The sequence below is a fragment of the Hypanus sabinus genome, chromosome 25 (assembly GCF_030144855.1).
Source record: "Hypanus sabinus isolate sHypSab1 chromosome 25, sHypSab1.hap1, whole genome shotgun sequence".
In the NCBI taxonomy this organism is placed as follows: Eukaryota; Metazoa; Chordata; class Chondrichthyes; order Myliobatiformes; family Dasyatidae; genus Hypanus; species Hypanus sabinus.
Genome location: NC_082730.1, coordinates 23,172,284 through 23,460,641, shown reverse-complemented (window position 1 = coordinate 23,460,641; position 288,358 = coordinate 23,172,284). Strand labels below are relative to the sequence as shown.

General features: G+C 42.5%; 2 protein-coding genes across 13 annotated transcripts; one reads left to right on the top strand and one right to left on the bottom strand.

The window, feature by feature from the left end:
- Window positions 1–75,714: 75,714 nt before the first annotated feature.
- LOC132381101 (chemokine-like protein TAFA-2) lies at window positions 75,715–218,822 on the bottom strand. Of its 10 annotated transcripts, XM_059950319.1 has the most exons (8): window positions 177,201–177,426; window positions 164,975–165,026; window positions 148,714–148,757; window positions 121,889–121,973; window positions 118,937–119,052; window positions 96,442–96,594; window positions 87,702–87,826; window positions 75,715–76,605 (listed from the first exon to the last, which is right to left on the bottom strand). In XM_059950319.1, exons 4-8 carry the CDS (start codon window positions 121,897–121,899, stop codon window positions 76,537–76,539), a joined length of 474 nt encoding a protein of 157 aa, XP_059806302.1. In that variant the 5' UTR covers window positions 121,900–121,973; window positions 148,714–148,757; window positions 164,975–165,026; window positions 177,201–177,426; the 3' UTR covers window positions 75,715–76,536. The 10 variants fall into 10 exon arrangements, with proteins under 10 accessions (XP_059806302.1, XP_059806298.1, XP_059806301.1 ...); XM_059950315.1 differs by lacking the exon at window positions 148,714–148,757 and having other exon boundaries at window positions 164,975–165,037; XM_059950318.1 differs by lacking the exon at window positions 148,714–148,757.
- On the top strand, window positions 217,952–269,395 carry LOC132381100 (protein phosphatase 1H-like). Of its 3 annotated transcripts, XM_059950309.1 has the most exons (10): window positions 217,952–218,284; window positions 236,087–236,210; window positions 238,216–238,542; window positions 243,793–243,905; window positions 250,466–250,550; window positions 252,127–252,245; window positions 252,990–253,053; window positions 257,155–257,262; window positions 262,241–262,392; window positions 266,250–269,395. In XM_059950309.1, the coding sequence occupies exons 1-10, from the start codon at window positions 217,974–217,976 to the stop codon at window positions 266,386–266,388; spliced, it is 1,542 nt and encodes a 513-aa protein (XP_059806292.1). In that variant the 5' UTR covers window positions 217,952–217,973; the 3' UTR covers window positions 266,389–269,395. The 3 variants fall into 3 exon arrangements, with proteins under 3 accessions (XP_059806292.1, XP_059806294.1, XP_059806293.1); XM_059950311.1 differs by lacking the exon at window positions 238,216–238,542; XM_059950310.1 differs by lacking the exons at window positions 257,155–257,262; window positions 262,241–262,392; window positions 266,250–269,395 and adding an exon at window positions 255,252–257,146.
- The last annotated feature ends 18,963 nt before the right edge of the window (window positions 269,396–288,358 follow it).

Sequence of the window (288,358 nt, the reverse complement as noted above, 5' to 3'; positions counted from 1 at the left end):
GATTGTGTTGGACACTGACCTGCAGTCAATAAGCAGTAACCTGACATAGGTATTACTAGGTGATCCAAGTCAGAGCAGAGAGCCAGTGAAATTGCATCTGCTGTAGACCTATTGTGGTGATAGGCAAATTGCAGCAAGTCCATGTCCTTGCTTAGGCAGGAGTTGATTCTAGCCATGACCAACCTCTTAAAGCACTTCATCACCCTGCCAGAAACTGGATGATAGTCTTTTGAGGCAGCTTTCTCTGGTCTTTTTAGGAACTGCTATGATGGTCACCCTTTTAAAGCAGGTGGGAGCCTCTGACTGCGGCTGTGAGAGATGCCCTTGAACATTCCTGCCAGCTGGTTGGCACAGGTTTCACAGCCCTACCAGGGACACCAACAGACCCATCTCATGAGGGTTCACCCACTTGAAAGATATTCTGATGTTGGCCTCCAAGATAGAGATCACAGGATCACCAGATGTGGCAGGGATTCGCACAAGTGTAGTTTTATTCTCCCTTTCAAAGCATGGATAAGAAGTGTTATTAGGGAGTGAAGCCTTATAGCCAATCATAATGTTAGGTTTTGCTTTTTAGGGGGTAATGGCCTGCAAACCCTGCCAATGCTGGTGTGCATCCAATTCTGTCTTTATCTTGATCAGAATTGGGGTTTTTTGCCCTTAAAATACCCTTCTGTAGGTTCTGTAGGTTGTACCTGGACTTCTTGTATAGTATATATCTCATCTTCTTGTATAGTATATATCTCATCAGTCTTGAGTGCCACAGATCTAGCCCTCAGCAGACTACAAACCTCCAAGTTCATTCACAGCTTTTGGTTTGGGTATGTCTGGCATGTTCTCAAAGGCGCACACTCATCCACACTGATCTTGATGAAGCCGATGACAACTGTGGCATGTTCATTCAGATTTGAAGATGAATCTTTGACCATTGTCCAATCCACCGACTCAAGGCAGCCCTCTACCTCCCCTGACCAAACCTACATGGTCCTCATCACTGGTGCTGCAATCTTTAGTCTCAGAATAAGAGTACAGCCAGGTGATTAGACTTTCTGAAGTGTAGGCATGGGGTGACATGGTAAACATTCTTGATGCTGGTTTAACAGAGGTCAAGTAAGTTGGCTTCTCTGGCTCCACAGGCGATATGCTGGTGGTAGCTGTTCAGAGCTGGCCTGTTGAAATTCCCCACAGTGATAGGGAAGGCATCAAGGTTCTCAGTTTCATGCCTGGCTGATTATGTTGCTCAGCTCCTCCAGTGCCTGCCCAACATTTGCCTGTGGTGGAATGTACTCTGCTACCAGGATGATGGTGGTAAGTACCCTGGACAGATAAAATGGATGACGTTTGACCACTAGACGTTCCAGGCCAGGTGAGCAGGACTGAGACAGAACCACTGCGTTTATGAGTTCATCGTAAAGCATACTCCACCTCTTCTGCCTTTAAAAGACTGAGCGGTCCTGTCTTTGCGAAGAATGGTGAAGCCGTCAAGCAGCTTGCTGCTGCCAAAATGGTGGGGTTAGCCACATTTCCATGAAACAAAGTACACAGCAGTCACTGATGTCCGCCTGGAACAGCAATCTTTCACAGAGTGACTTCAATGATTTTCCAGAGAATGTACATTCACCAGCAGTGTAGCCAGGAGTGGAAGTCTAAGGCCCCTGCATTTAATTTGTTCCTGTAGACAAGCCCAGTCACCCCAATTGACCTTTCTTAAAGAAGAACTGTCCAAGGTTAGTTGATATTGAGTATTGATAGATTTTTTAAATGTCTTAAGATGATGCTGCTTATAGAAGTACCCATGGCTGTGACTGTGAATTTCAGCTGCAGCAGTCCTAAATAGGAATATTTGATGATTCCCACCAGAGCTGCATGCAAACAGTCACTACTTAATGAGTCATCTTACTGGAATCAGCAAGGGGTAAGAGAGGAGCCAGAATAGGGAATGGAAAAAGAGAGAAGGAGGAAGAGGAAGACATTACTGGAAGTTAGAGAAATCAATGTTCATGCCATCAGGTTCAAGGTTACTCAGATGGAATATAAGGTGATGCTCCTCCAACTTGAGAGTGGCCTCATCATGGCAGTAGAGGAGGCCGTGGTTTGACATCGGAATGGGAATGAGCAGTGGAAGTAAAATGATTGGCTATCAGCAAATCCTGCTTGTTGTGGACAGAGCAGAGGTGCTTAACAGAGCAGCCCCCAGTCTACGCCGGGCCTCACCGATGTAGAGGAGGCCACACCGAGAGCACAGGATACAGTAGATGACCCCAACAAATCTGCAGGTGAAATGTTGCCTCACCTGGAAGGACTGTTTGAGGCACTGAAAAATGCTGAGGGAGGAGGTGAATGCTCAGATGCAGGACTTGTTCCTCTTGCAGGGATCCAAACAGATTCGCTGGTGGTCTTGCCTCACCTGGAAGGACTGTCTTGGGCCCTGAAGAGTGGTGAGGGAATATTACCATTCTGCTCCACTTTTCACATACCAATATGCATTGCTCCACCAGCAATTGTTGTGACTTTTAATATTTAGAACTTAAACTCTGGAATTTCCTCCATACGCTTCCCCACCTGTATGGGTAGAACATAACTAGAGACCAATATTATAAACCTGTCACTAAGAAAGTCAAAATAATAGTCCAAAGACACTATGTAAAGAGAAGTAAGGATATGGAACTTCAGACCATAGGGAGTTATGGAAGCAAAGATTAGGCATGGATTTAACAACACAGAGAAGCAGGGATTAGAAGATTAATAGATTTAGATGTGGAAAGATGGAAGGTGACTTGATTGACGTTCCAATGAAAGGTTACAGACCGGAAACATTAACCCTGTTTCTCTCACCAGATACTACCTGATCTGTTTGGAATCTCCAGCATTTTAATTTTGCTTTCCCATCAATCTTGTTACTTATTTATTGAGATAGAGTGCAGAATATGCCCTTCTGGCCCTTCAAGTCATGCCGCCCAGCAATCCCCTAATTTAATATGAGCCTAATCACAGGGCAACTTACAATGACCAAAGAAGCAACCAACCAGTACGTCTTTGGACTGGGGGATGAAACCAGAGTACCCAGAGGAAACCCACGCAGTCACGAGGAGAACAAGAACACCCTGCAGGCCGCAGCGGGATTGGTCTGTGGCAGCTGTACTGTAAAGTGTTGTGTTAAGCACTACACTACAGTGCCGCAAAACCTGCATTTGTTTGCTTGTGCAGTTTTTTTCAGACAGATCCACAAAATCCAAGGAGCTGGATACCTGCAAGCTCTGTTCTCACTTCATTTATTCATTGGTTACAAGGTTCCCTCTGCTCACAGGTTGTTTTAATCACATCTCACATCTCTTCTTGCGTTTCCTGGGCTGCTGTCAGCTTTGGGTTGTCAGGACATCTGATGCTACACAGATGTCACAACAGCCTCATGAGGTTTTTGATACTCGAGATGCCTGTAAACAAAAGGCCGGCTGTCTTCGAACTGTCAGCAAGAACTCAACTGGCCAAATTTGTGGATGGTACTGCATGCATGGTGCTTACCAGCACTTAACTAATTTTGTTTGATCGCTTCCTCGAGGTTCCATGCATTGGGCAAGGGAGCAGAGCGAGTTCAAATCTGCAGAAATAGAATCTAGATGAGGATGTCAGGTCATAATTATCAACATCCCAACACCACACATGAAAGACGAGGGCTGGTACCGAGGAAGCAGTCTGCTGCAAGTGACTGAAACACCATTCTAGGCTATGAAGGGGAACTAGAGTCCGATGTATGGTTGGGTAAGCATGTGGTTTGGCTGGGGCCTACGTTGTGTACACGCACACACGCATGCACGCATGCACGCGCACACACACACACACACACACACACACACTCACTCACTCAGAAAGACACGCAGATATATTAAATAGAACTTAAATAGTAGTTATTGGTGTGTAAGCAGTGTGCAAGCGGTTCTCATGTACTAAGAGAAGATTAGATGTCTAGCTATCCATAGTTCATAGTTAAATTTATGAACTATGAACCTATGAATGTAACATACTGTATTGCTTTCTTGTTACACTACTTTTTTATATATCTTATTATAACTTATACTAATCCTTAATTATTATTATTATATATTTATTGCTGTAACTTATAGTATTTTGTGTATTACACTGCACTGCTGCTACAAAACAACAAATTTCATTGCAATATGTCAGTGATTATATATAATTCCGACTAGTTATCTGAATAGCAGTCAATTGCTGTACAGGTTCTGCCTCAGTATAACATTTGCTGTGGAACCTGGCAGTGAAGAGGGAGTCCCATATCACTGACAGAATCAAAGGCTATGTGTTTATTTAAGGGATAGAAATCTGAAGTCAGGCTTCAGGCTTGCCACAGACTGACAGGCCAATGGTTCTGGGAAGGCGATGCTGAAATTGTACAATTTAGCCAAAGGACATGAAAGGAGAGGGGGTCCAGTGTGGTTTCACACCCTTCACTCTCCAGTGACTGCTGAAATCAACAAAATAAATCACATTTGGTGGCAGTCTCTAAACAGTTAACAGCAATAATGAAAATGCATCATAGGTCTGCCTGCAATGTGGCACTAATTGGAAATTGCATTCCAGGAGGGCAGATCATCACTGTGAGAACAACGTAAAGGTCACAGTGATCCAGCAAGGGCAGGAGTGATAGGGAGCTTTTCTTTGTCTATTAACACATTCTAATCCTAAACCACTATCAAATACAAGGAACTATCACAGCACCAGGATTTCGGTGATAGCTGTGCTTTGGGCTTGACTCTGTCAATGACTCCCAGGGCCAGCTAAATTCAAAGAAATTTCCATAAATCAAAAGATTTAAAGTACATTTATCAACAAAGTATGCATGCAGCGTATACAACCCTGAAATTCGTCCTCCCTACAGGAAGTCACAAAGCAAAGAAGAACCATGGAACCAACACATACAGAGAGAAATATCAAACATCAGACCTCATCCCCGCCCCACATGCAAGAAAAGAACGAAAACACAGAATATGAAACACAAAATCAAAAGGCATATTTCAGTTCAGGTCAGCTCATTGTTTATTATCTGCAGACTGCACCAATTCAAAAATCGCCCAGAAGTAGGAACAAAAAAGAGCGGCCATAACTAGAAGCTGAATACATCCTAAAAACAGAATTAGAGTCCAAATCTACAATCTGTATTGATTAAATCTTGCTCCATCACCATTCGCCAATGGCATCGAGGGAGAGAGAGGTCACTCAAATGGAGAGGACAAACTAGAGACTGCCACACGCACACAGCCACTTTCTCCGGCACCAGCGAGATGGAAGCTGGTGGACGGCACTGAACACCCATTCGCCTTCTGCATCTGCCCCAGTGAGTTCAATCCTCCTGGGCAACTTAATCGGCGTGAGACGCTGGCGACTATAGGCCCTGGCTTCCTGGCCTCCGTGCTGCACACTTTTGGAAAAACTCTCGGAGGCAGCAAAGCGCCAGATCATGCGATCGGCCCCGAGTCACGCTGCCAGAATATAGGTAATGGGCTCTAACAGTATCTGAAATAAAAAGATGTGAAAGAAATTAAAGGAATTGCTTCGCGACCCGTCTTGAGGATGTCACTTTTGGCAGCGTTGGTCACTAGCATCATCAAGGTAATAGAAAATGTAAATTGCCTCATCTCTGCAGAAAATGTCCAAGAGTCAAGGCTACTACTTGGAGACTTCAAACCTTCAAAGCTTTCTGGTGACTATATCTGTGCCAATCTCCAAAAGAGCATCTGCGGGGAAAAGAACAGAATTAACATTCTCTTTGTACTACAGTACAAGAGAGTGTGAAGATTAGGGGAGAGATTGAGGCTGAAAACAGAATCACTTTGTTCAAGTAGCGATCAGAGGCATGGTCTCCTACAATCTGAGGGATTTTTGACTGGCGTTCTCGCTGTAATTGCAAACGAAGTGACATTGAAAAGCGCCAAGAAGGAATCTGTTTCAATCACATCTCAGTGAGAGTGGCGTTCTGTCTAGTGGAACTGTTGCAATACAAAGAGCTGTCAATAAGGGATAGCCACGGCTACAACGACAAAGAAACGACAAAAAAATGATGATTCACACACACGACTCACAACATCGCAGAAAGAGATATTCAGATACTCTTTGTGAGTCACCACCTGTAGACCAATCTCATCAAACTGATCCCGCACTTCAAAGCCACAAGACCGAGGGAATACATGCATGAATGTGATACACCTAAAATGAGGCAAGCCAGCTTTATAATCAGGAGTATTTACTGTACACACCCAGTGCTACAACAGGGCAGGCTAACCTGTTTATTGTTTTTTTTCCCTGTGGATGTTAAGCAGCTTTTGTTTAGTAACACAAAAGGAAGAACGTAAGAACATAGAAATAGAAACAAAAACATTAAGCCATTCATCCCTTTGATCCTGCTTCACTGTTCAAAGCTGATCCTTTCTCAGTCTGTGCACTCTCTCCTCATACCCCTCTGCATCTAATTCCCTATTTCCTTCTAAAGTATATTCAGTAACTTAGCCACCATAGAGGGTGCTCCAGTCAATGGGGCACGTTCAAGGTGAGAGACATAAAACATAAGAGATAGGAGCAGAACAAGGCCATTTGGCCCATCAATTCTGCTCTGTCATTCCATCACTGCTAATCTATTACTCCTCTCAACCCCATGCTCCTGCCTTCTCCCCATAACCCTTGATGCCCTTACTGATCAAGAACCTATCAACCTCTGCTTTATTTAGACCCAATGATTTGTCCTCCGCGGCCACCTCTGGCAATGAATTCCACTGATTCACCACCATCTAGTTAAAGAAGTTCCTCCTCATCTCTGTTCTAAAGGGACCTCCTTTCATCCTGAGTCTGTGCCCTCTGGCTCTGATCTCCCCAACACCCTGTCCATGTTCATTCTATCTGCGCCTCATTCTTCTGAACTGCTGTGCACCCAGAACCATCAAACACTCCTCATGTGTTAACCCTTTCATTCCTGGGATCATACTCATGAACTTCCTCTGGATCCTCTCCAGGGCCAGCACATCGTTTCTTAGAAAGGGGTCCCAAAACTGCTCACAGTTCTCCAAGTGTGATCTAACCAAAGTATTATAAAGCTTCAGCAATACATCCTTGCTTTTTATATTCTAGTCCTCTGGAAATGAATGCTAACACCACCACAGTAACCTGCAAGTTAACCTTCAGGGAATCCTGCACGAGGGCTCCCAAATCCCTTTGCACCTCAAAGTTAGGAGGCAGGAGGTTAATAGGAGATCGAAGGGATGTTTCTTCACCGCACAGAGGGTAGTTAGAGTCTAAAACACTCTGCCTGAAGAGATGGCAGAGCAGGTGCTCTTTCAGCATTTAAGAAGCATCTCTGCACTTGAAGCACTTGAAATGTGGGTAGAAAGTATTAACGTAGGTACATAAAATGAATAGCAATTTTATGTTGTGCAGAGAGGCCAGTTCCTGTGCTATATGACCCCTTTATTTCTGTGGTATAAAATTCCACAAGTTCAAAACACTCTTCATCTTAGACCAAATGTCTTACTCCACACCCTCATACTTGTTCTTGAACCTATCCCTTCCCCAGGCAGTAGAAACATCCTCCCTGTGGAACTCTGTTCTATGCTGTATGTTTCAAAGAGATCTCCTCTCATTCTTGTAAACGCTCATGATTACAGGCATTGTCAATCCATTGTCTCCTCACAGCACACAGCCCGTCATCCCAGGAATCAGTCTTCCAAGCCTCCTACACTAAGTAAATCTTTCTGCAGGTAATGAAAGCAGAACTGCACGCATTCCATATGCACTCCAGTCAAAGCTTCGATAATTGTACTGAGAATACCTCCCTCTTGTACACAAAGACTCTTGCAGTCACAGCCAACAAACCATTTGGCCAAACACAACAAACAATCAGCTGGAGGAACTCCGCAGCATCTGTGGGAGGAAGTGGATTTTAGGTCAAAACTCTGTATCAGAACTCAGATACTATTTGACTTCTTCACTGTCAGGGTTGAAAGGAAGCTGCCCAGAGGGCTATGGACTCTGCCAGCTCTATCATGGGCACCATCGGGACCATCACCATCCAGGACATTTGCAAGAAGGCAGCATCTATCATAAAGGACCCTGACCATCCTGGGCATGTCCTCATCTCATTACTACCATCAGGGAGGAAGTACAGAATGTTTTTATAGGACACCTTCTTCCCCTCTGACGTTAGATTTCTGAATGGTTCATCAACCCATGAATGTGATCTTACCAGTTTGCTCTCCTTTTTTGCACTACTTATTGACTTCTTTAATAGATTTCTTATCGTAACTTGTTGTAAATTTTTATGTACTACACTTTACTGCTGCCAGAAACAACAAATTTCACGGCATATGTCAGAGATAGTAAATCTGATTCTGATTCTGGTTGTTTATTTTTCTTTAGTGTATTGCTCATCGTCCACCTTTCTGAATTTGATCTGTCCAATCATAAAGGTAAAGTCTGTCTGATTACTGTTACATAAGTTCTCATTTCTTTAATTATACCACCATATTTTAGTCAATAAACAATTCCTATCAATGGTTTCAATCCAAATTAATTCCCATTCTATATCATTATCTGCAAAGCCAAGGTCTTTCTTTTTACCTTCCCTTATTAACAATGCTACACCGTATCTTTTCCCTTAAAAAACCACAAGAAGTGCTGGAGACTCACAAAGTTCCAGCAACATGTACCCGAAGAAAAATAGAGTTAACATTTCAGCTCATCAGCACTGAGAAGTGAGAATATAAGTTAGCTTCAAGTTGCATTATTTTGTTTTTGTTTCATATTTCTAGAATCTGCAGGCTTTTAATTTCCACTTTCTGTCTGCTCTTTCAAAATAAGAAAGTTCAAGGTAAATCTATTATCAAAGTACATATAGTTTATGTCACCATATACAAATCTGAGATTCATTGTCTTATGAGCAATCACAGTAAATACAAGAAGCACAATAGAATCAGAAGAAAGACCACATCCAACAGGACAGTCAACAGCCAATCTGCAAAATAAACAACAAACTGCGCAAATACAAAAATAAATTAAAAAATAAAATAATAATAATAATAATAATAATAATAATAATAATAATAATAATAATAATAATAATAATAAATAAAGAAGCAATAAATATTGAGAACATGAGATGAAGAGTCCTTTAAAGTGAGTCCATAGGTTGTGGGAACAGTTCAGTGAGGGGGCAAGTGAAGTTGAGTGGTTATCCCCTTTAGTTAAAGAACCTGCTGGTTATGTGTTAATAACTGTTCCTGAACCTGGTGATGTGAGTCCTGAGGCTCCTGTACGTTCTTCCTGATGGCAGCAGCGAGAAGAGAGCATGGTCTGGGTGGTGGGGATCTCTGATGATGGATGCTGCTTTCCGGCAGCAGCAGGTGTGCTCAATGGCAGGGAGGCTTTACCTGCAATAGACTGACCCGTATCCACTACTTTTCAAAGTGGACACAAATATTCTCATCTTTAATTACGCTTCCATGTGCTCGTGCTATTAATTTATTGACCTTCTTTCTTTGATTGGAGAAAGGCTAACTTTGAGGAGATGCGAAGGGATTTAGAGAGTATAGGGAGTTAGGAAGGCAGTTAAGAAGAAGGACCACAAAGGTAGTAACCTCGGGATTACTGCCTGTGCCACGCGACAGTGAGAGTAGGAATGGAATTAGGTGGAGGATGAATGCGTGGCTGTGGGATTGGAGCAGGGGGCAGGGATTCAAGTTTCTGGATCATTGGGACCTCTTCTGGGGCAGGTGTGACCTGTTCAAGAAGGATGGGTTACACTTGAATCCTGGGGGGACCAATATCCCAGCGGGGAGGTTTGCTAGGGCTACAGGGCAGACTTTAAACTAGTAAGATGGGGGGGCGGGAATCAATTTGAGGAAACTATGGGAGAGGAGGTTAGTTCACCAGTAGAGCAAGTAAAGAGACAGTGTGTGAGAGAGGAAAGGCAGGTGATGGAGAAGGGATGCGCTCAGCCCGAAGATGTAGGGGAGAAGAAAGAAAAGGATAATAAATTTGAATGCATTGTTAGGGATGAAAAGAGAGGAGGTGGTGGAGAGTATCTTAAATGTATCTATTTTAATGCTAGGAGCATTGTAAGAAAGGTGGATGAGCTTAAAGCGTGGATTGATACCTGAAATTATGATGTTGTAGCTATTAGTGAAACATGGTTGCAGGAAGGGTGTGATTGGCAACTAAATATTCCTGGATTTAGTTGCTTCAGGTGTGATAGAGTAGGAGGGGCCAGAGGAGGAGGTGTTGCATTGCTTGTCCGAGAAAATCTTACAGCTGTGCTTTGGAAGGATAGATTAGAGAGCTCCTCTAGGGAGGCTATTTGGGTGGAGTTGAGGAATGGGAAAGGTGTAGTAACACTGACGGGAGTGTATTATAGGCCACCTAATGGGGAGCGTGAGTTCGAAGAGCAAATGTGTAAGGAGATAGCAGATATTTGTAGTAAACACAAGGTGGTGATTGTGGGAGATTTTAATTTTCCACATGTAGACTGGGAAGCTCATTCTGTAAAAGGGCTGGATGGTTTAGAGTTTGTGAAATGTGTGCAGGATAGTTTTTTGCAACAATACATAGAAGTACCGACTAGAGATGGGGCAGTGTTGGATCTCCTGTTAGGGAATGCGATAGGTCAGCTGACAGATGTATGTGTTGGGGAGCACTTTGGGTCCAGTGATCACAATAGCATTAGCTTCAATATAATTATGGAGAAGGACAAGACAGGACCTAGAGTTGAGATTTTTGATTGGAGAAAGGCTAACTTTGAGGAGATGCGAAGGGACTTAGAGAGAGTGGATTGGGTCAAGTTGTTTTATGGGAAGGATGTAATAGAGAAATGGAGGTCATTTAAGGGTGAAATTATGAGGGTACAGAATCTTTATGTTCCTGTTAGGTTGAAAGGAAAGGTTAAAGGTTTGAAAGCATCATGGTTTTCAAGGGATATTAGAAATTTGGTTCGGAAACAGAGGGATGTCTACAATAGATATAGGCAGCATGGAGTAAAGGAATTGCTCGAGGAATATAAAGAATGTAAAAGGAATCTTAAGAAAGAGATTAGAAAAGCTAAAAGAAGATACGAGGTTGGTTTGGCAAATAAGGTGAAAGTAAATTCGAAAGGTTTCTACAGTTATTAAAAGCAAGAGGATAGTGAGGGATAAAATTGGCCCCTTAGAGAATCAGAGTGGTCAGCTATGTGTGGAGCCGAGGGAGATGGGAGAGATTTTGAACGATTTCTTCTCTTCGGTATTCACTAAGGAGAAGGATATTGAATTGTGTAAGGTGTGGGAAACAAGTAAGGAAGTTATGGAACCTATGTCAATTAAAGAGGTGGAAGTACTGGCGCTTTTAAGAAATTTAAAAGTGGATAAATCTCCGGGTCCTGACAGGATATTCCCCAGGACCTTGAGGGAAGTTTGTGTAGAAATAGCGAGAGCTCTGACGGAGATCTTTAAGATGTCATTAGAAACAGGGATTGTGCTGGAGGATTGGCGTATTGCTCATGTGGTTCCATTGTTTAAAAAGGGTTCTAGAAGTAAGCCTAGCAATTATAGACCTGTCAGTTTGACATCAGTGGTGGGTAAATTAATGGAAAGTATTCTTAGAGATAGTGTTAATAATTATCTGGATAGACAGGATCTGATTAGGAGTAGCCAGCATGGATTTGTGCGTGGAAGGTCATGTTTGACAAACCTTATTGAATTTTTTGAAAAAGTTACGAGGAATGTTGACGAGGGTAAGGCAGTGGATGTAGTCTATATGGACTTCAGCAAAGCCTTTGACAAAGTTCCACATGGAAGGTTAGTTAAGAAGGTTCAGTCATTAGGTATTAATGCTGGAGTAATAAAATGGATTCAACAGTGGCTAGATGGGAGATGCCAGAGAGTAGTGGTGGATAATTGTTTATCGGGATGGAGGCTGGTGACTAGCGGGGTGCCTCAGGGATCTGTTTTGGGCCCAATGTTGTTCGTAATATACATAAATGATCTGGATGATGGGGTGGTAAATTGGATTAGTAAGTATGCCGATGATACTAAGGTAGGGGGTGTTGTGGATAATGAGGTGGGTTTTCAAAGCTTGCAGGGAGATTTATGCCGGTTAGAAGAATGGGCTGAACGTTGGCAGATGGAGTTTAATGCTGAGAAGTGTGAGGTTCTACATTTTGGCAGGAATAATCCAAATAGAACATACAGGGTAAATGGTAGGGCATTGAGGAATGCAGAGGAACAGAGAGATCTAGGAATAACAGTTCCCTGAAGGTGAAGTCTCATGTAGATAGGGTGGTGAAGAAGGCTTTTGGAACGCTGGCCTTTATAAATCAAAGCATTGAGTACAGAAGTTGGGATGTAATGTTAAAATTGTACAAGGCATTGGTAAGGCCAAATTTGGAATATTGTGTACAGTTCTGGTCACCGAATTATAGGAAAGATATCAATAAATTAGAGAGTGCAGAGACGATTTACTAGGACGTTACCTGGGTTTCAGCACTTAAGTTACAGAGAAAGGTTGAACAAGTTAGGTCTCTATTCATTGGAGCGTAGAAGGTTGAGGGGGGATTTGATCGAGGTGTTTAAAATTTTGAGAGGGATAGATAGAGTTGACGTGAATAGGCTGTTTCCATTGAGAGTAGGGGAGATTCAAACGAGAGGACATGATTTGAGAGTTAGGGGGCAGAAGTTTAAGGGAAACACGAGGGGGTATTTCTTTACTCAGAGAGTGATAGCTGTGTGGAATGAGCTTCCTGTAGAAGTAGTAGAGGCCAGTTCAGTTGTGTCATTTAAGGTAAAATTGGATAGGTATATGGACAGGAAAGGAGTGGAGGGTTATGGGCTGAGTGCGGGTAGGTGGGACTAGGTGAGGTTAAGAGTTCGGCACGGACTAGGAGGGCCGAGATGGCCTGTTTCCGTGCTGTGATTGTTATATGGTTATATGGTTCTATAAATGTTGTAAGCATATAGTGTGATGAGAGTCCTTGACGAGGATGAATTGGACCCAAATGCTGGGATATCCAAAGCAAGGTTCGAGACTTGAGATCTGAGCTCAAATCCAATGCTAGACGATATCAGGAGTAGACTTATGACTGAGCACTAAACCACAGTTTAGGTGTTCCTTAAATACTCAATTCTTGGTGTTGTGCTCCAAACATGATCACCAATTAGCGGGACCATCCCGAACTCTTAAAGGGGCTCAATCAGCTATCTCCAGCTAACTCTGAGAGTTTGAGCATCTAAATCCCAGAAGGTGGCGTGGTTGGGGTCGCCTCATAACAGGACCTCCTCTCATACGGCTGACCCCTGATGGCCCAGGTTGCTAGGAGAGGTGGTGATGGTAATCATGGATGAGAGCAATATCCAAGGGGTTTCTTTCATGCACCCAGCACCTCTCCTCAGGTCTGAATCCTTCCCAGTCCATGAGTATTTCCAGACCCCTCGAACAGTATGTGTCCAAAAATTTTTTTGTACCTTGGAGTACCTGGGACCTGATGGAACTTGGGATGAACAGCCTGCCCAGAGGACCATTCCTAGGAATCTCCCTTTGCACTTGGGGCTTGTGAACATGAGCGTCAATACCCCATCAAGTTGGCGCTACCACCCTGGCCTGGGGAAAAATGGTGATAGGCTGCTTCTTTTGTTCCAGTTCATCAAACTGACAGGACAGGGCATCTGGCTTCTGTTTTTCCATCCGTAGGTCAGGATGAATTCAAAGCGGTTAAAGAACAAAGCCCACCTGGCTTGCCTGGAATTCAGACTCTTGGCCTTCAAATTATAAACCAGGTTCTTGTTGTCTGTCCAAATGTTAAAAGGGTTCTTGTCCCCCTCGAGCAGTGACGCCATTCCTCCAAAACTAATTTAATTGCAAGAAGCTCCCAATTCCCGATGTCATAGTTCCTCTCTGCCAGGGATAGCGGTCCAGAGAAGAACGAACATGGGTGCAGTTTACTGTCCAAAGGTGGTCACTGGGACAAAACGTCATCCACGCCGATATCTGAGGCATCCACTACCACAAAGAAGGGAAGGTTCGGGTTAAGAAACACCAAGATGGGAGCTGTTGTGAACTGCCGCTTAAGCTCTGAAAAGCATCCTCCACTTCAGTAGTTTAGACAAGAGGGCCCATGGATTTCTTAGTGCCATCAGCAGACCTGCCACCAGAATGAAGTTCCTGGTAAATTTCCGGTAGAAGTTAGCAAGCCTCAGGAATCGCTGAACTTCTTTGATACTGGACGGCAGTGCCCAGTCTCTGACCGCCTAGGACTTGTCCATCTTGAGATTGCCATTGGAGATGATGAAACCCAAAAATGAAGCAGTTGTCACGTGAAACTCTGACTTCTCCAATTTGACATAAACTCCATGGTCTCGAAGCCTCTTTAAAACATCCCTGAATTGAGCGATGTTCTCCTCCAAGGACTTTGAGTAGATTAGGATATCATCCAGGTAGACAAAGGCATATTTATGTAGAGTATCCCAGAACACGTTGTTTATAAAGGCATTCACAGGGCCAAAGGACATGACCAAGTACTCGTAGTGCCCTGTCGGTCTATTGAACGCAGTCTTCCACTCATCACCTTCCCTAATATGGACCAGATTGTATGCACTCTGTAGGTCTAGTCTTGTGAATACCCTGCTCCTTGGAGCATCTCGAAAGCCGATTTTTATGAGTGGAAGGGAGTAGCGATTCTTGGCCCATCTGCATGGCCACAGGATCCCATCCTTCTTTTATATGAAGAAGATACTTGCAGTGGCGGGCAAAGTGGAGGGCCGAATGAAGGCCATGGCAAAAGCTTCCCTTGTATACTCCTTCATTGCGCTTCTTTCAGAGCACGTACGATCAGCCCCACGGGGGACAGGTACCAGGCAGCAGGTCTATAGCACGGCGGCAGAAGAGTTGAGGCCTTGCCTCTGCTGGAGACCTCTTCCAAGTCCTTGTAGATGGAAGGGATTTTGACCAGTTTAGGTGTTGCTATACCCTCTGGACATTCCTTCAAGGACAACTCCTGAGGCCCCTTAGGTGACAGGGATGATTCAACAGGCCTGTGAGACTTCTCCCCATGTCACAAAGTTCCTTTGTAGAAACAGCGGCCAAATCAGAGTCCAAATCCCCGTGTAAAATCCTCAGGCAATGGCAGCGAAGCATTATAGAGGGTTCTTGCACCCCTGCTCCTCCAGGGAACAGGCATTAAGGAGTTTTTCACTTCCATGAAACCTGGCAACTGCATTCCTTAAGCTTAGTGGCAAGTTCCTCAGACTGCTCAGGCATCTCCTTGGACCTCTTCTGAACTATCGATCCCCTCTCTCTAGTTCCAGTGGGGTCGCGATTGGACTATGTTGGGACTTGCCCAGTCCCGTTGGCCTGAACCGGCCTGTCTGCCCTTGAGAACCAGACTAGGTCTCCAGAAGGTCTCAGGTTCCCTCTCACTGAGGGCTGTCTCCTTATTGGGTATTGGTCACGGGAGAGTCTGGGTTTCGGAACACCATGCTGCAAGCAAACCCACTTACAATGACTGGACCAAGCAGTGGTTCTCTCCTCCCTCCAGACCATGGGTGGGAAAACCAAGGGTACCCAAGGAGGAGTCAATAACGTAGAAAAGAATGTCTTCCACATGATCCCCTATCCTCACCTGCAACACCAGTCTATTGCTGAATCTGCCAGACCCTAGCAGGTGGCCGTCCAAGTCCATTGCAGGCATGGGCTAGTTCAACTCTTGCAGTGGTATGTCGAACCGACTTAACTCCAAAGCCGGGACCTCTCATCAGCAGACAGTCCAGTGCCACTGACCTGCATGGGTATGACTGAATCTTGAGCAGGTGATGGGCTGTTCGTAGTCCAAGGTTGGAGAGTGGAACTCCAATGTGTAGGGACCGGCCTCATGCCAGCTGTCGTTGACCTCCTGGCATGGTCCCACTCACATTCTGCCAAACGATTATCCAGGTGGATGGACTGGTTGATCAGAACCTTGAAGTTCTCTGCTGGGTCTCCCAAGGCGCGGGCATCCTTCAGTTCATCTCAGAGTTTGTGGAGGTATAGTGTGGCCAAGGCCTCTATGTTCCAACCACTCTCCTGGGCCAAGGTCTGAAATTTGATCCCAGAGTCTGCAGCTGTCAAATCTTCATCAGGAAGTCTGAGACTCAGCTGGCTCTGGTAGCCTTCCTCATGGTGGCCCTGAACTCCTCCAAACCTGAGCAAATCTCTGACCTAAGTCATCAATGTTCAGTGGCCCAGGTCGAGGCTCTTCCTGTCAGAAGAGAGATAATGAAGGCCACCTTTCTGCACTCTGAAGTGCCGGGATGGCTGGAGCTCAAATACTAATGACCATTGGACAAGGAAGCTGCAGAAGAACCTGGGTCACCATCGAACCTCTCCAGCGTTGGAAGATGTACTGGCTCTGCAGAATGAGCTTGGCTTCCTCCCTGCAATAATTGGCACACGGAGGTCGTGTATCTCCGGGTCCTGTCTGGAAATTTTCTCACTGTCATTGGCCACAGCCGAGGAAAGCTCCAATACCCTCCGGCTGAGGATGAATTGGACCCAAACACTGGGATATCTGAAGCAAGGTTCAAGACGCAGCGCTACACTGGATATGAGCTCAGAGCAAACACTAGACAATATCACAAGTAGGCTTACGATAGAGCATCAAACCACTGTTCAGTTTTGTTGCTCAAATATTCAATTCTTGGTGCTCGAAACATGATCACCAATTAGTGGGACCTTAAAGGGGTTGTGTCAGCTATCTGTACACTGGGGAGTTTGAAAATCCAAATCCTGAATGCTAGTGCAGTTGGGGGCGTTCCACAAAATATAGATATAACATCCTCAAATTTACAAGTTTAACAAGTTGCTGCATTTTGTGTCCATTTTCTGCTCAACATTTAGAGTCAGAGTCAGAGCACACTACAGTACAGAACAGGCCCTTCGGCCCATCTAGTCCATGGTAAACTATTATTCTACCTAGTCCTATCAACCTGCACTCCATATCCTTCTCATCATGTACCTATCCAAATTTCTCCTAAATATTGAAATCAACCCCACATCCACCACTTCCACTGGCAGCTCATTCCACACTCTCACCACCCTCTGGGTGAAGGAACTCCTCCTGATGTGCCCCTGAAACATTTCACCTTTCACCCTTAACCCATGACCTCTAGATGTAGTCTCACCGGACTTCAGCGGAAAAAGCCTGCTTGCATTTACCCTATCTATAACCCTCGTTATTTTGTATACCTCTATCTAATTTCCCTTCATGTTCCTACACTTAACAGAATGAAGTCCTAAGCTATTCAATCTTTTTTTGTAACTCAGGTGTTCAAGTCCTGGCAATATCCTTGCAAATTTTTTCTGCACTCTTTCAATCTTATTAATATTTTTCCTATAGGAAGGTGACATACTTTTGTCACCTGCCCTGTCTTGTTCCTTACCAGGATCTGTCCAGTTGGGGCCTCTATATATTGATTAAGAAAACTTTTCCAAAGACATTTGGCAAAGTCTGTCCCATCCAGCCCTTTTACAGTATGAGGAGCCTAGTTGTTGTTCACTTTCCACACTTACTAGGCCAAAGATACTTTATCAGACATAAGGTCTGAAACATCAATGATGTGTCTCTTTCTGGATATGCTCCTGAACTATTTTTATGTCCTAGATGTTTGGTGGGAATCTATAAAAGAACAACTATCTTAGGTTTATCGCACTTTTCAAGACCATGGAATATCCTTACAAGACAAACCAGTCGCAGACCCATTAGCTCAGAAACAGGGAATTGAGTCTAACTCATCTACACCCAAAAATTCTATGTTTATTAGCAGTGCTCGATGACCCTCCATGTCCAGGGGATTCAAGTGTTCATCTTTGCAATTGCTGGTTCCACCACTCTCTCCAAAAGTGCATTCCAAGTCCTAACTACTCAGATTCCCTCTAAATTTCTTACCCCTTAAACAAAATCTATAACCTTGCTTCAAGGCATGTATTTTGAGTCCTGATGCAGATTTTGAACCAAAACATGGACAGTTCCTTTCTCGCAGTCTGCTCTATTTATATCCTTCTATATGAATTACCTCAATCATAGTCCCACTTAATCTCTTTTCCTGCAGACAAAACAGAACTAGCCTCTCCAGACTCTCCTCGTAATTCAAATGCTGCAAACCAGGCAACATAGATCACTATAGCACAGCACAGATCCTTTGGAACAGAATGTGTGCTTACAACCTACTCTAATATCAATCTAACCCTTACATCACACATAGCCCTCCATTTTTCTTTCATCCATGTGCCTATCCAAGAGTTTATTAAATGTCCCTAATATATCTGCCTCTGCCATCACTCTTGGACAGGGCATTCCATGCACCCATCACTCTCAGTCTAAAAAATCTTATCTCTGAATTCTCCTGTGCTTTCTTCAAATCAGCTTAAAATTATGCCCCCTTTGTACCATAGAACCATAGAACATTACAGCACAGAAACAGACCTTTTGGCCCTTCTTGGCTGTGCAGAAACATTTCTCTGCTTAGTCCCACTGACCTGCACCTGGGCCATATCCCTCCGTACCCCTCTCATCCATGTACCTGTCCCAGTTTTTCTTAAATGTCAAAAGTGAGCCGGCATTTACCACTTCATCTGGCAGCTCATTCCACACTCCCACCACTCTCTGCGTGAAGAAGCCCCCCACCAATGTTCCCTTTAAACTTTTCCCCCTTCACCCTTAACCCATGTCCTCCAGTTTTTTTCTCCCCTAGCCTCAGTTGAAACTTGTATTAGACATTTTCCATCTGAGAAAAAGTCTGTAGTTTTGCCTATCATCTTGTATGCTTCTATCAAGTCACCTCTCATCCTGCTGCGTTCCAAAGAGGAAACCCCTAAATCATTCAACATTCCATCTTCCTGGTGTGAAACTGCTGTTATAATAATCTATTTTAGTTATACTGTTTAGGAAATAAATATTCAGCTGCAATGCTTTTCTTTTAAAATAGAACCCTTGAATCTTTTATGTGCAAAAGAGCACATAAGGCTTTGGGTTAAGACCATATCTTTGGCAGCACTGAGTGTTACGATGGTATAAAAAACTTGCTTTTTATGTTTGAAACTCAGAAAAGGGACCTGCCTGCAATTTTCTAATTCAGCAGCAACTGTGAAAGCAACTGAGCTACAAAAGATCTGAGAAGGAGTGTGTAGAAAGAGATTAATCTGCATTCATTGGACGCTTTAATAGGTAACTGCCTGAATCTAATAAATAGGTTGCTGAGTATATGTTTGTGGTTGTCTGCTGCTATAGCTAATCCACTTCAAGGTTCAACATGTTATGCATTCAGAGATGATCTTCTGCACGCCACTATTGTAACATGTGGTTATTTGAGCTATGTAAGCTTGAAGCAGTCTCCTCTGACCTCTTTCATTAGCAAGGCATTTTCACCCATAGAAGTCACGCTCACTGGATGTATTTTGCTTGTCAGTCCATGGCCTCCTCTTGTGCTAAGATGAGGCCACCCATAGGGTGGAGGAGCAACATCTTGTATTCTGTCCAACCTGATGACATAAATATTGATTTCTCCTTCTGGTAAAAATTTTCCTCTCCCCCTCCTCTCTTCTCCTACTCCCCACTCTGGCCTTTCACCTCTTCTTATCTGTCCATCACTTCTCTCTGGATCCCCCCTTCCTCCCTTTTCTCCTATTGTCTGTTCTCCTCTCCTATTAGATTTCTTCTTCTCCAGCCCTTTACCTTTCTTACCCAACTGGCTTCACCTATCACCTTCTGGCTAGCCTTGTTCCCTCCCACCCCCCCCCCCCCCCGCCCGCCACCTTTTTATTCTGGCATCTTCTTCCTTCCTTTTCAGTCCTGAAGAAGGGTCTTGGCCCAAAATGTCGACAGTATTATCATTTCCACAGGTGTTGCTTGACCTGCTGAGTTCCTCCATCATTTTGTCTGTGCTACTTTGGATTTCCAGAATCAGTAGACTTTCTTGTGTTTCTTTTTTGTCTTTCACACCATTCTCTGTAAACTCAAGAGACTGTTGTGCTTGAAAATCCCAGGAGATCAGCAGTTTCTGAGATACTCAAACCACCCTATCTGTCACCAACACTTCCGTGGTCAAAGTCACTTAGATCACATTTCTTCCCCATCCTGATGTTTGGTCTGAACAACAATTGAACCTCTTGACCACGTCTGTACGCTTTGTATGCATTGATTTGTTGCCACATGCTTAGCTGATCAATTATTTGCATACTTGCATTGTGGACCAAATGGACAACACCCCAAGGTTCTAAAAGAGGTAGCTGAAGAGATTGTGGAGTCATTAGTATTGATCTTTCAATACTAGATTCCGGTATGCTCCTAGAGGATTGGAAAACTGCAAGTGTGACTCCACACCTCAAGAAGGGAATGAGGCAGAAGGAAATTATTGGCCAGTTAGCCTGACCTTGGTAGTTGGAAAAATTTTGGAGTCAATTGGATAGGGTTTTGGGGTACTTGGAGACACATGATAAAATTTTTCTTAAGGGAAAATCCTGCCTGACAAATCTGTAGGAATTCTTTAAGGACATAACAAGCAGGATAGACAAAGGATAATTGGTGGATGTTGTGTGCTTGGATTTTCAGAAAACATTTGACAAGGTGTTGCATGTGAGGCTGCTTAGCAAGGTTAGAGCCCATGGTATTACAGGAAAGATTCTAGCATGGATAGAACATTGGCTGATTGGCAGGAGGCAAGAGAGGGAATAAAGGGAGATTTTCTGATTGGCTGCCAAGTACTAATGGTGCAGGGATCGGTGTTGGGACAGCCTTTTTTTACATTGCATGTCAATGGTTTGAATGGTGGAATTGATAGATTTGTGGATAAGTCTGCAGACGATATGAAGATAGTTGGAGGAGCAGGTAGTGTTGAGGAAACAGGAAGGCTACAGAGAACTTAAGCAGTTTGAGAGAATGTGCAAAGGAATGGAAGTGTATGATCATGCATTTTAGTAGAAGGAATAAAAGTGTGGACTATTTTCTAAATGGGAGAAAAGTCAAAATTCCAAGACGCAAAGGGGCATGGATCCCTAAAAGTTAACTTGCTGGTTGAGTCAGTGGTGAGGAGGTTAAATGCAATGTTAACATTTATTTTGAGAAGAATAAAATATAAAAGCAAAAATGTAATGTTGAAGATTCACAATGCACTGGTGAGGCCTCATTTGGAGAACTGTGAGCAGTTTTGGCAACCTTATCTAAGAAAGGATGTGCTCGCATTGCAGAGGGGTCAAAGGAGATTCACAAATTATTCTGGAAATGAAAAGCTTATCATATGAGAAGTGTTTTAAGGCTCTGTGGCTCTATTCACTGGAATTTAGAAGAATGATGGGGGATCACATTGAAACCCATCAAATATTAAAAGACCTAGATAAAGTAAATGTAGAGAGGATGTTTCCAATAGTAGCAGAGTCTAGGACTAGAGGCCACAAACTCAGAACAGTGGGATGCCCATTTAGAATGGAGATGAAGAGGAACTTCTTCAGCTAGATAGAGGTGAATCCATGGAATTTGTTGCCACAGGCTGCTATGGAGACCAGGTCATCTGGTGTATTTAAGATGGAATTAGATTCTTGATAGGTTAGAGCATGAAAGGTTATAGGGAGAAGGCAAGAATAGGAGTTGAGAGGGAAATGGTTCAGCCATGATCAAATGGTAGAGCAGACTTGATGGACTGAATGGCCTAATTCTGCTCCTATGTCTTATAGCCTTATGGAAAGGTGTACAGGTGTACCTATTAAAATAGCCACTGAGAATATAATCTTTGTTGCCTTGTTTCAAGGAACTTGAGGGTCAGTGCAGATTGGTGTACCTGTGACAATGGACAGCCGATGGAAAGGGAGTGATAGGGAAAGATTAATGAAAAGAAAGGCATCAATGACAGGATGTTAAAAAGAGATAGACTAGAGAGATGCGAGGGGAAAAAGAATAATGGGAAGGGCTACAGAGGTTAATGGGATTAATAGGTTGACAGCGAGAGAGGTTAACAGGTCCAGGGCCACAGAGAGGCAGTGATTGTTGATGAAAAGGAACACTATTATACAGCACTTTTCATAACCACAGAGCTTTGCAAAGCACATTACAGTCAAGCAAACACACTGAGAGTGTAACCTCAGCCAAGCGGATATTGACCATGAAATTCACCATCAGCATTTGGGACAAGAGTCTTTGAAAGTCAGGAGCGCAGACCAGACTCTGACCTGGCATAAAACTTATGGTCTGCCAGGCAACAGTGACCTCTGCCCTCTACTGAATGTTTCTGAGCTCTGGACTATCAGGCAACTCAAAACATTCATAAGGTGTCACCAATGCCTATCTCCACCAAGTCAGCAAAACTCAGTGGAAGGATAAGCAAACTGAGCTTAATTTCCCCTCCCAGGTCAACATCCACCACCATGAGGCCTCAGGTGCATATAGTTGGCTCCGCTGGGCAGTTTTCGTCACTAAGAGACCCAATACCTGACTTTGGAAACAGACACTATAATTTATTATATGTGACACAAAGGATTTACACACAGACAAAGGAACTAACTCAAAACTGCCTTTAAAAAATTGCAACATCCCCATGAACTCCTGGGAACTTCGAGCCTACGGCCAAAGCAGAGAAGGAGTACTCGGGATGGCACTCAGAACTATGAGCCAGGAATACAATGAAACCCAGCAAAAAGTTCAAAGAACTGCCCCACCTCCAAAACTACACATCTGTCTGTCCTAATAACTCCTATCCCATTGTGGAGGAGCCTGGTTTTCACTCATTCATCTCATCAGTCACTTCAGATCCCATGGAGTTGGAATGGAAGTAAATTATCTTCAATCCCGCAGGACCAAATTTGGCACTTGAGGAGTTTTGCTCTCACTAAAGCTTCAAACAAATTTTTACGGAGATACCATGGAGAGCATTCTGATCGGTTACATCACCTCCTGTTATGGAGGCTCCAATGCACAGAACTGTATGAAGTTTCAGAGGGTTATAGACTCAGCCATCTCCTTCATGGGCATAACCCTCCCCACCATTGTGTGCCCTCTTCTCATTACTACCATCAGGGAGGAGATATAGTAGCCAGAAGACCCACGTTCAGCATTGTAGGAACAGCTCCTTTTCTTCTACCATTAGATTTCTGAACCGTACATGAGCACTACCTTCCTATTCCTTTTTCGCACATTTTATTGTAACTTAGAGTATTTTTTATGCCACAATGTACTGCTGCCACAAAAAAATGGGTCTCATGAAGTACGTCCATGATAGTAAACCTGATTCTGATTCTGATTCTGCCTCTATTGTAATGCAGGAAGTGAAACAGCCAATTGCCACTCAAAAATGTCATGCAAGGTTTTCTAAACAAGGTTATTGATCTAGTGATGGAGACAGAAGAGACTGGAAATGGCGGAATCAGGAGCAACAAACTCGATGCTGGAGGAACTCAACTGGTCAGGCAACATCTGTGAAGGATAATGGACAGTCAACAATTTTGGTTGAGACTCTACTCCTAGGGTGGCCCACAAGGGTCTCCCAGCATCTTGAAAGTTCAAATTAAATTTATTATCAAAGTACATGTATATCACCATATACAACCCTAAGATTCATTATATACTCAATAAATCTATAGAATAATAACCGTAACAGAATCAATGAAAGACCACCCAACTAGAGCATTCAGACAGATTGCAAAAGCCAACAAATGGTGCAATACAAAAAGAAGAAAGAATAATAATAAATAAATAAAGAATGAATATCAAAAACATAAGATGAAGAGTTGGGGCAGGACAGTAGAGTAATGGATATAGCACAACGCTTTACAGTAATGGTGACCCGGGTTCAATTCCTGCCTCTGCCTGTAAGGAATTTGCACACTTCACCCCTTAATTTCCATCGGGTGCTCCAGTTTCTTCCCACAGTCTGAAGTTGTATCATTTGGTAGATTAAATGGTCATTGTAAATTGTTTCATAATTAGGCTAGGATTAAATTGGGGGAAGTGTGGCTCAGAGGCCTAGAAGAACCTACTCCCCACTGTATCTCTATAGATAAGAGTCCTTGACAGTGAATCCGTTGGTTGTGGGAACCAATGATGAGGCAAGTGAAGTTGAGCGAAGTTATCTTGTTAGTTGAAGTAGTTCAGTGATGTTGTTTGAGGGATAACTATCATCCCAAAATATCTCCAAAGACCCTCCATACTTGCCTTCAACATTTTGGCACGTCATCTTTTCAGTCCAACCAAGTGAGAATAATTTTTAGACTGATTTGAAAAGGGCCTCCTCCGTAATACAGCACTCCCACAGATCTTCCCTTGAGAAGGTCAGGTTAGATATAATGCTTAGTCTCTAGTGTTTTGGGGACAGTCTGATAAATGTTGTAATTGTCATTTTATCCAGCAAACCACAGTAAAGACATTTAACATAATGACAGCCTTTCAGCTGTGATTTACAGAACAATGAGGACAATACAGGCAGTACCATTTGGAGTTACAGCTAGTCTCACTCCCCCTATGGAATAATTCCACCTCTGTGGTTCATCCCTGATCACACAGTGATACTCCCTAACACTTATCCGGATATTAAAGTCTAATCTTCTAAGACATCTGAATGTATAATTAATATGAACGTTTTTACTGCACTGTTCCTATTGAATAATTGATGTCATATTCTCGCTTGATAAGTAACAGGCTGCAGATTAAATGAAACGACTTCTGCACCTTAATAGGATTAATTTAAAATAATAAGGAAGACTCAGCAGTGACAAGGTAGCCCTAGATTGGCATGAGGTGGATGTGTGCTCAGAATCTGGAAAGAGGCCCAAAAAAATAATGACTTTAATAACCGGTGTGCTGATGTCCTGATTTAGATGGGTGTATATTAAATACTTCTGTGTTGTGAATCTATTACATGTCAGGTTCCACATATTACAACAAGCAGTGTATTAACAATTGGAAGGTGTGGAGGGGCTCAGGAAGAAGCTTGTGCCCACAGATCAGATAGGTGGCAACCTCCACCCTCTAGCCTAGTCTGACTCAATTATTGCTTGACCCTACTTAAGTGTTTCATTTTAACATCCTTCTCTGACAATCAAGTCTAAGTAAATCCATTATCCTTTTGGGTATAAAGAGTTTTTAATCATAAGTAGTCTCTCATTCTTGAATTGTACCTCCTTGACTTTGAAACCTTGATTCCCCATTTGTAATCTGATCTTCATTTAGATTTGTCATGAATCTTCCTGTTTCAAGTTCAAGTTTAATTATCCTTCAATCATACATGAATGCAGCCAAACAAAAGGACAAGAGGTGACCTGATAGAGATGTATAAGATGATGAGAGGCATTGATCGTGTGGATAGTCAGAGGCTTTTTCCCAGGGCTGAATAGGCTAACATGAGAGGGCACAGTTTTAAGGTGATTGGAAGTAGGTACAGAGGAGATGTCAGGAGTAAGTTTTTTAACTCAGAGAGTGGTGAGTGCGTGGAATGGGCTGCCGGTGACAGTGATGGAGGTGGATACGATAGGGTCTTTTAGGGGACTCCTGGATAGGTACATGGAGCTTAGAAAAATTGAGGGCTATGGGTAACCCCACGTAATTTCTAAAGTAAGTACTTGTTTGGCACAGCATTGTGGACCAAAGGGCCTGTATTGTTCTGCAGGTTTTCTATGTCTCTATGTTTCTAGGAAACAGAGTTCCTCCGGGGTCAAGAAGCAAAACACAGTATCAACAGTCATACACAGCACAGGGCACATATAGCACATACAAGATGGCAGTAAACAAACAGTCGCACCAAAAGAAATATAATAGAGCCAAGTCCCTGAGTGACATGTTCTGTAAATTGACGGTGTGTGGATTGCCTGCAGCATGAAACCTAGTCTGCTCTCGAACCGAGACCATCAGTCTCACCAATAAACCACCAAACCGGACTTGCATTATCCTACGTTACCAATGTCCAACAGGCTCTTACGATCACAAGAAAAACAGCCAAGCCAATCACTCACTGCGAGGTCGCACATCGCCTTCGCGCTCTGACTCCAATACCTCTCCGTACCAGGCAGCAACACGGTTTGCACCAAGTCCAGCTCCTCCACTAACAAGCAGCTCTCTGATGGGGTAGACCCGCAGTACTTGAAGTTCTTAATACCCAGAAATCCCTTATGGCTGGAAAGCAGACATTTAAAAAAAGACAAAGTCGCCTTTGGTTGGTTCCGGAGAGGCCTCTGCCTCTGACCGTGCCACCATCTCATCAGAAGAATACACAAACACACAAAAAGAAAACTCTTTTATGCTTTCCTGAGAAATGAAATTGCTCACCCTCATGATCTATCTTGTACCTTGTCTGTTCTTCCTCCTAAAGGACAGGAGTCGTGCCATAGGCATAACCAAGTGGCAGAACAGATTCAATGGGCTGAATAGCCTAATTCTGCTCCTACGTCTTGTGATCTTATGAAAAGAACAATGTATCCAGGAGTTATTAGATCTCTTATTCAGGAAAATCCATTTCAGCTGGTCTTAATTGCATGCTTCCACAGCCCCTCAGCATCCTTTATTCCCCCCCCCTTTGGCTTCACACCCCATATCTCATACCTACACTGACACTGTCGCTGCCATATCATGTTTTCATGGGCCCTGCTGCTACCTAGAAGAGTTCCTCTTGCCAAGAGTTGCTGTCACTTTATCATTTCCTGTCAGAGTCACTTAGCATCCAGCATCACTTTATGTACGTATAATCAGTCTATGTACTATATATCTGCTAATCCTAAGTATACATGGCCACACTCAAACAGTTATCTGTACATTGTGCTTTATAAGACTACTTTCATATTTATATTTATTGTGTTCTTTATGCTTATTTTCTTTTTTATGCAGCATCGGATGCAGGAGTAACAATCATTTTGTTCTCCTTTACGTTCTTGTACTGAAGAATGACAATAAACAGTCTTGAATATTGCCTCATGCTCAAATATGTCATTATTTGAGAAACTTTGCTCTCGTTGTATCTCACACCTGGTTACACCACGATCTCATTCTTTCTCCAGCTCTCACTCATTTACACTCTCCACCACCTCACACATAACTGGACCACACACTCACATCTTCTCCCAGCCTTCCCAGTCGCAGCAAAGCCTCCAACTTCCCCCGATTCATATTCTGTGGCATCATGCTCTTTCTCTGATCGAGTATCATGCTTTCATCTGTGATTTTGCTCCTTTGCCTGTTAAATGCATTTCAGCTCTTTCCATCTACCAGGAACTGTTAAAACTCACTCCTCTCCATCCACCAGGAGCTGCCCTTTCCACTGCAAAGGAGTTTCTGTGGGCATATCTCTCCTCATTTCCTGCAGTCACAAGTTAAAAGGACAAGCAACTCTCAGGCAGCACTGTGCCACACTAGGAGATGTCTGAGAATATGCAGGGTGTGTATAGCACAAGCCAGGAGGAGGAATTTGTTGTCTTATGTACAAGTACTTTCCAGGGCATAGGGAAGTGAATTCACTTCGAGGACATTGGTGAGATCATCCTCTACAATGATTAAATCTTCAGACCTGAATGACACAGTTAAAAATCTACTATGCTGTGGATGTCATAGTTGCCTTCTATATTGAGTTAGAGTTTATAGCTAAGCAGGGAGGTGTGTTGTGTATTTAATATTTCAGTAATATTTGAGTAATCTTGTGTGTGTGTGTGTATGTATATTCCTTGATTAAGCATTCTTGTTCATTTAAATAATTACTTATTATTCACTATGTGTATAAATACGTGAATTGCATGTGTCGTCACACGTATGTGTTGGCACATGGCCAAGTGGTTAAGGCTTTGGGCTAGCAATCTGAAGGTCGTTAGTTCGAGCCTCAGCCGAGGCAGCATGTGTGTCCTTGAACAAGGCACGTAACCACACACACTGCTTCTGAACATTTATAGCCCAGTGGCAGCAGTTGGTGCAGTATGGACAAGACAAGACACTACCACTTGATATGTAAGTGCCCGCTTAAACACAACATTAGATTCACATTTCTCGTGTCTTCCTTTTCCTTGGCTGCCTACATCTAGGGAATACACACTCAGGTTCTGCCAAACCGATGAGATTCAGATAGCTCTCCCACCCCAAACCCGAGTTTGTGTGGATGCGGTGTAGTTTGCTACAACTCAGTACCAAGAAATAACAGAGAGCACACCGCATATGATTAAAGGAATTATATTTATGAATCTTAACTAAAGGGTTAGTAAAGAAAGAAAAAGACAAAAAGGGCCTATTATAGTTAAACAGTCAAATGTGCACAAGTGGAAGCTCAACTCTTCCAAAAGACATTTTCACCTGTCCTCACATTGCTCCATCGAATCACAATCCCCCTCCGGGTCGAATCTCCAGCGTCTTCCCTCTTCATCTCACACTGAACAAAGGACCCAGTGCACACTGGTGTCAAGCACACACACAAAAACACACTCCCCTCATTGGACAGCTCACATTCCAAAGCACCCGTTATCTCTAAGCATAACCCCAACACTGCTTCTACAGAAAGACCATTACGCTAGCAGAGAAACCTTTCCCAGGGTTTTACATAATTTAAGAAAGGGTGTTAAGGAAGCAACCTTACTGGCCTAAAACCTGGAATGGCAGGTTGTTTTACCATACCAGCAAAAAGAAGTTAGCCCAGGAAGGAGTGATACCCCATAGGGGTAATCTACTTGCGGAGCCAGGCAATATGAATGAGGTTAGTGAATACTTTTCAACTGTATTCACTAAGGAGAAGGACCTGGAAGACAGTGAGTTCAGGGAAGATCCACATATTCATGAATAATCTAGATCAGGTCAGTATTATGAAGTAGGAGGTGTCAGATGTGACACAACAGAGTTGGTAAGTTCCCAGGGCGAGATGAGCTCTTGCAAAGAGAAGAAAGGGAAGAGATGCTTGGAACCCTGACAGATTTTGCATCTTCAGGTGAACTGCTTGAAAACTGGGAAGTAGCTACAATCATTCCATTATTTAAGAAGGGCAGCAGGGATAAGCCAGATAAATATAGACCAGAGAGCCTTATGTCAATGGTAGAAAATAATTCAAAGGGATCCTAAAGGATAGAAATAATGCATGTTTGGAAAGACTGGAGCTGATCGGGTAAGCAGGGAATCCTGCCTCACCAATTTGAACACAAATTTGAGAAAATCTGCGGATGCTAGAAATCCGAGCAACACACTGGAGGAACTCAGTGTTGCTCACCAATTTGAATAAGGTTTTTGAAGATATAGCTAAGAATGTTGCCAAAAACAGGGGTTATACATTGTCTGTATGAACTTCAGAAAGGCATTTAGCAAGATTCCACATAATCGACTGGTCCTTGGGATCAAGGACATAGGATCCAAGGCAAGATGGCTAATTGGATCTACTACTGGCGTGGTGCAAGGAGACAGAGGTTAGTTGTCATATGTTTAAAGTGGAAGGAAGGAATTTTAGAGGGAATTTGGGGAATTTGAGGGAATATTTTAACATCAAGGTGGTTAATAGATGAAACTCACAGTCAGAGGAGGTGGTAGAATCAGATACATTTATTATGTTTAAGAGACATGTACACAGGCACTTAAATAAGCAAGGCATGGGAGAATATAGACCCAGTGAGGGCAAGGGAGATTAATGTAAACAGACAAAAAGGTTGGCGTGGATGTGTTGCTCTGAAGGATCTGTAGCTGTGCTGTACAAAACTGTGGCTTTCTGCCTCTAGGAAAGTCTGGGCTTGTATCTGCTGGAATTTAGATGAGAGGGAGGTGAGTTGATTGAAGCAATTCCTATTTTCTATGTCTCCATAAGAGCTTAAATTATTTATTAATTGAGATACAGCATGGAACAGGCCCTTCCAGTGCACTAACATAGTCATCCCTGAACTATCACAGTATGTTCCTCGCCCCCAAAACTTTCAAGTCCGATGATTTAAAAACTAGTCATTTGTGGAACTTACTTTAGGCATTCAATTACCATTTCCTGAACTGTAAAAGTGGCTACACTTCAAAGGTGGTTCACTGACTTTGAAGCACTTGTGATTTTGAATAGTGTAATGGAAGTATAACTCTTTATTTTTCTGAATTCACTCTTTCATTAACTGGTTTCATTGACAACTAACTTTACACAGAATCTTATAGTATGTACCAAATTCACAGTATTAGAACTTAATTTCATTGTTGCTGTAACTCCACCCCTGAACTCTAATAACTTCACCTTAACACGTCTTTTCTTCTTTTGTTTTATGTTTAAAATACATTTATCTCCCACTAAAACAGAGAAGAAATGACAGTGATCTACTGCAGATAGCTATAATTTTATTCTTCCAAATTTAGTTCTTGACAGATATTATCTTTCCCATCGTATTTGATCAGATAACCCCTCAGATTCCAAGCAGATTTGAAAATCTTTGCTTCCCCTGGGCAGAATAATTCTAGTTTATTATCTGGTGCTGTGATAATCACAAAGTAAAGCAATAACCTCTATTTGTACAATGACTTTAACATCCAATATACTTTTCAGGAGAGTTTTCAGGCAACATAAGGAGATATTTAAAAGAGGTGGGGTTTCAAAAGCACCATAGATGAGAATGGGGAAATTGGGGGGGAGGTGCGGTTCAAGGACGGAATTCCAGATTTTCCAAAGAGTTCAAGGAAGAAAGTCCAATGTTCCAAGGCAGCTGAACGTACAAAGAGGAAGACATTGAAATCAACAAAGACCAAGACACCAGATTTAGGGTTGCACCAAGATCCTGGAGGGCTGTAGGACTTGAAGAAGTCATAGTGGCAGGGACATACCAAATCATGAAGAATCACAGAATCATACATAATGGAAATAGGTCATTCAGCACAACTCACCCATGCTGAGAAATGGGTATCCTTCCAGGATGTCCCCTTCACATCACCTCTGAATCACTTCCCCCTTACTTTTATCCTATAAAGCTCTGATAAGGAATAAGTTTCCTGCAGTCTACTCTGTCAATACCCCTTATAATTTAATGTACCTCAAAGTGTCCCATTTTAATCTCGCCTATTCCATTCCATATTGAGCCAACGTATCTTCTCCATTGTCTCATCATAGCTGTCCTGTTGCATCCTAGACAATGTCCTGGTGAACTCTCCTGCACCCTCTTCAGTGCTATTACATCCTTCCTATAGTGTGCTGACCAGCAATGCATGCAATACTCCAGATGAAGTCTGACTATGGCTTCAGAAAGTTGGAGTAGCATCCCTACTCCTGTATTCAATTCCCTGCCTATTAATCCTGTGTGGCTTCCTAACCAGGACATCTACTTGTGTTGTCACCTTCAAGAATCTGTGGGCTTGTACTCAAAGGTACCACTGTTCCTCAATAGTTCCTGACCTTTATGTTCATGATCAATGTCCTAGCTTCACATTTGTCTGGATGCCATTTTTTAGGCTATTTCATCTATAACTGCTCCTAACGCTACCTTTCACATGGTTATCAGTTCTATTAATCATTGTGTCACCTGCAGACATACTGATCTTTCCTCCCAGTGACTCATATCTAACTCATTCATCTATATTACAAACGTCAATGGCCCTTGCACTGATACAATTAGTCACAGGTACCCAATCACAAAATTAACCTTCATCAACCTCTGTAACCTATTGCCAACGTAATTTTGGATTTAGTTTGTTAACTTGCCCTATATTGCATGGAGTCTAACCTTTTTAAACCAATCTGTCATGCAGGCCCTTGTCAAAGACTTTACTCAAGTCCATGTAAATCATATCTACTTCCCTGCCCCCAAGTTTCTGCTTTGTTATATCTTCAAAAAACTTAATCAAATTGGTCAGATAGGATCTGCCTTTAACAGGACTTGTCAGCTGTTGCTTATTAATCCCTGACTTTCCAAGCGATCATTAATCTTGTCCCTCAGAATTGTTCCAGTATCACAGAATCTTTGCATGATAGGAGGGATCTGAGGGATTGATGAATATTGGTCTGACGTTAGGCTCACAGGGCAACAGTTTCAGTATTTGGACTTCCCCTGCTACTTTCCTTGTAAAGGAGCGCCACGTTTGTTGTTGTCTTCATTGTACCTCACATGTGCCCAGTGAAGATACAGAAACTCAGCCAAAGTGTCAGCAATCTCTTCGCTTGCCTTCTACAACAACTTGGGATAAACCCCTTTTGGTCCTGCGAATGTATTCACTTTTAAGCATCAAGTATTTCCACTTTATCTTGGAGACCTGAATAGACATTCAGTGAATTTTCCAGCTACAAAATACATTTCCTTTGTGATTACCACTATAACCACTATTACCACTATAATAATTTACCATCTCACATGTGTGACACAGCACTGAAGAGACACTGGGATTGCATAGAGAGAGAGAGCTTAAAAGAAGCAATCAGAGGCATAGAACATGGAGCATAGAATAGTACAGCACATTACAGGCCCTTTGGCCCACAATGTTGTGCCAACCCTCAAACCCTGCCTCCCATATAACCCCCCAACTTAAATTCCTCCATATACCTGTCTAGTAGTCTCTTAAACTTCACTAGTGTATCTGCCTCCACCACTGACTCAAGCAGTGCATTCCACGCACCAACCACTCTCTGAGTGAAAAACCTTCCTCTAATATCCCCCTTGAACTTCCCTCCCCTTACCTTAAAGCCATGTCCTCTTGTATTGAGCAGTGGTGCCCTGGGGAAGAGGCGCTGGCTGTCCACTCTATCTATTCCTCTTAATATCTTGTATACCTCTATCATGTCTCTTCTCATCCTTCTTCTCTCCAAAGAGTAAAGCCCCAGCTCCCTTAATCTCTGATCCCAGAGGCCCCAGAGGCAGTTGGCACATTGCACCACAGACCCAAGGAGACATTGGACTGCATAGCGGCAGAGAGGGTTTAAAATAAGTGTGGGGGGCATTCAGCACATTATTGTGTGCCACAGTTCCCAAGGAGATATTGAATTGCATATACCTGCATTTAGGCTCTCGGCAAGAACCAATAAAAGGAAGTTAGGTTTAAGCGGAGTGGACATTGTGTGAGCTGTGTAGGGCAACATAATGGTGGAAATGTAAACAATTCACAATCACCAACATTGAGCTCAGTTTTTTGGTGTTCAATAAATGTGTTGCCATGGTTTTTCTGAAACCTAAAATGCCTCTGCTACGAGGGGTAATTGATAAGTTTGTGGCCTAAGGTAGAAGGAGTCAATTTTAGAAAACCTAGTACATTTATTTTTCAACATAGTCCCCTCCTACATTTGCACACTTAGTCCAGTGGTCGTGAAACATACGAATCCCTTTTATGTAGAAGTTGGCGTCTTGGACCTCTAGTAAGTGGTCCACAGCAGGGGTAATTGATAAGTTCATGGCCTAAGTTAGAAGGAGATGAGTTAACATGAGGAAATCTGCAGATGCTGGAAATTCAAACAACACACACAAAATGCTGGTGGAACACAGCAGGCCAGGCAGCATCTATAAGGAGAAGTACTGTTGATATTTTGGGCCGAGACCCTTCGTCAGGACTAACTGAAAGGAAAGATAGTAAGGGATTTGAAAGTAGTGGGGGGAGGGGGAAATGCAAAATGATAGGAGAAGACCGGAGGGGGTGGGATGAAGCTAAGAGCTGGAAAGGTGATTGGCGAAAGTGATACAGAGCTGGAGAAGGGAAAGGATCATGGGACGGGAGGCCTTGGGAGAAAGAATGGAGGGGGGGAAGCACCAGAGGGAGATGGAGAACAGGCAAACAACTAAGTATGTCAGGGATGAGCTAAGAAGGGAAGGAGGGGCATTAACGGAAGTTAGAGAAGTCAATGTTCATGCCATTAGGTTGGAGGCTTCCCAGCCGGTATATAAGGTGTTGTTCCTCCTACCTGAGTTTGGATTCATTTTGACAATAGAGGAGGCCATGGATAGACATATCAGAATGGGACTGGGATGTGCAATTAAAATGTGTGGCCACTGGGAGATCCTTCTTTCTCTGGCGGACCAAGCGTAGGTGTTCAGAAAAACCGTCTCCCAGTCTGCGTCGGGTCTCACCAATATATAAAAGGCTAGACCGGGAGCACCGGACGCAGTATACCACACAAGCCGACTCACAGGTGAAGTGTCGCCTCACCTGGAAGGACTTGTCTGGGGCCCTGAATGGTGGTGAGGGAGGAAGTGTAAGGGCAGGTGTAGCACTTGTTCCGCTTACAAGGGTAAGTGCCAGGAGGGAGATCGGTGGGAAGGGATGAGGGGGACGAGTGGACAAGGGAGTTGCATAGGGAACGATCCCTGCAGAAAGAAATGAGTTATACAGCTCTCGTTACATGCACATGCAGTTCAACTCTTTGAGTGATTTTGCAGAAAGTTTGAAGTTAATAACTTTTGTGGTATTTCTGTTTCAGATAATTGAAAATTGCAAGTAAGCACTGTCTGAGAAAATGGACAACATCGGCCTTCATGCAGTCATTCGCTACATCGGTCTCAAGAGCTTATCACCCAAAGAGGTCCACGAGTACATGGTGGCAACTCTAGGGGAGGATGAGGGGAGGGGCACCGCTGTACCATTGAGAACATACTCACCAACTGCATCTCAGTGTGGTATGGCAATTGTCCCGTATCGGACCGCAAAGCACTCCAGCAGGTGGTGAAAACTGCCCAGCGGATTATCAGCACCCAATTGCCCACCATTGAGAACATCTACCATAAACACTGCCTGGGCAGGGTGAAAAACATTATCAAGAATGCATCTCACCCTAGCCATGGACTTTTTACTCTCCTCACATCCGGTAGGCGCTACAGGAGCCTCTGCTCCCGCACCAGCAGGCACAGGAAGAGCTTCTTCCCTGAGGCTGTGACCCTGCTGAACCTCCCATCACAGTGCTAAGCAGTATTGCACCCATATTGTACCGTCTCAGTACTTTCATATCTGTATGCTATTGTACTTACTTTTTATTCACAGTTATTTTGTAAATAACACTATTCTTTGCATTTCAGTTTAGATGCTAACAGCATTACATTGGCTTTGTATCTGTACTCGGCACAATGACAATAAAGTTGAATCTAATCTTCTACCTTAGGCCACAAATTTGTCAATCACCCCTGATATTCTAGGATGATTCCAGAGTTATTGAACATGTCGGCCAACACAGTCACTTTAAAACTGCCAGAGTTCTGGGAGCAAAATGCTGTCGCTTGGTTCGCACAAGCCAAGGGTCAATTTGTGCTTCGAAAAATCTCTGCCGACAACAAATATTTCAATGTAGTAGCATTACTCAGCTACTCCAAGGCTGCAAGAATGGTAAGTCTACCAGAACACCCACCTGAACACAACAAATGCCGATCACTGAAAATTTATCTGTTACAGACTTCTGGACTATTGGAATCTGAGCGCACCAAACAGTTGCTCTCTCCTTGACTAGTCTCGGCGACAGTAAGCCTTCTGAGCTAATGGACCACATGACGTCTCTCCAGCAAAATCACTATCCCTGCTTTATTTTTTAAAAACTCTTCATCCAGCAAATGCCTGATCAAGTTCATATAGCCCTCGCTAATACACCTGTGACGGACTGGAGCGAGCTTGCTAAAATGGCCGATATTCTACACTTAGATGGGCAGCAGTCTATCATTCCTCCTCCGTTCTCTACCTCAATAAGCCCATCATCAAGGCCCTCAGTATAAGGACACCTGGAGCTGTGAAACAGGCGATGCCAGGCCTATGCTTTTACCGTGCTTGCTTTGGTAGGAACACTAAGTGCCAAACACCTTGCAGCTTCAACAGTGCCAAGTACAGACATCAAAGGTCTGTGAACACCATGGGTTCCAGCTGCCAGTCGTCTACTGTTCAATACGGACAGCCTTTCACACTTCCTGTGAGACACGGGTGCTCAAGTGAGTGTGCTGTCAGCATCACCTATCGATGAGAAGGCAGAGCAATGAAACCTCACTGGCGGTTGCCAACAGCAGCAAGATCCAGATTTACAGGACATGACGGGTGACGCTGTGCTTCGGTGGGCAATGTTACACATGGGACTTGGCTAAAGTGACTAGACCTCTGCTTGGTGCAGATTTCCTGTGTGCCCAGGGACTATTAGCCGATCTTAAAAACTGCTGAATTGTGGATGTCGAGGACTTTGGTTCATTACCCCGCTCCCTCCGTGAGCTCTCCACAACAACTCTGTCACTTTGGCGGAATAAACCACCACATGTGAGTTTGCTCAACTGCTGGGAGAATTCCCAAACCTCACCAAGCCCACATTCTCCAAAACTGTCACAAAACTTGGGGTCGAGCATCACGTTCCCACAGCAGGTCTGCCGGTCCATGCCCCTGTGAGTAGATTGGACCCAGAAAAGCTAGCAACCATGAAGGCTGAGTCTGCCAACATGGAAAGACTTGGCACTGTATGCCGGTCAAATAGCCCCTGGGCTTTACTCCTCCATATGATCCCTAAGTCCAAAGGTGGTTGCCACCCATGTGGCCATTACTAATGTCTTAACGAGGTTACCACCCCTGATTGCTACCTGGTCCGACACATCTAAGACTTTGCATCACATTTAACTGGGAAGACAATTTTGTCCAAAGTCGATCTAGTTAGGGGCTCACATCAAGTGCCTGTGTGCTCAGAGGACATTCCCAAAACAGCTGTGATAACCCCATTTGACCTCTTTGAGTTCCAGCACATGCTGTCTGGGCTGAAAAACGCAGCACAGACTTTCCAACAGCTGATGGACTCTGCATTAAAAGGTTTAGATTTTCTTTTTGTTCACCTGGATGACGTACTTGCTAGTGCATCCAAATCCAAATGCACATCTCATCTCTGTACAATTTTCGGGCATTTAAGCCAATGGGGGTTGATTATTAACCCTGCTAAATGCCAGTTTGGGTTGTCAACCATTGACTTTCTCAGCCATTGCATCTCTGCAGAAGTTACGAAACCCCTCCCATCAAAAGTAGTCACAATTATAGATTTCCCACCACCCCGTATTACTAAAAAACTACAGGAGCTTTTAAGTATGGTAAATTTCTATCACCGCTTCATTCTGTGAGCCGCTGAACTTATGCTTCACCTGTATAGTGAATTTAAAGGCAATATCCCTAATCAAGTGCTTGACTGGTCAGCGGACATAATGATAACAAATGAGCTCTTTCTAAAGCTGCCCCACTGGCACACCCGCGCCCCAAAGCACCCATTGCCATTACTACTGATGCTTCAGACTATGCTGTGAATGAACGGTTGGCCAGAGGCAGGTGGCAGCGGCTTGACTTTTTCAGCCGTCGGCTTCATCCCCCCAAAAGCAAGTACAGCCCGTTTGACCGTGAGCTTCTCGGTCTCTATCTGGCTGTCTGCCTTTTTTGTTTTCTTTTAGAGGGTCGCCATTTCACAGCGTTTGCTGGCCACAAACCCCTCATGCACACTATGCCCAAAATATCAGAGTCTTGGTCTGCATGGCCTGACCTACATATCAGTCTTTACAACTGATATACAACGCATCAAAGGGAAAGATAATCCCTGGCTGATTACCTGTCACGCCAGCCATTGAGGCCATACACATGGGGGCTGACTATGCGGCAAAGCAGCTGACAAAGCTACTGTTCCAGAGGTCCAGGCTTACAGAGCAGCCGTCATGGGCCAGCGGTTGGCTGACATTAAGTTCAGGGAAGCTGAACCATAGAACATTACAGCACAGAAACAGACCTTTTGGTCCTTCTTGGCTGCGCTGAACCATTTTTCTGTCTAGTCCCACTGACCTGCACCTGGACCATTTCCCTCCATACACCTCCCATCCATGTACCTGTCCAAGTTTTTCTTAAATGTTCCCTTTAAACTTTTCACCCTTCACCTTTAACCCATGTCCTCTTTTTTTTCTCCACTAGCCTCAGTGGAAACAGCCTGCTTGCATTCACTCTATTTATACCCATCATAATTTTATATACCTTTATCAAATCTTCCCTCATTCTTCTTCGCTCCAGGGAATAAAGTCCTAACCTATTCAACTTTTCTCTGTAACTCAGTTTCTCAAGTCGCAGCAACATCCTTGTAAATCTTCTCTGCACTCTTTCAACTGTATTAATATCCTTCCTGTAATTCGGTGACCAAAACTGCACACAATACTCCAAATATGGCCTCACCAATGCCTTATACAACCTCACCATAACATTCCAACTCTTATACTCAATACTTTGATTTATAAAGGCCAATGTACCAAAAGCTCTCTTTACTACTACCCTATCTACCTGTGATGTCACTTTTAGGGAATTTTATATCTGTATTCCCAGATCCCTCTGTTCAACTGCATTCCTCAGTGCCCTGCCATTTACCTTGTACGTTCTACCTTTTTGTTTCCTTCCAGAGTGCAATACCTCACACTTGTCTGTATTAAACTCCATCTGCCATTTTTCAGCCCATTTTTCCAGCTGGTCCAAATCCCTCTGCAAGTTTTGAAAACCTTCCTCACTATCCACTACATCTCCAATCTTTGTATCATCAGCAAATCTGCTCATCCAATTTACCACATTATCATCCAGATCATTGATATAGATGACAAATACCAATTGACCCAGCACTGATCCCTGTGGCACATCACTAGTCACAGTCCTCCACTCAGAGAAGAAATCCTCCACTACCACTATCTGGCTTCTTCCATTGAGACAATGTCTATTCCAATTTACCACCTCACCATGTATACCTTCCTATCTAACCTCCCATGCGGGACCTTGTCAAAGGCCTTACTGAAGTCCATGTAGACAACATCCACTGCCTTTCCTTCATCCACTTCCCTGGTAACCTCCTCAAAAAACTCTAATAGATTTGTTAAACATGACCTACCATGCACAAAGCCATGTTGACTCTCCCTAATAAGTCCTTGTCTATCCAAATACTTGTAGACCCTATCTCTTAGTACTCCTTCCAATACTTTACCTACTACCAAAGTCAAACTTACCAGCCTATAATTTCCTGGATTACTTTTAGAGCCTTTTTTAAACAACGGAACAACATGAGCTATTCTTCAATCCTCCAACACCTCACCCGTAGATACCGACATTTTAAATATGTCTGCCAGGGCCCCTGCACTTTCAACACTAGTCTCCTTCAAGGTCCAAGGGAATACCCTGTCAGGTCCTGGGGATTTATCTACTCTGATTTGCCTCAAGATAGCAAGCACCTCCTCTTCTTCAATCTGTATAGGTTCCATGACCTCACTACTTGTTTGCCTTAATTCCATTGACTCCACGCCAGTTTCCTTAGTAAATACAGATGCAAAAAAAAACATTTAAGATCTCCCCCATTTCTTTTGGTTCCATACATAGCTGCCCACTCTGATCTTCAAGAGGACCAATTTTATCCCTTACTATCCTTTTGCTCTTAATATACCTGTAGAAGCTCTTTGGATTATCCTTCACCCTGACTGTCAAAGCAACCTCATGTCTTCTTTTAGCCCTCCTGATTTCTTTCTTAAGTATTTTTTTTGCACTTTTTATACTTCTCAAGTTCCTTATTTGCTCCCTGTTTCCTGTACATGTCATACATCTCTCTCTTCTTCATTATCAGAGTTCCAATATCCATAGAGAACCAAGGTTCCTTATTTTTATTCACTTTGCCTTTAATCCTGACAGGAACATACAAACTCTGCACTCTCAAAATTTCTCTTTTGAAGGCCTCCCACATACCAATGACATCCTTGCCAGAGAACAACCTATCCCAATCCACGCTTTTTAGATCCTTTCTCATTTCTTCAAATTTGGCCTTTTTCCAGTTTAGAACCTCAACCTGAGGACCAGATCTATCTTTATCCATGATCAAGTTGAAACTAATGGTGTTATGATCACTGGAACCAAAGTATTCCCCCACACACTTCTGTCACCTGCCCTAACTCGTTTCCTAATAGGAGATCTAATAGAACCTTAGAAGATTACAGCACAGAAACAGGCCTTTTGGCCCTTCTTGGCTGTGCTGAACCATTTTTCTGCTTAGTCCCACTGACCTGCACCTGGGGCATAAAACTCCAAACCCCTCTCATCCATGTACCTGTCCCAGTCTTCTATCTCTCTGCAGATTTGCTCCTCCAATACTCGCTGACTATTGGGTGGTCTATAATACCCCATTAATGTGTTCATACCTTTCCTGTTTCTCAGCTCCACCCATATGGCCTCAGTAGACAAGCCCTCTAATCTGTCCTGCCTGAGCACTGCTGGAACATTTTCCCTGACTAGCAATACCACCCCTCCCACCCTTCATTCCTCTGCCTCTATCACGTCTGAAACATCAGAACCCTAGAACATTAAGCTGCCAGTCCTGCCCCTCCTGTAGCCAAGTTTCACTAATGGCTACAATGTCATAATTCCACATGTCAATCCATGCCCTCAGTTCATCAGCCTTCCCTACAACATTCCTCGCATTGAAATAGACAGAAGATTTCTGAGGAAAGAAGTTTCTCTCCTGCGCGACACCTCAACTGGTCACCCTTGTCCCATCATGCCCGCAAACTGGAAGCAGGCTGCTTTCAATTCCTCTTGCATCAGGGCCGGAAGGCCTCACAAACACTGGTGGCACTGAAGTTTATGTGGCATGGCCTTCGAAAGGACGGGCGAGATTGGACTGCAGCCTGTGTAGACTGCCACCAGACAAAAAATAGATGTCATGTTCAGGCATCATTGGCACCTTTTAAGCTCCTTGAGCAGCAGTTTGACCATGTCAATGTGGACCTTGTTGGTCCTTTTCCCACTCACGCGATTTCACGCAACTCCTTATCAAGGTGAATCATGCCTCCCAGTGACCAGACTTTGTCCCCCTAGCATTGATGACAGCCACAGACATGGCTTGGGTATTCATCAGTAACTGGACTGCTCAGTTTAGCACCCCATCTGTTATTTCCTCTGACTGCAGTCCACAATTCATATCAAACGTGGGCTGCGATGGCCCAGAACCTCAGCATTAGGCGACACTACACCGCTGTATATCAAGTGCCAGGTGATTTCACTCCTGATGCCACTACCGTCTAGTCGGCCTCTCAGTAAATTCAATTCCTTTTCACCTATTCCTACCTCCCATCATGGCGTAAAGCACACTTGGTTCTTGATGACCTACATTCCGCCTCGTATGCCTTTGTCCACCATGATGCACAGCAACATCCCCTTAGGCTTCCTTATGAAGGCCCGTTCTGTGCTTTGAAATAGGGAGAAAAAACTTTTATCATGGATAGGATGGGATGACCTGAACATATTTCAGAAAGATGCTTTAAACAGGCTCATGAAGATTTGGAAGACTCCGCTACCATGCCTCTGCCTTCATGACATGCCCATGAGCGTGTCAACGTACCTCTGGGTGAGCCAGAGGCACGTGCTGTTCCACCACCCTTGGAACATTAGGTCATCCAAGCCCCGGACAGGCTCACAATGCCGGTTTTAATAAAACACCTCCGCTATTTTATTTGCAAAAGCCTACAGCGACCATTGTGTGAGTGGGCCATTGTTGGAGTGAGGAGTTGAGGCTTTGGCTCATTGTGGCCTAGGAGAGGAGAGGCATAGGCCATTGGTAGATATTTTTCTTTGTTATTTATTCTTAATTTGATTTTATTGCACATTTAGAGCAGTGTTATATATTCTCAGCAGTGACTGGAATAAGCCCTGGCATAATTTCTCAGGTAAGGACATTTTCGGCACAGCTTTGTGGGCCAAACGGCCTGTATCGTGCTGTAGGTTTTCTATGTTTCTACAAGTCACCAGAGAAAGACAGGCTGTTAATGGAACCAGGTGATATGATGGCGTAGTGGATAGCACAAAGCTATACAGCACCAGTGCCTTGGATCATTCCCACCACTGCCTCTAAGGAGTTTGTACACTCTCCCTGTGATCATATGGATTTCCACCAGGTGCTCCGGTTTCCTCCCACAGTCCAAAGATGTAGCTGTCGGTAGGTTTTTGTAAGTTGTGATTAGGCGAGGGTTAAATCAGGGTTGTTGGCTGGTGTGGCTTGAAGGAAAGGACTTATTCTATGCTGTATCTCAATAAGTCAATAAAACAATTCAGCAAAGGTGTAGAACCATAATCAATAAATTCCTGATTCACAAACATGGAACTAGAAGATGGAAACTTCTACATCCATTCTTGGGAAGGTCCTGACGAAGTAGAATGGAAATTCCCTTTCAATCCTCATGTATTAATCTGCCAGCACTCCAAGTGGTTTGGTTACTGTATTCCACTCATACATTTTGTTAAATTCAACAGAATTAAATTATTCCTCATGGATGGAAGCATTGTACAGATGTTGGAATATTAATAATTCTCACAGTTGCCTAATTAGATTTATAGTCACATAAATACTCAGTCTTTCATTTGCGTGTGAGGAAAGTATATGCATTTTTCAATTCCCATCAGGTCGCCTCTTACTACAGCCCAAGTTTCCCAATTGTATTGTTTATTACGCTGTGAGTTTATTCAAATTGCAACAGCCTGGCAATTTAACAAGTAGGAACTTTTAAAGCAATTCATCATTTACACATTATTAAAATTTGTCACAAACCTGGACATTTTCCCAATTAAAAATATATTTGACTCAAATGTGTAATTGTTCTGAAAACATTAACTCATGCTCAATAATCTGTTTTACTCCCAGCTTTACTCTCTGTTCAAACTCCACTGAGTATCTACAGGACCTACGACTTTAAAAGAATAATAAGGTAGATGAGTTCAATTGACCTTATTTACTCATATAATTACTCATTTTGGAAAGAGTAAAATATAAAATTCAAACTTCTCCATTTTCACGTTCACCTTGTAAAATCTTTGTACTTCCCCATTCTGGCCTCTTTAGCATCCTGGTGTTTATTGTCCTCAATCAGTAGGCCTGAATTTTTGCTGGCAAAGCCTTAAGCTGTGGAATTCTAACCATAATTCTCCTTACGTTCTTTCTCCACCTTAAAGCATACCTCTTCGATCAAACCTGCGGTAACATCTCTCAAAGTGGCTCTTTGAAAAGCTTTAGTTTTTCTGCTGGGTTGTGGTACTTTTGGAGAAGCAGCGATCATTAATTGACCACGAGAAGATAAGGGTAAATTCTCCTCTTGAACCATTGTGGTTTCTGGTCACAGAACTATTGGGTAAAGAATTCCGGGATTTTGATCAAATAACAATGAAAGTTTAATGCTTTACTTTGACTTCAATTTAAATGGCATTTAAGATAATGGTATTTCAGCATACCTCCTGCCATACTGCTTAAACAAAGGGTGAAAGTAACTTAAATCTCCAACCAGTGCAATTATAACGCAAGCATTGTTGATTTAATTCACTCGTACTGATTGTGAAGGCTTCTTTTTTAACCCCTGACAGAATTACACTGAACTACACTTTCAGGTGGAAGAGGTGTGGGTACGGGGAGGTACTTTTGAAGAAGCCTTGACATTTTAACACAGTGAATATGGCAGATTGTGCAAAATACGTTCTATAATGTTCTGCTCTGGGATGAAGGGGTATTTCAGATGGTACCTGTGGTGGTCAAGCATGGAAAATGCTTTTCCAGAACAGTAGAGTTTCTTTGGTGTTGGTGATGATGTACTCATCCAGATAAGTGGCGAGCATTCCATTATACTCCTAACAGATACATTTTAAATGGAGGAAAGACTTTGGGAAAGTTAGAAATTAGGCCACACTCCACAAAATGTTTGATCTTTGACTCAAGAAAATCTGCAGATGCTGGAAATCCAAAGTAATACACACGAAATACTGGAGGAACTCAGCAGGTCAGGCAGCATCTATGGAAAAGAGTAAACATTCGACGTTTCAGGCTGAGATCTATTGTTGTGGCTATGGTGACATTTCCAGCCAATAATGACCTCAGAATGTTTACAGGAGTGGATTTGTGCCCTAATGTTAATGCCTTTGCATGGCTGGGTGGAGCTGGTCATATTCTCAAGTGAAAGTATAGCTTGTTAATTATCAGATCCATGTCTGAATATCAAGATTCAAAGTACATATGTATATGTCACCATATATTACTCTGAGATTCATTTTATTGCAGGCATTCACAGAACAAAGAAATACAATAGAATCAATGGAAAACCTACACACGAAAACTGACCAGCAACAAGTGTGCAAAAGAAGACAAACTGTGCAAATACATACAGAAACAATAAATAAATAATACTGAGAGCATGGGCTGTAGAGAGAGTGAAAGGAAATCCGTAGTTGTGATTGGTGATCAGTTCATTGTTGAGGTGGGTGAAGTTATCCACACTGGTTCAGGAGCTTGATGGTTGAAGGGTATTAACTGTTCCGGATCCTGGTGATGAGAAACCAAAGGCTCCTGTACCTCCTTCCCAACAGCAGCAGCAAGAAGAGAGCATGGCCTGAGTGGGGGTCTTTGATAATCGATACTGCTCCTTGTAGATTTGCTCAACATAGTTAAACTCTTTGAGATCATGACTTCATTATTTTATAGTTACAAATGGTATTATAAACATTAAGAATAAAGTTGCAGAAGCTAATTGGGCCGAGGGCCCTCCCCAGGGAGATTCCACAGTGATGTCTTGGGTCTAAAGTGATAGCCCTCCAAACAAGCAAAGCCATTTTCCTTTGTTTTAGACATGGCTTAATTTTACTGATACTCATTCCAACACCACCACAATGACATTAGCAATCCCCTCATATCCCCTCTGTTTGCACCACGATTGTAATGAGCTGTGGAAGCAATTGATCCTGGTAAAAGGGCACTTAAGCATTGGCACTCTGGTGACTAATGCCAAACCTTCTGTAAAATATTTTGGAACTTTTAATGTTTCTATAAGAATGCAGTTTGTTGCTTTAAAGAAGACTTCCAGACATGGCACATCATGGGACACCTTCCGAGTGAGAAGGTCAATTGGAAGAAAGTGGTGGGAAGTTTAGGGGGGACTGTTTGAAGAAATGTGTTAAACCCTCCAGGGATACAAATTATATTACTTGGCGGTGGAAAGAATACATCTAAAAGACTTTAGTGAGGCTCGTCAATCTTTGCTCACTGAAGTATCAAGGGATGTCTTTATGAGTATGGAACACAGTTGGGAGTTAGCTAGTTAGTTATTGATTGGGATACAGCATGGAGTAGGCCTTCCTGGCCTTTCAAGCCATGCCACCCAGCAACCCCCCTGATTTATCACAAGCCTAACCATGACCAGTTAACTTACCAATCGGTATGTCATTGGACTATGGAGGAAACCAGAGCACCTGTAGGAAACGCACACAGTCACAGGATGAATGTACAAACTCCTTAAAGGCAGTGGTGGGAATTGAACCTGGGTCACCTATACCGTAAAGCGCTATGCTAACCACTACGCTACCACGCCACCCCTGACTCTATGCATTATTCCTAAATTTCAGAGCCATTTTGAGCTGGGGCATAGCAGGGTGCCGTTTGGAAGCAATGCTATATGTGTTAATTTATATGTGTTCCCAGTTAGCATTCATTTAATAAAAGGTGTTTGACTTTATTCTCATTAAGGTTATGCTAATAACGTTATATTAACCTCCAGATGCTCCTGTGCAAGGAATTCAAACCATGTTTGCATCTCTCAGTAAACACCTTCTTCACTCTTAATATTTTATGTGTGGTGTTCATATAGAGCAAAAAAAAATCTGATTGCTTTCCTTTACTGCAACATTCAAATGCGTTCAATCTTCACTCTGACACCCACAGAACACATCCAGCCTCAAGAAATGATATTTTCATGTAGAATTTCTTACTGACAGATTATTCTACTGCACTTTTATTAACTGTGATTTTTGTGGACAAATCTCGAATTCAATGAGTGTGAAGTGTTTCCACTGGAGCAGGAATGAAGCCATGCTCTTCATTTTAGTCTGTCTTCATAGCTCAAGCTATACCTTACGCCCATCACGTGCTCTCAGTGTCCACTTAATTAGTTGCTCCCTGTGTTGTATGTTCATGGTCTTCTGCTGCGGTAGCCCATACACCTCAAGGTTCTGCACATTGTGTGTTAGAGATGCTCTTCAGCACTCCACTGTTGTAGCACTTGACTATCGGAGTTACTGTCACCTTCCTGTCAGCTTGAACCAGTCCAGCCATTCTCCTCTAACTCTCTCATTACCATGGCATTTTCACCCACAGAACTGCCATTCACCGGCTAACAGGAAACTATCAAACTCTGCTTTAAATAACTTGCCCTCCATAGCAATTTGTGGCAATGAATTCCACCCTTATGCTGAAGAAATTCACACTCATCTCTGTTCTAAATTGATATCTTTGAACTCTGAGGCTATGCCATCTGTTCCTATTATCCCCCACTAGAGAAAACATCCTCTCCATGTCCACTCTATCTAGACCTTTCATCTACCCATCTTCATGTCTACCTTCTCCTCTAATTGCTCTGATTCCATTAGATAACCACTCATAGGCCAGCAGTTACATTGGCATGTTTGTGTGAATAATTTATTATCTGGCTCAGTATTCAGTCAGTATTCCATTACTAAACTATCAAAGTTCTCTACCCATTCTGCAATTGCACCGTTTGTATTTCTACGAAACTCTTTCTGGAATCGTACATTTACAGTACAAAAATTGACCATTCATTTCAACCAATCCATGATAGCATTTGTGACGGACTCAAGCCTTCTTATATTGTTTCATTCCCAGTTTTACAATAGATCCTATTCCCTGTTCTATTCTCTTCAACCATTCCCTGTGAAAATCAGTTCCACATTCTCACTACTCTCAAGCTTTCTAACTATTTTATCTTTAAAAAATCTTTTACTAAATTATGAGAGGTAAATGTCAGTAGGCTTTTTCCACAGAGGTTGGGTGAGATTAGAACGAGAATTCATGGCTCAAGGGTGAAAGGTGAAATATTTGAGGGGCACCTGAGGGGGAACTTCACTCAAAGTGAGGATAAAGCTGCCAGTGGATGTGACGGATGCAGTTTCTATTGCAAGATCATTTTGGATAAATACATAAATGGGAGGAGTATGGAGTTCTGTGGTCCAGGTGGGGTCAATGGGACTAGCCAGAATAGCAGGTTGACACAGACTAGATGGGCCAAATGGCCTGTCTCTGTGCTGTAGTGTTGTATGACTTTATGACTCTACATCAATACAACAATATCTAAACCAGCTGAATTCATGCGCACTTCGGAATCACGTGCATTTGAACAGTCGAATCTCTTACACGCTTGCACTACTGAATCACATCATGAAATTGTACACACAAATTAAACATGCACACACACTTTACTGAGTCACACATGCACATAGTCACAGCTGTCACTACCCAACCTCACTGACACAATCACATTTTCACATTGGAATCTCTCATAAGCTTTAGTGTGTCCCATACACACCAGTAAATCCCAAAACTTATCACCTGGTGGAGAGTACTGTATATTTATGCCATGAAGAATCAACACTATCAAGGAACAGATGTGTGTGAATGGAATAATGATGGTATATTGACTATAAAATCTGAAGTTGTGCTTACTATCTCAATGCTTTCTATTGTTAAATAGTTCTGGCAGAATGTGTATGGTTCAAGGATGGACTGACTTTCTCACAGGCATTGTTGATATATTCTGAGAAAGTTGATCAAAAAAAAAATCAAATGCAGGCTCTCAAATCTGAAACAATACCTGATTGATTTCAGGCATCGTGTCTGAAGAAGATGGCAGAGGTTGTCATTGAAACATCGGTTATAATTGATACCTGTACCCAGCTGGAAGCCCGAGAAGAGTTTGTCCATCATATACACCGGGAAAGCACTGGATCCTTTTTCAATACCTGATTTTGGTTAATTACTAACTGGGATTTTATTCAGGATTTATTTGGCAGAGTAATGTATCTTATCAACGAAAAATGTCAACAAGATGCTTTGTGGGGTCATCAACAATCTGAAGATAACATTAATACCTGGAACAGATATTCAGAGGCAAGTTTAGATCCTGAACCTGGCTTCCTTTTGTTTTAATCAAGCTTGAGTAATCTAATTGAAGTGAAGTGGTGCACTTCAACCCAATCAGATACTCACGTTTAATCAAGGGGAGGATTAATAATTGCTTAGACCAATGCCATTAATACATTTGTCAAGGCATTTGTTAATTTACAATTCCCTCAGCATATCCTTTATATTGATTAAATGATGTCATGCAACCTACATTTTTAAAACATCATGAATACAGTAAAATGCTATCGCAATCCATTATCGAAGACTATTTGACACCTAACTGGATGAGGAGATGGCAGGGTAAATGAAGAGATATTAGCTTTAAGGAACATCTTAAAGGAAGAGAGAAAGCAGAAAGGCAAAGGAGTTTCGGATAGATTTCCAAAGCTAGGGCAAGTGGCAGATGAAGGCACCAAAAATGCAACAAAATAATAAGAGAATAATAATAATAATAATAATAATAATAATAATAATAATAATAATAAGAGAATAAGAGGCCAGTTATTTAAAACAGAGTTGAGGAAGAGCTTCTTCTCCCAGAGAGTTGTGGAGGTGTGGAATGCACTGCCTCGGAAGACGGTGGAGGCCAATTCTCTGGATGCTTTCAAGAAGGAGCTGGATAGATATCTGATGGATAGGGGAATCAAGGGATATGGGGACAAGGCAGGGACTGGGTATTGATAGTGAATGATCAGCCATGATCTCAGAATGGCGGTGCAGACTCGAGGGGCCGAATGGTCTACTTCTGCACCCCTATTGTCTATTGTCTATTGTCTAAAACAGATTGGAGATTTGCAAGAGGGCCAAAGTAGAGGTTCAGAGAGATGCCAGGTTATAGGATGGAAGATGTTTCGGAAGATGGGTAAATGCCAAGAAGCGAATAAGAATTCTAAATTCCAATAACATGTGGTTTATCAAGAACATCAAACAGTTGGTAAAATAAACTTGATTACCCTCCTCCTTCCCTTCTTCCAAGGTCCACTGTCCTCTCCTATTAGATTCCCTCTTCTTCAATCCTTTACCTCTTCCAGCTATCACAACCCAGCTTCTTACTTCACCACCTTCCCCACTCATCCATCTTCCCCCTCACCCTCCCCACCCCCCAAGTTCTTATTCTAGCTCCTCCCCTTTCCTTTCCAGTCCTGACAAAGGGTCTTGGCCAGAAACGTCGACTGTTTATTCCCCTCCATAGATGCTGCACAAATTGCTGAGTTCCTCTGGCATTTTGTGTGAGATGCACAATTGGTCTACTCTCCAATTCAGGAATCATATTGGAAAGAGAGTGAGTTGAAAACTCTCAGATTGCTGCTGTATTTATTCTCTAAGGTGCCCTATTGTTGTAACTAGCATATCTGAGTCATCCATTGGACTCACAACTTTAGATCAATGTATTTGCAGTATGCTTTATAACTGACAGTCTAGTGACGACATTGCTGGCAACACCAAGTACAAGAGATTACATTAGCATGATTGTGATTTCAGGATTTTCAAAAGTGAGAGCCTCCTTTACTTGGGAATGACCATGGGTGTTGCATTCTAGCTTTCTACATGAGATGCAACCAGGACAGTGTGATATGGAGAGCAGGCTCCTCCTCTCCACGCATCTGATGAACCCAAAAGAACGACAGAGACTGATACATTTTGGCACCAGCAACGTTGCAGGAGCTACCAGTCAGCATTGAACTCAAGTGTGGAACCATAGTGACTCCAGGCTCTGGCTTTTTCCTCAAGGCTTAATCGCCAAATCTTCCTCAACAGTAGGTATAACCGCATATCTGCGAAGGTTGAGATCAGAGTTTTCCTTCTCCTAGGTGAGTGGCCAACCACGACTGAGGAGCATCATCTGCCCGGAGCGACTGGTTTGAAGGCACCAGTAACCTGCCTTTTCCCCTTCTCCTGTCAGTAGAAATGGCTCCACTGGGCCTAGTAGCCAAGCCACACATAAGGCCAGGAGCTGGACTTGCTGTCAGAGGCTCTTGGAGATGCATGCTAATAGGTAGTAAGAGCTCATTCCCACTACCCCCCTCAGCTTTAACAACCTTAATGAACCTCTCCAAGGTGATTTGAACTATTTTGTAAAAGATTTATTGGAAATATAGCAGCCAATCTCTACACAGCAACAACAGAGAAAGGCAGTATGATCATCGGGTCAAAGAAAAGGCAGAAATAATCTGCTGGTGAATCTCAACATGTTGTGAGGCATCAATGGAGAGGAGGGTGGGGAACTGTTGTCAGTTCAGTCTGAAAACCTGTATCAGGGCTTTGTCCTGATGCGGGGATACAGTCCAAAACGTTGACAGTTCCTTTTCTCCCACAGAGGCTGCTCAGCTGGCTGAGTTCCTCTGGAAGATTGTACATTGCTCTACACTCCCGCATCTGCCAACTTTTGTGTCCCCGTAGGATACCATGCTGGAGAGGAGCAGGTTTGACCCATCAAACCTCTTCTGGCTCCTTGTGGAGAACTCCATTCCATCTCATCATCTTGCTCCTTCCCAAAACCCTACAAATTGTTTTCTGCAAAGGTGCCCTGTGCTGTTCCCCCCACAAACCCTGAGTGGTTTTGGCTTGCCTGCCCTTGCAGACAGTACACCCACTGCACTCGTGTAAAACGATACGGAAACCCAGAGCAACACACACAACATGCAGCTCAGGCAGCATTTATGGAGGGGAATAAACTCAATGCTTCAGGCCAAGGTCCTTCATAACAGTCCGAAATTTTGACTGTGTATTCCCCTCTATAGATGCTACCTGACTTGTCAAGTTCATCCATCGTTTTGTGCATGTTTCTCTTCTCCTGGGTCTTTAACCCACCACATAGAACCTGTATTTCCTGTCACTTGGCAATGGGAGCAACTCCTCATTTCTCCAAATATATATATATATTTTTTAGTAACATCTGTTGAGGGATAAATATTGGCTTGGTCCCCAGGAAGATTTTCACTCTGGGATGTCACCATAACCGTTTCATTTAGTCTCCACCTCAATTTGCATTGTGAACACTTTGTAACTGAATTATCTCCTCAGGCATACTGTTTGGAAAACACACTACAGCAGACAGATACTGTGGTGTGACATTCCTCCGAGGCCTCGATGAAAACAAGCTTTGTGCCATTTATTTTGAACAGTTTTGCATTGGAACTGCAAATTAAGGCCTGTGGCACAGATGCATGAGAAGCTTGGCTGCCAAAAGCAGTAACAACAGATACCAGTGTAATGACTCCATATTTAGTGTAAGTGATTATTAAACCAAACCTAGTCCATGCCCCATAGGGCAATATGATTTGGATCAATGCCTTGCTGTTACAGCAGCACAGTTAACTTGTGATTGACTAAGCATCTGAATATCTTTCGGCAGCCAAGAAGTATCATGCACCTTCCAAACCTACATTACATTAAAATACAGCTTTCATCCTTGTTTTCAAATGCCTCACCTTTCAAATCTCTGTAACCTTCTCTTTCCCTACAATGTTCCACCATCTCTTAATGCTGGCTTCTTGCACATTTTCAACTTTCAATGCCACATCAACACCCATTGTGCCTTCAAATTCTTTAGTCCTAATCTTCCACACTTAACCATATAACCATATAACAATTACAGCACGGAAACAGGCCATCTCGGCCCTTCTAGTCCATGCTGAACGTTTACTCTCACCTAGTCCCACTGACCTGCACTCAGCCCATAACCCTCCATTCCTTTCCTGTCCATATACCTATCCAATTTTACATTAAATGACAATAGCAAACCTGCCTCTATCACTTCTACTGGAAGCTCGTTCCACAAAGCTACCACTCTCTGAGTAAAGAAGTTCCCCCTTGTGTTACCGCTAAACTTTTGCCCCCTAACTCTCAACTCATGTCCTCTTGTTTGAATCTCCCCCACTCTCAATGGAAAAAGCCTATCCACAACTCTATCTAACCCCTCATAATTTTAAATACCTCTATCAAGTCCCCCCCTCAACCTTCTACGCTACAAAGAATAAAGACCTAACTTGTTCAACCTTTCTCTGTAACTTGGGTGCTGAAACCCAGGTAACATTCTAGTAAATCTTCTCTGTACTCTCTCTAATTTGCTGACATCTTTTGTATAATTCAGAGACCAGAACTGTACACAATATTCCAAATTTGTCCTTACCAATGCCTTCTTCCTTCAAACCCTTTCAGCTTTATGTAAAATGCTCCACAGCATTATATTAAGCAATAACACAGAGTTCCCAACACTGAACTGGCCAATAGTTCACTCTTAACAATCAACTATTCTGGTCATAACACAGTAAGGGCATAAGATTAAGTGTTGGCCACACAGCCTCCAAAATCTGTTTCATCATTCCAATAAGAGTATTAACTGATCTGATCACAAACAAAAGAAATTCTGCAGATGCTGGAAATCTGAGCAACACACACAAAATGCTGGAGGAACTCAGCAGACCAGGCAGTATCTATGGAAAAGAGTACAGTCGACGTTTCAGGTTGTAAAGTTGACTGTACTCTTTTCCATTGATGCTGCCTGGCCTGCTGAGTTCCTCCAGCATTTTGTGTGTGTGTTATTAACTGATCTGATCTTGGCCTTAGCTCAATGTCTGCTCTTGACTTCCACGGTGTCCAAAAAACCCTTCTTATCCCAACCTTGACCATATTCAATGACACAGTCTCAGGAGTTAAGCTATCATCTGTATCTTAATGGCTGCTTCATTAAACTCATAGTCTTAGTCATGCAGTTATATAGCATTGACACTGACACTTCCACTGCCAAAGTCCACGGTTACTATCAATCAGTCACTTACACTAATCCGTCTCTATTCTCCCCATTTTCCCCTCAACTCCTGCTCCCTTCCACCACTCACCTACATACCAGAGACAACTTACATTAGCCGATCTACCTACCAGCTCTCACATCTTTGGGATGTTGGAGGAAACCAGAGCACCCCGAGGAAACACGAGCACCCCGAGGAAACACATACAGAATGTCCAAACGCCACACGCAGACATTACCAGAAGTCAGGGTTGAATCCAAGCCACAGAAGCTGGGAGGGTGCTGCTTACCTGTTGCATTGATATATAACGCTGAATTCTGAAGCTTTGTCCCTGGTTATTGATTCTCCCACAAAGGGAAGCATCCTCTAAGACTGTGCCGTCCGCTCAGAATGTCAAACAATTCAATACAATTACATCTCAATCTTCCAGTCTCAAAGAAAGTAGAGCTGACCTGTCCAATTATTCCTCATAAAACAATCCATTAACCTCCAGTGTAACAAGTGGACTGACCCAGTATGGAGTTCTCCAGGAGAGATCACCCTGGATTTAGTACTCCATTCTGCTTGCAATAAAACCCAACAATCCATTTCCCTTCCTGAATACTTGCTGGTTTTGAATGTTAACTATCTGTGTTTTGTGATGAAGGACACTCAAATCTCTCTTTAATGTCAGCATCTCAATTAAACAGCAGTTGTTTGGTCTTCACTTGACGTGCATAATCTCACATCTGTCTGCCAAAGGTTTGCTCACTCATTTAACCTTTATATCCCTTCACAGAATCTTTTTGTCCATTGAATAACTATCATTCCCATTTTGGATCATCAGCAAACTTTGCTACGACGCACAAGATCCCTTCATCTAAATTAGAAATTAAATAGCTGAGCCAACACCTCCAAGAGGACCACAACCAGGTTGTAGGATTTGGAGGCTTGTGTGCCTCAATAACCCAGAGAGCTACGTTGGTTGGAGTCAGGGCCTAGTGCTTTGGTTCTTGGTAGGGTCACCCATGCCAAACAGGCTAAAGGGTAGAGGCCAGGCTTAGAGTGGTCCACTGGTCCTCCAGGTTTGGTGGTTTAGCTCAGGGCCAATGACCCTGAGTAGCCAAAAGAATTACTATGGAAGCAGCAATGAAGAATCCTTCTATATCTGTGTGTGAAGGTACAGACAGACAGAGATGGAGGACCTTCATTGCTGCGCTAAACGCCAGCGGTGTAACGGACAGTAAGTAAGTTGAGCCAACAGCACTGAGTCCTGTTGGACTGTAATTTAACTGCCTGGTTTAAGTAATTCTTGAAAAGAGGCTTACATATGTAGTCTTCAAGTCCACCAGAATCTTTCTGTAATCGCAGAAATATTAGAATATACAATATAGAATATAGAACACCACTGCACAGTACATGCACAAAACATTGTGCCAAACTCATAACCTACCTTAACATCAACCTAACCCTTCCTTCCTACGTAACTCTCCATGTTTCTTTCATTCATGTGCCTATCTATATGTCCCTAATGTGTCTCCCTCTACCACTACCCGGGCAGCATGTTCCACACACTCACCATTCTCCAGTTTAATAAAACATATCTTTGATATTACTTCCCCCTACTACACTCTCATCCGATTGCCTTAAAATTATGCCCCCTCATATTAGTTTTCTTTCTGCCCTGGGGGGAAAGTGTCTGGCTATCCACTCAGTCTATGCCTCTTATCATCTTGTACACCTCTATCAGGTCACCTCTCATCCTTTTAAGTATTAAGCAAGTCACAACCAATGCATCAATTATCTCTGCAGCTATTTCAATGGCCACAGGTTTGACTTTGATGTCACAAAAACTATTGTGCAGCACCAATGGCTTTTGGGACCACCTGGTGAAGGAAGTCATTGAAGTAAAACTAGAGAAGAAGAACTTTAACAAAGATTGAGGTCTTGCTGTTAAATAAGAACTGGGATTTGATTGTAAACAAGATGGGACAGCAGACACCTGATTGGTTGAAGACTAGACAACTAGATCAGATGGATTTCAGGGTATAAATACCACCAGACTAGACATGGCCAGGCATCATCCCTGCTGAAGATGGCAGAGTTTGTTATCAAAACAAAGCTTAAAATTGATACCTGTACCCAGCTGGAAGCTCGAGAAGAGTTTATTCGTCATATACACTGGGAAAGCACTAGATTCTTTTTCATCTTCTACTTTGACAAATTTCTTACAAATATATCTTTATATAAAAACTGGTTTACTTGCACAACTATTACTCCACCCTTTAACTTGTTATTCATCTCTTGCTGGTTTATAAAATGCTCCTCGTCTTTTGACCCACCACCAAACTTTTTACATTGTACACCTTGTCTTTCAGCTTGGTTTTAACCTAACTTTAACTATTGATAAGCCATCCCTCTCATTGAATATATCTTTGTTGAGAGTAAATTATTTCCTTAAATATCTGCCTCGGTGTACTCACCATCTTAGCTTCTAATTTATATGTTTTAACTATCCATGTCCTCCTACTTTTGTAATTGTCTTCATTTAGGTTTAAGACACTGGAATTCTTCCCAAGAGAATCCTTTACTGTAAGATCATTAATTAATCCTGTCTCATTACACATGAGCAAATTTAAAATAGCTTTTTCCCCCGATTGGTTCTCCAACATATTGTTCTAAGAAACAGTCCTGAATAAACTCTATGAGCTTATCTTCATGACTACTTTAGTCAATTTGATTTTCCTAATCTATATGAGGATTAAAGTCACCCAGAGTTATTGCATAATCTTTCTCATAAGGCCCCTTTATTTCTTGATTATTACTCTTCTAAGAGTGCTGTTATTGTAATAGGATGATAGAAAACTCCCAAGTGTGAATCCTTTTCTTTGCAATTTCTTACTTCCATCCACACTATTACTGTTGGGAGGAAGCAGTAATTTAGCTGCAGCTATCATATACAAAGTGTTATCCTTCCACAGAACTTCAATAGTAGGGAAGGTCTTCTGAGCTCCAGGTGTTGTGTAGCTTCTAAATATTATTCTACCAGTCATGGCATTATTGTATTATTTCTCCTCATCAGTCTCAATGCTGCCTCAGAAACTTCATACAACCTTTGAGACTAGAGGCTGTACACCAGCTGGTTACACTGGACAACAAAAATTTTGCTTCCTGAATACTTTTGGGTGTATCTTATAGATTTTGGGCTGCTGGTCATGAAAATCACCATGAAATTTCCCTATCACGCACCATTGCTTTGAAAATGCCTATATTTGTTATTTTAATTCATAATTCAAGTCAGAATAACAGATGCCAAGATTAAGGAAGGCGTCTTTGGCCCACAGTTCAAACAGCTCATCAATGAGAGGCAATTCAAAGAATTTCCAGTGGGATTGAAGAAAATCACATGGAAGGCATTCAAGAACATTGCTGAAAATTTTCTTGGCATCAAACTATGTGCAATTGGTTGACAACATGATTCAAGCATACAAAACCAGGAAATGCAACGTGTCACTTAAGATTCATTTTCTGCATTGCCATTTTGACATTTTCCCTGCAAATCTTGGCACTGTCAGTGATGAGCATAGTGAAAGGTTTCACCAGGACATTTGGGTCACGGAGAAGCTGTACCAGGGCAACTGGAATCCATCTATGCTGGCTGATTATTGTTAAACACTTAAGGAAAAGTCTTAGACACTGAGTACAAATGAAAATCATCAACAAAACACTTTAACTTAGTTAAACTATTGCAAAGCATCAGCACTGTATGCATTTAAAACGCACTACATTCAATAAAAGTTAATTTCTCGTTTCTCCAAATTCCTAATAGTCTGAAATTATATTTGTGTTCAACTTCAAGCAGTTTATCAAAAACAACAAAAATTCTGAGGAAGCAGCACTATTGAAAAAAAAATTTTATCCAGTGATACCGGCCCAGTCTTTCTTAAAATATTTTAGTCTTGTTTCTAGTGCAAAAAAAATTAATTTAATTACTGCTACCAAATTTAATTTGTCACTACTGGAAACAAAAATCCAAAAGACTGTCACATATGTTTTAAATGCAAGCCCCATTGTCCCTATGTTGCAAATTCGAAATTACATGCTTATTACCGTCATTTCCTGATATTCCCAAAATAACTGTCAGACAATAACATTGAAATAATGATGATTGATACAGACTAAACTTGCATTAGGTTTATTTACTGATATTATGATACAAAAGGCATGATCATTTATTAAAATTACAATAAACATTTTACAATTTACACCTTCAATGCTTAAATATCTGAGTACTCACGGAAATACACAAACCAAAACTGGACAAAAGTACAAAGATGGTTAATTAACATTGGTTAATTTTGGATAACAAATGTAAATGTGATCAAAGAAGTGGGAATTGAGAAGATGTCAAGGAAAATATCCGTAGTCTCCAAGTTCCCTTCTACGAAGAGGAATTTCTGTAGGAGGTTCCCAGTCACTGAGTACTCTTTTTCACCTCTTCATTTGTGGGAAGTGAAAAACGCATGGAATACAGATTAGGAGCTTCCAACAATTCTACATTAATCAAGATCTCTGAGGATCTAACCTGGTCCCAACGTATCGATGTAGTTATAAAGAAGGCAAGGCAGTGGCTATACTTCATTAGGAGTTTGAAGAGATTTGGCATGTCAACAAATACACTCAAAAACTTCTATAGATGTACTGTGGAGAGCATTTTGACAGGCTGCATCACAGACTTGTATGGGGAGGGGGGTGGGCTATTGCACAGGACTGAAAGAAGCTGCAGAGGGTTGTAAATCTAGTCAGCTTTATCTTGGGTACTAGCCTACAAAGTACCCAGGACATCTTCAGGGAGCGGTGTCACAGTAAGGCGGCATTCATTATTAAGGACCTCCCACACCCATCAGGGTTTTCTCACTGTGACCATCAGGTAGGAGATACAGAAGCCTGAAGGCACACACTCAGTGATTCAGGAACAGCTTCTTCCCCTCTGCCATCTGATTCCTAAATGGACATTGAACCTATGAACACTACCTCACGTTTTTTTAAATATGTAATATTTCTGTTTTTGCACGTTTTTTAAATCTATTCAATATACATATACAGTAATCGATTTATTTATTTTTTATTATTATTATTGCTTTTATTATCATTTTCATTTAATTTTTTTTCTATATTATGTGTTGCATTGAACTACTGTTGCTATGTTAACAAATTTCACGTCACAGGCCAGTGATAATAAACCTGATTTTGATTCTGATTCCTTTCTTAATTTCAATGGAGATGTCTTTGATGTTCAGGTGCTCCTACCCCCCCCCCCCCCCCCACCCGTCAGTAAGTCAGGTTGGTAAAAATGTTAAGTCCAAAGGCAAACTATGGACCTGGCATAAAGTCAGCAGGCACTTCGCCTTCCAGTTATTCAACTAACTTAATTTACAAAAAAAGTCTACCAGGTTTTGCTTGCAAGGCAACAGGTAGACTTTATTTTAACCTTCCTTTGCCCTTTTTAGTGAGTTTCTAGTTTTCATCTCTCGCTGGATTTGGGAGACAGATTAAATGTTCCTACACTGACCGTGGCCACCACTTGGAATTATCTTAATGGTGTTTGGGAACGTTGCATTATGCCACCCCACTGGGTAGGAATTATAAATGAATCCTGTGGACCTCCAGTGAGAAGACCAAGCCATATGTCAGACAACTGAAGAAGAGAGCTAGCCTTTTAAAAGTAAAAGTAAATATCTAGGGGACATGAGGCTTCATCACATCACTCCATAACCATCTGCATGTCAGAAGGGAATTTTACACAGAGACAGGCCATATAAGACATCCAACAGGCCATTGCTCAAATTCTTTGAATGTGTCAGGGAGGGATGGTGGAGAAGACACCGTAGATGGGGTATATTTAGACTTCCAAAAGGCACTTATCAAGGTGCCAAATAGGAAGCTGATGACTAAAGTAAAAGCCCGTGGTACCAGGGAAAGTGCATTACAATTGATTGGAAACTGGTTGTCTAATGGAAAACAGAGAGCTGGAATAAATCTTTGCAGACCAGGAGGAGCTAACTAGTTACCTATCACAGAGGTCAGTTCATTGTTTACTATTTACATTAATGACCTGGGGGAAGGAACAGTATGTAAGGTTTTTGAACTTCCAAAACTAGGTGGAAAGGAATGGTGTAATAAGGATTCCAAAAATCTTCAACAGGATTTAGATAGATTGAGTGAGCAAAAACTGGCAAATGGGGAATAACGTTGGGAAGTGTGAGGTCGTGCACATCAGTTGGAGAAACCAAAAGGCAGATCTGAATGGAAAAAAAGGATACAAATGTGCGAGGTATAGAGGAATCAGGCCGTTCTAGTGAATAACTCACAAAAAAACAGCAGGCAAGTCCAACACTTGTCCAACACAGCAATTTGGCCGTCATTGCAAAGGGGTTGGCATTTAAAAATAGGGAGGATTTTACAGGGTGTTGGTGAGACCTCACCTGGAATACGGCATACAGTTTTAGTCCTCCTATCCAAAGTCTTGTCTATTAACTCCAAGTATGATTGAGTTAGTCTTTTATAACTTCTCTCAGACATAGACTCCACTGGAAAGGGCTTCATTTTTATTTTGAAAAAGGTTTTTAGTGTCAATACATAATCAGGAATCTCAGACCATTTACAGAACAGAGGACAACTTCCACAACAGCTTCTCCCAATAAAAGCAGCATAAACTTCCCCAGAGGAAGCCAGTTTGTGCAGAAACCGTGTCACAAATTTCAATATGGTTACCATGAGATTAACAGGGTTATTATCCAGTCATTGTCCCATTCCTGATTGTAGTGCTCTCACTTTACGGATTTGCATTTAAAGTAAGGTAACTGGTTTGCCTGAACTACTCCTGCAGGAGTAAGTTATATATTTAATCAACTTGGTGAATGTAGATTCTTCTGAATGCCACATTGGATTTTCTAGTTTTCAAATTCCCCATAGGCTGAAACATCTTTTCCACATACACTGTATCAACTCTTATCATAAATGTTGAAGTATCTATCAGCCTTTTAGAGTAAAGACCGTCATCATGAATACCTGTGCAGAAGCAAAGTAATGCAGATGCTGGAAGTCTGAAATAAAACCAAAAGTGTTACAAGATACTACAGACCAGGGAGCAAAAGAGTGAAAAATGCCTGAAACTATTTCTCTCCAGGGCATTGGAGGAAGCTGATAATTTAAACTGCCGGTTGTATTCCATTTGTTGAAAAACTTGTAGATATAAAGCAGCATTTCTAACTGAGGCTTTATCTACAGAGTCAGCCAACTTCTCTTTGGTGAGTAAGACCTTTCTGTCTGTGCTTTCCCTAAATATTATTGTTATATGTATAAGAGAACAGATAGACATGTGGCATGTATGGTTTGACATGGATTAGATGGGCCAAAGGGCCTGTTTCTGTGCTGTAGTGCACTATGGCTTTGTGACTCTAAATCTTAAAGTTCAATGTAAATTTATTACCAAAGTACATCTACGTCACCACTTACTACCCTGTTACCCTGTTTTACTCTGTTTTCTTGCAGGCATTCACAGTAGGACAAAGAAGTACAGTCGAATCAATGAATAACTGCAGACAGACAAACGTCCCGTGTGCAAAAAAGGCAAGCTATGTAAATAGAAAACAAAAACAAATGACAATTATAATGAGAAAATGGATAGATAAATAATATTGAGAACATGAATTGTAGAGTCAGTAAAAGTAAGTTCATGGGTTATGGAATCAGTTCATTGTTGAGATGAGTGAAGCTATCCACACTTTTTCAGGATCCTGATGGTTGGAGAGTAAGAACTGTCCTTGAGTGGTAGCAACCCAATTAAATATATGTCATATATACTGTGATCATTCCTAGGTTGTTTTTAATTCAGACTGCAACCTGCAGTCACTGCCCACACAAATCCTGAGGTCATACTTTTATTAATATTCATAAGGGTTCATTCAACCTCTAGAACTAGGCACCAGCTGCTCTGCAAGATGGAATGATTCATAAATAATGACTCGGTTTAAGGCGATGGATCCTGAGGCCTGTCCCCGTGACGGCCCTGATTGCCTTGCTGCAGATACTGAAAATGTCCTGGAAGTTAAGATAACAAGTTAATTTTAAAATACATAGTGGATTTAATTAATAACACATATTTCTAAAGATTAATTACAAACATAAAGGAACATTCAAAAAATAGATTCCTTTACAATTAAGGTCAAGTTCTCATACTCTGAAAAGGAAGTTTGCCCTTTGGATCAATGCTAGCTGTCAGAGCAGTCCTGTCAAATATAATCCCTTATTTATATTTCCTGACACCCATTCCTTCTGATAAACTTCCCCCCTTCTCCCATCTAACCCAGCGTGAATTTGTGGTATCCAATTATCCCGCGTTTCTAATGATAGGTTGGAGGAAGGCAGAGGCCCCAGGGAATCCCACGGGGATCACAGGGAGAATGACTGAACTGTATGCAGAGAGCAGCTGAAGTGTGCACCAAATGCGGGTGGCTGGGGACGTGAGGCAGCAACATTACCTGCTGTGCTGTTGGAGTCCCTGTTCGAAACCTGTGCATGCAGCTATGTCTGACAGAAAGCTGCATGCACAGTGCACCCAGAGCTCAGCTCTGTAGGTTTGCAATCTATCCCTGAGCTCAGTGTGGCAGAGTGTGAGATCATGTGCCCCAGTCAGATATCCAACTCATCTCTGACTTTTGTCTTGCAACCCACATGCATCAATCAGGATCAAACTGACCCACATACCTTTCCTCACCCCACAGAAGCTCCCAGAACTGCTGAGTATTTCCGTCAGTTTCAATTCATCACCTTCCCAAGCTATTTAGATGCCCTTTCAAGTATAGAAGGACTTAAAAAATTGTGCGCACTATAATACCTGGGAGTGAAAGTCACCTGATAGCCTGAATGTGATGTAAAATGCAGAATAAAAGAACATTACTCTTCCTCCCCAAAAATGCTAATTTTAAACTTAAAGTATCCACCTAATTTACGGTCATCAGCCACAAGTCTCCTTCCAAGAGCTTTGGATGTGAGGAAAAATATTAAAGATAAAGTCGCAATCATCACGGCATTTTGGTTCACCGCACATGCAGAATCTTCCTTGCCGCTTTGAATGATGCATGAAGTTCTGGTCACCACAATACTAGAGGGATATTGCAGCTTTTGAAAGAATTCAGGACAGAGCAACCCAAATGATTGAGGGGAAAGGGACTGGATTGTGACAAGGGCAAATTGGGCATGTTCTCATTGGAAAACAAAAGGTTGCCAGGTCACATTGCTGCCTTTTTTTAGGATTCTAGTGGGATTCAGCAATGTCAAACATGGGCAGCTGTTCCAACTTTTCCAGAGCAGTAGAACCTGCAGCAGCGGTGTGTGCTTGAAGAGGATAAATTCAAAAACCCCTTGCAAGAACAGTTGGGGAGAAATTCATTTAATTGAAGGACGTGGTATTCTATGTGTAAAGCTGAGTACAATCAGTAGCTGGCACTCCTGCCCACAATTTGCACCGGTGGGCAAGACGTGTTTTGTAGCCAATAATTTAATAAAAGAACGTGGAGCCTTTCTGTGGCTCTGCCGTTCTTGTTTGCAGGAATGCACCAAATCCTTGCACAGCAAGATTTCAGGTCTTGAAAAGTGATCATGATCAGATCAACTATTTTGAATGAGGGTTACTTCGATGAACTCTTTCAGTGCCATGGGGATTTTCATGGCCCCTGAGACGATTGCTCTCAGAACTGAAGGATCACACCTCTGACATGACAACCCTGCCCTCTCACCCTGGACTATGTGCTGTGTATGTCGGAGGTACTGTTCAACATTCGGGTGGTCGAATCTAAAACCTTTGAAATCACAAATGACCCAATGAGCTGTGGCTAAGGACAGGTACCAAGGCGAATACTATATGAAATCCCAACTAACATCCCACATTGCAGTAATATCCCTCAGGAGTCACTGAACAGTAAACTGTAGCCAGAACCTTGACTGATCTGAAGGCAAATGTTCCCTGTTTACCATGACAGTATGGACAGGGAAAGAATTGGGAATCTGTCTGACCTAAGTGAATCAAGCTGAATCATACATTCATAGCAATACAACATAGAGCACTACAGCACAGTGCAGGTCCTTTGGCCCATGATGTTGTGCATGGGAATTTGGTGGATTCCCTAGGTCGTTCTACTTGGAGAACAGTCAACTGAAAGTGCCAAGGGTTAGCAGTTAGTTGGCAAATGGATTAACATCAGATTTAGGTTTATTATCAAATTACATATTAATACAAAGTCAACATTTCCTGTTGAGATTGTTCCCACTGCAAAACTGACCTGGATACTTCCCATGTCATTGACAAACATACTGGGCAAGAGTCTTAAGCACATGCATATACCTAGGATGCCTAACACTTTCTCACAGCACTGTATTTGTCAACACGGAGCGGAGAGTGAGTTTGTCAATCTGGCGGAGGCAAAAAACGTTGGGGATGGTGAGGGTGGAGCACTGCAAGAGAGGCATGGGACGGGTGGCAGAGAAGGGTTGCAACAGAATTGTTTGTCTTAATGGTGAAAGATTGGGAAATGCTGATGCTCAAAGGTACTTTAGTGCCCTTGTACACAAGTCACTTAAAGCTAACATTCAGGTATGATAAGTAATTAGGAAGGCAAATGTTGAGTGAGTGAGTTAGATCTCCGTTGGTCAGGGTCGACCATGGATATTGCATCCTAGCTGTCTAGATATACAAGCCTGTGCAGTACAAGATAGAGAGCAAGCTGTTGCCCATGTAGCAAGCTTCCTCTCTCCACACATCTGATAAACCCAAAGGAACAGTAGAGACCAATACGGTTTGGTATAAGTCTGTGATATTTATCTTCCACTGATAATATTTGAGATTTCAATGAGTTGGATTATACCCACATCCACTGCCTCAGACCCCATACTCCCACATTTACCCCCTGGGCCAGTTACAGAACCCTCCATCCTCCTGAGGTTGGATGGTAGGTCCAGAAAAGTGACTTCATTCCCCAGAAGATCATTTTGACAGAAAGGGAGGGAGTTCTGTCAAATCTGTCAAAGATCTTAGGTGTTTTTAATGCCTCCAAATATTAGAGATATTTAAAAATAGATTAATATTGAAGGCAAATCTTTTTATTAATGTAATTGAAATTTAAATTCCATTTAATTAAAATTGTTATACTATTTCTTTAGAAGTTGTTTACCACCCTCCTTGATTCCTGATCTCTAATCTTGGAATGCTCACTGAATTAGTGGTGACTCTGATCCTATGTCAGACCTGATCCTGCCTCGGAATCTGGGAGAAGATTCCCTGATATTATGCCGGCCATGCGCAAATCCAACAGCATAGGCATGCAAGGGTAAGGCTTGCTAGAACTTAAATAACTGAGCGATGTCGATTCCAATCAGAACCAACCACTCCAGCCAGCAATAAAACCTGCAAATCCCGGCGACACTCAACAGGTCAGGCAGCATCTGTGGAAAGGGAAACAGCTGACGTCTTAGTGGCAATGACACCCAGCGGATATTGGTGAACCAAGCGGTTTCATAGCAGCCATCCCGAGCACTGGCAGATTTATTAAATTCCCTAGTTGCCACCGTGGGATTTGAACCCCTGCCTTGGGATGAAAGGTCTATGATCACTCTTACATTCTTCCAGCATCTTAGCCACAGTGCGAACGTACCTAGGTTCCTTTTTCATTGCTATTGGTGAATCCTGGCTATGCAGACTGGTGCTTTTCCTACATGACAAATAACTACTCCTCAAAAGAGCTCAGCAACTCAGAGTGGAATGAAATATTACATGAGGCAATAGAATAAAAAGTATGCAATTATTTAGACAAGTCAAGTCAATGTTTTATTGTCATTTCGACCATAACTGCTGGTATAGTGCATAGTAAAAATGAGACAACGTTTTTCAGGACCATGGTGTTACATGACACAGTACAAAAAACTAGACTGAACTATATAATTAAAAAAAAAACATAGAGAAAGCTACACTAGACTACAGACCTACACTGGACTGCATAAAGGGCACAAAACAGTGCAGGCAGTACGATAAATAATAAACAGGACAGTAGGGCAAGGTGTCAGTCCAGGCTTCGGGTATTGAGGAGTCTGATAGCTTGGGGGGAAGAAGCTGTTACATTGTCTGGTTGTGAGAGCCTGAATGCTTCGGAGCCTTTTCCCAGACAGCAGGAGGGAGAAGGGATTGCATGAGGGGTGTATGGGGTCCTTCATAATGCTGTTTCCTTTGCGGATGCAGCGTGTAGTGTTAATGTCCGTGATGGCAGGAAGAGAGACCCTGACGATCTTCTCAGCTGGCCTCACTATCCGCTGCAGGGTCTTGTGATCCGAGAAGGTGCAATTTCCGAACGAGGCAGTGATGCAGCTGCTCAGGATGTTCTCAATTTAACCCCTGTAGAACGTGATGAGGATGGGGGGTGGGAGATGGACTTTCCTCAGCTTTTGCGAAAAGTGGAGACACTGCTGGGCTTTCTTTGCTATGGAGCTGATAATATTGCTGAATATAGCCATAATATTGCTGAAGAGATATTAATTGGGGCTCTTGGTTCTGCCTCTCCCCATCGTCTGTTAGTGTTTCTTTGCTCATTGAGACCCTGCCTCTTTAATTCCAAGTCATTCTTGCAAAGGTCAGTACTGAGCTAGAACAGTCTGAATTGGAGCAAAGAGTCTTGAAGCCATTAGCTGGGCCCTCTAGGAAAATGGAACTGCGAAATATAATAGTTTGCTAAAACAACATTGGATCAGAGGAGCGGAATTATGTTGGAAATAATGACGCAAAAGAATATTACATTGTATTATGCATCTTAAAATATAAATCAAGCGGCATGAATTTTAATAAACCTTTATCTGGCTAACCTTGGCAATGTGCTCCTTCAATACCAGTCCTTCTGCAAACTGACTAAAGCTTCAAACAAACAAAACAACTTAAACTGAACAGCAAAGGTTATGGGCACAATTGGAATAAGCAGCTAAATGAAAATGCTGCTCTTTTTTACACTGTTCTATGGTCTAATGCATCAATATATTAGCTTTATTGTTACTTAACCATGTATTTTTCTTTTAGCTTTTGCAATAATTTATAAGGTGGGTTAAAAGTTCTTAGTTTCATTGTTTATACTGAACTGTATATGGCCATTCAGTCCCTCGAGTCTTGTGCCTATTCCATTAGATCATAGCTGACCTGAATTTCAACTCCATTTACCTGCCTTAGCTTGAAACCCCATGATGCCTTTACTCGACAAATATCTATTGATCACAGTCTTGAAAGCTCTTATTGATCTGCAGCAACTGCAGCTTTCTGAGGACTGAAGTCCATATTTCCATTCTCCTTTGTGTGAAAATGAACTCCTGAATTGACCTGCCTCTCATTTTAAGATTGGGCCTCCTTACGCTGCAAACTTCCACCAGAAGTAGGGTTGGTTATTCAGCATTCAAATGATAATTCTTCACAAGAACACACCAGTAAGTTAGGAGAAGGAATGGGTCTTCAAGTCCTTCAAGGCCGCCCTACCATTTAATATTATTGTGGCTCAGTGATGCTGTCCTCAACTCTCCATTTGTGCCATTTCTCTACACCTCTTTGATCCACAATCTATCAAATATCAGGATCAGGTTCATCAGCACCAACAAGAGAAAGTCGGAATATGCTGGAAATCCAAACACACACAAAATGCTGAAGGAACTCAGCAGGCCAGGCAGCCTCTATGGAAAAGAGTACAGTCGATGTTTCAGGCCTTCTTCAGGACTGCTTGTTCATCTCCTTAGCCTGACCTGCTGAGTTCCTCCAGCATTTTGAGTGTGAGCCCCTTCATTATCAGCCTTATATAAGGCCATAAGAGATAAGAGGAGAATTGGCATTCAGGCCATTGACTCTGCTCTGCCAGTCAACTGTGATGTGAAATTTGTTGTTTTGTAGCAGCTGTATAATGCAGAGACATAAAATCAATATATATTACAAAACAAATAAACAGGGTAAAAAAAGGGTGAAGACATGGGCTCATGGACCATTCTGAAGTCAGAGGGAAAGGAGCTATTCCTGAATCATTGAAGGTACACACTCAGGCTCTTGTACCTTCTCCCTGATGGTAGTAATGAGAAGAGAGCACATGCAGAATAGTGAGGGCTCTTAATGATGATTGCCGCCATATTGAGGTACCACCTCTTGAAGACGTCCTCAAGAATTTCAGAGATTTACAACCCTCTGCCTGAAAAGTTTCTGCTTACCTCAATTTTAAATGACTGGCTCCTTATCATGTAGTTACATTCCCTTGTTCAAGACAGTTCCACCAGTGAGAACTCGGGGGAAAGTGAATCTGTGAAACTCTGCCCAAGAGACCTGTGCAGGCTCAACTGCTGTGGATTCTTAACATGAGGCTGATGGGTTTTTGAATATTAATGGAATCAAAGGATTAATGCAGGAAAATGACACAGAGGTAAAAGATCAGCTGTGACCTAATTAAGTGATGAAGCAATGAATGACACTTTTTTTTAATGCATTTATTGAAAGTTTCATCTAAGTCTTTACGGTTCTGCTAACTTAGCTCACAGCCTTCCAAACTCAAGGAAGTAAAAATAATGTTCAGTGCACTATTTTTCCTGATAATTAATCCCTTTATATCTATGCAATGTGGTGAATTTGTGCTGGACTGCATTTGAAAATAAAACTTTTCCTTGGAAAGAGAAACAGAAGTCTGAGTTCAAAGAAACGACTGAGAAACTTGGCTGGTATCTTGCCAGATGAATGGAGACATCAAACTCAGTCAATCAGTCACTTCAGATTAAATTTGCCTCCTATTTGCACCTTCCCAGATATTTCAATCTTGCCTTCACCTGCCTTTAGAAATCTCTTTCAGCTGTCACCGTATTTGTCATTCAGTCATTCCTGCTCTCCACCTTCTCTCAGACTTCCCGTTTTGTTCCCTCTGCTCGTCCTTTCTCTGAACTGTTAAACCATTTTTATCTCTCACTTTTTCCAGTTCTGAGGAAGGAGCTATTCAAGCTGGAACATTAACTCCCTGAGGCCCACCCCATGGAAGCTGCCCAACTCATTTGAGTATACCCAGTGCTTTCTATTTTTACGTCAATTAATGGCTCTTGGAAATCATATCATGGAAAATTGCAATGCATGAGTGAGAAAGCATTCCAAAATGGGATCATATAGGCACTGCAATCTGGTTTGACTGGGACCTCTGCTGGCTCTTCTCTGTCTGCGTGGCTGTAGGCAGGCAGTTAAAGCAGGAAGTACTGTGTTTCTCACATCTCCCTTGGCCTTGTCACTGTGTCAGATCTTTGGCCTTTCTCTGCATTTTCCATAGAGCCTTCTCAGCAGAAAAATCGGAGGCATACCACAGCCAACAAAGCCGGAGCTGGAGAAAACAGTGTTGAGTACATCCAATGTACTCTGCATAGATCAGAAGCCAACCTTCTCAAGAACCTCATTGTGAGGAATAAGTCAATCCCAGAAGAGACAGAAAGGCAATAAACTCCTAGCAATAGTTCATTCGTTTGATATGTGCCGTGTCGAATTGATGTGGGCAATCATAGTCTTTCCATGACCATGATTGTTCTTGCCAAATTTTTCTACAGAAGTGGTTTGCCATTGCCTTCTTCTGAGCAGTGACTTGACAAGACAGGCGATCCCAGCCGTTATCAATACTGTTCAGAGATTGTTTGCCTGGTGTCAATGGTTACATAACGGGACTTGTGATGTCCACCAGCTGCTCATACAACCATCCACCACCTGCTCCCATGACTTCACGTGACTCTGATCCGGGGGCGGGGGGCTAAGCAGGTGCTACACCTTGGCCAAGGGTGACCTGCAGGCTAGCAGAGAGAAGCAGCACTGTATGCCTCCTTTGGTAGAGACATATTTCCACCCTGACACCCACCCAGAAATGGTACGAAGGAAAAGAAGGCAAACAAGGTTGTTAGAAGTAGCTCTGGAAGTAGTGGATGTATTTGTTTCAAATATAAATTCTACAACTGCTCCCAGAGATTGGAAGGGAGCAAATGTAAAACAATTTAAGAAACGAGGGAGCGTGAAAGGAGGAAATAATAGACCGGTTAAACAGCAGTCTCTTTATAGGGAAAAGATAACAGGAAAGTGAAGTAATTTATACGATTTGGCTGAGTGAAGTGAATTTATGAGGGAAATCGTGTTTACCAAAACTTTTAGAGTTCTTTGGAGATTGTAACTTGCTAAATAAGTAAGGTGGAGCCAGCAGACATCATTCCTCCAGGTTCAGGAACTGTTATTACCCCTCAACCATCAGGCTCTTGAACCAGAGAGAAAAACTTCACTCACCCCAAAACTGAACAGTTACCACAACCTATGGACTCTTTATCTCATTTTCTCCATATTTATTGCTTAATTTCTCTTTGTTTCTTTGTATTACTGTCCACAAGAAAATGAATCTCAGGGTTGTATATGTGACATATCCATACTTTGATAATAAATTTCCTTTGAATTTCACTTTGAGATCAAAATTCAAAGTTCAAAGTGATGATGTCCCCTGGTATGGTGAGAAAATGTTTACAAGTAAATCGCCAAGATTGAAGAGCAATTCAACCCAGCCAATCAACAATCAGCTACTTGGGTCTTGCTGACCAAGAGGTTGTTATGGCACCACTCAGCCAAATTTTCAATCTCCCTCCTATATGCTGATTCGTCACCACCTTTGATTTGGCCAACGAAAGTGGTGTCATCAGCAAACTTAAATATAACATTAACATTAACAGTCAGGTACAAGCAAATGGTCTCTGTAGAACTTGTATCATCTTTTAGTCATCTGAAGGATGTGAACTGCGTGACAGAAATTCAAACTCTTCCTTTATTTCAGGGGAAATGAAACCATAAAGGGCAGTGAAAGCCATTAGTCTGTACCTTAATTTGGGTTGCTTCAATTCCTCCTGCAACAATTTTTAAAAAAAATTATAGAGCTTTAATCTAATCAGTTATTCCTGTCTATTTCTTGCCAAGTGTGCACAACAGTTATTTTACCTTTAGATCAGTTCTGTTTAGATCCATGCTCGAGCAAATCTGTAGGGAGGGAGATGAGCTATTGATTACCTGAATCATAAACCAATGACTTGTTCTGTTGAACATCTGGATTGCTGTTGGCTCTTGATGAGAACATGAATGGATCTTGTCGCGGGCACTGAAAGTTAGCTTTGATGTGAGTATTGTGGCCTTCCAGCAACACTTGAGATTTTGAAAAAAAAATTGGATGTCCTTTTTCTTTCAAGGATGTAATCCCAGGGCGAGATTCCAGGAAGCAAAATCAATCCAATCTTTGGATAATTATCAGTCTCTAAAAGCTTGAGTTTTTGAGCAATCAGTAAAAGAGCATTTCAAACTCTTTGGAGACATGGTGCAAGTTAGAAATTGCCACAGGTTACTGCCTTCACCTTAATCTCTCCATGTGTTTTGTGAAATTGATGTATTTATGTATTAAAATCAAACTCTATAGCAGGCCCTTCAAGGCACTAGAAAAATAACACCATTATTGTCAAAACTAAATCCTTTAAGTTCAGTAGGGTCGATGCTCTAAAACAGACTCTCCATTCTGAGTTTCACCATAAGAGAGTAACTGATGGAATGAAGAAAAGATGGAATTATGTCATCAAAGCTTCCTTGGAGAAATGCAGTGCTGCCACTGACCCGAAGTACCTCTGCCTCATGACTACTCAAAGTGGAGAAGTATTCGGGGTGGCATTGAGGACCTTGAGCCCATGCATCAGGAGCTAAGGAGGGCTCTGTGCAAGCAGGAGGGGGCACACTGCCTCACTACCCACCCAGCTGCCCACCCCATTCAGTACCACCTGACCCACTGGCAGAAGAATCTGTTCGTCCCAAATTGGCCACATTAGCTAACTTCAGAACTGTGAAAGCAGCTTGCTTCCGATGCCAAGGTACTCCCTAAAGAGAAAACAAATTACCACAGGGTATTAGGTTGAGCTACATTACAGCCTGAAGACACTCTTAATGACAAGACCAATGCTTCTTTAATTGACCACAAAGGAATTTGTTATCCCATTCTAACAAATAGTAAATTATTTCTAGAGATTAAAAATCTTTGACTTGCTTTTCCTGTCTTTTTTCTCACTCTCTAATTCCGAGCATTCTTGCTCTCTCTGGTTCTCTTACGGTACCCAATTTAGTTCTTGTTCATTCTGCTTCCTTTTCTATCATCTTTGTTTAATCTTTATCCTTAAATCTTACTGGTTGAAAAGAGAGATCCAGCTGTCCATAGAGGTCCTGAATGCCAAAAGATCCTCACTGGATCATGAATGGAGCGACTTTCAGGAAGAAGATATTTGGAGAGTGAGGGGACAAAGTCTTAGTATGAGCTGCAATGGCCCTCAGTGAATTCTTGCCACCGACTTAGCCCATCTTGGTCAAACAGCAACTGTTACTGCAATTCAGAGTGTGAAAACTTCAGCTGTGATACAGGAATGGAGAACATCCTGCTGTCATAAATGGGATAAAGCATGTAAGCATTTCACTTTTCGCAGTTTCAAACTGAACAAGATTAAAGAGGAAACACTAAAACAAGACAGGAATGACAAATAATTATCTGAATTTTGAGATAGTAAGAGAGTTCTTCACAATGTTTAATATCTGCATCCTAAGAAAATGAGGAATTGGGAAACCTTGATTCATAAATTTTCTTTGTTGATGGTGAAACTCTCCTTAAACCCCTCCTTGTTTTCAGCTCTACATTTCCCTGTTCCCTTAAAGACTCTAATTCTGAACCTGGACCCTGACAAAATCTCAGAACCAGTTCTCCCTACTGCCTTCATTTGAAAGATCTACCCAGAGTGGTCCCAAAGCTCAGCAAATTGTTCCACTTGATGCATTTACCCAGCAGTGGGAAGAAATCTTTGCAAACTCATTTACAATGTTGCTACACGAAGAGACATTAATCTTCCCTTTGGTAAATGCTTCAAAATATTACACCCATATGGTTTTCCTATGGGTTTTTTTCCCATTACAAATCCCTATGTCAACATGCTGTATAACTAAACAAGCCACATTGTAATTAATCTTCCCACCAGAGGAGGCACAGTTTTTCATTAACCGTTTGTAAATGCATTTATAAGATATCTTTCCAGTCCTCTCTACAACTCTCCTGTGGTACCGTCTTTCTCTGCATCCATTTCGACAGGACAGAGCTATATTGCCTTCAGCACTGGTAACTGTGGATTCTTAATCAGTAACTATCAACAAATATCAATAACGTGCCCTAAATATTCTTCATTAGATTGCTTAAAATTTGGGGCAATGTTATCATGATTTTAAACTTAATTTAAACTTATACCAATCCACCATGGTGGATAAAATGCACTCAATATGATAGAGGTAGGTTTAAAGGAGATGTGTTGGGCAAGTGTTTTTAACGAAGAGTGGTGGGTGTCCAGAACAGGTTGCCAAGGGCAATGGTGGAAGCAGATATGAAAGGGGCATTTCAGAGGCTTTTAGATAGACCGGAGGTTCCCAACCTTTCGAAAGCCATGGATCCCTACTGTTAACTGAGAGGTCCATGAACCCCAGGTTGGGAAGCCCTGAGATAGAGACATATAGATTATGCACCAGCAAAAGGGATATTGTTTAATTCAACATCATGTTCAGTGCAGACATCATGGGCCTAAGGACCTGTTCCTCAGTGCATTATCCTAGAACAGCTTGGTTCTGTACTGATCCCAACTGTATAACAACATCTATTGTCTATATCACATGTTTATCAACTGTAGGATGTGCCAAGGTGTATCAACTAAATTTGACATTGAACCTCACAAGAAGCCATGAGCTTAGATTGGCCACAGAGTCTTCCAGAGGGTCATTTAGGGCACAGGGCAGGCTGAGGACCATATTGCCTGTTCCCCTCCTGATCACAATGGCCATGAACTTTAAAATACAGAAGTTGGCTCCCTGGATATTTGCGACAACTCTGCTTATTGTCCCTCTGATGCAGAATGGGAAGAGGACACGGGCCGCCTTTGTTCAGGGACTGCTGATTGCATTTCATCCTCTCTTGCCCGGCTATATCTCCTCGGCCTTGAACAGAACCACCAAGAGTGTGGAGAGATTCAGCCACAACTACACAGAGCCTAGAGCATGAACATTGTCACCTTGAGAGAGGACAGCACCTCCCTTAGAGAGCGAGCTCAGTAACTACTTTGGAGGTCACCCTGCAAGCCCCTTCAGACACCAGTGTCTGTAGTCACAATGGGAGCAAGCTGTGATTGCAGTGAGAATGTCTCAGCTTCCACTGCAAATTATGATACATCTGTCAGATCCTGCATCACCATTAGCTCCACAGTTGTGCTAATGGAGACGTCCATTTAATCTCTGAGTTCTGCACTAAACCCTGTGCAATGTTGGGGCCATTCTCTGTGCTCCTTGACAGCACAAAGTTTTTGATAGGCTTGCAAAGTACCTAGCATTTAACTGTGCGCTATCTTCTCTTGCCTGCCCCAATGAGTAATTTTGCTGAAAATCATATGTACGACACTGCCCTCTCAGTTGGCACTTGTGTTACCCTTGCCCCCTGCCCCACCTGTAACCCAGTATTACAACCCCTTGTAGATACTGTCTCCCATCTGTAAATTAAATGCCAACATCCTCAGTTGGCAGCTGTTAATGTGAGATTGAGGGATGGCACACCTTCACCATCACTACCTTCTCGCTCTTTCGAGTTGTTTTTCTACCTCTGCTTCGTTGGCTTGTAGCAGGCGTCAAGATTGGTTTGTACCGCAAGGAACAATGTCAGGGAAGAGGTGCAGAAAGCATCTGTCACTCCTTATCACAAGATGAGGGATTAGTGGGTTGTGAGAAAGCTCATTACATGCGTTGGTTCAAACATGCAGCTGCCTAGCGCCAGTGCAGTGTCTATTTCAATAATGATAAACTCTGTAACCACTAAGTAACTGTGGAGAGATTCAGCTGCCTCTGTTCCCTGCCAGATATATGCTGCCTCCTCCATCTGTACACCAGCTTATCATGTAAGAATGAGGGAAGGACATTTGAGGCTACAGTAGTGCTAAGTAGCTAGAAGTGAGATAGGCCACTGAACCTTGTTGGCAAGTTCACAGTGACGCTGAGGCAAAGTGGACAGTGACGAGGTCTTGTGGGATGCTTCTCCAACCTTGACCATACTTGAGGAGGGTATATTCTTGGAACTGAATCCAGGTCTTCGTGACTCCACTTTTGGCACGGACTTCCGTGGCTGTCTACTTCTGGGAACTTGTCTGGTTCCCCTCTGATTAGACCATATGTCTCAAATTCACACTTTTCTCCAAAGCTTCCAGTATACAGACCCACAGAGTCAGTGCTACCCCCTTGTCCAACACATAGACTATTATTGAATACAGAAAAACAGTTTGTCCTCTTCAATGTCTCCCAGAGCAAAATGAGTTCAAAAGCACCCATGTGTTTGACCTTTAGGACTGGCTTTAAGTGGGCCCCTGCCAAGACCAATAGACTTTCAACTATGTAGTTACTGCTGGCTGCATAGAGCCACTATGTCAGTTGCTGGACTAAACAGATTTGTCAAGTAATCTTTATCTTAAGTCATAGGGACTTGTAGGATGGAAACAAATCTGCAGAACCCATCAGGCACCCTTTGGTTCTAATTTAAATCTACATCACGACTACTCAGAATGAACCTGAGTTCCAGAAGCCTTGATCTTCCCAATATGTAACTGGAGGTAATCTCTGCTTTTGTATAATAAGGGGTATCAGATAAACACTATGATAAATCAAAGTCAAATGGAGGAGACACAACCAATGCATTTCACTGTATGTTTCAATGTACATGTGATAAATAAATGAACCCGAGTCTCAGGAGGAGATACAGTAGGTGATCATAATGTAGAGACCAATTACTGATAGGATGGTGGTGCACTCCAAGTCCAGTCACATGTCTATTTATTCATCTCATAAGCCTGAAATCATTACTGGATACTATGAAAATCAAGTGCTGCAGGACCATCCCATCAACGAGTTGCTCGATAGTGATGGAGTTGGACTTATTGAGTATCATTGCTGTGTTGTCACCTGGACTTGTTGCATATCATTTTGCCAAGGTGATGTGCAATCCAATAAATGGAGCAGGTGATTATCTTGGATGTTTTATTGGGATTGGGAGACCGCCCTTAAACCAAAAAACACCTTAGACGTTTTTCATTGGGTCAGCAAGATATTGGTGAGACTGGCAGAAGGGAAGCTGCATTGCCTCAGTCGTGGCAAGGATTAGGCCTCAGCCATGGGGTTGCCCTGACTGCAACGGCCTGTGGCAGGCACACAGGGGAGAGAGCAGGGACCTCTGCGGGATGCGCTAGAATTGTGCTAGGTTAGGGGCTGGACCCTCCTGTCTGTGCTGCTCTCCAATGTTCACTCAGTAGAGAAACAAGCTGGACCAGGCCAATCTACAGTCATGCAACTCAGGGACTTGAACTATATTATTACTTTTTTCTTTGTGACTGTCTGTGTTTTTCTGAAATTGTAATCATATGTGCGATTCATACCAGATGTATGCTGTGTGATGTTAGCAATATGCAATGTGTTTTACACCTTGGCCCCAAGGAACGCTATTTTGTTTGGCTACATTCAAGTGCAGTTGAATGATAATTAAACTTAAACTTGGCTTACAAGGTACTAATACACTTTTATGAAATGGCAGTGAGAGAATGAATAGAGAAGATGGGCCAAATGGCCTAATTCTTCTTCTAGGTCTATGGTCTAATAGAAGATCGAGGATAAATCCTTGAGAAACCTTATTGTTTGAGGGCTTGAAGGAAACCATTGACAAACAATCCCATCAAGTTAGACACAGTAGAGAGACAGTTGGAGAGGATGGAGTAGACACCACCGTTAAAGGCTGCAGGTATTTTGTGATGTTTGAAAGTGTACTGGAGGGTCATCATCACAAAGAATTATCATTTGTCACTTTAATAAGAGGCTCTTCGGTTCAAATGGCAGGGATTCAGCTATGGAGGACCCAATCTTTGCATAGGTGATTTACACATATTAATGGTAATGAAATTCACAACACGTCATTATCTTTATCAGACATTAACATGTATTATCTCTGAATTTGTACAGTTATAATACAGTCTAACTGGGTTCTACAGTAATCACAAGATTGGATTTATTCTCACTACTCAGTCTCAAGAAGCCAATCAGCAGGCCTGTTATAAAAATAAGGACAGGACCTTCAGTTGTCACTTAACGGAGCAAATGGAGGACAAAGAATCATTATAACTGAAGCGAGTTCCCAGAAGCCTTGCTGGGAAGGTGGCCCCACTGAGGCAGGAGGTGCACAGCCTTAGCAGCCTTGAAACGTGTTCAACTTTCACAGTGGACTGAGCTGCAACGTAGTTAGTGACAACTTAGCATTGGCATTAATATCCAGTGGACATAGAAGATGCTATAAACCAGGTAAATGCCCCATTGCCGTAATCAACGGCTTCTCCAAATAGTTGACCTGTTTAAAGCAGCTGGAAACCAGAGAGTGGAGTTTCATCGACTATGGGAAGTGCCAAAACTCCACTGGAATGGTGCAGATCAATGCAGTTAGTTTCCTTTTCCTTTTGAAGGCAACTTTATATCATTCTTTGAAGACCAGAGCTCGTGCTCAGGCTGAGTTGTATCTGAACTGGGAAAAGAGGCAGTGGAGAATTGCCCCGTGTGATACCAAGGGGCTGGGGGTGAGATGTTCCTCTGATTTCAGTCTTCAGTAGGTTGGTAGTAAGCGGAGTCACCCATGTCCATACCCCCAGAGTGTGTTTGTGAGGAGACTTCATGGACACTGTAGTCTTTGTCCTGACCAGCTGCACAGCATTCATTAGAGGCTCTCCAATGCTTCCTTTCCTCCTGTGTTGTGTCTTGACTGCACTCATTATATCTGACGTTCCTTTGGGAGCCGAAGCGATTCCCATTCGGACAAAAGCAGCTGCTTGGGAACAAACTATAAGTCAGGTTAACCAGTCCAATGTGTGGGCCCCCTCAGTTGAAAGGTGGAGCACTTTTCAGGTTTTAAATATTAAAACACTGCCTCCCGTTTTCCCAAAGGACTATCGAGTAACCTGGAATACAATCAGAGTGAACAGGTAAATGAACGGGATTATTGAAGAAACCCAAAAGGCCGAGGGCTCCACAAGCCTTGGCTCGTCTATTAATATCATTATTAGAATTCAGCAGGTTTACCCAAGAGGTTTCATGTTTGAAATTCCTCCAATGAAATGTACTGCATTTGGTGTCACAATACGTGGGTGGCCTCCTTTGCATCAGAGAACCTAATGCAGATTGGGTGATCACTCTGCTGGTGTACCTGTACTCATTTCACAAGAGCTCCCTGTTGCCAAGCATGTCAACTCCCTGACTTATTCCCACTGTATTTGTGGCCTCCAGTGCTGTTACAATGAGGCCCAATGCAAGTTTAGGGAACTGGCTGCAGCCTGTAGGACCCAATACTGATTTCTCCAACTTTAGATGACTCAGTCTTTTTTTCTGTTTCAAGTTCCTGCATGACCATAAGATATAGCAGCAGAATTAGGCCATTTGGCCCATCGAGTCTGCTCCACCATTTCATCATGGCTGATCCAATTTTTCTCTCAGCCCCAATCTCCTGCCTTCTCCTTGTAACCCTTCATGCCCCGACCAATCAAGAATCTATCAAATACACAGAAAGACTTTGCCTCAACAGCCACTTGTGGCAATGAATTCCACAGATTCACCACTCCCTGGATAAAGAAATTCCCCCGCATTTCCTTTGTAAATGGACACCCCTCTATTCTAAGGATGTGTCCTCTGGTCTTAGACTCTCCCACTATAGGAATAATCCTCTCCACATCAACACTATCAAGGACTCTCACCATTTGATAAGTTTCAAATAGGTTTCCTCTCATTCTTCTGAATTCTAGTGGATACAGGCCCAGAGCTATCAAACACTCTTCATATGACAACATCATACATGCCAATCTGTAACTGTGCTACAAGTTCACCTACTTTATTCCATATACTGCTCGCATTCAAATAAAACACCATCATTCCTGTATTCACCTTTTCTCAATTTTGTCCACCTTTTAGTTGCAACTCATCTTGTTGACTGCAATTTTTCCCTATCAACAGCCTTTCCTCACTAGATATTGCTTCAGTTTGTAAACCAGCTACCTCACCCTCAGCATTATCACTCCAGTTTCCATCCCCACACCAAATTAGTTTAAACTCTCGTGAACAACTCTAGCCATCCTGCCCACAAGGATATTGGATCCCCTCCGGTTCAGGTGTAACCCGCCCCTTTTGTATAGGTTGTTCCTTCCTCAGAAGAGATCCGAATGATCCATAAACCTGAACCCCTGCACCAGTTCCTCAGCCACGCATTCATCCTATTCCTACCCTCCCTGGCGTGAGGCACAGGCAGCAATCCTGAGATTATAACCCTACAGGTCCTGTTTCTCAGCTTTCTACCTAGCTCTGTAAAATCGCTCGTCAGGACCTCCTCAACTTGTCTACCTACAGGTAAGTCATTGGTGCCAATGTGTACCGAGACTTCTGGCTGCTCACTATGCCCTTGAGAATGGCATGGACCCAACCCAAGACATCCTGGATCTGGCACCAGGGAAGCAACATTCCATCCGAGTGTCTCTAACACCCCTACATAACCCCGTCTCTGTTCCTCTGACTAGGGAATCTCTTATCAACACTACAGTTCTCTTCACCTCTCTGCCTTTCTGGCCACAACACCAGAGACCTGGTCACTGTGTCTCCCCCTGGCAGGCTGTCGCCTCAATAGTATCTAAAGTCGTATACTTATTATTGAGGGGGAATGACCATAGGTGTACTTTCCACCAGCTCTGCATTCCCCTCCTTCTCCTGAGTCACTCAGTTACTTGTCTCCTGCAACCGAGCTGTGACTACCTCCCTGTAAGCTCCCATCCATCACTTCCTCATTCCCCTGTATGAATCGAAGGTCATCAAGCTGCACCTCCAGTTCCTTAAACACGATCTCTCGGGAGCTGCACCTGGTGCAGGTGTGTTTATCTGGGAGACTGGAGGTCTAACAGACCTCCCACATCCAACACACAGTACAAAACGCCATTAGTGGAGCCATTCTCACTAAACTACTATGCCTCAGCAAATAAGAACAGACGGAGAGTAACTTAGAAGATACTTTACCTCAGCTAAGCGTAATGAACCAAAGCCACTCTAACCACTGGCACACTCAAAGGATGGCCGCTCTGCCTGCACCTGTGCTATTTTTATTGGCCCTTTCTAATGAATCCCTCGCGCTTATTGGTCAGTCCTCAACTCACAAAATCTGCCACAAAGCTCTACCTTTAAAACTTGATCGCTGCCCTGACTGAAAGCTAGCTCATTTTACACACTCCCTGACATCGATTGATCTCGCCAGTTCTGAAATTTGATGATATATATATAGAGAGGTGCTGAAATCTCTTCCTCCAGAAATGTCTAAGATTCTGGTTTAACGTCACTGCTTTTTTGATCACCGATAGGTACCATAAAGACTGAAAACAAGAGATTTTGCAAATGCTGAAAATCTGGACCAACACATGCAAGATGCTGGAGGAACTCAGCAGGCCAGGTCAGACTTCACCCAGCAATCTTGTGTGTGTTTCCTCAAAGACTGAATGCTTTTGTCTCTATTGTCTGTTTTCTCCTCTATCAATATATTCAAGCCTGCTGGACAATGTGCCTATACAACATTACAACATTAGCAACCATTACACAGGCAAAGGAGCTTAATTAACCCTCGAAAGCCACATTATTTTACCCTACCAGAGTGTTCCTCCTATTTGTTCCTCGTCCACCTTCTCAGCTATTAAGTTGCATGCTCTCTTTGTAAACAAGAGAAATTCTGCAAATGCTGGAAATCAAAACAAAACATACAAGATGCTGGGGGATCTTAGCGGGCCAGGCAACATCTATTGAAAAACGTGCATTCAATGTTTTGGGCCAAAACCCTTCAGCAGGTCCGGAGAAAAAAAAAATGAGAAGCTTCTCCAGTCCTGCCAAAAGGTTTCGGCCCGAAACGTTGACTGTACTTTTTTCCACAGATGCTACCTGCCCTGCTGAGTTCCTCCAGCACTTGAGTGGGTTGCTCTCTGTCTTTCTCAGTTTCGATTAAGGGTCTTTGACCTGAAATACTAATGGCTTCTCGTTCCTTAGATGCTGCCTGACCTGCTGAATATTTTTTGAAAACATTTTCTGTTTTTATTAAAAGCAGAATAACTTCCTTCTGCGCAGTATGAATCCGTGATTCCCAAAGGGAATGGCTGGTACGTCTGCACTAAAAGACTTGGATCTTGGGTGGAAATGTCAAACCGACTGAGATCTGATTAAATGCCATTAGCAGCCACTCAGCGCATTATCTTGTTACATCAAGGAGCTGGAAGATTGAAAATCTTGCCCTTCAGATTGTCCTTCAATATATCCTTCACTGCGTTTGGCTCTCTACCAATATATTTCTCCCAGATAAATGCATTGCAACGCAATTTTTTCACAGCCAAAAGCACGTTTTTCTTTTATCATGGCTTTTACATGCTAAGCATCTGCAGACCTTTCACGGGAGCCATTAGCAATTAAAATTTTACACAAACCCATATAATGAGAAGTTAACGAGGATGATCCCTCAGGCACCTTAAAGAAGCAGGGAAGTTCAACATGGATCAAAGGCCATTTCTGGATGAGACGTGGTCAGAATAGAGGGAGTGAGGAGATTACAGCATCTGTGGATATCATTAAATTGGAGAAGAGAAGAGGTCTTGGCAATAAAGCTGAGAATGTAAATTGGAGATATTGCTGGATTGAAAGACAATGCCATGTTATAGGGGAGATGGTGAGCAGAACTTGGTGTGGGTTCAGATGTAACCAGAGTACATGATTCTAACTGAAGAATAAAGGAACTTTCCTCAATTCATTACATCACATTTGTACAATTCACCATTCTGGCTAGCACCCAGAATATAGTCTAGTAAATGTGTTCCACATTCAATGTGGTAGATAGTTTGAAGTGGTATAATTGTCTAAGTTGGTCCTGTTAGGAAGGGACGAGATGGAGGTTATTTTGATGCAACTGGAGTACTAGGTGGGGGTATATCATGATTATTCCCATTATTGTCATGGTTTGCACATGCAACAAAGTGGACAGGGCATGACGCAGTGCCCTTGAGACAGACCCAACTGAGGATCAGGGAAAAAAAGCATCAAATTGGTAGGCTACCAGCCTTTTTCTTTCATTTGTGCATTCACAGGATATAGATATCACTGATAATGTCAATCACAGTACTGTGCAAAAGTCTTAGGCACAAATATATAGGTAGGGTGCCCAAGGTGGAGCAGAGCGTGATCTTGTAAATCTGTCAAGAGTAAAGGATGTTGGGAATGCCAAGGGTGGAACACCACGGGAGGGGTGTGGGACAGGCGGCAATGAAGGAGTGCTACGGGCAGGGGTGGCACAGGTACAGACTCACCCTGACGTGGGACACCAGGCAAGGTCATTTCCTTTCAAAAAATTGGTTTATTGATCGTCACAGAATATCTCTGTGGTTCTTCCTGCTCCCTCCCCTTTCTCTTCCCCTTGACCCAACCATGATTCCCCTCTCCTTGCCCCCTTCCCACTCTCAGTCCACAATAGAGACCCATATCAGAATCAGTTTAATCATCACTCACATGTCATGAAATTTGTTATTTTTTTCTATGCCTAACACTTTTGTACAGTCTGGTATATTATCTGTTCCTAATTACCCCTGAAATGGCTAGGTATTTAAGAATCAACCACATTGGTGGTTCTTGAGTGCCAGTAAGAATGGTGGACTTCTTTCCTTGAAAGGTGTTGGAGCACCCAATGGATTTTAGCAGCCATTCTCTTCCATCAGGTTTAAGAAACAAAGGCTTGAAAGTATGCATTACTAGGCTCAGAGAAAGTTTCTACACTGCTGTTAGAGGAGACTTGAATAGATCTAACGTACTGTATGATAAAGATGAATTTTTGATCTCTCAAACAAGTGGTTCATGGTTTTTGAACCTTGCCATATACGTGCACTTTCTCTGCAATTATAACACCATATTCTGCATTCTGTGTTTGCCATTCCCTTTGTACTACCTTGCTGTATCTATAGTTTAGAATGATCTGTACTGATGGCACATAAACAGTTTTTCGCTGTATCTCAGTACGTGACTATTAATTACCAATGTAGTTTCACAATCATTACTGTTTGCAGTTTTTTCATTCCAGGTTCATTTACCTGCTTAAACAAATTCCCAGAAGTCGTGGTGGGATTTGAACTCGCGTCTTTCGATCAATGCTCCACTCCATTGAAGGTCAATCCAGTAATTGAAATACCACGCCATGACACCTCTTTGAAATTACAGCCTCTGTACACACCAAAAGCTGACTGAGAACCAATGGCAGCCATAAACATGACTTGCCTTGCCTCAGCATCTTAGTCATAGGCTCATAGTTAATAACCGAAACTGACCATTTGCCCACCATCCATATTGACCATCAAACTCCCATTTTTAGATGACACTCAGCAACACACACAAAATGCTGGGTGAACTCAACAGGTCAGACAGCAGATATGGAAAAGAGTAAACAGTCGACATTTTGGGCCCAGACATCTTTATTAGGACAACACTAATACACTGTATTCTCACTAACCTTCCATCAGCTGCCCCCTGATTTTAGTGCTGATCTACACACTATAATAAATTTCCAGTGTCCAATTAACTTACTGACCTGCAGAGCTTTGGGACATTTGAGGAATCTGAAGTACCCAGAGGAAACCCAGGGGGAGCTATGCAAACTCCATGCAGAAAGCACAAGAGATCTGAGTGGAAGACAAATCACTGATATGAGTCTTGCTTACGCCAAGAACAATCTGATTTCACTAGCTGTATATCTCCTGAAACAACGTATTAAAATAACAAACATTAAGACTGTGTCATTTGGCAGGCTCCTCCACTTTCTCTGCATTCTCATTCAACACACTGCTTACACTTAATACCAAGCCTGGCTAGGTTTTCAAGGAAATTATTGCACTCAAAATGACTTCCAATGGGGACCTGTCAACTCACAACCATCCACCTGCCAGATAGTGAAGTGGCTTTCTGTACACAATGCTAGAGGATGTAAGTGCAGTCTTAAATAAATACTTCTCATCAGAATCTTGCCTGATCCCTCAACACCATCTCTTTAGTCAGGAAAGCACAACTGAGCATCCCCATCCTAAGGAGATTGAGGCAAGCAAGGCCCACCCATCTCCTCCATTCTAAGTAATTTTCACATGAGTGCCATTGAATGTGCCCTGACCAGCTACATCTGAAACTGAAGGCATCTGATTGCAAGGCCCTACAAAGGATTGTGAGGACTTCTGAGAGGATCTTTGGGGTCTCTCTTCCACCCATCCTAGATACTTACCAGGAGTGTTGTATACGCAGGGCCCATAGCATTTTCAACAATCTCTTTTACCCCCTACCATCAGCATTAGAACAAGGGCTGTTAGGAAGGGAAACAGCTTCTTCTGCCAGGTCGTGAGGTCATAACCAACCTGGTCTCACCACATATGAAGTGCCAACATATGTGTGTCATAAATGCATCTTATCATTTGTTAATGTATTTGTGGTAATATCACTCTATGTGTAGAGTGTGAGTTACATGTACTGTGATGTTCACCTTGGTCCAGGGGTATGTTGTTTCATTTGGTAGTATACACGTATACAGTTTAAAAGACGATAACCTCGAATTTGAGAATCAGAATCAAGTTTATTATCACTGATATAGAAACATAGAAATCCTACAGCAAAATATAAGCCCTTCGGCCTACAATGCTCTGCTGAATATGTACTTACTTTAGAAATTACCTAGGGTTACCCATAGCCCTCTATTTTTCTAAGCTCCATGTACCTATCCAGGAGACTCTTAAAAGTTTCTGACTCCACCACTGTCGCTGGCAGCCCGCTCTCAGTGTAAAAAAATCTTACCACTGATATCTCCTCTGTACCTACTTCCAAGCACCCTCTCGTGTTAGCCATTTCAGCCCGGGGAAAAAGCCTCTGACTATCCATACGATCTATGCCTCTCATCATCTTATACACCTCTATATTTCACCTCTCATCCTCCGAAGCTCCAAAGAGAAAAGGTCAAGGTCACTCAACCTATTCTCGTAAGGCATGCTCCCCAATCCAGGCAACATCCTTGTAAATAACCTGAGCACCCTTTCTATAGTTTCCACATCCTTCCTGTAGTGAAATGATCAGAACTGAGCACAGTACTCCAAGAGGGGTCTGACCAGGGTCCTATGTAATAATTACCTATTGACTATTGAACTCAGTCTCATGGTTGATGAAGGCCAATGAACTGTATGCCTCCTTAACCACACAGTCAACCTATGCAGCAGCTTTGTGTGTCCTTTGGACCTGGACCCTAAGATCCATCTGATCCTCCACACTGCCAAGAATCTTACCATTAATACTATATTCTACCATCATATTTGACCTACCAAAATGAACCACCTCACACTTATCTGGGTTGACATCTATCTGCCACTTCTCAGCTCAGTTTTGCATCCCATCAATGTCCTGCTTTAACCTCTGACAGCCCTCCACACTATCCACAACAGCCCCAACCTTTGAGTCATCAGCAAATTTACTAACCCATTCCTCCACTTCCTCATCCAGGGCATTTATAACAATCACAAAGAGAAGGGGTCTCAGAACAGATCTCTGAGGCACACCACTGGTCATCAACCTCCATACAGAATATGACCCGTCTACAACCACTCTTTGCCTTCTGTGGGTCCCACACCTCCTTACTTTCTCAAAAAACCCGGCAGGGTACCTTATCAAATGCCTTGCTGAAATCCATATACACTATTCTACTGCTCTACCTTCATCAATGTGTTTGGTCACATCCTTAAAAATTCAATCAGGCCCATAAGGCACGACTTGCCTTTGACAAAGTCATGCTGACTATTTCTAATCATACTATGCCTCTCGAAATGTTCATAAATCCTGCCTCTCAGGATCTTATATGCAATTAAATTTGTAGTTTTGTGGCAGCAGTACAAGACATTAAAAAGATTACTGTGTTATAATGAAAAATAAAATTAATAAGTAATTAATTCAGTAATCTGAGGGTGGAGAGGAAGAAGCCGTTCATAAAATATTCAGTGTGGGTCTACAGGCTCTTGTACCTCCTCCCTGATGGCAGTAATGAGAAGTGGGTGCCACCCTTATTGAGGGCGTGGTAACAGGCCCGTCTGGTAAAACAAGCCCACTTCACCCAGTTACATCCATGTGACCAATTAACCAACCTGTACATCTTTGGAATACTGGAGCACCCAAAGGAAATCCACAGATTAACGAGGAGAACATATAAACTCCTTACAGGCAGCGGTGGGAATTGAACCCGGGACGCTGGCACCTTAAAAGCATTACACTAATTGCTACGCTACCATGCCAACTATCGTTCAGTCACTAAGGATCAAACATGCCTACATTTACTAAGGAAAAGAACATTGCATTTGGGGAATTCAACGCAGCTACATGTTATCCAGATAGAACTTGTATCATTAAAAGGAGACATTGGATATCTTATCGGGCTTAAAGGTGGCTGTCTCTGATGAGACTGAGTCATAGAAATAAGCCCTTCAGCCCACCATGTTCATGACAACGTTTTTGCCTACTCACTTGGATCCCATTTGCCTGCAATAGATTTGTAGGTCTTCTATGCCTTGCTGTTTTAGTTGGCTAAATGTCACAAAAACATATTGATTACATCACCTCCTCAAATCCACTTTAAATCAAAGTTCAAAGTAAGTTTATTATCAAAGTACATAAATATCACTATATACAACCCTAAGATTTATCTTCTTGCAGTTATACTCATTAAATGTAGAGAATAATAGCCATAACAGAATCCATGAAAGACCCACCAACTTGGGTGTTCAAGCACTGTGCAAAAGATCTTCTTCTTCTTACCTTAAACCTAAGCCCTCTTGTTTTTGATATCACTACCTTGGGAATAAAGATTCTGATTATCAAAGCACCTCATCATTTTATATAAATCCATCGTAAATCCTCAGCATACTTCTCTCCAGGAAAAATAATTGCAGCCTCTCCAATCTCTCCTATTCACTTAAGTCCTCCAATTTAGGCAATATCATGGTGAATTTCCTTTACCCTCTCTCCAGCACAATCACATCCTCCTGTAGTGTGGTGACCAGAATGGCACACAATAACCTAAGTGTGGTCCAACCACAAATCCTCAAATCAGCTCACAAACAAAAAGTACTTAGAAATCCAATAATTGTGGTTCTGTTGGTGGGAATCCACAAAGTACACTCCCACCAACAGAACAGTCATTTTGCTGATGTGAGTTGAGGGAAATCCTGTCAAATCGTACCAAGGGATTTTGAACATTTCACTGAACTTTGAGAACAAGTATTTTTACAACTCATTTTGAGGCCTCTGGCTCTATGAGTCAATTAGGGTCGCAGTCCGTCGGTGCTGCACTACAAGGTTCAACTTGAGTTGTGAGCTCTGAACCCTAAGCATCGAAATGTCAGACCTAGGGATGACAATTCATATCTCAGTGTTGCGGATTCATTAGCCCACATCTGACAATGAGTGGAAAGCAACAGCTAAGCTTAACCCTTTGAATCTGAGTCCTACAGTAGTTTGTGCACAGAGCACTTCCTCTGGAAGTGCTCCTACCCCACCAGTGTAATTTTACAAGTGCTTGGACAGTATCCCAGATCCTATGAACGTTAGGCAATTTTACTAAACCCCAAGTGGACTAGTTTCCCGTGGAGCCAGAACTTTAATCAGGAGACTCAAGGCACTGCAGTTGCTGCAATCTGATGCAACATACAATCTGCTGGAAGGGCACAATGGGTCGAGCAGCATCTGAGAGGAGGAAAGGATTTGTTGGTATATTGAGTTAAAAAAAACATCAGGACTAACCAGGCTAAATTTTAAATCATCACATGCAAATGGCTGAAGATCTTTAAAGATAAAGGTAAGCTTTATTTGTCACTTGTGCGTCAAAACGTACAGTGAAATGCTTTGTTTGCGTCAAATCAAAACAGTGAGGATTGTGCTGGGCAGTCACGCTTCCAACGCCAACATAGCATGCCCACAATTGACTAACCCTAACTCGTACCTTTTCTTGGAATGTGGAAGGAAGCTGGAGCACCCAGAGGGAACACATATGGTCACGGTGAGAACTTACAAACTCCTTTCAGGCAGTGGCAAGAATTGACCCCCAGTCTTACAGCTGATCCTGTAAAGCGTTGCGCTAACCGTTACACTACGGTGTTGCTATGGTATGCCATTGACTATTAAACGTGCTCATTAGGAGCTTTTCAGTGATTATTGGGTGCGTTCTATGGAGTAACATGAGGCGTAGAACAAGAACTGGGTCTCTTAACAAAATGACGGGTGCCAATTAACGTGTAATTTTTCATTTAATCTTTTCAGTAGAAGTAGCTTTCTGGAAATGCTTAAAAGCAAAAGAATTTGCCATGGTTCAAGAATCCTGAGAACTAATTACGCTCTCACCCTCAGCTTTAAATCAGAACATATCTCCCACCGGGATTTTATGGCCCAAAAACGATTACTTGTTTTGGGTGAGCAACTGTAAAGCATGGGAGCTCTCACTGAATTCATCAATAAGGCCTCAGCATTCATTCCAAGCTAACTTCCCAGTTTACTCCCAATCTCAATGGAAGAGGTTAAATTCAGAAGACTATCCTCAGAGAGGCCCAAAGGTTTATTGCAAATATTCCAGATCAAAGTCCAATTTAGATCAGATTTGAGATGAATTTTATATCAGATCAGCTAAAGCTGGCAAAGGAAAGATGATTAAAATCAGGATTGCACACGTGGTCAGAAGTGGGGGGATGTAGAGATTGGGCAGGGTTATGAAGTTATAGGAGGTAACAGATGTAGGGACAAGGTGTGACCATGAATGTACTGGGATGGAATGTGAGGAGAATGTGGAGGAGGCTGACGTTTACACACACTGAGGAAGTCACTAACCTTAGTGGTTTTGACTTTGTTTCCGGTGCTACAGCTCCAGCCACTGAGATCCGGCAGAACCTTGCACTCCTCCCCCTCCAGGCACGGCTCCATGTGGCACCACCACTTCTGAACAACAATTGAGGCTGCAACGAGAGAGAAAGCATCACCATGAGAGTGGAACCCCTCATCGCTTCTGGCCCAGCCACCTCTGGTCCCAGTGCCGGGCCCTGGAAACAGAGACGGTCCAGCACTCCTTTGGAACTGCACAGAAGCACCAACCTGGATTAAGGGCTTGATCTCTGTGAGGGGAAGTGAATCTGCAGCAAAGGAAAGAACGCGACCAGAGAGAACGTAAGGGCTGATATGCCAATGGTTAACTCATGAATGAAAAGAAAGGCGCATTTCAGGACTAAATCAAATCTCTTGGAGATCGAAAGGAGAAAGGTCATGCACTCTCCCTGCTGAGCCCATTGGATGTTTCCACAGATCGGGCTTAACACCCAAGCTGCTTCCAGACCTTCCACGTTGCTAATCTAGAGACAGGCGCCACCCAGAAGGGAAAGATACCAAGGCCACACATGGAGAACCTGCAGTTCACCTGAATCACATCCTCACTTCCCAGTACTCAGGAAACATACTACTAATACTACTGCTACGTCGACTCAGGCCTAGAGGGCCGGCGTCAGGATAGGTCAAAGACTCTGCAAATGCAAATATAAATAAATAGCAATAATTAACAAGAACATGAGATAGAGAGTCCTTAAAGTGAAATCATTGGTTGTGGGGATGTTTCAATGATGGGACATGTGAGTGTAGTTATCCCCTTTAATTCAAGTGCCTGATGGTTGAGGGGTGGTATCTGTCCTTGAACCGGGTGCTGCAAATCCTGAGGCTCTTTTACCTTCTACCTGCTGGCAGCAGCGAGAAGAGAGCATGACCTGGGTGGTGGGAATCTCTGATGATGGATGCTGCTTTCCTATGAGAGAGTTTCATGTAGATAAGCTCAATGGTTGGGAGGGTGTTACCAGTGATGCAATAAGGCCAAATCTACTTCCTTTTGTAAAATTTTCTGTTCAAAGGCATTGGTGTTTCCATTCCAGGCCATGATGCAGCCTGTCAGATACTCTCCAACTACACATCTATAGAAATTTGTCAAAATTTTAGATGTCACACCGAATCTCGGTGGACTCCTAAGCAAGCAGAGGCACTGCCGTGCTTTCTTTGCAATTGCACTTGCGAGCTGGGTCCGGGACATGTCCTCTGAAATAGTAGCACCCAGGAATTTAAAGTTGCTAACCTTCTCCATCTCTGATCCTACTGACTTTCTTTCTTTGGTTCCTCTCTCAAGTCGATAATTTATTATCAAAGTACGTAAATGTCACCATGAGATTCAGCTGAAGATTATAAGATTGTAGAGTCATGGACAGTGCAAACAGCCAATATCTTGGCCATGGGTCAAAATATCTAATACTAGAAGGCACGTTCTTAAGGTGAGAGGAGGCAAATTCAAAGGGTGTGTGTGGGCGGGTCTTTGCACAGAGACTGGAGGGTCCTTGTAGTGCATTGCCAGGGGTGGTAGTGGAGACAAGTATTATGAGGGTCCTAGATAGGCCTGGGAATGTGCAGAGTATGAGGGGATATGGATATTGAGAAGGCAGAAAGGATTGGTTTAATTACCAGTTTAATAACTTCAGCACAACATTGTTCATCCAGGGGCCTGTGCCTGCGTTGTGCTGTTCTATGCTCAATGTTGAAAGGCAGCAAGGGAGGCTGAATTCATGAAGTAAGTGGCTTTGCAGAATCACTTTATGAACAAGAGGAGGAGGGGTACTCTGAACAAAAACTCACCCACAAGATGCTCTCTCACACTCATACAGGATCTCTACTGACCTCTAAATAGCCCCTAACTACCCTATTCCCTCCCACAATCACATGCTAATGGGCACCTTCTTTGCCCTTCATCACCATCAGGTCCCATTACACATATTTGTGCCCCCAATTAAACAAACATTGGTCACTGCAATCTTCCTCAGAGTCCTCTGACCACCATCTGACCCCCTTGTTGGATCCTTGCTGTTTTTGTGATCCCACAGTTCTTCAGAAGTCTAGGTTGGGGTATAAAACTTGTTGGATATGGCCACCAACACACACAAAATGCTGGTGGAACACAGCAGGCCAGGCAGCATCTATAAGGAGAAGTACTGTCGACGTTTTGGGCCGAGACCCTTCGTTGGGACTAACTGAAAGGAAAGATAGTAAGAGATTTGAAACGCATCTCTTCCATTTCCCCCACATCTGCCCTCACCCCATCCGCCCGCCACCCCACTCGGGATAGAGTTCTCCTTGTCCTCACCTACCACCCCACCAGCCTCCAGGTCCAACAGATAATTCACCATAACTTCCACCACCTCCAATGGGATCCCACTACCAAACACATCTTTCCCTCCCCCGCTCTTTCTGCTTTCCGCAGGGATCGCTCCCTACGTGACTCCCTTGTCCACTCGTCCCCCCCATCCCTCCCCACAGATCTCCCTCCTGGCACTTATCCTTGTAAACGGAACAAGTGCTACACCTGCCCTTACACTTCCTCCCTCACCACCATTCAGGGCCCCAGACAGTCCATCCAGGTGAGGCGACACTTCACCTGTGAGTCGGCTGGTGTGGTATACTGCGTCCGGTGCTCCCGGTGTGGTCTTTCATATATTGGCGAGACCCGACGCAGACTGGGAGACTGTTTTTCTGAACACCTACGCTCGGTCCGCAAGATAAAGGAGGATCTCACAGTGGCCACACATTTTAATTCCACGTCCCATTCCCATTCTGATATGTCTATCCATGGCCTCCTCTACTGTCAAAATTAATCCAAATTCAGGTTGGAGGAACAACACCTTATATAATTGGCTGGGTAGCCTCCAACCTGATGGCATGAACATTGACTTCTCTAACTTCCGTTAATGCCCCTCCTCCCCTTCTTAACCCATCCCTGACATATTTAGTTGTTTGCCTGTTCTCCATCTCCCTCTGGTGCTTCCCCCCCACCTTTCTTTATCCTGAGGCCTCCCATCCCATGATCCTTTCCCTTCTCCAGCTCTGTATCACTTTCGCCAATCACCTTTCCAGCTCTTAGCTTCATCCCACCCCCTCCGGTCTTCTCCTATCATTTTACATTTCCCCCTCCCCCCACTACTTTCAAATTTCTTACTATCTTTCCTTTCAGTTAGTCTTGACGAAGGGTCTCGGCCCGAAACATCGACAATGCTTCTCCCTATAGATGCTGCCTGGCCTGCTGTGTTCCACCAGCATTTTGTGTGTGTTGCTTGAATTTCCAGCACCTGCAGATTTCCTCATTTTTGGTTATGGTCGTTTGTTTAGCATTATAAGAACAAAAGAACAAAGTAAGAAAAAAGAAGAGTGGTTGGGGCATGGTACACAGTGCAGGAGTCATGGTAGAGGCAAATACGTTAGGGGCATTTAACAGAATCTTAGGCACATAGATGAAAGAAAAATGGAGGGTTATGTGGGAGAGAAGGGCTAGACTGACCTTAGAGTAGATTCAAAGGTCAGTGCATCATCATGGACCCAAAAGCCTGTCGTGTGGTGTAGTGTTCTTTGTTCAGTCTGAAGCAAAATAATGTTTTCTTTATCACTTCTGTAATCCGTCCTCTGCTTATGTTCAATCTACATCCCCTACTTATTGAGCTTTGTTAAGGGAATTTATCTTTCTTATTCAAATTAGTTGGATCCCTTATAATTTTACATACATTTAAATCTTACCTCAATCTTCTCTGGTGCCAAATAATCCCAGTCCAACTAATATACCCTCATAAATAAACTCCACCATCCCTAGTAATATATTTGTAGATCTCCCCTGGGTCTATATAAGTGTTGTCACAACCCTCTTGCAATTTGCTGGCCATAACCATTCACATTCACCCATATGTAGCTTCTCTAGTCTTTAAGAAGATCGAATATGATCTCCTTGCTCATCTATTCTATGTTTTTCACAACAGAGGAAGTATCCCATTAGACTACTTAACTTCCTATTAGTTTTAGGGATCAAAAAGGCCATGGCTCTCTATACTGTCCAGCAAACCACCCAAAATTTGAGCTAAGAGAACATATTTCCACTTGATTAGGTATCCAGAACAGGAAAACATAAATATGATTATCACATATATCATTCATCATGTGCCATGTCTTGTGACATAGGTGATCATGGTATTTCCATGACCATAAGTTGTTCTTGGCAAATTCTTCTACAGAAGTGGTTTGCCATTGCGTTCTTCTGGGCAGTGTCTTTACAAGACAGGTGACCCCAGACATTATCAATACTCTTCAGAGATTGGCTGACTGGTGTCAGTGGTCGCATAACCAGGACTTGTGATATGCACCTGTTTGCTCATACAACCATCCACCGCCTGGCCCATGGCTTCACATGATCCAGATCAGAGGGGCTAAGCAGGTGCTCCACCTTTCCCAAGGGTGTCCCGAAGGTTAGCGGAGGGAAAGATGCATCCTTTGGTAGTGATGTATCTTCACCCTGCCACGCACATCACACTTAAATATAAACACATGATTATATGATCTCACATTTGCACGTGGTTCTCAAACTTCCTTTCTGACAGGTGGCAGTAGGTGAGACAAGGTAAACACATCTCCACATCCCGCTCACTCAACACAGGTGTACGCTCTCCCCTCTTGTCTATACACCAATGGCTGCATCTCCAGTGATCCATCAGTTAAATGGATAAAGTTTGCAGAAGGTAATACCATCGTTGGACCAATCACCAGGAAGTTAACAAACTGTGCCCTGGTGGAATCAGGAGCTGAATGCCATCAAAACCATGGAGATGCCTATCGAGTTCAGGAGAAATCTACCTCCTCTACCCACTCATCATCAGCAGCTCTGCTGTTAGCACCATTTCAACATTCAGGCTCCCGAGCATCATCATTTCACGGGACCTCATGTGAGAAAACCATTAACAAAAAGGCTGGGCCGAGGATTCTTCTGGCAGTTGGTATAAATTCCAATCCCCCCAAACATACTGTTGCAATTCTGCACTGCAAGCATAGACAGCATTTAAGCTGAGAGGAGCAAGTTCAAAGATGACATGCAGGGCACGTTTTATTTTACAAAGAGTGGTGGGTGCCCGGGATTCACTGTCTGAAGTCATGGTGGAGACAAATGTATTAGGATCGTTCAAAACCTCTTGTTTAAGCACCGAAATCTGCAGGAAGTGAAGGGAAATTGATATTGTGCAGGCAACAGGGATTAGTTTAGTTGGGCATCTGATTACTAATTTAGTTAGTTCAGCTTAACATCATGGGCCTGTGCTGTACTATTCTATGTTAACATGAAGAAGAAAGAGTGCCTCAGTACTACAAATAGAATGGAGAATGTGGAGAATGTTCTCCTCAGGGTAGAGAAGGATAGAGCGAGATTAGGTAGCTCTACAAACTGGTAGAAGCAGATGCAATAATGTCACTAGAAAAGGAAATAAAAATAAGCTTGAGCCTTAAGCATCACAGGGCTGTGGGAGCGACTGGGGTGGGGAGAGTTAGTGCGATTAATTTCAGACCACTTTTCAATAGTCAGTGTGCCCACACCAGTGTAAAGGCACAGCTGGGAGAACAACTGTCTTAAAGCAATGGCAGCCTAGGTTCAATCCCAACCTTGGGCGCTGTCTGTGTGGAATTTGCATGTTCTCAGTGACTGCATGGGCTTTCCCTGGCCACTTAAGTTTCCTCACACATCCCAAAGATGTATGGGTTGGTTCAAAGTTCAAGGTGATTTTTTTTTATCAAAGCCTATATATGTCACCATATACAACCCTGAGATTAATTTTCTTGCAAGAAACACAATCGAATCAAAGAAAGACAAAGTAACAGGACGGATAAACAACTAATGTGCAAAAGACAATAAATTGTGCAAATACAAAGTCAAGAAATAATAAATAAATACACGAACAAATAGATATGCAAGCAATAAATATTGAGAACGTGAGATGAAGAGTCATTGAAAGTGAGTCCACAGGTTGTGGGCACAGTTCAGTGGAGCAACAAGTGAAGTCGTCCTCTCAGATTCAGGTGTTTGGTGGTCGATGGATAACAACTGTTCATGAACCTGGTAGTGTGAGTCCTGAGGCTCCTGTGCTTTCCTCATGATTACAGCAGCGAGAGGAGAGCATGGCTGAATAGTGGGCACCTTGATGATAGATGCTGCTTTCCAGCAGCAATGCTTTATGTGCATGTGCTCACCGGTGGGGAGGTCTTTACCTGTGATGGACTGGCCTGTATCCGCTAATTTTTGTATGCCTTTCCACTCAAGGGTATCGGTGTTTCCATACCACGCCAGGATGAAACCAGTCAATATACTTTCCACCTATAGAAGTTTGTCAACGTTTTAGATGACATGTTGAACCTTTGCAAACTTCTAGGAAACTAGAGGTGTTCCCGTGCTTTCTTCATAATGGCACTTACATGCTAGACCCATGACAGATCCTCCGAAATAATAACATTGAGGAATTTGAAGTTGCTGACCCTCTCCACCTCTGATTTGACATTTCAGAATGCCTCATGGATCTTCAGTTTCCTCCTCCTGAAGTCTATCATTAGCTCTTTGGACTTGCTGACGTTGAGTAAGAGATTTTTGCTGTGGCACCACTCAACCAGATTTTCAATCTCCCTCCTTTATGTTGATTCGCCACCACCTTTAATTCGGTCTATGACAGTGGTGTCATCAACAAATTCGAATATGGCGTTAGAGCTATGCCTAGCTTCACAGTCATAAGTATAAAGACAGTAGAGTAGGGGGCTAAGCGTACAGCCTTGTGGTGCACCTGCGCTGATGGGGATTGTGGAGGAAATGTTGTTGCGAATTCAAACTGACTAGGGTCTGCAAGTGGGAAATCAAGGATCCAGTTGTACAAGGAGGTGTTGAATCCAAGGTCTTGAAGGTTATTGAATAGTTTTCAGAGGATGCTAGTATTGAATGCTGAGTTGTAGTCAATAAGGAGCATCCTGATGTATGCATCTCTGTAGTTCAGATGTTCCAGGGTTGCGTGAAGAGCCAATGAAATGGTATCCTGCTCTTGACCCGTTGTGACGGTAAGCAAATTGGAGCAGATCCAAGTTGCTTCTCAGGCAGGAGTTGATACGTCCATCACCAACCTCTCAAAGCACTTCATCACTGTGGATGCAAGTGCTACTGGACAATAGTTTTTGAGGTAACAATTTTCTTGGACACCGGTATAATTAAAGCTTGCTTGAAGCAGCTGGGTACCTCAGACTGTCAAAGTGGAATATTAAAATTATCGGTGAATACTCCAAACAGTTAATCAGTCCTGGTCTTCGGTACTCTGCCAGGTATCTCCTCTGGCGAGCTGCTTTTCGTGTGTTCACCCTCTTGCAGGATGCTCTCACATCAGCTTCAGAGACTGAAATCACAGGGCCACTGGGGGCTGTGGAAGTGGGAGACCCAAATAGAAGCTGCCTGTGATGAAGTGGTAGAATCTGGGGGTTTGTTGAGGAGAATATGGAGAGAAGTTTGAAAATGGGATTAATGTATGAGTAATGAGCATGGGTGGTTTATGTTCTCACAGACCTGAGTGTGTACTGTAGGAAAGTTAAATGAAATTTAAATTTGATTCTTGCTTGATATATGTTTAAATGTGTAACACACGATGGAAGTTTGTAAGACAAAATGGCGGTAGTCTGGAAGGTAGAAAGGTTTTGAGAAAATACAAGGGAACCAGTCCATGGCAATATTTGAACTTAGTGTGAGTACTAGTCTACAGCCTTGAGAGCAGGTAATGGTGAAAATACATGTTTGTTTGGGAAGGAGTGGATGGTTCTGCAGGTGTAAATACCACCTGGTATTGTTGATGGGAAAGTATGAAGGAAGTATTGGGTGCCATGGAGGCGTAATTGTTAGTACGATGCCATTACAGCTCGGGGTGTTCCGGAGTTTGAAGTTCAATGCCGACACCATCTGTAATGAAATTCATACATTCTTTGCGTGAATGCATGGCGTTTTCTCGGAGTGCTGTGGTTTTTTCCCGTAGTCCAAAGACATACACCTAGTAGGTTAACTGCTCAGTTTAAACTGTCCTATGATTCGGCTAGTGTTAAATAGGTGGGTTGCTGGGTGGTGTGGTGCTGGAAGGGCCTGTTCTGCACTGTCTCGCTCAATGAAAATATAATAAAAGTAAATTAAATGGTTTATGAAGAGTATAAAAAGGGGCAATTTCTTGGAATCTTCCCTCAGACTGGGTGCTAGGTTAGAGAAGGCTGTGTTAAAGGTTATCGGACAACTGTGGTTCCCTCAGGCATTGTAGAGATCAGTTCAATAAGTGGATCATAAGTATTACTTTGTTTCCTCCTCTGCTTCATTCAGTATTCTTCCCTCTTTTTGTACTTTATTCTTTATATAATTCCAATTAAATACTATTTTTAATAAACTTTAACATGTGTATGATGTTTCCTTTGTGGATACCTCTTGCTGCTAAATCAGAAAAACTAAGGAACAAATTTTTAAAAGTATTTTCTTCACAATCTGTTACTAAATCTATGATTTCTGTGCTGGAGGATTTGGCCATTTAGTGATGTAGTGCTGAGAAATGGAATGAGAGTAAGCATGGACATCATTTTAAATCAGATGGGCTGAACAGCCTGTGCTATAATTCAGAGTAATCATTTGTCTACCATTCACCGGGTAAAGCTCAGAGGTGATTCTATCAGCTTCAGAGGAAGGTCCTACCGTCCACACAGGATGGAGCTGCTCGTGTTGTCCCAGCTACCTGGCCAGGAAAGCAGGAACACTTCACTGTCTGGGAACGCTCCTCGATCTTGTTCTTGTTGCAGCATCGGTGGGCAGCAATCACCTCGCACGTTCCAGCTTTAACATGAACCACTGCAAAGCAGGAAAAACAAAGTGAGGGGCAAGTTACCTAGCACTTCCTTGACATGTGAACTGTACACCCCGACACAGAAGAACCCTGACTGAGAGCTGAGAACCCACTCCACGTCTTTCAGCAAGGCTCAGCAGGTGGTTCTCTTGCCTGTGTGTCAGTAGGTTGTACAGTCGGCCCTCCTTATCTGTGGGGGATTGGTTCCGGGAGCACACCCCCCCACGGATACCAAAAAACTCAGATGCTCAAGTCCCTTATTTAACCTGTCTCTGTGCAGTGGACTTTAGGACCCAGCAGAGCCCCAGACCTTATTTAGCCTGTCTCTGTGCGGTGGACTTTAGGACCCAGCAGAGCCCCAGACCTTATTTAGCCGGTCAGTGCGGTGGACTTTAGGACCCAGCAGAGCCCCAGACCTTATTTAGCCGGTCAGTGCGGTGGACTTTAGGACCCAGCAGAGCCCCAGACCTTATTTAACCTGTCTCAGTGCGGTGGACTTTAGGACCCAGCAGAGCCCCAGACCTTATTTAACCTGTCTCAGTGCGGTGGACTTTAGGACCCAGCAGAGCCCCAGACCTTATTTAACCTGTCTCAATGCGGCGGACTTTAGGACCCAACAGTCTTTGAATCCTCAGTGTTTCTGTTCACGAAAATAATCACGATCCCGATTGAAAATAAAGTGGAAATAATAAAGTGATCGGAAAGAGGTGAAATGCCATTGGTCATTGGAAAAGCTACAGTTGGTCAACGATCAGAACAATTTTAATGGATAAAGTGAGAAACGCCCTGCCCTGATGAAAGCTACAATTATTACTAAACAATGCAGTGGTTAACTATTGAAATACATACGTTTCTTAAGTGTTTTATATGCGTAGGAAGGTAAAATATATACTATATACTAAGACAAACGTTTGAATAACTGATGCTAAATAATATCGGATGTACCTGTTCTGACTTACTTAGTAAGAGAACTTCCAGTTTTTTTTCCCAATCCCGATCCGCAGTAACCTACGCACATCCTCCCGTATACTTTAAATCATTTCTAGATTTCTTATAATACCTAATACAGTGTAAATGTTATATAAATAGTTATTATACTGCACTGTTTAGGGAATAGTGACAAGAAAAAAAAGTCTGTACATGCTCAAACAACAAGTGCTGGAGAGAGAACTTCCGGGTTTTCCCGATCCACGGTTGGTTGAATCCACGCATGCGGAACCCGCGGATAAGGAGGGCTGACTGTATATTCAAGACCCGAGTCCAGAGATACGAACTGATGAACTGGGTGGATTATCTATACTCAGTGGCCACTTCTATTGGGTACACCCTGTACCTAATAAAGTGGCCACTGATTGCACGCTCATGGTTTTCTGCTACTGTGGCCCATTCACTTCAAGGTTCAATGTGTTGTGCGTTCAGAGATGCTATTTGAGTTACTGTCACCTCCCAGTCAACTTGAACCAGTCTACCCACTCTCCCCTGACCTCCCTCATTAACAAGGCATCTTTGTCCCCCGAACTGCTGGTCACTGAATTATTTTTTGTTTATCGCACCATTCTCTGTAAACTCCAGAGACTGTTGTGTGTGAAAATCAGCATTCTCTGAGATACTCAAGCCACTGACATCAACAATTACTCTACGGTCAAAGTCACATTTCTTCCCTATTTTGATGTTTGTCTGAACAACGGAACCTCTTGACCATGTCTAGATGCTTTTATGCATTGAGTTACTGCCACATGATTGGCTGATTAGATATTTGCATTGAGGAACAGGAGTGCTGGTGTACCTAAAAAAGTGGCCACTGCGTATAGATCATTGTACAGGGGATGCTGTGGTGTTGGAGAAGTCACCTTTTAGATGAAACGCTTAAACCCAAACTGCCATCTATTTTTTCAGATCAATTCCTACCATTTCATGACTTCAAAATCATAGGGACAATCTGTTGTCCCATTCAAGTTCAGGACTGAACTAATTCCATATGCAGCAAAACTCTGCTAATCCAGAATCCCACCGCGCAGAGATTTTGATGGTTCTGAATCTGGCTCACTAATTAGCCTGGAATGAGAACTATTCATACAGACAGAAAGCGGCCTATTGTCCATAGATCCTGGCACAGGGTCCGGACTGAGGGTTGGAGCCAGGAATGTGGGCAGCATGTTTGTGGCAGAAACTGGGATTCAAGCTGTTTATGGTTATTATTTTATTATGGATTTATTAAGTATACTCAAAAGGAAGTGAATCTCATGGTTTTATATGGTGATGTATGTGTATTGTGATAATAAATTTACTTCGATCTTTTATATACTTCTTGCTCCCAACACACCAAGTTTACTGAAAAAATTACTATACTACAGTGTTAATGTAGAAGGAAATTGAGCTTGGGCATCAATAACATCCTATAGTCCAATAAATTCTCAGGCTGTCAGATCATTAGAGTTTTACTGTACACACTTATATCTTTGGCAAATGAAAATCTGAAGAGAAATATTTACAGATTAGCTTCATTTGTCTCACGTATATTAAAACATACACAATTTGTGCCAACGACCAACACAGCCCGAGGTGTGGTGGGTACAGCCTGCAAGTGTCACCACACTTCCGGCACCAAAATAGCAAGCCCACAGCTTACTAACCCTAACCCGCATGGAATGTGGGAGAAAACCGGAGCACCCGGAGGAAACCAACACAGTCATGGGGAATGCAGAAACTCTGTGTAGACAGCGTCATGAAATGAATCAGAATCAGTTTAATATCACCGGCATGCATCGTGAAATTTGTCATCTTTGCGGCAGCAGTATGATGCAATACATAGAAACATAGAAAATAGGTGCAAGAGTAGGCCATTCGGCCCTTCGAGACTGCACTGCCATTCAGTATGATCACGTCTGATCATCCAACTCAGAACTTTGTACCTGCTTTCTCTCCATACCCCCTGATCCCACTAGCCACAAGGGCCATATCTAACTTGCTCTTAAATATAGCCAATGAACCAGCCTCAACTGTTTCCAGTGGCAGAGAATTCCACAGATTCACCAACTATAGAAAAAAAAACTGTGAATTGCAGTGATGCACCATCAATAACTCTCTCTGAGACGTAAAGGTGAGATATCGGCTTTTATTGACTGGGAGAAGGAATAAGCAGTGGTTGACCACCATACTACATCCTGGAGACAGAGAGGCCGGGCTCAGACCGGGGTCTGTGGGAGGAGCCACAGGAGCAGTCAGCAGGGGGCGTGTCCTGACAGGTATATGTAGTTCACCACATGCAGTAAAACCAATACATATATTGATAAGTTAAATTAAATAAGCAGTTAAAAAATAGAAATTTAAAAAGTATTGAGGTAACGTTCATGGGTTCATTGTCCATTCAGAAATCGGATGGCTGAGGGGAAGAAGCTGTTCCTGAATCGTTGAGTATGTGCCTTTGGACTTCTGTACCTGATCCCTGAACCCAGATTACTGGAGCCTTAAAGTACTACACTTGCTGCCGCACTCCCATTAAACCTTTCGATTTCACTGCATGCTCTTTGACATGTCACAGAGGGGCAAGCAAGATCTGTCATCAACATCACTGAGATGTAACTCCATTCATCACCACCTTGCTGGTTGGGAGAGATCCCTTTGTGTGCATTGATTGCTGCATTTCAGACACTCTGGCAATGATCATCCTTCAAAAGTGCTCCACTAGCTGCAAAGCATTTGGGATGTCCTGTGGTCATGAGCTGTTATGTAAATACATAAACACAAAGTACACTGCAGATGCAGGGGTCAAATCAACACGTACAAACATGATGGAGGAAGTCAGCAGGTAGGACAGCATCCGTGGAAACGAGCTGTCAGGACTGGCAAAGGGTCTTGGCCCAAAATGTTGACGGTTTGTTTCCACGGATGCTGTCCTACCTGCTGAGTTCCTCCAGCATGCTTGTACTGTAATATACATGTCCTTTCTTTCCAGAACAACACACACAAAATGCAGGAAGAACTAAGTGCAAAGATCATGCTGGCTGCTTTGCAGGCAGCAAACAAAACTATGAACAATTCTACTAAATATATTTCTACAGGTCTACGATCACTGCAATCCACAGTCTTTAATTTCCTGCCGGGAGGTGTGATTTCGAACTGCCTGCACGTACTCACTCAGCACAGAACTGAATCTGCGGCCGTGGCCTGGACTGGCTGTGTGGTTGTGGACTTACTCAGGCACATTGCAGTTCACGTTTGGTGGACTGTTTGCTTGCACAGTTTGGACTTTCTTTCTCGCACATTGAAATAGCACAGCCAAGAAGGGCTGAAGGGCCCGTTTCTGTGCTGTAATGTTCTGTGGCTGTCTGTGTGGTGTGGGTTTTTCCATGAGTTCTATTGTGTTCCTTTGTTTTGTGTCTGCCTGCAGGAAGCTGAATCTCAAGGTTGCTTAGCAGTTTAAGAAATCTGTGGAATGTTACAGGCCAATGCCCTTAATCAGGCAAAGATTCTGATGAAGCTCTGATGAAGGGTCTTGGCCTGAAACGTTAACTGTTTATTTCCATAGAGTTCCTCAAGCATTTTGTGTGAGTTTCTCCTTTCGTTGGAAGATGCTTTGTCTCTTTCAGAATAACCTGGAATCAACTGCCCAGAGTGGATATTATTCCCCAGAGCCCAATGCTTTGAAAAAAAGTCTTCCTGAGTCCTGGCTGAAAAGCTGAGTCCCAATTCAACACTGCATCTAGCGTGCTACTAAAACAATGTGGCAGTCTCCCGACTGGCAAGTACAGGCACAGAAGATAATGATGGACAAACTGGGCACAACAGGGGGAAACCAGCATGGCATGAAAGTGCCCTAGGCAATGACTGCCAAAACTGCTGTGGAGTGGGGGGGGGGGGGGGGGTGTGCGCACACACACACACACACGCAATAGTACAGAAGATCTGCCAATGCATCCAGTAAGAATCACACTGCTGCCAGAGGCTTGGCTAATGAATCCAAGGATATAGGCATTAAACTACAGTACTGTGCAAAAGTCTTAGGCACATATATATATAGCTAGGGTGCCCAAGACTGTACTTTTGCACAGTACTGTAGTAATTTTGTGTATTGCACAGTACTGCTGCCACAACAAAAAACAATTTCATGACATATGTGAGTGATGATAAACCCGATTCTGATTTGGGTCTCAGGGATGGGTACGTCTGCATCTACATTGCTCTCCTTCTCTACCACCTGTCTTACATCCCTCCTTCAGTTTTCCACCCTTGCCATTCCCAACATCGTTTATTGCTGCCAGATTTACAAACTCACTATCCACTCTACGTACACACACACCTAAAACTTTTACATAATACTGTACATAAATGAAATTTGCATAGGTGGGAAATCCACTGCTCTATTGTGCGATCAACAGCTTCAACAGAAAGGAGCTCAGAAGAAGAGGACTGAATTAAGCTGGTTATGCAGGCAGCTGGAGTTGTGCATCTGCTGAGTGAACATCCCATACACTGATCATATGAAATGGTTTTCACAGCAAATTACCTAATGGAAACTTGTGCTGACAGTGAAAATACACCAGCAAAAATACTGATTCTGTCCTGGGACCAGCAGGTAAGTGCCATTAAAAAGAAGGCACGGCAGCTCCTCAGCTTTCTGGGAAGCTTGCGCAGATTCAGCATGTCATCTAAATTTTGACAAACTTCTACAGATGCACCTTGAAGAGTATCCTGACTGGTTGCATCATGGCCTGGTGTGGAAACACCAATGCACAAGAATGGAAAAGTTTACGAAAATTACTGGATACAGCCCAGCGCATCACAGGGAAAGCTCTCCCCACCATTAAACACATCTACAAGAAACCCAGCATCAATCATCAAGGACCCCATTATCCAGGCTATTTTCTATTCTTGCTGTGCCACTGAGGAGGAGATACAGGAGCCTTAGGTCCCACACCACCATGTTCAGGAACAGTTATTACCCTTCAACCATCAGGCTGCTGAACAAGCATGGATAACTTCACTCACTTCAATGCTGAGCTGCTTCCACAATCAAAGGACTTACTTTCATGGAGTCAACAGTTCCTGTTATCAGTATTATTTATTTACTGTTTATTAATTTTTTTTGTATTTGCACAGTTTGCCTCCATTTGCACATTGGTTGTTTATCAGTGCTTGCCTATCATTTTTCATGATTAGGGTTAGGGTTTTTCATGATCCTTTTGTATTTCTTTCTACTGTGAATGTCTGTCACAAAATTAATGTCAAGGCAGTATACAGTGACATGTCCGTACTTTGATAATAAAATTACATTCTACTTTAAACTTTGAATGTGTTCAGAAATATATGAATCTATTGATGTCATGGATATTAATAAATATATAGATTAAACCATGTCAATATAAAATATTGTTTTGTATCAGCAAATGGTATGAAAGTTATCAGATTATTTCCACCTAAATCTTCAACATTTATGGAGACTACAGCTTTGGAACTAGAAATGAGAAGTCAGGCGAGATAGGTGCCATTGAAACATCTGTTATATATTGACCATGTACTACACAGCAAGTTCATTTATGGCTTAATCAATGAATAAAATAAATCAGTTATTAAACATCAAAAATCTCACATTTGATCCTGCTAGTATCTATGGCATTGAAAAATGTCAAATAATCTTATCCAATACAAGGTACAAGTTTACTTTCACCGACAAGAATATAAAGCAAGTGGGTAAGACTGACACAAAGTGCTTTATAGATTATTGAGAGACAACCTGCATTTGTCTGCCAGTTTAAAATGGCAAAATGCTTTAATTCTTGTGGGGGAAAAAAGCCACATTTCCTCAATCGGCAAATCTAAAGCCAAACTAGTCAATCAAAGCAATCCCAGTGGTGAAATTTCTTCACATTGGGAAGTTTTCTCAGCAAAAACTGCAGAGAGGAAATCTATATTGTTTCAGATCTTGGGTGAACAATGGAGAACTGAACTTACTTCACATGTATGCATTCAGCAGCAAATGAAAGCAAATCATTTCAAAATGAAATATATGGTTAAATGGTTCATCATCAATGTGAACAATGAAGCTAAATTATGGGCCATGAATTTAGTTAAGTTTGTTCAAGTACCACTAGAGGAAACAGCACTTTATCTAAACATGTTCATAAAAGGTTTCAAAGGGGCTAGGTTAGCCAATTTATCAATGGTTCTGGCAGTCAGGAGAGTTCCTGTGTGCACATAATTACATACACCTGCACAAATACACACACAATCAATCAACATTGATGGATAAAGATTGGCTCAGGAAAATTAACCTTGAATGGAAAGAGGAGTTCAACATGAATGCATCAAAATCAAACTTTTACCTCCTGGTGGCAAAGCATTTCCAAGGTACAACATGTTGCAGTGCCCATATTTTCACCAAGTTATGGACAAAGCCTATCTATATAAGCTTTGACCTGCTCTATATGCATTGGAGAAACAAGAGTTTAATTAACATTAGTAATATGCATTAAATGCCGGAGGAACTCAACAGGCCAGACAGCATCAAAAGAGTAAACAGTCCATTTTTTTTGGGCCGAGAATCTTCTGGACTGGAAGAAGTTTTGAGAGGTCAGAGTAAGAAGGTGGGGGAGGGGAGGAAGAAGTACAAGCTAGTAGGTGATAGGTGAAACCAGGAGGGGGGAAGGGTGAAGTAAAGAGCTGGGAAGTTGATTGGTGAAAGAGATGAATTGGAATGTAGTTCTAGAGCAGAGAAATGAGGATGACTTGTCAATTCCAAATGAAGTGGTACCTGAAGAGGATAAGACTTTTACATGTTTTGTTGATTAAAAGATTGTATTGCACATGCCAGTTAAAAAACATAGCTTCCTTCTCAAGGATCATCATGCAGGCTTAGCAGAACCCAAAGTATTTGCCAGGCTAGATCTGCCACATCATCTGCTCAGCTGAACGAGAGCCCAAAGCCTTAGACAATTAGTGTATGTTAGAACCTTCACTGCTTCACACAACTATATTATGGTGTGAGACCATCACTGAAAATTCTTCGAGCTACTGTGGGCAAACACTACAAGCACAGACCATTGCAAATTGTCATTTGTACAATGTCTCTGAATATTAGAAATCTTCCATCAGCTACAATGTAAACTGTAAAAGAAGCATAAACCTTGCAGAAAGAAATAGTTTACATTGGGTTAAAAGTAAATACAAAACACTCCCCATTCCCATTTTGATATGCTGGTCTGTGGTCTCCGCTACTGCTACAATAAGGCCACTCTCAGATTGGAGGAACAACGCCTCTTATTCCTTCCAGGTAGCCCCCAAGCTGATGGCAAGAACATCGATTTCTCTCATTCCCCCTTCCCTCTTTTTCCATTCCCCATTTCTGCCCCTCCTCTCATCCCTTCTCTTCTCCTTCTTCCATTTCTCCCATGGTCCACTCTCCTTTCCCGACAGATTCCATCTTCACCAAGTAAAAGGTAAAAAAAGCTTTTTTACCTTTTCCACCTATCACCTCCCAGCTCATACTTCATTCCCCTTCCCCCTCACCTGGCTTTGCCAATAATCTGTACTCCTCCTCCTCCTCCTACCCCCCACCTTCTTACTCTAGCTTCTTCCCCCTTCCTTTCCTTTCAAGCATCGTTTCCTCTTTTTATTATACATTGCTGCACAAACCAATCATTTCTCAGGAAGTTTTTACATGGCCTGAAAACTGCGCGTCACTTGGTATTAACATTATATAAAAGAAAATTCCATCTGCATAACAGCAAAGGCTGTGTGTGCGAGAGCATTTCAGTTTATGCACAGCCACACACTGGTGCAGCCTAGAGGGAACAGCGCTTTCCACTCCAAATGAAGGGTCCTGGCCAAAATGTCAACAGTTTATTTCTCTTCATAGATGCTGCCTGACCTACTGAGTTTCTCCAGAACTGTGTGCATGTTACACTGGATTTCCAGCATCTGCAGAATCCTGTGTTTAAAACCAGTCAAAGATGGACTTAAATTATTTCAAAGCACAATACAGCAACATGCCAGATCTTGCAACAAGTGTTGATGTCACACCATCGGTTACTGAAGAAAGACACAAAATAGCATTGAAGACAAAGAACATCAAATTGCATAGAAGGAACCAGGAAAGTAAGCCACTGTTAGTTTATTGTCATATAAAACATTTAACGAAGCTTGCATATAATGTTTTCAATTGTGGAGTAGGAATTGCAATCATAGAAGACCAACAGTAATTAAATCACTTATAATCATCACCCTTCCCATAAGAGTGCTCAACCTGAAGAAGAAATTAGAGAAATTTCCTTTGGAATTAAAAAAAAACCATGAATTCTTACTTATGTCACAGACAACACAAGCCTTTATTAGAAATTCCTGGTCTTCAGCTGGCAATGCTGATAGCGGATGTAACAAGAACGCAAAGGTCAGCCATTCTCATATGTCAATAAGCTTGCCTAAATGAATAGAGAGCTCAAAAACAAACTGCATCTACAAATGTGAGTTCAGACTCAGGGAATGAACACATGATTCTCACAATAATATTAATAGAAGATGATCTTATGGCTGCAGCAAAGGAATAGACAGGAAAACAAATAAGATTTCATTCTAAACAAGTCTACAGAAAAAGTGGATGGATTGAACGAGACAGAAGTTCAGATGAAGACATGGTACATGTTCTCAATAGAACAAAGTTGTTTTAAATGAGGGACAGGGAGTTCCACAGCAAGAGTGTTGAAAAGAGGATTTTTGGAAGAGCTACATGCTGAGATTTTGTGTATTGTGAGTTTCAGGACAACTGCCACAGACATTAAACATTTGCCTCAATTAAGACATTGTGAGCTCATAGATAAATATATCTTCCATTAAGCCATATCTCTGAATACAGAGTTTTTTGGATTCAGAATACTAACAGAGATGATTCCAAAGAAATCAGTGATGATTTCAAAGGAAACACTTAAGAAACAGGTCTTTAAGTTTAATAATGCAACAATCATTAGCAAAGTTCAGAATCAGATTTATTTTTACTGACATATGACATATTTTTGTTTTGCAGCAACATTACAATGCAAAAACTTTAAAAACTATAAATTTTACAATAAATAAATAGTGAAGAACAAAGGACTAGTGAGGTAGTGTTCATGGGTTCATGGATCATTTAGAAATCTGATGGTGGACAGTAAGAAGCTGTTCCTGAATTGTTGACTATGAATCCATAGCAGGGGCTCCCAAACATTTTTTATTACGTAGACCCTACCATTAAAAAAGGGGTCTGTAGACTCTGGGTTGGAAACCCCTAATCAAAAGGCGCCTGTAGCTCATTCTTGAAGGTAGCTACAAGAAGAGGGTGTAATCCAAATGTTGATAGTCCTTAATGATGGATGGCTGCCATCTTCACGTATTGCCTCTTGAAGGTCTCGACGATCATGGAGAAGGTTGGGCTCATGATGGAGCTATTTTTATAACACACTGCTAGTCAGAAATCACACTGTCTGGTTCCCACTCTACTGCTGTATATCCAGCATCACCACATTCAGTTGAAAGGGATTGTCTTGATGGTAAAGATTTATAAGGGTAGGTGATTTCTTTCTTTAGTTTACTTAATATTAGTATTACTATTTAATTTAGATAAATGAAATATATCTTTGAATAAACACCACTTTTTGAAATTATGTATTAATACTTTGGTTTATTGAGATTTTCTCTTCCTAGTCCCATTTTTTCTAATTTTTTTTTAAACCTTCTATGAACGATGTAGTTTTTAAAGAATGGGATAGATTGGCTATTAAATGCTACCAGGATCTGTTTGTTGGAGGAAGTCTCTTTTCATTTGAGCAACTGTCAGCTAATTATAGCTTACCAAAAACCCACTTTTTTTGGTATCTACAAATTAGAGACATTCTGCAATCTCAATTACATACATTTCCTATGAGTCCTTATAAGAACTTATTAGACGTAATTTCTAATTTGAAACCTTTACATAATGGCTCAATATCTAATATTTATGGCATGTTGCTGGGAATAAGAGAGGCTCCTTCAGACAAAATTAAAAATGCCTGGGAACAAGATTTACAGATTTCAATTTCTGAGGAGACTTGGAATGAAATTTTAAAATTGGTTAACACTTCATCACTATGTGCTTGCCACTCCCTCCTACAATTTAAAGTGGTCCACAGGGCTCACATGTCTAAAGACAAGCTATCTCATTTTTATCCAGATATATCTCCCTATTTTAATAGATGTAAGAATGGAAAGGCTTCACTAATCTATATGTATTGGACATGTCTGTCTTGAAAAATACTGGAAGGAAGTATACCAAACTTTTTCTGTACTTTGTAAATTAAATTTTAAGCCTAAATACTTTGACTGCCTTGTTTGGTATTGTTGGAGAAAAAGGCATAACTTTGGAGAAATCTGATTTGCATATATTGACTTATATTTCTCTTACAGCTAGGAGGGTGGTGTTGCTTAAATGGAAGCATGTTGCTCTGCCTATTCACACTCAATGGTTATGTGATGTTATGTCATGCTTAAATTTGGAGAAGATCTATTGTTCAATTTCTGATTCTAACCAAGACTTTCAAATATTGTGGGGACCATTTTTGAACTACTTTCAAAATCTTTGATTTGGTGTTAAAGTACAGATGTTGGCTACTAATATAAATCGCAATGTGATAAGGATTTTTTTCCGTCTTTCTTTCTGTACCAAATAGCTTCATTCTTGGTAGTGGGTTTAGATTTTTTTTATAATAAAATTATTACAATTCAAATTACAATTTAATTAATGTGCATGTTTGATCATGAATATAGGGTACTGCAATTGCAAGTGTGATTTAAATATAATGTATTCAGTACTATTCAATCTTTTTTTGATTCATAATATATATCCTCCTGTACTCTGTAGTCTTCTGTGTGAAAATTAATAAAAATATTGAAAATTATGTATTTAATTATGGAAATAACTCAGAAAGTATGTAGCTCAGGTGGTTGAGTTGTTCTCCAATCATGGCAATCCATTTGCAAACTTTTCATCATCATTCAAGGAGACAATCAGTGCACGTGTTAATTGTGTTGTGTCCTCCAAATGTTTGACTTTTATACACTTATCAATCTGTTGATTGGTGGTCGTTACAGAAAGTCAATTGTGAAGTAGGGAGGGGGTCTGATCGCTGACTGGCTGCGTGGCAAACTCGACATGATGTCTGGAATTTTGCCGCATTGGCTTATCAATGGGATCAAGGTCTACATATCTGCATATAGAATTGTTTGTGAAACAGGGCGTAGGGTCTTCAGGTTTCAGTCTCTTGACACCACTCCATCTAAAATGAAAGCATTGACAGGAAAACCTTCAGTTCAGTTCAGGACAGCAGGACAGTAACAGGTTAGTGCTGTCACAGGGATTGGACGTGGAGTGAATGTAAGGGCGTGCTCAAGCTGCTTTGCCTCCGTTGAGACACTAATGTGCAGAAGAGTCTGAGTGTGATTGAGATTTTGTTCAGCCAAGCCTTGAGGGAGAGGGGAAGAAAAGCTGTTGAGTCTGAAACAAAACTATGACTCAAGCCATCAAGGGAAATAATTCAAATGACAAAATAGAGTCCGTGTGTTCACACCATCAAATAACTCTGACACTCAATAATGGAACGTAGGAGTGATAGTTGAAGTACGTGCCACAAAGAAAAGCCTTGCAAAAATAGGAGGCAGAATCAGGAACAAGCGTGTAAATTAAAATTCCAGCCAGAGTTGCAAGAGAATAACAAAGTTACAGCGTGTGATCATGAGTATATTTCAGAAGCTGATCCAGTGAGAACTGAGGAAGAATTCTATTGAATTGTGACAAGTTATACCTTCCTCATTAAGTCAATGCCAATAATACATTCCTATGAGGAGATTAACTACTCTCAGAAAACCTCTGAATATGTAAGAAATTTTAATATGAAAATCACAAAAGAGCAAAGCAATCTAGTGCATTTTAATGCATTAAGGGGTATATACACAGGTCAGGTTGAATGAACAAGATTCAAATGTTTTACAAACACAAGAAAACCTGCAGATGCTGGAAATCCAAAGCAACACACACACAAAATGCTGGAGGAACTCAGCAGGTCAGGCAGCATTGATGGAATGCTTTGCCCCTTCTTCCCCTCCTTTCCAGTCCTGAAGAAAGGTTTTGGCCCAAAATGCCAACTGTTTTCTCTTTTCCGTTGCCTGGCCTGCTGAGTTCCTTCAGCATTTTATGTGTGCTGCCTTAGATGGTTTAGCAAGTTTCTTTGTCTTTTCAATATTCTTAATCATATCTGGATCACCGACCGTCAGAGGACTAGTAAAATATGTCAGCACGCCACAGGTACTAACCCTCTAGCAATGTGCTTCTTCCTCTGTGCATGTCTCTGACAGTGCGAGGTTCCCTCTGTACATATTCTCTGACTGCCTGACACTCCCTCAATGATAACCGTTGCACAGTGCGATGCTCTGCCAGTACAGAATCTGAGAGCATCTTGCTCCCTCACTACTGACTGTCCAACAGGACAGTTTTCCCTCTAAACTCCAATAAGCAAAATCACTTTGCTCACTGTATAGACTTTAAAATCGACCTGCAAATATTTGTATTGTGTTAATTCTCTTTTTATATTTGATGCATTTTTTTGGATTGATTGTCCTTTCATAAAATTGACTAGTTCCAGCAAACATTCAGTATTTAATCAGTTATTGTTTACATGAAGTTGATATAATTTTAATCTCCGGGAGCTTGATGTAAAAATAATCATCACTACCTTGGTAACTGGGAAGATGAACTCTACATTGTTCGTTGCTTTAACCTTGATTAAGACATTTTATAAATGGATACAGGTACTAATCATTAATAGATTTCACACAAACCAAAGGATCCCAACCAACACTACCACAATCTCTAAAATTAAGTGTCCCTATTAACACAAGGTAAGTGAAGGTGAGTTTAGCCAAAGATCTCCACAGACAAATTTTAATGGGCAGATTTATTCCTGTTTCTTTTAGAGTGATTGAAGGCACTGATTCAGCATTAATCATTTAGGAGTTGCCATAGGTGGTGGGGTCTATGTTTAAAATGCTGAACCCTGAATTCTGAACACAGAGCGCTTCGAAGTCAACAAGAAAGCAGTATACATCATCAAAAGCCCCCCGCTATCCAAGCCTTACTCTCTTCTCACTACTACCATCAGGCAGGAGGTAAAGAAGCCTTAGGTACCACACCACCAGGTTCAGGAACAGTTATTACACTACAACTATCAGGCTCCTGAACCAGTGTGAATAACTTTAATCACTGCTACTCTGAAGTGATTGTGCAACCTACTCATTTTCAAATAAGTTTTCCAACTCATGTTTTCGGTATTATTTATTTTATTTGTACAGTCTATCTTCTTTTGCACATTGGGTTGTTTGTCAGTCTTTGCCTGTTTATGTATAGTTTTTCATAAATTCTATTGTATTTCTTTCTTTAAACCTGCAAGAAAATTAATCTCAAGGTTGTATGTGGAAACATGTGCTGTACATACTTTGATAACAAATTTACTTCGAACTTTGTATGATGTACTGTTTAACCAGTCAAGACTTGGATTGAAGTACATAGCAACACACATCAGGAGTATAATCAGACACAATTTGGCACTGACCACACATCGAGAAGCAGTAAGAATGAAGACCAAAAGCTTGGTCAAATGGCAGATTTGAAGACCGCAACAGCATCTAAAGAGTTGCTTTGATGGGTGGAGTGGTGGAGAGTTGGAGAGGTTTGGTGAGAGAATCCCAGTGCCTTTCAGACCGAAGCCTCAGCTGTCAGCCGCGGGGCAGGAAAATTGGAAAAAATTGAAACATCTGGAACTAGAATGGTGTGATTTCCTCAAAGGAATTACAGAGACAGGGAATAAGATGAGCAGAGAATGGGCTGAACACCAGAATGAAAACATTAACAATAAAGACATGTCTGGGTCTGGTATTATTGTAGATCACTAAACATATTGACAGTTGGTTATTAAGACACTGCAACATAAGATGAGCTGAGGTGGGGGAGGGGTGTCAGGTGATGTTATGGATTAAGCTGCCTTGTCATTGGGAGGTTATAAAGGCTGACTCTCTGCATTAGGTTCACTAGAATGTTAAGGTTCCAAGTCATCACACTCTGCCTGACAAAGTGTCTAGGGAGAAGCTGTTCTAGAAAACTATGGTGTTCTACTATCTTCCAGATGATTCACCAGCTAAGCAAATGTCACTCCACTCTTTAAGAAAGGAGGAAGGCAGCAGAAAGGAAATTATAGACCAGTTAGCCTGACCTCAGCGGTTGGGAAGATGTTAGAGTCAATTGTTAAGGATGAAATGATGGAGTACTTGGTGACACAGGACAAGATGGTACAAAGTCAGCATGGTTCCCTTCAGGGAAAATCTGGCCTGACGAACCTGGTGGAATTCTTTGAGGAGATTACAAATAGGATAGATAAAAGGGATGCAGTGAATGTTGTATATTTGGACTTTCAGAGGGTCCTTAATAAGGTGCCACACATGAGGCTGCTTACCAAGTTAAGAGCCCGTGGTATTACAGGGAAGTTACTAACATGGTCAGAGCATTGACTGATTGGTAGGAGGCAGCGAGTGGGAATAAAAGGATCCTTTTCTGGTTGGCTGCCAGTGACTAGTGCTGTTCTGCGTGGTCAATGTGGGGACCACATCTTTTTATGCTGTATATCAATGATTTAGATGACAGAATAGATGGCTTTGTTGCCAAGTTTGCAGATGATACGAAGATTGGTGGAGGGGCAGGTAGTGTAGAGGAAACAGATAGGCTGCAGAAGGATTCAGACAGTTTAGGAGAATAAGCAATGAAATACAATGCTAGAAAATGCCTGTTCATGCACTTTGGTAGTAGAAATAAATGTGCAGACTATTTTCTAAATGTGGAGAAAATCCAAAAATCTGAGATGCGGAGGGACTTGGGAGTCCTTGTGCAGAACACCCTGAAGGTTAACTTGCAGATTGAGTCGGTGCTGAGGAAGGTTAATGCCATGTTAGCATTTATTTCAAGAGGTCTAGAGCAAGGATGTGACCCTGAGGCTTTATAAGGCACTGGTGAGGCCTCACCTTGAACACTGTGAACAGCTTTGGGCACCTGAACTTAGAAAAGACGTGCTGGCATTGGAGAGGATCCAGAGGAGGTTTACAAGGATGTTTCCAGGAATGAAAGGTTATCATACGAGGAGTGTTTGATGGTTCTGGGTCTGTACTCGCTGGAATTTATAAGGATGAGGGGGGATCTCATTGAAACCTTCCGAATACTGAAAGGCATAGACAGAGTAGATGTGGAAAGGATGTTTCCCATGGTGGGAGAGTCTAGGGCAAGAGAGCACAGCCTCAAGATAGAGGGGCACCCTTTCAAAACAGAGATGTGGGAGTACTTTCTTTAGCCAAAGGATGGTGAATTTGTGTAATTTGTTGCGACATGCAGCTGTGGAGGCCAGGATGTTGGATGTATTTAAGGCAGAGATTGATAGGTTCTTGATTGGACATGGCATCAAAGGTTGCGGGGAGAACTGAGCTTGAGGGGGTGAAAAGGATCAGCCATGATTGAATGGCGGAGCAGACTTGATGGTCTAGTTGGCGTAATTCTGCTCCCATGTCTCGTGGTCTTATGATCTAAGAGCTACAAATTCAAATTCCACGCGATTCTTTATATCTAGTCATCATCAGAAGAGGGGTGTGAATTGGAATCAGAATTAGCTTATTATTGTCACATGTACCAATATAGAGTGAAAAGCTTGTCTTGCAGTTATTTATTTGTTGAGATACAGCACAGAACAGGCCCTTCTGGCCCTTCGATACACGCCGCCCACAATCCCCCAATTTAATCCTAGTCTAATCACGGGATCATTTATAATGACCGATCTTTGGACAGTGGGAGGGAGCTGGAGCACCCGGAGGAAACACACGTGGTGACTGGGAGAACGTACAATCTCCTTACAGACAACGGCAGGAATTAAGCCCGGGTCGCCTGTACTGTAAAGTGTTGTGCGATCCACTACGCTGCTGTGCCACCCAGTGTATTCTTTCAGATCAAATCATTACACCGAGCATTGAGGTAGTACAAGATAAAACAACAAAATTCAAAATAAAGTATAACAGCTACAGACAAGAGCAGTGCAGGTGAACAATGGGGCACAAGATCATAACAAGGTAGATTCTGAGATCAAGAGTCCATCTTAACAAACTAGGGAATCATTTAATAGTCTTATAGCAATGGGATGGATGTTGTCCTTGAGCCTGGTGGTATGTGCTTTCAGACTTCTGTATCTTCTGCCTGAAGGAAGAGAGAAAAAGTGTGGAAGTCTAGGGTGGGTGGAATCCCTGCTTATATTGGCTGCTCGACTGAGGCAGTGAGAAGTATAGACAAGAGTCCATGGTGTCCACAATGTGCTGAGCTGTATCCACAACTCTCTGCAATTTCATATGGCCATAAGAGTTGTTAGGCAAGTACAGAAATGTAATTGGTGTTTAAGATGTACTTCAGAGAAGGGAACCTGACATCGCAGTCTACCCAGCCTAGACTTAGCTCGAGCTGAGTCTCAGATTCCCGGAAGGCAGTAGCTGTGGTACAACAGAAACATACTTATACAATTTGTGCTTGGGGACCAGTATGTTTCTGAATGGATGCTCATTACCTGTCGCTGCGCACCAACCCTGGCTGTCAATGTTTCTGCCGCTGCTTTTGGATAAACAATTAAAAAACAATTTATTTTGATAAACGAGTGGCAGATCGCTATGGACCTTTACAAGCCGGGTCACATTTGCAAATGACAAGGGCATTGATTGGTGACTTGTTTCAACTGAAAATATTTGCGAACAAAATGAAACCTTTGTGGTAGTGAATTCACTTAAGCCTTTTGCTGACAAGATTTTTTTTTTTGAAGCGGTGAACATGGTGGAACAATCTGTCTTAATACCAACTCATACCTACTGGTTTAACAGAGGGGGGAAAATTACCAAAAGATTCTGACTGAGCTGGAGGGCTTGATGTAAAAAAAAAGTCATCGCTACCTTGGTGATTGGGCCCCTGCTGACATTGGAGAGGGTCTGGAGGAGGTTCACGAAAATGACCCTCAGAATGACAGAATTTATATACGAGGAGTGTTTGATGTCTCTTTGCCATCACTGAAACTTAGAAAAAGGTAGCGAGAGCTCATTGAAACCTATCAAGCACTGTACAGACAGAGTGGACATGGAGAGGATGTTTCTTATAGCGGGGAAATCTCAGACCAGAGGGCCCAGCCTCAGAATAGAAGAATGTCCCTTTAGAATGAGGGTGAATTTCTTTAGCCTGAGGATAGTGAAACTGTGAAATTCGCCGCCACAGAAAGCTGTGGAAGCCAAGTCAATGGATATATTTAAAATGAAGAATGATAGGCTCTTAATTAGTAAGAATGTGAAAAGCAGACATCCCACCTCTCCTTAAAGTTCCGGGAATCTCCCACATATTGAAAGCAGCTCCCTAATGCCCGCAAATTATATACAATATCCTGGAAATCGATTTTTTTTTTAAAGAGGGAGAGGAAGAGCGAGAAGGAGGATCCTGATTGGTCTCTCTTCGTGCTAAGTAGACCTATCAGTTTTCTCTGTGGGTGGGCTTTACAGTTGACCTCAAAAATAATGACAGTGTTGCTCGCTGCACTGATAAGTACATATTTCAATGTCATATTTTCTGCATATACCTAACTTGGTTTACAGATTAGACAATCACTAAACAAAATATTACATACACCCTTGGAGGTCAACCGTGGGTGGGGGGGTGCTACCTCCCCGAAATGAGATTTTGCAGGGTGGGATGTCTGCAAAGGTTAGGAGAGAAGGTAGGAGAATGGGACTGACAGCCATGATGGGATAGCTGAGCAAAATCGATGGGCTGAATGACCTAATTTTGCTACTAGGCCTTATGGTCATGGATAACTATTCAATTTCTTACATGTGCATTGCATAACACACTGTTGATCTGGAGACACAAGAGACTGCATCTGCTGGAATCTGGAGAAACACACAAGATGCTGGAGGAACTCAGAGGGTCAGGCAGTATCTGTGGAGTGAAATGGATAGTTGAAGTTTTGGCTCTTTGACTCTTCATCTGAGAAGAGGTGATGGGAGATGTTGGGCTGGTAGGCCATCCTAGGTAAGGAGAGGAGATAAGCAGAAGGAAGGAAGAGTGAACACAAGCTGGTTGGAGATAAAATGGAGGTTAAAAAGGGCTGCAGATGGTAGAGAGGAAAGTAGAGCATGGAGCAAGCTGGGGAGGTGGTGAGGGCAGATGTGGGGGAGGGGGAGGGGGAGGGGGAGGGGGAGAGAGAGGGGGAGAGAGAGGGGGAGAGAGAGGGGGAGAGAGAGGGGGAGAGAGAGGGGGAGAGAGAGGGGGAGAGAGAGGGGGAGAGAGAGGGGGAGAGAGAGGGGGAGAGAGAGGGGGAGAGAGAGGGGGAGAGAGAGGGGGAGAGAGAGGGGGAGAGAGAGGGGGAGAGAGAGGGGGAGAGAGAGGGGGAGAGAGAGGGGGAGAGAGAGGGGGAGAGAGAGGGGGAGAGAGAGGGGGAGAGAGAGGGGGAGAGAGAGGGGGAGAGAGAGGGGGAGAGAGAGGGGGAGAGAGAGGGGGAGAGAGAGGGGGAGAGAGAGGGGGAGAGAGAGGGGGAGAGAGAGGGGGAGAGAGAGGGGGAGAGAGAGGGGGAGAGAGAGGGGGAGAGAGAGGGGGAGAGAGAGGGGGAGAGAGAGGGGGAGAGAGAGGGGGAGAGAGAGGGGGAGAGAGAGGGGGAGAGAGAGGGGGAGAGAGAGGGGGAGAGAGAGGGGGAGAGAGAGGGGGAGAGAGAGGGGGAGAGAGAGGGGGAGAGAGAGGGGGAGAGAGAGAGACACACACACACACAAATCAGGTGAGGAGAGAAAAGGGACCGAGGGGGAGTTTATCTGTTTGGAAAGGTGAATGCCAGCCATTGAGAGGAGTAAGCTAAGAATCTCATTACCAAGCCATTGCTAGCTGTCCTTCCAGCCTGCAATCTAGAACACAGTCAAGCCAGTCATAGTTTCTGTTCTCCTGGGGGAGAAGTGCATTTTCTTTCCTTCATAGTTCATACCCAAACTCCAAAGGTTTTAATCAGGAAGGTGCTGAGACTGAGAAAAAGTGCAGACCGAGAAGCTGGTTTCATTTTTACTTACAATATCAAGCCAATAAAACCTCACTATTACAATTCTGTGAGTACCTCCCTGACCTCACTCTGACCCTATCATTGCAATCTCCTCCAGCGCTGCAGGTCTCCCAATAACTCTACACTCCTCCAATTCCGGCTTCTCGTGCGGCCCAGTTATAAATGGCTGCTCCAGTTTCCCCCCGCATTCCAAAGACGTACAGCTTGGTAGGTTAATTGGTCGCATGGATGTAATTGGGTGATGTGAGAGCTTCTTGGGCTGGAAGTGTCTGTGTCTGTGCTCTGTCACTAACTAATTAACTAGATAGATAGATATTATTGCTTCATTATTGGCATCAATGTTTATTAGGCTCTTTACTACAGAATTCCTTCTCTAAACTTCTCGCTGATCATGACTACCTCCTTGACGTAGATCTTGGGTAACAGTGCTCATCTTTCTTTGTGTGACTTAATTAGTTTGCTGATATTCCCAGGACAAACATAGTTTCATGCAGCATTTGAATCTGAAACGGTCATTCAGTACAAAAGGACTGTTACATTGAGATGTCTCATGCAGAGTAATCCCCCCATGCATTGAGTATCGCAACAGGGTGGGGGGCCTGCACACAGAAGGAAGCAGACAGTACAGTGGCCACACTGTTCCATCAGTCAAGTTCCATCCTGACCTTTGGTTCTGCCTTATTGATGTTTGCATTTTCGGTCATTTCAATGGTTTCCATCAACTGCTCCAATATCTTCCAACATCTAAAGATGCACCAACAGGGGATAGGCTAAAGTAGGGTTCTCCCAGTGTAGATGGGTGGTAAGAGAATCACAGTGGAGTTGGTGGGCACTTGTGTGAGAATAGGTTGAAGAATGGGATTGTTGGGATTTTTCTGTGAGCGCGTCTAGAGTTGATTGGCCTCTGTATAGATAAATAGTCCTAACAGTTCCTCTCTTGTTCTGCAGATCTCAGTTTTATCCGGACTAACCCTACAGTGCAAAGCCAGAAGAGGCATGCAACTAAAACGGGGTTGCACGGGAGGCGAGAGTCGAGGGAGTGCAGAGATATTGCTAGACTGTCGAGCTGGAGGAGGTTACAACAATAGGGTTGGAATGAGGCCATGGGGGTACTCACAGATTTGAGCATTGTAAAACTTAATGAAGAGGGGAGGTAGGGGAAGGAATATGAACTGTCAGGTGATAGGCAAGGCCAGGTGAGGGGGAAGGTGAGTGAGTGGGGGAAGAGGGGATGAAGTAAGATGCTGGGAGGAGATAGGTGGAAGGGGCTGAAGAAGAAAGAATCTAATAGTCCAAAGGACATTGTGTCATGGAATAAAGTGAAGAAGGAGGGGAACCAAAGGAAATTGAAGGGAAGAAGAGAAGGGATGAGAGGGAAACCAGAAAGAGGAATGGAAAAAGAGGAGAGAGAGGCGAAGTTACAGGATGTTAAAGAAACCCATATTCTAGACATCAGGTTGGAGGCTCCCCAAATATAATATGAGGGTTCTCCTCCAATCTACGTGTGGCCACATCGTGGCAGTGGAGGAGGTCACGGACAGACCTTCCCCCTCGCCACACCTTCTTATTCTGACTTTTGTCCCCTTCCTTTCCATTCCTGATACAGGGTTTCAGACCAAAACATCGACTGTTTATTCTCTTCCATAGATGCTGCCTGACCTGAAGAGCTCCTCTGGCATTTTGTGTACGTTGATACGTACCTCAGTCCCATTTATGCATTAGTCCTCTACTTTGATCCTGATAGCCAGACAGATACAATCAATCTCAGTTTCAAAAGCTCAAGTGATTCCAAGATTGTAGCCATTTCAGGGAGAGACTTCCAGATCTCTACTATCTTTGTGATCAGTAAAGTCATGAATGTTTTGGCTCCAATTCCAAGACTATGTCTTATTGCTCCTCAAACAGAGGAAATATTATCTATGCTAATGAAATCATTTTATTCACCTAGATTCTAGTGCTCTTCAGACTTCCAAACTCAAGACCGCTATCTGCAATGCACCCTTATAATTTAACGCTTTAAACTCTTGCTGATCATCTTCCCTCCTGATGTGCACCACCAACAACTGACTACAGAACTGCAAACAGGTCTTAACCAAGTCTAAATCAGAACAGCCATCCTATTTCTAGATAACATTCACAACTAAAGCATTTGGAAAAATTGATTATAACACAAACACACAAAAAAACTTGTACTTACCTGAGTGGCTGCGGTGATGGGTTGAAGCCAGACTCACTCTTCCTAAAGTAGGCATCAGGCAAATGGTGAACAGAATAATCCATTTACCCACGTTCCATATATACTTCCCACTCATCCTGCAAGGAATTTGTAAAATAGAAATAAGGTTTCTTGAAACACAACGAAAGTCTGCAGATGATGGAAATCCAGAGCAACACAAACAAAATGCTGAAGGAACTCAGCAGGTCCGGTGGTATCTGTGGTTATGAGTAAAGAGTTGACGATTTGGGCTGAGACCCTCCTTGAGGACAGGAAAGGATGGGAGATGACGCCAGAATAAAAAAGGTGGAGGGAGATGAATGAGGGTAGCTAGAAGGAGATAGGTGAAGTCAGATGGGTAGGAAAGGTAAAGGACTGGAGAGGAAAGAATCTGATAAGAGAGGAGAGTGGACCACAGGAGAAAGGGAAGGAAGAGGAGATCCTGGAGCAGTTAAGAAGCCAGAGTGAGGAATAGAAAGGGGGGGGGGGGAGAAATATCTTTTACCGGAAGGAGAAATCAATATTCATGTCAGGTTGGATGCTAGCTGGAATATAAGGTGTTGCTCCTCCACCCTGAGGGTGGCATCATCTTGGTATAAGAGAGGGCCGTGGACCGACAAGTCAGAATGGGAATGGGAATCGGAATCAGAATTAAAATGTTTGGCCACCGGGAAGTTCCACTTTTGATGGTTGGAGCTCAGCTGCTCGATGAAGCAGTCCCCCAATTTACAACAGGTATCACCAAGGTAGAAGGTGCCGCATCGTGAGCACCAGACACAGCAGACAACCCCAGCAGATTTGCAGCTGAAGTGTACCTGAAAGGACTGTTTTGTGCCCTGAATGGAGGCGAGGCTGGAGGTGAATGGGCACTTGCAGAGGTAAGTGGCAGGTGGGAGATTAGTGGGAAGGGACGAATAGACAAGGGAATCACGGAGGGAGCAGTACTTGAGAAAAACAGAGAGTGAGGGTAGGTGATGATATGGTTAGTGGTTGAACTCCTTTGGAGATAACAGATGTTGTGGAGGATGATGTCTTGGATGTGGAGGCTCAGGAGTGGTTGGTAAGGACAAGAGTAACTCTATCACTGTTAAGGAGGCTGGAAGATGGGATGAGTGTGGATATTTGGAAAATGTAGGTGATGCGGGGGAGGGCAGCAACTATAGTGGAGGAAGGGGAACCCAGTTCTTTGAAGGAGGAGGACTTCTCTAATGCCTTGGAAAGGAAAGCAACATCCTGGGAACAGATTATGTGGAGACAAGGTAACTGAGAAAAGGGGACTGCATTTTAACTGAGGAAAGAGCATAGCATTTTTGTAAACTGCTTCCTCTAAAAAATTTCTTACCTTAGACTCTCCAACTGAGGGAAAGTCTAAACCAAGAACATAGCCTTAGAACAGAAAGATATCCCTTTAAAACAGAGATGGGGAGGTATTTCTTTCACCAGAGGGAGGTGAATCTGTGGAATTCATTGCCACAGACAGTTGCAGAGGGCAGATCATTTAAAGTGGAGGTTGGTAGGATCTTGATCAGTAAGGGCATAAAAGGTTACAGGGAGAAGGCATAGAATAGGGTGGAGAGGGAAAATAAATCAACTATCATCAAATAGCAGAGGGAACGCGAGCCAAATGCCCTAGTTCTGCTCCTATGTCTTTGTGGAAAAAGCAGTTGCAGTTACTCTATCTATAGCCCTCATAATTTATCTCTATCAAATCCCCTCATTCTCCCACACTCCAGCCAATAAAGTCCTAACCTACTCAACTTTTCTCTATTCCTCAAGTTCTCTAGTAATGTACTTTTATATTTTCTCTGTACTCTTCCAATCTTACTGATGTCTTTCCTGTTGACCAGAACTGCATGCAACATTCTAAATTTAGCCTCATCAATGTTGTATACAACTTCAACAATAAATTCCAACTCCTGTACTCAATAATTTGTGCAGGTCAATGTGCCAGAAGCTCTCTTAGCGACCCCATCTACCCAGAACGCTACTTCAAGGAACTATTTTCTACCTCACTAAAGGTGATCAAAATAAATTCCACGAGATTACAGTGATAAAATGCAGACCCAACAATCCATCTTCCTTCCCTATGCTGTAACATTACTTTAGAGAGCAATGACGCCTTTAGGAAACTTTTGAGAGAGAACAGGGGAAATTTACCAGGATGCTGCCACATTCAGAGAGCATGTCTTACGAGCAAGCTAAGCCTTTTCTCTCTAGAGTCAAGGAGGAGGAGAAGTGACTTGATAGAACTGTGGATAGCCAGGGTGGAAATGCCCATTGTGAGGGGGCATCATTTTCACGTGATTGATGGAAAGTACAGGGGCAATATCAGAGTTTTTACACAGAGAGTAGTGAATGTATGGATCACCCTGCCAGGGGAGATCATTCAGGGGTATTTAATAAACTCTTAGAGAGACACACACATAGGTGACGGAAAAATGAAGGGGTATGTGGGACAGAAGGGTTAAATTAATCTGAGAGTAGTTTAAGAGGTCGTCACAGTATCATAGACAATAGGGCCTGTACTGTGCTTTAATGTTCTATTGGCCACAGTAGCGAAAGACTCCAGCCCACGTGAAAGCCAACTATACCATAAAACTTAATTATTTTGTTATTAAGGTCCAAGAAAAATCTCTGTAACATTTCACGATACAGCCTGGGCTCAACTCCAATTCATTCTCCCTTTAATCCTGCCTAGCTCTTAAAGAAATGCCTGAGATTTTATTCTCTCCATTGATTTTTGTGTATTTTTTTTTCCAGGGATGATAATAAATGGTTTTGTTGTTACAAGCCCAGACGCAGTTGCTGGGTGATCCCGCACTTTAAATCATTTACATTCCCTTCATGCATTATAAAGAAGATGCAGTCACCGGCGCACTTCAAAATAAATAAGTGTGCAGTGTAGATGAGAGAAGTCAATGAGCAGCACTGTACCTCTTTAGCATTGCAGTTTTATGGCGTGTACATTAGCCGGTCTCAGCTGGATGCTCCCTTGGAGAAGACAAGCACATGGGTGCATCTAGAATGAAGCAGTTCAATTAGGAGTAATCCACAGGGAATCTATGCCCTGTGATAACTATTAAACCCACCAAGCAGCCTCCAAAAGTATTGACGATCTGTGCATTGTTACTGTCCACATTGAACATAGTGTAGGGTCCTCTGTGAGCATGGCACTGGACTAGCAGCACAAACTCTGTGGATGCAATAATCCTGACCTCAGAGAATGATGCTTTTATGCAGAGCTATTCAAAGCATCAAGACGTCCCAATGAACTTTACACTCAATAAAGAGCTATTTGTTAAGAGTAGTCACAGTTGTAATAAAGCACACGAGAACACAAGTCAGCTATAGACTCCATCAAGCCTTTTCCAACATTCCTTAAGATCAAGGCTATTGACTATATTCCCCACCTTAACTGTGGATTTCCACCCCCACCCCCAGTGTAAAAATCAATCAATGACCAAATTTCTGCAATGCTGCAGGATAGAGAGTTCCAAAGATTTAGAAACTTGAAAGAATTCTACTTCACCTTGGCTCGGAGCTACCAAGCCCTCAAACTAATTCCAAGTCAAGACTTTACATTCTTGGAAAGTAACTTCTCTACATTGACCCTGATAACCCCTCTAAGAATTTCACTCTTACGATCCCTGCAACATTTAAGCACATCTTATTCATTCCCAAGGTTTAATCCTCTCATTCCAGTCATCAATCGAATGAATTTAGTAAATGGAGTGAACTTCATTTACCAAGGCAGTTACTTTGTTTGTTACGTGAGGAGACCAAAACCGCACAAGGCATTCCAACTGTGGTCTTGTGAAAGGACTATACAACTGCAGCAAATTGGGTGGCAGGGTAGAGATTTGTCTCTACCAAAGAAGGTGTAAGGTACTCCTACGCTCCACTAGCCTGCAGGTCGCCCTTGGGCAAGGTGTAGCCCCCACCTCCCCCACCACAATCAGGGTCACATGAAGCCATGAGAGAAGGTGGTGGATGGTTGTAAGAGCAGCCGGTGTATATCACAACTCCTGGTTATGTGACCATCAACAACTGGCAGACAATCTCTAAAGAGTACTGATAATGGCTGGGGTCACCCGTCTTGTAAAGACACTGCCCAGAAGAAGGCAACGGCAAACCACTTCTGCAGAAAAATCTGCCAAGTACAATCACGATCATGGAAAGACCAAGATCGCCAACATTGTACAACATGGTACATAACAAACGAACTGCTACAAAATTTCCTTTAACTATATTCTGTAAACCTCTTTCCTACTCACTTAATAGGTCCTTTGCAACTTCCTTGTAGACCAAACTTGTTTGCCTACTTTCCCACCTAACCTTGTATTGTGAGAAAATGGAACCCTCAGCCTCCTCAATTCTGACTAGTTAAGCTTTGGTCCCAATAGTTAAGTCTGATAACCTGTAAATGACTTATTTTAAATTTCTGTTGTTAATTTATTCACATTCCGAAAACCAAGTTAATACATGACACCCCATTCTCAGTATCAGGGAGGAAACTTTAGCGGAAGGATGTGGATACTATAGAGAGAGGGCAGAGGAGATTCACAAGGATGTTTCTTGGATTGGGGAGCATGTCTTATGGGAATAGGTTGAGTGAACGGCCTTTTCTCCTTGGAGCAGCAGACAATGAGGGGTGACCTGATAGAGGGGTATAAGATTGTGAGAGGCATTGATCATGTGGATAGCCAGAGGCTGAAATAACTAACACGAGGGGGCATAGTTTTAAGGTGCTTGGAAGTAGGTACAAAGAGGACGTCAGAGGCAAGTTTTTCGCACAGAGAGTGACCCGCGACAGTGGTAGAGGCAGATACAATGGGGTCTTTTAAGAGACTTTTAGATAGGCACATAGAGCTTAGAAAAGCAGACAGCTATGTGGTAGGGAAATCCTAGACAATTTCTAGAGAAGGTTACATAAGTTGACACAACTTCATGGGCCGATGGGCCATAGATTTCTGTGTTTCTATATTTAGAGATTGAGGCTCCGATTTCCTGGTAGAATGACAGTGTGCTCAGTTGCAATGGCTTCCACCGGGCCAACAAAGGCTATTATTGTCTTTCTTAAACATATCTACTTTACAAATGCAAGACACCACTGGGCATTAAGAACTTCATTAGTACTGCAGGTCTACCCCATCAGTTCATTGGCAGAGAAAGGGCAGGACTTGGCCTGGCTCGTGCTGCTGCAGAGAAGTCGGAGAAATCGGTGCGCAAAGGCAGTGTGCAGTCTAACAGCAAGTGATCATCTTAGCTGCTTTTCCAGTGATTGCAAGACACTGTTGGACATTGGTAACGTGGAATGCTGCAAGTCCGATTTAATGATTTATCGTTGGATGGGGGGGGGGGAGGGGGTGAGCTGTGTGGCCTCGGTCATAGTGAGGACTAGGCCTCAAGCTGCAGAGTCACCTGCTTACCACCACCTAGGAGAGAGGCAGTGGTCAGTGAGCTCCACCAGTGTGTCGAGGGCAGTGTGGTGCAACGTTTAAGCAGGAGTTGATGCTGCCCCTCAGTGTTCGTGCAGCAGAAGACAAGCCACATTGTTTTCAACTGCAGACCGCGGCAACATTCATGGACTCAGGGTCCTGGACTTTTTTTTTGTGACTGTATTTTACTGATATCTTATGTGTGCTATATGTGCCTTGTGCTGTGTATGAGTGTTGGCATTGTGGTTTGTTCCTTGGCTCCAGGGTAACGCCGTTTCATTTGGCTGTATTCATGGATGGTTTAATGACAATCAAACTCGAACTTGAAAGCATGAACAAAAATGGTAAAATAATGGACACTGGGAACCTACAATTTACATCGGGACTGTGAAGGTCGCAGAAGGTGACAGCGAAGAACATGTGCACAATCATGAAGAAATTAGAAGATGCTACGTTTCATGGTTAGTGCTTCGAGCCAGTGCCATCCGGACATTACCCAGCCACAGGAAGTTGCTGAGCTACTGACAAAAAACTCAAGAGTTCTTGCTATGCCCAAAGAGAAACATGTCAGATCTCAAGAATCAAACCAAAGCTTAATAAAAACATCTGTGCATTTGAGTCACTGTAACTATATTTGTTAATGATAACAGCAGCACTGAATTTGAAATTGCAGGGACTCTACTTTGACAAACTGCTGCAGGTGTGTAGTGCAGAGTGTATTGACTGACTGCCTTACATTCTAGTACAGGAACATCAATGTCTTTGAACAGAAAGTCCTACAAAACGTAGTAGATTTGGGGCCAGTACATCAAGGGTAAAGCCCTCCCAATCACTGAGGAAATCTACATGAAATGTTGCTGTGGAAAAGCAGCATCCGTCATCAGAGATCCTCACCACCCAGGCCACGCTCTTTTCTTGCTGCTGTCATCAGGTAGAAGGTACAGGAGCCTCAGGACTCGCACCACCAGGTTCAAGAACAGATACTACCCCTCAACCGTCAGTCTCTTGAACAATAGGGGATAAGTATACTCATCCATTGAGATGTTCCCACAGCCAATTGTCTCATATTAAGGATTCTTCATTATGTTATTTCATGTTCTTGTTATTTATTGCTATTTATTTGCATCTGCATTTGTACAGTTTGTTGTCTTCAGCACTCTGGTTGGTCTTTCATTGATCCTCTTAGAGATATTATTCTAGGGATTTGTGGAGTGTGCATGCAGGAAAAAGTATCTTAGGGTTGTATGTGGTGACATATATGTACTCTGATAATAAAATTTACTCTGAACTTAAAGAATTTGTATAACATTTTAGTATAATATATATTCCACTTCATAACTAGAATGGTTCTTTGTAACCAACTGGGCACTTTAGATATACGACTCATTGAAGTCTCTCCCACAATATAACATTCCCTTATGCACATTCAAGACCTGTCAAAAGCAGTGAGATGAATTATCAGCTCCAGCAGTGATGGTCAAGAGATGATTATGGACCGGGACACTGTGCACAACCTCCCTGCTCTTTCCACGATGGCTGTGAATTTAATTACATTCACCTGAGAGAGCAGGGGGGGCTTTAATTTAACTTGGTCTCCCATTTGCACCTCTAACGGTGAAACCTTCGCTCAGCACAGCTACAGAAAGATGCCCAGCAATGGGAGAGATACAGGTGATTACTTAGTAAATTCATGCACAATCTCCCTCAAAGCAAATTGTGTTATCTTCCAAAACTAAAAATGAACCAATGTAATGAAGACAAAATAAGGAATAATTGAAGAGCTGATTCTGAAAGGCAATGTAATTTTCAGTTAATTTCTCACAGACTGGTTATGGCTGTTGCAGATGGATGGTTGTCAATGGCAACCCCTCATAGACCTCACTCAGACTGACTGAAACAAAAATACAAGTTTGGGAGAGCCGGCTGCGGTTGCATTCACTGGAACACAGTTCAGTTAGCAATTCTGTCGATCACAGGTAAGGTCGTCTCTGATCAATTCCTTGTATCACTGTTCACCCCCAACCTACAAACCCTGTTCCCTAAACACAAGAGATTCTGCAGATGCTGGAAATCCAAAGTAACACACACAAAATGCTGGTCAGGCAGAATCAACGGAGAGGAATCAACCATCAATGTTTCAGGTAGAGACCCTTCATCCCTTCTGCATTTTTTTCATAGAACTCAGAACAATACAGCACAGGAACAGCACCTTCAGCCAACCAAGTCTACACCAACTATAATACCATTCTAAACTAATCCCGCCTGCCTGTACATAGTCCACACCCCTCTATTTCCAGCCTATTCATGTGTTTGTCTAAATGTCTCTTAAACATCACTGTAGATCTGCTCCTAGTCCCCTGACAGCACATTTCAATGGAGAAAATTCTCCCCCAATTTACTCGTATCCATGTGTTCTAAACCAATCTAAACCCTGTCCTTCCATTTGATCCACATCTTTCATGCAAAGAAGGGGGATGATCTGGAAATCACTGCCTGTGCAGCTGGTGGAAACAGTGCCAAGCAAAGCTTCAAAAAGGGATCTGGCACCGGAATAATTAGATTGTTACAACCGGGAGCTTAGGAAAGGAACTGAATGGATTACTCTAAAGGAAGCTGGCACAAGTTTGATGGGCAGAATGGATTACACCATAACAATTTATGTTTCTATGAGATTTACAGGAAGGTGCTGTTTGCTGCTTGGCATTCGCTGCTGTCGCACCTCCAACAGAGCCCTGGGGTCAGCTGCAGGGTCATCAGTCAGGGACCACCACTCAATGACGTTTGGCCCTGGTACATCTCCTGGTGATGGAGCACTGCCACCCTCTGCAGCTTCCAATGGCAACAGTCAGTTTTTGTCCTCCCTCCTTAGTCACAGCCAAAAGCTGCTCTTTTTGGCCTCTTCAGCTAACTCTCTGGTGGCCCCCCACAGACTCACTGCCACATCACAGAGTAAACTTGTCATTGATGCGCCAATAAAGCCTCCACAGGGTAGATGATGGTCCTTACACTCAGCTGCCAGGTCTGAGTACTTCAGCCTCCTCCACTCGTGGGAAGCCTCCACTCCTTCCTCCCACGGGATGGTCAACTCAATGAGGAGGTCTGTCTTGGCAGCTGTGGACCACAGTGCTATGTCTGGGTGGAGAGATTTTGTAGTGACTTTCATGAGGCACTGTAGCCATTTGCCAAGATCTGTCCTCGTGTTCCATTCCCTGCCTGTAGATAGGAGTCCCAAAGGAGCTCTTGGCCAGGTACATTCAGCGCTCTTACCAGCCTTAACCGATGGAATGAGTTGTCATCCTGCTGGGGAAAGCTGTTTCTCACTTCCCATCTTCAGGTCTCTAGGATCTCAGCCAGCTGTTTTTAGGAGCTGGTTGTGCCACCTTCACGTTGTCCATCTTCCATAACAGTCCTGTGCCACTGCCTTCACCCTGTTGTGCTCCTGGTCTGTCCTTTTCACTTCCTCCACTACCACTCTCTTTCTTCAGGGCCTTGGACCAGAGACGTGCAGCCTTGCCCCAGCCAAGTCCTGCACGTCCAGCCTGGACTCAGCTGACATCCTCTTGGTGCTGATGGCCTGGTCTGCTTCAGCTTGAGCTCTACATTTCGGCTGGTACGGACTGGGGCACTTGCACCCCTCTCCGGCAGCTCAGAGGACTCTCAGCTCAATGTCCAGTTGGGCTTTCTCCTGCTTGTACCCTAGGCTAATGGATCTGAGTAGAAGCTGCTAGATGTTCTTCCCAAAGAAGTCAGTGTAGGAGAAACACTGAGGCAGTCCCTGCCATTTCTGGATGTGGCTTATCCCATCCATCCTACTGGCTGTTGATACACATTTTCAGGGGCCACAACACCCTTCGGTACATTGTGAACTGGTAGCACCACACTTCATAGCTTCTGGGTGGTTGGCTCTGGTCGATTCTGGCCAGGCCCTCTGTGAGCTGTTTCTGTACAACATCTCCGTTGGAGAACTCTGCACTGTACTGCCTCTCAAAGTTTCAGATGGGCAGCCTGGCCAACACCAGGGTTTCCTCACCTCCTACTAATCACTTGGCAGACATTCTAAAATTCTCTCCTTTAGCTTCTCTGCCACTTTTTCTCCTGTAAGGTGCTTGTCAGAGCCTCCAATTAACCAGCCCTAATTTTGTGTGATTCCAATCAAGTTTTGTTTACAGCGCACATTTAAATGTTTCACTCCGTGAAAGAGCTGTATAAATACAAGATGGTGCAGCATAAAGCCATTTAGTCAGTACTGAAACACAACACTGAACGAAGAACAGCACCTCACAGGAACAGGCCCTTCAGCCACAATGCCTATGTGGTTGCTTTACATCAGACCAATCTCTTCAGCCTACACTTGATCCATAACTCTCTATTCCCTGCATTTCCACGTGTTAGTCTAAAAGCAATTTGAACACCTCTATTGATTGAGTGAATAATTACCTCAGTTATGTAGAACCTCGGTCAGATTCAAGTTCAAGTTAAAGTTTATTGTCATTCAACAGCCAAATTAAACATTTCTTTACAACTAAGGTGCAAAACACAGTACATACCTATGTATAAAACAGACAATTTTTTAAAATTGAACCTATGTACAAGTTGACATAAAGTGCATATACAACTTACAGTTAAACATATCACAATGTTACTGTGCTATCATAGATAATGTGCACTGGATAGCAGCAGGGTGTTCACAAATGTCACAGCCTGGGGGAAGAAGCTGTTACCCAGCCGAACAGCCCTTGTTCTTATACTGTGGTACCTTCTGCCTGACAGTAGGATGCCAAAGAGATTGTCAGGTGGACGGGAAGCGTTCCTCGACGATGCTGAGGATTCTCATCCAGGAGTTATGGTCCCTAGAAAGGGTGCTGAGGTCATTCTCCAGAATTAAACCAGGCATTTCATTATGCTACATAAACTAGGCTTACATTTACTTGAATTTAGATAGATTGAATGGGGTAGTTGATTGAAGAGTTTAAATTATTAAAAGGACTCAATAAGGTAAATATAGAGAATCAATTTCCTCTGTCGGGTAAAATCAAAAACAAAGCAACATAATCCTAAATTTGAGCTCTGTTCAAAATTGAAATTCAGAACCTGCTTTTCACACTAAGGGCTGTGAATGTTAAAAGGACAAGGCAAACTTGATGGACTTGTGTTGAATAAAAGTATCAACAGACATTGGAACAGAAGCAACACCCAGACCCGTTACTTTTTAATTTAGTGACGAATTAAAATGAATAATCTGGTTGATTTCCTACTGTTCCAAATTTGATTTCTCAGGCAAAGAAAAACACAATCCACAGTATTAGTTCACCCATCAGATTCCCTTACTTCACCATCAGGATAATAGGCCAGGAAACAAAAGTCAATAAAAAAAAAGCTATTGGGTATGTTTAAATTTATTTCAATACTAATTTTAATGCTACATTAACAGCTAGGATCAAGTGCCATTATACTATTGACCTTGAGAAATTGATTTTTTTTTGTACCACGTAATCCATGGCAGTGAAGTTTCACCAGTTCTGAACTTTAAAGTTTTGATTTAAATATCACAATGAAATAGCCAATGTAGTTTGAAGTCAGGGTGGTTTGGACATAGAGCAAGATCTGGAGTGGTGGTGTTTACACATCTCTGCGGCCCTTGTCATTGCATGTCATGTGTTGAGAGTGCTGTCGAAGTGGCTATGCTGAATCGCTGCAGACCATGGTGTAGACAGCACACTGCATTTGGATGAATGAATGCTTAAGGAAATCATAGAGGATGCATTAGTGTACACTGGAGATGGGGAAGATAAAATTGTTGTATTTGATCATGTTTATGCAAACAAAGCGCACACCAAATAGAATCAGTTTGATCCTGACCCATTCTTGCAGAGAGCTATGGGGTAAAACATAGATGGATGGGACGAGCTCGCTGAGCAACACAGCTGGCACGGATTACTTGGCCCGAAGAAGCACTGGTTCCGTGCCTCATGACTTTACACTCTCAACTTAGTAGACTTTACATGTTGTTCATGTGTCCACTTCAGCTAGAGCTCATTCCAAATACACACCATCTTTTGAGTGAAGAAGCTGTTCCCTTCAAATCCCTCGCCTCTGATCTTAAATCTATACCCTCTTATTTTGAGCAAACCTTCTCCAGGAAAAAGACTACATGCTTTCATCCTGTCTTCTTTTCCCCATGATCTTATATACCCCTCCTCGCTCTCTTACATTTTAGAGAATAAAGTCCCAGTCTACATAACTCCTCTGTGTAACTTAGGTCCTCAAGTCCACACAACATCTAGGCAAATCATTACTTCACTCTTTCCGGTTTAATAACATCTTTCCTACAAGGTGACCAAAACTGTATAGAATGCTCCAAAAGTGACCTCAGCAATGGCTTGTATAACTTCCCAACTTCCATACTCGATGCTCTGACTGAAGGCCAGCATGCCTTCACCACCTTATCAAGCTTGTACCCCATCACCTAGGAAACGCCTCTTCTCATTGCTAGCATCAGGGAGGAGGTACAGGTGCATGAAGGCACACACTCAAAGATTCAGGAACACCTTCTTCCCCTCTGCCGTCCAATTTCTGAATAGACATTGAACGCATGAACACTACCTCACTACTTTTTTTTTTGCTCTGTTTATATAACAATAGATTTGCATTCAAATCCTTTAAAGAAATGGAAGACTGCATACTGAAAGAATAATGTACTTGCACTAGAGGCAGTGCAGACGATCGTTACTAGATTGCTCGTATGAAGGGTTGACATATGACGAGAATGTAAGCAAATTAGACCTAAGCTCATTGATAGTTTAGAAGAATGAGAGGTGATCTTATTGAATCACAGAAGATTCAGAAGATGGACACAGAGAAGGTTTCATCTAAAGCTAGGGGGTCATCATTTCAGAATAAAGGCTTGCCCACTTAAGACAGATGTGAGGTGAGATTTCTCTCAGGAGATCATGAACCTTTGGTATTCTCGGCTCCAGAGAGCTGTAGAAGCAAAGTCATTAAACATAATCAAGACAGAGGTTTTCAAGCATTTAAACTACAAGGGAATTAAATGGTATGGAGAAAGAACTGGAAGTTGGTATGAAGCCAATTTTGAATCAGCCCTGATCTTATCTAATCTTATCTAGGTTCTTGATTGGACAACACATCAAAGGTTATGGGGAGAAGGCTGGGAACTGGGGTTGAGGAGGGGGAAAAAAAAGGATCAGCCATGATTGGATAGTGGAGCAGACTCGATGGGTCAGATGGCCTAATTCTGCTCCTATGTCTTATCATCTAATGGGCATCTGGACTAAGCCAGCTCCTGTTTCTTATGTCTGTGCTCTAACATTCAATGTTCAAAATTATTAAAACCTTGAAAAGGATAAGTAAGAAGAAGTCGCTTCTACAAGCCAGCTGGGAGGAAAGCTTTATGATACTTGATAACTAGAAAGGAGACTTTATGACACTTGGCTCCATCAGCAGATGAAGAAAATCATAATTTCACCTTGCTGATCCAGAACGATCTGCATGAAAGCAACTTCAATGGAAACTTTCAAAAAGGGTATGCGATAAACATTGACTGGGAGGAAAATTGTGCAGTTATGGCTAAAGGGAATAGATTAATAAAACTAACTAGATATCTCTAAGAGCTAGGCCAATCCAATGGGCTGAGTAGCCTTATTCTACACTAAGTGGTTTTCGTAGGTTGTAATAGCCAAGGTGGTAGTGGGGATCAGCCCCACTAGCTATTAAATGCTCCCAATTGCTTGCGTCACAATTAGCCTCTGACAGCCAAGTCCAGCTCCTGACATTTACACGTGGTTTAGTTACTAAGCCCAGCAGAACCATTTCCACTGACAGGAGAAAGGGAAAAGGCAGGCTACTAGTTCCTTAAAATGTGCTGCTTCAGGCAGAAGGGGCTCACCAGCCTTTGTCGGTAACTCATAGTGGAGAAGAAAAAAATCTGATCTCAAACCTCTGCTGCTTTGCACCCATGGGGAAGGCTTCTGGAGTAAACCCAGAGAAACAGCAGTCCAACATTGAGTTCAATGTTGACCGGCAGCTCCAGTGACACCGCTGGTGCCAAACTGTATCAGTCTCTGCCATTCCTTTGGGTTCGTCCCGTTACATAGGGAGAGGGAGCCTTCTACATGGGCAACAGCCATATCGTACTGACCTGCCTTGTGTAGTACACAGGCCACTAGGACGCAGCATCTGGGGTCAACCTCAACAAATGGACAGCCTCATTGGGTTCTGCAATACCATGAGTTTGAAGCTGAACGAAGAGCTCATTAAATCCCATCCTGTTCATTAAATTCACGTGGCATATTTATATTAAACAGAATCGAAAAGAAGAGCCAGTCATGTCTACGCTGGAGGTAAAATGGCATTTTAGCATTTCAAATGGAATGCAAAGATTAATATTGGAACTTTCCACTAATTAACTTGTCAGTTCAGCCAAATGTGAAAAGAAGCCAAAGGAACCCATAATTAGATAATGTGCCTGGTTTTCAGTTCAGTAATAGTAATTATCATTAAAAACATTAATTAATAATCAGCGTTAATGGCTGCAAATGTTACTCAGCATTTAACCTTTTGGTAACTAGTCAGTTTCTCATCTTGTCCTGTGCTTTATAACCTGTAGGTTTATCATCTTAGGGAGGTGACCCTTATGTTACAATATGACCTCTTCTGCTTGAGTGTCCAACATGACATCACAAATTATCAGCTATGAACATAGCTCTAAGCTCAGGAGAATACAGGTCCATATAACTCATTGTAGTCACTTCATCACTGTATCCACCTGGTTCCCATTGGTTCCGCAAACCCACAGCCTCCACTGCACAAAACAAGTACAGAAGATTTTACTATATTTTATTCAGATATACAGCATGGTAACAGGTTCTACCAACCCAATGACCAATTACCCTACTAACCCGTATGTCTTTGGAATGTGGGAGGAAATCAGAGCACCCAGAGGAAACACATGCGTACACAGGGAGAACGTACAAACTCCTTACAGACAGCAGCGGCAATTGAGCCCAGCATGTTGGAGCTGTAATAGTGTTACACTACCATGTTGCTCCTAAGATATATGACAGCACCAGCCATCTCCTCAATAGCAAACAATCCACTGGAGGAGCTCATAGGTTGAGCAGTATTTGTGGAGGGGTTGGTGAGGGGAGGGAGCTGCTGACCTTTTCGGTGGAAAACCGGCATCAGGACGCTTAACGTTGATGATACCTCTCCTCCCACAGATGCTGCTTGACCTGCTGAACTCCTCCAGCAGTTAGCCTGTTGCTTGAGATTCCAGCATCGGCAGTCTCATATATTGCTCTACTTCAGATCACTTGGAAGGAAAAATGAAAGAGCAGATTATTACTTAAATGGTAAAAAAAAATTGCAGCATGCTGCTGTGCAGAGGGACTTGGGAGTGCTTGTGCATTAATCATAAAAGGTTGGTTTGCAGGTGCAGCGGGCTATCAAGAAGGTAAATGGAATGTTGCCCTTCACCGCTAGAGGGATTGAATTTAACAGCAGGGAGGTTACGCTGCAACTGTACAGGGTGCTGGTGAGGCCACACCTGGAGTACTGCGTGCAGTTCTGGTTTCCTTACTTGAAGAAGGATATACTGGCTTTGAAGGCAGTGCAGAGGAGGCTCACCAGGTTGATTCCAGAGATGAGGGGTTTAGACTACAAGGAGAGATTGAGTCGCCTGGGACTGTACTCACTGGAATTCTGAAGAATGAGAGGAGATCTTCCAGAAGCATGTAAAATCATGAAAGGGGTAGATAAGATAGAGGCAGTCCGCTAGGTGAGACTAGAACTAAGGGACACAGCTTCAAGATTCGGGGGAGTAGATTTAGGACGGAGATGAGAACTAACTGCTTTTCACAGAGAGTAATGAATCTGTGGAATTCTCTGCCCAATGAAGCAGTGGAGGCCACCTCAGTGAACATACTTAAGACAAGGTTGGATAGATTTTTGCACAGCGGGGGAATTAAAGATTAAGGCAAAAAGGCAGATAGGTTGAGATGAGTCGATGGCCAGATCAGCCACGATCTCATTGAATGGCGGAGCAGGCTCAACTGAGCAGATGGCCTACTCCTGTTCCTGTTTCTTATGACACACACCATTTTGACACCATTCTCCATTTCATCAACAGCTGTGAGGTGAGGGCCTCCATCAGCCAGAGTTGACCATGGGTACGGTGATCTAATGGTCTAGATACACAAGCCTGGGCAGTACAATACAGAGAGCCAGCTGTTGCTCCGCCTCTCCACGCACCTGATGAACTCAAAGGAACGGCAGGGACTGACACAGCTTGGTACCAGCGGCGTCGCGGGAGATACAGTCAGCATTGAACTCAATGTAGGACGGCCTCAGGGATGCCAGCTCTGAATTTTTCCCCTCGTGGTTTACTCCTGAAGCCGTCTCCACGAGTGCTTATAGCCGCAAGGCAGCGGAGCTTTCAGATCAGAGGGTTCCTCACAGCGTAGGCTACAGTATTCAATACATTATCAAATGATGGTCAATAACCACCTTCCTTGACTGTGAAGTTCATATCCTGAGAAGGAATACTTAAAAAAAGGAATTTCTGCATCTTATTTCTTCCCCAATAATCAAAACTCTTGAGGCACGTTACTGGCAGCAGGACAGTCAAGCAATGTACCCTCTCTATAAGGGCACCTGTAGCGACCTGTGTGAAGAGAATAAATAATAGTGTCTCCTTAACAAGCAAACTACTGATGAATGGTTATTCAGTAGCAAACAGCATGAAACAGGCAAGAAGAACTGAGTGATCAAATTCAATGTAAAAGCACATATACAATGAATAGGGTCATCAAGCACCTTTTGCAGTGGTGGAGAGAAGGTACTTGATGAAGCAGTTCCCCAATCTATGTCAGGTCTTGGCAACGTAGAGTATTCTACATAGGTGGCAACAGATACAGTAGATGGCCCAACAGACATCGCAGGAGAGGTGTCACCTCACTTGGAATGACGCTTTAGGAGGGAGATTAGTGGCAAGGGATGAAGTGGGCAAGGAAGTCATACAGAGAGTGATCCCTGCAGAAAGCGAAGAGTCAGGAGGGGAGGGAAAAATGTGCTTGCTGGTAGGATCTTGCTGTAGATGGCTGAAGTTACAGATAATGATTTGATGGACCCACAACTCATGTGATGGTAGGTACCTTATCCCTTTTTCTGGTGCCAGGAGGATGAGATGAGACGGGAAATAGAGGAGATATAGTTGAGGGTAGCATCGACGGTGGTGGGATGGAAAGGAAGGGAAGGAGGACACCTCAAATGTTCTGGAGTGGTAAGTTTCATCCTGAGATGTGGCAGAGACAGAAGAACTGAAAATGGGAAATAGCATTTTTTACAAATCACAGTGGGAAGAGCTTTGGTCAAGATGACTGTAAGAATCAGTAGATTTATAAAATATATCAGTAGAGATGGAGACAGAGTGATCATGAAAGAGGAGAGACGTGTCAGAAATAGACCAGGTAAACGAGGATAGGGTGAAAGTTGATGAAATTGATTAGCTGAATATGGGTGCAGGAAGCAGCACCAATGCATTTATCAGTGTAGTACAGAAGGAGATGGGGTGTATGACCAGTGTATGCTTGGAACATGGATAGTTCCACAGAGCCGACAGGCATAGCCGACCCCCGTGAGAGTGACCATGGCTACACTTTCAGTTTGGGGAAAGTCGGAGGAGCTGAAAGTGAGACTGTTGAAGGTGAGAACTTTGTTCCATCAGGTGGTGGAGGGGAGCTAGTTAGCTCTGTTGTCCAAAAAGAAGCAGAGAGCTTTAAAGGAGATGGGAATTTATCAGGACTGAACACCCTTAGTGAAAGAGAGAGGATTAGGTGACAGTGATTGAAGTGATCGAGTGCATGTGAAGTATCACACACCAAGGGGGAACAAAATAGAATCGAGAGTTTGCGGATACGGGTTCAATGTGGCAGAAGCAGACAGAAACAATGGGCCTAAGTTTGGGTAATTTCTCTCCCCTCTTTCCTTCTCTGCTCTCATTCCCCATTCTAGTTACCCCTTCACCACTTATCTCCTGCCCAAAACCTCCCGACGATTCCCCCCTCCTTCCTGTTCCTCCATGGTCTTCTGCCCTCTCCTATCATATTCCTTCTTCTCCAGCCCTTTACTCCTTCCAGCTGCTTACTTCATCCCCTCCTCCCTTACCTGGTTTCACCTGACACCCGCCAGCATCTGACTCTGGCTTCTGCATGTGCCTCAAACAGCCTCTGACAACCAAGTCTGGCTGCTGGCATTCACGTGTGGCTTTGCTACTAAGCCCCGCAGGACCATTTCTACTCACCAGAGAGCGGGCAAAGGCAGGTCACTGGCACCTTCAATCAAGTCACTTCAGGTAGATGGGGCTTGTCGGTCATGGGTGGCAGCTCATCTAAGAGATGAGCTGACTTCGGTTCTTTGTGAGAATGGGGCCCGCTCTCAGCCATTATTTGATATCCAGCAAGGAAGCGGCTAGGAAATTAGTGCGCCTTCGGAGTTTCAGGATTTGGCTCTGGAGACGGGCGGACTCGAGGTCGGTGCCTCTGCAGGAAATCGGTGTGCCGTGAGAGACGGAAGATTGAAAGCAACGAGCTGGCTGCTGGACCCGAGTTCTTTGGGCACAGAGCTCGGAAAAAGTGACACAACGGGCTTTTAACATAATCAGCAAGCTGTTTGTATGTCTCCCCTCTCGCTGTGAAATACAGACACCTTTTTCCCTTATTAGGGAAGGAGAGAGCCTGTGGTATGTCGAATTACCTGGTGAACGAATAGTCTTTGGGGTACTGTAAGTCTCTGTCTTTACTGATGCTTTGCTGCATGCTTGAGTGCTCGGTGGGGGGTGCTGATGCTTTTTTGTTGGTGGAGGAGGGGGGATCATTGCTTTGCTGCTGCTTACGTGTGGGAGGGGGAGCTGGGGGGGTTTTGGAGTTTTAACAGTTAAATGTCATTCATTCTTTGGGACACTCTTTCATAGATGGTTGTGAAGAAAAATAATTTCCAGATGTATATTGTATACATTTCTCAGACATTAAATATACCTTTGAAACCTTTAGAACCTTGAAAAACTCTGATCTCAAACCTCTGCTGTCTTGCAGCTATACCCTCTGATGGGAAAGGCTACAGGAGTAAACCCCGAGGGAAAAATCCTAAGCTGGAGTCCCCAAAACAGTCCTATATTGAGTTCAATGCTGACTGGCAACTCCTGCGATGCTGCTGGTACCAGACTGTATCGGTCTCTGCCGTTCCTTTGGGTTCATCAGATGCGTGGAGGGGGGAGCTTGCTCTCCATATTGTGCTGCCCAGGCTTACATATCCCGACAGTGCGGACGCAGCATCCATGGTCGACCCTGACCGCCGGAGGCCTCACTCACTCCTGCCCCCTTCCTTTCCAGACCTGATGCAAAGTCTGAAGCAAAGTCTGGGCCAAAGCCATCAGCTCTTTATTTCCCACCATAACCCACCTGCTAAGTTCCTCCAGCATTTTGTATGTGATGCTCAAGATTTCCACCATCTGCAGACACATCTCTTGTGTCTCTGTGAAAAACAAGCTCACCAAAAGAGCAAAGCGTTTGGGCAGCAATTTCAGGACTTTTTCCACAGAAAAAAATTGAAAACTTAGAGAAGGCAATTCAGCCCATTGGATCAATACTGCTCCTAAAACAGCAATCCTATCAGACCAGTTCCCTCCTCCTTATTTCTCTGTAGCCCTACAACTTACTACTTTTCACAAAGAATCTCCTTTGATTCTTTTGACACTCACCTATGTTAAGTGATAACTGACAATTAACCCACCGGTGTATTTTTCAGGTGTGGGACGAAACAACGCACCTGCTAGAAATTCACAAAGTCACTGGGAGAACACGCAAAGTGTACACAAACTACAGCCAACATCAAAATCGAATATACACTCAGTGATCACTTTATTAGGTACACCTGTACACCTACATACTAATATATGCTTCTAATCAGCCAATCGTGTGGCAGCAACTCAGTCCATAAAAGCATGCAGACGTGGTCAAGAGGATCAGCTGTTGTTCAGACTTCAGAATGGAGAAGAAATATGACCTGAGAGATTTTGACTGTGGAATGATTGCTGATGTCAGAGTGTTTTGAGCGTCTCAGAACCTGTTGTTTTCCTGGGATTTTCATGCACAACCGCCTTTATAGTTGACAGGGGATTTTTTTTTTTTTGAAACATGGAAAATAGGTGCAGGAGTAAGCCATTTGGCCCTTCGAGCCTGCACCGCCATTCAGTATGATCACGGCTGATCATCTAACTCAGAACCCTGCACCTGCTTTCTCTCCAAACCCCCTGATCCCTTTAGCCACAAGGGCCATATCTAACTTCCTCTTAAATATAGCCAATGAACCAGCCTAAACTGTTTCCTGTGGCAGAGAATTCCACAGATTCACCACTCTCTGTGTGAAGTTTTTCCTCATCTCGGTCCTAAAAGGCTTCCCCTTTATCCTTAAACTGTAACCCCTCGTTCTGGACTTTCCCAACAGCGGAAACAATCTTCCTGCATCTAGCCTGTCCAATCCCTTTAGAATTTTATACGTTTCAATAAGATTCCTCCCCCCCCCCCCCCCGGTGCAAAGGGACAAATAACATCCAGTGAGCAGCAGCTCTGTGGGTGAAAATGCCTTGTTAATGAGAGAGGTCAGAGGAGAACGGCCAGACCGGTTCAAGCTGACAGGAAGGCGACAGTAATTCAAATAGCGACACGTTGTAACAGGGGTGTGCAGAAGTACATCTGTGATGGTTCACAGTAGCAGAAGTCCACAAATGTGCACTCGGTGACAACTTCATTAGCTACAGGAGGCACCTAACTAAATGGCCCCTGAGTGTAAATCCCTGGAGCTGATGGCAGCAATACTAACTCCTGAATCACTATTGCTGCATTAGTTTTCCACATAACAGACAGCCAGCATGATTAAACAACAGACCGTCTTCACGGAATGAGGCAGCATTCACTGCAGCTCAGTTCTCAGAAGGGTCAGGTCACGGAGAGGGTTAACAGGATTTGTAGCTCAATAGATTTACCAATATTTCACTGAGCTTCAGTTTCAGAAAGAAGTGGGTTTCATGGATGTGGGAGAGATTAGAATTAACTTTGATTGAGGTTCATGGGGGGGGGGGAAGCTTTAAAAATTTAGATTATGTATTGCAATGTACTCTGCCACAAAACAACATATTTCACGATATAGGGCAGTGATATTAAGCTTAATTTTGATTCTGATTCATAAGGTTTTATCTTTTTCTCGCATGCAACATCCCCAGTATCCAGAACCACCATCACACAAAACCAGCAAGTTTAGACCATAGCAACAGACGCAAAATGCTGGAGGAACTCGGCAACTATGGAAATTAACAAACTGTCAACATTTCGGGCCGAGACCTTTCTTCAGGTTCAATCCACACTCATTATTGAAACAAAGGAACATAAGGGCTAAAGGTTAGCCAGAGCTGAATATGATGTAACTGTAGGGTGATGGTTAGCCAGACTAGGACTTTATGGCTTGGAACATAGGAGAATGAGGGGCAATGTTACAGGAACATGTCATATGAGAGGCACTGAAAAAGTGGACAGTACCAGTCTTTGCCCCAGGGTAGGGAAACAAGGGGCAAAGATTTAGGGTGAGAGGGGAAATATCAGAAAGGATCCTGAGGGGCAACATTTTCATGCAGGGCGTGGTGATTATATGGAATGAGCTGCTAGAGGAAGTGTTTAGGCCAGGTAGTATCATTAAGCAGAACACGGATCGAAATAACACACACAAAATGCTGGAGGAGCTCATCAGAGTTACTTGATTTCTAGCATCTGCAGATTTTCTCTTGGTCGTAGACAGATTGAGGGGTGGGCCAAATGCAGGAAATTGGCACTACGTGGGTAGGCACTGTAGTTGACTCATTGGGCTGAAGAGATGTAAATTTCTAGGACTCTCTGATACCATGTTGTTTCTGGACACCCTTGGTGAGGGTTACACAGAATTATCATCACTGCAGGGAATTGCAGCCTCTGGTGGAAGGTCTCGGTATTACATCATCATCCAGTTCTACTGCCCAGAGAACCTTTCCAATTTCAACACTATCGATGTCTTTATAATGTAAGAAGAGTTCAGAATGTTGAATAAGTGAGCTGTTGCAACAATGGATCAGCTCAGCATTTCTTCCGACCCCTATATTCCAATTGACAGCTTTGCAAGCAAGCAGACACAGAACGCAGCAACAAGCAGCTGATGATTGACACTGCAGGCTTAAGCACGTTTAGGCACTTCAGCTATTAATCGATTAAACACATATGAAAAAAAATCCAATGCTTTTTAATGAAGAATTCTGTCACTCACAATTTTGTTTTGTTTTCTTTATTTCTGCTTAATTGATAATCCCTAACCCCTTTCCTCTGAGTCAGAGATTAGGTATTCCTAGCTGTGTTACTGCATTTTAAATGTCACTTGACTTTCACTTCAATAGTGAGGAGGTGCTACAGTGACAGAGCTGTCATCAGCCAAACCTTGTCAGCACTAGTAAAATGTCCAATTGTCACTATTCTCTTTGAAATATTTCATTGTGTAGATTGTCTTTCCTACCCCAATATGGTGAAGAGGGGTCTCCGCCCAAAAAGTTGACTGTTTTATTTCCACAGATGCTGCCTGATCTGCTGAGCTCCTCCACCATTTTGAGTGTGTTGCTTTGGATTTCCAGCATCTGCAGAATCTCTCGTGTTTATGATTTGCCATTAATACCCTTGCTGTAATTACGACCGCCTGATTAGCCCAACAACTTAAACACACTATTTTAATTAAAAGTCTGTCTCCTTTGAACAGGAAATTAAGTCAATGAAATTTGAATGTTTTCTGGAGACAAAACTATGAAAATTAGTTCAATTTTCCTGCATTCTGTCTCACTGGAGCCAATTGCTTTTGACCTCAATGAGGGATCCCTTGTCACTATTTTTAAAGAACAAGAGAGTTTCACTACCCTAGTTAATATTTATCGAACACCAATAACAATGGAGCAGATTACTAACAAGTTATTGCATTTATGACTCTTGCTGGGTACAAACTAGCAGCTATATTTGTCTGTTTAACACAACTATCCTTCAGAAATGTTTAATTATCATTAAGCATTTTTGAGCGATCCCATAGATTTGAAAGGTGCAACATAAAAACTCTTCCCATTTTGATTTCTTTTTGACTCATTAACTCTAGAACAAGCCTATTAGGTATCAAGCATTCCATACATCACTATTCACTGGCAGAATTCTTTAAAATGTCATTTAAATATTCATGTCAAAGGCTGTAAAGTTCTCCTGTTTAAAGCTGATCTCCCTGTGATATGCTCAGCACGTTCCTCAAATATAAATTTATTTAAAGAGTTCGACCTTTATGTAAAAATCACCAGGGTTATGATTTATGATATGTCATTGAAGGCTTGCTGCGTCGTTTTCAACTAGTGAAAAGCAACCAGCTTTAGTGAGACAAAATGAAGCAAAACTGAACTTATTTTCATGGAGCTTTGTCTCTAGAAAGGATTCAAATTTCATTGGCTTAATTTTCTGTTCTGTGGAGACAGACTTTTAATTAAAAAAGGGAGTTTAAGTTGTTGGACTAATCAGGCAGCTGTAATTAGAGCAAGGATATTAATGGGATAGGAGAGACAATCGACACCAATGAATTATTGTTTGGCCCCTGAAAGTGAAGAGTACAATAGTACATGGTAGTAGTGCAGAGCAATGGCTGTGCACGTTATAATCATCTTGGCAATTCCATCGGCACAGACGGAAGGCTGAATTATTGAAGGGCTTTAATTGTGCATCTGCTACACAGCCACTACTTGCCTCCTCTGCTTCCTGATCAGAGGCTGTGACAGAAAAAGCAGTGACTCTTTGCTTCTATCCCTAACTATAACTGTATGAAGAGCAGGAACTTGCTGTGGGTTGCCTGAAGTAGTAACCGGCATCTTAGCTGGCAGGTATCGCAGAATTAATACAGCAAGGACACAGCAAATATTGCCCATCAAACCTGCACTGTTGTCTCCACCACGAGGTGTTTAGTCTCACCCCATCTTGTTCTCTTCTTAGACCTTTCCATATCCCACTTGCACTAACCGATACACAATGAAATTTAAAAAAAACTAAAGTTATATTAAATTGCATTTGATGTGAATAGAGTTATAGAGTCATACAGCAAGAAGAAAGACCATTCAGCCCAACTGGATCATACCTGTTGTGGTAGTTAATAGTATCATTCCTATGCCACTCAGTCAGCTATGGAAGGAGTTCATATTGTACAAGCAGTGTTACCAGTAAAGTTCGACAAAATATCCTGCATGCTGGCATCCTGGTGTGCTCTGCACTCTCTCTCAATATCAAACACAACAATGCCGACCAAGATTCCTGTCTAAGCTAGTCCCATTTGCCCACATCCCTCTAAACCAGAGGTCCCCAACCTGGAGTCCACGGACCACTTGCTTAATGGTATCGGTCCATGACATTAAATGGCTGGGAACCCCTGCTCCAAACCTCTCCTAACCATGTTCAAGAATGACTGAAGGGGATTAGCCCTTTTAAATGTTGTCAATGTAAGCTAATGCCTTAACCACTTCTGCTGGCAGCTCGTTCCATATACACACCACCTTCTGAGTGACAACGTTGCTCCGTGGTTTCCTATTAAATCTTCCCCCTCTCACCCCAAGCCTCCTAACTTAAAAATCTAAATCTGAAATAAAAAAAACAGAAAATTCAGCAAATCAAATAGTTTCGGTCTCCCCCAGCCTTTAAATTCGGGCATCTTCCCCCTTCTTTCTCTGTTCTGAAGAGGAGTCTTGGCCTGAAATGTTGACTATCTATTCATTTCCACAGATGCTGCCTGACCAGAGTTCCTGCAGCATTTTGTTTGTGGAACAGTTGACATCTCAGGTCTAGGACCTTCTGTCATCTCTGATAAAGGGTCCTGGACCTGGAATATTAACTTTGTTTCTTTCTCTATTAATTTCTATTGGACCATGCCATCTTCTTGCCACCACAAAAGCATGAGGTTTAGAAGCCCCAAGTCCCACAACAACAAGTTCAAGAATGGATCCTTCCCTTTTAATTCTTGAACCAGCCTCAATCTCTACTTCAGTACAGCAACACAAAGACCACTTTGACCACTTGCCACTTCAATCAACTTGCTTTCTTTGTGCTCCTTCTCATTAAAGTTTTGCATAATCTATGTTTAGATTAGACTCCTCTTGAGAATGCTACTACAAACACGATTTTCACTGAAGCTGTGCATACAGATACATGCATGTGACCAGAAACACAACTTTGACTTTGCTCTCTGATCTACTGAGTGCTTCCAGGATCTTCTGCTTTTAATCACACAGGCTCAAGTCCCATCTGGCGACTGAGCAAATAATAGCCCCTGAAACCTCACTGTGCATTACTGAGGGAGTGCTACACTACTCAGGTTGCATTCTCTAAGTTAAGACAAGAGCACTGGTCTTCTGCTCGCTTTCCAAGGCTTTAAATGATCCCATGGCAGAAAAGAACCAGAATGTTTTCTTCATCTGGTAACTATCTTTTGCCGTTTATAGGAAAGATGTCAACAAAATAGAGAGAGTACCGAGGAGATTTACTAGAATGTTACCTGGGTTTCAGCACCTCAGTTACAGAGAAAGGCTGAACAAGTTAGGTCTTTATTCATTGGAGCGTAGTAGGTTGAGGGGGGACTTGATAGAGGTATTTAAAATTATGAGGGGGATAGATAGAGTTGACGTGGATAATCTTTTTCCATTGAGAGTAGGGGAGATTCAAACAAGAGGACATGAGTTGACAGTTAAGGGGCAAAAGTTTAGGGGTAACACAAGGGGGAATTTCTTTACTCAGAGTGGTAGCTGTGTGGAATGAGCTTCCGGTATAAGTGGTAGAGGCAGGTTCAATTTTGTCATTTTTTTAAAAATGGATGGGTATATGGACAGGAAAGGAATGGAGGATTATGGGCTGAGTGCAGGTAGGTGGGACTAGGTGAGAATAAGTGTTCGGCATGGACTAGAAGGGCTGAGATGGTCTGTTTCCGTGCTGTAATTGTTATATGGCTATATGGTTTGTGGGATCTAGTTGCACCTAACTTGACTGTCTACATGTGACTCCACTTCAAAAATATTTTGATGTTTCTAAAGCAGCTCAGGGGAGGGGTCAAAAATGCAAACTGAAGTTTCCATTGAAAAGAAGTCTTTTAGAGCTTGGCCAGCCAGAAGCATTATTGTTAGCTCAGCCAGAGAGATAACCCTATCTCACCATTTGAGTAGCCACTGTATGTTTGATAAACTTAAAGTACCCAATATTTTTGCAATACCATTACAAGCTCCTCAGCCACCTCGTGGTTGTTGAGTCAGGGGTAGGAAGGCCAACACTCTTGCCCTGCAGTTTCCAGGAACAAAGGACACAGCAAGCAAAAGCACAGCAGGAGATGTGGAAAAAGTTCAGTTTATAGACAATAGACAATAGGTGCAGAAGTAGACCATTCGGCCCCTCAAGTCTGCACCGCCATTCTGAGTTCATGGCTGATCATTCACTATCAATACCCAGTCCCTGCCTTGTCCCCATATCCCTTGATTCCCCGATCCATCAGATATCTATCTAACTCCTTCTTGAAAGCATCCAGAGAATTGGCCTCCACCGTCTTCCGAGGCAGTGCATTCCACACCTCCACAACTCTCTGGGAGAAGAAGTTCTTCCTCAACTCTGTTTTAAATAACTGACCTCTTATTCTCAATCCATGCCCTCTGGTACTGGACTCTCCCAACATCTGGAACATATTTCCTGCCTCAATCCTATCAAATCCTTTAATTATCTTAAATGTTTCAATCAGATCCCCTCTCAATCTCCTCAATTCCAGTGTGTACAAGCCCAATCTCTCCAATCTCTCTGCATAAGACAGCCCTGCCATCTCAGGAATCAACCTAGTGAATCTACGCTGCACTTCCTCAATTGCCAGAATGTCCTTCCTTAAACCTGGAGACCAAAACTGTACACAATATTCCAGGTGTGGTCTCACCAGGGCCCTGTACAAATGCAAAAGGACATCCTTGCTCTTGTACTCAATTCCCCTTGTAATAAAGGCCAACATTCCATTTGCCCTCTTCACTGCCTGTTGCACTTGCTCATTCACCTTCATTGACTGATGAACTAGGACTCCTAGGTCTCTTTGCATTTCTCCCTTACCTAACTCTACACCATTCAGCCAATACTCTGCCCTCTTGTTCCTGCTTCCAAAGTGGATAACTTCAGATTTATTCACATTGAATGACATCTGCCAAGTATCTGCCCACTCACCCAGCCTATCCAAGTCTCCCTGTATTCTCCTAACATCCTTTTCGCATGTCACACTGCCACCCAGTTTAGTATCGTCAGCAAACTTGCTGATATAGTCTTCAATGTCCTCATCTAAATCATTGACATAAATCGTAAAGAGCTATGGTCCCAATACAGAGCCCTGTGGTACCCCACTAGTCACCTCCAGCCAGTCCGAGAAACACCCATTCACTGCTACCCTTTGCTTTCTATCTGCCAACCAGTTTTCTATCCATGTTGAAACACTGCCCCCAATGCCATGAGCTCTGATTTTACTCACCAATCTCCTATGTGGCACCTTATCGAATCCCTTCTGAAAATCTAGGTACACAACATCCACTGGCTTACCCTCGTCTAACATCCTTGTTACACCCTCAAAAAACTCCAACAGTTTGCTTTGAATAGTGAGGTGATTAGGAAAAGGCTACTATGCTGACAGATATAAGGCTGGGATTCTTGTGCTTAAAGCCTCAAGGATACACTCAGCCAGACTTGCTAAACCAAACTACAACCTATGATGTGTGGGTCATCTTTCACCTAATAGAGGTTGGAAGTCAACAGCAGCGGAACACAACATGAAACCTCGGGAGACTATTGGGTAAGAAATTGGCAATTCGAATTGAATACAAGTTGCAAGACAAGATTGTGTCTCATCCTTATAACGTTTTTGATCCTCAAATTATGGTCACCATATTGTCTGTGCAATTGTTATACATGAGGCCAGAAGCTGGACATCTAGCAACACACAAACTGACAATTACAACTGACCATCCTTCAGCCTCTAAGCAGAAAAACACCCATGTCTTTTGGATTCAGTTGGCTAACGGTCATCTTTACATTCAGCTACAAATGGGTCCTTATGTAAATGTAGAAACTAAGTGACTCTGGAGGAAGTACAAAATTTGGAGAACATCAGAAATAAATCCATTAAAAATTCAGATGAAAACCATTTAAGTGGAGCCTGACTAGAATCTACCGCTAACATTTTACCATCAAAGGAAACAGTTGCGGTGAAAATCCCAGCTAAGTTTGAGGGGAGTGTATGAGGAACAGAGGAAAATGGTGACAGTGAGATGAGATAAGCCAGGAGGAGATTCATGTAGAACACTAATTCCGAAGAAACACTAAAAAGCCTGACTTTGAACTATTGTTTTTTTCCCCTGCTTCCTAACCACTAAAAATGTATTCTTCTCGTCACACTAGATTCTCACTGTAAATCCTCAAAAGGGGGAGGAGGGCTGTTGATAGAGCACAGCAGAGTGAAGCAGATGCTGAGATGGTGGCACAAGATAATGGGTGCATGTTTAAGTGCTCAGTGCCCATAAGAGTCAAAATTAAAATCATATTTCAGAATCAGATCAATTATTCCTGATATATGCCATGAAATGTCTTGCTTTGTGGCAGTAGAATAGCTTGAAGGCATAAAGTTACTATCCATCACAAAAATAAATAAATAGTGCAATAAAAAAAGGGAGTAATGAGGTAGTGTTTAAGGATTCATGGACCGTTCAGAAATCTGATGGCAGAGTGAAAGAAGCTGTTTCCAAATCATCGAATTTGGGTCTTGAGACTCCTGTACCTTCTTCCCTACAGTAGTAACATGAAAGATGACCTTGTACTTCAGACAAATGTTGCTTGCTTCTGATTTGTGTGGAGGTTTTTAATTTGTGTGAAACATATACTCAGGCGTATTCCAATTGGAACATAAGACGTGTTCTGTAATTCCATAATTTCTGGCATTTCATAGAATTCTAACTCCTACAGCACTGGAATTTGAACTCACACTCTGGATTGTAAATTAGTAACAAAGCCATTTTTTTTAATGCAACTGCATTAATGAGTTAGAAATCACTGAATGTGAATACTGAAGGCATTGCCTTTTTATTATTATGACAGAGCTCTCAGAACATTTTGAATTTTGACACTTGAGTAGGTGCAGATATTGTTATTCTGGAACACACTCAGTGTCAATCTCACCATCTCTCTTTTTTTTATTTGGTAAAATCGTCATTGCTTCAAACCCCCTCCCTTTTACTTCCAAAGCTTGGCAGTTTGGTCTGTACAGCAAGATAAATTGTCAAATAAATTCTGTTAATGCATTCACACCTAGAAACATTTGACATGTCTCAAACAAATAGTTACAACCAAGATTAAAGTAAATAAACTCTTACATAAGTATATCCCTGAAACTTACATTTTATTAAAATAAAGAGCTTCAGAAAATGTTGCTTGAGAAAGAAGGAAGAAGAGAGAACTGGTGTTCTTACAATGTTTTCCATGACCTTAGAATGGCAGAAAGCTCTCAGTAGCCAGTGGAATACATTTGGCATGTATTGTACTCACTTTATTCGTGTAGAAAGAAAGCAGAAATTGTTTTCACACAAGGTCAGAGGTAGGGACATTATCATTGATCATACAATGTTTGGTTTCAATTGCAACTCCTCAGAAAATAAAGCAACCTGAATATCACTAAGGCATACCCTGATAAGTGACAAGTATCTAGAAATTCTGCCTGTTTGGCTACATTAACCATTCAGTTCGAAATGTGTCAATGAAGCAGTCATTCAAAGATCTGCTGCTGGGGAATGCAAATGAAAAAAACCCACAAGGGTCAAGACATTGCATGCTACTGAACAGGAATTAAATGCTAGAGCTTACAAAGTAGATCTTAGTGTGGAAAGAGGCCCTGGAAATACGATGTAGAGTTGAGGTTGGGATTGGTAAATGCATGAGGCAGCGTGATTTATTGGGGTCGGAGTAAAGTTTCTTATGCAGGAACTTGTAAGAGTGAAAAAATGGACTGGCATTCAAGAGGGATTATTTTAACTATATGGTCAGCTGCTAACTATAGTCAGTGGATGATTTAACGATCAGATATTGGGTCACTTGCTTAGGATTGTTGGGGGAGGATCTGGCTAGACGAATGGATGGGTTAGGGATTGAGGCTGAGATTACTGCAACGACTCACCAAGTCTTCTTCCACACCACCTCCAAAGCCACAACTTCTGCCATCTACAAGTCAAGGATAACGGGAAAATGAGAACAACACTACCCGTAAAGCCATCCTTAAATCCCAAACTACTAATCCCACTCTACTTCCATCATTTCTTACAGGCACTGATTTCTGTCATTATCATTCCTAGCATTGAGATTTTTTTTCCACACACCTCGGGTAAAGATTTTAAAGGATTAGCTTTATTTGTCATATGTACATTGAAACATACAGTGAAACCTGTCATTTTGCATCAATGACTAACACACTCCAAGGATACATTGTGGGCAGCCTGCATCTCGCCAGGATGTCGTTGAACTGTGGGAGGAAACCACAGCAAACAGAGGAGACCCACACAGTTACAGAGAGAGCATGCAACCTCCTTGGAAATTGAACCCAGATGGCGTTATGCTAACGTGACACTCCATAGTGATAGAACATAGAACAAAATGGTGGGGAAACTCAACTCAGTGGGTCAGGCAGCATCTGTGGAAGGATCACAACTGCCCCTCCAAACAAACTGCCCAACCTGTTCAGTTCATCCGCCATTTTGTTTCTCTCTCCAGAGATCCCAGCATCATCAATCCTAGTCTGGTGTCTCCATTATTAGGACAGAGTTGTATTGCACAGAAATGGGCCCTTTGGCTCAACCAATTGATGAAAACCTTTATCCTCATCTACACTAATCCACCCTGCCCACATTAGGTCCCCGTCCTTTAATGCTATCCTATCCAAGAACCTGTCTAAATGTTCCTTAAATCCATTGTATCTCATTCCACCACCTCCTCTGGCAGCAAGATCCAGATATCAATCATTCTTTTATTTCTGCTGTGTAATCATGTTAGGGGATAACAACAAAACAAACACATCTGTAACTGGAGCCCTGGAACACAAGACCTCATTGTAAATAGAAGCACAACACTGAGTAATAGCTGATCGGCCAGAATTCCAATCTATTTGTTTTCAACACCTTCCACTGATCCAATCCGTTGATACAGACAGATTTTATTAACAGTGAAATGTAGTGATTTTGTAGAATGACGGCATTTTAATGTCAATGCCTGGAAGGAAGATAACACAATATTTTTCATAAGACCACAAGACATAGGAGCAGGATTATGCCATTCAGCCCATTGAGTCCGCTCTGCCATTCTCTCTTGGCTGACATTACCCCTCTCAACCCCATTCTCCTGCCTTCTCCCCACCCCATAACCTTTGACACCCGTACTGATCAAGAACCTATCAACCTCCATTTTAATACTCAATAACTTGGAAATTAATTCCGCAAATTCACAACCCTCTGGCTAAAGTAATTCCAGGAAAATTAGAGCACCCATTTGGATGCCTAAGGAATTTTGGCTTTCAAAGGACAATGCCTTGTGCATCCAAATAGGTGCTCTTGTTCAACACCCATTAGAGGGTGTCCTACAAATGCACTCCCTTGTGCACCCATTTGTGTAGCAGCAGGGTACACTAGTGTGAGAAGCAGTCTTGTTCTGCAAATTTCAGCAGTCCTTCAGGCTCAAGTTTTTAAGCAGAGCCGAAGGTTGTTGTTTTCTTGGTGGTGGATAACATGCCACCCAAGACTGATGCTTTGGTCTTCTGAGCAAGTACATTGCAGAGTAGATACATGGGTCAAGACCATAGACTTAGGTTGTGGATCGAGCCCCAAGGATAAAATTGTGAGTTTGATACATAGCCAGAGAGGGGACATGTCTGGCATAAGAAAAATGACCAAAAGCCTAGGATGGAGTGGTAACTGCTTGACTATCAGGACCTTAGATTGAAGACCATGAGGGTGAAAATGGGTGCAACTGGAGGCTCAGAGGATAAACTAATAAAACTGGAGAGGCCAAGCCTTGAACAACAGGACATCTGAGAGTTATGGCTAATAAAACCTAGAACTCAGCAAGAGGTTCAAGAGCCAGACTGCACAAGTGCAGAGGTCACTGACATAGTTGCGGGCTCTAGAAGGTAGTAAGGATAGTGAAGCACGAAAAGAATGAAAAGTAGGCATGGGGCATACATTAAATTGGTAACTTAGTTTATTAGTGTTAATTGTACTAAGGTAGAGTGAAACATTTGTTTTACATACCATCCATTATAGATTACTTCATCACATCAGTGCATTGAGATAGAGTACCACAAGGTTAAACAATAACAGAATGCAGAATAATGTGTTACAGACAATGTACAGGGCAGACAAACAAGGTGCAAGATCATAGTGAGTCATTCTCCGATCTTAGCAAACCACTTGTTTGTCACCATCAGAGGAAACATCAACAGTGCGCTGATCATTTGTGTTCTCTCTGAATTGTGTTTCATCTCTGAATGCTTGGCTTTTATGTACTTATCAATCAATTGATTGGTCATCTTTATGGAAACTCAATTGTGACGTAGGGAGGGGGATCTCATCGCTAATCAATGCGAGGGCAAACCCTCTGTCTGGAATTTTGCCCACGTTGGCTTACAAATGGGATCAAGGTCTATGTGTCTGTTTATAAAGTTGCTGGCAGAAAGTCTGATTAATTCTAGGAACTAGCCAGTGAAATTTCAAGTGCAATACATGACAACCTGGAAACAGTCATTTTATTTTACTCCAAATAAGGTAGATTTTCAATGCATTAGCCTGCTGCATTTTCAGGCCAATGTACGGTTATGGTCTGGATGGTACACTTGCTTCAGACTCAACTTTAAAAAGTGCAAAACATAGGTGGGAAAAATTAGACATTTTCTTCAGGTGGCACAGGTATGATGGGCTGAATGGCCTCTTGCTGCGCTCCAAGATTTCATGTTAAATCATTCACTTTCCATGAATACAAGCCATCCACCATGGAAGCCTCTTTGTGCTAGTGGACAACTGTTCTAACCTAGACCAATAGGGTCAAAGGTACATTGGAGACTTGGGTGATAGAGACCGGTTGTGGGGGGGGGGGAGAACGGGTTTCAGAATCAAAAACCATTCAGATTTTTGAACATGTCGCAGAGAGAAACTGTACTACAGACAATCCCTGCTCATTTTTTTTAAACCCAGCACACTTAGCCAATAAGTTTCATCCATTTTGATTTATTCAAGTTCTAATAGATGGAGCTTTGAATTCAAGGAGTGAATCTTAAAAAGAAACAAGATGTTTCTCTAGCCCAATTATCAACTCCGCTGCAATCAATAAAGATATCCATCCCCTGATAAGATGAATCTCTTTTAGAGAACCACACTGCAACTTGTATAATAATAAGGTCTGAGTTTTCACAAAATTGGACCTTAACTTCTCTGCTTAGCTGATAAATAAGAAGGGTACTGTTGTGATGGAAAATAACTGGTTCTTTGAGTCTCAACAGTAGAGGCCACAGTTTTAATAATAAGGAATTTATTTACAAGGGGAAGTCAGGTCTCACAGGAAACAGTGTGGGGACAGGGTACGGTTACACAAACAAAGAACAAGGGAAAAGCACTACAACAGCTATCCCCCGTGATCTTGGATAGCTGCGGCTCCCTTACCAGGACAAACGATAGACCTTCCCAAACATAAATCAATGCACTTACCTCCAATGTGGTGGTCTGTAAGAGAGGGCTAGCCAAGGCCAAGTCTCACCTTTTAAAGCATGGGGCTGGGTGAGATAATCCAATTAAGGAGACCAATAATTTAGGTGTGCATTGATTAGTTGGGAGGGACCAAATGTTGATTGGCATGTGGTGTGTCCTCCGACCAGCCAGGTGGCAGTGCATCTGTCACATGGCCGGTATCTCTGGATACAGGTACCCTGTCTGATTGCATCACGGCCTGGTATGGAAACAGCAATGGAGACAGCCCGGGCCACTGCAGGAATAGCGCTCCCCACCATTGAGCATATCTAAAAGGAGCAATGCCACAAGAAAACAGCCTCCATTGTCAAGGATCACCACCAACCAGGTCATGATCTCTTCCCACTGCTGCCAATAGGAAGGAGGTACACAAGTCTTAAATCACACCACACCTAGTTCAGGAACAGTTAACATAGAATAGTACAGCACTTAACAGGCCCTTCGGCCCACAATGTTGTGCCAACCCTCAAACCCTGCCTCCCATATAACCCCCCACCTTAAATTCCTCCATATACCTGTCTAGTAGTCTCTTAAACTTCACTAGTGTATCTGCCTCCACCACTGACTCAGGCAGTGCATTCCACGTACCAACTACTCTCTGAGTGAAAAACCTTCCTCTAATATCCCCCTTGAACTTCCCTCCCCATGTCCTCTTGTACTGAGCAGTGGTGCCCTGGGGAAGAGGCGCTGGCTGTCCACTTCTCAGCCTACTTCTGCATCCTATCAATACCTCTCTACAATCTTCTACAATCCTCTACACTATCTACAACAACACCAACCTTTGTGTCATCTGCAAACTTGCCAACCCACCCTTCTACCCCCACATTCAGGTCGTTAATAAAAATCACAAAAAGTAGAAGTCCCAGAACAGATCCTTGTGGGACACCACTAGTCACAACCCTCCAATCTGAATGTACTCCCTCCACCGTGACCCTCTGCCTTCTGCAGGCAAGCCAATTCTGAATCCACCTGGCCAAACTTCCCTGGATCCCATGCCTTCTGACTTTCTGAATAAGCCTACCATGTGGAACCTTGTCAAATGCCTTACTAAAATCCATGTAGATCACATCCACTGCACTACCCTCATCTATATGCCTGGTCACCTCCTCAAAGAACTCTATCAGTCTTGTTCGTCACGATCTTCCCTTCACAAAGCCATGCTGACTGTCCCTTATCAGACCATGATTCTCTAAATACCTATAGATCCTATCTCTAAGAATCTTTTCCAACAGCTTTCCCACCGCAGACGTAAGGCTCACTGGTCTATAATTACCTGGACTATCCCTACTACCTTTTTTGAACAAGGGGACAATATTCACCTCCCTCCAATCCTCCGGTACCATTCCCGTGGACAACGAGGACATAAAGATCCCAGCCAGAGGTTCCGCAATCTCTTCCCTTGCCTCGTGGAGCAGCCTGGGGAATATTCCAACAGACCCCGGGGACTTATCCATCCTAATGTATTTTAACAACTCCAACATCTCCTCTCCCTTAATATCAACATGCTCCAGAACATCAACCTCACTCATATTGTCCTCACTGTCATCAAGTTCCCTCTCAGTAGTGAATACCGAAAAAAGTATTCATTGAGGACCTCGCTCACTTCCACAGCCTCCAGGCACATCTTCCCTCTTTTATCTCTCATCCGTCCTACCTTCACTCCTGTCATCCTTTTGTTCTTCACATAATTGAAGAATGCCTTGGGGTTTTCCTTTACCCTACTCGCCAAGGCCTTCTCATGCCCCCTTGCTCAGTTACTATCCTTCAACCATCATAGATAACTTCACTCACCTCAACACTGAACTGATTCCACAGCCCAAGGACTCACTTTCAAAGACTCTATAACTCATTCTCGGTGTTAATTATTCACTATTTATTTATCATTATTATTTGTTTTATATTTGCACAGTTTGTCTTCTTTTGAACATTGATTGTTTGTCAGAATGTGTTTGTGTGTTGCTTTTCACTGATTCTATTATAATTCTTTGTTCTACAGTCAATACCCGCAAGAAAATTATTCTCAGGGTAGTATATGGTTGCATATATATGTACTTTGTTAACAGATTTTCTTTGAACTTTGATCTGAAGTTTAAGATATGGAAACTTCCTCTCATCTTATTAGACCATATGTGTGAGACAAGACAAAAGATATCCTTGCTGAAGTTCTGTTGAAGACCTATCAAGCTACATGTAAGAAGTGAAATGAGCCTGAACAGAGCAGAAAACTGCAAACATGTCTTTTCATAGACTCTGGACACAAACCTGTCTGCAACTCAAAGACACAAAGACTGACTGCCACCTGTCAAATGTGGTAACGTACCACCACCGTGGGAGAACATAAAAACAGTGTTTATTTGAAGCAAACCTTAAAATAGCAAGCAGGAGACACTGGAATCGGCATTCAGAAGAGTAAACACATAGTGAAAAGGGATTAAGATGCAGGCTTTAAAAGGTTCATGGCACTAGGGAAAGGGCAGCGAATGGGGCCATCTCTTTCAAAGAGCTAGCACAGACACGATGGGCTGCATGGCATCTCCCTCTCTGATGCATTGTTACATGTGTTGGGAATAGAATCTAATTTTAGGATGTACCATTATTGATAGCTACTGTATTGATATTTCCAGAGTGGCCTGCTTTTATTGAGTTTATTTTGATCGGTGTAGGAGACTCAGGGATTTGATGGGTGCGCAGAGGGAGGAAGCAAAAAGGGTAGCAGAGTTCCACCACACTGTATCGTGACCCATTGCTCCTGCTTGGGAGGACTAGAATATAAAAGCAAGGATGTAAGGCATTGGTCAGAATGCACTGGGGGTATAGTGAGCAGTTTGGGCCCCTTATGAGAGAAACAATGAGCTGGCATTAGAGATGGTTATCAGCAATGATCCTGGGAATGTGGAGCTTAACATAGGACAAGTGCTTAATTGCTCTGAGCTTCTTCTCACTGGAGTTTGTAAGAATGGGGCGGGGAAAATCTCATTGAAACCTATCTAATATTTAAAGTCCTAGATAGAATGGACTAGATAGAAGATGCTTCCTATTACGAGGGAGCTTAGGACCAGAAGGCAGTCTTGGAATATAAGGATATCCCTTTAGAACAGAGATGAGGAGGAATTTCTTTAGCCAACTGATGCACCATCAATAACTCACACTGAGACGTAAGGCGAGATATCGGCTTTTATTGACTGGAAGAAGGAACCAGGAGTGAGTGTCTATCATACAATGTCCTGGAGACTGAGGCCGAGCGTCAGGCCTCAGATCGCCTTTATACAGGGGCCTGTGGGAGGAGCCACAGGAGCAGTCAGCAGGGGGCGTGTCCAGACAGGCACATAGTTCACCACATTAACGAGCAGTGAATCTGTGGAATTAATTGCGACTTTGGAGACCAGGTTATTGGGTATATTTAGAGCAGAGGCTGATAGGTTCTCAATCAGTAAGGGCACCAAAGGTTACAGGGAGTAGGCAGGAATATGGGTTGAAAAGGATGATAAATCAGGCTCCTCAAGAGTGAAAGAGAGGAAAGAAACTACTTGATGTGAAGAAATCAGTTAAGTTAATATGTTTGTTTATGCACATTACTGACGTCTGTACCAATACATAAATATATCAACTCATTTGCTTGCAGTGGTCAGGGCTCTCTGATGTCTAACACATTCTGCAAAATCTTTCAGACCTCAGCAGCGCTTTATGCCCAGAACATTTAGTTTGTTTTGTTACAGAAAGTGGAAGGTGCTTCCAGCCAATGATGCTGCACTGTTTATCCCTCTCCGTAAGATACTGCCGGACCTGCTGAGTTCATTCCGTGTTTGTGTTTGTTGCTCTGGATTTCCAGCATCTGCAAGACCTCTGGTGAAAATGAGTTAGTATGTTTCATAAACAGAGCACGTCGTAGTGAATGGTGCAAAACTGAATTTCTTTTACTATTGAGTATGGCTAGACATTCACTTGAGAATCCCTCCCTAATTCATGGAAAACTGATCCCAAATGTACAATGTTAATGTGCCTAATGGTGCTTACTTTCATCCTTCCTAATATAGTTAAACTCCATAAAGTATCCTGTCACAATATGACACTGCTATACTCTTGGAAAATGATGATTTTATATCCATTGGTCTAAAGCAAGAATTACTTTGACTACTGTTCCCCTGTTACATTGCCTTCTTTATTGACATCAACTGAAATGCCTTTCATGATGAAGATGTCTCCAAGTTCACAGATGGGGTCGCGAGCTTCATCCAGAAGTGTATCAAGGAGGTTGTCCCCCAAAAGCAGTCAGGGTCTATCCAGACCAGAAACCCTGATCAACAGTTCAATGCACGCTGCACTCACCGCATGACACAGAGCTTTCACCACCGGTAACCAACAGCAGCTCAAGAAATGCAGCTACAATCAGTGAAACGACTATACAGGGACAAGATCCAGACGCAACTCTCCACCAACAACACACCCAGCTTACGGCAAGGTCTGCACACCGTCGCAGACTTCAAAGCTAAACACAGTGGCACTGTTAACATCTCTGCCTCTCTTCCAGATGAGCTAAATCTTTTGTACACTCGGTTCGATATTGTCAACACTGAGCCCCCGATGTGACCCGCACCTCGGTCATCTCGGAGGCTGAAGTACGCAGGTGTTTTCAATGAGTGGACAGCTCAAGGCTGCGGGACTGGACGGCATCCCAGGGAGATTACCCAGAGTGTGTACAGCACTACTGGCTGGTGTGTTTGCTGACATTTTTAATTCTTCCCTCTCCGAGTGTAGAGTATCCTCTTGCTTGAAAACATCCACTATTGTCCCTGTACCCAAAAAGACCAAGGTAACATGTCTGAACAATTGTTGTCCTGTCAAACTCACCTCAATAATAAGTAAATGCTTTGAGAGGCTGGTCAAGGACTACATCTGCAGCTTGCTACCACCCACACTAGGCCCCCTACAATTCACCTACCAACACAACTGATCAACAGATGACACGATAGTCACAGCTCTACACACCATCCTTACACACCTAGAGAAGAGGGTTGCTTATGTGAGAATGCCGTTCTTGAATTCAACACCATAATTCCCTCCAGGCTTGACAAAAACCTCCGACCCTCAACACAGGAGCCCCCCAGGACTGTGCCCTAAGCCCCCTCCTTTACTCTCTGTACACCCATGTCTGTGTCATCACCCACAGCTCCAGTCTAATTAAATTTTCAGATGGTACTACATTGATTGGCCTTATCTCAAATAATAACGAGGCAGCCTACTCATTGTGGTGTCAAGAAAACAACCTCTCCTTTGATGTCACAAAAACCAAGGAGCTGGTTGTGGATTACAGGAGGAACAGAGACAGGCTCACTCCTATTGACATCGAGGGATCTGGGGTTGAGAGTTCCTTGGTATCCACATCACTGAGGACCTCACTTGGCCTGTACATACCGGCTGTATGGTGGAAAAAACCACAACACCTCAGATGGTTGAAAAAGTTCGGCATGAGTCCCCAAATCCTAAGGACAGAACTCAAAGCATCCTGACTAGCCATACCATCGTCTGGTATGGAAACTGTACTTTTCTCAATTGCAGGACTGTGCAGAGAGGGGTGCAGAGAGCCCAGCATATCCGTAGATGTGAACTTCCCACCACTCAGGTCATTTACAGTGACAGGTGCGTAAAAAGGGCCCGAAGGATCATTGGAGGGTCCTTAGTGACCCATCTCACCCCAACGATAAACTGCTGCAGCTGCTACCATAGGGAAATGGTTCTGCAGCATTAAAGCCAGGACCAACAGGCTCCGAGGCAGCTTCTTCCACCAAGCCATCAGACTGATTAGTTCATGCTGACACAATTGTACTTATAAACTATATTGACTATTTGTTTCAAATGACTATAATTTGCTCATTGTACATTCAAACAGAGACGTAACGCAAAGATTTTACTCATGCATGCGAAGGATGTTAGAAATAAAGTCAATTCAATTCTTCCTGCACCTATTTTGTAAAACTTAATTGTCGCTCTTGAGCATTGCAAGCCTCTCAGATTTTGTAGTTCACCTTCCTTGAACGACAAACCTGCCTCTGAATGCTGAAGTGATATTTTTCGATGGCCACAACATTTCTAAAGCACTTCAGTATTTACAATCTGGCCATTACCTGACTGGGGTAGATATTACAACATATAAAAGATACCCTGCAGTCTTCTGCGACCCAAGGAATACAGTCCTGGACAGGGATTATCAGGAAAAATTAACAACTAGCATCCAGAATGGAGGGGCGGGAGTCCGCTGCAGACAGAAAGGACAAAGTACTCTGAAAAGTGACTCAGCAAAAATATTTGGGAGCATTATAGTTATTGCTGAAGGCAAAACTACAAACATCTCATGGAAAATCATTAGATGAATGCCCCACATTTCATTGTAATGTTGGATCGAAGCAAACTGAAACACCCTCGTCTTTTTTGAATAGAGCTGCAGGGTCTTTTGTACTTGTCCACACAGTGGATAAATAGTGCTGTGGGATAACAATATAACACAAAATTGATGGTGTTATTAATACTCGACTCTATCAATAAGTGCTAGACACTTCTGTGTCAGAATGGCACAGGTTAAATATAGAGTAAAAATCCATTTATACTCTTTTACTGGTAGGTTAGGTTCAGATTAAATCTTCTTCCACACTGCACTTCAACATAGATGGGTGAGTACAGTACAGGTTAGATGCACAGCAAACCTCCTTCCAAGGCAGGTAGATAGATTAAGTGGATAGAAATTGAAGTTTCTTATGTACTTATCGTCATCATAACATGCCGTGTCATGTGACAGCAATCATGATCTGATCGTTCTTGCCAATTTTTTTCTACCGAAGCGGTTTGCCATCACCTTCTCCTGGGCAGTGTCTTCACGAGGATGAGCCCAGCCATTATCAATACTCTTCAGAGATTGTCTGCCTGGCGTCAGTGAACAGGACCTGCGATATGCAACAGCTGCTAACACGACCATCCACCATTCACGTGACCCTGATCAGAGGGCTCAACGGCTGCTACACCTTGCCTAAGGGTGACCCGCAGGCTAGCAGAGTGAAGGAGCACCTTACACTTCCTTTGCTAGAGACGCATCTCCACCCCTCCACCTGACCTTATCTACTCACCTGTCGAACATTTCTGAATCAAGTAAACTTTGAAACATTGATAGAAATAAAGCTCTACCCTCATCACTGCTGGAAACATTTCCAAAATAGATATGACCTGGATTAAATGAGGAATAAATTCCAACAACTTTATCTCAACAAGCCCCCTCAGGGCAAGTAGAGCCTAGGTTAGATACAAAGTAAAAATCATTTTACACTATTCTTCAGTTTGCATCCTTTTTACCTCATCAGTGCTTTTTGTCGGCTGCTGGTGACATGCCTTGGGATGAATTACACATGGTTGAGGTTCAAGAAAATGTGTGGGGACCATGAACTAATGGGCAGGATTTTGACCCTCTGCATAACTATTTGCTAACTTGGCAATCTGTCCACTCAAATATTGTGACTAACTCATACCCCATTAACTTCACCTAGTAATGCAGGTACAACAGTCCCAATGTTAGTTTGTTGGTCTTCACAGACTAAAAAAAAGACCATTTTGTTTTGACTAGGAAAGGAGTAACGAGTATTTAGCAATTTCATTTGTGCAAGGGAGATAAGCTTTATTTGAACATCTAATACCTGGTGCAGAGTTTTGAGACCGTATTGTTGCCTCAATTTACACTTACGGCTCTGTGGCTCCACTGCTGACAACACCACTGCCATAAACCAAATCAAAGGTGCTAACAAATCAGCATAATGGAGGCAGATTGAAAATCTGGCTGAGTGGTGCCACAATAATACTCAATATCAGCAAGACCACGGAGCTGATTATTGACTTCAGGAGGAGGAAACCAGAGGTCCATGAGCCAGTCCTCATTAGCGGAATAGGAGGTGGAAAGGGTCAACAACTATAATTTCCTCAATGTAGTGAAAACTGATCTAGTGTTTTCCCAGCATATGTGACAAATAAACTCTTCATGGCTTCCAGCTGGGTGCAGGTATCGATTTTAACCAACATTTCAATGACAAACTCTGACATCTTCATCAGGGATGATGTCTTTGCATGTCTAGTTCGTAGGTATTTATACCCCATTGTCCATCCCTCTTGATTGGTTAGTCCTCATCCAATCAGGTTTCCATTGCCTTACTTTGTTTACAATCGAATCCCAGTTTTTACTTAGAGCAAGACCTTCATCCTTGTTAAAATTATTTTCCTCTAGCTTTCTTCAATGGCTTCCTTCACCAAGCGGTCCCAAAACCAATTGTGTGGTTCAGTAGTTTTGAGCCAAAGTCAACCCAACGGCCATTGTGAATGCAACGTGCTGCTTCTGCCGATCCCTCCAAGTAACCCATACGGATTCACCTCCAGTGCTCCCTGATGCAGGGTTCCACCGTGGAAACATAGGGAAGACAGAAAATCCAGGGAACCTAACAACGAGAAGGAACCTGTCGCTACCGCTTGCCTTCCCTGTACTTCCACAGTTTCTGGAAGGAGCGCCAGCATCCTGTAAAAATACCCGATTATTACGATCCACAGGTCCGTAAGGAAGTTCAAGTTACAGCTGACGCAGGTCAAAGATGGCCTGGGATTCTGAATGGCTGGTGGATACAGGATTCCCTGTGAATGCAGAGTGGCAGTATATCAGCCAGATGGGACGATTGGTGGAAACCCGCATCAGGGAGCATAGGAGGTGTATCCGTTTGGATTACCCGGAGAAATGGGTGGGAGCAGAACATTTCATTTAAAATGGCCATATGATTGACTTTGACAACACAAGACCACTGCGCCGTGCCAATGGCTTTTGGGACCGCCTGCTGAAGGGACCCATTGAAATTAAACTAGAGAAAAAGAATTTTATTGAAGACAAAGGTCTCACTCTAGGAAAGAGCAGAAATTCAATTGTAAATAAGGTGGGACAGCAAAAATCTGAATTGATGAGGACTAATCAATCAGGAGGGATGGACGATGGGGTATAAATACCACCTGACTAGGCATGCCCAGGCATCATCCCTGATGAAGATGCCAGAGTTTGCCATCAAAATGTTGGTTAAAGTTGATGCCTGTATCCATCTGGATGCCCAAGAAAAGTTTATTCCTCAGTGTTAACATTTCAGAGGACTTGTCCCAGGCCCAACAGATAAGTCCAATTGCGAAGAAAGCATGACAGTACCTCTACTTCCTTATAAGTTTGCTAAAACTCAGCATGACATCTAAAACCTTGACAGACTTCGATAGATGTGTGGTGGAGAGTACGTCACTGCCTGGTATGGGAACACCAATCACCTTGAACAGAAAATTCTTCACTAAGTAGTGGATATGACCCAGTCCATCACAAGTAAAGTGCTCCCCACCATTGAGCACCTCTACACAAAGCATTGTCACAGGAAAGTAGCATCCATCATCAGGACCTCCCACCACCCAGGTCATGTTCTCTTCTTGCTGCTGCCATCAGAAGCTTTAGGTCTCACATGACCAGGTTTAGGAAGAGTTATTACCCTTCAACCACCAGGCTCTTGAATCAGAGGGGTAACATCGCTCAACTTCACTTGCCCCATCACTGAACTGTTCCCACAAACCATGGACTCACTTTCAAGGGCTCTTTATCTCATGTTCTCAAAAATTATTGCACATTTATTTTTTTCCTCTTTCTTTCTTTTCATATTTGCACAGTTTATTGTCCTTTCACACTGATCGGCCATCCTGTTGGTACAGTTCTTCATTGATTCTATTATGGTTATTGGATTTATTGAGTATGCCTGCCAGAAAATGAATCACAGGGTTCTATGTGGTGACATATATGTACTTTGATAATAAATTTACTTTGAACTTTGAAAGGCTGAACCATCAATTTCAGAAAATTTTTAAAGCACTGAAATATTTAAATGGAGAAGGCCATATGGCCCATTCTGCTTGTACTAACTTTTTGCCTCTCTCCTGCCTTTCCCATTGGTTTCATTTATTCCCTTCATGCATTCATCCCATAGCTACTGGAAAGTTACCAATGTACTTTTGCAGTGATACCTAGACTTTTTCTTTCATCCACAACTCTGTTTGATGGAATTGCCAAAAGAGCCAGAGAGAAGAAGGATCTGTTATTTGATTGGGAATATTATACATGGAAATGTGATGGTATCAGAATCAAGAGTAACATTCATAGAGATCTGGATACAGTCAACAGGCAAGAGTTATTTCCCTAACCAGGGAAGTCAGTAATAAGGAGGTCACAGATTGATAGACAAATTGTTTAGAGTAGTGGGAAAATATTTTCTACAATAAACTAGTGCTGGGCTGGAACTTTGCCTGAAAAGGATGGTGGAAGCAAAAGTTTTCATCACTTTAAAATATATCTGGGTGATAATTAATTTCCAGTAAGGCACCAAGAGCTGAGACATGTAATCTGTCTGACAAGTTCCACTCTGTCCAGCAGGGACAGAATGGGCCAGATAATTACCTCCTGCATCCATCATCAATGTAAGATTTTATGATTGTATGAGAAGATAGAGGGAAAAAAAATTTGAAAGGAGAAAATGTAAGGACTGTGAAAACAGGGAACAATTGGGATAGCTTTTGCAAGTACTAATGGTCGGATGAATTGCTCTGTACAATATGTCTTTGTTCATGTTGCTTGTGGGAGACTGCTAAAGTAGAACTTCTGGGAAAACTTCCACTTTAAGAACTTTGTAGGGCAGATTTAACTGTTTCATGCAAGTGATCATTTCCTTCTAATGCAATTGCAGCTACGAGGTTGGGATTAGTAATTGCATCTTTGGAAAGGTGCTTAACTGGCAAGCATTCTGTTGGATTTCCAGTTGGTACACCGACATAATTGCTGCTGAATTGTTTCTGACAGCTTGACCACAAGGATTTTGTGCAATCATACAATGAAAAATAATTATGTTCAGGCATTTAATGTAAGAGTCAAGGGAGAACTTTCCTTAATGCTGTGTCTTGTTTTAATCTGAGATGAGCTCCCTGAAAGAGCAGTGATAGCAGATTTACTAACATTTGGAAAGGAAATGTTTGTACAAGTACAAATATTTCCAGCACCATTGGGGAAAATACAATGGAGAGTTTAATTGGATAGCTCTCTCAAAGAGCCTCCATAGGTATAATGGGAGAATGCTCTCTTTCTTTGCAGATTATTTTGTAAAAAAATATAATTCAGTTGAGGAAAATAACATAAAACAAATATACACAATAGCGGGAACAAACAGACTCATTCAAATAGCATGACAAGAGCCTGCAAAGCACACACTCCACAAAAAAAAATTTACAGGCCTCGTCAAAGGAATACCAAGTGAAGAAAATTTACTACCCATCTCCATTGACTGCATGACAATATCCAAAAGACACCCTTCCATTTACTGTATTATATACTGTATTAAAAATCATCACTTTAGAAAAACTTGGAATTAAGAAATTCTAGTTAGCAAAATCATCCTGAAATCTATTCCTTCTTCTATTTTCAGAAGGTTGACTGCACCAATCACTGCTTTTGGTATTCGTGTTTGGTAGGGCTAGGTGCACGAACATGTTTTGTTACCTGGTAGAGCACTTTTACAGAGGTAGACAATGCGTCTTTGACAATAAATCATTTGCTGATAGGGAATTGTTCTCTGTTGGACAATCAACTGATTGACTGTAAAAGACAACTGCTCTCCAAAAGACTATTTCTAACACTCAATTGTTCCCCGGTACACAATTTTAAACATTCATCTGATCTGGGTTAGACAATTTCCATTAAACAATCTTTCTTACCTTTTCCATTAGTTAATCCATCTCTTTTAAACAATCGACCCATGATGAAAAATTGACCTCTAATAGTCAACAATTCAAATAGTAAATCAAACTCAGATGTGTCACTTCGAATAGACAATTGCTTTCTGATAAACAGTCATTCTATAATATTCTCCAAGAAAGTATTCTAAGTCATCCATTCTCCATCGGTGTACCGCTGTGCGATTTGCTAACTGTTTTCTGAAAGTAAATCAATCTATAGTAGACCAGTGTTCATTAATAGTGTTTTATAATTGTAACTCATCCTACGTTAGTTTTTGACCATCATTCAGTCTCTAATGGGCAACCATTCCCTGATGGATAATCATTCCCTAATGACAGTTATTCTTTGGTAGATAATTTTGGGTAGACAACTGTTCTCTTCGATGCCATGGCTGCCTGGGAGTCAGAATAAATTGTTCCCTGACAGTCAATGTCTCATGAACAATCTTTCTTTGGTACACAATCATTCTCTGATGGCAAATCGTTCTCTTAGAAACAATAATTCTTCAACAATTTTTCTCTCATGGAAACACTCCTGTGGCTTTGGTACACTTATCTCCAGCTTCCTTCAGCTCATAATCATAATCACTGAACTTCTTTGTTTCCCTGATAGTGAGAGTTTCAGCTATTCAAACTAGTAATATCCTGGACAAAATGCCACTAACATCTTTCCACCACTCAAAACATGCCACTAAACTGAAGAAAAGTCACAATCAAGCTTCAAACACAGCATTCTATATAAATCCTTACACAAACACTTACTCACTCAGAACTAACATTCTCCATTTTTCAGTCTGATCTGCTATTTCCTGGCCCTTAGTCCATCAAATTGCTTACCTCCTTAATCTCCGTCTTCTGGCTGAGTGAAGCTACGGCCACCGGATTACATCTGAAGAAAATCTGCAGTTATTTGAAAGGAGCGTGGAAAGAGATCGGATTATTGCAAAACCATTATGTAAATTGTGCAGGTTCTCATCGGAAAATAAAGGGTTGAGTTCCGATCCGGCTGGTGCTCTTGAGTCTTCAGAGTGACTAGATAATATGCTGACCACGATGAGCTGTTTCACCTTGTCCAGAGCAGTGGAACTAGAGACCATAGTCAGAACTTGAAATGGGAATGAATTTAAAATTAAACTGCCAAAGCAATGTGCTGGCAATTGAGTGGTCCGGGCTCCACTGGGAGGTAGTATTGATTTATTCAAATTCAAATTCAAGAAATAATATTTTGGGTAACATTATATGAGTAATTTGAGATATGACATATGGTGTGTGTGTGTGGAAAAAAGATACAGGATAGATTTAAATTCATTCTTACCTGTTAATGTCAAAATTACCTACATAAAAGTGCAAAATTTGAAAGGGATAAAATGGGTTTTCAGTTTTGATTAAATGAATTCTAAACATCAAAATTCACAAAGGCTTGGTTTAGAAACTAGCACAAGGATTTTATGCAATTATACAAAGAAAACTAATTATGTTCAGACAATTGACAAAAGAATCAGGGAGAACTTTTCTTTTTCTAATGCTGTGTCTTGTTCTAATCTGCGACGCATCCCTTAAAGGGCTGTGGAAGCAGATTTAATAATAACTTTCCAAAGAGAAATGGCTGAATAAGTACAAACACTTCTAGCACTATTGAGGAAAGAACAATGGCACGGTTAATTGCAAAGCTCACTGAAAGAGCCACCATGGGTCTGATGGGTGTATGCTCTCCTTCTTTGCAGATCATTTTACAAAAAAATATAACTCAGTTGAGAATAATAACACAAAACACAGTGCACATAGTACCAGGAACAAATAGACTCACTCAAATAATGAGACAAAAGCCTGCAAAGTATAATACCTAATGTCAAAAAGATTTATTCTGTTCTTTGAAATGTAACCTGAATTCAACCATCCTGGGATTTATTAGGGTGATGGGCTGATTGTGCTGCAGTTAAAGAGAGGAGGAAATAATGCCCGAGGTAATGGTTTACAGAGACACGTTCAAAATCAAGAGATTTTCAGGGAATAGTGAGGAGGCCAAGGATGTTTGGGGAGGAAAAATAAGTTTGAACAGGAGGCTGGAGTCATGAATTATTGATGATCTAATTGACATTTTTTTAAATTTGCGGCTTATTAATAGGAGTATGGTAGCAGAGCGTTAAGCTAATGGCTACTATCCAGAGACCTGGACACTTGATCAAGAAACAAGTGTTTGTAACCCCGGTCAGAGAATTTAAAGTCACATCATTTAATAAATTTGTAATGAAAATCTTATACCAGCAGCTGGAATCATTCTAACTTGTATCAAAAACCCCATCTGGTCCATAAATATTTGTTGGGGATGGAAATCTGTCACCCTTATCCGATCTAGTCCACATGTGTCTTTGGGTCCACAGATGTGGTTAATTTTTAATGGCCTTTGCAAGTCATTCAGCTCAAGGGACAAATATGGATGGACAATTAATACTGGCACAGCTGATGAATGAATAAAAAAGTCTTTTACCTGTTCTTTAGTTTAGCATGTACAAAACCATTCAGATTTAAAAGATGGCAGTCACACTGAAATGGCAAGCAGTGTAATAACTAATCAAACTGTTGTGTTCAGGCAAACAATATTTTTAAACTTGTTGGATGGATGCTACACCACATCAAGGCAATTCAACCTTACTAGTTTTTTAACTTCAATCAAGCCAATTTCCCTGTCTATAACCATCTGCTTTTAGATAAAGATAAAGATGAGCTTTGTTTGTCATATGTACATCTAAAAATTGAAACAGTGAAATATGTCAAGGACCAACACTCAAAACATAAGCAGCGGGGTGGGGGCAGCCCGCAAAGCCACCATGCTTCCAGCGCCCACAACTTACTGACCCTAACTCATACGTCTTTGGAATGTGGGACGAAACCAGAGAACCCAGAGGAAATCAACGTGGGGTCGGGGAGAACGTATAGACCCCTTACAGACAGCAGCAGGAATTGTACTCCGATCTTACCAAAGGCACTGTTGCTACTGGTGGTTCTATTATATTGCTTCTACTTAGTTTTCCAGTACTCGCTGGTAGTGTAGTGATTAGTACAAGGCTTTGCAGTACAAGTGACCCAGGTTCAATTCCCGCTGCTGCCTGCAAGGGTACATTCTCCCTGTGACTGCGTGGGTTTCCTCCGGGTGCTCCAGTTTCCTCCCACAGTCCAAAGATGTACTGGTTGGTAGGTTAATTGGTCATTGTAAATTGTCCCCTGATTACGCTAGGATTAAATTGGAGGATTGCTGGGTGGTGTGGTTCGAAGGGCCCATTCAGCACTGTATCTCAATAAATCAATAAAGAGGTATTGTGTCACTTGCCGTAGTAAGTAGTTTAAAGCAGCTCTTAAGTGAAGTAGAAGCTAACAGTGGCAGCAATACCACGGGTCCACAAGAAAGGTTCACTACCTCAATAGCCCTTTGGCATTTGCATTACAGGTTATAAAATCGAGACAGGTAGATGAGCTACAGGGCTTTGCCACCGCGATTTATTTGATTGAGGGTCTGACTGGCTACTTTGCTTTCTCTGCTCCGCATACAAATACATGTACATGCAAATTAGGAGACAGAATATGCTACATTCCCCCTTAAGTCTCTTCTGCCATTTAATCAGATTGCGTGTAACCTCTTTATTACACTTCCTCCTATCCAGACTAATCTTGCTTATCAAATACCTACCGTATATATCTCAGAAATATTCAAGGACCATTTTCATTGCTTTTGGAGAAAAGTTTCAAATATTCAGGATCTTCAGAAAGAAGACTTTCCCATCTCTGAACCTGCCTTACGTGGGTGACCTCTTATTTTTAAACAACAACCCTTAGCTTAAGATTATTCTGCAAGTGGAAACATCCTCTCCACATCCACCACGTTAAGTCCATTTGGATCTTGTGTTTCTATGAAGTTCCCTCGCACTGTATTGTGTGAGTACAAACACAACCCACCCAGTCCATATCATTAAAGGAACAGCAGGAATCACTCAGTGGGTCAAGCAGCATCAGTGGATTCGAAGAGATGGTCGAGGTTTCGGGGTGAGACTCTGCATATCCGGATCCTGTGGGGCAGCAAGGTAGTGTAGAAGATAGCACAATGCTATCACAGAACCACACTGACCCGAGTCCATTCCCACCACTGACTGCAAAAGCTTTCGCGCTCTCCCCGTGACTGGCATGGGATTCCTCCAAGCGCTCGTGTTTCCTCCCACATTCTATAGACGAATGTATCAACAGATTAATTGGTCATATGGGTATAAGTGGGTGGCATGGGTCTGCTGGGCCACAGAGGCCTGTAATCTGCTATATTTCTGAATAAATAAAAATAAACTTGAAATGATAACCACATTGCCTGCATAGGTGCTCCTTGAATTCCGCCAGCAGTTTGTTTATGCTTCTGACTCCACTGTCTGAATTCTCTTTTGTCACCCATACAGATGTTAGTCCAGTTAGTATTCCTTAAACAACTTCTGATGCATTAACTCCTATACTTCCCAATGCCACTTATGACTTGGTGACATTAGTCTTGCCTTAACTATCAGAAGGTTCACACCCCACTCCATATAAAAACACTGCCTTATCAGATATTTCAGTGGAATTAATCACTTCTGTGGTGCTGATATCTGTCCTATGATTGGAAGCTCACTCTACAGACCGTGCTGGGGAAATTGAGATAAGAACAGAGCATTTTCCTCTCTGTTGGATTATTTATTGGATTATTTCCTGAGCACATTAGCTATTATTGCTTTCTGCCAGATACAGAAACATAAATTATGCTTTATCAAGCCAGCAATATTAATAAACAACCGAGAATGATTTTTGTCAAATAAAACTAGCATTAATATGATACCAGAATTGAGGGATTATAACATTGGGTCAGAATAAACAGTCTGAAGCTCTTTCTTTCCAGTATACATTTAGTGGCCACTTTATTAGGTACACCTGAACCCCTGCTCACCGTAATGCAAATATCTAATCACCCAATCATGTGGCAGCAACTCAATCCATAACAGCATGCAGACGCAGTCAGTTGTTGTTCAGACCAAACAGCAGAACAGGATGGAAAGATGATCTCGATGACTTTGATTGTGGAAGGATTGTTGGTGCCAGATGGGGTGACCTGAGTATCTCAAGTCACTGCAGATTCCCTGTGATTTTCACACACAACAGTATCTAGAGTTTACTGAGAATGGTGCAATAAACAAAACAAAATACATCCATTGAGGTGCAGTTCTGTAGGCAAAAGCATCTTGATAGTGGGAGAGGTCAGAGAAGATTAGCCAGACTGGTTCAAGCTGACAGGAAGGTGATAGCAACTCAGATAACCATGCATTACAACAGCAGTGTGCAGGACGTCTCTGAGTGCACAACGTGTCCAACCTCGAAGTGGATGTGCCACAGCAGCAGAAGACCATGAGCATACAATCAGCGACCACTTTATTAGGAACATCTGCTCGTCAATGCAAATATCTATTCAGCCAATCCTGTGGCAGGTACTGAATTCATAAAAGCATGCAGTCATGGTAAAGAGGTTCCGTTGCTGTTTAGACCTAAGATAAGAATGGGGGAAAAATGAGTCCTAAGTGACTTTGACTGTGAAATGATTGTTGATGTCAGACAGGGTGATAGGGGTATCTCAGAAGCTGCTGATCTCCTGGGATATTCTTGCACAACAGTCTCTAAAGTTTACAGAGAATGATGCAAAAAAAAACAACTGGCAGTTCTGTGGATAAAAACATTTTGTTAAGGAGAGAAGTCAGAGGAGAGTGGCCAGACTGGTTCAAACTGACAGGAAGGTGACAGTAACTCAAACAACCATGCGTTACAACAGTGGTGTGCAGAAGAGCATCTCTGAATGCACAACATCTTGAACCTTGAAGTGAGCATCCTGCAGCAGCAAAAGAGCATGAACGTACAGTCAGCAGCCACTCTATTAGGTACAGGAGGTAACGAATAATGTGGCCACTGGATGTAATTATGAAGGGGGTAGAGAAGAGAAAACTCGGGGCATGTTTCTGCTGCGGCAGATTTCAAAACCAGTCCATAACTCTACAGTTTTAGTAGAAAAAAATCCAATAAGGAAATCAAAACAAAAAGTCTTCAGCCAGATAGTAAAAGAGGTATTTAGGGCAATAAAGTTAGGGAAGTAGGATGTTGTAGGGAGTTACCCTGACAGGAGTGCAGAACATTAATTAAGAGAAGGCTTGTGTGGCAGAATCAGGCTTAATATCACAGACATATGTCATAAAATTTGTTGCTTTGTAGCAGTATTATAGCACAATATATTAAAATATAGAAATTACATTAACAAATATATATATCAATAAATCAAACTTTTGAAGGTGCTGATGCTTTTTTGCGGAAGTGGGTGGTGGTGGGGGAAGTCTTTGCTTTGCTGCTGCTTGTGGAAGGGAAGGGAAGGGAAGGGAAGGGAAGGGGGCTTTGGGGTTCCAATGTTTTTACTGTCATTCATTTTTGGGCACTCTTCTGCTTTCATGTCTGTGAAGAAAAAGGATTTCAGGACGTATATTCTATACATCTCTCTGATATTAAATGAAACTATTGAATATAGAGAGTAAAACTAGTGAGGTAGTGTTCATTATCCATTCAGAAATCAGAGGGTGGAGGGTTAGAAGATGTTCTGGCTCCAGTACCTCCTCCATGATGGTAGCAATGAGGAGAGGGCACACCATGGGAGATGAGGGCCCTTAATGATGGATGCTCGCCTTTGGAAGATGTCCCTGTGGCTGGGGAGGCTGGTGCCCATGACGGACATGATGCGCATCAACTCCAGCAGAAACTAATTGCAGATCTGCCATTATTTAAAGGGAACATGATGTTTCTACCTTGAACATTAAGATTTGATGAACTTTATTTACTTTAGTAATAGCTTGAGTAGGTAGTTGAACAAGCTAGTTTTCAGTTCTGATTGAATAAAAACTGTCGAGTAAATATTTTATGTGATGCACGTTTTTGGGTCTGTTGGGATTTGTGGATTTGATTGAAAGCTTTGTCTGCTATGAAAATACAGGTCAGGTTTATAAGAGAGACAAGGGCTGTGAGCCTGTTTTATCCCTTTTGAAGGACAGATTTTCAGCAGGTCCTCTGACTGCTGACTTATCTTTGACCTTTTCTCCCCATGGACATTATAGCACGGAAACGGGTTTGTGATTCTCCTCGAGTACAAGCCCTGTTCCCAAAAACAATGGAATGCAAGAAGCAAATGGTAACAGAAAGATGTGTTTTTCAGCTGGGACTCACACAATTTCATAAAATATCTTTCAAAGCAGAACTGAACTTCAAGCCCATGCAATGCCTAGTTTTCATTATCAGAATAAGGGAGTATTCAATGTTATTATTAACCTGTAAATCATCCAGCAACTTGATCATGCTGAGGCTGAAATACTGATAATCCCATAACCATTTCTAGATAATTTACACTTCCTCACTACTAGCCTCCTGAAAAAGCAGCTGATCCTAAACCCTCTCTTGAGTTCCACAAATTTACTGCACCAGCACATGAATTACCAATTAACCTGATCAGAAATGTTGGAATCAAAATTGTACATTTATAATGACATTTTTGATCCTATAATATCACTCAACCTCTCCACACTTGAGACAACACAACAGAAACAATGGAAAAGCAATCCTTCAGTTACAAAAATATTATTAAATCACATTGGTCATGTTATTCAAATTTTCAGGGTTCCATTTTCTTTCCTACTTTCCATTCATGGCTTCTTCCCCAATTTCTCTTAATTCGATTTTTCTTTCACCTTTTTCTTTGTATCATGTCCAGTTCACTTCACTTTCTCTTCCATTATTCCTAATTCTATTTTTGTCAAACCTTAAATTTCATTGGGAAGGTAAACTGGCCTTTAGTCTTAATATTTCCCAAATGGTCCATTATCAATTTGCACTTCCAGCAACTAACAGATCAAAGGGAGTTCAAATCATATTAAGAATTCCTGCCTCAGCCAAATGCGAGATATTATTTTAATATATTGACTAAACCATTGGATATCTCTGCCAATTTACTCTGCTAAGCAGCTTCCTGGTTAGGGTACAATTTCTTTCATTACATTGTGTGCCAAAGTTTTATAGTTAAAACAGGAACCATTGGAAAGTTCTCCTGCCCTCACTCAGTACATAGACATCAAAGAGCTTGAGGACTTAATGCTGTGGCTCTACAAGGCATTGGGTCAGACTGCATTTGTGAGCAGTCTGTGGCCATTTATCTAACATGCTGGCGTTGGAGAGGATATAGAGCAGGGTCGCAACAGTGATCCCAGAATGAAAGGGTTCATGTGTGGGGAGTGTTTGATGGCTCTGGGCCTGTACCCACTGGAGTTTAGAAGAATTGGGGGGGAGGGATACATTCAAACATTTTAGATATTGAAAGACTTGGATAGAGCGAAAGCGGAGAGGATGTTTCCATTAGTGGGAGAGTCTAGGACAAGACACCTCAACATCAGAATAAGTCCTTTGGAACAGAGGAATTTCTTTAGCCAGAGGTGGTGAATCTGTGGAATTCATTGCCACAGACTGCTGTGATGGCAAAATCATTAAAGTGAAGATTGATAGGTTCTTGATTAGCAAAAGTATTAAAGGATACCAGAAGGTAAGAGAATGGGGTTGAAAGAGATAATAAATTAGCCATAATCGACTTGCCTAATTCTTCTCCTAAATCTTAGGTCTTCTGTGCAAAGACCCTGAAAAACTTTTTACCACAGCCGTTCAATTCACTGGTTGAAGCCAAACACTGCACTAAGTAACATATATAGGTATGTAACTGCTTGCTCTCATACTCATTTTTATTCCGCTATTTGGTGTCAATCAGTTCCCAACATTTCTCATCTGCCGAAGCATGTAGGAAAGGTCCTCTGAGCCCATGCTGTAGCACGCCAGATATTTACAAGCTGCAGATATCTGCTTGTTCCTCACATTGAATCCAGCTCTCCACATGAGGAAAATAAACATTCCTCTTTGAGCCTATCTTGACTCTTCAGTGTTAATGACAGGTTGGTGATGAATTGGTGAAGAACTGGGTATTTTATCGCTATATCAGCCTTTTTAGTAACCAGTCTTACTGATTTGAAATTCCTCTGGTAGCTCACTTCTCGTGTCCTTTGCAGATGTGGTAAAGTCCTCTTCAGAAATGACACTGCAAGATTTAGCCCCCAGCCATACCTACAACCTTTACCAATAGGTGGCTATTTTGGTTCCTAATTGGCCCAGCACTCATCTGGTAATATTTCTAAACTGGCAATAGGGCTATAGGACCCTCATGGAATAGAAGCTTGATCTCCAGACCATTAATCTGGAGTCATGACTTTAACTCTTACCATGGCAGATGAAGTTAAATTCAAGTAATTAAATTGAAATTAAAACTAACACCAGCAGTAACAAACCTCATCTCAGTACATAGCTATGAGACAACTGGAGAATAGGAGAATGAAGGGAGATTTGATAGAGGCATATAAAATGATGAGGGGGATAGAAAGGGTAAATGCAATCAGGCTTTTTCCACTCAATTTGTGCAAGACTAGAACTAGAGATCATAGGTCAAGGGTGAAAGGTGAAATATTTAAGGGAACCTGAGGGAGAATTTCTTCACTCTGAAGGTGGTACGAATGTAGAATGAGCTGACAGTGGATGTGGATTTGATTACACCATTTAAGAAAAGTTTGGATGGTATATAGGTGGGAGGGGTAAGAAGGGACCTGGTTTGTGGAACTAAAGAGATTAACAGCTTGGCACAGTCCAGATGGGCCAAAGGACTGTTTCTGTGCTGTAGTGAGCTATGATTCTATGACAACCGCAAATGTCTTCAGGAAAGGATGTGTTCTGGACTATATGCAACTGCAGACTAATCAACATGGTTGACTTTAAATGCTTCAGCTATCAACATCCTATGAATAAATAAAAACACACACTTAGAAAAAGATTATTCAGTCCATCAAATGTGTCTCCCAGTCAGTCTATTTCCACGACTGTCTGGAATGTCTCTTCTTTAGCATGACCCTCATGCTGCTCATTCTGATGGAACAAGACATTATTCCTCATGAAAATTCTTACGTTGCACTTCCAAAGCACGAGAACCTGAACGACATTCATGCAGGAGAAAGAATGGCTAAACGACCTCTGTTCCCAAAACCACCCCGGGACAGCAGTTCACAAGGTTTTCAACCACATGCTGGAAGTTAAAAGGTTTCAAATGAGAAATTAATCCAAAGTTTCTCAATAATGGTTGTAATCTGAGAAGGATTGTGATATATTTTGAACAGTATTTGGATCTATAAATTCCTGAGAAAATTGAATTACAAATTCAGTGGAGATATGGTAGGTGAAATCATTTCTTTCACAACTGTAGGGTTTTACCATCTGTTTACAAAATTGCCTTATTTCGTACAGATAGATACTGCTGATTAGAACTTGGGCCAAGTAAAGCATGTGTAAAATGCATCCAGGGTAGAGCTACACCACTTACTTTTTATCCTCTCATAAACAGAGCAAATATTAAGTGGCATACAGATTCAATTATCTTCCCAAATGGAGTATTCTCTTTGTGTCCATGCCGCTGCCTAACCTGACTGTCCAACACAGTGTTATTCTGCTGCTAACAATATGTTTGGTGGAAGGCTGCCTTCAGAAAATGAAACCAAATTGTGACTGCATGATAGCATAGCAATTAGCATCGTGTTTTACAGTGCCAGCAATATGGGTTCAATTCCCGACATTGACTGCAAGCAGCTTGTACGTTCTCCCTGTGACCACGTGTGTTTCCTGCAGGTGCCCCATTTTCCTCCCACATTCCAAAGACGTACGGGCTAGTAAGTTGTGGGCATGGTATACTGGAGCCAAAAGACTAGCAATATTTGCGGGCAGCCCCCAGCACATCCTCAGACAGTTTGGTCATTTACGCAAGCTACCCATGTCACTGCACGTTTTGATGATTTGATGTAATGTGACAAATAAAGCTAATCTTATTTTATAATCTAATGTTAATCTGTTGGAGGAAAAATTGTTGGACCACGCAATCATCTTGAAAAGCAAAAACCTGTAGATGCAGGAAATCTGAAGTCACAGTGGACATCTAAGCCATTGGGTGCATCAAAAACAAAGATTGATGGGTTCTTGATTGGTATAAGGATTAAAGGTTAAAGGGAGAAGGCAGAAGAAAGGGATTGAGACTGAATGGCTGAATCAAGGGAAGAATGCTCTAATTCTGCTTGTATTTCTTATTTAATCCCTATGTATAGTTAGATAACTCATTAAGTGTGGCCATGAATGAGTGGGCAATGACAATTCACCTGCAAAAACTTCATGGAACTATAGATATATCATTTTGATTGGCCAGTTTAGAAGTTTCATGGACTCTCTAACCTCATCCTTATTCAAACACCTCCAAAGCTTTTTACCAGTAGTGCAAAAGACAAATATGCAGGAGTGGGGATGGTGAGAGCAAGAGGAATTTAAGGAAAAGTGAGGGGGGGGGGAGAGAAAGTAGAAAAGAGAAAGGAAGGAGGTGAGAAAAGGGAAAAGGGTGAATGAGAAAGAAAAGAGGAAGGGGTGAAAGAGGGATGGAGACATGAAAGAGGGAAGGAGTGAAAGACAAGGCCACCTGCCACGTTGACAAGCAGGATATAGATGAGTTGAACTTCCTCCCTGGTTGGTAACATTAAACTCGTGTATAGGTGCCACAAACAAAATGCTGGAGAAGCTCAATGGCTCAGACAGCAGCTCTAACAAGAACTGGACAAGCAATATTTTCCTCCACATGCTGCCACCCTCTGAGTTCCTCCAGCTTCTTGTTCGGTGCTCCAGATTCCAGTATCAACATCCTCTTGTGTCTCTACAAATGGGCAGTAGTGTCAGCACGTCCTACTCTGCCTCCGAAATGCACTCCATTAACTTCTTTTAGCCAGAGCACAGTGGATCTGTGGAATTCATTGCCACGGAGTTGTAGTGGCCAAGTCATTGGGTCTATTTGAAGGAGAGGTTGATAGGTTCTTGATTAGTCAGGGCATCAAGGCAGGAGAGAAAGCAGGAGAACAAAGTCCAGAGGGATAATAAATCAGCCATCATGGAATGGTGAAGCAGACTCCCTGAGCCAAATGGCCTAATTCTGTTCCTATGTCCCATGGTCTTACATTTAGCAATAACAAGCAGAAACATTTAGGATTGTTAAACACCCTAATGCAGTCAGAAATAGAGCTAATTTAGTTTCATTTCCACTTCAAGCATCTTTATGTTTGGGTCTATTGTAAGAGCAGGTCGGATATCATACAAGACTTCATCTGTTCTCCTGATTGCAGAAAAGATTAAAGGAAAACTTCAATATTTCAAGGGCTGTTGACAGGGATGAACTGTTTCTAACCGTAGCCTGAAAGAGCGCCAGAGGCAGATTCAATGGTAACTCTCAAAAAGAAAATTGAATGATGGAGATGCCTGCTTGGCTTTGAAGGAAGCGGAGGCCAGGAAGGTGGGGCCCATTGAAAAGCTCTCTCACCGGGCCCGCATAGGAACAAGGGGACGACTGCTGACCGACTTTTTTTTAAAAAAATAGGACAAACTTTGCGGCTAAAAACGTATTCCTAGTAAAGTTAAAGGAAATTCTATTTTTTCCCCTCGTAGAGCGGTTGGAAGTACGTGATGAACCGTGGAGCTGATCGCTACTACACTGATTGTACGTGCAAACACACACAGGGCTTAACGGTATCGCACAGCGAATACTAGAGCGAACTTCAAAGTGAAAGTCGGTCTACAAATTACTCCTATTTTAAAGCTTCCCTTAGAAAACGTGTTACAGAGCCGCCGAGAATGAACCTCCAACTAAGATTCACCAGTTCCCGCTAGTTGCATAGCGTGAAGTGGAAAAATCCAATTGTTCATGGGCTGGACATTTGCTCGCGCTGACCCCGTTTCCATCGGCAGAATCCGAAGACATAAAATGGAATTAATTATCGCAGCACACTGCAATGGGTGTTGAATGTCATTTCAAGTTCCCAAAGGACACAGAGCCTCGGGTAGCGTCTTCCCCCAGTCTCCTCTCACTTACCTGTTGTGCGGGTCTGAACCACCGGCCGACCTCCGTCCATTCAAGTCCTCCCGGCAGCCGCGATCATTCTGGGTGAGTCTGAGACGGGCGCTGGCAATGCCTCTTCCTCTGACTCCGCTCCTCTTAGTAAGCGGGGGATATTCGCCCCCAACCTCGCCAGGCGCAGTATTTTGGAAGGGATGCTTTCCGGAATATAATTTCTTCCAACTTTCAATATTTCACAGCGGCGTCGCCTCTCTAAAAGTCTTGACTTAAATCTCCGGAAGAAAATAGAAAATCGTTCAAACAGGAGGGCGAGTGAGTCCAACTTCTCTTACAGACGATCAGTGGTTGGAATTTGCGTGAGTTTCCCCTGCGCGGCGAGATGCTGTAGGTAGGGGGCCGATGTTGGTTTCACAGTTTGTATGTCTGTACTGTTTACCGGAGGAAATAAGCTCCTTCAGATGCTGACCTTGGAGCTGTTGTGTGATGTGTGATCTGTGGTTAGAGAGAGGGTGAACCGGAGGGAGTAGGGTTGGGCTACGCGGCTGTTGCTGATGTTGTCTTCGCTAAGGGACTCCCCGGAACTTCATGCGCTGGGGCACAGTGCCACTCTACGCCCGTTTTAGCAAAGTGCAGCCAACAGAATCAATCCTTTCCGAGAGAAGACAACTCACATCGAGAATCAAGGATCACAGATCAACTTTACTCGCCATATGCGTTAACATGCATTAAGAATTCGCTGTGGCGTGTTAGTCAGGGCGATACGAGCAACCAAAAAAATTAAGCATTCAACAATTATAAACACTACATATTCTGCAGATGCTGGAAATCCAGAATAACACACGCAAAATGCTGAAGGAACTCAGCAGATCAGGTTGCATCTATGGAGAGGAATAAACAGTCATATTTCGGGCCGAGACCCTTCATTAGGATCTGGGTCTCAGCCAAAATAATCAACCACTTTTCTCCCTTTCCACACGCACCTCTATCTATTACCCCCGTCACTGCACTGTGGACACTTTAAACCACTGGTTTATAATGTTCTTACAATGTAAATACATGCTGGCATTTATTCATGTATGTGCATTGTACTTCATACCCATCCCTTAACCTTTCACTTTATTAGCGTATATATAATTCCTTATTCTTTATAATTGTTGAATGCTGTTGTTTTGTTGCAAGTTGCACCCCTACTAACTCACCACAGCAAATTCCTAACACACGTAAATATATATGGCGAATAGAGTTGAATCTTGATCCTGGTACATCCTTTGCACATCCACTCTCTTAAGAATCGTATGTTTTAATCTAGACCCCTCTCACACCTCTGAATTCCAAGAGATAAAAGTCTAACGTTTCCTCAGCAGGTAGCTCGCTATCTCCAGACCCAAGTCTGGGAAACCTTCCCTGAACTTTTTCCAGTGTATTGACAACCCCCCCCCCCACCACCACCAATTAAATAAGGAGGCCTGCTTTGTACAGTGCTCAAAATGTGAACTTATCAATTCCATCTACAGTATGGAACACAGTAGAACTGAAACACAACCTCTCTATGTTTATGTTCAATTCCCCTAGCAATAGAAGTAATTTTCTGGTACCTTTCTTATTTACCTTCTCTTCCTGAATGTTAATCTTTTACAAAGCATATACCCAGCTTCCTCAGCACCTCAGTGCAGTGCAATCACTCACCACAGAGATCATAAGCTTTGTTACGTTCTACTGCATTTTTATGCCAAAATGGACAATTTCACCTTTTCCCATATTCCCAACTTTTGATGTTGTGCTCTTTCAAATATCTTAGCATGTTCACTTGACCCACAACATTATGTTCCACCTTCAAAGAAGACTGATTCAGGAGAACGCACACCAGTCCTCATTGAGGGGTCAGCAATAGAAAGGGCGACCAGCTTCAAGTTCCTGGGCGTAAACATCTAACCTGGTTCTAACCTGGCCCCAACATATTGATACGATCATGACCAACGCATGACTGTGGCTATGCTTTATTATGAGTTTGAGAACATTTAGAATAGACCATAAGGCATAGGAGCAGAATTAGGCCATCTGGCCCATTGAGTCTGCACCGTCATTCAATCATGGCTGATCCTTTTTTCTATCTGCTCCTCAATCCCAGTTCCCGGCCTTCTCCCCGTAACCTTTGATGCCATGTCCAATCAAGAACCTATCAATCTCTGCCTTAAATACAGCCAACTACCTGGCCTCCACAGCTGCACGTGGCAACAAATTCCACAAATTCACCACCCTTTGGCTAAAGAAATTTCTCCACATCTCGGTTTTGAATGGGTGACCCTCTATCCTGAGGCTGTAACCTCTTGTCCAAGACTCTACCACCATGGGAAACATCCTTTCCACATCTACTCTGTCTAGGCCTTTCAACATTCGAAAGGTTTCAAAGAGATCCCCCATCATCCTTCTGAATTCCAGTGAGTACAGACCCAGAGCCATCAAATGTTCCTCATATGATAACCCTAGGATTCCTGGAATCATCCTTGTGAACCATCTCTGGACCCTCACCACCACCAGCACATCTTTTCTAAGATGAGAGGCCCAAACCTGTTCGCAATACTCAAAGTGAGGTCTCACCAGTGCCTTATAAACCCTCAGCATCACATCCTTGTCACCTTTGACTAGCAAATCTCTACAGATGTATTGTGGAGAGCCTTCTGATTGGTTGTATCACAACCTGATATGGAGGCTCCAATGCCCAGAATGGAAAGAGGCTGCAGAGGGTTGTATACTCAGCTATCTCCACAGCAGGGATAAGCCTCCCCACCATCAATGACATCTTCCAAAGGTGGTGCCTCAAAAAGGCAGCATCAATAATTAAGAATTCTCACCTTCAAAGAAGTGGCCTCTTCCATTACTGCCATCAGGTAGAAGATACAGGAGCATGAAGACACACTCATAGCATTTTAGGAACAGCCTCTTCCACTCTGCCATCAGATTTCTGAATGGTCCACGAATACAACCTCAGAATTCCTCTTTTGCATTGTTTATTTTATATTTTATAGCAACTTAGAGTATCTATTTATGTCTCGCACTGCACTGTGGCCACAAAAACAGCAGATTTGATCATATATATCAGTGATGATGACCCTAATTCAGATTCTGAACACCAGTACATGACTTTCCTTTCACAAGACTGTGGTGACTCTACATCAAGTAGAAAATCCTCAGAATTTTCATGAATTGTCAAGATCAACAACAAATAACAACCTCCAATTTATCAACTCAGGACATCTTACAAGCTAATGAACTACATCTGAATTTTATTTACTATAACATACAGTACCATGCAAAAGTCACACATATATATATCTAGGGTACCTAAGGTTTTAGTACAGTATGGTAGTAATTTCATGTATTGCATTGTAATGCTGTTGGAAGAAAAGCAAATTTTATGACATATGTGAATGATGGTAAACCTGATTTTGATGTGGGTCTCTATTGTGGACTGGGAGTGGGAAGGAGGCAGAGAGAGAGAGGAATCATGGTTGGGAAAAGGGAAAGAGAGTGGGAAGCACCAAAGGACATTCTGTAATGATCAATAAACCAATCGTTTGGAATCAAATGACCTTGCCTGGTATCTCAGGGTTAGGTGTGTCTGCACTCACGCCATCCCTCGCCATTAGTACTCCTCGGCAACCTGTCCCACACCCCCTCCTCCAACAGCAATCCACCTTCACCATTCCCAACATCCTTTGCTCCCACCAGACTTACGAACTTGCTGTCTGCTCCATGTTGACAAATACAATTCTGTGCAAAAGTCTTAGGCGCCCTAGCTATACACACAAGCCTAATGCTTTTGCACGGTACTATATACTAAGGAATATCAGCAATTTAGACCACAGCAAGATGCAACAAACAGAAGTGTCTTCATGATCAGATGGTAATGATGTTCTGTGGGTGATTATCCAGACAGTACCTCTGTTCTTTGAATGGGACTGTGTTACTTTACTCATCCAGCTGAGAGACCAAAGAGGGTTTTGGCTCACATCTGAAAGATTATAAATTAGCTTTGTCACATGCACTTTGGAACATACAGTAAAACGCGTCATTTTCATCAAAGACCAACACAGTTCCATGACGTGCTGGGGGCATGCTGACCTGTATGTCTTTGGAATGTGGGGGGGGGGAATGTGCAGACTTCTTACTGCCAGTGGTGGGAACTGAACATCAATTGTCAATCTCTGGTGCTGTAGAGCGCTACACTAACCACGACATTAGCATGCCAACCTGAGTATGTCTGCCAAGATTATCTGCTTAAATCTCTGCAATGTAACCTAAACAATATCCTAATATCTGTCATCTGTATGTTAGAAAAACACTCAACCGCATAAATAACGAGTTGAATGATTCCTGTGAAAATTCATTGATAGGAGAGAAGAAAACACGGAGTATTCTGAGGGTCATGACTGCTGAGCTGTATCATTGTTCAAGTTCAAGTTCAACTGTCATTCAAACGTACATGAACACCCATGTATACAGCCAAACGAAACAGTGTTAATCTGAGGCCAAGGTGAAAAAAACAGCACAAACAGTCATACAAGCACAAGGCACACATAGCAAATACAAAACAGCAGAAAAATATAGTCAGTCACACAAAAACAAGAGTCCAAGTCCCTGAGTCCATGAACGTTGCAGCAGTCTGCAGTTGAACACAATACATCTTGTCTTCTGCTGGGTGAACGCTAGAGGATAGCACTAATTCCAGCATGTATGGCGTGCCACACTGCATTCTGTGGAGCGTACTGACTTTGACACCTTTCTCCTGGGCAGCTACAAGTAAGTGACACAGTGGTGTGAGGCCCAGTCTTCACTTAGTGATTGAGTCAATAGCATACCATTCAGTCTTGAGAGGTTCTTGTCATCATTCTTCCTCTCAGCAATTCTCTCATACATGAACATCTTTTCTGTGCCTAATTATATATATTTATTTCTTTTTCCATGTGTCTGAAGGCACACACTAAGTTTCTTTCCTTCTGCCATCTGATTTCTAAATGGACATGGAACCCATGACCACTACCTCACTATTCTTTTTTAAATTTTATTTTCTGCTTTATGCACTACTTATCTTAATTGAACTGTTGAATATACATCTATATACTGTATATACATACTATAATTCAGCTTTTTTTCATTTATTTATCATGTATTGTACTGCTGCCGCTGTTTATAAATTTCACTACATCTGCCGGTGATATTAAACCTGATTCTGATTCTTTCATTTCCTTTGACATTTCTGGTTCACTCTGGGCTGGTCACTTGTTCAATTATCTGTATCAGTTTCTCCCTTACTCTTTTTTGTCAGTCCCTTTATTCCTGGGTAGGAGATATTTAGATAGGCCAATCTAGAGTGCAAACTTAGTCAGCATTGACAAGTTGGGCCAAAGGGCCTGTTTCCACCTATAACTATATGACACTCAGACTGTAACTCTATCTTCATTCAGCATCTGTCTCCCACCCATCTCTCATTTCCATATCCATTTATTTCCAATTTTCTACTTGCAACTTCCATTATTTGTCCCCATCTCTTTCCCAGAGTCTATCACTGTTGCTTTCTCTTTCTGTGTCAGACTCTGTATTAACAGGTTCACTTGTTTCTATCTCGATCACTGACTGTGATTCCTTATTCCTTTGTCTTTTACTCTGCCTCTGCATTTCTTTCTAACATTCAGACTCCATCCCTGGTTCTTGTTCAGTTCCTCTAATTTCTACCTCCCTTTCTGAGTCACCATAAGATGTATGTGCAAATGCTGTCCTTTATAATATACTTTGAAAGCAATAGAACGAACAGGATACATTTTTTAACCAGGTTAGGAAACGAAGCTGAGCCTGGACATAGGTCATAAAAAGTGGCAGAACAATTAGGTAATAACATAAAATCTGACAATTGACATCCTTCATATAATATCTAGAGGTTTTGAACGTGAAAATTGGGAGATAATGAAGCAATTACAAAATTGTAATTGGATCACAGTTGCATTATTGAGTGTGTATTTGCACATCGACTTTAAAAGCAATTGAGAAGAAAATTCACTAAGGTTGTGCTAGGAATCAGAGATGAAGAGATGTTGGTGTATTGGAGCCTCATTCATGGCAGTTATAAAGTTAAAGATGACCTGATCTAGACCCTCTGGACTTCAGAGTGCTGGTCAGATAACTTTCTTGCTGATCAGGGAGATCGTGCAGCAAAGCAGATCCCATAGTTGTTGAAAAGGGAATGAGCATTCCACGGATTCTATAAGGGGTGCAGTAGGTAATATATTCAAACAGGTGGCACGATAGTGTAGAAGTTAGCCTAACACTTTACAGCAAACAGAGATCGAGGTTCTCCCAATGATTGTGTGTGATTCCTCCGGTTTCCTTCCACATTTCAAAGATGTACAGGTTGGTGTTAGTGAGGTGTGAGCATGCTATGTAGGTACCAGGAGCATGGCGACACCTGCGGCCTGCCCCCAGCACGTCCTTGAACCACGTTGGTGGTTGACACAAACGATGACCTTCACTGTATTTTCAATGTTTCGATGCACATATGACAAATAAAGCTAATCTGCTCTACTCATTACTTACATAATGTTCAATTACCCTAACACTGGCCTCGGTTCAGCAGTAAAACTCTTGTCATTAACCGAGGCTTCCAAACGGTGGCTAAACATTCTAATTCCCATTCCAACATGTCAGTCCATAGGCTCCTTTTGTGCCAAGATGAGACCACCCTCAGGATGGAGGAGCAACACCTTGTATTCTGTTTGGGTAGCCTCCAACCTGATAGCATGAATATAGATTTCTCCTCCTGGTTAAAAAAAAAATTCCCTCTCCCTTCTCTCTTCTTCTATTCCTCACTCTGGCATCTTACCTCTTCTCGCTTGTCTGAAACCTTCCCCTGGATCCCCTCTTCCTCCCTTTTCTCCTATGGTCCACTCTCCTTTCTTATCAGGTTCTCCTGCCCTCTCCTGCCCTTTACCTTCTCCACCCACTTGGCCTTACCTTCTAGCTATCCTCCTTCACCTCGCACCCCCCCCCATCTTTTTATTCTGATGCCTTCCTACTTCCTCTCCAGTCCTGAAGAGGGTCTCAGCCCGAAACACCGACAGTGTATTCATTCCCATAGAAGCCCAGTGATCTGCTGAGCTCCTCCAGCATTTTGCATGTGTTGCAGAGAAGGAGGAGTTCATTCAGACCACACTTGGAGGATTGAGGAGAGTTCTCAGCGCTCCATTATAGGAAGGATGTGGAGACTGTGGAAGGGTGGAGAAGAGCTTTACCAGTTACCTGGATTTGAAAGTATAAACTGCAAGGAAAGACTAGACAAACTCGAGTGGTTTCTCTAGAGTGTTATAGGGTGAGTGGAGACCTGATAGAGGTTTTTTAAATTATGAGAGGCATAGATAGGGTAGAAGTCAGAATTGTTTCCCCAGGGTAAAAATGTCAAACATCAAATGACATGTTTAAAAGGTTGGGGAGGGGGCAAAGTCTTTTTAAACACAGAAAGTGGTAAGTGAATATGAAAGGAATGGAGGGATCTGGGTGATACACTGGAAGAAAAAAAGAGAAAATCTGCAGATGCTGGAAATCCAAGCAATACACACTTGGAAAAAGACATTTAATATAAATTGATTACCAAGACCAGCACGACATTGTGTGCTGTACTGTTGCAATAATGCTGACGTGTTTTTGCACGTGTGCACACCCACACCGTAAATGCAACCACAGGCTTGCGTTTGTACACTTGCATGCTTCCGGTTGGATGAAGAAGCAGTTGGAAATATAAAACGCAGGACAAAGAAAAAAATGGGTGATAACATACAACGCCCTGTGTTCACCGCTGGGCAAAGTTAATATCTACCCCACTTTCTTCATGAGGAAAGGTCATCATCAAAAAGGAGTTTGTTTTGCCAGCTGTTTGGTTCTTGGTGTCCTGCTGCCCCTGTGTGGCAATCTCATGAATTGCCTATAGGAATCAGTGGGGATTTATTCCAAAATCTCATGCAAAATAAATGTAATTTGCAGCAAGAAAAACTTGGTAAAACTCAGGGGGGAAAGTGATCTTCTAACACAGGCCATAGTATTAAGTTAGGAATATCAAAGTCTCCTGATAAATCTACTGGCATGCAGTTATCTGCAGTTCTGTGACAGCAAAATTTTCAGTGTAACGCTGGAAATCCAGTGTACAGTTTTGAACAATAGACATTACCCTATTTTATTTTCCTGTATCCATTATTATGAATGACATTGTTTGCACAATATTCCTCTGCTCTAGTGCCACCGTAATACAAGATTCCCCTTGCCTCCTTGGTTCATTGTATACATTTCTTCCTCTTCCTTCCTCTCCAGTCACCTCAGCTCTTGCAGCTGTTGTCTGCTCACTTCTGACTTTGGTGGTTCTTGAACTGAAAAGATTAAGCAACAAGAGACCAAGACTGTAGTACCTTGACATTAAATTAAAGGATGCTCCTATTGTAAAGGTATGCATTTCTGAGGAGTTGCTAAGATTAGGAGGGAGAAATCATTTCCTCTAGTGCATGGGTTCCCAACCTTTTTTATACCATGGAACAATACCATTAAGCAAGATGAACCCCAGGTTGAGTACCCCTGCTCTAGTGGGACGTGACCCCCAGAATTCTGTGATTATGTTAAGAACCATTTCTTCACACAACAATCAGAAAGAAGTGTCTGGATCATTCTGTCCCAACAAAAAAAAATCCTAACTCTTTCATAGGTGGCCCAAGCCTGGCAGCAAAAGGAGGTGGGTTGGGCATGGGGCTAGCAACCGCATCTCGCATACAACCCAGTGCTACAGAAATGCCAACAGAAACTCCAAAGACCTCATCCCAGGGAGAGGAAGGATGGTCAAGATGGGGTACACCTGGGGACAACTTGAAAGACTAGCCCAGGATAGAGGACTCCAGCGAGACGCTGTCAGAGCCCCATGCGCCAAATCGGCTTAAGTGAGCAAGCAAAAAGAGGAATGATTAATAGAAATTTTCAAAACCAGGGTGATGCTTGTAACTAAACAAAGTGTATGATGTACCCACTGCTGAGGAGACTGTCATGTCCATCAGTAGAATATCTTAAATAGAAAGACTAAGTCACTCTGCCTGTGATAATGGCTTGGATGGTAGAAAGCCGAGCCAGCTTTGGCTGCTTGCTAACGTGCTGAGGATAGGAGGGGGGTGTTGGTGTGATGGATGGGTGAATCAGGGTATTGGTTAGAGAACAGTCCTTCAGGAATGATTTAGGAGGAAAAGATGGTGTGAGCAACAGACTGGAAGTGTCAGAAATAGTGGACAGAGATCTAGAGATGAGACGATGAGAAATTCTCTGCGTCTTCGGGACAAGAGGGAAGGTATAAAAGCAGAGATGTGGGATTTACCTCCCACCTTGTTAATGGGGTCCTTGCTTGCACAATCAAAAAACCCCATTAACTAAATGTTGGGAGGGGGAGTCTTAAGTAGAGGGAAATAAAACTTTATCATCAGAGAAGGTCAATGGAGATGGAAAACCCCTCTTAAAATCTGTCACACTGGTTTTCAATCAGAGGCAGAAAGATCCCAAATCCTGGGTGCTGTTGAGCTTTGAATAATCCTCTGATTCATACCCCACCCTGACACAACCTTCCCTCTTGCTCACAGAAAGTGGAATTCTGGTTTTAATAAAATACGTATTTTCTAAACCAAAGAATTGGACATTCCTTAAGTTAAAGAGTCAATGAGAGGAGTGCAGGGAGAAAAGCAACTGTTCACTGCCCTGCTTTGTCTGAATGTCTGTGACGAGGTACTGATGTTGTGCTTCAACCCTGACCTCTTGCTCACCATTCATTTCTTCAGTCCTCTGCTAGCAGCCATCAGAAGATACTGCAGTAAAGCCTCAGGGTCTGGAGGGGATTCCTTTAACCTAAGTGCCTCTCTTTCCTCAGATGCTCCCTCTTTCAATAAGCTTCAGATTACATGCCCTGATATCTACTTGCGTCTCACTATTGTCCTTCTTCCTGGAAACGCTCTGTCTCGGAAAATTCTGGTCTTAACCAGCTGTATTGTTGCAAGAGTCAGGAAATTCCATTGCTTCTTCTGTTTTGTGTACAATATACAGTACTGTACAAAGTGCTCGACACATATATAAACAGGGTTAAAGCGTCTAAGACTTCTGCACAGTATTGCAATAAATTTTATGTATTACACCGTACCTCTACTGCAAAAAAAATTCATGACAAATGGGAGTGATGATAAACCTGATTCTGATATGGGTCTCTATTGAGGATGGAGTGTGGGAAGGGGGAAGAGTGGGAGAGGCAAATCATGGTAGGGAGAGTGGAAGGAGCATGGAGAACCAGAGGGACATTCTGTAATGATCAATAAACCAATTGTTTGAAATCAAATGACCCTGTCTGTACCCTAGCCACCCCTGCCCTGGCACTCCTCCTCTGCCACCTATCCCACACCCCCCCTGTGGCACTCCACCCTCGCCATTCCCAACATCTTTTGCTCCCACTTCCTGTTCACCATTCTACATTAATAAATGTGTGGTGTGTGGCCAAGTGGTTAAGGCGTTGGACTAGCAATCTGAAGGCCGTGAGTTCGAGCCCCAGCCGAGGCAGCGTGTTGTGTCCTTGAGCAAGGTACTTAACCACACATTATTCCAGTCCACCCAGCTGAAAATGGGTACTGGCAAAATGCTGGGGGCTAACCTCACGATAGACTGGCATCCTATCTGGGGGGGGGGGGGGGGGGGTAGTCTTGTACTCTCAGTCGCTTTCCGCACGGAAACCGAGATGAGCCTATAAGGATTTTAACTAACTAACATTGACAAATGCAGTACCATGCAAAAGTTTTAGGCATCCAAGCTATGGAACAGTATGTGTAATTCCCCGCAGTGGATTTACATTCTGGTCTGACATTTGCCCCAAATACTCAACCAACAACCCCACCCCCAAATCCTTACCCTTTATATGTTGGGAGATGTTGGATAGGCTGGGCTTGTTTCCCCTGGAGCAAAGGACAATGAAGGGGTAACCTGATGATATAAGATTATGAGAGACATAGATCAAAATCTACTTTTCCCCCTGTGGTAGGGGTACTAGAATAAAGCAGCACAGCTTTAAGGTGAGGAGAAGGACTTTTAAAGGGGATCTGAGGGGTAAGTTTTATTACACAGAGAGTGGTTTATACCTGAAGCATGCTCAATCATAATCAGAAACAGGTTTAGGTTCATTAGCACTGTTGTACATTGTGAAGCTTGTTGTTTTGCAGCAGCAATACAGTACAGGACATAAGATATACTACAAATTACAATATATATGTACACTCAATGGCCACCTCGTTAGGCACAGGCGTGGAACTCGCAGTCTTCTGCTGCTGTAAGCATTCACTTCAAGGTTCAACATGCCCTACATTCAGAGATGCACTTCTGCACACCAATGTTCTAACGCATGGTTGTTTGAGTTACGGTCGCCTTCCTGTCAACTTGAACCAGTCTGGCCATTCTCCTCTGACTTCTCTCCTTAATGAGGTGTTTTCGCCCACACAACTGCTGCTCACTGGATGTTTTATGCTTTTTGCCCCACTCTCTGTAAACTCATGACACTGGAGTGCATGAAAAATCCCAGCATTCCAACAGGTTCACAGATACTCAAATTATCCCGAACGGCACCAGCAACCATATGGTCACGCCAATCACATTTCTTCCCCATTCTGCTGTTTGGTTTGAACAGCAGCTGAGCCTCTTGACCATGTCTGCATGCTTGCATGCATTGAGTTGCTGCCTCATGATTGGCTGATTAAATACCTGCATTAAAGAACAGGTGTTCCTAATAAAGCGGCCACTTATACTGTACGTAAATTAAATAAGTCATGGAAAATGAGTACAAAATAGTGAGGTAGTGTTCATGAGCTCATTGACCAGTCAGAATTTTAATGGCCAAGGGGAAGAAGCTGCTCCTAAAACGTTGACTATGTGCCCTAAGGCTCCTGTACTTCCTCTCTGATGGTAGTATTGAGCACGTCCTAGGTAATGGGGGTCCTTAGTAAAGGATGCTGCCAGGGAAGGAGGGGAAATCAGATACAATAACTACTTTTCAGAGATTGAGATATGCACTTAAGTAGTCAAGGCACAGGAGGATGTAGTTCCAATGCAGCTAAATGAGACTAGTGCAGATGAGCAAAGAAGGTGGGCATGGACACAATGGGCTGAAGGGCCTCATTTCTGTGCTGTACAACACTATGACTTGCTGTGGTTTTCCCAAACAGATTTTGAAGTGGGTCACTGATGGGTTTTCAGGCAGAACCCACAAATATTTAGTCTGTCAAGGCTGGTTACCTGAGAGTTTGTAAATTCAGTCTGGAGATTTGAACACTCTGAATTATTTATAACAAGAAGCAAAGCCTACAAATCATTGACAAATCTGCTCTCCTGAGTCATAAACATTCATGAGGATTCTTTCTAGATACAAAGGTTCTGAAAATCCGACTTGGTAGCGTGCCAGATTTTAATACTCAACAGCGTGTGGGCAGAGACAGATAGGAGCTGGTGGAGGGGGGATTTAACCTTAACTACCAATGGAAACAGGACTTAAATATCCATTTGGATTACTTACCACTCCTTATGCATACAGGTCCCATTGACTCTGGATTGACAGTCAAGGAACACACCCTCCAACCCACAGCACGCTTTGCCAACACTGACGGCAATTTTAACCCAGGCCCAAACAGGAAAAGCTGGTCTGGGATTCCTGTCCCTGAAGAACAACAACAACCCACGTTTGCATAGAGCCTTTGATGTTGCAAGGGAGCCCAATCAAAGTCACGGAACACCAAATCACATCTCAGCAGAGGCTGGCAAAAGAGTTTTAATGAAATTCATAGTGGAAGAGGGAGGGATGGAGACATGTAGGGGAGAATATTTAGAGCCTCGACAGTATGTAGGAGAGTCACATGTACATTAAATGATAATATGATAATGCCATCAACTGTAGTAAACTGAAATCCCCTGTAAATGCAGAAGAGGCACAATTCAATTAAACATTCACTTCTCATTAACTATAACACAGTAACACTTTCATTAACTGCAGTAACAGGGGCAGACCCTTTCAACTTATAACCATAGTATATGCATTCCCCAATTAACCAGGGGGCTGTCAGAGGTAAGTTTTTCACACACAGAGTGGTGGGTGCATGGTATGTACTGCCAGCGATGATGGTAGTAGAGGTGGATACAATATACACAAAATGCTGGTGGAACACAGCAGGCCAGGCAATACAATAGGATACCAGAGGGTCTTTTAAGAGACTTAGATAGGTACATGGAGCTTAGAAAAATAGAGAGCTATGCGCTAGGGAAATTCTAGGCAGTTTCTGGAGTAGATTACACGGTCGGCACAACATTGTGGGCTGAGGGGCCTGTAACGTGCTGTAGATTTCTATGTTCTGTGTTCTAACCAGAGTACAGGCGCACGCACCTCCGTCAAACCTGTTGGAGGCACACATCCTTCAACTGTAGTATAGTCACATCCTTTTCTACCTGTAGTAATCATACCTCTGCTATCGACAGATGAGACATTTCCATTCAATGAGCAGAGTCACAGCCCCATTAGCTGTAGTGGCATCACATCACTTCTGACTATCTATTATACTGAGGTGCAGTTGCAATCTCATTATGGTATTGGAATTGGAAAGGGAATTGGTTTATGATTGGCACATGTACTGAGATACAGTGAAAAGCTTGTCCTGCATACTGTTCATACAGATCAGATCATTACACAGTGCACTGGGGTAGAACAAGGTAAAACGATAACAATGCAGAATGAAGTGCAACAGTGCAGGTAAAAATGCAGTGCAGGTAAAATATAAGAACCAGAATCATGTTTGTTGTCACTAATATACAGTATGTCATGAATTTGCTGCTTTGTGGCAGCAGTACAGTGCAAGACATAAAAAATACTGTAAGTTGGAATAAAAACAGATAGATAGATGGCGTAAAAGAGGAACAGGGAGGTAGTGTTCACAGGTCCATGGAGCATTCTGAAATGCAATGACAGAGGGGAAGAAGCTTTTCCCAAAACATTGAGTGTACATCTTCAGGCTCCTGTACCCCCTCCCTTTTGGTAGTAATGAGAAGAGGGCATGTCCATTTGGTGAGGGATCTTAATGATGGATGCCGCCTTCTTGAGGCATCACCTTTTGAAAATGTCCCCGATGGGAGGCTCGTGCAACAAGGTGCAAGATCATAATGAGGTAGATAGTGAGGTCAAGTGTCCAACTTATTAAATGAGGGAAGGCCACTGAAGAAGTCACATCTCCATTAACTAATGCAATCACACATCTGTAACTGTAGCAGAGAACACTTTCGTTAAAGGTTAGCTTTATTTTTTAACGAGTACATTGAAACATTGAAAATTTGTCATTTTGCGTCAACGACCAACACAGTCCGTGGATTGTGCTGGGGGCAGCCTGCGAGTCTCGCCATGCCTTTGGCGCCAACATAGCAAGCCCACAACTTAGTAACCCTAACCTGTACGCCTTCAGAATGTGTGAGGAAACCAGTGCACCTGGAAGAAATACACGCAGTCACGGTGAGAACATACAACCTCCTTACAGGTGCTGGTGGGAAATAAACCCCAGTCATGATAACTGGAACTAGCACAGTGATACTGTCTTCAGTTGTTGGTTGTCATGGTCACACCACCACAGTCTATGGTTGGTCACACTTATGTTATTTCTTTCACCTTGAGCAGCAGCCTGTCACACCTTTGTTAAGAATATCTCTATTAACAACAGTGGTGCCACATAGGTTCTCTGTGCATTCCTGGCAAGGCTAGAACTTATTACCTACCGCTAACTCTCCCTGAAGAGTTGGTGGTGAACGGTTTTCATGACTCACTGCAGTCCTTTCAGTGAATGCATTCCACATTGCTGTTGAGTAGAAAGTTGCCGGATTTAGACCCGAATAGATCGGCAATTTATTTCTGTTGCAGTTTGAAGTGCAACCTGCAGGTGGCAGTGAGCCCATATCCCTGCTGACAAGATTCAAGTTTTTTTTTATTCATGTACATCAAAACTTGCAGTGAGTTAGTTGTGTGGACAACCAACACACTGAAGGGTGTGCTGGAGAAAGCACAAAAGGGTCGCCACTCCTTCCGGCACCAACATAGTATGCCCATGATGCTTGGCAGAACGTAAGCAACAGACCATCCAAAGCAAGCCACGCCCCATTTCTCACTCATACCCATGTACATACACAGTCTACTACTCCCAAGACAGGCTCAGATTCAGACCCAGACATGCAGGCCATCGACAACCCCAAAAGACTCACAGAGATTCACAGACCTGGGTCTCATTCCAGTGGACCTCGACATCCCGACTTCCAGTTTGATCCTCGGGCCTCAAACCTGCCGATCGCCGAACACCAGGCCTCGGGCACTGGATTCACTGATGACAGGACCCCAAACGCCAGGCCTCAAACTCCAGTCTCACCAATTCACAAACCCGTGGGGCCATCGGACTCCAACCTTGCAGGTGAAGTTCAACCCGGAAAAAGGTGAAGTGATTCATTTTGGAAGGTTGAATCGGAAGGCAGAATACAGGAATAATGGCAGGATTCTTAGCAGTGTGGAGGAACAGAGGGATCTTGGAATCCATATGCATAGATCAATAATCAAGAAGGCATATAGTGTATTGTCCTTCATTAGTCAGGGGATTGAGTTCAAGAGCCACAAGGTAATGTTGCGGCTCTATAAAACCCTAGTTAGACCACACTTGGAATATTGCGTTCATTTCCGGTTTCCTCACTACAGGAAGGATGTGGAAGCATTAGAGAGAGCGCAGAGGAATTTTACCAGGGTGCTACCTGGACTAAGGTTTTTCTCTTTGGAGCGGAGGGCGATAAGAGGTAACGATAGAGGTGTACAAGATAAGAGATATAAATAGAGTGGACTTTTTCCCAGGGTGGAAATTGCTAATATAAGGGGGCATAATTTTAAGGTGTTTGGAGGAAAGTATAGGGGGGATGTCAAAGGTAAGTCTTTTTTACACAGAGAGTGGAGGGTGTGTGGAACACCCTGCTGGGGCAATGGTAGAGGCAGATACATTGGGGCATTTAAGGAACTCTTAGATGAGAGAAATTAAGGGTTCTGTAGGAGGGAAGGGGTAGATTGACCTCAGAGAGTGGTGTAAGACTGGCACGACATTATGGGCCAAACGGTTTGTACTGTGCTGTAGTTTTCTATGTTCTGTTTTGCCTGGGATGGAGCATTTGAATTATGGGGAGAAACTGGAGAGTCTAGATCTGTTTTCTCTGGAACAAAGGAAGTTAAGTGGGGGCATGACTGGGGTATATAAAATTGAGGGATACAAGTAGGTTAGACTACAAGAAAAGGTTGATAAGCCTAGAAGACAAAGAAGACTGCAGATGATGGAACCCAGTGCAATAAACAATCCTGATTGATCTTAGAGTAGGCTAAAAGATCGACACAACGTTGCGGTCCACAGGGCCTGTACAGTAATGTGATGTTCTATGTTCTACATTCTTAACAGTTGTAGTTCACGTGCATCTCTCCAAACCCAATGATATGAACACTGAACCTTCCAAGTAACCAATATCCCTTGTGTTCCTTCCCCACTCCAACCCATCCACCCAGGTTCTCTCCCCTATTGATCACCTTTCCACCCACCCCCACCCAACTCTATCTACCCATCCTCGCCCTTCCCCTTCTAGTCTGACCTGCCACCTCCCAGCTCCTGTTCTACCCCTCCCTCACACTTCTATATCTTGGCTACCTGTCTTCTTCCTCTGCCATGTCTCAACCCAGAAGATCAGTACGTACATTTTGCCTCCACAGACGCTGCCTGACCTGCTGAGATGTTCCAGCAAGTTATTTATTGCACCAGTGTTATATTGTCACCTTCCACTAACTGTAGTGCAAGCAAATTTCTAGTAACTACACAATTGCACTTCCTTAAATGCATACAATTGCACCCCCATTAACTATATGTACAATTACATCCCCATTAGCTCTAGCATAGTTATAAAGTATAGAGTCACAATTGCACCCACATTAACTCTAATACAATCATATATCCGTTTACTATAACAGTGGCATTTCCTTCAACTGTATTATCACACCTAAATTAACCACAGAGGAATCAGACCTCTGTTACTTCATTTAATTATACCACCATCATAACTATGATAGTCAAAACTCCATTAAGGCTGAAGACTCAAGATTCAGATTTATTTATCACATGTACATTGAAACATTAAACATTGCTGCAGTAGCAACCAACACACCCAAGATTGTGCTGGGGGTCAGCCTGCAAGTGTGGCCACACATTCCGGTGCAAACAACCCTCGGCAGAACAAAACGTGACACAAGGGACAAAGCAACAATGGCAAAACGAGCCCCGTTCTTCCCTCCCACGCACCCTCCCAAGCACATACATATTCCCCCAATCCTAGCACAGGCCATCTTCGGCCTCCTGCCTCCACCCAGCAGACGGGGACTCGCAGATATTGGGCCTTCAACATCCTCGACGCACTCGCAGCGGCTCATGAACCTTTTCAACCGTAGCGACGTCACACTGCTGTTAACTGTGGTGGTGTCACATCAACATTAACCGCTGGAGACAATCCTCCTCTGAATCAGAGTCAGAATTGGGTTTAATATCACTGGCATACATTGTGAAATTTGTTAACTTAGCTGCAGCAGTACAATGAAATACATGATAATAGCAAAAGAAAATTAATTAATTACAGTAAGTATATGCATATTAAGTAGCTGAGTTAAAAATACTGCAGAAACAGAAATAAAAAGCTAATGAGGTAGTGTTCTTGGGCTCAATGTCCATTTAGGAATCGGATGGCAGAGGGGAAGAAGCTGTTCCTGAATCATTGAGTGTGTGCCTTCAGGCTCCTGTACCTCCTTTCTGACAGTAGCAATGAGAAAAGGGCATGCCCTGGGTGATGGGGGTCATTAATAATGGACACCACCTTTCTGAAGCACTGCCCCTTGAAAATGTCTGAGATACTAGAGAGACTAGTACCCATGATGGAGCTGACTAATTTTACAACTTTCTATACCTTCTTTCGATCCTGTGCAGTAGCCCCCCCCACCCCCACCCTATACTAGACGATGATGTAGCCTGTCAGAATGCTCTCCACGGTACATCTGTAGAAGTTTTCGAGTGCTTTAGGTAACATACCAAATCTCCTTAAACCCCTATACACACCTCCATTATCTACAGTACAGCAAAACATCCATCTAGCATGGGAATCACACCTCCATTGCTTGCCTTAATTCGCTAAGGAACAATCACACTTCCTGCCGCAGATTCAAACCTGTTAACTGTGAACACGAGGAAATCTACGGACGCTGGAAATTCAAGCAACACACACAAAATGCTGGTGGAATGCAACAAGCCAGGCAGCCTCTATAGGGAGAAGTACTGTCAACGTTTCGGGCCGAGACCCTTCGTCAGGAGTCATCGTGAAGGGTCTCGGCCCGAAACGTCAACTATATTTCTTCCTATAGATGCTGCCTGGCCTGCTGCGTTCCACCAGCATTTTGTGTGTGTTGCCTGTTAACTATGATATAGTCACACCTGAATCGACAATAGTGGAATCACATCTTCAATAACTGTTGTACAGCCGTGCCTTCACTTATTGCATGGCTGACTCAATTTAATTAGTCACACAACTTTAATGTACAGTAATTCAGTCATAGATAGCTATGTTAAGTACGGAGTAGCCACAGACCACTAACTGTAGTGATGATCCCCTTGGCATAGAGTGCCACAGGCCCAAAGAGATAACTGGAATTAGAGTAGGTAGGTAGGTAGGACATACCTCCATCCTACAGCTTTACCAAAGGAGGGGTGAGGCGCTCCTTCCCTCTGCTAGCCTGCGGACCACCCCTGGGCAAGCTGTAGTACCTGCTTAGCCCCCGATTAAGGGTCATGTGAAGCCATCGGAGCAGGTGGTGGATGGTCATATGAGCAGTTGATGCATAGCACGTCCGGGTTATGCGACCATTGATGCCAGGCAGACAATCTTTGAAGAATATTGATAATGGCTAGGGTCTCCAAGTTGCTAAGAACAATCATGGTCATGGATAGACCATGATCGCTCACGTCTTATGATGATGAAGAGGTACAACAGGTAGCATGGGTTTGATGGGCTGAATGGCCTTTTTTCCCACTGGATTACTCTATGACTCTTAACCCAGGGAAACACCCATTGGCCACACTTAATTAGCAGTAGTACAGTCACAAAACCCAGCAGCTACAGTACAATGTTGACATGGGTGTAATTGGGTAGCATGGGCTCATTGGGTTGAAAGGGCCTGTTACCGTGCTGTTTTTCTAAATAAATAAACAGACAGACTACTGTCCTCATTTAGGATAGCCACACTGCCTATTGTACAATCTCACCAACATTGACTGCTGCAGACTAACCCATGCCACCCCCACACCAATAACAAGCATACATCCATATCCCTCATTAACTTGAGCAGTCATGTACCCCCATACAGTCACACACAATAACCATGTTAAAGTCTTGTACCACATTAATTATCGTTCCGTCACACCAATTAGTTCCAGTAAGTTAAACACTATTATAGTCCTGCCCTTTTAACTACTGTATGATACAGTCACACCACTATTTTCAATTCAATCAAGAAAAACCTGCTGATCTCTTCAACTTGCAACATCAGCTGCTGAAATTGTCCCAAGACCATAAATAACAGGAAGTAATTGGAAGCTTTTCATAAGCATAAAAGTTTCTGAGTTTCAATCCATTCCTGTAACAGCCAATTGCAGGCACATTTCTTAATAACTAACCTATGCTTATAAGGTTGTTGCACAAAGGAAGCTTGGGAGAAGCTGTGCTTTTTGGTGGGAAAATCAAACAAACCAGAACTGATGTCACAGGATCAGAGAAAAGAGCAGCATCAGCTGATGAGGTACGTTGCAGGATAGGGAAACTGCTTACAGTAACTAGCTGGCTTAAGTTGTGGCCCTTCCAATCTAACACCGGAATTACAGCTTAAAATCATCAACTACTGAGGAACCAAGTGAGTATAGTTCTGCATGGGTTTCCTCCAGATGCTTCGGTTTCCTCCCACATTCCAAAAATGTACACGTTAGGGTTAGCAAGCTTCAGGCATGCTATGTTCCCACCAGAGCATGGAGCTACATGCGGGCTCATCCTTGATGCAAATAATGAATTTTATTGTATATTTCAAAGTTAATGCATATGTTTTTGTCTCCACAGTCCACCGCCATGACACCTTCCACAATGGCAATTCTTCTAAGCACTTGCCGGCATCCTTCACGTCCTTTAGAAAGACCTCGCATAAATGCTATCAAGCACAGTGGTTATTTTGGGCGTCTCAAACAGCTTGTTACTGTGCAGTTGCATTCTCTCAAGTCCTTGGAGCAGTAACTCTGCCTTTGTTCTACAAAACCTCTGCAATTGCTGCTTTCAAAGTCAAAAGTGGAAGTCGAGGTTATTTCCAGATGCAGAGGTGCAATGTAAAAGTTACCAGCAGCAGCATCAGAGGCACTTACACAGGAAAAGCATAAAGATAAATTATGCACAATTATGCAAATATATAATTAGAACAAAAAAAGTCTATTTTAATGCAAAGTAGCCAAAGTGTTCATACTGTTGTTAAACTGTAATAATGCTCTAAGACTCCTACTTAAGGCTTCTGTACATCGTTTGCTTTAGTTTTTCTTTACAGCTGTGTGGACCAGTCATTGCTCTGAGCAGAAAGTTTTTTATAGAGCCTGAAAATTGTGCGGCACAGTATATAAAGATCATTCCAGCTGTGCAGCAGCAAGAGTGCTCCTGTTTCCTTCCATGTTTGAAAAACATACAGGTGAGTAGGTTAATGGGTCACATGTGTGTAATTGGGCAATCTCATTGGGCCAGAAGGATCAGTTACTGCATTGAAACACCTGATCAGGGGTTCCCAACCTATTTTATGACATGGACAGCTACCATTAACCAAGTGGTCCATGGACCCCAGGTTGGGAACTCCTTCTCTAAATAAATCAATCCCAAAGGCCTGCATGTTGGTTAATTGGTCACTGTAAGTTCCTCCTACGGTTCAGGTGAATCTGTTGGGGACAATGTGAGGAGAGAAAGGGAGAAGGTGGGAATAAAATAGGTTTAGTAAATGGGCAGCAGGGACCCATTGGCCTTCTGTTTCGTATTTCATCAGTAAGATTTTAGAGACCTCATCATCTCTCATTCAGATCTTCACATTACTCCTTTGGCAGCAGCAAATATGTTTGACACTCCACGGTGGGGTTTGAACCAGATGTCTGGGCATTCACTTCTCAGAGGATCTATCCCAGGCCCAACAGGCCAGTGGCAATACTTTATTAGGAATTCGAGGAAATTTGGTACATCACCAAAGACTCATGCAAATTTCTACAGATGCATCATGCAGAGAACTCTATCTGCGAGAGGAAACATCACTACCTGGTACCAGAGGCACCAGTGCACATGATTGAAAAATACTGCAGGTGGGTTGTAAACTCAGCTTGATCAATCATGGGCATAATCCTCTCCACCATCGAGGACTCCTTCAAAAGGCAGTACTTCAAGGAAGTGGCATCCTTCACTAAGAACCCTCACCATCCAGGACATGCCCTCTTCTCATTACTACCTTCAGGGGTTTCAGCGGCCTGTAGACACACAGTCAATATTTTAGGAGCAGCCTATTCCTCTCCACCATCAGTTTTCTGAATCATCCATGAGCACTACCTCAGTATTTTACTCTCTTTTTGCACTATTTAATTTTTGTCTTATTTTAACCTATAGTAATGTTTTATAAATTGCACTGCACCGCTGCCACAAAACTACAAATTCCGCGACATACGTCAGTGGTAATAAACCTGATTCTGATTCTCATTCTGCCCTCTGACTCCGAAATGAGATTATCCATAACGGTTCATCAGAGACCCTCGGGAGTGTGCCAACGTTTGGAAGAAACAGCTTTCTCACCACCACCACAAAAACCCTCCCCCAATTCCCCTCTCTACCTTAAACACTGCACGCATACAGACATGAAAATTATAAAAGACATAATTTTAAACTATGTCTGACAATAAATCCCTGTCAAATGCGTCCATTAGCAGATCCACAATGGTGTGAGGAAGGCTAGACATGCTGATATGGCACTGACACATGACCAAATGGTTGAATCACTGTCCAGTGATGTGGTGCTTCACAGAACATCACTCTTTCCCATCACAAGGAAAACCAACACAAGCGAAAAATAACCTGACGAGTTCACACAATCCATGTCTTGCAGCACCATACATCACTGGAAAAAGCTTCTCTTGAATCCCTTGGCACAATTCTATACCCTCGTGGCTGAAATGCACCACAGTTCTTTTGATTAAACTTCACTGAATAGCAAGAAAAAAATTCCAGATGTTGGAGATCCAGGACAAAACCAGAAAATACTTAGCAGTCAGGCCACATCTGTGGGAAAACACTGACTAATTCTTTTCCCACCAATGCGGCCTGACGTGAGGAGTATTTTCTGCCTTTGTTTTACTGAATATCACCAGATATTGTCAGTGAACAAGCAGCTATCAAATTTTCACAGGCCCAGCAGCCACAGGATTTGGGAGAGGAAGTTCTCAGTTTCTACCATCAGTCATGTAACAAAGTGCTTCTCCATACAAGTGCGTAGAAATTTTTTTCAGTAGGAAAGGTAAATGTCATGACAGACATGTGATTAGACAGCTCACTGTGGCAGTGCAGAAGCTGACTACATTGTTACTGAGGTCAGCTTCAATACTTGTAGTATGAGGTGTCCGACGACGATTGTGTTGTCTAGTGCATTGCATGTGAGTATCAGTTCAACATTAAACCCCAGCATCTCAGACATAATGGCACATGAATAAACCACACAGTATTCTAATCCAAAATGTTTGGAAGTAACAGAAACAGAGCAATTAATTCCATTTTTGCTGAAATTTACACTGGAGTTTATTAAGGAGCAGAAAGAAAACTCTTTATGTTCCCCACTTGCCTGGTTTCCACTGTCCTCCACACATTAAGTTTATAAAGTGACGTTCTCATTATAGATGACACGAGTAAAAGTAGAGTGCTGAAAACCGTAAAGGGACAGTGGGTGCAGCCAACACAAAGGCTCTGTGGGGAGGGAACGCAGTATAGACTCCATCGGCATCTGGACATGGTGGGGAAGCAGGACAAACATTGAAAGGATGTATCATCCCAGGGAGAAAAATATTTATTTTATATTTATATATAGACTTTATTTATATATATATATATATATATGTGGCGACCCACTTCCCAGCGCACTCGAACCGGCTCACAAAGTGGCGCGCGCTGGCATTGAGGCCAGTCCCAAAGAGGGCGCCAAGCCTGCTTCACCAGCAAGGGGAAAAGCCCGCGCGCGGGACAGGACTGTGAATATGCACCCCCTACAGCATTCCCACCCAGGGAGGGTGGGAACAGGAAGGCTTTAAAGCGAGGCCGCAAAGTTTGAATAAACCTCTTTTGCAACCGCAGCTCACTGACTACGTGTCGTTATTTCAGCGCTACGTGTAGCACACTGAGATATATATACACACACACATAAATTATGAATAAAGTTTATTTTTGAAATAATAAAGCACTCGAGAACTCAAAGCTTTCCAGGACAAAGTAAGCCCCTTGTGAGCTTCAGTCTTCCATACTGAGCATACACTGCTAGCGCACCATGGCTATAGAGCAGGGGTGGGCAAACTTTTTGACTTGTGGGCCGCAAAGGGTTCTAAAATTTGACAGGGGGGCTGGACCAGGAGCAGATGGATGGAGTGTTTTGGTAAAACACCTCATAAGAGAAAATAAAATATCATGGGATATGTAGAAAACATGTGCTTTAATTTCAATTGAAAATGAACAAATGCATTACAACAAAATATCTGTCTTTGAAGTCCCATGGTATTTAGCTATTTATTGAAATGATTTTTAAAACACTGAAAATTAAATGAATAAAATAGTTTTTTTTAATAGTATCAGTTATTATTTTAAAGCACTGAAAATTCTGTTATCCTTCAAGATATTATCATCATCACTCTCCTCCTGACTGTCTTTATTTCAAAAGCGGTAGGAGATGCAGGTCTACTTGTCCTGCTCCTTCTTATTCAATTGTCCCCTGTTCCAAAACTCAACAATGACCAGCAAAAGGACAGAACAGTGACAGCACGCCAGTATGCGGAGCGCGTTATTTGATCTGGAGCGCATTTTTTATTTTGAGAACGTACGTGCACCTGCGCACTACTCATGTCCATCACATGAAATGACACGTAACATGTAAGGCTTATTGAAAAAAATATTTTCAAATGCATTTTTTACATAACACAACGAAGAAACTTATTTTTAATTTCAGTGGGAACAGCGTTGTTGGTCTCCCTTTTTAGCCAGCGCATCAAAGTCTGGATTTAGTTTTGTTGTGGCGATTCTCAGGATGGATCTGAGGTGTTGGTCAGTTAACTTGGATCTGTGGCCGGCTTTGTTGATGTTCATGACGCTGAACACCTGTTCACCCAAATAGGTCGAGCCGAACAAAGAGTAAAGCGCAAATGTGGAGTAATACGCTGCACCTCAACAAAGGTCAATGTATATAGAGTGTGTCATCTATTGGGAAAATGCCAGAATTGCGGGGAAAAAATGTTAACAAGGTTTATTAATATAATTTCATCAAGTTCTGCGGGCCGGATTAAAAAGCTTAACGGGCCGCATATGGCCCGCGGGCCGTAGTTTGCCCATGCCTGCTATAGAGTGTGTACCAGCTACATAATCTGTTGCAACTCCACATGATTTCTTCAACGGTGCCTGCCAAACTTGTGACTTCCACCGGTTCAAGAGACAAGTGCAGCAGACATCTATCAGTTGCATATCATGTTGAATTTGAAATATATTGTTGTTTCATTGTTGTCGTTGAAATATATTGGTGTTGGCACGTGGCCAAGTGGCTAAGGCATCAGCCTAGTGATCTGAAGCTCACTAGTTCGAGCCTCAGCTGTTGTGTCCTTGAGCAAGACACTTAACCACATGTTGCTTTGTGACAACACCGGTGCCAAGCTGTATCGGCCTAGTGCCCTTCCCTTGGACATCGGTGACGTGGAGAGGGGAGACTTGCAGTATGGGAAACTGCCAGTCTTCCATACAACCTTGCCCAGGCCTCAGTCAAATTCAAAATCGATGGACAGCCGAAGAAAGAAGGTAGTTTCATTGTTAACAACTATATTCATTGCTGTTTGATCTAACTTCTGGAAATCAAAGGCTATCACAGTACGCATGTGTTACCACAGACTACCTTGAGATTCATTTTCTTTACAGGCACTTACAGAAATACAAACTCTACGCAGACAGCGCCCAATGTCAAGTTTGAATCCTGGCCTCTGGAGTTGTGAAGCAACAGTGCTAATAGCTGTGCCACTGAGCCACGTAATCTCTAATTAACAGCGTCAGCAAGTCCCCGTCTGCATCAGGCAGAATCCAATATCTCATATCAACACCACCTTCACGATGACAAGCAACACTCCAATAATCTGGCACGTTCAAGATTAAATTGATGCCAAACTGGCAAATTTTCCAGATTGTTGGATATAATTTCTGTTAATTCCTCAACGCTCTCTTTCATTTACTTTTATACAGATGTTACACAGTGAGATACTAAATTTTCCAGAGAGCCAGACAAGTTGAAATGGAGGCAGGTCATGTGCCCCAGTGAATGAAAAGAGAGGGTAGGAGCTGAGGTCCGGGTAAGTGGGAGGACCCCAGAGGATGGGAACCTGGGAATCAGGGCCCGGCTGACCAGAAGGGAGTGTAGGAACCAGGACCCAGGTTATTTGGAAGGAGCCCTGTGAACTTAGATCAGTACAATATGGACCCTTCGACCCATGATGCTGTACCAACCTATGTAAACCTTCTGCACAATCAATCTCACCCTTTCCCCCTACACAGCCTGTAGCCTCCATATTTCTTACATCTAAGAGTCTCTTAAACGAACGAGTAGTCTTTGGGGTAACTGCAAGTCTGTGTCTTTGCTGTTGCTTTGCTCACGCTTGAGTGCTCGGTGACGGGTGCCGATGCTTTTTTTTGCCAGTGGGGGTGGGGTGGGGAGGATCATTGCTTGTTGCTGCTTACGCACGGGAGGGAGGGGGAGCTGGGGGAGACTTTGGGTTTCTAACATTTAACTGTCACTCACTCTTTGGGGGCACTGCTCTGTTTTTGTGGATAGTTGTGAAGAAAAAGCATTTCAGGATGTATATTGTATACATTTCTCTGACATTAAATGTATCTTTGAAACGTCCACGTTGCGTCAGTCTCTACCATCACCCCTCCAGCGTGTTGCAGATACTAACCATTTGCTGTGTAAAAAGAACTACCTCTGACATCTCCCGTTAACTTTCTTCACACATCTTAAATGAGTGAAGTGAAAAGGGAGCGTGGCAAAGATTATCTTGTGAACTGGATTCATGAATAGTCGGGAAGCAGTTATAGTTGGGCAGTGGGTTATCAGGGTTAGGGATAGGGAAACAATCCTGCTCATACCTCATAAGAATGAACAAAAATAAATTCATATAACTTCTTTAACATAATTGGCTGGATCTTACTGGTCAGGACTGGGACGGAGGACAAATCTATCAAGATAGGGCCAACTGTTCAAGGCATGATATACATTGTTATTGGAAAAATTTGGCAGTGAGCCACATGATCAGATACTAGGAGAAGCACAAAGCCCTGTTCCAATTAATAGTGCTAAAAGAAACCTGAAGGAATGAGGGATATAAACAGATATTGTAAAGGGAAATCCAAGCAATAGGAACTGGGCTGCTGAAGGCCAGGACATTGACGGTGGAACAAGTAAAACTGGGGTGCACAGATGTGGAAAATTGAACGTGCAAGAAGAATCCAGAGGGTTGTTAGACTGTAGCATGTTACAAAGATATAGTCTTTGTAACTGAGAAGGAATCAGTACAGACTCACTTACAAGTGAGGTGTGAAGTGTACAGCCTCTGCAAAAGCAAAGTGTGGACATTAAATGACAGACGTAACTCATCTCTACCGTGAAGGCAGATCCCATAGAATGCTGAATGAGCGCTCAATCACTCCCATATTGGCATTTGGCCAAAGCCAAATTAACAGTGCCTGCTGTGTGGAACAATCATACTGAACTTAACATCAATGGCAAATCATTCAATAACATAAAGTCATAAGTCCTGCTACAAGACTGTTAGGCAGCATCTCCTTTGTTTGTGACCTTTAGATAAGAATGGATTTCCATTCAGTTGTGGAGTTCTCCATTGTTGACTATCCAGCCGTCCCCCGATCTAAGCTCACCCAGAAAGAGTGGGTGCTTTACGGCACTGGTGTGAGGGGAGCAGTGAAGGTCCTCAGGCGGTGTTCAGTATGTCATCATGTCGGTAGCTTCCTCTCAGTTTTCACTACTATCAGTCATACAAGCCCCAGCTGGAAACACAGGAATACCATCGCACTCAGATGTAGAAGGCGTCTTCACTGCTGTTTCCGTAACAATTTTGTTTGACCCGTCAGGGTTGTTAGCCCTGAGCTGAACCCCCTGGTGGACCATTCTTAGTCTGTCCTCTACCCTTTGACCTGTTTGGCATGGGTGACATGACCATGAGCCAAAGCGTAAAGCCCTGACTTCAGCCAGGTCATTGAGGCGCACAAGACTGCAAACCACAACAAGGTTGTGGTCCCCTTGGAGGACTGTGTTCTTTGGTAGTGTTATTTTGAGCTTTCAGGGTTATCTTGGAGCCCATAGGACTGCAGGAGCCAGTGCCTTCAGAATAGAACATTTGCTTAAAGGGTAAACACAAGAGATTCTGCTGGTGCTGGACGTGCAGAGTAACACACACAAAATGCTGGAGGAACTCCAGCATGATGTCACCTGACCTGCCAAGTTCCTCCAGCATTTTGTGTGTGTTCCTTTAATTAGAAGAGATAATAGTCAAAGTATGAGCGAGGTTTGGAGATCTCTAAGAAATACCGAAGTAATTTGATTTTACCAAAAGCCATCACAAATCAATGAGACGTTTTTGAAGAGCGTTTTATCATTTGTTTTCACAATAAATGTTATAATAGCAAGACTTGCTTTGATGCCTATTCCAGTTTGCTCTTGTAAAGGGGCTTCTCTTGAAATGCTGCAGTCCATTTCTGAAGATCCAATTACTTGGGGAATTCATCATTCTCTGAATGATCCAGCGTAATTCAGAGATAAAGCTAAACGGTGATTTGGAGGGAAACATGAATGCAGTGTTCAATCCATACTTTGTTTTTTGGTAGCAGAGATTAATGCTACTACAAAAGTGAACAACTGCAGCGAGTCATTAGGTTGTATCACTGGTTGCCATGTGGAAATATATCCAGTCCCCAACACTGAAAGATTGTCCTGCACTAGTTAACAACTTGCCACTACATAGTTAATATCCAGAGCTCTTTCTGAAAATTGTGCTTTGGTTTTGCTCTTGCAATGTTTCCCAGCTGATGATAATCTGACACTTAACATCTGCTGGCAAAAGGAGATGTGGGCACTAATAACTACACTGGCACTTGTCCCTCCATGCCCTTGAGGTGGTGGTGTGGTAAGTTGCCTTATTGTTTTCAAAATATAACTAATCACCTTGTCTGATTCATCACGAACCCACTGTCTCCCCTTTCAACAACATCTCGATTTTAAGATACCCTAATTCCTTCTTAGTCTGGCACTCCACACTTGTTTCCTCTTCCAACTTCACTGACCTTATCTAATGGTAGTATTTTATGCATCCCCTACTGCAGCACTGTGGTGAACTACATATACTTGTCTGGACAGGCCCCCCCCCCCGCTGACTGCTCCTCTGGCTCCTCCCACAGACCCCAGTATAAAGGCGATTAGGGACACCGCCCCGGCCTCAGTCTCCAGGATGCAGTGTGGTGGTCAATTGCTGCTTGTTCTTTCTTCCAGCCAATAAAAGCCTATATCTCGCCTCACGTCTCCGAGAGTTATCGATGGTGCATCAAGCACAGAGCACAGTTGTTGGCAATGTTGCCAGGAATCTTGGGTGTGATCCTGACTCTGAATGTTATTGGCAGGGATTCGCTCCCTTGACTATATGACCTTAAGACACAGGAGCAAAATTAGGGCACTTAGTCCTTTGGTCTGCTCCGCCATTCAATCATGTCTGATTTAATTTCCTTCTCAACCCCATTCTCCTACTTTCTCTCTGTAACCTTTGATGCCCTTACTAATCAAGAATCTATCAACCTCTGCTTTAAATATACCCAATGACTTAGCTTTCAGAATCTGTGGCAATGAATTCCACAGATTCACCACCCTCACGCTAAAGAAATTCTGTCTTATCTCTGTTCTAAGGGGACATTCATTTATTCTGAGGCTAGACTCTTCCACTATAGGAAATATCCTTTCCACATCCGCTCTGTCTGGGTCTTTCAATATTCAATGTTTCAATGAGAGTCCCCTCATTTTACTACAGGCCCATTGCCATCATATGCTCCTCATGTTAAACCTCTCATTCCCAGGATCATTCTTATGAACCTGCTTTGGACGTCTCTAATGTCAGCAAATCCTGTCTGAGATATGGGGCCCAAAGCTGCTCACAATACTCCAAATTCTGTACAGTCTGAGCAATGCCTTATAAAGCCTCAAAATACATCCTTGCTTTCATATTCTAGTCCTCTCGAAATCAATACTAACATTGAATTTGCCTTCCTTAGTACCAACTCAACCTGCATGTTAGTCTTTAGGCACTAGGACTCCCAAGACAATTTGCACCTTTGATTTCTGAATTTTCTCTCCACTTAGATGATGAGAAGCATTAATCGTGTGAATAGTCAGAGGCTTTTTCCCAGGGCTGAAATGGTTGCCACAAGAGGACACAGGTTTAAGGTGCTGGGGAGTAGGTACAGAGGAGATGTCAGGGGTAAGTTTTTCATTCAAAGAGTGGTGAGTGTGTGGAATGGGTTGCCGGCAACAGTGGTGAAGGTGGTTACGATAGGGTCTTTTAAGAGACTTTTAGATAGGTACATGGAGCTTAGAAAAAAATAGGACTATAGGTAAACCTAGTAATTTCTGAGGTAGGGAAATGTTCGGCACAACTTTGTGGGCCGAAGGGCCTGTATTGTGCTGTAGGTTTTCTATGTTTAGAAAATAGTCTATGCCTTTATTCCTTTTACAAAAATGAATGACCATACACTTCCCCGGACAGTAATCCATCTGCTACTTCTTTGCCCACTCTCCCAATCTGTCCAAGTCCTTCCACAGACTCCCTGCTTCCTCAACACTACCTGCTCCTCCACCGACCTTTGTATTATCCACAAACTTGGCCATCAATTCTGTCATCCAGATCTTTAACATATGATGTGAAAAGTTGTGGTCCCGACACCAACCCCTACTAGTCACAAGCAGTATGGGTCTCCTTGCGGGCGCTTTCATTTATTTTCCTCTCACATGTGACAGGCATATTGATGACAAGAGAACTGGCCTCTATATATTGGCCTCTGGAGTAAGGGGGTGGCTGAAGGATCAGGAGAGAGGGGTGCAAATGACAGGAATGTGAGAGGAAAAATGAGATTACTGTGAATAGATGGTTGATGGTCAGAACAGTTGCAGAGAGCTGAAGGATCTGTTTCCATGCTATATGACCTAATGACTTCATCGACCAACAACCAGTACCAGTCTGTTCAGGCACCTAAGCCTCATACACTAATATCCTTGCTCTAAAGCACTCCTTCTGCACACTTTATTCCTTGGAAGCCTTCTCATTAACTAAGTTCTGCTAATTATGAGGCACAACATCCATTTTTTTTCCAAGATAGATCCTTATCTTGATGTTGAATCATTATGTATAGACCTAAGGAAATGCAAGGGTAAAAAGACCCTGATGGGAGTTCTATACCGACACTCAAACAATAGTAAGGATATGGCCTACAAATTACAATGGGAGATAGAAAATGCATGCTGTAAGGGCAATGTTACAGTCATCATGGGGGATTTCAATCTGTAGGTAGATTGGAAAAATCAGGTTGGTGCTGGATTCCAAGACGGGGAATTTCTAGAATGTTTACGAGACCACTTTTTAAAAGCAGCCTGTGGTTGATCCCACCTGACTATCAGCTATTCTGGATTGGGTATTGCACAATGGACCAGAATTGATGAGCAAGCTTAAGGTAAAAGAACCTTTGGGGCAAGTGATCATAATATGATCAAATTCACTCCACAATTCGAGAAGGAGAAGCTGCAGTCAGATATATTGGTAATACAGTGGAGTAAAGAGAATTACAGAGGCATGAGGGAGGAGTTGGCCAAAATAAATTGGAAAAGAACACTGGTCGGGATGAAGGAAGAGCAGCAATGGCTGGAACTTCTAGAAACCAATCGCAAGGTGCAGGATACATATACATCCCAAAGAGGAAGAAGTATTCTAAAGACAAGATGATACAATTGTGGCTAACGAGAAGTCAAAGCCAGCATAAAAGCCAAAGAGAGGCATATAATAGAGCAAAAATTAATGGGAAGTTAGAGGATTGGGAAGCTTTTAAAAACCATCAGAAGGCAAATAAAAAAGTAATTAAGAAGGAAAAGATGGAATACAGAAGTAAGCTAGCCAATAATATTGAAGTGGAAGCCAAAAGTGTTTTCAGATACATAAAGTGTAAAAGGCAGATGGAATGGACCAGATGGACTGCACCACAGGGTTCTGAAAGAGGTGGCTGAAGAGATTGTGGAGGCATTAGTAATGATATTTCAAGAATCATCAGATTTTGGAATGATTCTAGAAGTAAGGACAGTTGCAAGTATCACTCTATTCTTCAAGAAGGGAGAGAGGCAGAAGAAAGGAAATTATAGTCCAGTTAGTCTGACCCCAGTGGTTGGGAAGATGTTGGAGTTGACTGGTAAGAATGTGGTTTTGGGGTACTTGGAGGTACATGATAAAATAGGCCAAAGTCACCATGGCTTCCTCAAGGAAAAATATTGCCTGACAAATTGGTTGGAATTCTTTGAAGAAATAACAAGCAGAATAGACAAAGGAGAAATGGTTGATGTTGTCTTCTTGGATTTTCAGAAGACTTTGACAAGTTGCCATAGATGAGGCAGCTTAACAAGCTAAGAGCCCATGGTATTATAGGAAAAATACTAGCATGGATAAAGCAGTGGCTGATTAGCAAGAGTCAAAGAGTGGGAATAAAGGGAGCTTTTTCTGGTTGGCTGCCAGTGACTAGTGGTGTTCCACAGGGTCTGTGTTGGGAATCACTTCTTTTTACGTTATATGTCAATAACATAGATGACGGAATTGATGGCTTTATTGCAAAGCTTACAGACAAAATGAAGATAAATGGAGGGGCAGGTAGTTTTGAGGAAGTAGAGAGGCTACAGAAAGTCAGATTAGGAGAATGAGCAAGAAGTGGCAGATGGAATACAGTGTCAGGAAGTGTAGGGTCATGCACTTTGGAGGAAGAAATAAAAAGATAGACTATTTTCTAAATGGAGAGAAAATTCAAAAATCTGAGACACAAGGGGACTTGGGAGTCCTTGTGCAGGATTCCCTGAAGGTTAATTTGCATGTTGAGCTTGTGGTGAGAAAGGCAAATGCAATGTTAGCATTCATTTCAAGAGGGCTAGAATATAAAAGCAAGGATGAAATGTTGAGACTTTATAAAGTGCTGGTGAGGCCTCACTTGGAGTAGTGTGAGCCGTTTTGGGCCCCTTACGTTAGAAAGGATTTGCTGACACTGGAGAGGGTTCATAAAAATGACTCCAGGATTGAACAACTGGTCATATGAAAAGCGTTTGATGGCTCTGAGCCTGTATTCACTAGAATTCAGAAGAAGGAAGGGTGACCTAATTGAAACCTAATGAATGGTGAAAGGCCTTCATAGAGTGGATGTGGAGAGAATGTTTTCTATTGTGGGACTGTCTAAGACCAGGGGACAGAGCCTCAGAATAAAGGGGCATCCTTTTAGAATGGAGATGAGGAGGAATTTCTTTAGCCAGAGAGTAGAAAGTCTGTGGAATTCTTTGCCACAGGCATTTGTGGAGGTCAGGTCTTTATGTATATTTAAGGCAGAGGGTGATAGATTCTTGATTGGTCAGGGCATGAAGGGATACGGGAGAGAAGGCGAGAGATTGGGGCTGAGACGAAAACTGGATCAGCCATGAAGAAATGGCAGAGCAAACTCAAGTGGGCAAATGGCCTGTTTCTATTCCTATATCTTATGATACATGGTGGTTTAATACAAGAAAAATAAGCAAATTCAAATATAATATGCCCTTGGTGGCCACTTTATTAGATACACCTGTACATTTGATCATTAATGCAAATAATTATCAGCCAATTATGTGGCAACCATGGTGCATGCAGACATGGTTGAGAGATTCCATTGTTGGTCAGATCAAATTTCAGGATGGGGAAAAATATGATGTACAGTGCCTATAAAAAGAATTCACCCCCTTGGAAGTTTCATATTTTATTGTTTTACAATATTGAATCTCAGTGGGTTTAATTGGGCTTTTTTGTCACCATTCAACAGAAAAAGACTTCTTCGTGTCAAGGCGAAAACGGATCTCTAAAAAGTGATCTAAATTAATTACAAATATAAAATACAATAATTGATTGCCAAAGTATTGATCCCCTCAAGTAAGTATTTAGTAGATGCACATTTAGCAGCAATTACTGCCTTCAGTCTGAGTGGATGGGTCTCTATCAGCTTTGCACAACTGGGCACTACAATTTTCCCCCATTCTTCTTTACAAAACTGCTCAAGCTCTGTCAGATTGCATGGGGATCATAACTGAACAGTCCTTTTCAAGTCCAGCCACAACTCCTTAATTGGATAGAGGTCTGGATTCTGACTTCACTACTCCAGGACATTAACTTTGTTGTTTATAAACCATTTCTGTGTAGCTTTGGCTTTATACTTGGGGTCATTGTCTTGCTGGAAAACAAATCTCCTCCCAAGTCACAGCTTTCTTGCAGACTGCATTAGGTTTTCCTTCAGGATTTCCCTGTATTTTGCTGCATCCATTTTACCCTCTACCTTCACAAGCTTTCCAGAGCCTGCTGCAGTGAAGCATCCCCACAGTGTGATGTAGCCACCACCATGTTTAACAGTGGGGATGGCATGTTTTTGATTATGTGTAGTGTTTGGTTTATGCCAAATGTAGCATTTAGTCTAATAGCTGAAAAGCCCAATTTTGGTTTCATCAGACCTTAGAATCTTCTTCCAGCTGACTTCAGAGTCTCCCACATGCCTTCTGGCAAACTCTAGCCAAGATTTCATGTGAGTTTTTTTTCCAACAGTGGCTTTCTCTTTGCCACTCTCTCATAAAACTGACCGGTGAAGCACCCGGGCAACAGTTGTCTCCCATCTCAGCCAGTGAAGCTTGTTACTCCTCCAGAGTTGTCATAGGTCTCTTGGTGGCCTCCCTCACTAGTCCCCTTCTTGCATGGTCCCTCAGTTTTGGAGGACAGCTTGCTATTGGCAGATTTACAGCTGTGTCATATTCTTTCCATTTCTTGATGATTGACTTAACGGTACTTGAAGGGATATTCAGTGACTTGGAAATATTCCAGTATCCACCTCCTGACTTGTGCTTTTCAATAATCATTTTGCTTGGAGTGTTTTTTTGTCTTCATGCAGCTGTTGGACCATCCAGATACAGGTATGTTTTTACTACAATCAATTGAAACACATTGATTGCGCACAGGTGTCCAAAAACAGTTCTCCATTTAACTAATTATATGACTTTTAAAACCAATTGGCTGAACCAGTGATGATTTGGTGTGTCATATTAAAGGGAGGTGAATACTTATGTAATCAATTATTTATGTTTTACATTTGTAATTAATTTAGATCACTTTGTAGAGATCTGTTTTTACTTTGACACGAAAGAGTCTTTTTCCTGTTATCAGTGTCAAAAAAGCCAAATTAAATCCACTGAGATTCAAAGTTGTAAAACAACAAAACATGAAAACTTCTGGGGAGGAGGGAATACTTTTTATAGACACTATAAGTGACTTTGACTGTGAAATAGTTGTAGGTGCCAGAAGGGCTGGTTTGGGGATCTCAGAAACTGCTGATCTCCTGGGATTTTCGCACACAAAAGTCTCTAGAGATTATAGAAAATACAAAATACAGAAGTACAAAGTAAATTTATTATCAAAATACATTTACGTCACCTTATACAACCCTAAGATTAATTTTCTTGGGTTGTGAAGGGAGCAAAAAAAAAGGCAAAGTGACTGAACTATGGGCAAAATTGCTTTGTTAATGAGAGACATTAGAGGAGAATGGCCAGACTGGTTCAATTTAAGAGGAAGGCAGCAGTAACTCAAATGGACACTCATCACAACAGTGATGTGGAGAAGAGCATCTCTGAATGCACAACATGTCAAACCTTGATGTGGATGAGCTACAGTAACAGAAGACCACATTTGTACACTCAGTGCCTACTTTATTAGGTACAGGAGATACTTAATAATATACAATATAAGTAATACAAATAGTTAAATTATATTGTTGGCAACACACAGAAAATGCTGGAGGAACTCAGTAGGCCTGACAGTATCTATGGAAATGAGTAAGCAGTCGATGTTTCGGGCTAAAACCCTTCATCAGGACTGGAAAAAAAAAAGATGAGAAGTCAGAGCAAGAAGATGGGGTGGAGGAGGAGGGGAGGAAGAAGTACAAGATGGTAGGTGATACATGAAACCAGGAGAGGTGGGGCAATCTATTTTGTTGTCTACATCACATAAATCAAAAGAGCATTAGGATGAGATGTAACTTAGCGATTGACTTCCCCAAGGAGAGAAGGGTACGAGAGGAAACAAAGAACCAAGAAGTTAAAAAGGGAAGTGAAAATTGCTTTGAGATTCCAACACGAGGCAAAGAATGATTACCCCATTGAATTCTAATAGTTCCTCTTTGAACTTTTCCAATAAGCCTCCTCAATCAAAATAACAATTTCGGATATTTTCCACCGAGTGTCCAGAGTTCAGTTGATGCTACAGTGACTGAGGAATTCAGGGCTATTTGGAGTTTGCTGTTTATTCTCAATTTGTCAAACAGCCAAAGGAAAAATTTCCTGCAGAAAAGGTTTCTTGCTCTGAAAATGTAAAAATAGTTTCTGTTGCAACTGGGTTCTCAAAAGAGGAACACTATCTCAAATGCAATATTGTGACTGTTCAGTGTTCTCCCAATTCTCAGATCTCAGCTATGGGAATTGTAAGCATCCCACAAATGGCCAAGAACTGAAGGTCAGCAAGGAGTCCAGCGGCTATCACAATATAATGAAGTCTACTGGTTGAGGAGCCTCTCTGCTTTTCCCTCACTCCTCAAACTGTCCTACCCCAATTTTGTTACAGGTTCTTTCATATCCTCACTCTCTCCCTCTTTCCTTTCAGAACCAGAATGAAGTTTACTATCACTGACAAATATCCGGAAATCTAGTGTTTTGGGGCAGCAGGACAGTGCAATACATAAAACAGTTACTATAATTTACAACAAGAAATATATAAAAAAGAATTAAGTAGTGCAAAAAGAGAGCAGAATGGTGAGGTAGTGTTCATGAGGAGAAAAAGCTGTCCCTAAAACATTCAGCTTGTGCCTTCAGGCTCCTGTACTTCTTTCCTGATGACAGCAATGAGAAGAAGGCATGTTCTGGATGGTGAGGATCCCTAATGAAGAACGTCACCTTCATTGCCTATACCACTTCGTCTCTTTCCTCCACCACCTTTCCTGTAACATCTCTCCATTTTGCCTGCCCTTTGCTCAGTGCGCCTTGTGCAACCCCTTCAATCCCTCACCAACATTCAGGCCCACAATCTTCTGCCCTTGTAATTCTTTCTCTTCCCTATCTCTTAACCCCAACCAAATTCTCCCCAGCCCCACTGTTTTTCCCCTCATCCTTCCATGGAACGTTCACTCTGATTTGTAATGACCAATGTCTGCAAAAAGTTTGTGCTGTGCAATTTTGCCCCAGTGACAACATGTGCACACTGAATTATATACATAGAGATATTAATTTTAACAGCTAGCAAAATGCTGCCAATGAGAACTTTGACCTCCTCTGGGTTTGATCGTTTTCGCTCTCTTTTATCTGCACTCTAACAAAACACATGTAGCAGGCCTGTAGCGGGTAATGAAGGGTTTTCTCGCGGGAGCTTTTGCACACTGTCCATATGTGATTTGCTTGCTAAAAGACACTTCAAAAAAATAAAGTTTCCAAATATCACTCCACTTCTTCCCACTTGCAAATTCTCCAGCAACTTTTGCATCGTGACAATACACTTTCTGTATTGTATAAATATTTCTCATAACTGTACGTCCCTGACCTCAAGACCTTTTGGAGTATACAATTTCTACTGTTTCATTAAGCCATTCTGCTTTAAATGAACTAGCAGTTCTTTTGCGCATTGCTTCTTTGGAATTTGACATGGTGAAACAATAATTTCTTCAATAAATTTTTTAAAACAGTAGAAATAAGCCAGTTCTAAAATCTGCAGACAAATCATCACAGACTTCACCTTGACAACACCGTCCACATCCGAAGCCAGGAAAGGAAAGTGATTATCTACGATCGTGAAATATACTGAACATACCCACGAGGTAGACGATGACAACAATTCCTTTGAGCGCTAGTAGCAAAAAGAAAGTTTGCGCAGGGAAACGTGCACCCCTCAGAGGGAACATTGCTTCCATTCATTCCTGCCTACTTTTCCATTCGTCGCTCAATTCCCACCTCATCCTGATCTGCCCTTGCCAGCTCTTGTCCCTCTTCTCCTCCTCAACTCTTTAAACTGACTATCTCCCTTCTACTTTTTCAGTCCAGATGGGCACTATCGAACTGAAATGGCCACGATCCCATTCTCCCTTGACCCTCTGAGCCCCTCCAGCAGTCTTTTTGCTCATCATATGATGTTTCTTCTTCCCAAACAGTCATACCATCCTACCATCCTAGAATATATAAATATGGACCAGGCCTTCCCGCCCATGATGCCTGTGCTATTATTTTTCTCGTTCAGTCGCTTAGTCGAGTCCGACTCTTCGTGACCTCATGAACCGTAGGGTTTTCATGGCAAGATACAGAAGTAGACTGCCAGGCTGCGCAGATACTGCTGCTGTCCAGGTTGGGACCTGGCTGGATTTGAAGTCAGGACCATCTGCCTTGAAGTCCAGAGCTGATGCCACTATACAGGATGCCAAATTAAACTATATCTATTTTGTACCGTGATCCATATCCTCCCGATCCCTTTAAAAACCTCTTAAACGGCACTGTTGTATCTGTTTCCACTGCACCCCTCACAGCCCAGTCCAGAAACCCACCACTCACTGTGTAAATCTTCTGTAAGATGTCCCTTCCTCACTTTAAATGCGTGTCATTTAAATTAAACCCTATTAACCGACTTCCCCAAACCTCTCACAGTAGGGGAAGTGGTCCTTCCACCCAACCATTCCATGCTGAGCAAGGTAGCCATCCAAGATAGTCCCACTTGATCTCGATTGGCCTACATGCCTTTAAACCTTTCCAATCTCTGTACCTGTACACGCTCCTTTTGAATGTTGCATATGCACATGTCTCAACCACTTTGTTTGGCATTCATTTCATATATAGAACACCCTCTTGGTAAAGCTTCCTTTTGGGTTCCTACTAAATCTCTCCCCTCTCACCTTGAATCTTTGCCTTCTGGTTTTTGATTTTCCAACGAGGGTACCAGACTTCGTATATTCACTCCATCTCAGAATTCAAAGTTCAACTTAAGTTCGTGATCAAAGCACATGTATTAAGTTGTTGAGTTGAGCCGAGGCCTCCGTCGGTCGGAGTCGACCGTGATATTGCGTCCTCGCTGCCCAGATGCACAAGTCTGGGCAGTTCGATAATAGAGAGCAAGCTCCCCCTCTCCACACATCTGATAAGCCCAAATGGACGGCAGAGACCGATACAGCGTCGCAGGAGCTGCCAGAGCGCATTGAACTCAATGTAGGACTCACTGCCTAAGGGACTCCAGCTCCGGATTTTTTCCATCGGGGTCTTACTCCTGAAGCCCTCGCCAGGGCTGGGTACAGCCACAAGGCAGCAGTCTTGCTTTCCAGAGATGAGCTGCCAACCACGGTTGACGAGCCCCACCTGCCCGAAGCTACCGGGGCGCCGGTAACCGGCCTCTGCCCCTTTTTCCTGGTGAGGGAGCTAGACTTGGCTGTCAGAAGCTATTTGAGGCGCATGTCATTGGGAACATTTCGCAGGTAGTAGCTTGCCCCCATTACCACCCCTGGCTATAACAACCTTGAGGAACATGTTACCAGCCTCCGTAGTATCCAAGACATCTTAAAGGAGCAGCGCCTTAGGAAGGCGGCGTCCATGATTAAGGATCCCCACCACGCAGGACATGCCCTCTTCACACTGTTACCGTCAGTGGCAAGGAGGTACAGAAGCCTGAAGGCACACACTCGGCAATTCAGGAACGACTTCTTCCCCTCTGCCATCCGGTTTTTAAATGGACAGTGAATCCTTGAATATGACCTCACTACTTCTTTACGTGTATTATTTTGCCCTACTTATTTTAACTTAACTGTTAAATTGCCATATATACACTTAATGTACCTCAGGTTTTTTTTCTATATTTATCATGCATTTCATTGGACTGCTTATCAAAAATTTCACGACATATATGCCGGTGATATTAAATCTGATTCAGACATATTACGCACAAGAGAAAATCTGCAGACGCTGGAAATCCGAGCAACACACCTTGGGGTTTCGGCCCGAAGTGTCGACTGTACTTTTTTCTCCCCATCGATACTGCCTGGCCTGCCGAGTTCCTCCAGCCTACTGTGTATATTGCTACATAAAATTCATTTTCTTTCAGGCACTTAGAGCAGAAAAGTACAATAAGATTTTGGAGAAAGCTATATGTAAACAGAACTCTGCCATCGACAGCTGTGCAAGGAGGATTGAGCATAGCGCTAGCAATCGCATCCCGCAAGAATCCAGAGCGGTAGTAACACCATCAGAAGCCCCAAAGACCTCATCTGGGAGAGGAAGAATCTTTGAAGACAGGCGACACCCGGGGACAACTTGAAAGACTGGCCCAGGATAGAGGATTCTAGCGAACGGCTGCCGGCGGGCCTGTGCCCCAGTGGGAGTGATAGGCTTCAGAGAGGAGAGATATATAAACAAAGACCGACGAACAACTGATGTGCAAAAGACAAACTGGGCAAAGACGAGTCGTAGAGAGTCATTGAAACAGACTGTAGGTAGTAGAATCAGTTGAGAATTGTGGTAAATGAGGTATCCGCTTTGGTTCAGGAACCTGATGGAGGGTAATACAGTAACTGTTCCTGCCCCTGGTGATGTGTAGGATGCATTTGCTGCGCGGTGGTAGTAGCGAAAGGAACATATGGCCTGGATGGTAGGGGTCTTTGCTGCTTTCTTTATGGCAGCGCCCCCGGTACTTGCGCTCAATGGTGGGAAGGACTATGTCTGTGATGGACTGGGCTGTATGCACCAGTTCAGTAGACCGAACTTTCTCCTCATAATTTTAAACACTTCGGTGTCCTACGCCTCGATATATTGTGTTCCAATGTGTCTCCATTCGCGCTTTAATCGTCACACTTTCTAACACATCCCTCTTCCCCCATGTTAACACTTCGCTGCTCCCAGTCTCTCTGTGTTGTTGCTGGGAGGCGGGTCTTACGCCGGCGTGCGCTCCGTTGCCCCCGCCTATGCGCGGCTGTCGGGTGGAGCGGGAGGTGCGTTCGCTACCTTGGCAGCGCGGCGCGGACGGACTTACGATGATCAGCCGGATGAAAGCGACGGTCGCTCAGCTGGTCAGCGGTATGGCTCCCAGCACCGGCTCCAGCTCGAACCCCAGTAGCGGTGCGGGGTGCCATACCAGATTTCCGTATTCACGGCCGCCGTTCCTGTTCCTGAGCCCCGAGGAAGCGCAGCGGGCGGTGGATCACAACAGTAGACCTATCCTGGTACCTGGGCAAGGCAGGAAGAAGTTGCTACCCTGGGACACGGGATATGCAGAGTGAGTACAATCACCCCCACTGGAGAGGTCTCAATAGCTGCATCCTCACTAATGTTAGGATAAGTAGGTGGCGAGCATTGAACTTGCTCTCTCAACTCAGTTACCACGGACGAAGTTGGGAGGCGTGAAAACAGAAAAAAAAAAGTTGCTAATCGCACTTAACAATTTGCATTCACGTCGCGCACTTTACAATCTCGATTACTTTTCATGTAACTATTTTAGCAGGGTAGTCGTTGTTAACAATATAGGAAACGCAACAGTCAGTTTGGACTCGAATATTCATTCTGAACGCCAGTGTCATGATCTTAGCAGTCTCCTTGCTGTAGGATAAATATTGGCCCGGACACCTGTTCGCACATGAATCTCTCTTTTGTCCAATTAAGAAATAATTTAACCACCGTTTAACAAAACAAGGGGATGGGGGGGGGGGGGCACAGTAGGTACATCAAGTAGAGGCTCTGCTTCAGCGACGGGGTTTCAATACTGACCTGCGTTTGAACAGTAGTGATACAGCTCGGGAAAAGGCCCGCGGTGTCTGTGCTGAACCTAACGGCCAATTAAACTACCCACCTGCCTGCACGTGATCCACATCCCTCCATTCCCTACACCTTCACGTCCCCGTCTAAAAGTCCAAAGTAAGTTTATCATCAGAGTACGTATATGTCAACATATACAACCCCGAAACTGATTTTCTTGCGGGCATACAGTACGCAGTGAATCCAAACACAGTATAATCTCTCAAACAGCAATTATTTACACACCTACCATTTCTCTATTTTTTTAAAAAAAAATGCCGTCTAAATATCCTTTAAACGTTCCCCCATCTCACGTTAAAGATGTGATCTCTAGTATTTGACATTTCTACTCTGGGATCAAAAGGATTTTGACTATCTACCTAGACACCTTATAATTGTATAAATGTCTATCATTTCCCCTCAGCCTCCTGTGTTCCAGAAAAAAAAGAGTCCAAGTTTAACCCAACTTCTCCTAATAGCTCATACCCTCTAATCCAAGCAGAGTACTGGTAAACCTCCTCTGCACTAAGAAATAAGACCATAAGACATAGGGGCAGAATTAGGCCATTCATCCCATCATGTATGCTCCACCATTCCATCATGGCTGATTTATTATCCCTCTCAACCCTGTCTTCTCTGCATAGCCTTCGCCATCCTTACTAAATGAGTATCTGTCAACCTCAGCTTTAAATGTACCCAATGACTTGGCCTCCACAGCTGTCTGTGGGATTGAATTTCACAGATTCACCAGCCTCTGGCTAGAGAAATTTCTCCTCATCTCTGTCCTTATATTCCAAAGCTGAGCCCTTTGGTTTTAGACTCTCCCACTATTAGAACCATCTTCTTCACATCTTATCTATCTCGGCCTTAATATATGATAGGGTTCAGTGAGATCCCTCCTCATTCTTCTAAACTCCAGTGAGTACTCCAGATCTAGACCAATCGGACACTCCTGGGATCATTCTCATGAACCTCCCCTGGACCCTCTCGAATGCCAGCACATCTTTTTGTACCAAAACTGCTTACAATACTCCAAATGTGGTCTGGCCAATGCTGTATAGTCTCAGCATTACCTCCTTACTTATATATTCTCTCCAAAGACTCCACATCCTTCTTGAAATAGGGCACCCATTACTGTACACAAAACTCCAAGTGAACTACCGAGCAACTGCAACATGACTTCCCGACTGTTATACTCAATGCCCCAACCCATGCAGGCAAGCACGGTCACACACCCCCTTTACCAACTATCTACTTGTGTTGCCACCTTCAGGAAGGTATGGACTTGAACCCTGAGGTCCCTCTGCACATCAAAGTTGTTAAGGATTCTGCTGTGCACTGTGTAAATGTTAAGGGTCCTGCCATTAAATTGCTAACTTTTATCGTCACCTAGATACAATGAAAATTTGTATTTTGCCTGCTATCCATACAGATAATTTCATCACAACCTCAGAGATATGGTACAAGTTATTGTCATATGCAGAAATACGATATAAAAGTGCAATGAAAAACTTATTCAGCAACATCACAAGCACATGGCATCATAAGACCATAAGGCATAGGAACAGCATTAGGCCATTCAGCCCATCAAGTCCGCTCTGCCATTCCGTCATGGCTGATCCCGTATCCCACTCAACCCATACACCTGCCTTCTCGCCATATCCTTTGATGCCCTGACCGATCAGGAAATGATCAGCTTTAAATATATGCATGGACCTGGCTTCCACCGCATTCTGTGGCAGAGAACTCCACAGATGACTAATGTCCCGCTAAAAAAAATCCTCCTTATATCTGTTCTAAAGGGTCGGCCCCCAGTTTGAAGGTTGTGCCCTCTAGTTCTGGACACCCCCATCAGAGGAAACATCCTCTCCGCATCCACCCTATCTAGTCCTTTCAACACTTGGTAGGTTTCAATGAGCTCCCCCCACATTCTTCTAAATTCCAGTGAGTACAGGCCCAAAGCTGCCAAACACTCCTCGTATGTTAACCCCTTCATTCCTGGAATCATCCTCTGGACTCTGTCCAATGACAGCACATCCTTTCTGAGATATGGGGCCCAAAACTGTTGACAATACTCTAAGTGCAGCCTGACTAGTGTCTTATAAAGGCTTAACATTATCTCTTTGCTTTTATATTCTATTCCCCATGAAATAAGTGTCACTATTTAAGTGGTGTGCACAGAAAAACATTAATGTAAACATAAATACCATTATACAAGAAAGAACACAATTAGAACAAAAAACACCATGTACATTTTAATACCAAGTGGTCAAAATAGTCAGTGTAGTGATAATTGGTTCAAGAACCAAATGGCTGAAGGGGAGAAGTTGTTCTTAAGGCTGATGGGTTGGGTCTTCAAGCTTCTCTACCACCTGCCCAATGGTAGCTGTGAGAAGGTGGCATGGCCCAGGTGATGGAGATCTTTGATATTGGTTATTACCTTCTTGTGATGGTGCCTGCTGCAGATACTACCAATGGTGGGAAGGCGATGTATTGTGCAGAGTCCATTGCTCTCTACAGCTTCTGACGTTCCTGTACATTGGAATTGCCATAAGCAGGCCATGATGTTGCCAATAAGAACAGTTTTAACAGGACATCTGTAGAAATTTAAATTTTACAGCAGGGTGGCAAATGGTCAGGTGATGGAAAGCTGGGAATTGTAGACTAATGACTTTTGGGGTTGGGCCTCAGGGCAGACTTAGAGAGCAGAAAGTCCCAAAGTAGAAATGTTTCAAGGGAGAGAGATCAATGTCCACTTCACTTGGCATGAGCAAATCGTTCCACAAATCCCCATTGAATGACTGCCTGTAATTATACAATACCTTAATCTGGATCTGCCATTAAAGAAAAAAGTTTTTTCATTATATCAACAATTCCGTCCATTGTCATCAACACTTTAATCTCATTAATCCCTAACCTTCCATGATTAAGAGGTTGCAAATCTAATAATGCGATCTATCGTTGTGATTTAACCCATTCTACCACCCCCTCACATTATTGAGATTATCAGGTTTATATCTTTTTCACTGGAGGTCGCACAAAGTGTACTTCAGAGGCAATGATGTTATTTGGCATCCTGACTGCAAACTTCCCAAAGCTTAGGTATGTGGCAATCTTGGTGAATTGCAATGATCTACCAGGAAATAGATTGCTTTTCAGTGAATTTCCTTTGGCAGCAAAACAAGTAACCAGAAATCGAGAGCATAATCTCTCCACCCAACTGGACTTCTGTTCTATTACGTGAGCAATCATGTGTTCTGCCATGGATCCAGTAACTGATTGCATCACAAGAATCTGGATTTTTATCAGGGCAGCAAGGATCTATACTACAGCAATATGTAATTCTAAGCTTCACCCACAGACAGCAAAACATGGTTCTCATGCCAGTGGAGTTGCTGAGGATGTGGGTGGGGGAGGGGGGGTGCAGGTGGTAATGAAAAGCATGAAACAAATATCTTTCCTTACTCCGTTATCACAAAAGACCAATGTTCAGATGTAGGAAAGGTACGAAATCATTTTTTTTCCCGGTCTTTTGATTCAGAGCCAAGTCCAGTCCATGAGATCATTATTTCTGAGAAACTTGTATCCATGGTTTCAAGGCCTGGTTCAAAAGTTCAAGGTTCAAAAGAGCATGACGAAGGATAAATCAGGGAGTAATGAGGTGATTGATTATGAAATATTATCTTTGATGGCCTGTTGTTTGCAAAATGAATTGCTGACTGATTACTAAGGAGACATAGTGCCAGGTTCATTGGATTGAGTGTCTTCATAAGATTCTTCAGAGTCCTCATGAGACATTCTTTCTTTGTACCAAACCCTTCTGAATCCAATGGATGAAAAGATCTGATTTGATCAGTACCTTGAGAAAGTTTGATGACATTGTAAATAATAGGAAGGATGAATTTCAGTGGGAAGTATTTAATGTTGATTCCAACATGACATGGAACAATTATTTGCTGCATCACTAATTTTATTTTACACTTCCACCCCCAATAATAAATGGATTTGTTACTTTATAGATAGGTAGTCTTCTGTTCATTAGCAGACATGCTTCTTGTTAGAATCAGAAAATCATGTGTTTGAGTAACACTTCAAAGGCTTGAGGGAGTAATGCAGGTTGAACAGTCCAGTGCATTTCTGAGGGACTGCGCACTGTCTCAAGTGCTACCTTTCAGAGAGGATATTAAGCTTACGCTGTTTATCCTTTCAGGATCTGCTTAGGGCGCCAGGCATACAGATAGTCACCACACCACTTTAAAAATGCTCAAGATTTATTTTCCTTACTCTGTGGTTATCCCGGATTTGGGGACGATGAGACCCCATGGGAATGGAATGGAAGCAGTAGTTCTGAGCTGGCATCCTGTTTTTGGCCCTGCTGTGATATCTTCTGAACTTTTCCTTTTACATAGAAAGCACAATGTGCAAGCAGCCTTTTGGATCTACTGGGTTCATGCAGTGTTTATATTCCACAGAAGCACCTCCTAAACCAAGTGTTCTCAGCCTTTTTAAAGCCCCAGACCTCTAATGTTAACCAAGGGGTCCATGAACCCCTGTCCTGAACAAATATCTGCATTGATATACAGAACCTAGAATTCCTTACTCAATCATCTCACTTTCCCTTAGAACATGTCACTGCTTTTCTCCTCAACTCAACTTCAAGTTCAAGTTAATTGTTATTCAACCAAACACATGTATACAGCAAAGCAAAACAATGTTCCTCTGGGACTAAGGTGCAAAACACTGTACATGTATCACATAAAGTAATATTAGCATGATAATATTAACAGGTAATTGAAATAAGTATGTAGATGTACAAGTTGACATAAACTGCATATATGACATAAAGTTAATTATACGACAGTATAATGCTACTGGCGCTGTCATAAGTAATGTGTACTGGGTGGTGACAGGTTGTTCAGAGGTCTCTCAGCCTGGGGCAAGAAGCTGTTACCCAGCCTAACAGCCTTTGTTCTTATAAACATATAACAATTACAGCACAGAAACACGGCACAGTTTAAGAGACTACTAGACAGGTATATGGAGTAATTGAAGGTAAGGGGTTATATGGGAGGCAGGGTTTGAGGGTTAGCACAACATTGTGGGCTGAAGGGCCTGTACTATGCTGTACTGTTCTATGTTCTATGAAACAGGTCATCTCAGCCCTTCTAGTCCGTGCCGAACACTTACTCTCACCTAGTCCCACCTACCTGCACTCAGCCCATAACCCTCCATTCCTTTCCTGTCCATATACCTATCCAATTTTTTTTAAATGTCAAAACCGAACCTGCCTCTACTACTTCTACTGGAAGCTCATTCCACACAGCTACCACTCTCTGAGTAAAGAAGTTCCCCTTCGTGTTACCCCTAAACTTTTGCCCCTTAACTGCGGTACCTTCCGCTTGGGGTAGGAGGTCAAAGAGATTGTTGGACAATGGGAGGGGCTGTTATCAGGCTCTGTAAACACAACACTTCTGATATATGTCCTGTATGGTCACTTCCATATTCCGACAGATTTCACATTATAGATATTCTATGTTCCTCTTGAGCTTTCAATGGTATTTAATAGTTGCAGTCTCATCACTCTGAGATTCCTCGTTTAGAAATGTATTTTAAAATGCTGATTGAATCTCTTCCTTTTGCTTTATAATTGCCCTTTTGACCTGCTCCAGAACGTTTCTCAGTAAATATGAGATCTAGTGAAAATCCTTTTTTAGAGGCTCATGTAGAACGTTCATGAGGCCACTTACACAGTGTGTCTATTGTTCCACATTCACCTTATCTTCAATAGCTTACTTCAGGAATCAAGATGTTTTATTAACAGCTGACAGGATTGAAAAGTAGCTACTTCAATGACTACCAAAAACAAGAATTTTGTTGGAAAAGCAGAATCTTATTGTTTAAGGAAATAGGAACCAAGATTACCTCAAAATATTCCTTTGCGGTAATTTTTAAAAAGTTAGAATCTGAGCTGAAGAAGCCATTACTGAGAGTGATTGATTGGGTGGATGTTAACAAAATCTCGGTCAGATCAAGGGCTGTGGGGGATGTAGGGAGTCATCTATTTAGGGACAAAGTTGGGCTCTTGTTGGCTAAAAGGCCTGCCACGTGGCTACAGTCAGGAGTGGAGGATTCATCAGTAAAGGCGGAGTTTCAATGGGGCTTCAGGGATGGAGAAGATTATGGGGCCAGAGGGAAGAGTGTAGAGAGATTCGAACATAGGCATGAGACAAACCTAAGTCCCCGAGGAATGTAAGAGCAGTATAGTGAAGTGGGTGGATGGTGAGTGAGAGGGGCTGCAGGCTGTTTTGTATAAGTTTTTGGAAGTTAGGGAATTGGGTGCCAATAAGGAAAGGATTGGAGCAGTCAAGTCTAAAAGTTAATGGTTAGTGCAGGTTTGAAAGCACACAATTCCAAGGTGGTGATAAGTAATAATACTACTATAACATCAAAGATACAGGCTAGCAAGTTCAGCCTCAGACACAGGTCAGACAAGGAACTGAAGTTTATCTGTTGGATGGGAAGCTTTTGAGGGGTGGGGTGTGTCTTTGTCCTTCTCGCTATTCTACTAGAACAAATTGCAGCTCATCCAAGTCAGACAAACCACCTGACAGCAAGGCAAAGGAGATGCTGAAGGATGTGGGGCTGATATAATGACTGTCAATATACATGTTCACTGTCTGTCAATCTGCTGAATGGGAATCACCTTCAGATATCTGAGAAGTGCAATCAAGTGAAATACAGAATTGCTCTTCGAAAATTGAAGTTAGCCCAAGGGACACTGTGGGTTTGATTAGGTAATGAATACTTTATTGCAATAGATTTGATTTCGTGTAAAGAAGCCACTTCACTCATCCCTGGCGAAGCCAATTTCAAGATAGTGCAGCGAGCTATGGGGAATGAAGCTCATATAACTGAAGAATGTTAATGGGACAGGATCATATTCACAAGCTCCAGTAACAGTCATTGTGATCACTTTGTTCTTCCAGTCCTTGTAATTGTCTCATTCTTCTTATGATCTTGGTGCTTGCCGTTCTCAATTGCTCCATTAGTTTGCACAAATGCCAACGTAAAATGTTCCCATCTGCAATGCACATCACCTGCTCAGTGCATATTGGGTACCATTTGCTATTCAAAATCAGGTTTATTATTACTGACTTGTACAACAAGAACTTTGTTGGTTGCGGTGCAAAGACTAAGTTTGTATTTTCAGCTGTGATTTAAGAGCAATCTGCAATGCTATCAGGGAGGGGAAATAAAATCACAACACATACATTCATAGACTAACGCTCTCTTCTCGATTTAAAAATTTGTTTACCATCAGAGTTTTCCCACTTCAGATGAAATTTCATTCACCCAAAGCAATAATTCTGTATTACTTCCAAAGGATACAAACGAAAGCCATAGACCCACTCAAAGTTGCTCCATTATTCATTATCCTGGCCAATGATGTGCATGAATGCAGTCTTTCTCACTTAACACTCATTGATTCGGTAAGTGCTGATCATAGTTAATGACTGAACGCCTACAGTCCTCTGCAAATGCTGAGGCAAGTCGCATGAGGAGTTGAATTATTCATGCAATCGCTTGCGAACTCAGACCCACTATTGAAGTTGTTACCAACGTGCTATCAGCACTTGCTTTCCTCCATCATGTTCTCCCCGTTGTGTCTGCTGCCCTTCAGGTGTGGCAGTGATGGCAATACGAAAACACGTCGACCACGCCATGTCTCAGACATATTTAGAGGTGGTAGTGTGCATCATAACAGCTATTTTTACTTGCTTGTCCCACAAACCATTTGAATAACTTCCAATTCTAAATTAGCTCAACCATCCTGAAGGATCTGAGAGGTCAGCTTGTGTATTTGTGCTGCTGTCAATGCAGAATGGTTTCTGGAGATGGAAGACTTCCCACAGAGTCACGCTAGAAGATGATAGGCATTTGAAGGTGGATCAGAGAGTTGGTGTTTAAGGAGCATCATTGAGGAAATGTCTATAGAGCTGACACAGGTTGTCAAGGGAAGTGCAGAGATATGGATCTAAACTGTTAACATCACAGCCACTGATGTTTGATGAAGGAAATGGGGGATGGGCATGAAACTGGAAATTCTTACAATCCATATCAATGCTGTGGTTTAGAGGATCAAGTGTTGTACAGGTTGAATCTCTGGTTCAGCATTTTATGTCTGGCATGTGTTTGATATGTAGCACAGTTGTGTACTTAATTAATCTGTCAGTGTAACTTTTGCTAGCTAAGCCAACAGTGCTTCTGACTGGTCTGCTGAGTTCCTTGACCATTTTGTGTGTATTGCTCCAGATTTCCAGGATCTGCAGAATCTTGCGTGTTTAGTATTTCTGACTTACTGAAACTTTAGGTTACCAGTGGTTTTCAAAGATGGAACCCTCATGAAACGCATGGGGTGTCCAGTACTTAAATGTGAACTGTTCTCCTGTTCGGGGAAAAAGGAATGGGGGCAATTTCTGGCATTTTCTGTGGTCTAACAAAAGCTGGATCCCAAGGGCACCAGACTGGAAAGTGCCAAGCTAGCTATCCAAGTCTGCTGACTCTTCAAAGTTTGGCAATGAGAGTTGTGAATATAATGCAGAGAGTCCTCTGGCAGATATAGATAGGCTAAGTAAATGGTTGAGAAAACAGCCTGTAAACATATTGTGGGAAAATATGAGGTCATCCAGTTTTGTAGATAAAGTATAAAGACGAAGTACTTTTTAAATTGAGAGAGATTGAAAGGCATTGGTGTTTGAAGGGAACTGGATTTCTTTGTAAACCTATTGCTGGGACGCAGAGACCCAGCAAAGTAATCAGAAATACAAATAGTGTGTTGTTCTGAAAGTGTGAAAGGCAAGATTAAACTTTCCTTGCTCTGGGTTGGAGGAGAGGGGTGAAAGTAAAGGTGTTGGAAATAGAATCAATGTGGTTGAGGCCGTTGTTGATTTTGATTGAGTGTAAGCTATAGTTAAAGGATAAAAGAAAACTCCTCAGTGCTATTTCTAAAGTGTCATTATCTAAACAGTCACTACATGTGCAACTGAAAATCGTTTTTTTTTCTGTTGCTGTGGTACAGTGACTACCTGCAGGACTGGCTTGCTCTGTGTACAGAAAGCACAGCACAAGGTGAAAGCAGGTCAACGTTCAGTTAATCTTTCAAGCTACCTGTGTTTTTAGTTGATAGATCGTGTTTAATGCAGGAAATCATTTGATTGCAACTCTCGGAGTTTCCCCAGATGGAAGTATTGCCTTCATTTACTTTATTTTCATTTCTTGTCCCCTGGAGCTGAAGAGCAATGTATCCATGGAGATTAGTCTTTCCTTGTCAATGAGTGTGAGTAATCATTGCTGAAAACCCTCATGTAATCCTCTCTGTAACTGAACCCACTTTCTCTTTACCTCTATCTCCACTTTCCTTGCTCTCTCTCTCATTTTTCCTTCTCTTTCTTTATCTCACTCTCCTCTTTTATTTCTCTTTTTTTATCTCACTCTTTCTCCCCCCTTCTTTGCAGCCACATTTGAACTTAAATAACGCAGGAGAGCCAGTCCCAGCTAATAATCAAGTGCTTCAACTCTTTATGAACAGGTGACCAGGAAGCTTGGGATCTTGCTTGCTAAAACTGTGACTTTTTCTTAGGCAGTCCTTGGGCATCAAGGATGACTTTGCTCCACTCTGGCTTTAGTAGTTCTGAGAGAGCTAATATGACCAATATAGGCTATTCCACAGATGGGGCAAGACAAATTGGTAGCTTGTCAGATGGGGTTCTCATATCATTGCTTACAATGGTCCTAAGAATGGCCTTGAGTTTCTAAGTGCCTTCTGAAATGTTGCTTCTCCACCTTGAAGGTCATAGACCAGAGTTACCAGGAGTCAATGGGAAAGTTGCAATTCTTCAAGGAAACTTTGAGTAGATCCTTGAACTATTTCTTCTATCCACCTAGCAAGGTCCTCTGATTACAAAGTTTGGAATAGAGTAGAAAACCATAAATGCAAGATGATCTTGCAGATGCTGGAAATCCAGAGTAACACACTCTTTTGAAGGGTCTCGACTGTTTATTTCTCTCCACAGATACTGCCTGACCTGGAGAGTTCCTCCAGCATTTTGTGTGTGTTACTTTGGAATAGTGTGTCTGTTATGGGAAATTGTGTGTCACACGAATGGTGTTACCAGTTCAGTGTCGTTAACCGAGAGTAGCTAGGGCCTCACTGTTCGTATGATGGCTTGGGAGATAATGCTGGTTTTGGTTAGTTTGTTAGGTATTCTGAAGGGATGACATTGGTGTTATTTTCCCAGTCTCTTGAATTCTTCTATAGACAACTCAAGGCCTCAGAAACGTATAGGAGGGCAGACTTTCCACAACACACGAACTTTGTTCCAAGTCTGAGATTTTGATCTTCAAATACCTATTTCCTGAATTGACGAGAGTTTGGGCTGGCACATTGAAGAAGATGGTAAATTTCATCGTAGATATGTGGTGGAGTGGATTTGAGTTTGGAAATGCTTTTAGTGCAAATTTTCAGTTCTGACTTTAAAAAAAATAATTAAGAATGAAATCAATCACCACTAATCTGCATGACCCAGTTTTAGATTTGTCTTCCATTTCTATGAGCTGAAAGTTTAGGAGTGCAAACAGTAACTGGATAATCTGAAAGCATGCCACTCTCGGGGCAGAGGAGTAATACCTTATATCCTGTTTGAGTAAGCTCCAACGTGACAGCATGAATATTGATTTCTCCTTCCAGTAAAAAAATTCCCTCTCCCTCTCCTCTTCCTGTATTCCCCACTTTGGCCTTTTTCCTCTTCTCACCTGCCTCTCACTTACCCTAGGTCCCCTTCTTCCCTTTCTCCTCTGGTCTATTCTCCTCTCCTATCAGATTCCTTCCTCTCCAGCTCTTGACTTTTCCCACCCACCTGGCTTCACCTGTCATCTTTCAGCTATCCTCCTTCCCCTCCCCCCACCTTTTTATTCTGGCATCATCCCAGCCTGAAACATCAACTGTTTATTCATTTCCGTAGATGCTGCGTGACCTGCTGAGTTCCTCCCTCATTTTGTGTGTGTTATTCTAAAGTCAAAAGGTAGTTTTAATGGTCAGAATCCTAAGCTCCTTGTTTTCTCCATAAAATTTTCATGGTCATGGAACAAAACCGCACAGAAACTGGCCGTTCAGCCCATCGGATCAATGCTGACCATTACCATTCAATTACACCAACCTGCTATCAATCCCACATTTTATTTTCTACACATTTTCGTTAACTCCCTCTGGGTTCTACCAGTTGCCTCCACACAAGAGACAATTCATAGTGGCCGTGTACCTTAAGCAAAACTGATGAATAATTAATTTGCTGATGTATAACATCCAGATAAAGTAAAAAAATACTAAACTGAGGAACCAAAAACTTCTCCATTTTCCAATTCTTATTTTTCTGTTTCAGTTTCCAGTGTGAAAGCATGCTTCACTTCCTATTCATCCATGGAAAAATCAATTAAAACTGGTCTCAAGTTTGATTAACACAGACCCTTTGTTGCTGGTGCTGGCAACTTCTAATATACCACAGTATTTCTTCCCAGCTCATCAAAACTTCAGGAAGCTCCATAGTGCACTGCTGTCAGTGGACTATTTTTCTGAATTATGGGCCCCTTTGTAAAGCAGAAGTCAGTTTTGTGTTAAACAAGCTCCCAGAAATAGTGGTAAATGAACTGCGGCAGAATTGAAAAAAGTGCAAACAAATTTTACAAGGATGGTGCCAGGACCTGAGGACTTGAGTTATAGGAAAAGGTTGGCTGGGTTAGGACTTTATTTCCAAGAGTGTAGGAAATGAGGGGTGATTTGATAGAGGTATACAACATTATGAGGGATATAGATAGGGTAAGTGCAAGCTTTTTCCACTGAGAGCCGGTGAGACTAGATTTGGAGGTCACATGTTAAGTGTGAAAGGTGAAATACTTAAAGGGAACATGAAAGGGAAATTCTTCACTCGGAGGGTGGTGAGAATGTGGAGTGCGCTGCCAGCGGAAGTGGTTTGACTTCAACATTTAAGAGAAGTTTGGATAAGTACGTGCATGGGAGGGGTACGGGTTGCTGTGGTCAATGGAACTAGGCAGCTTCATAGTTTGGCAAGGGTCAGAAAGACCAAAGGGCCTGTTTCTGTACTGTGTTGCTCTATAACTCTGGACTTGTTTCCAGCAAGTAGAAATACAGGTAGCATGTGGGTGAAGCAGAATAACCCCCATCCACAAGCTCCTGTCAAGAACACTTTGACAGCTGGTTAATGAATCCTACTCGTTTTTACAGCTGTCAAGCCTGTCAAGTGCTTATAATGTTTCTGAATTTAAAAGTATTGTGGGGGGGGGAATAAAAGGCTGTGTCTGGGTACAAGCGGATGAGACTGGGGGAAGGCCATGCCAGCATGGACTCAATGGGCTGAATGGCCTGTTTCTGTGCTGCAGTAAACTATGACTTTAATCAATCAACTATTTAAAAAAATGAAAACCTAAACTAAATTAAACAAATATTCAACACAATCTATTGAAAAGTTTCAACTTTTACCCAACTCCATCACAGCTATTTCCCTCAATTGCAGTAAATTGGTTTTCTGTGCCCAAGAGGTTTGGCAAGTAAATTGTGTAGTGGAATGGCGTCAGATGTGTGCCCTAATTCTAGTCTGTATGGAGTCCAATGTTGCAGTGCTGTCATGAAACTCCCAATGCAGAACAGATAACTAGCTTCAGGTTTCTGTGATAAACATCAATGGTTTTGCATAGAGGTATTGTATTTTGCAAGAACTTCCAGCCAAATTCGTACTATTTCTAAAATCATTCAGGCTGTGGTGTTGATGTGAGTTGGTGCAGAGAGGGTGCAGATTGAAATGGTCTGTTACGAGTGGGTATGTGACTTGCCTGCACCCTATCTCTGTAATGCAATCTGGCATGCACTTCTCATGGGACACTGGTCTGGTACAGAGCGTGATTAGGGTTCACAGGGCAAGGTAAGAAGTTGTGGTGAAACTTGTAAGCTCTGGTCAGGTCACTCAGTGTAAGGCATTTAATGAAGCTGGTAAATTACTGGCAGAGTGCGAGCCTGAAGGAAGTGAGGAGGACTGCTGCAATTTACGATTTCCCAACACGTGCACCACCACAAATGTCAATTTCACAGCCAGCCACAATTCCCGTGTATTGAAGCTTAACCTCCTGGTGAAATATTTGACAGCTTGTTGCCCAAACTTCCTCTCTTCCAGTGTCCTTGAATATGCCAACCCCTCCCAAATGCATCCCATCCTTCGTGCAATTTGATTTTTAAAATCCACCAATTAACTCTGAAAGAGCCATAATTAAACTTATAAGACATAGGAGCAGAATTAGGCTATTCGGCACATTGGATCTGCTCTGCCATTGCATCATGGCCGATTTATTAACCCTCTCAACCCTTTTCTGCTGTCTTCTCTTCATAGCCTTTTACTCCCTTACTAATTTAGTACTTATTAAACTCCACTTTAATTATAATTAATGATTTGGTCTTCTCAGCTGTCTGTGGCAATGAATTCCACAGAATCACTACCCTCTTTCTAAAGAAATTTTCCTTGTCTGTTCTAAAGGAACGTCCTTCTCTTTTCAAGCTGGGCCCTCCAGTCCTAGACTTCCCCATTATGTGAATCATCTTCTGATTGTCCACGCTATCTAGGCCTTCCAATATTCAATAAGTGTCAATGAGTTCCTCCCCACCCATTCTTCTAAACTTTATGTAGGCTCTTTATGTGATCATGACGAGTGAGCCTCTTCATCATTCTTCAATCACCAATGAAATGATTCCACCACCAGCTCATGTCCTGGTAAGGAAACTTTGCCTGCTTCCAGCCCAATCTGTTCACGTTTAGACAGATAATCTCCTACAATGAGTCCTACTCCATTTGTGGATCAATGCCTCTGGAGGTGCCCAAATGTGTGTCCTGGTTTTCTATCCTACTATGTTTAGATGCTCAAGGAGTGATGTAATGTAATTCAATAGTGTTGCTAAAAGAAACCCTTTCTTTTCATAGGGAAACCTAAATCTAGGGGACACTATATACAACTGTGATCTCTTGTTTCCTTGGTGATTATTCCATCCATCGTTGATGCTTTAGTCTCAGGGTTTCATACTCCGAGCTCCTATGATGCAACCCTTTTACCTAGTATCTAAACCCACAGTGTTAACTTTCCACTTCCTGTGCCTCTGTAGAATAACTTGCAATGTCATGCATGTTTAAAATAGCATTAATTGTGGGTTTTGATAAAAACAGCACAAGGTTTAAAAAAAAAGCAACCTTTCTGATATCAGGGATGCATCATAAAAGGTAAAGCCAAACTGAGATAGAGACAGAGAGATGGAAAAATAAGCAAGAACATATTCCAGACTGGCTGGTAAGACCATGCATACCCAAAGCATACCAAAGGCTAAAATATAGTTAATATTTTGATTAGATGAAATAGTCCTGATGAAGGGTCTTGACCCAAAACATTAACAGTGCACTTCCCTCCACAGACACTGCTTGACCTGCTGAGTTCTTCCAGCAATTTTTTTTGTTTCATATTCCAGAACCTGTGGGCTCTGGAATATGGTTTGTACAGGATGTAAAATTTGACAGAAGCAGAAAGGAACAGAAATCAACTTTTCTTTTTAAGTTTTTAAAATTAAATTTAAAATACCAAAGCAAAATACTGCAAATACTGAAAATCCAAATAACCGGCATGTCCTGGGAATATGGAATGGTCAGGCAGCTAATGAGGAGAGAGAAACAGTAAACATTTCAGATCTCCGAGTCTTGATCCTAACTGAGAGATGATTGCAATAGGGTGATCAGTGACATGAAGTATCAACGATGCATTTCTCTCTTTGCAAATTACACCTGATGTAGAACAAAGGATCCTATGGAAAATCCTGTCAAATCTGAGCAATGTCGCTCACCCCCTGCAGGCCACCTTGGCTGAACGGAGGACCACTTTTAGTAATAGACTAAGACAACAGTGCTGCTCCAAAGAGTGCAATATGAGGTCTTTCTTACCCTCAGCTATTAGGCTCTATAATGAGTCAACCTATAGCTAGGGAAATGATGACCCCCCCTCCTGTTAGACTGTTTGAGATAACTTAATTTTTTATTCTTTCCTACTTCTGTTCAAATATTTGTAATTATCTGTGCACTTGTAATGCTACTTTGACACTGCAATTTCCTTTGGGATCAATAACATCTCTAGCTATCTATCTATCTACTGAATATTTCTAGCACTTTTATTTTTAGTTGTTTATGAGCTAAAGATAGTGAAATGATGTCAGGATGCTTTCTGATAACTTGCTGATACTGGCAGCTTGCCATAAATCCTTCAAACCTGATTTCTTTTATTGAATACAAAGCAGCATGAAGATGGGGTGTTGGGAGGGGGAAGAAACGATGATGTCAAGCTGGCCTCCTTCCCCTTGCTTCATGTTGCCACCCTCATCAGTTTCTTGTACCAAAGGCATGGGGCATCAGTCTGTCTCTGTTATTCTGTTCCGTCCCTTTGCTGCATGAAACCTGTTAATGGTGAGAGAAGAAAACTCATTGACAGTAAATAATAATGATTAGTTTCCTCTCCTGTATTTTACTTTTAAAGATAGGAGCTTCCACTCAACATTGTTAGCAAACCCTCCAGCAGGCGTGAGGCCCAAATACTGAACTCTAACCACACACTAACGTTGGGCAACGAGACTTCCTGCAGAAGCAGAGAAGAGCCAAAAAGCCAGAAGGTCACAATCATTTCCTTTGCAAATTCTCTTTTGATGCACTTGGGTATTATCTGTGGGTTATGTTTCTTTCTTTTCAATTTCCACTTTCCACCCTCTTGTTCTTTGTTTTTCATTCTTTCCTTGTTTCTCTGCTTTCTGCAGCTCTCTTTGCTTTAGAGTCCCTGTCCAGGACCTAAGCACAAAATCTAGACCGATCCATCAGTACTGTACTGAGTAGGTGCCAGCCTTTGATAGAACAGAATGGAAAATGTGTTCCCACTGCCAAACAAATCAGTGACCTCATGCCAGACTTAAAGAAATTGGCAAAAGCACTGGAGCTGGAAATGGGGCACATATTCTGTGCAAAGAGATGTTCAGATATGGTCTAGTTCAAATATATATATTGTTATATCATAATAAATGCCTCTGGGAGCCATCTTTTTAAATGGCTGGTGGATTAAAAGTTTACAGTGTCAGAAGTTCAGAACTGCAGCAGAAGAAAATGACTTGAGCTCAAGTGGCCCTTTTCTAATTTTCACCAGGATATGTGTGAGCAAGCACTTCCTTTAGATACCAGTCTGAATAAACTTATCTGCAAGACATGTTTGCTCATGCGACATTGTCAATAAGATTAAAAACATTAAATGCTAACGTTTATGAAAGCCCATCTGTTTCTAAGAAAAGCAATTAACTAACTCTTCATTGAGATAGAAATAACTTGCACTTACAGAGTGCCCACCATAACCACAGGTCATCTCATATCCAATAAAATAAACTTTTGAAGTATGGCCACTGTTATAAAGTAGGAAACATGGCAGCCAATTTGCTATTGTAATCATTCCCATATCTTTGCTGGGTATAATGGCTCAGATGAAGGGTAAAGTTTGCTCCATCAGAAATCAGGCTCTCAAACCCATTCTGCAATTAAGTCGCTTCAAGCTAATCTGTTTGTCAAATCTACCAACTGCTTTATATATATTCTCTTCTACAGAGACTACTCAGTCACTGTGAACTGAATGCCACAGCCACCAGAGGGCCTACAGGAAGTTCACAAGAATCACCTCGGGAATGAAAGGGTCAATGTATGAGGAGCTTTAAGGGCTCTGGGCCTGTACTGTACTCGCTGGAGTTTGGAAGAATGAGGGGGGATCTCACTGAAAGTTATTGAATATTGAAAACCCCTGATAGAATGGATATGGAGAGGATGTTTGCTGTAGTGAGGGAATCCAAGACCAGAGGGCACCACCTCAGAATAGGGCAATGAACAGAGACAATGAATTTCTTTAGCCAGAGGGTTATAAATCTGGAATTCATTGCCAGAGAAGGCTGTGGAAGCCAAGTTGTTGGGTATAATTAAAAAGGAAGTTGATAGGCTCTTGATTGGTAAGGGAATCAAAGGTTACAGGGAGAAGGAAGGAGAATGGGGTTGAGAGGAATAATAAATCAGTGATAATAGAAAGGAAGAGCAGACTCGATGGGCCAAATAGCCTAATTCTGCTCTGTGTCTTATGGCCACAGTAATGACTTCTGTATGGTTCTGTTCTGTAGGGTGATTAACGCTGGAAAAAGTCCCCTGAATGAAGATCAAGCTACCCGTGAAGTAGTAGTTGTGGAGAGTAGGAGTCAGAAGAACAGCAAAGGAGCCAAGGCGGTCAATGAAGATAGTGACAAGGTAAATGATGGTGTTGGATGTCAACCTGTCTAGCTGTACCATCCAGTCTGATTCTTCAGTCCCCTACTTCTCATTCCAGTTCTCCAACAAATCCTTAAATCGTTTCCCACCGTTTGCACATTCTCCCTGTGACCACGTGGGTTTCCTTCAGGTGCTCCGGGTTCCTCCCACATTCCAAAGATGTAGGTAGGTTAATTGGTCATTGTAAATTGTCCCCTGATTAAATTATGGGGGGTAGTTGCTAGGCACCATGGCTGAAAGGGCTAGAAGGGCCCATTCTGTGCTGTATCTCAGTAGATAAATAAATAAGCTCAACTGAATCTATTACGTATTCCAGCAGATAAAGGCATTTCAATTGTCATTGGATCTTTTGATTTGCCTCCTACCAGTTTAGCTCCTTGACCCTGAACCAGTTGTCATGCTTCGGTTTTAATTAATCCCACAATGTGGGTGTTGCTGGTAAAGCCAGGTTATATTTCCCGTCCTTTGAGCTGGCGGTCAGCTGCTGCCTTGCTCTGCCTCCGTCCCGGTGAATCACCCTGCTGTTTGGCACTGTTGGATCTGGAGAAGCTGCTGTCCAGAAGGTCCTTCGGAAGTCAAGAATGAAGCATAAATCTTGTGTTTACAGCCATTTTATTTGATGTTCATAACAAGGAAGTAACAGTAACTAACTCGCTCTACAATAAGTACAAAAGAGCAAAGAAAAAACTGAACAAAGTCAAAAAATCTTTCTTCATGTTTGCCTTTATACTGAAAAATAGCTTATATAGATGAGAGAAATTATTTTGATGAGAACCACCTCTGAGATAGTTTGACTTGCGCTCATGTGACACCAACTCCAGACAAAGAAACTATAAAAAACCACAGAACCAGCTATATCACAAATGACTAAAAATCCACTGAATACCGTATTTACAAACAAACAAGTGATTACACTTACATTATCAGCAAATATGAAGAAAATTAAAAATTTAAACCCTAATCCAACAGCAGTGAGTTTGGGAACTTAGACTGTATAATAGATAGACCAGACATCTTTCCAAGTCAAGAAGGTATTTAACTTACAGATGATGCTATTCCCATGTGCTTGTTGTCCTTGTGCTTCTCACTGGTAGACGGTGCTGATTTAAAAGTCATTTCTGTCTTATCCATTGTATTCATCTTGTATTCCTACCTTACAAACAATTTGATTCTCTGGGACCTCCTTTCGAGGCTGAATAGTTTATTTCCAGAGGTTCCCCCTAATACCCAGTCATACAGAGAACTCGAGTGATCACAATACAATCATCTAGATGACAGAAGAGAAACAGACAATGCCAGGGATCAGATCTCTGTAAAGCCTAATGCTATTTAGAACATCCCATTAAGTTGCGGCCTAGTCCAGGACATCAGACTATAATTCAGGTGTATTCGCATGCAGTATTAAGTCTTTTGATTGTAATATTAAATCCAGATCCCATCTGTTATCTGGTGGATGTAAAATATCGCACTGTGCTGCATTGAAGAGCACTCCCTCTTGAGCATGCTGCCCATTATTTACCTGTCATTGCCACAAACAAAAAAAAGATCTAGACATTATTTTGAGAAGTCGGAAGTGCATAAATTAGTTGCAATACATCCTACATGATAATAACCTGCTTTCAGAATTTATTTAATTAGTTGTCAAGTGCTTTGTGAGGTTTTAAGATTATGAAAGATCTCACCAGAATGCAGGTTTTTCATCCTCCTTTGAGTTCCCCGATTTAAATAACTGAGAACAAAAAGAAACAAAAATATCCAAAAGTCACGAGCCCTGAATTGTGCAGAGTAGCTTGTGAGCAATGAAGCATTGTCTGAACTATATGTTATGTGATGCAGTGGGAACGTCATGAACTCTGCGAGTGAGTTAAGCGTCCATGTCACTTGTTGGCATTGGTTGAGATCCTAGATGCAAACCTGGAGGATTGGAACCTTCGCCGTATAGCCTAAGTTGTTCTGTTTCTGTCATTGTTTTTTCTCCCCCCAGGGAGGCAATGAAATTGCATTTCATTACTGGGCGTTGTTTGATGGCCATGCGGGTACCGGAGCTGCTGTCATGGCCTCGAGACTGCTGCACATCCACATTTGTGAACAGCTGCGTGACATTGTCAATATCCTGAAAGACTGTGGCGTACCGCCACCGATCTGCCTTTCCAGTGACCCGGAGACAGTAACGGCAGACGCCACAAAGAGCCTAGAACATCAGGGGGACTGGGAGCCTCCCACTGACAGTGAATCACGGTTCCAACTGGAGAAGGAGATCTCGCACGAGTACCTGGTCATTGGTGCAATAGAAAGCGCCTTTAAGCAGATGGTGAGCTATGGGACCGTAACATCTTGAGCTTAGGTGCTCTACCTTTTTCTAAGCAGCTCCCAAAAGTATCTTCTGGCCGTCACTGAGGTCATAGTGTCAGATAAGATAGATAACAGATGATTCAGGTCCAGGTTCAGAGACTTGAATGCAAAAACAATTTAATGCCTGCTTTTGTTTGGAAGCTGTGGGCATGGTAAACAGGTCAGTTGTTGTCAGTTGTACTGAGGTACAGTGCGAAACCTGTCTTTCATCCATTCATGCAATCAATTCATTACAACAGTGCATTGAGATAGTACAAGGTGAAACAATAACAGAATGCAGAATAAAGCGCCACACAGAGAAAGTTCAGTGCAGGCAGCCAATAAGGTGGAGTCATAACCAGGTAGATTGTGAGGTCAAGAGTCCATCTTATTGCCATTCAATAGTTTTATAACAGAGGGACAGAAGCTCTCTTGAGCCTGGTGCTTCACACTTTCAGGCTTTTGTACCTTCTCAAAGGGAGGGAGCAGAAGGGAGTATGTCTGGGATCAGTGGGGTTTTTCGATTAGGTTAGCTGCATTGCTGACAGGAACAGCTTCCACTCCTAATTACTGTGAAAAGGAATGACTTTCTAAATGGTCCAATGTTATTAACACTCGAGATTGCCTGAGGCCACTAATGAATGAGATGGAATTTTAAAATAATCCAGTAGTTTCATATTAACTTTGTTCCAGATTGGTTTAAATTCTTGATAAGCTCATTGTAGTTATTAGCTATTACAGTGGATATGACTTCTCATATCTGATCAATAGATACCTGGATATGATATAGTTCAAACTCTAGCCTGTTACATCACTGTATCATACCTAATACCAAAACAGCTATGAACTATCTGGGATCTGAAGAAATTAAACTGAAAACCAATCTGGTTAAGCAGGGGAAGGCAGGGCAGGATTGTTGAATTTTAATATTCAGGAAGTGTGGATTTTGGAAAAGGGCAAAGATGACTAAATCTGCTGATGTTGATAGCATGTGTAGGAACCCTTAAATGGGAATCAAAAAATTGCAGATGCTGAAAACCTGAAATGAAAACAGAAAATATTCTGAATGTTCTGCAAGTCAGGTAACACTGTGTGCAAAGAGGGACAGTGATGATGTTTCAGGTTAGTGGTCCTTTATCAGACTTATAGAGGCACATGTTCGGTTGCATTGGGGGGAGGGTTGGAGAGAAGAAAATGCCAAGCTTGTCCAGCTGATAAACAGTTCTCACAACCAGGAAAAACTGGTTATCTGAAATAGCTGAGGGCCACAATATGCATAACGAGATGATAAAGTGCCATTCCTTTGGCTTACATTGTGCATCGCTGGAATAGTACAGGAACAAATCAGAGTTCATAATGAAAAAGGGACAGAGGCACTTGACTGAAGGGTCGAGGTTGCCTCATGGAATGAGTGGAGGTGCTTCCCAATCTGTGTTTGTGCTTGTCAGTGTGGAGGAGATTATATCAAGAGTAATTGATGCAATATGGAATACTAAAAAAGACAAAGATGAAATACAAAAGTAAGCTAGCTATTAATATTTAATAATATTAAATACAAAAGCTTCTTCAGATACATAAAGTGTAAAAGAGAGACAGGAATAGATATTGGACCGCTGGAAAGCAATGCAGGAGAGGTAGTATGGAGGTCAAGGAAATGGCAGACGAACTGAATCAGTATTTTGCATCCGTCCTCACTAGCAGTATGGTGGAAGTTCCAGATGTTAGGGGACATGAAGTGCATGAAGATACCATAACTAGAGAGAAGGTTCTTGGGAAACTGAAAGGGCTGAAGGTAGATAAGTCACCTGGACCAGATGGTGTACATTCCAGGGTTCTGAAAGAGGTGGCAGGAGAGATGGTGGAGGCATTAGTAATAATCTTTAAAGAATCACTAGATTCTGGAATGGTTCTGGAAGACTGGAAAATTGCAAATATCACTCCAGTCTTCAAGAAGGAAGACAGGCAGAAGAAAGGAAACTATAGAAGAGAGAGTCTGACCTCAGTGGTTGGGAAGATGTTGGAGTCGATTATTAAGGATGAGGTCTTAAGGTACTTGGAGGCACGTGTTAAAATAGGCTAAAGTCAGCAGCGTTTCTCAAGAAAAATCTTGCCTGACAAATCTACTGGAATTCTTTGAAGAAATAACAAGCAAGATAGACAAAGGAGATTCAATTGATATTGTGTACTTGGATTTTCAGAAGGCCGTTGACAAGGTGTCACACATAAGCCTGCTTAACAGGCTATGATCCCATGGTATTACAGGAAAGATTCTAGCATGGATAAAGCAGTGGCTGATCAGCAGGAGGCAATGAGTGGGAATAAAGGGAGCATTTTCTGGTTGGCTGCCAGTGACTAATGAAGTTCCAATGGGGTCTGTGTTGGGACTGATTCATTTTACATTATATGTCAATGATTTGAATGATGGAATTGATGGCTTTGTTGCAAAGTTTGCAGAAGATATAAAGATAGGTGTAGGGACAGGAAGTTTTGAGGAAGTAGGGAGGCTATAGAAGGACTTAGACAAATTAGGAGAATAGGCTAAGACTACAGACAGAATCTTGTAAGAAGTGGCAAAATATTTTGAGGTTGAATGTGAAAGTGATGACGAGTACCTTATCCTTGTTTTGGCTGTAGGTGGAGAGGAGTGTCAGAAACAGAGCACCCTGTTGATCTGTGGTGGGGGGGAGGGGGAGAACCATTTTTAAGGAGAAATGAAGACATCTCGGAGGCACTGGTGTGATCATCATCCAAAGAGATAGGATGGAAACTGCAAAACTGGAAGAATGAAAAGAAATCCTTGTAGGCAACGGGGTCGGATGAGATAGTTCAGAGTGCATGGGAATCAATAAGCTTGAATAGATTTCAAATTTCCATATAATGTAGGAGGCCATTCAACTATACTGACTCTGAGAACAATTCGCCACAGTTCTCCCACACTTTCCCAGCAATCTGTTCTCTACTCACATGCCCATTAGCTCCACCCTCCCAACACCCGATTATCTAAGCAGTCACCTACACTAGAGCTAATTTACAGTCGTCAATTGCCTACCAACCAAGATATCTTTGGGATATGGGAGGAAACCCAAACACCTGTGGGAAACCAGTGTGGTCAGCGGGAGGGTGTGCAAACTCCACACAGACAGCATCAGAGGTCAGAATGAAACCTGGGTCATTTGAGTTGTGTGGGAGCAGCGTTACCTGCTGTGGCGCAGGGTCTCCCTTTAACATGTAAGACTGGGCTGGTGTAGAAGTCAAGAAGGGGAAGTACAGAATCAGGTTAGGTCCTTGAAATTGAGAGCATTCAGAAATTTCCAGTCTTGTGTGAGCCTAGGGGACATCATCAAAACAACCTTCCATCTACCATAACAAGAGAGTGCCAGAGTCAGACTGAAACAAGGACATTCCAAATATCCAACAAAGAGGCAACCGAGCTTAGGGCAAAGCAGGTTTCCAGGGCCACACCCTTGGCTTGGAGAAAGTGAGTGGAGTTGAAGGAGAAGTTGTTTAAAATAAGAATGAGCTCACCCATGCGATGAGTGTGGTGATGGACAGGGAATAGTTGGTCTTCTGGTCGGGGAAGAGATACAGGGCCTTCCAACCTTCCAGGTGTGAGATGAAGGTATGAGGAGATGAAATGTCAATAGTTTCTTAGTCCCAACTAGGACACTGCCAAAGTGAGGGAGGGCATCAAAAGATTCATGAAGTGGAACAGAGGGAAAATATATTTAGGACAGGAAGAAATACAGTAACTATGGGACAAGAGCTGGCAGAAGCAATGAGTCTACTCGTACAGTTCAGCTTATCCTTTTGCAAACGTTCCCTTTGTTTTCTCCACCACATCACTCTCTACTATTCTAAATACGCTTGGATTTTTCACATTACCAGTTCTGATGAAAAGTCATTCATCTGAAAACGTAACTTCATTTTTCTCTGTATAGATGCTGCCTGACCTGCTGAATATGTCTTGCACTTCCTCAACCCTTTAAGCTCTGGATTTTGCCATCATAGTAAGATTAGGGCTGGTCAGCAAACCCAATCCCAAGAGATAGGATGTTAAATAATATTAATGAGGCCTGAGAGGTCAAATTTCATCCCCTAACAGTGGGTAGATGGATGGTCCGTGCTTGGGAACCCCAACAACTCAAACATTTTGCTTATGGTTCCCACTTAGTCCTTTAAACCCTCCAAAATCACACTCCAAGTCTGAGGGTTTCGATGCAGTCCTCCTGATCCGGTGCTTACTCCAGAATGTCAAATCTGTCAATCAGGCTGACTTCCAAAGAAATGATCCAGGCTATGGAGTTGCAACAAAAGTGCTGAAATTTTCCAGATCTGTGTGAATCTAGGAAACATAATCAAAATTGTCTTCTATGTACCATAACGAGCTGAGGGAGGATGCCAGAGCATCCTGCGTCCTTCACCTGCCGACGTAATGCCCAACTCTAAATACCTAAGCCATATGTTTGACTAAGAAGCTGATAATGAGCCATCCTGAACAGTTATTGTTATTCATTGCAACAGCCTACTGAAGTCATCTAAAGTTAAATCAAACTTCCAAACTACCTGATTTTAACTCGCATTTATTGGATCACAGGTTTAGCAGCAAAATCATTACTCATTGGTTGTATCCTTACCTCCTAAACCAGATCGTTAGAGGTTTAAGACCTCAAAGCTATAGGTAAGCTCACAGCACCTTGGCTAGTGAATGTAGCACACTGTCAAGGGAGCTAAAGTCTAGGCAAGACATGGAACTGGGACACAGATGTTATTCAGAGAGAGCAGGTATCCTGATAGACCTTGCTAGAGAGACCTTGGTATCCTGATCAATTATTTTAATGATTCAAACCCTCAACCCAGAACATTTATTCATTATACAATGTTGCTCATTGGAGCTGATCATGTACCAACTTGCTGTTGTGCTTCGATTTTGCACTCATGGCTGAACTTCATTTTCTATGAAGTGCTCTGGTTAAGGTAATGAAAGATATCATAGAAATGCAAGCTGGTTTTATATCATGATAAAGATGTTATTAATTATGAGCAACACTTGAAGAGATACCTGAATGTATAAGAGAGAGTGCCCTGCCACCATGAGGAAAGAACATTTGGCAAGGTCCCTTGCATGCTCTGACACTTTCGAGAGGGATCTGCTGTTAGGGGATTAGTACTTGGGGTTTCTGGTATGCTTGTTGCACATGGTCTGAAGAATGGGCTTTTCTCATTGCTGCAGGACAAACAGATTGAAAAGGAGCGGAACTCCTCCTGCATTGTGGGCGGCTGCTGTGCACTGGCAGTGATCTACATTCTGGGAAAAATCTACGTGGCAAATGCGGGTGACAGCAGGTACAGAGCCAAGCTTCCTAGTCCTGGACGACAGTAGATTGTGCTGGAACTGCATCAGAGTTTGAGTCAATTAAATCATTTTGACATGGGAAGAGGCTATTCAGCCCAACAAGTGCAATCCAATAGGTCCTGTTCTGTCTTTGTGGCTCTGAATTTAATTCCTTCAATTGCTGATCCTGGTTAATTTTGAACTCTTCAATCATTTCCAATAACTTTGTAAGCAATGAATTCTAGATCATTGCCAACGACAGTGAGGACAAAGTTCCTTCATACATTCCCTCCACCCCTTGTCCCAACCCTGAATGTTTTTCCCCTATTATTTCGTTAGCTGATGTGTGGAGGAGTCCTTTATCTACATTATTTATACTTGCAATCTCCTGAACTTCCTTTGCTTCAGAACAATCCTCGCTCCTCCAGTCCATCCTTTTAATTAGACTCTCTCGTTCCCGGAAACACTGATAAAACTGCCCTGCACTCCCTTAAGGATCTTTGCATCCTTTCTGCTGCAGAATGGATGAAATACTCTAGTTAGGCCCAACCAGAACTTTTTAAGGGTTCAGCATCATTTCTCGGCTTTCAGACTTGAAGTCCTTTATTTCTGAATAGATCCCACATGCTTCTTTCTGTCAATACTCCCACCACTTTCAAAGATCTTTGCATGTGAAGTCTAAGATTTCTTTGTTCCTGCGAACTCCTTTGAACTGTGCCATTAAGGTTATACTGTCTTTCTCTAACCCATCTTCCAAAAGGTCAATGCACCTTGCCATTCTAATGCCAAGAGGCACTGAAGCCTCTGAGGCAAGAGGCTATGGATTTGAGTCATCTCCATAAACTTGATTATGTCAGTCAGTCCAATGCTCACAGTGGAGAACTGAGTCTTATTGATCCCTACTTAATAGAATCAAGAATCAGTTCATTTTCCATATACATTTACATGTATTACAATGTAGAATTATATAAAATTATTATGATTACTCAATCCTTTACTTCTTCCAAAACTGTTTGTATAAGTTTGCAGCAGTGTGATAAATAGCAGTGATCACGCTTCACAATATATTTATTTAGTGGTAAAGTCCTTTCAGATGTCCTGAAGCCATGAAGGGTTTCAGATGATTTTTATGATATTGAGGTTCTTCTGACAAAAGAGACAACAAAGTCATAAATCGAAATGATTGGACTATTGCTTTTATGGAATCTGGACTTTTTCAAACTTACAGGTTTGATATACTGTTTTCTATTGCCCGTTCCTTTTCTCTTTTGTTGTGCGAAGGGAGGGAGGGGTTGAAGTACTTTTAGTTTTTTATGCAGGGGAGGGGTTTTTTTTTGCAGGGTTTGATGTTCCTCTTCTGTTTTGTGAGGGGGAGGGGGTTGTTTGGGGTTGATGATTGGGATACCATTCTTTCTTGTTTGTGTGTGGGGAGGGGTCAGTTGGATGTTTCTTGCTGAATCACTTCCATGTTTTTTCTTGTTTCATGGCTATCTGGAGCAGACAAATTTCAGCGCTGGATATGGATACATGTTTTGATAATAAATGAACCTTTGAGCTTTTTTTTAACCTTTGGTTTAGTTTGAATAGAGTTATACCAATCTTGAAACTAATTGCTATTTTTGATATCCATTAATAACATGGATGAGAATACGTTGTTGAAAATTTCAGTTTTTACGAAAGACACAAAATTTGGAAGTGAGTAACTGTTGATGAAAATGTACTTAGTAAATTCAAGTATGTGGTGCTGGTTTCTGGAAGAAAAATAAGGATCTAAATTATAAATATGGAAGCAGTTTAAAGAAGCTGCATGACGTGATAGCAGGGCTGTTTGTGCAGAAATATAACAGAAACTGAATAGGTCGATAAAGCAGTTAAGAAGGGTAACATTGTCTTGACTTTTTAAACAGTGTTATACAACTGAAAATTAGTTTACCCAGAGTAGAACTTACTAATGACCATATCCATCTGGGCCCTTTAGAGATGAATCACCTTTGCACTCCTGATGTGATTTCCATTTCAGGAAATTATGGCATCTTTCTCTAGTGCAATGAACTTGGATCATGATGTCTTAGGACTGATCAAGGTGTGGGATTGCTGGGAAATGTGACTTGGAGGGCTGCCAGATACTTGCTGTCAGCATTCAGGCCTTCACCTACTACACCCCTGCCTCCACATTTCTTCCTATTAGAATCACAGAGTACTACAACACAAAGCAGACCACTCAGCCCATCCTGTCTATGCCAGCCCAATCCTCTGCCTATCCCATCAAACTGCACCTGAACAATATTCATCACGCCACCCCCACTCATGTACCTATCCAAAGATTTCTGGAATGTTAAAGTTAATTCCGCATTATCACTTCTTCTGGCAGCTCATTCCACACTCAAACTGCCCTAAGCAAAGAAGCTGCCCTTCAAATTTCCCTTGTATATTTCACCTTTCATCCTAAGCCAAAGACCTTCATTCTAGTCTCACTCAACCTGAGGGGAAAAAGCCTTATCAATTTTTATAGATATAAATGAGATTTTATCTATACCCTTCATAATTTTGTATACCTCTATAAGACCTCACCTTATTCTCCTGCACTCCAGGGGATAAAGTCCTAATCCATTCAACCTTTCCCTATAACCCAAGTCCCTGCAAAGTCCTTGCAAATCTGCTCTTCATTCTTTCAAACTTATTGATATCTTTCCTCTATGTTGGTGACCAGAACTTTACTCCAGTCGTCTTCCCTTAATTGCACAATGGTGCTACCCTGCTGATGATTGAAGCTGCTATTTTGCACTCATGTCCTCCCAATAGAATCTGGCAGCCCTTACTCCACTTCTCGCCTACTAACCCACAGTATGGACCTTCTCTCTCCAATTGTCACACAACTCCAAACTCAGTTGCCATCAACAGCATAGTTTGTCATCTCCTATGCTATGACTTATACACCCAGTCATGGAACAGTAGACTTTATAGGAAAGACAGTACAACATTTAAGAGATCAGGCCAAAACTGTTTTAAAAATACTTCATCCCCTCAGTGTTTCTGGCTACTGAACTTTAGAAAGAATGGGGAGTTTTGTAGCAAGCGGTGGAGAGATTATCTGGAATGGATCACTAAAGGAGCTATGATAGATCACCTTGGAGCAAAGAAAGCCATGCAGGGATTTTATGAAGACGTTTGGAGACTTCAGATGGAGTAAATGAAAGGAAACTGATGAAGCAAAAGCTAGAAAGCCCAGATTTACAATGACAGGCAAAAGAATTGGGAAAGCACAAGGGAACATGTTTTCTTACGTGATTAAATTGGGTTTTTGAAATCATTCCCACTATATTCAGAGTTCAAAGTAAAATTATTATCAAAGCACTTACCATATATATCACCATGTTCTACACTGGGATTCATTTTCTTACGTGGATTCACAGTAGACCTGAGAAATATAATGGAATAAATGAAAAGCTGCACAAAAACAAAGTCAGACCAGCAGCCAATGTGCAAAAGATGACAATCTGTGCAAATCAGTAAAAATAACAGTAAATAAATAACACTGAGAACATGATCTGCAGAGAATATTTAAAAATCATTCCAGTAATAGCTTGCCAAAGGGAATTAGGTTGTTAGGATATGGAGAAAGACTAGGGGAGTTTATTATGTTTTGTAACAGGAGGACACGGGAGTCTGGAATGTGGTCTAATTTCGAGTTTAAGCGAGATGCACACATATCATGTAGAAGCATGATGATGTTTGCAATTCACGTATTTATACATAAAACCTGTAACGAGTTATTTAAGGAATGCAAGGCCTACTCAAACAATATGTTTACGATATTACTCAAATACTACTGAAACATCAAATCCACAACAGAGTTGCTCTTCAAATGAGCTAGCACAGAGTCAATAGGCTGAAAGGCTTTCAACAGAATGCTATTCTGAGTCCATGAACTTCTTCCCAGCAACTGTGACGGTTCAACCAGCTGGTAATCTTGTTCCTGCCCTTTGGCACTCACTATAAAGGAAATGGTTGTCACATTTGCCTATGATCTGTTTTTAGTGTGCTTCAATACACATGAGAGGGAACGGAGCTGAAGGGGTGGTGCAATTGTAACTTTTAAAATTTCTGGGATGTTTTGCACGAATCAGACAGTGATGAAAAGAGAGTCTTACCATTGCATCACTATCATAGGCTATCCCACTGAAATACTTCAGAAGTCAAAGCTGCAGTGTAGCACACCCACCAACCCGTTTATACACAGCTAGCTCCCACAGACAGTGATGTTAGTGAAGCCAGTTCTCTATCTAATAAGGTCAGAAATTGAAATTAATGATAAATGGACTTTACAAATATATAAGAAAAGGTTTTCTCCACAGAGACAGATTCTGGCACTTTTCACATGAAACACTATAGCAACACTCAGAGAGCAGGTGGTGTTACACGCCTTAAGATGGTTGTCTTCAACCAACCAGCAGTCTTCCAACTCTGGTGCAGTAATGCCATCTACCAAACCTTAGCTAACATGACAGCAAAAGCCTCTGTTCTAACCAGCAAATCTCCCTCAATATCATGTACCTAGCCAATGCAAAAGAAAACATTTGATTGCTTTGGAAAGGCAAAGATAAAACTAGATAAAACCTCTGGCTAATTACTAAGGCTTTATAAGACATTGGTCAGACAGCAGTGGAGTGTTGTGAACTGTTTTGAGCCCATTATCTAAGAAAGGATGTGCTGGCATTGGAGAGGGTCCGGAGGAGGTTCAGGAAAATGATCCCAGGAATGAAGGGGTTAATTTATGAGGTGCACCTGATGCCTCTGGACCTGTATTTGCTGGAGTTTAGAACATCGAAAGGCATAGATAGAGTAAGCGTGTTGACGATGATTCCTATTGTAGAGGAGTCCAGGGCTAGAGTGCATAGCCTTAGAATAAAAGGTCACTCCTTTAGAATGAAGATGAGGCGGATTTTTTTAGTCTGGAGAGTCGTGAATCTGTGAAATGCATTGCCACAGGTGACTGTGGAGTTCCCGTCGCAGCCTGTAAGAAGTTTGTATGTTCTTCCTGTGACCATGTGGGTTTCCTCTGAGAGCTCCTGTTTCCTCCCACAGTCCAAAGATGCAGCAGTTAGTAGGTTAACTCGTCATTGTAAATTGTCCCATGTTTAGGCTAGGGTTAAAATCAGGGGATTGCTGGGGAGCACGGTTCGAAGGGCTGCGCTGTCTCAATAAATAAATAAAAAGATTGGGTATTTTTAAAACAGAGCTCGTTTGACTCTTGATTAGTAGGGTGTCAAAAGAAGGCAGGAGAATGAGGTTGACAGGAATAATAAATCAGCCATGATGGAATGGCAGAGCAGATTTGAAGGGCCAAATGTCTAATTCTGTTCCCATGCCTCATGGCCTATATTGTTCTTCCTCTGTCATTCTTCCACTTACCACTACAGATGAAATAAAATCCAACTCACATTTCAGGGAATTGGGCAAATGAGTGTCGGCCTTCCACTCAAGCAAATTCACTATCGTCCAGGAAACGGACCTTCTCCCAGACGTCGTGCATCTACAGCTCATAGATCCTCACTCAATATCCCCGCATTTCTCGTTTCAGAAACTGACTGGGGGTTTACAGGGGAGATGATTTCTTTGAAACATACACTGCTTGTCAAGATAGATGCAGGGGTGATGGTGTGGTGTTGTTCAAAAGTGGTTGAGGTGTTCAAAAGTGTTCTTTACTGGGAGTTGTCCTTTCAGAACCAAAATTAAAAAAGAATTTTCTTCACCCACAGTACTGTGAAGCTTTGAAATTATCCACCCAAGTGCGCTTAAAGGCTTAGTCTCTGAGTAGGTTCAAAACCAAGAATGTTTTGGATGTTACAGGGATTGAGAGATTTCGAATTAGTGCAGGAAAGTGGCACTGAGTTAACAGTTCAGTTGTTATCTAGTTGAATCAGAATCAAGTTTATTCTCACTGACAATTCAAAATTCAAAGTAAATTTAGTAACAAAGTACTTGTATGTCACTAGATTCTACCCTGAGGTTCATTTTCCTGCACGTATTCACAGCAGATACAAAGAAGCACTATAGAATCAATGAAAAATTACACACAAAGTTGAGCAAACAACCGATATGTACGAGACAAACTGAGCAACTACAGTAACAATAATTATAAATAAGTCATAAATAATATTGAGAACAAGTTGTTCTCAGTAATATTGTACGTGAAATAAAAAGTCATAAAAATTGAATTCAGAGCAGCCGTGGAGGGGCTGAATGGCCTAATGCTCCATTTTCTAATGTTGCTTCTGCCTTTTAACTGGCAACCTTCAACCCTCTGCCCTCTGGTTATTAGCCCTTTAATTGTTGGAAGCAGCTTCTCTTAATATACAGCGATATAGGAGACTGCAGATGCTGGGATCTGGAGCAAAATCAAGCTGCTGAACGTCCCTAGCAGATCAGGAAACACCTGGGGAGGCAGTGGGATAGTCGGGACCCTGCGTCAGTTCTGATGGTTGAGGTTTCGACCCAAAGTGACTAAGCTCTTGGTCTGTCTAAATACCTTTGCCGAGTTTGTTAATGTTTTTGTTATCTTTAATTCCAGGGCTATTCTAATCCGTAACGGAGAAGTTATCCCACTGTCTAATGAATTCACTCCTGAATCAGAGCGACAACGACTGCAGTATTTAGTAAGGAGATATCTCCTGTCTTTACTTGCCGCCTTCTGTATAGGTCTGCATTTCCTTGATGTATGAGTTAGTGCGACAAAGCAGGAAGCAGCAAAACAAAAACACAAGGAACTCTGCAGAAGCTGGAAATCCGAAGCAACACTCACACACAAAAGCTTGGCAAACTGTATTGCTTTGGATTTCTAGCATCTGCAGCATCTCTCATATTATGACCTCACTATTTTGCCTGGCAACCATGCACAAAATGCTGGAGGATCTCAGCAGGTCAGGCAGCAGCTGTAGAAATGAATAAACAGTCGATGTTTTAGGCCAAGACCCTCCTTGAGGACTGGAAAGGAAGGGAGGAGACACCGGAGTAAGAAGGAGGGGGGAGTGCAACGAAGATAGCTAGAAGGTGAGGCCAGGTGGGTAGGAAAGATAAAGGGCTGGGGAGAAAGGAATGTGATAGGAGGAGAGTAGATCCAGCCATCCTATCCAGCCCCTTTCACAGTTTTTCTCTGCCCCATCACGTTGATGAACAACTAGAGCTCCCCGGCTCATGGACCAAATTAGTCTACAACTCATTGAGGGCAGGAGTCAGGAATCGATTTCCATCTTATCTTCAATAGTGGGTGATCCCCAAGAGCTCTGCCTAAATGTGGAGGTATAATGGGTAAATGATCAGGAATATTGCCTCAGTTGACTTCCAAACCATTGTCAACTCTAAAAAGTCCATTGTTTTAGCTGTCCCACCACAGCTGCTTAATATGCCACAGTCTAGGAACTAATCTCAGTTTCTGTAATCTCCCCATTAACCTGTTCACCTAGCTACCATCTACCTGACAGCTGGTTGTGCGGGAGGTATATGGTCACTGATATGTAAAACTACAATTTTCTCACAAAGCACAATGCTCAATATTGGTTCACCATCCCCCATTTTAAAACTGTCACCTGTCCCCATCCTCAAAAGTATCTACATGAGGCAGTACCTCAAGAAGGTAATATCTATCATCAAAGATCCCCACCATCTGGGCCATGTCATCTTCTCATAGCTACCATCAGGTAGGAAGTATAGAGGCCCAAAATCCAACACAATAATAGCTACTTCCCTTTATCAACTTAAGAACCAATCTTCATAACCTCAATCAGTATAACCACACTATGACCACTTTTGCGATACAATGCACATTGCTTTCTTTCTGTTCAAATTATGTTCATTCTTTATAATTTTGTATATTTTTAAGTTTCTCTTGTGAATGATGTGTCTCTAATACTATGTGCCAGTGATCCTGCTATAAGCAAGTCTCTCATAGTTCAATACCCCACCCCCATGGACCCATCTATCTATGTAAAATGCTTAAACCTCCAACTCACTTATATCGCTTCTGCTCCAGGCCTTTATCACATCTTCACAGCACCATTGGTGTCTTCAGATGCCAAGATCTGTGCTCTAGAATTCCCTCCCTAAATCTCCAGCTTTCAATGTCTCCTTAAAAATTATCTTTAAAAACCTGTCCTCCATTACTTATCCTACCTTAGGTGAAAAAATTTGAACCTGTGGAAGATTTTACTAGATTATTTTTTTTTCTCTGTCTAGGGATATTTACAACCACATCTGCTTGGAAATGAGTTCACACATTTGGAATTTCCAAGGAGAATTCAGCACCGGGAAATTGGCCGCAAGATGTTGTTCCGCGATTATAGCATGACTGGCTGGTAAGAGTTGACCAACAATTTATTTTTAGAGACATTTTGCAAGATTTGAATATCGCACACAAAATGCTGGAGGAATGCAAGCAGATCAGGCAGTATCCACAGAGAGGAGTAAACTGGTGACATTTTGAGCCAAGATCCTTCATCAGGACTGGAAAGGAAGGGGGAAGAAGCCAGAATAAGAAGGTGGGGGGGGGGGGTGGAGGAGTACAAGCTGATAGGTGGTAGGTGAGGCCAGGTGAGGGAGAAGGTAGGTGGGGGGAGGGAAGGGATGGGTGATGAAGTGAAAGGCTGGGAGGTGATAGGTGGAAAATGTAAAGGGTTGAAGAAAAAGGAATCTGAATGGACAGGGGAGTGGACAGGATTTGAACATTGCTGGCAAGACCAAACTCCTTTGTTCTTTCTGAATTGCCCTCAAGTGGGTGGTGACAAGCTGTTTCATCTGACCTGCCGCAATCTTCCTGGTAGATAGAGGAGTAAGCGGGTTTGGTAGGTGACAGCAGGGTGGGTGAGTTTCCAATAACACCTTGAGAGCACATTTGGGCAGATTGGCGTTGGATGTGAACTGAAAGAAAATAGTGGATAGAACAGTGGAAATAAGACCAGTTAATGATTATTCCAGAGATCTCGCATGAGATGAGATGAATGCTTCCATGGCTTATTACCTCTGCAAAAAGTAATACATTTGTCCAACTGGCTGATCTAGTCGATGTGTATTCCTGCATCTCCTCCCCGTTCTTTCTGCAGGGCATACAAGACCATAGAAGAGGATGACCTGAAGTTCCCATTAGTGTATGGGGAAGGCAAGAAGGTAAGTGGTGCAACTAAAAGCAAGCTGCGATCACTTACAATAATTCAATGTCACATTTGTGTTCTGGAGGTGAGCATTCCAGAGATTTCTGGTGTTTCAACAGGTTAACAAAACTCTCACAGCATCGTCATGGAGCACAGAAACAGGCCTTCCAGCCCACCTTGCCCATGTTGACCATACTAATCCCATTTATAAGCGCTTGGCCCATAGCCTACAGTCACCCTTTGTATTCTTGACTTAACCAAAAAGCACTTCACAGCCATGGTCATTGAAGTTTAGGCATTGTGATGTAGGGAAGATCAATTTATCTCACATTGAGTAACATCAATGAGCATTGAATTATCAGTTTTAAATAGCCCACTCACCCTTTGTTCCTTTTCTACTCCTACCAGTCCACACAGCTCTCTCAGTCTCTCTGTCTGCCATTTCCATTCCTCATCCACCTTCCCCCTCCATTAGCTAGACTCATCGTACTTCCCCTGCCTTCTTATTCCGACTGTTCCCCACCCCCTTCCTTTCCAGTCCTGATGAAGGGTCTTGGCTCGAAACATCAACTATTTATTCCTCTCCATAGATGCTACCTGACCTTCTGAGTTCCTCCAGCATTTGGTGTGTGTTATTCTGGATTTCCAGTATTTGCAGAACTTTGTCTTTCCATCTACTCTGCACCTATTTGCCTGTCTACCTGAGATTCTCCTCCTTTGATTCACCTTTCCCTATGATTCCACTAACACCGACCAGCCTCTGTCCTGCCCGTTCCTCTCACATCTTTACATTGGCTGTCTTCCCACTACACTCTCAGTCCTGAATCAGTGTCAGAATAACAACTGGTTTGAGTTCACCTAGAGAACTCAGTTGTCCATAAAATCTAAGGCCAGCCACAAGCGTTGAGGAGCAACACAAACAGTAACATTTCCTCCAGATAAAAGGCATTCATCAACCATGGGATTGAGTTCAAGAGCCATGAGTTAATGTTACAGCTATATTGGAACCTGGTCAGACCCCACTTGGAGTACTGTGCTCAGTTCTGGTCACCTCACTACAGGAAGGGTGTGGAAACCACAGAAAGGGTGCAGAGGTGATTTATAAGGATATTGCCTGGACTGGGGAGCATGTCTTATGAGAATAGGTTGAGTGAACTTGGCCTTTTCTCCTTGGAGTGATGGAGGATGAGAGGTGACCCGATAGGGGTGTATAAGATGATGAGAGCTATTGATCATGTGGATAGTCAGATGCTTCTTCCAGGGCTGAAATGGCTAGCACAAGGGGGCATAGTTTTAAGATGCTTGGAAATAGGTACCGAGGGGATGTCAGGGTAAGTTTTTTCACACAGAGAGTGGTGGATGCATAGAATGCACTGCCAGAGCCGGTGGTGGAAGCGGATACAATAGGGTCTTTTAAGAGCCTCTTAGTTAGGTACATGGAGCCTAGAAAAATAGAAGGGGAAATTCTAGGCAGTGTCTAGAGTGGGTTACATGGTTGGCACAACATTGTTGGCTGAAGGACCTGTACTGTGCTGTAGATTTCTATGTTCTGCGTTCATATCAGAGGATCTGCCCTGTGACCAGCAAGGAAGCGTCATCACCAAGAAGGCATGACTGAAATTCCATAGAAGCCCAGTAGAGGGTATACTAACTGGTTGCTTCACGGCCTGGAGTGGAACCAACAATGCCCAGGAATGGAAAAGTCTACAGAAAGTGGTGAATGTAGCCTGGTCCATCACAGGCAAAGCCCTCCCCCTCACTAAGCCACATCCATCATCAAGGACCCCCACAATCCAGGCCATGCTTTCTTCTCAATACGACAATCGGGCAGAAAGTACAGCAGCTTGGGTCTTCCACCACCTGGTTCAGAAACAGTTATTACCCTAGAACCATCAGGCTCCCGATCCAGCTCGGATAACCTCGTGCACCACAACCCTGACCTGATTCCTAAACCTGCACACTTGCTTTCATGGACTCCACGGGTTGTCATCTGTTGTATCCTGGTTTTCAGTCTTTGTTTATTTATAATTTTTCATAAATTCTATTTTGTTATTTTTCTGTAAGTCCCTGCAAGAAAGTGATTCTCTAGGTAGTTTATGACAACATATTGCATATGAACTTTGATCATTACTTTGTCTTCAAAGTTCAAAGTAAATTTATTATCAAAGAATGTATACCCTATACTGCTTAACCTTGAGATTCGTCTTCTTGCAGGTGGCCACAAAACAAAGAACCAGAACAGAATCCACAAAAAAACCCTACATGACAAATGCTACCAAACATCCAATGTGCAAAAAAAAACAAATTATGGAAATGGTTGGCCAGAAGGAACTACAGTCTGCAAATTAGTGGATTTGAATGAATCAGGGACAGGGGAAGTAGGCAAGCCAATTGTCTTTGATTCCCCCATTTTGTGAACTCTGAACTGATTCTGTTACAAGGTTCTACCCTTGTAATAATGATCAGAGGGGCACAGAGAGAATCTGTATTTACCGACATGTAACCTTTATTGTCTCAAATAAAAGCACATGGGTTCACAAACCAACTAACTGTGTGCACACTCACTGGAGTTCCCTAACGCTTTATGAACAGTCAATGAAGAAAAAGGATATTATCTCGAAGAGGCGTCTAAGCTGGCCAGGCGTTCCTCGTGGTCCTGATCTCCATGTTTCTGTGGGAGTCCTCCTCATCTGCAATGGTTGCCCTCTGGTTGCTGGGGAATTATTGCTGTTATGTACATGGATTTCCTGAATCTTTTAATGTTCCTCATCAGTTGAATTGATGGAACTCCATCCCTTTGACTCAAAGTCACCTGACCTACCTGGGTCACCTTCTTACTGACTCTAGTCCAGGGCTACAACCAACGTTCTATATTTATGCCCCCTTGCCTCATGTATTTGTTTCTTTCAACTCTGACTGGTTCAAATCAGTCAATCTAAGTAACCCAGATACTGAGTCTAATGAGAATACAGATTAGCAATACACACAAAATGCTGGTGGAACACAGCAGGCCAGGCAGCATCTATAGGAAGAAGCACTGTCGACGTTTCAGGCCGAGACCGTTCATCAGGACTAACTGAAAGGAAAGATAGTAAGAGATTTGAAAGTAGGAGCGGAGGGGGAAATGAGAAATGATAGGAGAAGACCGGAGGGGGTGGGGTGAAGCTGAGAGCCGGAAAGGTGATTGGCAAAAGGGATACAGAGCTGGAGAAGGGAAAGGATCATGGGATGGGAGGCCTAGGGAGAAAGAAAGTGGGAGGGGAGCACCAGAGGGAGATTGACAACAGGCAGAGTGATGGGCTTAGAGAGAAAAAAAAGGGGGAAGGGGAAAAAAACTAAGTATATCAGGGATGGGGAGATTACAGATTACTTCTTTGGTAGGTCTGGCACTTTACATTATAAATAGCTAATGGTCTCGGGTTAAGCAGGCCATTACCTGAAGCTCCTTGTGTCCACATTAAATTGCTCTGTTTAGATGATCCTAGAGTAAGAATCAGTTTAGAGTTCACAAAATGGGGGAAGCAAAGACAATTGGTTGTTTTTGAACCATGGAGTCTCTGAAAGTAAGTCCACAGCCACAGAGCCAGTTCACTGCTGAGGTAACACAAGAGCCTGATGGAGGCAGGCCACAGCTGAGAGTCTGTTCAACGCGGAGGTTACACAGGAGCCCGATGTCTGCAGGCCACAGCTGAGAGCCAGTTCACTGCTGAGGTAACACAGGAGCCTGATGGCTGCAGGCCACAGCTGAGAGCCAGTTCACTGCTGAGGTAACACAGGAGCCTGATGGCTGCAGGCCACAGCTGAGAGTCTGTTCAACGCGGAGGTAACACAGGAGCCCGATGGCTCCAGGCCACAGCTGCAGAGTTAATCAGGACTGAGGTAACACAGGAGCCTAGTGGCTACAGGTCACACCTGAGAGTCAGTTCAGCACTGAAGTGAATACAGCTTTACATTGTAGTGAGCTGAACACTGATTCATCCTTTGGCCTCAACCTCGACACCTTAATCTTTTTCATCTGACTGGGCACATAAATATCGGGTCATTTTTCGCTCTTAGGCCTGGGCCCCATTGCTTTAACTTTTCAGTAATGATTGTGAATTACTGACTGTCTCAACAGGCACGTGTCATGGCAACTATAGGAGTAACTCGAGGACTGGGAGATCATGATTTGAAGGTTCATTGTTCCAACATCCACATCAAACCTTTCTTGTCCTGCATGCCAGAGGTGAGAACTATTGATAGATGCTGTCAATAATACTAATTGTATCAGGAAATAATTACCTCAGAGTTACTCAGTAGATATATACAGAGAATCTGAAACTCTCCCCATCATGTCCAGTACTTGAGTTGAGGCAGATCAGGGATTCAAAATAACAGGGTGAATTCCAATGTTGGCTTTGCTTGTGAGAAATACTTGGAATTTCCCTTTTTTTCAAACCCAGGGGGTTCTACTTTTTAACATTTGGAAATTTCAGACTCTGGTTGCATATTGATTTGATAGCAAAACTGTAAATGTGGATTTCTGACTACATATCATGTCCACAAATAGTATCACACTTGCCCCTCTGGCTCACCAAGCTGTGCTGCCTAGCAACCCACTGATTACACTAGCCTAATCACAGGGCAATTTACAGCAACCTACTAACCGGTACATCTTTGGACTAAGGGAAGAAACTGGAGGAAACCCAGATGCACACGGGAAGTACTTTCTTACAGACGATGCCAGAATTGCAAACTCTGAGCTCCAACTCCCCAAGCTGTAATAGTGCCACACTGACTGCTACACTACCACGGCACCCCAAATATTTCAGTACTAAGAAGCCCTACTAGACTGAGACAAGTAACCAATCTGAATATTCATGGGAAGGCCATAACTATGCCTTTTTTTTCAAGTTCCTGCTGCCCTGTTACATCTGATCCTGTTGCCTCAATTTGCTTCTATTTCAAAGGTCCAGCAGAGGGCAACAGATGCTCTGAGAGAAACAGGAATTCAATTCGATCCCCTTGTTGTATGCACAAGTGTGATGATAGGTACAGATAAACCGAAAGACTTGCAGCAGGATCACGGGCACATGGATACAGACAACACACAAAACTATAAATTGTACAAAAACACCATGTAGTTAAAAATAGACTGTACAACAAGCAAGATATTAGTGCAAGAAGAAACAAAGACACAATTGAAAGCCATGAAGCGGACTTGACCTAAACTGGACTTTAAGTGGCAGTTTTGCTTTGCTAATGCATTCAGGTTGAATTTTACACTGTCAGAAGGTCAGCACCCTCCTGGAGGTGGGGGACTTTTGATGGGTCTTCTGCACTGTGTGTTTCTTACTCTTGGCAGCAGTCCACTTCTCTTCTGAAATATCTATCAGCAGAACAAAGCTCGTGCTCTGCAGACGTGGAAACTCCCTGGAAAGACACAAGAAAGCCTGAGAACATCTGTGATTCCATTCTTGTTTGAAAATCCTGTTGAAGATGGATATTTAGTGGGTGGGCACTAATAAACTGGACAATTGAAAATGAGGAGCCTTTAAATGAAACAATTAGAGAACAGGGGTGATGTGATGGATGCAGAGGCTGTTAGGGAGATAGATGTGGACTGCATTGCTGATATGCCTGGAGACAGGTGTGGTGGTCGTGAATCAGAGCAGATGTTCAGGAAATACATTCAAGGCCACTTTAATGTGTACAACCATATTCCTGTTTGTTAATGCAAATATCTACTCAGCCAATCATGTGGCAGCAGCTTAATGCATAAAAGCATGCAGACATGGTCAAGAGGTTCAGTTGTTGTTCAGACCAAACATCAGAACGGGGAAGAAATGTGATCTAAGTGACTTTGACTGTAGAATGATTGTTGGTGGCAGACAGGGTGGTTTGAGTATCTCAGAAACTGCTGATCTCCTAGGATTTTCACACACACGACAATCTTGAGAGTTTACAGAGAATGGTGTGAAAAACGAAAAAACACCCAGTGAGCGACAGTTCTGTTGATGAAAACACCTTGTTAGTGAGAGAGGTCAGAGGAGAATGACCAGACTGGTTCAAGCTGACAGGAAGACGACAGTAAATCAAATAACCATGCGTTACCACAGTAGTGTGCAGAAGAGCATCTCTGAATTCAGTATATAGTCGAGCCTTGATGTGGATGGGGTACAGCAGCAGAAGATCACCAATGTACACTCTGTGACCGAAGGTACCTAATAAAGTGGCCACTGTGACGGCTCCATCAGCAAGAGCAGTAGGCCTCATCTTGAGAACTGGTATGGAAGAGATGGAGAAATAGAGGAAAAATGGGATGTTATCCTTACAGGAGGAAGGAGGAAGGTATAGTTGAGGTGGTTGCATGAGTCAGTGGATTTATAAAGGATGTCAGTGACAAGTCATTCTCCTGAGGTAGAGATACAGAGATCTGGAAATGGAAGAGAAATGTCAGGTGAATTTGAGGGTAGGGTGGGGAACATTATGAAATGGCTGAACTCTGCATGAATGCATGAAGCAGCACCAATGGAGTGTTCAAAAGAAACATAGAAAACCTACAGCACAATACAGGCCCTTTGGCCCACAAAGTTGTGCTGAACATGTCCCATCTGTAACAGATAAGGAGCTGGGAGGCATGCTGGAAAAAAAAAACTTGCAATAAGGACAATACCATGTGGCCAACAAAAAAGTATATCTAGGGCCTATGTGAGTGTCCACTTGCTTTTAGTAGGAAGTGGAGGGAATTTTAAGAGAAGTTGTTGAGGGTAAGAATGAAATTGAAGACCTTAAGACCATACTGATGCAAACGGAGATGTATAGAGACCGGATGTTCATGGTAGAATCAGGAGCAGGGAATTTGAGTTAATGAAATGTTGAAGACCATCAGAGAAGGCCTGGGTGGCAATGGATGATGTTAGATCTGGAGGCTGGTGGGGTGAAAGGCAAGGACCAAAGAAACTGCTTTGTATCAAAGGAACTCACTTCCACCCATTTCCAGTCCTCTGGTACCCACAAGGGACCTCCATTCTATTCCACATTTCTCTGTTCTCCCTACTCTAATACTCCCCTCGGTCTCCCTTTCCTCTCCCTCCTCTGATTTCACCCTAGATCCAAATACTGTCTTGTCTTCACCATCCCTCCTGAACACCCACTCTTCAATGCTGAACAGTCTGTCCATAGCAAAGGCCTTGCCTCTGGCATTCCAATGCCTGCATCTTATTGAGTTCCAGGCCTGACACGATATCAAGTTATTCCATTGCCTATTTCTTCAGCATGAAGTCCTCACCCCCACTCCCCATGATAATCTCCTCTCCCATCTCCAACCTTCCTCTTCCAATTGTATTCACCCTTCTGCTTTTTACCCTCTCTTGATCTTTTCATTTCCAATAGCCAACTCTTCTCTCATTTGAAGAAGGGGACCTACGTCTACAAGTGGAGAATCAGCAGACAGTTCAATAAATGAGGGAACTAGAAGTGAACACAAGTAAATGGGTGAATTGGAGAAGGCAACCAAAATCTGGGTGATAGTTGGTGGCGGGGGGGGGGGGGGGGCTGGTTGGTGTTGTGTTAGTAAATTGAAGCAGACCACCAGCTAGTGAGCAAATTGGAGAAAGCTGCCAGTGGATGAAAGTGTTTGTGTAATGCATCACTGATTTGGTAGAGGTACGCAGGTAAATGAATAAAGTGGAGGAGAGTTTAAGGTAGGATGCCATGATATCAGTGAGTTGTGGGGAGGGCAACTGAAAATGAGTGAATTGGAGTGATGGCAGCAGCAGATGATCTGTGGGGAGCATGCATGGACTTGGAGTGGAGCTCCACAGATAACGATCTAATGTGTGCCTACTTGTAGCAATATGCTGACAATGTTCAGAATTGGCTGACATCTACAACTGAGCCATGTAATCATTTGTGGGTGAAGTAATTTCCCATGACATCCAAGATACCTGCACATCATCAGATTGCCCACCATCAACATCCCAGCCAAAACCTTAACTGGACCACGCACATAAAATAAGGTTGATACGAGATCAGATCAGAGGTGAATATCCTGCAGTGAGTGAATTGTCACTTGACTCACAAAGTCCACCATCTGGTGAACATGAGTCAGGAGTATGACAAAATAGTACTTTCCACAATATTGTGGGTCCTGTAGAAAGGTCTCAGCTCGAAATATCAATTGTCTATTCATTTCCATGCACGCAGCCTGACCTGCTGAGTTCCATCAGCATTTTGTGTGTGTTGCTTTGGATTTTCAGCATCTGCAGATTTTCTGGTGTTCATGTAACAAAATATTTTCCAACAATATTCAAGATCCATGTTATTGTAACCAGCTTCATGGTGTGCCTGAACATTCACTCGTCTCTACCACATAGAAAGAAGAAAATGGTTTGTATGAACATGGGAAGGCCTCTGCTTTTTCAAAGATTAACATTAATTGTCACGTGTATATTGAAACATACCAAGAAATCCATCATTTATGTGAACGACCAGCACAGTCCGAGGCTGTGCTGGGGGGGCAGCCTGCAAGCATCACCATGCTTCCAGTGCCAACATAGTATGCCCACAACTCACCTACCAAACTTGTAGGTCTTTAGAATGTGGGCGTAAACCAGGGCACCTAAAGGAAATGCATGCGGTCATGGAGAGAATGTACAGATTCCTTACAGATAGCGGCTGGAATTGAACTTGGGTCACTGGTGTTGTAGGATGTTACACTAAGTACTATGCTACCACGCCATTCCCGAGTGCAAAGTCCCTTCCATTTTACATATCACCCTCATTTACAATTATGCTTTTTGTTCCTGATTCTAAATCCAGGAATTCCCTAACAGTATCGTGAAAGTGTCTTCACAAAAATGAGGTTAACTCTGCCATTGCCATGAGGTTTTGACATCAATTCCACATCGGTCAAATTAAGAAATAAGTGAAATAAATAGTTAGTGGTCATAAAGGGTATCTGTTATGGATCTCAGGAGAAACTTCTTCATCCAGAATACAATTATACAATGTAAAACAGCTGCCACAAATGACGAGGTATATTGCATAGCTGTGTTTGATAGGAGTCTATAATGACGTTGGGGAAAGAGAAATCAAAGGCTGCATTGTGTGGGTGGGACAAATAGTTGTATGAACCTGCAGGCTTCAATGGCCTGTCAGTGAGCAGTAAACAGTGTAGCTCTGTGCAACTTGTTCAATAAAATCTTTTGTTATTCCGGCAGGTGAAAGTTTATGATGTGAAAAAGCATGAGCATAGTATGGATGATGTTATAGTGATGGGGACAGATGGCCTGTGGGACGTGGTCTCAGATCGTGAGGTGGCTGATACAGTCATTCACATGCTTTCCAACTGTGATCCTGATGACCCCAACAGGTTTGTGAATTTGATATGGTTTTCTCACAAAACAAAGGTTCAGGACATGAAATTAAAAAGAGAGGATGGGCTTATTCAGCATCTTTCAGATTCAGATTTGCTTATCATATTCACATCAAAACATACAGTGAAATGTGACACAGCAGCTGTAGATATACTCTTGTTTGTGAGTGAAATGTGCCATTTGTGTTAACAACCAACATGCCCAAGGATGTACTGTGACGCTCATTCCATCACCAAAATATCACACTCACAGTGTTCAACAGGACAACACAAGCAGCAGAAACAACGACAGAGCAAAATAAGACTCCTTCACTCTGTGTGTATTAAAACACTGAGTAATAACTGCAGTGTAGGTCACTGTAGCAACATAGGAAATGCAATTACTAATTTGAGCACAGTAGGCTCTCATGAACACCAATAGATTAATAACCAAATAACCTGTTTAGGTGACTTTAGCTGAGGGATAACTATTGACCAGAACATCAAGGAAAATTTCCTTGATGCCTCCAACTTTCACCCTGCCCTCAAATTTACCTGGTCCATTTCCGGTACTTCCCTTTCTTGATCTTTCTGTCTCTATCTTTGGAGACAGCTTATCTGCTGATGTCTACTATAAGCCTACGGACTCTCACAGCTACCTGGACTATTCCTCTTCCCACCCTGTCTCTTGCAAAAATGCCATCCCCTTCTCGCAATTCCTCCATCTCTGCCGCATCTGCTCTCAGGGTGAGACTTTCCATTCTAGGATGAAGGAGGTGTCTTCCTTTTTAAAAGAAAGGGGCTTCCCTTCCTCCACCATCAACTCTGCTCTCAAAAGCATCTCTCCCATTTCACGCACATCTGCCCTCACCCCATCCTCCCACCACACCACTAGGGATAGGGTTCCCCTTGTCCTCACCTACAACCCCACCAGCCTCCGTGTCCAACATATAATTCTCCGTACCTTCTGCCACCTCCAATGGGATCCCACTACCAAACACATCTTTCCTTCCCCCCCCCCTTTCTGCTTTCCATAGGGGGTCGTTCCCTATGCGAGTCCCTTGTCCATTCATAACCCCCCATCCCTTCCCACCAATCTCCCTCCTGGCACTTACCCTTGTAAACAGAACAAGTGCTACATCTGCCCTTACACTTCCTCCCTCGCCACCATTCAGGGCCCCAGACAGTCCTTCCAGGTGAGACGACACTTCACCTGTGAGTCGGCTGGTGTGGTATACTGCGTCTGGTGCTCCCAGTGCAGCCTTCTATATATTGGTGAGACCCGACACAGACTGGGAGACTGTTTGGCTGAACACCTACATTCTGTCCGCCAGAGAAAGCAGGATCTCCCTGTGGCCACACATTTTAATTCCACGTCCCATTCCCATTCTGATATGTCAATCCATGGCCTCTTCTACTGTCAAGATGAAACCACACTCAGGTTGGAGGAACGACACCTTATATTCTGTCTGGATAGCCTCCAACATGATGGCATGAACATTAACTTACGTTAATGCCCCTCCTCCCCTTCTTACCTCATCGCTTATTTATTTATTTATTTATTTGTTTTTTTGTTTGTTTGTTTATTTATTATTTTCCCCTTTTTTCTCTCTCTCTGTCCCTCTCACAATAACTCCTTGCCTGCTTTCCATTTCCCTCTGGTGCTCCCCTCCCCCCTTCTTTCTCCCTAGGCCTCCTGTCCTCTCCCTTCTCCAGCTGTGTATCCCTTTTGCCCATCAACTTTCCAGCTCTTAGCTTCAACCCACCCCCTCCCACTGTCAAATCTCTTACTATCTCTTCTTTCAGTTAGTCCTGACGAAGGGTCTCAGCCCGAAACGTTGACTGTACTTCTTCCTATAGATGCTGTCTGGCCTGCTGTGTTCCACCAGCATTTTGTGTGTGTTGAAGGAAAATTTCCCAGCTTTTTCAAATAAGTAATAGGGTTTTTTTTCACTGATCATCTGAAATGAGAAAAAAACAAGTCGTAATTAAATATCTGTCAGCACCAGGGGCAGTGCTGTACTCCTTCAGGACTACATCAAGGATGTCAGTTTGGACTTTTACTTTAGACAATGGAGTCTAGTTTTAGTGGTGTATTTCTTAATTCCATTAAGCTTTTCATAGTTCTCTGAACTTAGGCACTCGAGCCCAAAAATAATGACCCAGAAAGCCGACATATAAGCATCCACTGGGACAACAAACGTTCCATGTAAGCACAATCTGCGGCACACTCACACAAGGAACAGAAGCCTATGTGGTCATCAGATTCTAGCAGCCAATGAGTCTCTGCTTAGTATAAACATGGAAAAAGTTGAATCACTCCTTGTCATTACAATCTTTTATGGATTCATACAAAACAGACAGAGGTCCTTTAGCCTGTGCCAGCTCTTTGAAAGAGTTATCCAATTAGTCCAGTTCCGCCTATTCCCCATAGTCCAACAAATTTATCCTTTCCAAATACATATCTCATTCTTTTCTGAAAGTTGCTATTGAATCTGCTTCCCCTACTGATTTGGACTATGAACGATATAAAAACAGCTTTCAGCATTAAAAAAATAATTCTCCTCATCTACTTCTTGTATAAGCGTCCTGTGATTTATTAACCGTCCGTACATTGGCAGCAGCTTTTGCCTAATTATTCCGTTAAAATTATTCCCAATATTCCACAATTAACTCTCTTCCAAACTTTAGCTTCAGGGGACAAAAAGAATCTCAGCACCTTGCGTCTCGCCAGGTAACTGAAGCTTCTCATCTTGCGTACAGTTTTGGTAAAATGTCTCATATTTGTAAAGCAGAGGTCAAGAGTGGGTCCACTATTGATGCAACTGCCACTCACTATCTAGACTCTGTAGCAGTACTGCTGGCGAAGGAATATAGAGATTTTCATTGAGTTAGAGAATCCCAAAACATTTTACAATTAATGAAACACACCTAACATATTGCCCTTAGTAATCAGACCGTAATATAAACCATTTTTAAATGAGGTGGAAGTATTTAAAAGGTTCCGTAATGTAACCAATAATTAGAGTTGCCAGGCCTCCAGCATTTTCCTGGAACCATTTAGGAACTGACAAATTAATCTTCAGCACATTGCAAGGGATCTGGTAGAGAGAGAAGTAGAAGTATTGACTGCTTTCAGCTATAAAAATATTTGAGGTAAGGTGAAAGGATATTGGGCTGAGCACCAAAAAATCATCCAACTGAGCTGCAAGTATTCGGTTGAATTTCAGTTGGCTGTTTTGAAACCATGTGTAGGGCTTGTAATATTGGCCATATGGAGTGGATGGGTGGGATTATAGGGTGGGGAGCATTGTAATGGAAACCTCCTGGAATGTGTCCAAATCGAATTGACAGATTTCTTTGCAAATTGAGAATCCAGCTTGATTTGCTTCCCTCTAAATGAATTTATTCTTTTATATATTTCTTATCCTATTCCCCATTGAATTTAGAATGTTGCTGAGAAGAATTAATGAGAAATGTCATTATTCAGAATTACTGAAATATCGAACTTTTTTTATCTAGGTGTTAGTCAAATCAAGTAGATTAAGTGTTTCCTTATAGAGAATCCCAAAGCATTTTACAATGAGTGAAGTACTCCTAACACATTATCCTTCGAATCAAGCTGTAATATAAACCTTATAAAGGAGAAGGGGACATTGAAAAATTGGGACAAGTCGTACAGTACCTCAGTGCAGAAGCATGCCCTTTGGCCCATCTATTAATTCTGTCTAGCCCCATTGACCTACACTGGGCCATACCCCTCCATACCCTTCCCATTCATGCAGTGAAACTTATGTTGAGCATAAACACCAAATAGCTTAAGTGCCCAATTTGTGCTTTACTTTCTATATGTTTCCATGTGATTCTCTCCACAGGTTCACACTGGCAGCCCAGGACTTGGTGATGAAATCCCGCGGGGTTTTGAAGGACCATGGGTGGCGATTGTCAAATGACAGGCTGGGCTCAGGTGACGACATATCCGTGTTTGTCATTCCTCTTTATGGGCACACGTGATTGGCCTTTGGGGCGACCAATCCTTCAGCTCTGCAAAGACTGGAAAATGGATCTATCCGTCTGTGAATAATGGAGACACAAGAGACTGTATGCTGGAATCTAGAGCAAAAAAAAACCCCACAATGTTGTGGAGGAACTCAGGCACCATCTGTGGAGGGAAATGGGCAATCTGGTTAATAGACCAGTCCAGATCGGAGGTCTTTGCCTGAAGCGTCAACCATCCATTTCCATCCCCTGATGCTGTCTGACCAATTGAGTTCATAGAATGCAGAACAGTACAGCGCAGGAACAGGCACTTTGCCCCATGATATTGTGCAGGATTCCTGCCAGTGATTTTTGCTGCATCTCTAACCTTTTTAAATTGGGTTGTTCCCCACGAGTATAATACAATATAATCCCTCTTGAAAGCAGGAGCTTGCACTTGTGAGTGCCTTTCATAACCTCACAGCATTCCAAAGTGTCTTAAGGTTGTGTAGTCAGTGCAGGAATGTCTGAAATCTGTCTCTCAACCTGCGTATTACAAATTCCTAAGAAAATGTGATAAATGGTACAGTAAATCAAATTATTGAGCCTTAGTCAAGACCAAATATAAGCATTAACAACCACGTGCACACTCCTGCAATTTTTCAAGTTTATATCCACCTGCGATGAGCTTCAGTTCAAAATCTTATCCAAAAGACTGCATTTCAGTATTGTACTGAGAGCTGGTGTGGTTTGGATTATCAGGTCTCTGGAACAGGGCATGAACACTCAGTCCTGAGGCTGTTAAGGAAGAGATTTTCCACTGAGGTATGCTGACAAATTCCTTCACTTCTGCAAAGAACTAAATCTTTCAGAATATATCTTGAGACTGGCTACTGATGAGGTCACGGTACCCTGCTGGGTGACCACCATGTTCTGAGAAAGTCAAGTTCAAAGCTAAGTGCTGACAATGCCAGAGAACTGAAGTAGAAATAAAATTCCTGAAAGCTAGTTTCAAACTGACCTCATCTACGTGCTTTATTATGACTAACCTGCAATCTCTGGACTTTATAGGTATTAATGAAGTGAGGGACAATCGACACTCTGTAAATATATAACATTAACACAAATGCCAGAGATGACAGGTGTACTTAGACTAGCCACAATTTCCCCTGGAATATCCAGGAATTGAAGATGCAGGATATGGCTTTGACCAAGATGTCCAAGAGAAAAATTATAATGGGCAAGGATAATGTTCTTTTCTTTGAGCACTTTAAAAACTTACTAAAAATATTAACATTTTGCTTGTTAACATTCTGCAGATGCTGGAAATCGAAAGCAACACACATACAATGCTGGAGGGACTTAGCCCAAAACGTCGACAGTCTAGTCATTGCCATAGATCCTGCCTGACCTGCTGAGTTCCTCCAGCATTTTGAATGCATTACTAAAAATATAGATTGTAAGGAAAAAGACTGGATGAGTAGCTTAAAATGAGGAGCACAGGGAAGTGGCAACTCTATAGTTAAGAGTCTTGGCATTTATTCAGCCAGAAGGACCTAATGTAATTTCTTTCCCCTATCACCCACCTTCCCAAGGCAGGATCCAGCTGTTAAATGATAATCACACAAAAGACAGCAGGTGCTGGGATCTGGGACAACAAAAAATCTGTTAGAGGAACTCAGCAGTTTGCAGTTCATCTGTGAACAGATGAGGGAATTGGCACCGATAGTCCTGATGCAAGACTTTGACCTGAAACTGGACAATTTCCTTCACCCCACAGAGGCTGCTTTACCCAGAATACCTCCAGCAGATCATTGCCATTAAACAACGATCCTCGAGCTTTCATTTTGCTTAATTCCAACAGGCGCTTGTTCAATGCTGGTTCTAACCCGGTTTAGTGACATTGCTTGAGGGATAAACATCAATCAGAACAGCAAGGGAAATTCCACAGCTTTCTCAAATAAGCCATGGGATGTTTTACGCTTATCTGAGTTGGAAAAATAGTCCTGAATAAACATTTCATTTGAAAAGCTGCCACTGGGACTCCTTTGTGGCCGCACCAGCGATTTTCAGCATTCTTTATTTGAAGAAATGAATTCTGACATCGCCAGTGAATGACTCGATTCTAATTTTAAGGGTATGCTGGAAATACAGTTAGGATTGCAGCTCTTGTTCACCATCCTGGGATGCCAAATGGGAAACGAGAGATTTCGAATGGCTGAGATGTTGTGTGTGGTAGATCAGCCCAGTGCCATCAAAGAAATATGTTTGAGGTGGTGCATTTACTCCTTGCCTTTTGCCTTTGCCTCTCAATCACTTTAATCCTTTAAGACAATTCCAAAAACCAAAACCTTTCACAGTTTTTGGACATCTATTCTTAACATCTCCCTATGGATCCAATTAACAATTTATTTTGATGGTGTAAAGAGCCTTAGGATATTTTCATTGTGTTAAACAGGCTGTGTAAATGAAAGAAAAGTGTTTGTTCTTCCTCCTTTCTGCCGACAAGGAGCTCAGAACTATTATGAGATTTAAAAGACCAAGGACAGAAATCATTAAAAGCCAATGGGCAGTTACCAAAGTTCATGGGAAAAGGTAATGTAATTTTTACTTTTATCTCCATGGGATCTGGTTTCCACAAGGCACAAGTTATGCTCCCACTGCATGGAATCGCGATCAGATTCACATCAAGAGCACTGCATTCAGTTTCAACATCTTTACCTTGAAGGAAGCATTGGCACAGGAGAGGCTACAGGACAGGTTCCTAGAAACAATTTCTGATCCTAGAAGTGGATTAAGTTACAAAGTCAGGTTGCATTTACTTAAACACAGTCCCTTCAACACTGACAATTTGATGGGAAGGAATGGCAGTAGTATTGTTGATTCAACGGAGGTGTATGAAATGTTAATGATTTGATAAGGTAATGAGAACCTAAAATCCTTTAAATCAAAAATTATGAACTTAGATATATAGGGGTAAAATGAAGAATTTTTTAAGCAAAGATCAGCAAAATTTCTGTAAGTGAATATAAATAAAAAGTTGCTCCCCATAAATCCATTCTCTATCCTTTTTTTCTTTGGCTTCAGACTATCCTGGGAAGGCAGAGAGATTCCCAGCTCTCTTATTCCTATTTTGCCAACAGTTTAGTTTTTATGCTGGCAAGGCAGTGCAGTGTACAGTAATCTCCAGCAGGGAAATATGGAGCCCCTGAAACTGCTCAAGGAATACGGGGAGCTCTGCCTGTGATGAACTGTAGGAATGCCCCTTATATTCACTGGAGTTTAGAAGGATAGAGGGGAGGGGGGATCTCATTGAAACCTATAAAATGTTGGAAGGCCTAGATAGAGTCGACATGGAGAGGGTGTTTCCTATAGTGGGGGAATCTAGGACCAGAGGGCACAGCCTCAGAATAGAAGGACAGCCCTTTAGAACAGAGATGAGGAGGAAATTCTGTGGCCAAGAGTGTGGTGAATCTGTGGAATTCATTGCCCCAGACTGCTATAGAGGCCAAGCTTTGGGTATATTTAAAACAGGTTGATAGGTACTTGATTAGTCAGGGTGTCAGTCAAAGGTTTTGGGGAGAAGGCAAGAGAATGGGGTCAAGAAGAAGAATAAATCAGCCATGGTTGTATTGTGGAGAGGACTCAATGGGGTGAAAAGCCTAACTCTACACCTACGTCTTACAGTGTCACGGAAAAAATTCCCTTGTCAGCAGCATAATAAGAAAGAGTAAATCAATCTACACTGTCCGCAGTGACTTTGCTCAGATGGGAAAGGACTGTAGCAGTAAGGCTCAAACTGAATCCTTCATGTATTTGTACAGTAAAAGAGAAATGAGAATGACCTGACTTTGCCGCTCAAGGATGAAATGTTCAGATTTTTTGACTATAGGGAAATAAGACTATAAGGGCTGGGTAAAAAAGTGGATTTAAGGCCAAGAATTAGATCCGCCTAATTTTATATTGAGCAGTTTGAAGAGTCATATAACCTGGTGCTCCTCTAAAGTTTCTTACAGTAGTTAGCTAAACACTACTACAGTACTACCAATCACCAATTGGCATTTAGTTCTCGCTGCTGGCCGTAGGGAGTTTGTACGTTCTCCCCAGGGTCGCGGAGGTGCCCTCTGGGTGCTCTGATTCCTCCCGCTTTGTATGGTTAGGCTTAGTGAGTTGTGGGCATGCTACATTGGCAACACTTGCAGGCTGCCCGGCCCAATCCTCACTGATTTGATTTGATGCATTTCACTCTGAGTTTCATTGTACACGAAGCTCATCTTTAAATCTGACGAAACAGTTTACAATGGCCGACGGGGCTGCAAACAGAATTCCCTGACTTAAGTTGATTGGCAGAAGATCCAGAGATGTAATGCACAGGAAGTTATGATCTGTAATGAGATTCAAAGTACGTTTGTTATCAAATTATGTTCACCGATATTTATCCTCCCGCAAAGAAATACGAAGGACCCACTGAAAAAAATGCCAAACACCCGACTTGCGAAATAAAGAACACATTGCGCAAACGGCAAAAAGTAAGCAAACAACACATAGAATATCAAACATTAAACCAGCAGTATTCAGCTTAGTTCAGCTCAGTGCCCCTTTGCTAACCAAGGCAGACCGCAGACCCACTCTTTGCCGAAGCCTCCCCATCTGCATCAATTGCCCCGGTCAAACTGCTCAAAATCGGCGGGGAGATAAAGAAACAGCATCCAGGAACAATTGCCGCATGAACCTCAAAGTTCTCCAAAATGAGTCCACACAAGAACTTAAGAATAGAAGAATCTGGAAAAAGAGCAAGCTATTTGGTTTTTTTGAGTTTGCTCCGCCAAATCAATAAAAAGCGGCTGATCTTCTATCTCAACATCAGCTACCTGCCTTTCCCCACATCCCCTGGCTGCTCTCATAGCAAGCAACCTATTGGTATCTGCTTTAAATGTAATCAGTGACCGAGTCCCCACAGCCCACTTGGACAGAAAATTAAAATGATTCATCACCCACTGGCTTAACCAAAATTATGGAACTATCATTTCAATTCTAGACTTTGAGGCTGTAGCCCCTGTATGAAAGGATTATAGAAGCTCTCCAAAATGGGAACAGAAAAATTGCAAAGTCATGCTACTAAATGTGCAGTAATCATAAAATGTACAAATGGTCTCCTTTGTGCTGCAGGAAATTCATAGCTACATGAATACAGAATTTGCTGGTTGACAGTACTTCATTAGAACACCCTCACATTGAGTCGAATGACAACATTTTAATGCTTGCAATTACTTACCATAAAACATCGAACACCACAGTGCAGTACAGGCCCTTCGGCCCACAAAGTTGTGCCAACCTTTTAACTCACTATAAGAGCAACCTAACCTTCTAAAGAGACCTCCAGTTTTCTTTCATGCATGTGACTGTCTATGAGCTTCTTAAACGTGTCTTCCTCTACCACCACCCCTGGCAGGGTGTTCCATGCACCCACCACTCTCTGTGTTTAACAAAAAACTCTCTTATATCCCCCCTATACTTATCTCCAATCACCTTAAGGTTATGCCACTTCATTTTAGCCATTTTTCCCCTAGGAAAAACTCTGACTATCCACTCTGACTATGCTTCTTGTGCACTGCTTTTCATGGGATGGATGTAAATGTGGTGATGGGGAGTCACACCCATAAACAATATGTATGTGATTTATATACATTTTCAGGCTGGTGGCGTAGTGACATCAGCGCTGGACAGCGAAGGCTCCCGAGTTCGAATCCAGCCAGCTCCCTTGCACGCTTTCCATCCGTGCTGGGTTGAGCGTAGAGCTAGCAACTCGGCCTCATAAAAATAAGAAAGCCTGCTAAAAAAAACGCCGTCACGACAGCATCCTGATGACTCCAGTCGGAGTTAAGGGCTTTCTTCTTCTTCTTCTCATACAGTACATTTGCTAATCATCCAGACTTCCTCCAAGTTGCTGTATAGTTACTTCATGCCTCTTCTCATTGCTACCATCAAGTAGGAGGTACAGGAGCCTGAAGACACACACTCAACATTTCAGGAACAGCTTCTTCCCCTCTACCATCAGATTCCTGAATGGACAATGAAGACCACCTTCCCTCTCTTATTGCACTACTTGTTTAACTTATTATTTTTCTTTTTTTATATATATAAGCTTATTGTAAAGCACTGCTGTAAAACAACAACAAATTGCACGACATGTGCCAGTGATAGTAACTCCGATTCTGATTCCTTCAACTGCGTTTTTAAGTTAGTCTAAAATGGCTTTCCGAGCCCAATATCCTGCTGATAAACGCTGTTGAAGACACCTGAAATATTGTTTCCCCACAGGAAAACAGCCCGAAGAAAGATACCTTGTGTAAACAATTTTGTTTTGAAAACCATGGTACAAAAGATAAGATTTTATTGACTGAATTCAAAGGACATTTTTGGATAGAAAGCTATTTCCTTATGCAAATAGTAACTGCCACTTAAACTGGCAGCTGAGGCAGTCTGGGTTGATCTGGACACAAAATGATTTCTCTCATTAATATTATACATATGTAGGCAAACTTTAATAAAAACACAAATACACATCAGGGAATTTATATTCTCTCATTTCTCTATTTAGTTTAAAAATTCTTTTCCAGTCTTTGTCAGATTTTGCTCTGGAAGCCGCCTTTACTCATTCCAGCCATTGTTTGTAAGGAGTTTGTACGTTCTCCCTGTGACCATGTAGGTTTCCTCCAGGTGCTCCGGTTTCCGCCCACTGTCCAAGTACTGGTTGGTAGGTTAAATGGCTATTGTAAATTGTCCCGGGATTAGACTTGGATTCAATCGGGGGATTGTTGGGTGGCTAGGCTCAAAGGGCTGTATCGCAATAATTAATTAATTAATTTTTTAAAATTCCCTTAAATGATCCATCCACTTCACAAACAATGAAACTGAGCCAGAAATAAATCCAACTTTCCAACAGATAATTTCTCTGCTTTTGCCTGAATTATTTCCTAATCCGGATTTGCCTTTCTTATCCCATTATTTCTAGTAAAGTAGTAAATGAAAGGCTTGAAGTTTCCTGTGCCTTGGTTTTCATTAGGAACAGAAATAGGCCATTTGGCCCTTCAAGGTTGCTCTGCTAGTCATCAACCTCATGATCACTCTTCTATCTCAAAGCTATTTCCCTTCACCAGTCCCCCATCCCTTGATTCCTTTAAGTCTATCAATCTCTGAGCCCTCCACACTTCTGAGAGAGAAAAAAAATCAGTAAGATTCCCCACCCCAGAGTGAACAGCTTTCTCCCAATCTCATGATGAAGGCATGCCATTGCCCGAGCTCATTAGGAGATTCAGGAGATTTGGTATGTTACCAAAGACTCTTGCAAATTTTCTACAGATATTCAGTGGAGGAGAGTCTGACTGATGGCATCACTGCCTGGTATGGAGGCTCTAAAGCACAGGACCGCAAGAAGCCGAACAAGGTTCTATCCTGGATGCAATCCCACCATTGAGGATGTCTTCAAGAGGTGGTGCCTCAAGAAGGTGGCAATCATTATAAAAGACCCTTACCATTTGGGACACCCCCTTTTTGTTTTACTACCATCAGGGAAAAGGCACTGAAGCTTGAAGACCCACACTCAACATAGCTTCTTTCTTTTTGCCATCAGATTCCTGAAGTTTATTCTGTGAACTCATTATTCATCTTTTGCACTCTTTATTTTTGTATTTAGTAATGCCTCGCTCTACACTGCTGCTGCAAAACAACACATTTCAAAGCACACGTCAGTGATAATAAATCTGATTCTGTTCTCAGCTTTAAATGGTCAACCATATATTCTGAGATTGTGAACCTTTGTTTAAGATTCCTCAGCCCTGGAAAATAGTCTTCCTACATCCAGCCTGTTAAGCTCTGTAACAATTCTGTTATCTTCTCATTGCAACTTCTCATTCCACTAAATCCTAGAGGGAGAGGGGCTATTCTCCTCCCTCTCTCCTGATATGGTAAAAACCATTCAAAGAACCAGTGTGGTGAACATATGCTGAATTCCCTCTTTGGCAAGGGCATCCTTTTTTAGGATAAGGAAACCTAAAGATTATACAATAATACACATGACCTCTCATCAGGACCTTTTATAATTGCAATAGGACATACAAGGGGTGATTAATAAGTTTGTGCCTAAGCTAGAAGCAGTCGATTCTAGAAAACCTACCCCATTTATTTTTCCTACATTTACACACTTAGTCCAGCGGTCTTGGAGCATACGGATCCTTCTTTGTAGAAGTCGGCGTCTTGGACCTCCAGAGGTGGTCCACAGCATGGGGTGATTGATAAGTTTGTGGCCTAAGGTAGAAGGAGATGAGTTATTAACTTCAAATTTTCTGCATTTTGCACTCAAAGAGTTGAACTGCACGTGCATGTAATGAAATGTGTATAACTCATCTCCTTCTACCTTAGGCCACAAACTTGTCAATCACCCCTGCTGTGGATCACCTGGAGGTCCAAGACACTCTTGTTACATGCAGATGCAGCTCAGCTCTTTGAGTGATAATGCAGAAAGTTTGAAGTTAATAACTCATCTCCTTTTACCCCAGGTCACAAACTTATCAATCACCCCTGCTGTGGACCACTTCTGCAAAGAAGGGATCCGTATGCTCCACGACTGCTGGACTAAGTGTGTACATGAGGGAGGGGACTATGTTGAAAAATAAATGTGCTCGGTTTTCTAAAATTGACTACTTCTACCTTAGGCCACGAACTTATCGATCACCCCTCGTATATACTTTGGTAGTTTTGTTCACCTGCATTACAGGCCACATTATCATTTGCTTGTAATATCTTCATTGTAGTCTTTCAGTGACTTGGCTTCTTTGAACAGAAACCTTATCCAATCAATTATCCATTTGTTAAGTGCTGTGTCATATGATGTGGGCAATGGTGGTCTTTGTACAGATCGTGGGTGTTTTTTCTACAGGAGTGATTTGCCATTATTATGGATACTCTTCAGAGATTGTCTGCTTGGCATAACCAGGACTTGTGATATCCATCACCTCTCCCATAGCTTCACATGGCCCTGATTGGGGGGCAAGCAGGTGCTACACCTTGCCCAAGGGCGACCTGCAAACTAGCAGATGGAAGGAGCGTCTAACACCTCTAATAATTCAGCATTTTAAAGTACCTTCTATTTGGATCAAAGCTCTTTATCTTCCATTTTTCCCAATTACATTCCATCAACTAATTTCTCAGTTGCACACTTGTGTTGCTTACATGCCCCAAAACCCCTTTACACCCTAGCTCCTATTCACAATCACACCCAATTTAGCACCATCAGCAAACCTAGAAATATGACATTTGGTCCTAGCCAGATCGTTGATATAACTTGTGAAAAATAGGCCCAAGCACCAATCTCTAGTTACAGATTACCTCACTTGCCTTTCTGTTTCTCTGGCAATTTGTTATCCGCACTAGCGTGTTATGCCTTTTTCCAATTGTCCATTCTTGCTGACCAACCACTTTCATGAAATCTATCAAAAGCCTTCTGAAAATATACAACATCCACTGGTTCTTCATTATTAGGTTGAATCGTTAAATCTTTTCTTTGGCACATTCATTAGATTGGTCAGACGTGCTCAGTGCCATTGCTCTTCTCTAGACGTTCTGTTGTGGAATCCTTCCATTATATGAGAATACGTTGAGTGAACTCGGCCTTTTTTCCTTGGAGCGACAGAGGATGAGAGGTGACCTGATAGAGGTGTATAAGATGATGAGAGGCATTGAGCGTGTGGATAGTCAGAGGCTTTTTCCCAGGGCTGAAATGGCTAGCACGAGAGGGCACAGTGTTAAGGTGCTTGCAAATAGGTACAGAGGAGATATCAGGGGTAAGTTTTTTACTCAGAGAGTGTTGAGTGCATGGAATAGGCTGCTGGTGACGGTGGTGGAGGCGGATACAATAGGGTCTTTTAAGAGACTCCTGGATAGATACATGGAGCTTAGAAAAGTAGAAGGCTATGGGTAACACTAGGTAATTTCTAAGGTAAGGACATGTCCGGCACAGCTTTGTGGGCTGAAGGGCCTGTATTTTGCTGTAGGTTTTCTATGTTTCTATAGATTCCAGCATTACCTATTGCTGATGTTGCCTCTGCTTTCTTGAATAGTCCAATCACATATGCTACACTCCAGCCTGCAAAAACTAGAACTTTGTGAGAAAAAACCTCGCTCAAAACCGGATGTAGGTCATCAGATTCTTGGAGCTATTGGCTTTCGGTTTCACCAATCTCTTGAATACCTTTTCTTAAACTGTTTTGTTTTAGTTCCTTGTTTTCACTGGACGACAGGCCCTCCAGAAGAAATCAATTTTTCAGAATCAGAATTATATTTATATAAGGCTGCATGTTTTCCAAATAAAGCCAAGCAAAACAAACTGACTCATCTGGAAAGAATGTTGCATAACTAGTTATACCAAGCAATCGGTCTGCAGCAGCTCCAATAACCTAGTGTCTCCACCAGCCGCCACACCAATAGATCCGGTTGGCTGCTGTCAATCAGCAATGACAAGCCAATAGGATTGTTGAATGAGAGTAACGCGGGTCCTTTCCAGCATGTGTGCAGAGGTGTTGCGGATATTTCTAAAATAAGGCGTTAAAGTTTTAATTTGGATGTGGGTACTGCACTCTGGCGACAAACGGGTTATGAATTTGAATTGGGAACACGAGTTTAAATTGCGCCTTATACTGATATTCGTGCACAGCTTGCTTGACGGAGCACTAGCTATGTTGCACCAGGCACACCCAGGTTTGGAGAGAGTTGAGGAAGCAATGCTGTATAAGTTTTTCAACGGGCTCATATTTTGTTTTATGTGGGAATCACTGGCCTGCAACTTGGTAACTTTCCCCTCCTTTCTCCCTTAAAATTGTTGTGCCTTTCTCACTTCTTTGCAATGCATTTTCGCCAGGGTCAGGGCAACCTACCAGGGATAAAAATTAACCAGCCCATAGCAACTCATTTCAACCATAATAGGTTATATATCATTCCGAGACACATGATCATCCAATGGTTTTGTAAAACAGGGGAGTAACGATAGTCAAAATTTATCTTGCAACAGGAAACATTGGTTGTGTAAAGATTGTGGCAAATGAAAAGTGGGGAGCTTGCATCCTTTAAAAGCTTAATTAGTTTTTTCCAATTAAGTGTTCTTCAAGATGAAATAAAGGAGCAAATTATATAGGATTGAAAGAGTACAGATAAATTTTACAAGGATGTTGTTGGGACGTAAAGACCTGATTTATATGGAAACATTGAATAGGTTAGGACTTTAATCCCTGGAGTGTAGGGGAGTGAGGGGGGATTTGATGGAGGTATACAAAATTACGAGGGGTATCGATAGGGTAAATACGAGCAGGCTTTTTCCACTGAGGTTGGGTGAGATTAGAACTAGATGTAGAGGGAAAGGGGGAACTCCTTTTCTGAGGAGGAACTCGGGATCAAGAGGAAATCTGCAGATGCTGGAAATCTAAGCAACACACATAAAATGCTGGAGGAACTCAGCAGGCCAGGCAGCATCTATGGAAAAAGTACAGTCGACGTTTCGGGCTGAGATCCTTCAGCAGGTAAGTGTTAGAAAAGCTGACAGAAATGATTGATGCGGATTTCAGTACAACATCTAAGAGAGGTTAGATAAGAACATGGATGGGAGGGACACGGGGGCTCTGGTCCATATGCCTGCCAGTCGATGGGACTAGGCAGAGTGATGGTTTGGTACAGACAAGATGGACTATAGGGCCTGTTTCTAGGCTATAGTGCACCATGACTATAATAAATTACTGAAAAATGATATCATCTAATGAAGCCATAAAGAATGAATAAAGAAAGAACTCATGCTTATATACGACTTCTGCAACCCCAATTTCCTATATGTTTTATAGCCAGTACAGTACATTTGAATATTGTTGCCTTTGTAGTTTAGAAAATTTGACAGCCATTTTCCAAATATCAATGCAAAAATGATCAATCTGTGAAAAAAGTCCCAACAGTAACTTATGCATAAGAAATAGTAGCAGAATTAAGTAGTTCTTCTCCCGCACCACCATTATCCAGTGATATTCCCATATTAATTGACTCTTGAAAAATTCAGAAATCATCAGTCATTGTGATGATTGAATTTGATGACTGAACTTCTGCAACTCTCCATAGTAAAGAATTCAAAACATTCACCACCATCTGTACGAAGGAATTCAACCTCTCAGCAACAAATGGCCCATCCCTTTACTGGGTCCAGCTTAAGCCAGGAGAAACACGTTGCCAAACCCTGTTAAATTTTTGTAGGCTTTAATGTGATCTCTTCAAAATTCTTCACACCAGATATAGCCCCCAGTCCATCACAGGAAAAGCCCTCTATACAGTGCTGGCACGAGAAAGCAGCATCCATATCAAATACCCTCAGCATCCAGCCCTTAATCTTTTCTTACCACCACTGTTTGGAAGGAGGTACAAGAGCCTGAGGCCCCACACCACCAGGTTCAGGAACAGGAACCCTTCAACCATCAGGCTCCTGAACCAGTGTGGATAGCTTCGCTCATCTCAAAACTGGACTGATTCCACAATCTATGGACTCACTTTCAAGGATTTTACCACTCATGATCTCATCACTTGTTTATTAGTTATTCTTTGTTTTTATATTTTTACAGATTGCCTTCTTTTGCACACTGTTTGTTTGCCAGACTTTGCGTGTATTTTTCATTAATTCTATTGTATTTCTGTCTTCTACTCTGAATACCGGCAAGATACACCTACTTTGGTATATGATGACACACACCTACTTGGATAATAATTTTACTTTGAAATTTAGAGAAAGCAACCTCAGGCTCATAAGGCAAACTCACCATTTTTGAAGTAGACCTGAGAACTTTCGCTGTACACACCTTATGGCAAAGATATTACTTTGAAGGTAAGGAGAAGAAAACTCTCACCAGTGGGTGCAGTCTCATTACAGTAATACATCACTGAGGTGAGATGTCTTTAGTCCTGCACTCATATCCATTTGTGATAAAGGCCAACATACTATTTATTTTCCTAATCACTCGCTGATTTCAAAAGGAATGCAACACCGATAAATATACATAGAGCTTTGTCTAGATCATGCAGTTCTGAACTTCAACTTAAAATGCAAGGTCAGTGAAGCATTGAAATGTATGGAGATAAGAATCATGAGAATGTTATCAGAACTGAAGGGATGCAGCTATCAAGAGCTATAGAAAGATAGGGCCATTTAGCCAAAAAAAAGAGATAAGATTAACTGACATACAACTTAATGATGTTGTTCGTGACAATTTTTTTTAATCATTCTTATTATATAGGATCTCTCTTCCTTTCCATCTGCTGTCATTACCTCTCTTTGTCCTTGCAAAATATTTCCTCATGTCCAGATTTTTCAAAGTCCTTGAACATTGTGTTCTTCCTAGAAATCTGCACCCAACGTTTGCATACATCAGTTTAATTGCAGGCAACAGAAGCTTCACCTGTCAATGGTGGAACAATAAAAAAAAATGGGAAATGTACACAGACCTGAGGAAGTGATGCTTTCTTATTATTAAAGCCACAAATGAATACCGTTCATTAGTGTTAATCAGGAACATACATATAAGGGGGGTCAACTGACTATAGTCATGCCAGCGCATCACTCCATCGAAATGCTGGACACTCTCAACCATGAAATTACTGCAGCCAACAGAATCCAGTCTGCGCAGCCACAGACATTTATTCATGGACCACCTGTGCTACTGTTCATATGTTTTCAGCATCAAAGGGACCCAATCTATGATATCACTCCATTTATTTGTTTGCCAGATCACACAAAATCAGTCCCATTCTGTACCATATTCTGAGCTTCACGGATTCAGCTCGACTGTCTCAGTGCATTGGATTGGTAACATCTGGGGTATTTTGCACAAATGAGAGGGTGGGAGATACCTCAAACTGGAGAAACTCTGCAGAAGCTGGAAATCCAAACTATCACACACAAAACACTGGAGGAACTCTGCAGGTCAGGCAGCACCCCTGGAAAACAATAAGCAGTCAACATTTCGGGCCGAGATCCTTCTTCAGGACTGAGAAGGAAGAGGGAAGATGTCAGAATAAAAAGGTGTGGGGAGGGGAAAAAGGCTAGCTGGAAGTTGATAGGTGAAGCCAGGTGGGCTGCAGAAGAAAGAATCTGATAGGAGAGGAGAGTGGACAATGGAAAGGGAAGGAGGGGACCCGGGAGAAGTAATCACAGGTGGAGAAAAGTAAAAGGTCAGAGTGGGGAATAAAGGAAGGTGCAGGGGAATTTGTTTACCAGAAGGGGAAATCAATATTTGTTCCATCAGGTTGCAGGGTACCAAGACGAAATATAAGGTGTGGCTCCTCCATCCTGTGGGTGGCCTAATCTAGGTACAAGGGGAGGCCATGGATCATCACGTCAGAATGGGAATGGGAGATATCTATTTTGCAGATGTTACAATGAGTTCCCATCACAGATGGAAATTGGTATTTGGCAATCCTGGATTGTAGTCTTATACAAATCATAATGATCACACACCTATATCCACTAGTTGTTATTTCAACATAAATAACTATTGCTATCAATAGTCATATAAAAAGAGGCAGAAAATGCTCTTATAATTTGCTTTTCATAAACATCTCACAACATCTTACATTTTACAGCCAGAGGTGAAATAGTTGCAATGAAAGAACCACAACATCATTGTGCTTTGTAAAGCATTGTGATAGAGATAAGTCTTTAGAGTTAACGCCCTTTGATGGATAGATATTACCAAAAAGGTTTCTTTATATCTTTTATGGGATGTGAACATTACTGGCAACATGAGCATTTATTATTTACCTCTAATTGAACTGCTGAGGCAAATAAGAGTCAACTATATTGGAGGACCTAGTGTAAGGATGGTCGGTTCTCTTCCCTGAAGGTAGTAATCAATAAGAAGAATTTTGAAAACATTCTTGACATCTTGTATGCACTATTATTAAAAGTAGATCCTCAAAACTTATTTGAGTTCTTACCTCCACCTAGGAATTGATAGGAGACAAATTGAATAATTTAATGCCACAACCAAAAATGTGCAGTTTAACTATGGAGTACACCTTGGCTTATCAGATTAGAATATATGTTCAAGTCTCTGGAGTGTCATTCTCTGACAGTCAACCTTATGAATCAAGTGCGAGATTGATCCTTTGAGCTATTGTTGGCACCTACGTGTATCAAGAAGCATCGAAGTTAGTTGGAGGGCAGGAATTGCGTCCATCAAATCTGGATATCTATAAAACATTCTCTTTGAGCTGGTGCTTAGATATTTGAAGTGGTACTATTTTACGATTGTATCTGGGTGCTTCAGTTATAGATGTGTTTACACATCTATAGATGTGTATACTCGTACTGTATACAGTATACAGTACTGTGCAAAAGTCTTAGGCGTATATATATATATATATATCTCTCTCTAGGGTGCCTAAGATCTTTGCACAGTACTGTAGTAATTTTATGTTTTGCACTGTACTGCTGCCGCAAAGAAAAACAAATTTCATGACATATTTATTTATTGAGATACAGCATGAATTAGGCCCTTCAAGCCACGCCACTCAGCAATCCCCCAATTTAATCTTAGCCCAGCACGGGACAATATATAATGACAAATTAGCCTACCAATTGGTACGTCTTTAGAGTGTGGGAGGAAACTGGAGCACTCAGAGGAAACCCACACAGTCACGGGGAGAATGTACAGACTCCTTCCAGTCAGTGATGGGATTGAACCCAGATCACTGTATAGTAAAGCGTTGTGCTAACCACTATGCTGCCCTGCCACTCTGCTGTGAGTGATGGTAGACCTGATTTTGATATGGGTCTCTACTGTGAGCGGAGAGTGGGAAGGGGGCAGGGAGAGGGGAATCATGGTTGGGGAAAGAGGGAGGTAGCGGGAAGTACCTGAGAGATACTCAGTAATGATCAATAAACTAATTATTTGGAATCAAGTTACCTTGCCTGGTGTCTACACCTGCACCAACCAGTTCCCTGGCACTCCTTCTCTGCCACTATCCCACACCCCAACTGCGCTGCTCCAACCTCACTATTCCTAACATCCTTTGCTCTCACCAGATTTACAAACTCTCTCTATGGTCCATTTTGACAAACACAGTACTCTGCAAAGGTGTTGGGGACCCTAGCTGTATATATATGTGCCCAAGACTTTTGCACTATACTGCATGCCTATCATTTCCTAACTTGGAAGGGTCTCAAGTTAAGGAGAAGGTAACAGCTTATCTGCCCACACACCTTGGATGGGATATGACTGTCTTATTTAAAACACATTAATACCAAGGATACATTTGTGTTGTCAAAGACTGGTGAAATTGGTGGACCTGCCAAATGAAATCTCACACAGCAAAGTTTGGTGTTATATCACCTTTCACCCTTATATAACGTCCAGTACTTCTCTCTTCACTTGGAGGATGGTGAGAGGGGAAAGAACTGCCAGCAGAAGTGGTGGATGTGGGTTTGATTTCAGCGTTGAAGAGAAGTACATGGATGGGAAGGCTATGGAGGTTTATGGTTTGGGTGCAGGGTTGATAGGACTAATCAGATTAGCAGTTCAGCACAGACTAGATGGGCTGAACAGTTTGTTTCTGTGCTGCAGTGTTCTAGGATTCTATGACTATATATTCTGGTGGAAAAATATCAACATGATATGAAGGATATAACTTAAAAAGCAATGAATGAACAAAGAGACATGGGTGTTTGTGCATATAAACCACACAGTACTGTAGACACATAAAATAGAGGCATGAAGTACGACAATGAGGAAGTTATTATGAAGTTTCATAAAACATGGGTTTGGTCATAACTGGAGTACTGTATCCAATTCTGGTCAGAACACATTAGTAAGGATATGAAGTCCTTAGAGAGAAAAGATGTATTAATCCAAGGATGGTGTACATTTAGTACAGATCGAGATTCCAGGATTATTCTTCTTGCAGCAGAGAGAGGAGATATGACATGCGTGTTCAAAGCAAGTGGGCTGATAGGGAGAGAAGGTGTGCCCAGAGCTGAAATGATTGAAAACCAGAGGACTCTGAATCAAGTTGATTAGCAAAGGAAGCAAAGATGACTGAGGAAAATTTGCTAATCTGTGAGTGGCTAGTATCTGAAATATTGCCTGACAGAAGTGATGGAGACAGATCCAATTGTGGCTTTCGAAAGGAAATTAGATATATGGAAGGGAAACATTGCAGAGCTAAGGGGAAAATGCCAGGGAGACGAGTTAGCTACATTAGAGCCAAATAGCCTTCTGGACTAATACCACTCTAAAATTCTAGTGCTTCTGCATTTCTGGATGAGTAAAGTTAAAGGTATGTATTTTAAAGAGTTAAAATCAGATTTGAAATATGCAATCAATATCAGTTTTAATGTAACTGGCGTATGTCGTGAAATTGTTATCTTTGCGGCAGCAGTACAATGCAATACATAATAATGAGAGAAACACTTGAAATACAGTAAATATATATAATTCAATTAAGCTAATAGCGTAAAAAATAAAAATAGAAATAAAAAATTAGTGAGGTAGCATTCATGGGTTCAATGTTCATTCAGAAATTGGATGGCAGAAGGGAAGAAGCTATTCCTGAATTGTTGAGTGTGTGCCTTCAGGGTCCTGTACCTCCTTCCTGATGGCAGCAATGAGAACAAGGCATATCTTGGGTGATGGGGGTTCTTAATGACAGATGATGCTATTTTGAAGCATTACTCCTTGCAGATATCCTGGATAATATAGAGGCGAGTGTCCATAATGGAGCTGACTGAGTTTACAACTCTGTAGCTTGTTGTGATTCTATGCAGTAGCAAGTTAAGTAATACCTAAAAGAGGAAAAAAGTGGATTAAAGTGATCATACATTAAAAGTTTTGATTTCAAGACATTGATTCATACATCCCTCCTAATGCTATGATTGCACAGTTTTTGTTAACATTTGTCATATATGATCAGACATGTAGAATAGGCACCAGTGAGGTGTCAAAAAATCCTTATTTATTAATGAATTCTGCAAGTAACTAGTCTGAGCCTTTGTCCAGTAATACCCTCTGAGTGTTTAGTTTATAGATTTGCAGACAAAATCTTTCTACTTTCAGTTTCACATTCTGACACATTTCTCTGTTCAACTTTAGCACGTTTGAGCATGGCGGAGTTAAAAATACAGGGCAATACTGCTGCTTCTCTTAGTCATGCATGTCATTCGCTTTTACATTTGTAAATGGGACACTATCCAGAAGAGGGGGAGCAAGTTATTGGATCAAGGATGATAAGAAACATCTGGATCAGTCATTCCAATGATTTGTACCACACTTTAGTGAATGTGTCAACACCTTGCAATGCAGGTTTACGGGAATGATATTTGATACGAGGAATTTCACTCAGGTAGAGAGACTAGAAATTCTGGACTGTTCTCCAGACAGCAAGAAAGCTAAGGGAAATGTAAAATAGATTTTTCAAGTTCTGAATTGTTCTATTAGAGAAAATAGGAAGATGGTGTTTCCAATGCCTTGGGGGGGGGGGGGGAATGATAAGCAGAGGACAAATATGTTGGTTGGCTCAAAAGTCAAGGGGGAGGACAACTTTATATAATGAGTTGCTAAGATTAGAATATAAATTTCAAAAGGCTGGCCGGAGCAAATTACAGTAATTCTCAAAAGGGAGGTAAATATTAGAAGAGCCAATCACAAACAAGAGAAAATCTGCAGATGCTGGAAATCTAAGTAACACACACAAGATGCTGGAGGAACTCAGCAGGCCAGGCAGCACCTACAGAAACACACAAATTGCCACAGATGCTGCCAGCTGAGTTCCTCCAGTATCTTGGGTGTGTTGTTTAAATATTAGAAGAGTAAACTTTTGCATGCCTATGAAAGAAATAAAACAAATTGTTTTATTTTCAAAGAGCCAGCATGGACAAATGTAGTAAATTCTATGATTCTTTTTGCCTATATTACAGTAACAAGTGCAAAATTGTCTGTAAAGTGCTATGGATTGCTCTTTTCCTTACAAGATGGGTATTAATCTGCTTCCATAATGTTCTCCCTCAAGCATAGGGTATTCCACCCACAGATCAGATTCCTCACTGGCTTTCACCATTGTTACATTTTCTGTAGCATCAGCTGTGTATACCATCCAGCCTAACTAGATAATGAAGTTTAGTACCACAGCTCCAAAGCTGCCTCTCAATGGGAACTCATCTTGCAAAGTGATGCCCCAGTTGGGAGCTGTATTGCAAAGATGAGCACGGCCCAGCATGGTGGTGTGACAATGCGGCACATTAGATTACGTTTCAATAACAGTAGGGAGCATAGCAATGTGGCATAGTACGTCAATGGCAATGGAGTCCTGTGGTACAGTCCAGGAAAAGCCAAGGTAATCTCGACAGGTTTTGGTTTACCCCACTGGCAGCGCTTTCGTTTCTGAACTAGAAGGTTCTACGTTCAAATTATGCTGCTGGCGCTTGAATATAAAACTGAGGGATAGTGTATTAGAGCAATACTGGTGGAGCACGTTCCGACTAACATGTCTCTTTGTGGAGGAAACATTAACCCAAACTTGCTGTCTGTTGACCATAAAAAAATCCTTCTATTTCAGTGTTTCAAAGAAAAGCGATGAATTCATGTCCTGACGGATATTTAATTACCTCATATTCTCATATTTCCTTAAGACATAGAATGAGGCCATTTGGCCTATCAAGTCACAACTGGCCCTCCATTGTGCCACATTCCTACAGTAGAGATAATTTACTGTGGCCATATCACCAGGTGACAGAGGAAACTGGAGCACCCAAAGAAGCCCATATATTTTATAGCAAGAAGATGCAAATTCTACCAACAGCACTTGAGGCCAGGTTAAGTAGTTAGATTTGTTCAGCAGCAGCTCTACCTGCTTCATTGCTGTGTCATCTTTAACTATTATTGGGTCAATATTTCATTCATGGACAAGGGAACTTGTTCTGTACAGATTTGGTATAATACACCACTTTCTCTAAAAGTGCAACATGCTTGGCTTAAAGTTCTGCAATTGAAAACGAGTTCTGGATATTTTTGAGCTCAGTGGACAGGAAGCCCAAGGAGATGGTTACTCTGGTTAGGAGGATGCTTCCTTTTCTCGGTGAGTCTGAGACAAAGGGCTTAGACTCAGAGTGTGCAGTTGCCCATTTAAAGTAGAATTGAGGAGAAGGTTCTTCACTCAGAGAGTTGAAAGTCTAGAATTCTCTACTTCAGTGAAGTATGGAGACTGAATTATTGGATGCTTAAGGCCAAGAAATATTTCTGATCTAGAGTGGAGTCAAAGGTTCCAGGGCAGGAAAATGGAACAGAGGGAAGATCAGATCAGTAAATAGCAAAGCAAGTTGAGGGGCCAGACAGTCTACTCTTGCTATCTCTTCTGTTCTTTAAATTGGCTGGCTCCCTTCAATGATCTAATGTGTCTGCTGGGCCTGGTCCAGGGGCAACTGGTGTGCACACTTTTCAAGATAACTGGAGGGGCTAGGATGTGCAGCTGATACAGGAAGTTTGGATCTTTCATATTCCCTATTTATCACTGCACTGAGACAAATGATGCTGCAGAGGGTTGTAGAATGAAGACCACATCCCAGGTTTTAGGAACAGAAATCTCACTCTACAGTGAGATTTCTGAACCATTCATGAACCCGTGAGCACTACTTCTCTATTCCTCTTTTGCACTAGTTTTTTTTTTGACTTTTTATTGAAATTTATTGTAATTTTTTATGTCTTGCTACAAAACAAATTTCATGACATATGTCAGTGAATCAGAATCAGTATCACTGGTATATGTTGTGAAATATGTTGTTTTGTGGCAGTACATTGCAATACATAATAAAAACTATAAATTACCATAAAAATACATATATAAATATATACTGTGTGTGTATACACACCACTGCCATAGGCCGTATGGTAGAAAATAAGCAAATGGGAAGGAGAAATCTGGGTGAGTGGTGCCATAACAACAACTTCTTACTCAATGTCAGCAAGACCAAGGAGCTGATTATTGCCTTTAGGATGAGGAAACCAGAGGTTCATGAAGCAGTCCTTATCGGAGATCGCAGGTAGAGAGGGTCAGCAGCTTTAAATTCCTGTATGTTATTATTTTGGAGGACCTGTCCTGGGCCTAGAGTGGAACTATAATTACCAAAAAAAACATGGGAGACCCTCTACTTCCTTTGGTGTTTGCGAGGATTCAGCGTGGCATCTAAAACTTTGACAAACTTCTATAGATGTGTAGAGGAGATTGGCTGCATCTCAGCCTGGTATGGGAACACCAACACCCTTGAATGGAAAAACCTACAAAAAAATATCAGGTACCCATCCAGTCCATCATGGTAAAACCCTCTCCTCCATGGAGCACATCTACACAAAGAGTTGTCAGAGCAAAGCAGCGTCCATCATCAATCAAGTCAAGTCACTTTTTACTGTCATTTCGACCATAACTGCTGGTACAGTACACAGTAAAATCGAGACAATGGTTTTCAGGACCATGGTGCTACATGAAACAGTACAAAAACTACACTGAACTACATAAAAACAACACAGAAAAAAAAACTACACTAGACTACAGACCTACCCAGGACTGCGTAAACTGCCCAAAACAGTGCAGGCATTACAATAAATAATAAACAAGACAATAGGCACAGTAGAGGGCAGAAAGTTGGTGTCAATCCAGATTCTGGGTATCGAGGAGTCTGATGGCTTGGGGGAAGAAACTGTTACATGGTCTGGTCGTGAGAGCTCGAATGCTTTGGTGCCTTTTCCCAGACGGCAGGAGGAAGAAGATTTTGTATGAGGGGTGCATGGGGTCCTTCATAATGCTGTTTGCTTTGCGGATGCAGCGTGTAGTGTAAATGTCCATGATGGTGGGAAGAGAGACCCTGATGATCTTCTCAGCTGACCTCACTATCCGCTGAAGGGTCTTGCAATCCGAGATGGTGCAATTTCCGAACCAGGCA

Coding starts and splice junctions, on each gene's coding strand:
- LOC132381101 (XM_059950313.1), bottom strand. CDS start 148,757: ATGGCAGAAGTTGTGGCTTTGGAGGTGGTGTGGAAGAAGACTTG. Junction 96,595..118,936: donor CCATCACCGCAGCCACTCAG/GTAAGTACAAGT, acceptor CCTGCTTTGCAG/TGGTTCATGTTAAAGCTGGA. Junction 76,606..87,701: donor ACAAAGTCAAAACCACTAAG/GTTAGTGACTTC, acceptor CCTGACTTATAG/TTTGTTCCCAAGCAGCTGCT.
- LOC132381100 (XM_059950309.1), top strand. CDS start 217,974: ATGCGCGGCTGTCGGGTGGAGCGGGAGGTGCGTTCGCTACCTTGGCAG. Junction 218,285..236,086: donor TGGGACACGGGATATGCAGA/GTGAGTACAATC, acceptor TCTGTTCTGTAG/GGTGATTAACGCTGGAAAAA. Junction 238,543..243,792: donor AAAGCGCCTTTAAGCAGATG/GTGAGCTATGGG, acceptor TCATTGCTGCAG/GACAAACAGATTGAAAAGGA.